Here is a 229753-nt window from a genome sequence, read left to right as displayed (position 1 = left end):
AATCTCGCTACCCGATACCGCAGATCGACGATATTCTTACATATCTGGGAAATGCCAAGTACTTTACCACCCTGGATATATTTTTAGGGTATTGGCAAATACCAATCGAGGAGTCATCAAAACAATATACGGCATTTACGGCACAACGACACGGGTCGTACGAATTTATGTGCTGAGTTTCGGACTGTGCAACGCACCGGCAACATTCCAACAACTGGCAGACAAGATATTCAAAGACATGAAATGGAGAGATAGCCTAATCTACTTAGATGACATTATAATCTACTCAGAAAATCTAGATGACCACATCACAAAATTAAGGAGAGTATTTCAAAAAATGAGAGAAGCCCAGTTAACCCTCAATCCAAGCAAGTGCGAAAATTTACAACGAAAGGTAATAATTCTAGGATTCTCTGTAAGCAGTGAAGGAATAACCCCCGAAAAAGATAAATTAGCTGGAATTAAGCAATTTCCCACCCCTAAGAAAACAAAAGAATTACAAAGCTTTTTGGGATTATGTAATTCTTATAGAAAGTTGCATGAGGCAACAAGAAGAACAAGTTCTGCTAGGGTAAGGCACAAGAAGAAGCATTTCAAGTACTAAAAGAGAATTTCACTTCAGCACCAGTCCTGAAATATTACAACCCCCACATTGGCTGCACAATGCATACAGACGCCTGCACAGAAGGAATAGGGGCAATTCTACTACAGGAGAGCGACGACGGACAAAAACACCCTATAGCCTATATAAGCAGGTCGCTGTTGAAAGCAGAAAAAAATATTCAATCAGCGAATTAGAGTTACTAGCAGCAGTTTGGGGAATGATCTACTTAAGGCATTTAATTTATGGACACCCGGTAAAAATAGTGACCGATCACCACGCTTTATGCTGGATTCACAATATTAAGGATCACTCAAGGAGGTTAGCGCGTTGGGCTCTCAAACTAGCAGAATGCGATTACACTGTAGTTTATAAGAAGGGGAGTAAACATCAGGACGCAGACTGCCTATCACGAAACCCAGTGGGTAGTGCAGATGATTACATTATAGGAGACCTAGACGAGGTACCAACGTTCACCAACTCAACAGTTAATATGGGGTACTTGCAAGATCAAGACAAGGATTTACAGCACTTGAAACAAGCAAGACGCTATCCTGAAGAAAGCAGTATTATGCATTTATGCATGCACTAACACTCAGAAAAGCAAAAAATTATAGACTAGAGAACGACATTTTATTCAAAACTACCCCTACGAAAGATGGATTGGAATACGCACTCGTAATCCCAAGGGCATTAAGGGAAGAAATCCTATGGGAAGCCCATAATGCACCCACCAGTGGACATGGGCGTCACGAAAACGCTAAGCAGATTAATCTCTTAATATTACTGGGATTCTATGGTTAAAGATGTCCGCGGGTACATTAGAGGATGCAGGGACTGTCAGGCAAGAAAGGGCACTACAAACAGATAGCCACTAAGGTTACTTCAACCCATAAAAGTTGGGTTCGGGTTTTTGATCGAATAGGAATAGACCTACTTGGGCCATTCAGGAAAAGCAGCCAGGGAAAAACCACCATTATAGTAGTAACGGATTATGCAAGCAGATATGCCATTACAGCAGCCCTACCCAATGGAAAAGCAGGTCCCGTGGCATAATTTCTGCTAGAAAAAGTAATACTGATACACGGGGCCCCGCGGAGCATCCTCAGCGATAGAGGAAAAGTTTTTCAGTCGGAGGTAGTACAGGAATTGCAGCAAATCATGGGGATGAGGAGTACCTTTACAACTGCCTACCATCCATCCTCCAATGGCCTTACAGAACGACTAAACAAAACGCTGGCAGACATGTTGTCACTCTACTGCAGCTCTGATCAAACAGACTGGTGCTCATACTTGCCTTTCGTCACCTTTGCGTACAACACAGCAAAACAAGAAACAACGCAGTTCAGTCCATTTCAACTGGTGTTTGCTAGAGATCCCACACTGCCGCTGGATGCATCCTTGTTAGACAGCAACGATGTCTTGGATTTCCACGATTTAAGGGAAAAGGCACTACTTCTAAGGGCAACAGCAATAGAAAATATACACAAAAAACAGGAAAAAGACAAGGGGATTTATGAATTTGAAGTAGGCGACAGGGTCAAAATTTTTATCCCAATTAGGCAAGTGGGAAAAAGCCAAAAATTGCTACTACATTCGTTTGGGCCCTATAAGATCACGAAGAAACTCAGTGAGGTGAAGCAAGAAAAGGGGAAGAAAACAGACGTGGTACATATAGGGAGAATATTGCCTTTTTACGACGAATTTGGAGGAGGTGGTGGAGGAACAATAACTGGTCTCGTAAAATCCTCGTCTTCGACTCGGATGATTTTTAAAACCACTCTCGCTCATGCTATTTAAAACAAAATACTTAGAAACACGTTTTTCCGAATTTTTCCGGAAAAATTAAATGCACTAGGGATATTACCCCCGAATAATCGTCTATGTAAGCAAGTCTAATGGAAATCTGGGTCAATCGACGAGTATTTAATCAGCTTCGCTGGCTATCTAAAATCACTGGTCTCCGGGTTGGTCGGCGAGTAACATTCCCTAACTTAAAGTGGCGGGACGGATCGCTACCCTCTTAGGATCCCACTCTGAAAAGAGAAGGGTTCTCTCGCAACTTGAAGTGACCGTTAGAACCCTTAACCCTGTCAGTGTACTACTTGGTCCTTTGGTCACACCGTACAAGAGCACCCTGCGTGTCACTCTTTACGGTGTAGCTGAAGGGCTGAACTAGACTCGCCCTCCCCCTACATTCATGCATACAACGGCGATTACGGCAGTATTGGCCCTTCTAATCTGGGGGTAAGATTAACCCCACTTTATACCTTATTTACATTATCTTTTATAATAAACGAGGCTTACCTGTGACCTGAGTTGTTTCTCTACCATCCCTCACTACGCACTCCTAAACGTGACATATCTCCAACTATAACTATACATTAAAACTGTCGTAAAAGTATCTTATTGCTCACATTAAACACTTAAACCCTTCCAGCTGCAAAATCCAGCTCATTCAACAAGCTAAACTTTCCCCAAAGGAAGTTTTAAAGGGCCCGAGTTGCGGTACTAGTGAAATTTAGTAGCAAAATAAACACGAAGGTTTTTCAAATCTTTCGGTGCATTTAATGGACTTGTTCATCCTAATTTAGTCCTCAGAAACTTTTGTTAGTTTTTGGTTTAAAACCCAACAAAAAAGTTTCATTCATTGCATTCAGTTAAACCAAACTAGGGAACTAGAAAGTTTAATTTTAATGAGACAAAGCGTTTTGTAGAAACCTGTAGCCACAAGCTAAAGGTGGAGAAAGATAAACATCTATTTATACAGAGTGGACCGCAAGTAGAACTCATTACAAGTGTTGTTATCTGAAATTTTGACATCAAAACTTTCTTCCTATACATTTTGGGCTCGTCATAAAAAATATAAAATAAAGCATAAAACAGATGAAGAGCCAGGGTTGGGTTGGGACAGTTTATTTAAATTTGCAAATTTAGCAGCTCCATTCTGAAAATTTGTGGTCTCTTGCAAAATTTTCGTAGCTCTAAGCGTTACCGAGATATTCGACTTTTTTATTTTATTTTCTGAAACTTGCATCCAAATTTTTAAAATTTCGCAACTTTGCCATTTTTGGTGTTGAAGCAACTCAAAGTGTTCGCCTTGAACTGCTCTTTCACTTCGTGCTAACTATAACACGATTGAACATTTGCAGGGTGTTCAACAAACAATTACATTGGAAATGCGCGAAATTTGAAGTTGTGACGGCATTTAACCGGTTTTAAGTGGGTCCACAGTAGTCCACTGGGTGCAGATAGTCATTCTGAACAATTTCAGTCTCACAACATTTCCGTAACTCTAACCGTTTCCTAGATATTCAACTTTCTTTTTGGAAGTTGCCTAAAAATTTTGAAACTTTGGTATATCCGCCATTTTGGGGATTTCAGCGACTGTAAAAAGCTCGGAAAGTTTATTTTGATCTGCTCTTTTTTGAAACTCTAATATTTTGCCAGTTGTTAACGCGTTTACCCAGTTCTAAGTGGGTGTAAACCTAGTTTATTGGGTACAGACAGTAATTTTGAACATTTTTGGTTTCTTCTAAAATTCCTAACTCTAACCATTTCCGAGATATTCGACTTTTTTTTAAATTTTATAAAATTTTTGAAATTGCGTTATCTCCATCATTTTTGTGGTTTCAGCGACTGTAAAAAGATCAAAATGTTTGTCTTGAACTGCTCTTTCTCATCGTGCTAACCGCAACACGATTGAATATATACAGGGTGTTTCATGTCAAAAATTAAATTTGAAACTACGCTCTGCTAGTTGCGACCACGTTTTCCCGGTTCTAAGTGGATGTAAACTTAGTCTATTGGGTGCAGATAGTCACTGAACATTTTTTTTTCGTTATTCTTTTTTATGAAATTTCATGAAAATTTTTTTTTGACAATTTTTAGGCTTTTAGCGACAGTAAAAAACTCAACACATTCGTCTTGAACTGTTCTTTTCTTTAGTGCTAACCACAATAAGATTGCAAATATACAGGGCGTTTAAAAAACAAACTAACACCATATAAATCTATTTTGCCAGCTCTGTAATTTTTACAAATTAGATAAAATTGGTTTAATTTTTTAAGTTTTAGTTCGGTTAATGTTAAGCAAACTTAAACTGCACTGAGTGAAATAAATAAAACAGTATTTAAAAGAAATTGCAGAGGTTTGAAACCAAAATTTCCATAAATTATAGGATTTAAAAAAGAGTATAATTTTTTTTTAACTAATCCTTGTTATTCCAGATATGTCACATTTACGTTACACATACACGTTACACAAATCGGTCGCAACAACTAACAGTAATTAACTAACATGATCTTCTACTTTTAAGGCTAAAAAATTTGAAATTTTCATTTATTGTAAGTTGTTTAGACCTTACAATCTTCATATTTTTCAGGCTTATTCTAATAATCAGTAGTTCCAACGCTAAGAATAAAATGTTTAATAGAAATTTTGTTAACTAATTATTCTTAAACTAATTAACCACCTAGATTTATCGATAAAAAAACGTTACTTACGTTCTCTTCGACCTTTTTCGAAATCATGCAAAAATGCACACTTTTTTAAAATAATTTTTAGTGTAAAAAGTTCTTCTTTTTGAACTCTCTCTCCAATGGCGCTACAGCCCAAATTGATCCTTGGCCTCCTCTATCTTCCGCCTCCAACACTGTCGATCCAACGCCGCTCTCCTCCAGGTTCTGACACATATCAAGTTCTGCGCGTCTTCTGTCACTCCATCCTCCCATCTTTTCTGTGGTCTCCCTTTTGGTCTTCTGCCCTGCATCCTACTATTGAGGGCCCTTTTTGGTAGCGTGTTATCCGGCATTCTTACTACCTGGCCTGCCCATCGTAGCCTCTGTAGTCTGACGAATTCTGAGATAGGTGCCTCCTTGAAAAGTTGGTAGATTTCATGATTATATCTTCTTCTCCATATCTCATTTTCATTTAGTGGCCCGAAGATCCGTCTTAGTATTCTTCTTTCAAACACCTCCAGTTTATTCTGTGAGTTCTTTGTCATGACCTATGTCTCGCATCCATAACATAGTATCGGCCTGATCATGGTTTTGTATATCCTGATTTTTGATTTTCTGAGTATGATTTTGGAGCGAAATATATGGGACAGAGCGAAGTAGGCTTTGTTTGCCGATATTATTCGATGTTGTATCTCCGATTCCTCTGATCCTCTCGTGTTGAGACCTAGATATGTAAAGCTCTGGACAGCATCCACGTTATCCTCTACTCTGGGGTAGTTTTCGTTTCCTCTTGTTCTTGCCTGGGATAGTGTTTTTGTCCTTTGTGTATTTATTTCGAGTCCGATGTTTCTGGCCTCTCTCTTCAGTTGTGTGTATATTTCTGCCGCCTCTTCCGCTCTGCGGGTGATAATATTAATATCATCTGCGTAGGCGGCCAGTTGTATCGATTTGTTTGTTAATAAGTTTGACCTCCCAGCATTTGTTTGTCGTATGACATATTCCAGAGCCAGGTCAAACAGTGTCGGTGCGAGTCCGTCGCCCTGTTTTTCAACGAAAATATTGTACACGTCTATGTCGTGTTCCCAGGACTTGTTCATGATTTGTTTCACCGTAAAAAGCTGATGAATTGTGGATTGTTCTTGCCTGAAGCCGGTTTGGTATTGGCCGATAATCTCTTCGGTAATGGGTTGAATGCGTTGATTCAGTATATGTGTGAAAATTTTGTAAGCCGAACACAGTAGTGTTACGGCACGGTAATTTGTCCCCTTTTTTGTAAATTGGGCAGATAATTCCTGTTTTCCATTCGCTAGGAATGCGTTCCTCGTCCCATATCTTGGTGATCAGTGCATGCATTTGTGTTGTTAGGTGTTCGCCTCCTAGTTTGTATAATTCTTCCGGGAGTTTGTCGATTCCTGGTGCCTTGTTGTTCTTTTGCACTCTGATTGCTTGTTTGACCTCGTCAAGCGTTAGGGGTCCTATCGCTTCCTCTCCTCTCTCCCCGTGCTGCATGTTAAAGGGGTGACCATCTTCTTGTGTTCCTAACAGGGATTGGAAATAGTCTTTCCATAACGTTTTTTTTTCTTGTGGGTCACTTGTTATCTGCCCTTCTGCGTTCCTGCACAATGTTGTCCGGGGTTTATATCCTTCTCTCAGATTACGTAGATGTTTGTATGCTGCCCCTAGATCGTTATTTTGAAAGTCATTCTCCATTTCCTGACTTCTATCATTTTCGTATTTTCTTTTTCGATTGCGGCATATTTTGTCGCCTTTCTCCTTTCCATATATTTCTTGTGTGCTTCGTTTCTTTCTTCTATGGCTTTTTTACACTCTTCGTCATACCATTCAGCCCTTTTATTTTTATTCTTGTTCCCTATAATTCGTGTAGCCGTCTCTAATATTTCTTCTTTTATTTTGTTCCAGTGTCCTTCACTTGCCTGCGTTTCTCAGCTTTTGCGCTATTTCTCTTTCGTAGTTCTCTTTGGTTGGTTGTTGCTTCAGTTTTCCGAAATCTAACTGTTCCATTGTTTGTTTTTGTTTGTCGATGTTTCTTAATATTCGGCATCTGAATTTTATTTGTACTAATAGGTGATCCGATCCGCAGCATGCCCCTCTTCGACTCTTAACATCTAAAATACTTGTTGCTGCTCTTTTATCTACCAGTACGTGGTCGATTTGTTTAGCGACAGCTCCGCCAGGCATGGCTTCTTTTTGAACTAGTGTAACAATAGTTATTTACATTACTAGTGGGGTATGAGCATTTTTATAGTCACGAGTGGGAGTGTTGCCACGACGAGGTCGTAGACCGAGTTGTGGTGATCACACGAGTACGTTAATTTGCCATACCCCACGGGTGATGTACAACATTTTATCTACGACCATCAGAAGCAGCGTAAAGTAAGAAAAAAATTCATATTTTGTGCAATGTGAACTATTTAGGAACGTCTCGTATATGCTTGCTACGGGTAGTTATTTGTTACCCTTAAATTTTGTCATCTACGCTGTACTGTTTTGGTGTTGTTGCTATGGTGGCCATTTGTTTCCACATATTACTTAAGCGACAATTTAACAGCGTCAGTCACAAATTTTTAAAAGTGCATTTCGTTATGAACATGTCTTAAGAACTTCCGTCAGATATTGAAGAAGCTGCCGCAAACGTGGTATCTGGCTTGTTGCCTGCCAAGTCAAAGGAGAAATATGAAAAAATGTATCAAAGTTATGTTTAAATTCAATAAACAATTACAGCAGAAATTTTCATTTAAAGTTGTTTTATCGCACTAGTGCGATAAAATCGATTATTATCGCACTAGTGCGGTAAAATCGCTCATTACGTAACTCAAAATGAGCTATGTAATGAATGATTACCATGCTAGGAGTAGATAAAATCTTTTTTCCACTATGCTATATTTGCCGTGCTTTTGTCATCAAACAAGGCGATTTTATAAAAAAAGTTGTCTTCAACCCATGCAAAAAGTCCTTTTTTGCCCTCACGTGTTAAACTCAACCTTCAGTCTCGTATAACAACTTTCACTTGCATACAAAAAAGATGTACTTTTTGCACTTGTTGCATAAATAACTATTTTATTGAATAAACTAAAATTTTAAGGTTTTGCAACTAGTACTTAAATCATCCCGTGATTCTGCGTTACGTCGATGTTAGTGTTGAAAAGCGTCGGGACGTCTGGCGCGTCCCAGTGTTCGCAAAGCCCCGACGATGTAAAGAAGCGCGTCCTTTTACTGCTCGAAACGCGCCTAAAGTCGTAATTTTTGAAAGTTTTCCGAGTTTTGCTACTTTTTTCTATTTAACTCTAAAAAACCCTCTTTTCCTGTGTTTGAGTGAATAATTTAGCCAGGTTTTTGTACATGAATTGTTGTTTGTAGTTTGGAGTGGTGTACTGGATTTTGAAGGTAATTTCAAACATTTGCTTGTTAAGTTTCGTTTGAAACTTTTATTGTTGCATTCGAAAACTAAACCAGTCAAACATGTTAGTTGGTGTAAACAAACTTGTAATTCACGTCAGAAGTGTCTGTTTCGATTATCTTTATTGAAAGAAAAATTAGAGTGCAGCGTGAATGGATGAAGAAGTATTGCCAATTTTGCTAACAAAATTAAATGTTTCTTATACTACAACCTGAGTATAACTTTTGAAAATCTACATAAAAAATAGCAGTTTTTTTCAGTGGTTGAATTTTCTACATAATTACAGGAGACAGATAATTTTTTTATAATTTTTATGCGGAATGTTGCATTTACTGGCACCTGCGTGTACTATAAATTGCTTGTTGCATGTATCTGCATAATTTATAAGTAGTTAGGAGTGCACATTTTCATCATTTAATTTAAATATCTAACATTTTGAAATACTACCCTATTTTCGTTTTTTTCTTACTAGTTACTATAGTTTCAAAAGTTTTATAGTATGAAAACTAATGTATTTTCAGGCCAGTACTAATTGCAACTGCTTATAACGAGATAATGATGACAGAGTCAATTTAATAATTATTACACTAATATGATAATAATTAATTATGCACACAAAAGCTTCAATTAATTATTATTTCTTTTTTTTTAATAGCTTTATCAAGGAGTTTTCTATCGTTATTGCAGATTAAGCAATTGGATTATGAAAGCTGACTGTAAGTTCAGATTAGTAAAATAATGATTATTATTATATCAATTTTAATTGGTGTAGATGTAAATAATTTGATTTAAAACAATTGTAATTGTAAAATTTTATTTAAAACACACAAATTAGAGTAAAATTATTCTAGGCCATTAAAAGTGTAGTTTTTCTTGGTACTTTACATGTATGGTTGCATTATTACAGTAATAAATTTAGCTGTTAACACATTTTTTCTTTATATTTTTGCCATTTTAGTTTGCAAAAAATATTGTCTCTTTAAACAATATTGTAACTGTCCAAAAATTGTGGCTCAGAGTTACCAGTTGTAACAAAACCTCTTGGAAATTTGCTTAGCCCTGTATAAGTGAATTCACATATTATCTAAATGCTAAACCAATTTTTCAAAAGATTGTCTTAAAATTACAATGTTCAAGCCTTATCTTAAAATAGAAAGTTTAATTTAGGGTTTTAATTATCTTACTACTTATGACACTTTGTAAATCACAAAGTGTCAATGATCCACTATATTTAAAAAATAGTGAAAAAGACATATATTGCAATATTTACTTCAAATACTGTCTTATTTAATTTAATTATTTTCCGCATAATTAGTTTCGCTTTTCTGACAAAGTGATTCTTTTACCAAAAGTGTTCCAATATTATAACTTTTTATGAAGAAGTAACGTTTTCTAAAAAATAGCATTTTCAGATTTTTGTCACTTTTCTTCATTATTTCATGTTTAAATTATGACAAATAATATTATATATTTTTGAGATGAGAAAAATAACGCAAATCTGAAGATATTATTATTTTAACAATTTGTAATTGGCCAGTAATTTACTGACAAATATCAAAATAGCTGTCATAAATCTCAAAAGTCTTGTTTCGAAAACTGTAAGAAAACTACGTTAAACTGAAATCCTTTGCAAATTTTATACAAATTTTGACAGTTTTGACATTCATCACAAATATCACGTGGTTTTTGAAGGATAATTAAGCTAGGCAGTCACGTGACCACTGTCAAAATAACTGTCGTAATTCTCAGAAACACGTTTTGTATCGAATAATCCAAGAAAAATTTTCTAAACGCTGATTTTTTGAACTTTTGAGCACAGTTTGACAGTCAGGAACAAAATTGCTTGTCAAACTCACTTGGAGTGAGAAAATAACTGTTTTAAGCACATCTTTGAAATCCTCATTAAATTTCCTATCCAATAACCTGAAAAATCGCTACAAAATTTGAACTGCCAGAAACACAGTTTGAAAAGACAGAGAGGCAAAATCGGCTGTAAAACACACTTAGGGCCGAATTCAGAATCATGATTGATCCCTTACTTGAGCATAAACTGAGGCCGTCCTTAATTTACGAATTCATAACTGTCCGTTTGATAAACAAACCTGGCCTTCAAATTGGCCGTTTTTACATAACCTCATTTATTTAAAACATTGTCAGCTACGTTGATCTGTTTCTAAATGGTTTGTAACCAATGTCTAGAAAATACCGAGAAAAATACATGACCGTTAAAGAAAAAGCTTATCTCACAGATTTAGTAAGTAAGTACCGTGAGCAAGTGGAATCGAAAAAAACCGAAAAATTAAACGTCATCATCTTCTATACATATAATTCAAAAATTCAAAAAAATCCATTTTATATTGTTTACATATATGGGTAATATTTTACTCAAAACCATTTATTACAAGCTAGTATACTTTACTTCAGACTACTTGTAGTAAGTAGTAGTAAGACCATCTATTCGACAACTTTTTCGGTTCTAAATACGAAATTTTGAGGTAAGACGCAAAAGAGCAAAAGTTAAGGGTGAGGAGCTCCTCAATTGTGATACTGAATTCGGGCCTTAGAGTGAGAAATCTTTTGCACATGCACATTTTTTGGAATCCTTATTAAGGTACGGGTCCACTGGATACATTTGTATCGCAAGAATGTTCTACAGGGTGGGCCAATTAGACGTATTTAAATGGAAAATACTCTTATTAATAGAGACAGGCAAAAACTGATGTGGTGTCTGAAGCTCAAATTTGATAGAAAACCTAATGGCAAAAACCATTGGTTAATATCTGTCAACGTTTGACAGATATAGGGTGCTTCTCAGAATTCGTACTATTCTTCAGATAGTTCTGCAACCCACAAATCAATTAAAAATTAACAATAAAAGGTTAAAGCCGCAACCATTCATTCAGCAAGCTGTAAAGTTAAAAATAAATAAACAATGCACCAAACTAGCAAACAGGTAACAGGTGGACAACGTAATGAGCAAGATGAAGGTAGCTAAGGGTTCAAATAAAGTGGTAAACCCCAGAAAAAGTGCGAACACGGACCACCACGCTGGTGACGGAGAGGATGGTGGAAGAAGGGGTGCTGGGGGTGCTTACAAGGGATTAGGATGCATTAAAAGGTTAGAGACCTAAAAAAGGAAGTTGATTGTGTGATTAAGCTGATCATTCAGGTAGGTGTGCCCACTATCCTCAGAAGCATTGTGATCTCAAGCACCTCAAGGTGGTTAAGAAGGCTGCCCTTCCCACATACGTGCAGAATCTTGAAACCCTGTTCAGTATTGAAGGTGTGGCCATTCAGACGAATATGCAGAAAAAAATTAGATACAAGTGGTATTTAGGTTAGGGTTGTTGGTGAACTTCAAGTACTCCCGCGTGTGTTCGTGAATACGAGTGGAGAACTACCCAACTGCACAAATCAGGCGTTTACCAACAGTCCTGTTGCACCCCAAGATGTAATGCTCTCTATGTTGGTCAGACGGGCAGGAGGATTCCCTTCCTTTTGTACTTGTACAACTCCACTGAAAGAATATGGACTACTACTGATTTTAGCATTTCTTACTTTTTCAAACTTCAGAATGTCTGAAAGTCGCTATCAAACTTTATCTAAAATTACATATATAAAATATTAATTTTTTCCAATTAGAAAAGAATTTTGAATATAAAATTTTTGTTAAAATGATTTTAATCATCCAGAGTTTTAGAAACACAAGACATTTGAACGGGTAATTAGTATTGCAAACAGTTACAGCAAACCGAGCACCAGATTCGTGTTCTCCATGCTAAAATTAGTTAAAATAGCTACCATAAATCACGTCTAAATCCAATATGGCGGCGGTCATTATAGCAGGCCAAGAAAAACCTTCATTTGGGCAAGATTTGTATGTATTTTTCTAATTAATCGCTAATAACTTGATTATTTGACACATTCCGTATAGACACATTAAATGATCGTAAGTAGCTAATGATTGGAGCTATCACGTGACGTTGAGCGGGCACTGCTAAGTTGGGCTGCTAGAGGGAGTCAAATTTGTTTTGACGATTTTCTAAATATCTCGAAAACGGTTTGAGTTAGGAGTGTAAAATTTTTTAAAATCGTCTTTAACTGCCTTAATTAGTTTAGGTTAATGGTAGAAATGTGACGTGAGGTGTCATTTATCAAAATGTAATTTTTTATTGGTGCCATGTCTTAAAAAGAGCCAAAAATGCCCTAATTTCAAAGTAAGTGACAAAATGGCTACAGTTACAGCAAAACAGACACCAGATTCGTATTTTCCATGCAAAAATTAGTTAAAATGGCTACCTTGACACGTCCAAATCCAATATGGCGACGATACTGACCGATGCATTTTTCCAATAAATCGCGAATAACTTGATTATTTGAAACATTCAGTACAGACACATCAGATGATTCTAGGTGTAGTCTATACGAAGTCAGTATAGCTAATAAATGGAGTTATCACGTGACGTTGAGCGGACATTGCTAGCCCCGTTGGGACGCTATAAGACGTCAAACTTGATTTCCTTTTTTTGGACATTTTTCTAAACATCTTAAAATAATGGTGTGAGTTAGCAGTGTGAAATTTTTATTATGTATGCCCCTCAAAGAAACGCAACTTTAATTGCATATTTCACCTGAAACATGATTGAAATCAACTATAAATCACAGCAAAATCCATTAAAACTGACCGTGTCCTGTTAGACATGTCCTTTTTCTCTAATTAATCGTATATTTAAGAGAAATATGCCTGGAAAATCCAGTACTCAGTTTATTTTCTTAATTAATCAATAAATAATATTTTCCAACTGATTGACATACGAAAAAACAATCTATACATTATACATATAAATTTCAATGTCTTGAACCTGTTAGAACCGAAAAAAATACATATTTCCATCAAACCAAATTCCACCGCATTGAACCAATTTGGAACTGATTCTAGTCGACTAAATTTAATTTTCCTCTAAACCGAACTTCTAATAAGGTGAGGGTTTTTGCCTCGTTATGGCAGCTTTTAATACTGCGCTTTATGGCATTAGTAACAATTAAAAATAAGTGCAAATGTAGTAAATCGAGTAAAAATATCAGATAGTTTTACGAGGATTACGAGACGGGATTTATTATTTTTGTCCGAACGTTACGGAACTTTCCAGTTTATTTCTTCATTGTTTCCAATAGAAAACATAATCCTTTTATTGGGATCTAATAAATCAATCAAATGCATTTAACTACACCGTTAAAGTAAACGTAATATGTGAAAGAAAGTCTGGGTTTAAAGCTAAGGAAAACTTATCAAACTTTCCAAACGAACACGAAAATCTCTGCAGGAGCATCGGAAGTAAACAAGCATTGATTAAAATCCCATATTTCAGTCATTATGAAAGCCAACACACGTTTGTCAGCATTACAAATATTGTTTTCAGATAATTGATAACCCTGTATAATTTTATCCTAATTGAAAACAAGCATTACGTACCAAAGTAAATTTTTCTAATACACCCTAATCACCTTGACACATAATTTAATTACGTATTAAATTACAGGTGTTTTACAATGTCATTAACGTAATGCTGAAATTGTTACCTCATTATAACAGTTTGTTGTTTTTTATGGAACATTGTCAATTTTAAGCTAAAAATATACAATTCTGCATTTTATGAGATTTTAACTGGATTATATTTTAAATAAAACATCCGGTATATTATGACATTTTGGGTGTTTTGCATTTATGGGGGCAAAATTACAAAAATTAACTTTTTGTCAAATTTTCTTCGTCAAAGGTTGGAAAAGTGTCTCATCAATACATGGTAATTTTTTAAAATTGTCTTGCTCTAACTGCCGCCCCCGGGCGGCAAAAACCATTCAGTGTGTATGCCGTATCAAATTCGACTTAAAACACACAGAAAACTGAAACGCAAACGCACAGAGGTTCAAATCCGGCCAGAATTAATCCTAACCTAAATATAAAAAACAACTGTTCAATCTTTTTGTTACAGTGTCTTGCATCGAGTTGTTTTACTTTAATTTGTCAGTTTATATTTGACATTGACAGCTGTCAGTTTTGATAAGAATGTGACAGTTGGCATTGATTTAAAACGCTCCAACAGTCACGTAACTGTTATGTATACTAAATGTACTATGGTCACGTGATCGACGCTTAAAGTGCTCTGTTTTGTTTTTTAGTGTCAGTTGGGACAGCGTAGCTTTTGATACGTTACCAAAAATTAGACAGATAGAGCCTTGATTTTCTGGACTAGTATAATAGGTTAACCGTGATTATTTTCTCTACATATTCAAGGTTTTTTTGACATATGAAAGAGATCCGGGAAAGTGGAACGTAGCTTTTAAGGTTTTATCAAAAATTAAGTTTGAGGGCTAGAGCTTTGATTTTGTAGGGTGTTACAGCCTTTGTATGATAGGTTATGCCAGACTTTTTTCAGAATTATTACATTTTAAATTCCGGAGATTTTGAAGCAAAATAGCGGCACTGTCACGTTTCAGCATTCACATTTAGCTTTATTTAAAAATAAACAAAAAAACCCTTCAGCTCATTTTAAAATTTATCCATGAACAACATGAAATACATCTAGAGGGTGAAGACGGTGATTTTAGCCGAATTTTAGTGGGTTTTAGGTTAGTAGGTTTTTTCAAACAGTGACTTCCATGCAATACTGAGGAAACACACTGTATATTTCCAAAATTTTTATTTTTAACAAAAAAATCCACATCTTGACATATAAAACCCTCTCTTAGCTTCATGAAAAACATTTGGTAGTTTTTACCTTTTTGACTGTATTGTAACCTATAAAATCTAAATGGAATTTTCATTTATCTACTCCCTAATCGTAAAAGCGACTTTCCGTCTTGAAAACCCGAAAAGCAGTCGACCAGGCAAGAACTATATAGCAAAATGCGATAAAATCGGGAAGGTGCACTTTCCGAATTTACCGAAAGAACAGATGGGCCTGGTAAGTTGTAATTTTCCGATTTTTCTTCGTATTCCAAATCAGTTTTTCGAGTATTTTCAATAAAATAGAAAAATGTCGTGTCCAAAATATATGTGACGGCGCCGGACGGCTTAGAAAACTTTCAGGGTCGGAAATAGGAAATTGGAACGCGGATTTGGTGTAAAGTTCGTCAAGGTCTCGATCAAGTTTTCTAATGGAAGGATTATTAATATCGTTAATGGGTTATTTTTTGGGGAGTGGCTATTGTTCTAAGTCCGCAATTATGAGCCAAAGTCTGTAGTTAAGCCAGTTTAACACCGGAGTAGAAAACTTCAAATAAACCAGGATTATAGTAGAGTAGAAGTTTATGATATGGTATGACAATAGGCGAATTTACTTGACATGGTCTAATCCATGACGTTAAACTTAAGAGGATGACCTAACCAGCCTTGTAGGATGCTTTGTCCGCGTGGTTAGAGATTGTTAGGTTAAATTCGTGTCAACCGGAGCTGTTAAAAGTGTTAAGTTGTTTGTTTTGATTAGTATTGCCTGAATTCTTTGAATAATAATTTAAATTATTTTTCGTAATGGAGTATTCAGTTTTAGTAAAAGTTTTAACAATACATAAAGCAGTTGAAATAGCTGAAGAGTTAAACACATGTATGAACCCTTATAACCTAATTAAAATTAAGGTTTTTAATAATTACCTACTTGTGTGATCTTTTTCCTTTGTAGAACCAAGAGTTTTATTTTTTTGTTATTTTGGGACATGCTGATTTATTTTGTAAAATTGTAATTTGCTATACAATATAAGAACTTTTCGGTTTGTAGCTGTTGCTGTTGAATTAAAAGTGAACAAATAAAATTGTTCACACAATTTCAACCATTTTCAAACCACTTTTAATTGACCTTTTTCGTCGACAGATGACAGGGTTAATTGCGACGTCACAAAAGTTAACTACTGCAATGGCCACGGTCGAAGTAGACCGCTCGGGCCGGAGGCCCTAGTGTTCTACCCTATCAACCTCATGCATTAGTGTCCTTATAATGCCTGTGGTGACTTCAATGTTTAATGTCCGACTTTCCTTCTTTAATTTTTTATTTTCTTTCAAAGTAAAAATTTGAGATTTAATCGAATTTATTTAAAAAATGCTCAGAGGGCATTATGAAAAATAACGCCCTAATGACCTTAATAGGTGTCATTATTGTTGAAATAATAGCCCTGTCGGACATTAAATCAATTAAAAACTGAAACTTATAACACATACAGGGTGTCCCGTTTATGTGATCCTCTAAATGCTACTGAGAACCTTCTTAAAAGTACCAGAGTGTTAAAAGTATTTTAAAACTTGCTTGAATTGTTTTAAATTGCCAGCGGCTTCTAGAACCATTTTGAAAGTTCCATAACCCTCCAAATTGTACTGAAAACCTTTTAAAAAGTGCAAGAGCCTTCTACAAGTGTTTTAAACTTTTCTTGAACCGTTTTAAATTGCCAGAGGCCTCTAGAACAATTTTGAAAGTCTTAGAGACCTCTAAATGCTACTGAAAACCTATTAAAAAGTGCCAAAATCCTCTGTGTGTCTTAAACCTTCCCGTAACTGTTTTAAATTGTCATCAGACCTATAAAACCATTTTGGAAATGTCAAAAACCTCTAAATGCTGCTGAGAACCTTGTTAAAATTTCCAGAGTGTTCTAAAAGTATTTAAAACATTTCTAAAATTTGTTTCAAATTGCTAGAGCCTCTAGAACCATTTTGAATGTGCCAGAGACTTTCTAAAAAGTGTCAGAGCCCTCTACAAGTGTTTTAAATACTCCCATAAATGGTTTAAATTGCCAGATGCCTTTATAACCATTTTGAAAGAGTCAGACACCTCTAAATGCTACTGAGAACCTTGTTAAAAGTGTTAGAGGGTTCTACAAATGTTTTAAACCTTCCTAGAATTGTTTTAAATTTCCAGAGGCCTCTAGAACCATTTTGAAAGTGTCAGAGACTTTCTAAAAAGTGTCAGAGCCCTCTACAAGTGTCTTAAACACTCCCATAAATTGTTTTAATTGCTAGACGCCTTCGTAACCATTTTGAAAGCGTCAGAGACCCCTAAATGCTACTGAGAATCTTCTTAAAAGTGCCAGAGGGTGCTACAAATGTTTAAAACTTTCCTAAAATTGTTTTATATTACCAGAGGCCTCTAAAACTACTTTGAAAATGTCGAAGACCGCTAAATGCTATTGAACATTTTTTAAAAAAGTGCCATTTATCTAATAAATTTTCTGCAAAAGCATAATGTAGTGTAATATTTTCTTATTTATTTTTGCAATTGCAGCATGCCAATAATTTTTATTGGTAATAAAAAAAAATTGTTTTATTTTTTATAAAAAACAAGCATTTTTAATAAAAAAAAATTAGTATATATTTATTTATATTTATTCAGATTGTTCGGGGTTTTTCTTGCAGAACTTTAGCTACTTTTGTACCTAAAGTCCTCCCTACGTTGTATTTAAATCCACTAAAGCTTTTTCTAATATGACACAGATAATTGATTAATTAACAGACAGCCTTCATACTGCAGCAGTTTTGCAGTGTCGTTAAGGTGCTATTAAAGACGCCTCCCGCATTGAAAAATCTATATTGCCGAGCCAATAATGCTAAACTCCAGCCGGAGATTGCCTTTTTGATTTTAAATATAGGTCAGGAATACACTCCACATTCTCGCAGTGCTGTAATAAGTTTTTGTTCTAGCTTCTGTTCGGCGAAAAAACCGGTATTTTTGAGCCAATAACACTCGAAATTTGAGCCTATATGGGAAACTTCAAAAAAAGCTCCGTTAGCGTGCCGTTTAAGATGCTCCTATTGTTTGATCTAGGTTGAGATTTATGTTGCATAAAAAATACACACTTCACTTCCGATAACAAAGGTCAGTCTTTCATTTCGTCACAAAACTCGATTGAACAATAAAACACTTGCCCGTTTCAAATCAGGAAAATGGGATACACGAACCTAAACCGAAGCTTAATGGATTATCAAGAAATGGTCAGTAAAAAAAATTTTGATCCTAACGAGAATTGGGATGTATGCCAATTTGAGATAGGGGATACTGCGAAAGGAATAAGGGCTTAACTCAAAAAGATGTTTTATCGAAACCTAAAAAGTTGGTGGAATAGTAGATTACATACTAAGGTAGAAAGTGTTTGATTTCTGTCGAAAGATTAGGTACTTTATGTCGAGACAGAAATTAAACTTTCTACCGTAGTTTGTATACTATTTTATTTTCAACCATTTATCAAAATCTCATCAAACTTTTAATAAATCATTCAGTTGAAATATTGATTGCTAATAGTCTCTAACAATAAGGTAGTGTATAGGTGTACGAGTAGTTATGACTTCAACCATTTTCAGCTAAAACGTTTCTTAAGCTGCGAACTGTTGCAGAGGTGGCGGCACAGTCTCTTCTATAAAAAGTAAGCCCAGATATAACAAAACGCATATTGACATTCACCCGGGTGGAAAGTGACATTTACCCGGGTGGAAAGTAAAAGCTGGTAATTTTCATCTTTCCACCTGGTTTACACATAAGAAATAACGTTATTACATACCTGGTTGAAAATAAAACTATTTATTCACCTTTAAGCTGGAATTTCAAGGGTGATGAAATGTTCCATTTGTATTTGCCTATATGTTTAATCAACTTGATTGATTTCCTGTTAGTACGTTTAATGTGTGTGTAATGAAATCCTGCAAACATGAATAATTAATGATCTAGACGGGTTTATTAGGATGTCTAGTTAACAATGCATCAATGAGTGCTTTTAGGGCATTTTTGGATATGTTTTTTGGAACATTCTGTACAACTGTAATATTTTTTTTGTTTTGAAACCGTGCTATATGTTGTTACTTTTAAATAAATGTTTTGTTTTAATAAAGGTAGGTACATTTTTTATGAAAAAAATACAGGAATTTTCTACACTTTAGGGGGTTATTTTGGTGATTCAATAAACCAATTTCTTGCCCTTCAAATCCATTTTTACTGACCCTATATATTATCTATAGTAAAATGTCAAATAACTGAAGTGTTTCCAGAAAAAGACAGATTGGTTTAAATTTAACTTTTAGTTTTTTTAAGACTTTTAAGAAAAAAAATTACGTTACATCTCTATGGGGGAGATTTTTGGCAGTTTTAACGTAACCATCAGATTAAAAGAATGCTTTAAGATCACGAGATCACTGTCAACTACTACTTAAATTGAATTTATGACTTTATGAGAGAGGATTTTTGACAGTTGCGACGTAATCACCGAAGTAAATAGTTTCATAATATCACATGACTGCTGTCAATATTTAACTCGTTGGACGTAGAGCTATAAAAATGAATGACTTAATTACTTCTGAGCAAAAAGAAAGTTGCCACTTTAACTCTGTGATTTTTCCTCCTACAACTTGACTCAATATGCCAATTTGTTGCCTTTGAAATCCTCTTTTGACCACCCTGTATAGTGTCTATAGTAAAAATGTCAAATAAGTAAGGTGATTCAAGAAAGAGACAGATTCGGCTGAACTTTACAGTTATCATTTTAACTCGGTTATTTTAACAGTTACAGAGTGATTCAATATGTCAAATTATAGCTTTAACAATAACATTTTTTCGTTACAACAACCAATTTCTACTGCATATAATTTTAACATATTTCTGTTTTTTGATGCACCTAGTAAATTATCAGTTCAATCAATAACGCATCCTGAACTAATTAACCAGACACTTAACTGCATTAAACTCATTAAGCACCCAATGAGGAATTCGGCAATAACACACACCATATGCGCCAAGTTTTAAGAGAAAGTTTGCAATGAAAAACCATAAGGAAAGCGTGTTTTTAACACTGCTAATGCAATAATTGTTTATTTTTTTTGTCGTGTTTAAATAACACCAGGCAATTATATTTTTAAAGGCACAGAATTATCCCATATCACTCACTGACTGATGGGCTTTTTCCATCAGTAATACAATTCCTAACTCAGAAATATCTAAAAATGTAAAGGGAAACCTTTCTAAAGTTCACGCTGCATTAAAAGATTTGTTTTGTTTTACTTTCAGCAGAGTTTCTGTCTGGTTTCAGGTTCTTGAAAGTTTCCAGCAAAAATTGAATGTTTCAAAAATAAAAAAGCAAAAAAATATTGAAAAGTTTAATTAAAAACAATATCAATTACACAGCCTGTATCGAGGGTATTTATTAAACCAACTTTCTCATTCAGGGGTTGATTCGCGATTAATGTTGTCGTAATTGCGTCCTGGACTGCCCTCAACAGAGTTATTTTACCGAAATATAGTTTCGCAATGTTGCCATTATCCTAAAAAAAAGAAATACATTTTCGCTTTTCAGGCATGTAAATAGTCGTAATCACCTTCACATATTGAAGGAATAACAATCATACAATGGAAGATTTTTTAGGATTGCGGGTGTTTACAATTCCACTGGTTATTTTCATTGACTGGTGGCCAACATTGGCAAGGGTGAATGATGATGATGTTCTTGCTTGGGCGATTCCCTGTAAATCTCAACCAATCAGAATTTTCCTAAAATCACTCAAAATGTTATTAGAACTTAAAAATGTGAAGTTGATAATGCAATTCTGAGCTTGCAACTGTAAAAACCAGTTGACACCTCAGTCAAAACTTGTCACGTGACTTTTAACACGCAATTTAAACGTTGAAAATTTGGTAAATTAAATTTAGACAGCAGTGAAAGTTGAAATTGTTAAATACTTGTCAGGTGACGTTGATCATACAATTTTGAGCATACAACACTGTAAAAATGACTTGACATATGTCAAAATTAGTCACGGGACTATTAAAATGTAGTTTCAATGTTGAAAGGAAAGTTGAAATTGTAAAATATACGTCACGGGACGTTGATCATGCAAGTCTGACGTAAAAGCCAGTTGACACCTGTCATCAACAGTCACATGACTTTTAAAATGTAGTTTGAACGTTGAAGTCTGACCTTGCAACACTATAAAGTCCAATTGAAAACTCTCAAAATTAGAAAAAATTTAAAAGTTGCTAGATTAAATTAAGACAGTTGTAAAAGCTGAACTTGTAAAATACACGTCACGTGACGTTGATAATTCTATTCTAAACTTGCAACACAGTAGAGGCCAGTTGACAGCTGCCGAAATTAGTCACGTGACTTCTTAAATATAGTTTCAACGTTCAACATTTGGTAGATTAAATTTAGACAGTTGTGAAAGTTGAAATTGTAAAATACTTGTCAGGTGACGTTGATCATACAATTTTAAGCATACAACGCTGTAAAAGCGACTTAACATCTGTCAAAATTAGTCACGTGACAATTTAGGTGTAGTCTAAACGTTTAAAATTTGGTAAAGTAAATTTAGACAGCTGGGAAAGTTGAAATTGTAAAATACACGTCACGGGACTGACGTAAAAGCCAGTTGACCTTGCAATACTATGTCCAGTTGGGAACTGTCAAAATTAGTCACGTGACTTTAAAATATAGTTTAAATATTGAAAAGTTGCTCTATTAAATTAAGACAGTTGTAAATGCTGAAATTGTAAAATACATGTAACGGGACGTTGATAATGCAATTCTGAGCTTGCAAGTAAATTTATCTGACAGCCATTGTGACCCATCGGCCACCGGTGGGTCAAACCCTACTGAATAAGGGCCGATTGTTGTACAATAGTGGGGTTGAATGGATATTGAATAGGAATGAGGAGGCAAAGAAGCAAAAGTAAAAGCTAGAAATATATTAACCTTTTGCAAAGAGTGTGAATCATATGTAATCTTTGTCTCAAAAAAATTCTTTAGTAATTTGTTGCAGCATTTTTGTATATTGTTTGTATTTTTCTATTTGTAAAAGCAAAATTAAAACTATTTCGATGAATTGTAATTACTTATATCCATAAGTAAACAATAACAAAACTGCAATATTTAGCATTATATGTTGTTATGGTTTGTTCTAATCTCAAAATTGCGAATTCTGCGAAACCACGCTGCTCATACAAAGATGAACCATTCGTACAGCCGTAGATCCAAATTCAAAGATTTTCCAAATAAACGTAGCCGTGTATAAGCAATAAAACATACAATAGTCCATATCCCACCGGTGAGCACATACGTCTAGTAAGAAAACCCCGCGTGACCCACATGTGGGTCATGATGTCGCCAACGTGTTTAATTACCTACTTCATTAAAGTTACATAGATGAGTAATAATAAACCTTTCTGTTTTTTAGTCTTTTCGAAAAAAGGAATTGAAAATAAACATGATAAAAATGGTAATTAAATTGCAGACAAAAAAGCTAAAGATATTTCAATGATGATTTATTTGATACAATGTATGATTTGTGATTATGTGACAGAAACCACCATTAAAACCTGGTTAAAATTCTAAAATCCCTCAAATTAAGAACAAAAAACCTTTTTACAATATACAAAAATTAACTTACGGAAGTTGTGAGTCCGGTCTAATATTTCAAAGTTACAACGTTGTAACTTAAACGGCAGCAGTTTGTCGCAATCATTATTATTAAAAGTTGTATCAGTGTGATGTGTTACTTTTTTGAAAGATCCACTTTACATAGAAAAAATCAAGGTTTTTCTCCGGAGAGTTTAGGAGAAATAAATGTTTAAATTTAAGGTTTGTGACGGATTAATGTGTTTGACTGGATAAAATGTGATTTTCCTGATTCGGTCATATCAATTCGAGGCTAAACACAACCATGGTTGCTGTTTTTCCCAACAAAGTGTATGGTTTAACCGATTGTGGCATAGAGTTTGTAGCGGAATTACTTGCGCAATTAGAGCGATGACGGTCGGGAGTTTTAGAACTTTTAAATAATTTTTAGGAAAGTTTTAAGCTGCATCAATTAATGGTTTAGCCCTAGTTGATATTTAAATGTAACAGATCAAATGCGCAAAATATCACAGTCTAAACTAAATTTATCTAAGCTGTCCTTAAACTCAACTTAGCCAATATTGGGAAAACAGACATAAGACAATTTCAATTGTTTTTGACTGAATTTTGCAGGGTCTAAGTATAATTATACTCTACAATTACTAAAAATCAAGCCAAAACACTTGAAAACTGTCTTGAAAGTCCAATTTTAAGTAAACAAGACAGATTTCCATTTTTATGATTCAATTTTGCAGTGTTTTAGTTTGTCTTCGCTCTTCGAGTGTTGAAATTTCAGTCAAACTTCTTGTGTCTGTCTTGTCAATGTCTTGAAAGTGCAATTATAATATTCCGAGACACAACTTTTATTGTTTTTCACTGAATTTTGCAGTGTTTAAGTACATTTTTGCTTTACAACTGTTAAAATGTGTGTACAAGTGTACTGTTTATCCGATTTTAGCAGGGTTAAACCAAGTTGTAGTAAAATTACGTGCGCGAGTAGAGCGATGAACGGCTAGAGTTTTTGAAGTTTTTAATAAATTTAGGAATAGCACAAAAAATTAAGTTTTTACCGACAGCTTTGATTGTTTAGCCTAATATAGCTGAAATATTGTTGGTTAAAGGAAGTTAAAACTAGATGTAATATTCGAAAATTGCATTCCACTGTCAAGAATAAACACTAAAATTTATATCAATTCTAATAAAAATTCCACACACTTACTTGTTTTACATACCTAAGGCGCAATGCTCAAAATTTTCCGCACCATAAAACGTTTACAACCTGATTTTATTATAATACACATAGAGCATTTTTTAGCGCTAACAAGAAGGAGGAAATCCATGTTAATCCCACGTCAGTACAACGAAGGATTTTGGGGATTCAACTCAACTATATTTCATCTTAAAATTGAATGAACCTTTTATTATCCTGCAAATCTGCCTGGGCTTTATGCACATCAAAACAGACATTAAACATGATGTCGGTAAGAAACCACGAATGATGTAAAACGTAAAATTCACTTGAGATGGAGAAAGATTTATTGCGGTTGCCTTTATTTTTCCACGTTTTCTTCAAACTGATTATCTGTGATAATGATGGTAATGTCTTCATATTGTTGAACACTGAGGTTTTCATTTCAAATGGGTTTCTGTGCAACTGAATAATTACTGCAATTTGTAAACCCAAGTGCAATTTATAGGCTCTAAATAGTATATTCTATATTAAGAGCGGAAAGTATATATTTGCCGCTTGCACATGAAATTTGCAGCTTGAGGCGAAGCCGAACGCTGCAATCATGTAAAAGCGGCAAAAGTACTTTTGGCTCGAAATATAGACGATATTTTTTCGACGACTGCTGTGGGGTGGATTAGAAGGACAACTCACATCATTTTCGTCGCTCGAACTCATTGTCACCGATAAATCACTTTGACGGAATGTGGTTATTTCAAACAGGTATATCAAGCGTTGTTATGGAAACGCCGAAAAAATTTGGTGACTAGATTGTTAGTAGAAAGCGAAAACGCTCTAGAGCAGAAAATCTCTCTTTCTGCTCGCGCGCGGCAAATAACCCCTTTCTGCTTCTAAATGGAAGCGTACATGAGGTACTTTCAAAGTAAGTCGTCGAAAAAAATAGTTAAGCTAGTAAAACATTTATTTCCATTATGCTTACGTGGTGGCTGCTATATTGTTTCAGAAAAAACTTTACATGTGCACATGTGGCAAAACATGAATTTTAACCCAGTAATTTGTAGTGTTTTCCCACCTTTGTTTATGGAAATTTGTTCCTATTGAGGGCGCAAATTAATTCCACACGTATATTCGCGTATAAATAAAACGAAAACAGGTTTTCCGAGTACCCTTCTGGTCAAATATCGTACTCAAACAAATTTTAAACTGGTTTTACTTCTTCTGTTCTTGATAGTTTTATTGTGGTGTAGGGTAATATGTTCAGCGCGAACGTTTCAGCTTTAATATTCAACATTTTTGTATTAACTTTCGGTTCTAAGTTGGAATTATGGACCAATTTTTCTTATCGCATTCGGTTTAAGGGCAATTTTGAATTGTATATTCCATTAAAATAATTACTTCAGATAGCCTTATTAAAACACTCTCTTAATGTATCAGGCATATACTAGTTTATTCCAACATATCTACAAACCGGAATATTGTTTATTTTCAACCAGGCATGCAATAACGTTATTTCTTATGTGTAAACCAGGTGGAAAGATGAAAATTACCTGCTTTTACTTTCCACCCGAGTAAATGTCACTTTCCACCCGGGTGAATGTCAATATGCGTTTTGTCATATCTGGGCTTACTTTTTATGTACAAAAGGAAGGGAATGACACGCAGCCGTCTCCACAATACTTTATTTCGACCTTCAAAAGGCCTGCTCTACTAGTTTCGGACATATAAATGGCCATCTTCAGGAGCTCAACTCGACAATCAATGGCTGTCTTTTTAGAAAGGGGGAGACAGTGAGACCCATGTTATAAAGATTTTGTGAATTTAAATAGTTGTTTAAAGGTGGGAACAAAGCTGATTATGGAGAAAAAAACTGACAATGCATATTTAATTGAAAAAAACAAAGACTTAAAATAAAAAATAAAAATTAAACCCATTTTTAAGGGCTGGTTTAGACCCTATGGGGAGAAAAGGATAAGTTTAGATTTTAATCCACCATCCACGGCAGAGGCGATCGAACAGCCTTACTTTTTATGGTTAAGAGACTGTGCCGCCATTTCTGCAACAGCTCGCAGCTCAGGTGATGATGAGTCACATCTGCAGCTTCATAAATCTCCATGTCAAAAGCTCTTTAAGAAACGTTTCAGCTCAAAATATTAAAGACAGAATAACACAATAATGACGTTGTCAAGATTGTAAACAAATCACCAGTCGTTTATTATGGTTGAAGTCATAACTACTCGTACCTATACTACCTTATTGTTAGAGACTATTAGCAATCAATATTTCAACAGAATGATTTATTAAAAGTTCGAGAAGATTTTGATAAATGGTTGAAAATAGAATAGTATACAAACCACGGTAATCAAACACTTTCCACCTGAGTATGTAATATACTATAACGGGTCTCAAGCAAACAGAATAATTCCCTTTGGTAAGTAAATCCTAGCAGGTTTACTTTGGATCCTCTTATCAAATTCCAGCGTTCTTGTTAAACACTTCTTGTTGTTATATATTCATTGTTTGAGATTGACTTTACGTTACAACAAAGGTTATACAATGGTATTTAGGGCTTTTGACACTAGCCAATAATTGTCTAACTTTAAGTTAGTATGGAGGAATATTGCTTTTCCTCTGTATTTGAGAGTGATCATAATGTAGTATTTGTTGCTAGAATCTGTTATTTAACAACGTAATAGTTCGATGATACAACCCAATCTATATTATGTTTGAAATAGTTCATTGGACAGTTATTCATTATTTGTGAAACTATGACACTCATTTTCTAATTAAGTTCAATCTATTAAATTGTAACTTAAACGCCCTGTATCTCGGTTATTTTTGAGAATTCGTAGAGGTTAAACCACTCAAAAAACTGTTTGAAACTCTTTTCTTCAGTGGTGTAACCCAAAAATTCTATTCTAAAAAGTTCATACAGGGTTTCTTAGAGATTTTGCACAAATATTCTTGATCCTAAGCTTCATTAACCTAATTCGAGTTGGTTTAACAAGGCAAATAATACCAGCAACATGTTTATGAGCACATGCAGCGGTTTAATCGTCTTAAAAGCGCTTTGTTTTGCGTTTAGATAATATACGTGGAATAGGAGCATCACGAAGTTGGGTGTCATTGTTGGAACTATTATTGTTAAAACTTACCGTTTTACTGTTAAACTCCTGACGTCTTTTGGTGCAGTTAAAGAAAATTAATGCAAGTGCTACATTAGTCTAATGGATGATTGTGAGGATTTTGATTAATAGTCTTGCACAGTATAATTTGCACATTGGGCACCATAATTTATATAAATGTAAAACTTTAACCATAACTCAGTTCCAGAAATCTGTTTTCGATGTGTAAACATACATTTTTCTCTCAAGAAATAATAAATCAAAACTTTTGTTCAATCTTAAAAGGAAAAAATATTCATAAATTTTATTGACGGGGGTCAAATAACAACTTTGCTTGCAACAGATTTAACTTTAAAACTAATTATTATACAAGAGAGGCGATAATACGTTGTCCCTAGTAGAGCTTTAAACTTTTCACTTCTGAATAGACTATAATAATATTACTCCAAAACTTTCTTTAATAATATGGTTATGTGTCACTTTTAATCCTTTTTAATGTTAGAAGTTAATGTTTTATAGTTTCAGCAATTACCATTTTATGGGTTAGCCCCTCGATCTCTTTTGTGTATCATACTCCAAGCAAATATGTACTTAAGACTTGCACTATTAAATATGTATACCACAATATCCTTTATCCTCAACAAAGTTCAGCAAAATTAATGCTATTTATGGATTTTTTAGTTGAAACATTACCGAATCAATTAGTAATGTGTTAGACAGAGAGAATTTTATCTTATTTTAGAATATATAATAGAATATTATATTATTTTTATTAATGTATAGGTGAAACATAAATGCTATTATACACCTCAGTTGAATTATTAGTAGTATTAGAAGTAATACTTTCCGTAGCATCACTTGATGTGTTTGCTATTGCAGATGATATTCTAGACGAACCGGAATTTATACTTAAAACTCTGTAAACAATGCACTACGCGATGATCCCCCCTAATATACTTTGATAAAGTAAGAAATGGACACGAAATCAATTTTCTTCAGCATTAGAACAATAATTTTTTGTCCGATCTTAAAACTGGGAGCTTTTTTTACAGTTGTACGTTTTTTACAGATTTATAACATGTATTCAATAGCAAACAACAACTGTGCGTAAAGAGGTTCATTACGTAACGGAAAACTATGCGTAATTAGCTATCTACATTGAGGTCGTAGGTAAACATGTTATTAGGTTAACACCTTATTGACATTGATAGTGACAAGATAGTTATTGTTGTTATAAAATTCAAGCAGGTAGTTGTCGTATTATGACATTTTATTTAAGTGGGCTTTCACACCAAAGTATCATGCCACGTGCGACATGCTGTCTGGAAGCTGAAAGCATGCTACTTATTTTAAAACATATGTAAATTAATGTTCGCTTTCATACCGGAGTAGCAACATGTAACGCTATTCCGGTATGAAATTTTTGTTTCTGTTTTCCGGTTCAACCGGAAGTAGGTGTCACCTTGCTCATTTTTGGATTTTGCTTGTTATTTTAGACACATTTTGTGTATAATATCCTATACCTAGATATAATCGTTTTATAGATATTCGACTTATAAAAAAAATAAGGAAATAGACCATATACCTATATACCAGGTGTCCAAGAGCACCCTGGACATAGGAGATTAACATGGGAAAACGGTTTTGATTTTGTTGCGCCTGTACGGTTAATTTTATGGAAAAACGCTTTAGATAAAAGTTGTAGAGCACATTTTCGGCTATTAACTCGTAATTTTTTCAAACCGTAGATTTGACCATTAAGACGAAAAACGGATCTAAAATTCGGAAATTTTAAATCTCGCGCCAAGCGGTCGTTAAGGAAAGTTTATATCCGGCCGTGCTACCAACCTTTCAAAATCATAACAAATCGCTGTCAGTCATTCTGTAATCAAAACATTTAAAACAAGTTTATTTAGTAATAATTTTGAGTTACTACCCACATAATGCGAAGAAAATAAAAATAAATCGTGATAAAAATACTTTATCAGTAGCCACAGCCCAAAAATCTGAAAGAAAACTATGATGTGTTGATAACACTACAAAACAGAAGGATACAATAAAACTATCAGTCACATAGGTCACTAAATTGCATCACTTTTGAGCGAAGTATTTACCCTCTTTTGTGGTCCCTGTATAGTAAAGCAAGTTATCTTCAAACATCTGCAGGCCGTCCTAGTCCTAGATTAGATAGCTGATTTGGCCGTCCTCATTAAATATTTGCAAGCAAAACCAGTGTTTTCTCGAAGAATTTTGCTACAAAGTAAATAAATTGAGTAGAGACATTGAATGAGGTTATAACGGCTACTGATAAAGTATTTTTATCACGATTTGAAACGACGACGAATGGTCAAGTCTACGGTATTGAAAAATATAAAAAGGCAGCTTCTGATGTTTTCCCAATTTTCCGGAAAACGGAGAAAGATAATTTAATTTGGAAACCGGAAATAAGTTTCACATAAAGGTCTCTAAAACTTTCCCCATTTAACCGACTCTGTAGCTCTTACCGTTCGAGAGATCCCAATACATGCATCACCAATTTGGGACACACTGTATAACAGCATTTTTTACAAAAATATTTTAGAAATTTATTACGAAACACTTTTAAGAACCAAATTCAAAACCACATTTTCAGTTGAAATTGCTAAAGAAGAAAAAAAGCTGTCAATCAAGGAACAGACATAGGGAATAACTGATTTATGCTAATTTATTATAACAAATGCTAAAAATCACTATGTATTAACAATTTACTCAATTCTAGTGCTTCTTCTTCTAGATCAAATTTTAGCTTTTAATTGTGGGAAAAAATATTTTTTTTTTTAAACTAAGCTCGTCCCATTTTAAGAAAAGCAAAATCTAAGCAAGCAAAAAAAGCATAATTTGAACACTAGTTACATGAAATCACTATTTTCACGCCACCTTCGCTTCAATAACCATGACTTCAACGTTGAAGAGGGCTTCAAGCCTCTCCATTTCTGCGAAAAAGGCAATCTGCTGGACCTTCTGGAGGTCCTTGAAGTCAACAAGGCTTCATCCAACGATAAGGTGGTCTGCCTTAACGACCAGCTTAGACATGGCTCCACCCCTTTCTTCAGATGCCTCAATTTCTAGTTCCCCAAGACACTTTTCCCGGTCCCCCTGTATTAGATTTCAACCCCCCCTTTACCTACCCATAATCAATTCCCACTGTTTGGATACTTACGTTTGCCTGTGACCAAGAACTGTGTTAAATCTGTACTTTTATGTCTCCAAGTCGAAGGTTGCTTATTGTTTAACTTTAATTTTGGTCTTCATTTGTTAACTAACCATATCATTATTTGTACAACCTATAATTTAGCCGTCAGATAATTAGAGTTCTAATTTAACCTAACTTTATTTGTTTACACTGTATTGTTTTGATGGAGTAGACCGACCACACTTGTATTGTCACCTGTCAGCTGTCTGTCATGTCCGGCTCTGGGTTTTTTGACCTTTTCCGCTTTTTGGGGGATTTGGCTTTTTGTTTTTTTCGGGTTTGGCAATATGATGCTGCCCCCTAGACTTCCGTTTCCTGCAACCTGCCCTTGGCGTGGGTTGGAAACCATTTTGGCCACTCCATGTCCGGCCCCACCCAAGCCATGAAGCCCCGCACGGTCACACTTCCACAGTGACAAAAAAGGGAAAGTCGCCCCTATTTTAATCTGTTCAATGTCCAACTTGTGAATGTCCACCGCGGTTTTTGTTGTGTGACGTCCCTTTCGTGTCTATTTGGTGTCCTTTAGGTAAGATATGCAGTTTTTGCCCCTTTAACTTACCTTTTTATTTTTTATTTTTTGACTTTTGAATTATCTGCCGCCCCCCATTACATATATACCCTTTCAGGACACCCTACTTCTACTCATGCTCTTTTATTACAGATAAACATGCAGCTTTTACATCATTCAACTTCCTTGGGTTTTGATTAAGTTTTTTCCCCCTTCAAGAATAAAAAACCAAGCAACTAACTTCTTCTCTTTGACATCAACACTGGGTTTTGATTTGTAGCGCTTTTCTTGCGGATTTCCTCGGTTACGTTGCCTCGGGCGCCACCTTCGTTATTTATAGTGGCTGAAGGTCCACTTTGCGGTACCTGGGTAGCCTTTAGACAGCTGGAGAAAAGTTCCAAAGGGTTCGGGAAGAAAACAAAATTAAAACAACTGTTTTCACTAAATGCACTGTATTACGGCTCTCGATACTTACAGCAAATACTCACGGTAACGAATACCCAATGAAACGGAAGTTACCTTATACGGTGGTACGGGGAAAGCGTGTAACGATAATGAAAACTACCTACGGACCCTTCACTACTGGTTAGCCTGACTACTGTAGATTAAGACACGGTGAAAGTACGGCGGTACAATACGGTTATGTAAAACTGACTACTCGGCGCCGGAATTTCTTCCAAAAACCCAAAGAGGCCCAATTACGTGACCAGCGGTGTTCCCGTCACTCGACCTAACCTCTAGGTGCCTCCCCGATTCCCCGGGGTTCGACAAATAGAGCCTCCGTTGCACACTGTTTCCCCAAGCATGCAACAGAGGTTTGAAGTCTCGTGACGTTGCCAGTCACACAGCCGCTAATCCCTCCAGTATCCCCAAACCCGTTTACTGCTCCGTTTCCCCGGAGCTAAGCAAACGTGTCACAGGATTCACCGTTCCCGCTTGCTACACCGTTTCCCCGGTGTTCAACAAACAGGAACAGGACCAGAAGGATTACCTAACTGTTTCCACAAAAAAAAGTAACTGTAGCCGGCGCCGTCTTATCAAAAATACCCTCAAACAGAAAACCCCGGAAAGCTATAGTAAATGCCCCAAACGAAAATCCCCGGAAAAATACTGAAAATGCCCCAATTTACAGTTTATAATAATAGCTACAGTTAACGGTACGGGTTTAAACAGCAAACAGAACAAATACCGGACGGTCGGTATGTGCCTATTTTTTACTTACAGGTTCGCGGAGATAAGAGATAACGGTCGGCACGGATCGGCTTAGCTGGCTGGTTTCGATCTTTTGATGATCGAAGAATCCCTATTCTCCGGTTCGGGGCCTTCTTTTATACACAAAACCCACGGTGGGGGCTGTTAGTGGCGGTACCCACTCTCAGCGCCCACCGAACCATCCCGAACGTCCCCGGACGGCCCCGACAGAATCGACGCCACGACGGCCGCGGTCTAGCACCCAGCAGTGAAGGTCACGCGCAATTTATCAAATAAAGCGAAAAATTAGTAACTTCGTTACAGATTAAGTTTTTTCCCCTTCGAGAATAAAAAACCAAGCAACCTGTCACCTCAGAACCAGAACTGGGTTTTTTGATCAAGGTTTTTTCCCCCGTGTAGAATTAAAAAACCACCTTAGTACATCTGGGTTCAGCTGTCCCCCCTTGTAGAATGACAGCCAGCAGACTAGTGATCTAGTTAAGGTAGGCTTCCATGTCCTTAGTTTTGTAAGTATTTAATTAACACACTGTACAACTTTCAGCCTCTGAAGATGGGTGTCTGAATACACCCGAAACATGTTAGGCAGATAACAACTTATTATTAATATATATTTGTGGAGATCGACCCTGAGTTTTGCTTTCACTTAAAAGCAAAATAGTTCTCTGGTCAAGAACTTCATCGTCAGAGCCGAATTACACATTTTCCGTAAAAAAATCCTGATTTAGTTATAATGGAAAAAATCCATAATATAAGTTGCAAAATGTTGTTTTTATTTGCCATCAAACCCAACTCAAGTAATAATTTAGAAATTTAAGCAGTTACGGCCCTGAAATTTACAGTGTAAGCACACAATTGATTCTAGGGCCGTATTACATTTTTTTCACTAAAAAAATCCTGATTTACTTAGAGTGCAAAAACCTTTTAGAAACTAGCAAAACGTGGATTTATTTGCCATTTAACACAATTATAACAATAAATTGTGATCAATAATATATTAATGCCTTACTTGCCATTAAACGTAATTAAGAATTTTAGGCAGTTACGGCGCTGAAATTTACATTGTATGCACACAATTGATCTGACATTTCAGGGCAGTATTTCAATTTTTTTTAACAAAACCTTTTTAACTCCTATTGAACACTACTTGTTGGTCTACTTTTCGGTATATTTAATGCAGTAATGAAGAACATCAGTCATTAAAAAAATTCAATTTAAAGTCTTCATCGTTCCCACTTCTCGACAAGTTTCCTCTTTTTTTTTTTTAGTTTAATAAAAGTTTAAATCTAGAGTTTGTCCCTGAAAAACATCTCGTCTGCGCTCCCTGAATTTGTCACTTTCCAGCACGTAAGCCCTTCTCTTTGTGGAGTATTATTAAAAACATAAAACATTGGTTTTGCAGGGAAACTGGAAAGGACGTCTAATTTATCAAAGCAAAAGTCGGACGGTACGATATCGGTAGGAAAAATTATTAGGAAACATGTGTCGGATCAGATTAAGGACTATTTTTCTTTCGCGTGTCGACCCGGATGTTCTTGTCAATACGTTAACCGATAAAAAAGGGGCTCTATTTAACCACTCAATGAGAGGCTCCAACAAAAATAGAGGTTACGTAAATGTTTTTTTTATGTTGACACAGCGGAAGCTTTGTGTACAACGGTTTTCCATGGGAAATCAGCTTTGATTTATCCTCACCACTATCACACCTCACGTCAATGATTAATAGCGATTCTATGCTAGAAGGGGAGATGATAAAATGCCTTGTTTGAATCTGTCCCTTCCAGTTAATGAGAGAGTCAATGATCTATAAAGTATTCAGTGTAAACGCACTTTATATTTTTGCTTTGCTTTAAATGCAGAATTTTCAAATTTACAACACCTGAATACTTTGGAAAGAGACTTTGGAAATGCATTTTTTGACCTGGCAACACTGTACTACACGAAAAACAGTCACGTTACCTTACAAAGGTAGTCTAATTAATAAAACAGTAGCAAAAACTGAGAATGCTTGTCACGTGACAAAAAATGCAATTTTTGAGCTGGTAACAGTGTAGAGGCAGTGTGTCACTATCCAAAAACAGTCATGTGACAATAAAAAAGGTAATTTAAACTGTGAAAATTTGCTAAATGACATTTAGACAGTGATAAACGTCTTAATGTTAAAATACACATCACATGACTTTGGAAATACAATTTTTGACCTGGCAACAGTCACGTGATCATAAAAAGAATCTGACACATTGCTTTTACAACGTTGCCAGCTCAAAAATTGTATTTATAGCCATGTGACGTGTATTTTAGCTTTTACCACTGTCTAAATTAGATTTGAATTTTAACAGTTGAAACTACATTTTTATGGTCACGTGAATGTTTTAACTGTAGTGTCACTTTGCCTGTACAGTGTTGCCAACTCAGAAATTACCATTTTTTGCGCAAGTTACTCTTATTTTTCAATTTTTGTCTTCATTACTCTTTAAATCGGTTATCTGAATTATGAAAAGTTTCAAAAAACGAATTAAAGAGAAATGAAAACAGTTTTCACACATTACAACACAAATTTCTTTCTTCATCATTTAATTCTAAATTACTTCACATCAAGTTGTGATGGTTTTCAAGCAGCTCTGGCATTGATTCACAATTATTCTATCTTCAAGAATTGCCTTCTTAAGGTCACGTGACTGATTTCACAATTCAGCTGAATTTTAGCTTAGAAAATAGCTTCCAACTAGCTAATTTGGACCTAAACTTAGTAAATTTACGAACTTGAGTAAAAAAATCCTAGAAATGTATGATTTTAAACGATTTATGAAAGTTGCTTTTATTAGCTTTTATTAGTAGTATGCTTAATTGTTGTTTTAAAAACTTTTCTCTACCTTCAAGTGACAGACAATTAATTGTTCAGTCAGTTCAGTAAAAAAAAACGAGAAATAACAAAAAATACAAATTCATGGGTTTTACGTTTACATTGCTTTCTCTTGACATTTTAATGTTAAAATTAACTAACAACTTTCGGGTATATTTGCAATATTTATTAATTGGATTAGCTACCTGGAAATCTAATTGAAAAACACGGTTGCAATTTTGCAGGTGGGTTTCAAACCTGAATTCAGCTTTGCAATTAAACTTTCCAGGGGTTTGTCTAATTTAGTTAGTTTCCTCAATTGATGGCTGCTTTTGTTCTGTTTTTGTTGCAATCTTTGCAAAAACAAATTAAAAAAATCGGAAAAACCTTACTGACAAGTCCACATGTGCAGAATTTGCTTAACAGCAGTACATGTAGTTTGTGATTGGTCAAAAATAAAGCAGCCTGCTGAAAGCTGCCTTATTCTGAAGAATCGCAAACTACACAACAGCAGTGTCTGTAGTTGTAGTTGTAGACCATTCACAAAATTCTATCTTGTCTTTCTTTATGTTAAGTCCACATGTGTCCCAGCACATTGAGTAATTTGTGATTGTTCAAAAAAAGCAGCTTTCAGCTGGCTCGTTTACCATAAAGAAAGTTGTAGTGATGTTACTTAAAATCAGAAGTATTTCTAGATTTTTACCTAAAATACAAAGCAGTACCTAAAATAGCAAGTTTTAGTTTTCTTGCTAGGTAAATCAACATAGTGCCATCAAATTTTAAATTAAGGTTACTTCCAAATTGTAAAAACCTTACTACGTTCGTGTTGAAGTAAGTTACTAATTTTTACCTACGACCTCAGTGTAAATAGCTAATTACGCATAGTTTTCCGTTATGTAATAAAGCTCTTTACGCACAGTTGTAAAAAAAGCGCACAGTTTTAAGATCGGCCACAAACTATCTAGCTCTAATGCTGGGAAAAATTTATTTTGTTTTCAATTCTTCCTTTATAATAATAAGCCGTTTAATAATAAGATTTTAGACTTTATCGTTCCAAAACGTTGAAAATATACTTTTTTAATGAAAAATTACTCTGAATTATATGAATTGCGAAAACAGGACTTTCCATTTGGTGGTAGGTAAAGTATAGTACTTCACACGTGCTCTAAGGCATTTTACGCACTCATGGAATTTCACACACGCCGCTACGCGGCTTCGTTTGTAACTTATTCCATATCGTGCGTAAAATGCTTCTTACAGCACTAGTTACGTAATATACTATTAAGTGTAAATTGTAGCCAAAATTATTTAACTTTATACAGTGCGTTTTTTTTAACGCGCAACATAGGATTTTACGTGTTAAATTTTTAAGCACATGTCAGACCATGTTATTTTAGAACTACAAGTATAAAACTTGACGGGTGGCTGTTTCGTACCGTGAAGCTTAAGCAAGTTTACCAATTGGGCCTAAAAAGTGATTATAAACTTGCCAAAAATCATCTTTTTTCGAAAAGATTTTATCTTTCCATACTCCCTGTATGTATGATAGGTGCTTGTTGTTTTTGATACTGGCACGGCAGGTAGCAGGTAAAATTTGGCGTAGAAAGTAAAACAGGGTGATCATTATCTTTATATCAAGAAAGTTAAGAACAAAAGAGGTATTTTTATAAGTGAATTGTTCAACGTGACCTCAGTTTGAAGCCAAATAGTATTCCAAACAATCATAAAATGCCCTTTTGACGTTCAAAAGATGTCGGGCCATGATGCAGTCAAAATATGTCACTCTACCTGCTACCTGCCCTGTCGATATCAAAAACAAAATAGAACAATGCATACAGGGAGTATAAAACGATAAAAACTTTTCGAAAAAAAAATGATTTTTTGCCAGTTTTTAATCACTTTTTAGACCAAATTGGTAAACTTACTTAAGCTTCAGGGTACTAAAGACACACTCGTCAAGTTTTAGACCTGCAGTTCCAAAATAACATGGTCTAACATGGGCTTAAAAATTTAACACGTAAAATCCTATGTTGCGCGTTAAAAAAAACGCACTGTATATCATGGATTTATTTTATTATACATTTTGAATTTAATTTAGGCAAAAATGTAATAAAATGTAATTAACATGTGTTACCTAAACCAATTTACTACATATATTGGAAAATTATCTAAAATTCCACCAGTACACTGAATTGCAATTTAAAATGACAAGTACAACACGGATTTTCTATTGATTTCTGATTGACTCCATGAGTTGCGTATTAATCTAAAATTACCTTTAATTTTCCATGCACAAGTTAAATAGATGAAAATTTCTTAGTGGCCCAAGATGTTTTAAAAATAAAAAAGTTGTAGCAAAATCATCATCAAATCAAATCAAATTGTTTGTTGTTTTATTTAAATGTTTCTGATTAACATAAAGCAGTTATCCACTATTTGACGTAGACTGAATAAAGCCAAAATCCACTCTGATTTCACTGTATTCTATGAAAACTAAGTTGCCTGTCATAAAATAAACATTATCCTCTTCCGCAAAGCTATTCCCCTAAGATTGAACATTTTGTGGCTGAAAACCAGCAGATTTACATTTTCATTTACCGGTCTGTCGTATAAAAGAAATCGAGATCCAAAACATCCAATGTCCAGTAAAATTTATCGGAATTTCAGAGTGTGATTTATTTTTATCAGTGATTTATGACCTGAAATTCTAGCGGAGTATCGAAAAGTACCCACCCATATAAGACGGTATTAGCCAATTGAATAAAGCCGGATAAGGCCAAGCCAGAAATCATATTATGGACCCTCCTGGTTTTCCAACTAGAAACTAAGAGGAACTTTCAGTTTATCATCATTAACATTTTATTTCATTAACATTAACCATAAATCAACCCTTTCAAACAGAAGGGACACATCATTCAATTCACGGTCGCCATATGCAACAACCACTTTGGTCCCCTATTTTTGTCTTTCCTGCTATGTTTACAATTTTTTTGTTCATTAGATGTTTTTTCTGTCAACTTTAACCCTTAACTTAATTTACGGCCGCCATATGCAACAACCACCTTTGTTTTGTTTGATAGTCCTCAGTCAGTTAAAATAGCAAAAGCTGGACGAAATTTTAGAAAATTATTAAAGAAAAAGCAACAAAAGCTAACAATCTAGTTACCTCGTATAGTCTTAGTTCATTTCGTCTTACCCCGTATATTGTATTGTATAGGATCTAGAACGTCGTAGTTCAGATGTTTGTGAGAGAGAGATTTTTGTGATAGTCTGAAGTTTAGGAGAGAATGCCAATTTCATGAATATTCCCGTATTCCCTCGAATCCATGGAAACTTATATAAAGAGCTGGGCTAGGACCGGTACAGTGAGTTGTTAGTTAGTATGGTTCATTTTTTTTCCCGTGGCGGTTACGTCATCAAGTGCTCCGCCATATTGAAATTTACGCACGTCGTTTATTACAAGCTAGGCTATCCATCTTTTCAATCACCTGTTTGGACGTTGCCGTATTGACAAATTCCTCCTTTAAACCTCACAATATGTATCTTTCAATAAGCAATTATAAATGAAAATGAGAAAACCATATTGTTTTGAAAAAAAAACATTCTAAGAATCTCACATGTTTTGCATGCAATAAATGCTTTTTTTTTCGAAATCTGTATAATTCATCGGTCCGTTTATTACTGCAACCAACAATACACCAGGTTCACATCTGCTCGTAGAATATGTGGCAACATAGAGCATAGTCCAACTGACAGTCGGCTAAACATTTTGAGGTTAGGAATTTTAAAAAGTTGAAAAACACCAAAAACTACAAACAGAAGAAATAAAAACTTAATTTAAAGGTTGTTTAAGTTTATTAATTAGTGTTGTTATTGCGAGACCTTCGTAGAATTTAAGATTTTTCTTCGCCAAACTGGAAAACTTGCAACATTTGGTGGTAAACATAGGCCGAAAGTTCCAATCAAACTTTGGCTTGGGAACAACAACCACATTCAATTTAAATTATCTGGAAAGAACATCACAGATAGGTGCATTCAAACGAGTCATTAACAGCCCAATACCAACGTTTCAAGAATTATTCCATAAAATTTGTAAGAAACAAGGCCATGTGTGTATCCTGGGGACTATTAAATCCTAAAGCAGTGTTTTAACTTATAACAGAATTGTTGGTGTTTTAAGAACTTACTTCTTGGTTTTGTGATATAGATTGCTTATTTATTTCCTTTTGTAAACTTACCCAGCATTAAATACATATCAATTTGGTTTTGTTGTGTGATTTATTTAACATGTTTTTTCAATTTCAGTTCAATTTATTGTAAGAGCAGGTAGGTACCTCAGTTAAAGAAATTATCTAATTTTATGATTGTTTATGAAGAAAACTAGACTTTTTAGATAAAAAAGAAACTTGAGTGTACTTTTTAAAGATTTTATTTGTATATTTCATAATGTGTAAATAATACAATTAAAATAGTAATTTAACCTACTATCTGATGTAGAGGTATTTAACAGTAGCACCATCTGTTTCTAGCCTTATAGTCAGAGAAGATACGGCAAAATTTATAAGGGCTAATTCTGCAAAATAATGGCATTTGATGAAAGGCGGATTATTCTAATCCGAAATCGTTTCGTCCCATCAGCCTCTCGAGCTTCATGTTGAAGACTCTTGAGCGCATTGTGGACCGTCATATTAAGGAGGAGCTGCTCACTGTGGCTCCTCTACACGAGAAGCAATACGCTTACAGGGCGGGTAGGTCTACGGGGGCCGCCCTTCATCACCTCGTACAGAGGCTGGAGAAGGGCAGAGCGCCCGGATGCGCCACCCTGGCGGCGTTTGTGGATATAGAGAGAGCGTTTGACAACACCTCCTTTGCATCGATATGCCAAGCCCTTGAGCGACGTGGGGCCCATCCGGTGGTTGCCGGGTGGGTGAAAACCATGTTGTCCAACCGTTTGGTTTTTGCGGAGCTCAACGCAGTCACGTCGGAGGCGTGGGTCGCCAGGGGATGTCCCCAAGGGGGCGTTCTCTCGCCCACTCTTTGGTGCCTAGTTGTTGATACTCTGCTGTGGAGACTCAACTCCGCAGATGTCTACGCCCAGGCCTACGCGGACGATGTGGCCATTCTTTCGAGTGGTCGTGCCGTCGGGGGCCTGGCGAGGAATATCCAGGCTGCCCTTCGATCAACTCAGGTTTGGTGTGAAGGGGAGAAGCTTTCTGTGAACCCGGAAAAAGTGGAAGTCGTCATCTTTACGAGACGACGAAAACTCGGGCCGTTGCCGGACTTAAATCTGTTCGGCCACATTCTGGGGTACAAATCCCAGGTCAAATACCTAGGAGTCATTCTAGATTCCAGGCTGACCTGGAACGAGCACCTTGCAGTCAAAATCGGGAAGGCCCGCAATGCTCTCTGCGCGTGCAAAAGGGCCTTTGATACAACGTGGGGACTCCAGCCGAGAATCCTTCGATGGATTTACCGCGCTGTTGTTCGCCCAATGATAACATACGGAGCGATTGTTTGGTCCGGAGCTATGGATACGGCCAAGTCACGAGCCTTGTTGGACAGGGTTCAAAGACTTGTCTGTGTCTGTATTACAGGTGCAATGAAAACTGCCCCAACAAGGGCACTGGAGCGGCTATGTGGGCTCGAGCCGCTGCACCTGTTTATACAAAAAGAAGCCGCCAAGGCAGCCCACAGACTGGCAGGTCTCAATATGCTGATTACAGACTCAGCTGAATCGTGGGGTCATCTCGGGGGCTGGGGGAAGGCGTTGAGGGAGTGCCCGGAACTGTTGATGAAGCAGGATCGGGTGCCTCCGACGCTTCTGTCAAGCGGATCTCTATAGCTTGTAGTACCCGAGAGGGAGGACTGGAATTTCTCTCAAAACTCTAACTCTGTCTCGTCTGGTTTACAGATGGATCCAAAACCGTGACGGGGGCAGGGGCAGGTGTGTATGGTGCAACTTCGGGGACGAGGCTTAGCTTCCCTCTAGGCTGCCACTGTACCATCTTCCAGGCCGAGATCTTTGCGATCATCCGATGCGGGGAGTTTATTTTAAACTCACCGCTATACCGGAAGGATATATTTATCTGTACGGACAGCAAGGCAGCAATGGCTGCCTTAAAAGCTGATTCAACGACGTCTGCGCTGGTGCTGGAGTGTAAGAAAACACTCTTGTCGCTCGCGCGGATGGCCAAGGTACGCCTAACTTGGGTCCCAGGGGACTCCGGTGTTAGGGGAAACGAGGAGGCGGACAGGTTGGCCCTATGTGGCTCCAAAGAGACCCGTAGGGCCCGAACCTATTGTAAGACTTGCCGGTGCGGTCGGATCCGCCATTGTGGACCGTATCTTCTGGCAAAGATCCGATATTGCTTGGGAGGAGGCCGGAGGCATGCGGCAGTCGCGATGTCTCATGGGCTTCTTTTCAAAGAACAAGTCGAAGTCACTGATGGAATTATCCAGAAAGGACCTCAGATGTGTGACAGGACTTCTCACGGGTCACTGTCAGATGAGAAGACACATGCACATTCTGGGTCTGTCACAGGATCCGATATGTCGCTTGTGTGAGGAAGACGAGGAAACTCCGACACATGTTCTCACACAGTGCCCGGCACTTGCGACGATCAGAAAAAAACTTTGGGGTAAGAGTGTGATCAACCCCTTAGATATTCAAGGTACCCGGCCAAGGAGGCTCTGCAGCTTTGTCAGGGCCACCGAATTGGAGGGGTACTAGCTTGTGATGGGTCACAATGGGCCCGGCTAGCGGCCTAAGTGTCTTCTCCGTAGGGAGCCCATCTAACTACATTCATTCATTCATGGTATTTGATCAAATTTATGTATTAAATAACTTGTATCTTTCTAATATTACATGAAACTTATTAGAAATTTTTTTTTCAACACTCTGCATATGGATTTTGACAACACCATTATAACCATAGCTTCAAACACCTTTTGTTTAGAGTCTTTTAGAGCAATTGATAATGGGACTTTTTAAATTTGGACCCTTTCAAAGCATGAAGAGCAAACTCCAGATTAGGCAAATAAAGGTACCTGAAACATAAGCTATATAGTATTATCAGCTCATTAATACTTCTACCAGAGTCTTTTTCATAGTATTAGGTAAATCACCTTGTCAGCTTCTGCTAAATACACCTTTACTCTATATCCATGTTTCTTTGAGAACCACTGGCTTGAATAAACTTGGTTTTTGTAGTGTTCTTGTAAAAACCCTTCTTGGGAGTAAGTAAATATATGGGCTGTTTTATTGTGACAGTGTTTTCTATTAGAAAAGGCATCCTTTTCTGTTCCACAAACTCTAGTTCTTTCAGAATGTTTCACTGGGCCCCTTGATAGTTGTAGAGTGTATTAAGAAGGTGGCATTTTCAAAACTGACTACCGAAGCACACACACATTATCTAGTCTCACACGTAGTATCGCAGTTAAAAACAAGTCAAATCAAAATACTCCTTAAAATATTGTAAAATTTACGTCAAAAATAAAAAATGTTTCTTTGTTTACTTTTTGTCAACAATGGCGGCCGATTTTCCGAGCCTTGTCGTCCTGATTCATTGCCGACGTGACTAGATCACGTTGAAATTCTATCGCGCTCGGAACGCATGTAATAGACAAGAAAGACAAATGATGACGTAACCGCCACGGGAAAATAAATGGACCATAGTTGTTGTGATTGTTAAAACAGTTGTCAGTTCGAGGTTAGAAAGCAGCCGTCAGTGTTGTTTCTAAACAAGCGAAATATACAGTGCGAGTTTAAGGTATCGTGTGGTGTTTCTGTGTGAAAAACGGTACATTTGCTGTCAGAAGTGGGATTGGAGATCCAGGGAGACAATGAAGACTTCAAAGTAAGAAGTATCCAATCAACCAAGAAATGGACTGTGATTGAACGCCTGTGAGTACCCGATCACAAAGTGCAAAAATGGAGGACGCAGTGAAACAGCCAATGGAGATGATGAAGGAAATTAAAGCCAGCCAAGTAGTCAGGATCAGGACAACAAGCTAGAGGAAATTTAAACAAGCCAAATAAATAAAGATCAATTTGAGGCCAAATTGGAAGAGATGAAGTCAAGTCAAGACCAGAAGTTTGATGACATTAAAGACCAACTAAAGGATCAAAAACAAAAACTAGATTGTGTGATTAGTGAACTAAAAAGCGAGATGAAAACCCGGATAGAAACCTTGAAAGAAAAAGTCGACAATAGAATAGGCGGAGTCAAGGAAACTGTGCAGATCTTAAGAAGGAAGTTGACAAACTGCAAGAAAAGTCTGTAAAGCCAACCTTAGTCGCCGGTACTAATGCCTGCTCAAATATCAAACGTTCAGTTTTCGACGGCAAGACCTCGTGGCAGGTTTACCAAAAATAGTTTGAGGATGCTGCAAAGGCAAATAGTTGGACATCAAGTGACAAATCCACTGCCTCGGTTTTGTCCCTTAGAGAATATAAAGAATGTTAAGCCCTGGAAGTTCTGCAGACCCTAGATGATAGTCATTATAAAAACTACGACGACTTGATCCAGCACTTAAAAATGAGATTTGGGAACAAGCACCTGGAGCAAGTTTACGAGGCACAGTTGTCGAGCAGAAGCCAGAGAAGCCAAGAAACCTTGCAGCAGTACGAAGCTGACATTGCCCGTTTAGTTTATCTGGCTTACCCAACTGCATCCCAGGACATACGAGAGCGTTTAGCAGTAGGAGCGTTTGTAAGAGGCGTAAAAGATCGTGATACTGAACAAGCTTTAAGACTAGACAGGTGCAAAACGTTACATAATGTCCCTGTCTACGCTTTGAAGTTTGAGGCAGTAAAGCAAGTAATACAAGGACATGCACAAGTGCGCCAAGTAAGAAGCCGAACACCAGAACATAGGAATTGATATTCAAGCCCAGGCCATTCAATAACCCAATCAGACTGGAAACCCGACTGGAGACCTTACGAAGGAGCTAATAGAAATGTGGAGTAAAGTAAAGAGGCAAAACAATCGTAGTGAGCAAACGCATCCATTTTCTCGTTCGTTTAAATGCTGGAACTATGGAGAGAAAGGTTCGACCTCAATGCCCTAAACTGAGAAGATTGGAGAACCAGGAAAAATGGGAAAAGAGTCAAAATTAAATTATCAAAATTACCAAAGAAAGCCATCTGCACGATGCTGGAACTGCGGTGAAGAAGGACATAAGCAACATCAGTGTCCCAATTCAAAAGGAATGGTGAATTATGGAAGAGAAAGCCTAGCCAATGTTCATCAGAAGCAAAATTTGACTGAAAATCATCATTCACCTTCAGTTATTAAAGTAGCTCTCTTCAGCAGAACAATACCAACTTAGTAGTGAATGGCAAGGTTTGCGGAAAGAATTGTCAAATGGTTGTCGACACTGGAATTGGTTTCACCATAGTAAGACCAGACATAGTGAAGCATTGCAGAATTAGTGATATCGGAACAAAGTTTATATTGGAAACAGCCGGAGGAGATACTATACCTGTATTGGGAATCTATGAAGGAAAATCAAGTTTGTACAGCATGAATTCAATCATTCGGTTCTCGCCAACATAACCGATGATGTAGTGATGGGTCTGGATCTTATGAAGCAACATGAATTCCATTTGGATTTGTAAAATAGCGTTCTCAAGACTAATAAAGACGAGTTTAGAGTGAAGATGGCCGAAGAGACGACAAGAAAGCTTACATTGCAAGGACATGACTTGCCCAGAGGCATGGATTCAACACCTTGTCAGGAAGACTGCAAGCGGCTTAACATGGCTGAAACTGAAGCGCCGTGTAGAAGAGTGTTTTTAAAAAGTGCAGTCCGGACACAGAAAATATTGGATAAACATCATCGTCTAAGAGTACCTCTTGAAAAGATCCCTGAACAAGTTGGAAGAAGTCGTCGACAAGATTATAGAATCAGTTACAGCGGAATCCAAACTGGTAACCTAGGCTTGTTACATACTCCTGTTCGGAACGAAGGAAAATTGGCCAAGTTACAGAAGAAGGGACCATACAAACGGCAGCACTGAAAGTTTCTAAAAAAATATAGAACTGTTTCGGTGAGTTCAAAAAGATCCTACAAAGTTCTAGAAAGCTTGAGCATGTTCTGTAAACTTTTGGAAACTTCTAGACAGTTTTGCAAGGATCTAAAATATTCGATAAAACTTTGAAACGTTCTAGACGGTTTTAGAATATTCTAGTCAATGCAAAAATGATCTAAAAGGTTTGAGAATGCTTTGGAACGTTTTGACAACTTTTAAAAGCTCTGAAGAACACAGAATGGTTCTAGGAGAATATATTACTGTTTTAGCGAGTTCTGGAAGGTCCCACAAAGCTCTAGAAAGGTTTAGCATGTTCTGGAAAGTTTTGGAATCTTATAGGTTGCTGGCAAAAGTAGTCACGTGACTTTTAAATTGCACTTAAAACCAATTTACACATTTGTGAAAGCTGATATTGTTAGAGATACATCACGTGACGTTGGTAGTGCAATTTTTGAGCTTGCAACTATTTTCTCGTAAACAAATATGTACGTTTCACATAAATGCTGCTTTGTCTTACGGATTCCTTCTTCTTCTTGTGGTTCCTATCTGTTACGGATGTTGGCAATCAGCATGGCGAGCCTAACCTTGTTTACGGCAATGCGTAAGAGTTCGGTTGATGTTTTTCCGGTCCACTTCCTGAGGTTATGCAGCCAAGATATTCTTCTCCTTCCTGGACCTCTTCTTCCATCGATTTTTCCCTGGATGATTGTCTGGAGTAAGGAGTACCTGGAGTCGTTTCTCATGATGTGGCCCAGATATTGCAGTTTTCGGATCTTGATGGTGTTCATAATTTCTTTTTGTTTATTCATCCTTCGGATTCCTATCATAACATAAATAAAGTTCAAAAAATTAATTTTACGTTTATGCTTACGTGTTTCTTATGTTAACGTTTATTGTGAAAATGATATTAGACTCTCTTGAGATCGAACTATTTTTAGGTTGAAAATATTTCTGTATTCAGAAGTTTCGCATAACGAAACACCAATTTCTTGGAAGAGAAATCTGCATTAAATCTGAAAGTGATCAATCGTTTCTTAGGGGGCGCTCCAACTCTGTCGATAAATAAAAGTTTTTGGTAAATCATTTTAGTTTGAGTTCACTAGCCTCTAAATAGAGCGGATTTTAGCTCTAGGAAATTATGTAAACATTTGGTCTTAATCGGACAAAGAAAAGCAAAATTCGCTTCATTAATTCGCTTTGCGGTGAGCATAAAACTTCCTCAATTTAGGACGTCGAGCTAATGAATCATTACAGTGACAACACTGGGAATTCCTCGCCATTAGTTAGAGCTAATAATTTTTCTAGCAAAATGACAAATATATTAGACTTTTATAAAATGTTAGTTAAATTAGTGAGCTTATTAATAAACAGTTTTTTTTCCTGGAAATATCAGAAAATATTACTTTCAGAATATTTACAAAAATACAGCCATAGACAAATTCATTGAGGTTTATAGAATATTCCAAATTGAACTTCAAATATAGCTAATTATAGCCTCTACAAATTTCTCAAGTTCTAAAATTTTTTAAAATAATATTCAAAATTTTAACTTTAAAAACCCCTGAAAACTTCTCATATCAGTTAGTAGAACAAGATATAGTTTAAAACCTTTTAAAAATTATAAGTAAGCTCAAAATTCGTATTTTCCTCTATTGCATTAGTATTGTAAACTGCATAACTTCTCCACTTACAGAAAATTTTAGATAATATTCAAAAGCTACTTCAAACAGATAGTAAAAGCAACCAACCCATTTAATTTTCATACATTTACTTATATTTTTAAATTATCACAAATATTAAAATTGTTTGTATTACTGGATTGGGTCAACAGGCTTTTACAGTGATGTAAGCTCAGAATTGAAATCATGTGATTTGTATTTTACAATATCAGATTTTTTAACTGTAAACTGCATTTTAAAAGTCAGTTTGCGTCATTCAGTTCGCGAATTAAATGAGAAGTCAGACGGAGTAACTTTTAAAAAAGACTTTATTTGTTGAAATAGGACGTTTACTAAACTAAAAACTTAAAATTATGGTGAACAATTAAGCCGAACAGCGTGAAGCTTTGACACGGTCCTAATGATTACGGTTGCAGCGTTACAATCGCCTTTATAAAACATAATACTAGCGCCAGCAGAGATATTGGGTGCATCAGCATAAATACTAGGTGCATATATGGTTTAGGGATATATCTCCTCCACCCTAAGTTAATTCAACGTCCTCGTTGATAATATTTTGAAGCGTTTTTAAGGGAATAACTTTAACATCTTTATGTTTTTTCCATTGGTAAAATATTACACAAAAAGCACAAATTAAAACTATAATACAAATACTAGTAATAATAACTAAAGTTAAGTGCGAGTTATTCTGCAAAAGTAATTCTTCAAATTTAATAGGTTCTAAAAGATCGTCTTGAACCTGACCTGGATTATCTAAGTGTTTAATTTTAAGATTTAGAGAAAAGTTGGTAATTTGTAAACTTGGTACATCTGGTAAAAGTGTGGTTACATTATTAATAGCTAGTGAATACTTTTGCTTATCAATAATTACATCACATTTACTTTGTAAAAGTGTACAGCCATCTATTAACACTTTTTCAAATCTAAAACAATCTTCATAAATTATTTCTGATGTTTTTGTACAGAACAATAAAGCATGTGCATGTGTTAATGTGTGAACTTTATAATTATTGTGAACTAAAGCATATTGACAATTTTTGGATAAAATACAGCTATCAATAAGTGGGTTCGAACATATCCACTTGTCACTTATTTCGTTACAAACTTTATACCAAAGTTCATTACAATAGAACTTGCTAGGTGTAATCACAATTTGCGACTCGTTGTTAGGTACGGGGTAAACAAATTTTAAATCACAAGCACTCACTTCAAACACTGGTATTTTGATTGCAAGAATGACCATATCGTCCATTATTAATAGAACAGTTTTACAGATTAGGGTTAATTCTGTGATATGTTGTATAGGTCATAGAGCTCTTTTAGGATAATGAATTTTTAGATATTTCCAAATTTCATTTATTTCGCTTGGAGACAAAATTTCCAAATCTAGTGTTTCTAAGTGTGCAAAAGATATCATCCTTAATAATTTTTCCAATAGTTGATTTAGATCATTTATTTGGATGTATTGATCTTGTAAACACAAGTTTAATGTTAATTCATTCGATAGTTTTGAAAAACCCATTTTAATGGTGTTTGAATTTTTATTGATGATATCTAAAGTATCCTTGAATTTATTCATTATATTACCTGCAAAGGAACTAAGTTCGTTGATCTTATGCATTGAATTTAGTTGATTTCGCTTTAGTATATCAAAGTTATGAGTAATTGTATCCAGGTCTTTATCGTCTAGGTTGCCCGTGATAAATTTAATACCACTTCCAAGAAAGTTTATTAGTCCTCGCTTCCTGCGATTTTTGCTTTGCATTAACTTTAGTTTCTCATAATTGCTATATGTATGGTTAATAAGCTTGTATGTATGAAAATATAAAGTGGTTACTGCTTTGTTATTTTGTTCATCTACTAAAGGTTTTAAGACTACAATGTTAGTTACGAACTGAGATAAAGAAAACTTAATACTAGATATGTTAAATGGTATATACGTAGTATGATAATGGTTAGTAATAAGCGATGGGGATACATTTTCCATGTAGTACCCTGTATTAGGTAGTCGGTGTACTTGAAGGGCCTGCGTCTGAAGGATCAGGATCGGGAGGCTGAAAAGAAGTAGGATTTTTCCTAAGTCTTTTGATTTTTCTTAAATGAACGTTTACAGGTCTTGTTTTAGAAATACCTGTAACTTTATTTCTGTTAGTCTCCGTAACTCTCGTGCGAATGTACTGAGGGTTCATTTTGTTACGAAGCGGGTTTTTTCTGTACACAGTATCATCCGTTTGAATGTTAGGTGTTTGTTCAGGATTTTTGTTTTGTTTTTGGGTGTTTTGGGATTGTTTTGTATGTGCTGTCTTATAAACATGCTCGTAAAAGGGTAAAAGTTCTTTCTTTCTTTTGTCGTTATACTGCTCATAAATAGTTAAATCATTATTTAAACTAGGTTCATTGAAATACGGACCGTACAAGATTGAAAAAGGTGAATGTCCAGTTGTTGAATGAATGTTTTGATTGTAAATTAAGATTGCCGATATCATGAGATTTTGAGGTGTTTCATCTGGATTTTGCATTTTTAGTACTCTTAATTTCTCAAGTATTGTTGAATGCAATCTTTCTATTGGACTGTTTGATGATGAATTTCCTGGTGTAGTGTAATGAATTTCTATACTAAATAATTGACAAAATTCTTTGAAGGTGTTATTTTGAAATTCTTTACCTTGATCCGAAACTATTTTTTGAGGAGTGTTATGATGAGCAAAGTAATGTCTAAGTTTATTCAAGATTGTTACAGCGTTTTTGTCTGTAATGTAATATGCTTGGGCGTATTTTGAAAAGGAATCAATGATGGTTAGGAATTGACAGTTCGAAAATTGGAAAATGTCTATGTGAAGAGTTTTAAAAGGTTTATCTGATAGTAGTGGACCTTCGAATGCAATTCTATACGGGTGTCTTTCGTATTTATTTTGTAAACATATTTCACATTTATTTATGTAATTGGTTATTGATTCTCTTAATTTTGGCCAGTAATATTTTTGTTTAAGGTGGTTATAAGTCTCAGTTATACCATTATGATTGTGTTGATGGTATTGTGAAATTATTTCTATCTGCTGTTCTGTATTCGTTACATCGGTTAAGTATATGTTTGATAACACAAGTTTAGCGGTGGTATTTAAATTTGCAGCGATTAATCTTTGAAATTCAATCCGTAACTCTGTATTCGGAATATGAACTGTAAAAGTCACGTCTGGTTTAATTATTTCTTTTAGGATTTTCAAAATATGTTCTTGTCTGTCTTCTTGAGAAATGCGAACAAAGTGATGATTTTTATTAAAAGGTCTTGTGAATTTGTGTTCGAAATTTTTGCCGTAATCGATAATTAATCGATTAGAAGCGTGATTTACTGGTAATTCGGAAATAGGAAGGTATTTTCCTTCGGGGTCATTATTTGAGTGAACACTGGTATCAGTCAAAGTTTCATTTCCTTTCCTTTGTTTATCAGTGGTAGACTGTGGTGTTGTGTTCGGATCATTTTCATTAAGGTATCCTTGATTTAACACATAGTCAGCTAAGTCAAAGTCTGCAAGATTTGCAACTGTCTCGTCGGTGTTAGGTACAATCGACTGCAACTCGTTATCAACGCAAGATCGAGTTTCTTTCGTATTAATGTCTATCCGAGACAATGCGTCGGCAATGACATTTTCTTTTCCTTTTTTGTACTTAATTTCAAAATTGAATTCTTCTAGTTTTAATTTCCAACGTATTAATCTTGAGTTTGGTTCTTTAATTTTTGAAAGCCAAACAAGAGGATTGTGGTCAGTTTCAATTACAAATTTAACACCATAGAGATAGTAACGAAAATGTTTAGTTGACTCTACGATTGAAAGAAGTTCTTTTTCTATAGTAGAGTAATTTTTCTCAGCAGAATTGAGAGTTCGAGAGTAAAAAGCTATAGGATGGTCGTTTTGAGATAAAACACTACTTATTGCTATATTGGATGCATCAGTTGTCAATTTGAAAGGTTTGTTAAAATCTGGATATTGAAGAACAGGTGAATTCGAGGGTGAATTACTAATAAGTTCCTTACATTTCTGGAAAGCTTCCTTAAATTCTTGATTTCCGATATAATTTTCACTTCCTCTACGAAGGCATTTTGTCATTGCAATAGTAATTTTTGAAAAGTTTTTAATAAACCTGCGATAATAACCAACTAGTCCTAAGAAAGCTCTTTTTGAGGTTTAGGAATTGGATATTGTTGGATTGCTTCGATTTTTAAAGGGTTTGGTTTAATACCTTCGGACGTTATAAGATGTCCAAGAAAAGCAACTTCTTTACGCAAAAATTCTGATTTATCTAATTGAATTTTGAGATTTACTTCTTTAAACTTTTTGAATATAATTCTGGTGTGATCAATATGTTCTGATAGAGATTTCGAAAATATTACTACATCATCCATATACACAAAATAAAATCGGTAGAGATAATCACGTAAAATTTCATCCATCATCCTTTGAAAGGTCGCTGGCGCGTTTTTTAAGCCAAATGGCATGCGCAGATACCCATAATGGCCATTATTTACTGAAAAAGCTGTTTTTTCAATAGATGAAGGATCCATTTCAATTTGATGAAAACCTTGAGCTAAGTCAAGTGTAGTAAAATAAGTATATTTACCAAGATTATCTAAAATTTCTTCTATTCTGGGTAATGGGTATTTTTCTTCAACAGTAACCTCGTTTAGTCTTCGATAATCGATAACCATTCGAAAATTCCGGTAAAATTGCTGTACCTTTTTCATAGTTTACTGGTATGACTAAAAAGTTGTTGTTTAAATTTTCTATTGGTCTAGTTAGAGGTTTGTTGTATGCAAGTGAAAATGGAATTTTTATGCCATTAAGGGTTAGAGTTTTAGTTTTATAGCACAAATTAGCATTTAAGTTCTTCAAATCTCGTGTGCCTATAAGAGCATCAAAATCATTATGCCAATTTAAAACACGAAGCTTAAATGTGTAGTTAATACCTAATTCTTCTAGCAAATTTAATTTTAAATTCCTATTTTTTTGATGGATTTGTTTACAAGAAATTATTTCGAAAGGTTCAATGTACATATTATTTGAAAATAATTCTGCAAATTTTGGTGAAATTATAGAATCGGATGCTCCGGAGTCTATAAGAATTGTCATTTGTTTTCGGGGTAGTTGGAAGTAAGACAACTCAATCATTTGAGCGATATTATTTAAGTCAAGGGTATTTCCGAAGCTACTTTCTGAAAATTTCCATTATTTATTTCCTCTGTCTCTTGACAAGTTTCATAGTTTGTGTCACAATAATTTTGAAACGCAAGGTTTTGTTCAAAATCATTTTGAGGAAAAACGTCGTTTTGCTGTTGAAGGTAATTTTCATCAGATTGATTATTCATAAAGGAGTCATCATATAGGGGAGTCTGTGAGTTAACTTCAACGTTGGTAAGTTCTTGAGATATAAAGTTACGTGGTCCTGTAGGAATAAACGTATTATGTCTCACTAGGGGTTGTCTTTGTTGATGTAAGAAACGAGAAGGACCGGCAGTTGAAATAGACATAGGTGTAGGTTTATCTTGTCTCGGTCTATTTTGATGAGGTATTTGTCTTGACTTGCCAAAAATTTGTGAGTTTGTGGGATAATGTCTCGGAACAAATTTAGGCTGAACATTTATAGGTTGACTTGGAAAAGGTTGAGGTGGATTTGGTTAGTATTATGTTGATTAGTATGAGGGTTAATAAAATTATTATTAAAACCTCTGTTATTGTGATTTAATGATTGGTGTGGTTTTTCCATATGATTTCGCATAGGAGAATGGTTGTTTGTAACATTTACTTGAGATTCAATCATATTATAGTTAATGACATGTTGAAGAGCAGTGTCTAATGTGTTAGGTCTTTGTATCATTAACATGGTTTTTAAAGTTTGCGGTGAATTTGCAGTTAGTAATAAAACAGATGTGTTCTACTTGAGAAAGTAAAGTTGTCTTTGAAGTGACATCGGTAACTTCGCATTGAATTTTAGCAATAATTCGTTGCACAAAGGTTTTTAATCGGTCAACAAATTCTAACATTGATTCATTTCTATTAATTTTAATGTATTGCATTTGTTGCATTAAAACAAGATAAGTCACTGGATCGCCAAATTTTTGTCTAAGTGCTGCTCTAATAGCAAGCCAATCATTTAAATCTGGTCTAGAAAGATAGAAATTTCTAGCATCATCAACTAACTTTGATTTAATTGCGGCTGTTACGAGCTGTTTTTGAGCTTCACTATTGCCGTAATATAATGCATAAAATTCGTCGATAGCTAGAATAAAGCTTTCAAGGTGCTCTTGTTTGCCAGAGAAAGTGGGCAAAAGAGAGGTATGGAATCTAATATTTTCCATTTTAAAGTTATTATTATTACTACTTTGTACCTCCTTACTTGTATGACTAGAGTTCTCTAAAATTAAGTTGTCAAATAAATCTACTAATTCCTTTTGTTGAGGATTTGAATCGTATCTTGTTTTCTCTTCGCTATCTGAGCTTTCGTTCTCACTTGAACTTGAATCTGAACTGTTTCGTTCTTTTACTAAACCTGAACGAGCCCTATTTCTATACAAAATTTCTTTTAGTCGTTTTGACGCTTGAGACATGAAAAACAATGGTCATTCAGCAAAAACTTACAGTAGAGTCAAAGAAGAATCCATAAAGCCTGTACTGCAGCGGTTCACAACCATAGGAGTCCTATAAAGGCGTGGCTGATGTCCTGGAGTTTTTGTTTGTCTTGGAACGTCAATCTTCGTCTTTTCGGGGTGACTTCTTGGTACTCTTCTTACTTGGAATAGTACGACGTCGCGACGAATACCGTTTGGTGTAGCACGTTACACGTACAAACAAAATGTCCCGAAAAATTGGTGCATATATGGTTTAGGGATATATCTCGCGAACGACAACAAAATGTTTAATTTTAGACAGCTTAGTGCCTGATTTGACCTTTTGTTTTTCCCAATCCCTGCCTAAATGGGTTTAAGTACGATTTGTATAATAAACATGTGTTTTTTGGCTTTCGTGCAGCATTCGCGTAAATCGCATCACTGTTCGTAGTTTGTGGTTGGTAAAAAAAATTGGCAAGACTAATTACAAACTACTCACTGTGTTAAGATCTTCGCAAATGCTGCACTTGTAAACGTAGCATTAAGGTTTGGCTACTAAAAACTGAAAGACTCTGTATATAATACATGATCTATTGGAAAACATTTTATGTCATAAAATATACAGCGGCTAACATTTGTTAACTATAGCAGCCAGGATTAACTCAGTATTAACCAAAATGTTTAAATAGTATTAGGTGAATGCCTTCCAACTCACCTGATTTAACGTCGTTTGAGGTCAATAAAAAATAAGGTTTATTTCACAAATTATATGAACTGAATTTTAGAAATTTCATTCTTTACGAATGTTGGACAATTAATTGCTTTAATTAAAATATGTTGAAAAATATAATTGATGCTCAATTGATTAATTAATAAAAGTAAAAAATAAAAAATATATAATAATATAAGATAAAAATATAAGATAAATGAAGACATTTAAAAATGTTTAAATGGGCTATCGACCAGTATGGTCTTTCTGCACTTGCATACATTGAGTATTGTGTAAGCTATACAAATTATGATGGTATTTCAATTTAAAATAAAGTTAAAAATGGTGAAGTTTTGTTTTTTGTTTGTAAATCCCAACCCTCTGACAGGTTTCGCTGTATTACGACTCATCAGAGAGGCTATAGGGCTTGATAACCAAAGAACGCGCCATTATAAATGACTTGGATGTGACCTTAGATAAGCGGGTCAACCAAGACTACTGCTTTTTACCCTCCCATCGCTGTAGACCCAAAGGAGAGATCCGGAAGAAGAGTTCGTTAACAAAACTGATATTTTCCTTTCGGGAAAGTCAGAGTTGCAACGACGTCTCCTGTCCTGGGTAAGGAGATACCCCGGCTGACAACGGGGTTCTTCTGCAATCTTCTTGTCTTCAAATCTTCTATTTTCGTCAGCTGGTCATCCTGGTGGAAGTCTTGGCATATTCTTGGAAGCTTAAATGGTTAGTTGGCTAAACATTCTTGCATCCAAGAATATTTGTGAGGATTTGGATCGGAGGTGAGGAGGTTGATTTCCTTACCCTGTAGCCTTTTGGGCAGTCGGGGGGAAATATAGGAAGTGTAACCATAGCCCGGTTAACACCGAGTTAGCTACGGATAGGTTCTACCCAAGTTTAGAGCATAAATTCTCACCACCCGGGGAGAATGTCAGTGAGGAGGGGGGGGGGGTCTTCTTCTTCTTGGTTTGTGGGTCCTGGCTGTCATCTGAAACTAAAAAATAGAAAAACGTTAATATTGTTGCGAAGCGAACTTTTGATTATTAGTTAGGATTTCTTTAGTTATTTGTTGTTACTCCTGTATGTTACGTTGCTTTCTTTACGTTCTACATTCTTTTGTCTGTGTTCTAGAAAATCCTGGCTCCGTTGCTTATATAGAGAGAGATTTATGTTATAGCTTAATGAGTGTGAGAGAGAAAGTCAATTTCATGAATATTTGGGAACTTTCTAGAAACAATGGAAGCCTATATAAGCAGCTGAACCAGGCCTGGTTAGTTAGTTGTTGAGTTGATGGTTGTAGTGAAGTTGAAGTTGTCAGATAACGAGGTTAAAAGTCAGTGTCAGTTTATTGTTTGTAAACAATATACAGTGTTGTACAAGAAGTGTGTCATTAAGGAGTACGACGGTACAATATTAACTTTACCTCAAAAGAAGTCAGATCGAGGGTTTGTCAAATCCGGTTGGTTGCAATGTTCGGGTGTTCAGCGCTGTCATCTATCGTCCAGCAGCTGATGCCTTGGCCTTTTGTGGGGGGCTTCCATTTCCGGGTCATAGTCGATGGCGTTCCTTATGAGTGGATTCTGGTGTTCCGCCATCTTGTCAAAGAACTTGCGTGCGTGTTCTTTGATCTTCTCTGCCGCTGTCTTGTAATGGAGATCTCTGGTGATGGTTGTTTCTGACATACCACTGGGCGTCGGCGGCTGATCTTAGCGCTATGTTTACCACTGCTTGAAGACGCTTCAAGTGGGTCTTCGCTGCATATCCCCAGGCTGCTGAGGTGTATGTCAGGTGTGGTTGGATAATGGTTCTGATAAGAGTCAGCTTGGTCTTGACCCTTGGTTTTGGCGTTTCTACCGATGACTGTGTAGAGTTGCGTCCTGGCAAGCTTTGCTTTCGTCCGGGCTTTTTCGACTTGACACTTCCATGTTAGTGTCTGTCTAGTTCTTCGCCGAGGTATGTCGCGTTGTTATTCCATGGAATATCTTCATCTTGGACTCGTAGGTTGGGTCTTGGCGGCGTTCAGTTGAACATTTCGTGCACCATTTTTTCAGTGTCTCCAGTTCGCCTTGGAGTCTTCGTGTGAGTAGCCTGGCGTTCCTGGATTTGGCCAGTAGCGCGGTGTCGTCTGCGTATAGTGCCACACTGCAGCGCGCGGTATGTAGCTGGTGTAGATGTTGTACAGGAGCGGTGAGAGGGCTGCCTCCTGCGATACCCCTGATTTCATCTCCCTGTACGTCGAGCAGACTTCTTCCATCTTCACTCTGAATTTTCGCAAAGTCAGGAAAAATCTCACTAGTTTCACTTGGCTGATTGGGAATCCGGCTTCCAGCATCTTGATAAGCAGTCCTTTATGCCAAACGCGATCAAAGGTTCTTGATACATTCAGCAAGACTGCTCCGGTTGCTTCCCTGAGATTGAATCCACTTGCGATGAATTCTACCATTTGGAGGATTTCAATTTTCATTGTTTCATTCAATTCGGATTTTCATTGTTGTTCTGTCCAGTGTCCTTGTCTGAATCCAAACTGCTCATCAGGGATGGTGTGCAGCTCTTTTTCTGTTTCTTTAGGCTTCTTCCGGATGATTGCTTCCGCTAAGTTCCCCATGCTTGGAAGTAAGCTGATTGGTCTGTAGTTTTGGGGAAGTTGTTGATTTTTTCCTGGTTTTGGAAAAAAAATCCCGTCTGCTATTTTCCATCGGTCTGGAAATTGCCGCAATCGCAGTGAAGCGTTGATGATGTTGGTCAGGGCGGCTAGTGATTGTCTTGGCAGTTTTCTTAGTAGAATGTTTCCAATTCCATCGCATCCTGGTGCCTTTTTGGGTTTGAGACTCCGTATTATGTCTCGGAGTTCTTCGGGTGAGGTATGCCGTATGCCGTATTGGTGTGTTTAACTAAAGAACAAAACCTTCATTCCAGTATAGTTAACTGGATGCCAGGAATTATAGTTGTTGTGCAACATCTGGTGGCATCTCCTAAGCATAAAAAGGCACAGGAAGTTAAGTTTACAAACAAACATCTAAGTCACGTATGTATATTCAATATATGTATATTCAATTGCATTCTTAGTCACTGTCCGGGAGTCAGAGGGGTCACCGGAGTAGACCCTAAGTGGGCAGTCATCAACGATGTGGCTTGTTTGCATATCGCCTACACAGTCGCACTTGGGAGAAAGGTTTTTATCCCATTTAAAAAGTGAGTCAGTGCATCTCCCACATTTGGATCTAATTCTAATAAGGGTTGACCATGTTTGGCGAGGTCCATGAGGTTTGCTGGATATGCAAGGCATGTTTCCATGTTGGCCATTTTCCATGTTGGCCATTTTTCTTGCCTACGAGCAGTTATGTTAAAACCGGCAACATGCAGAGACTTTGCAGTTCTGAGAGAGAGTCGGTTTCTTTCGAGGACGAGAGTGTCGGAGTGGATGGAAGATTCTTGATGATCTTCTTAAATTCCTTGACAAGAGCGTGCTCTCTACGGAGGTGAGGATTAATTATATTATAATCTACGTAAATCTGCACTTTTCCAGTCCCGATTGATGGCTTTAACTAAACAATTCCTGGTTCACTTAAAGCCTTAATCCTTTACACAAACTGATAGAGCAGGCGAAAAATTGCTTTTCCTACAGTTTGCACTCGGTATCGGTAATTCAGTTTGAGCGCGATTCAATTTATAATCAAAGTTTAAGGAAAAATTTACCATAATAAGTTTACCATAACGGGGCTTCTATGAAGGAATTAAAGAGGATTAATCTCGCAATTTTCAAAAGACAGAAAAATTGCATTATTTTTCAGTGGCGTGTACTGATCAGAAACTTTCAAGTAAATTGTATTTCTTATCTACAAAATCCACTCAAATCTCTTACAAATAGATCAGTGGAAGAAACACACATGACATACAGGTGTGAAAATCTAAAACTGGCCATAGAAAAACCGTATAACTGACAGAGAAACATAGATAATTCCATGCGCGAGACAAAGATATAAAACCCAATACAATATCTATTAGACTATGACTCTGCGACCGCGTTGCCATATCTGAACCCATCAACTGAATTACAGTTACATAATTTTATTATTTGACTATTAGACCACCATTGTTTACTGTTTGGTTTGTTTACTGCATTTATTTTTAAATAAAATTAATAAATATTTGCTTTTTGCAACAACTCTCTAATGCTTTAATTTTTATCTGTCAAAAGTAACGGCCAGTTGACACCTGTCAAAAACAGTTGCGTGATTTTTGAAATATAGTTTAAACGTCAAAAATTTTGGTAAATTAAATCTAGACAGTTGTGAAAGCTGAATTTGTCAAATATACGTCACGGGACGTTGATCATGCAGTTCTAAATTTGCAACACTGTAAAAGCCAGTTGACACCTATCAAAATTAGTCACGTACCATATAAAATGCAGTTTAAACGTTTAAAATTTTGTAAATTAAATGTAGACAGTTGTAAAACTTAAAATTGTAAAATAAACGGCACGTTACGTTGAAAATGCAATTTTCGAGCTTGCAACAGTGTAAATGCCAGTTGACATCTGTCAAAAACAGTCGCGGAACTTTTAAAATGTAGTTTAAACGTTCAAATTTTGGAAAATTAAATTTAGAAAGAACGCTGAAATTGAAAAATGCAAGTCACGTTACACAAAAAAAGCAGCAAGCTGTAAGCTGCTTTTTTTAACCAATCACAAACTACGAACTAAGTATCTATCAACACTACTATATGAAACATCCTTAACCTATTATTATTAAACTAAGTGATCCCGACCACTTTCTTTAAGGTCTGATGATGGCTAACGAGCCAAAACCGGTAACCTGAATGAAAAATGTTGTGTCAACGACTTAGGTTTTCTCTTCCTGCTTTCACGAGTAAAAAACATAGGCCCCTGGAAACATGAAAGATTATTGAAAAAAATGTATCTTAAAATTTATTATTATTTTGATTTTAGGTTGGAGAACAAAGTTCAAAGTTTTTTGCCTAATTCAAACGTTTTATATCCAACCAGGCAAATAAAAAGGTATCGTTTCCACCTTCCATTTGAAAACCGGAAAGTTTTGTGTTCCAGAAAATCCTTTAAGCTGTTGTTTACAATTCCTTTACGAAATTTAAATTTCCACTCATGTTGCCTTGTAACCCTTTGAGAATCGGACTGAATAATTTACATTTAAGACGCCAAATTATGAAGTCCTATTACAAATTTATTCTTACATTTGTTTCTAATTATCACACAATTTAAAAACTCTACACCCGCATCGCTTTGAATGTTTTGAAGGAAATCAATTTTTGTGGTTTTTTACACCTAAAAATTCAATTGTTTCCCAACGAAATCAATTCATTTAAACTGTGATTAACTAGTTAAATATATTTAACAAGCCAGGAAAAATCCAGAAAAAGTTTCAAAAGCTTGATTAAGTGGCTTTCAGCGTTTACAGTTTTAAATTGCAGGTCCTGAGAGCTTTTTCAAGTGACGCTCTTAAAAATACTAGTAAAATCTTCTGTTCTGTTGTGTTAATTATGCTTTTTAAAATTAATTACATATTGTATTTATTATTCTTTCATAACAGCTGCCATAAGCATTAATTGAGAGCAATATGCAGCTAATCTGAAACTAATTGGTTACTTCGACTAAGACTCTATTAAAGTGATGCAGCCCCCAGCACTTAAGCCCTTCAACCTCGTTATATAGATAGGTAATTAAATTTATTTTAATTGACTTCTTGGCTTCACTGGCTCAGTATTGTCTCTGTTAGAATTGATTACTAATCGTCTACTTTTAGGGCTTAATGTGCTAATGGATCTGGGTTTTTATTTATAATCCAATCAATGCAGAGTAAAGTTTAAAAGCAAAGATACTGAATTACTTTTAAAGTAAAATATCTTGTAAACTGCTAAAATACTTAAAAAACAATATTATTATTCTAGTTTAGACGTTATTGCCTATAATCCACGACCTGTGTGTCTTAAAAATGTTCTGAATGTCTCCAAAATTATATCAATCAAAGTAAAATGAAATAACGTAAAAGATGGTTTAAATACTTACTAAACACTCTGTATATTACTTAGATCTTTAATGAATTATCTATTTCTCTGGGTTAGTCTTAAAAGCGACACTACTGCTACAAGAAGGAATTTTAAAAATATCATCTTCTATATTTTACAATCTCAAACTATTATATACAGGGTAATTCAAATTCGACCCTCACCATTGGGATCTCTGAAACTATAAGAAATACGAGAAAGTTTAAATTGGGGCAAAGTTGCGCAATGTAAAGCTCAACCAAATGCAGTTTTAAAAATTTCGATTTTCCGAGTACTTCCGAAGATATCCGAAAAAAACTGAAAATTTGATTTTTTGTTTTTATTTATTTCTAATCTTGTTTGAAGAGATATTCCAAAACTAAAAGCACCTTTTCATTGCCACTTTTTCTCAGCTATTCGATGATGGATTCAAATTTGCCACACGACGTTTCGTTTTTTGGCAGCCATCATCAACTTTCTTTTTCCTTATGGGCGCCATATTGGATTTTTAGCCCACCAAATAGTACGTTTTATTCTGATTTTAGTGATGTATAATAATTTATGATTTGCTTCATAAATAACAAAATAATTCAATAAAAACTATTTTTACTTTAGTTATTGGCTTTGAGTTAATGGGCCGTTTTGTAAAATGTCATTATTTGACAGTACTTGTCAAACACGATAATTCGGACGATCATTAGAGCTTTTAGAGATTTTACCTTAGTTAGCTTTGAGTTAATGAGACGTTTTATGAAGATTACTTGGTAGTACTTGTCACACGCAATTGGCCTGAACATACTTAGTCACAAAGGTGTACACGTGACTTGACTTAAACCGGTTTATTCACTCGAAGAGCTTAGGCCACTCGCTACGCTTGTGGACCTAGTTGTTCTTTTCGTGAATAAAAAATGGTTTAAGTCACTTGCTGTATAAATAACTATGAAATCACTCTGAATGACATTCGCCTATTTACAGATGTAAACAAACAAACATCAATGTTACATCTGCGGGGCGCGGTGCAAATTTAATAGAACTGTAATTTTAGTTTTTTTTTTAATATAAGTCGAAAGTATAAGACACGTGACTTAAACCGGTTTATTCACTCGAATAAATATGAATGAATAAAAAACGGTTGGTCACTTACTGTATAAATAACTATAAACTTGCACTTAACATTATACAAAATTGAAATTTGGCAAAAAATGAAGTTCTTAAAATGATGATCTTTCTCTTGGAAACATAAATAAGCCTTTTAAGTTAGAGATAATGCTAACAAATCTCTTTTTCTGATTAACCTAAATAGTTCAGCAATGCTTGTATAATAATAACATTTTCTGCGGGGGTTTCTTTTCTAGATACATTTTTAACTATGATTGACGCTCTAATGATTGTCCGAATTATCGTGTTTGACAAGTACTGTCAAATAATGACATTTTTTAAAACGGCCCATTAACTCAAAGCCAATAACTAAAGTAAAAATAGTTTTTATTCAATTATTTTGTTATTTATGAAGCAAATCATAAGTTATTATACATCACTAAAATCAGAATAAAACGTACTATTTGGTGGGCTAAAAATCCAATATGGCGCCCATAAGAAAAAAGAAAGTTGATGATGACTGACAGAAAACGAAACGTCGTGTGGCAAATTTGTATCCATCATCGAATAGCTAAGAAAAAGTGGCAATGAAAAGATGCTTTTAGTTTTGGGATATCTCTTCAAATAAGGTTAGAAATAAATAAAAACAAAAAATCAAATTTTCAGTTTTTTTCGGATATCTTCGGAAGTACTCGAAAAATCAAAAATTTTAAAACAGCATTTGGTTGAGCTTTAAATTGCGCAACTTTGCCCCAATTTAAACTTTCTCGTATCTCTTATGGTTTCTGAGATCCCAATGGTGAGGGTCGAATTTGAATTACCCTGTAGAGTGACCCAAAACTACAATACAAAAATAAGCAATGTTTTTGATTATTGTTGATTTCATTGCAAACATCACTAAATTTGTAATATTTTATGCCATTGTTAGACACCATGTTTTCTGTCTGATTTAATTTTAATTTATTTTGAACGTGACAACTGTCAAAACCCTTTTCATGAAGCTATAAAACTGGATGATTAAATACATGAAACAACGTAAAATCAGTTTGAACCAGATTAAATATATCTTATACCATCATCATACAATACATGAAAAAATATGAAATCAGTCTGTTCCAGATTAAATTCATTTTATACTTTCATCGGTGCATTTTTGATATTTTTAATATTTCTCAGTCTGTTTTTACCTTAATTTTAGATTATTTCTAGTCTGACAACTGTCAAAATCCTCTTCATTAAACTATAAAATTAGATCAACTAGTTGCAACAAAATGAAATTAGTTTTAACCAGATTAAATGTATTTTATACTTTTATCAGTGTATTTTTGACATTTGGCAGTCTGTTTTTAACTTAATATTAGTATATTTCGGGTGTGATAACAGTAAAAATCCTCTTCATGAAGCGATAAAACTAGATGAAACACATGAAACTATAAAATGAAATCAGTATGTCCCAAATTAAATGCATTTTATACCTTCTTCAGTGCATTTTTGACATTTGTAACATTTAGCTGTTTTTTTTGACATTTGTAACATTTAGCTGTTGTTTTTTTTATTAATTTTAGTTTAGCTTGGGTCTGGTAACTGTCAAAATTAAGCAATAAAGCAACAAAAGTAGAGTACATACACGACAACGAGTAAAATCAGTTTGAACTAGTTTAAATGCATTTTATACCTTCACCGGTGCATTTTTGAAGTATGGCGGTCTGTTTTTACCTTAATTTTAGTTTATTCTCAGTGTGGTAACCGTCAAAATAAAGAAATAAAGCTACAAAAGTAGAGTACATACACAACAAGAAGTAAATAGTATATTGTACAACAAGGGTGAAAAAGATGTCCCTATCGCACGAGGGCGATATGGACAATTCGCCCGAGTTTTACAGGCTATTTTTTCTACGACTAATTGGAATTACTTACCAAATTTCACACAAATAAACTCTCAATGTTTGAAACGTTTCCGTGTTTACATTATCACTTTTGACGCAGCCAAAGTTTGACCGGTGTCCCGGATTGTCACCGGGTGACAGCTGATTAACTTCGTCTTTTAGGTTGAGGTGTTGAATCACCGCCTTCTTTACAAGAAAGCCTAGAATGTAACTTTTAATGGCGGCGTTATCGGATTTTTTTTTGTACACAAACCTATGGAGATGCAGTAGAAAATATGTTTTTTTTTATTTTTTCGTGTAGTTGATTAGAAGTTGTGAGTGAAAAATCAAAGAACGCTTCATTCCTGATCCAGATATGTATAGATATGGCTTTTTATATCCAATAAAGTCCAGCCAAAGCAAGTTTGGTTAGAACCCTTTGTCTTGGAAAGTACAACAAACTAATGTAAAAACTGCTCAATCAAAGAAAATTTGGAAATCCTTGAATCTAGGTAAGCAAAACTGGTAAATGAGTTTTATATTATTACCAAGACCTTTCTTTTAAAATGTAAATGTGCCAATGAAACTTCTAAAAGCTGTCCTGTTTCTTCAGAGTAAACATTTGTTGCTCTCAAAATGCAGGCGGCCTCAAAATTTAACTCACTTATGTATGTAAGAGGCAATAAGTTTACTGAATGAGAAAGCATATTGTACTTACCACTGAGTATTGTGTTGGAGTAAAATCATTCCAGTTCAAAGCTTTCAACCACTGTTGGGTTCGAGCAGGGTCTTTTGGAAAGGAAAGGACACTTTTGGGCCTTTCTCCAAATTGCTTTTACAATTTGGCAAACAACAAGTGTGACGGCATATTGTAGAGGCAATAGAATTTAAGTTAAAAAACCAACAACAAATTATAGAACAATGAAGGAACAATAACAATAGTGATAACACAATAAAATGAACACAAACTACACTTTCACTAGAACAACAAACACATAAACAACAATATATAATAGCAAACAAAAATTACTTTGGCAAGTAATCCCAAGTCTTGACTTTAAACTTTAAAAATTAATTTAATCATCCAAAAACTCAATTTCCACACTACAAACAAATGCAAACTGTCAATCCCATATTTCGGCCATATTGGAATTTTTGGCATGCACCTTCTTGGCTTTCTTGTACAGAGGGCGGTGGTTGAATGGATTTGATTCATTATAGATTGTAAGTTTGTATCATTTGCTTAATCATATAATAAAGTAGATGTTTTTATTCTTTAATTGAACACTAACTGAAACTTGAACGGCTTTCTCATTGCCTCAAAACATAAGCCAAAATGCAATGTTTTGATGCCAACGGTCAATGAGGATGACAATCAGAAGAATTATTTTGTTCACGTTCAAGATTAGCTGTAATTGGTCTGTTTCTTTACGCACGGTGAAGATTGTCTGGGATTGGTTTTTTGAGTGTGACAATTGTCAAAATCCTCCCCATAAAGCTATAAAACTAAATCAACTAGATGAAATCAGTTTGAACCAGATTGAATGCATTTTTTACATTCATCAGCGCATTTTTGACATCTGTAACATTTGGTAGACAGTTTTTAACTTAACTTTAGTTCATTTTGAGTGTGACATCTGTCAAAATCTTCCCCATAAAGCTATAAAAGTAGCGCGCATACACGAAAACAAGAAAACTCAATTTGAACTACGTTAAATCTGTGCATTTTTCTGAGTTTGATCCAGTACGAATATGACAACTGTCAAAATCGTCTCCGTAAAGCTATCGAATTACAAAATATACACAAAAAACTAAAATCAGTGTAATTTAAGTAATAGTTATTTACATTACTAGTGTGTTATGAGCATTTTTATAGTCACGAGTGAGTTCACCACATGAAATTTCAAAGCATTCAAAACAACCCATTTCTTCATCTCCTACCAAATCGTTTTCTAGATTGATTGGTTTTTCACATGATCTCAAAACGCCCCTGAAATCCACATGTTTTAATTTTATTCGTTTTGCTGGGCAATTTTTTCTTCATGTCTAGATTTACCACATCGCAAACATTGGTGGTTTAGTTTTTGTATTATGATCATCGTAAGTCATCTGTTATAGTTTATAGCCAAAGACGAACTGGATTCCGAGTTACTAGACTCCATACTTTTCGATTGTAGGCCAATTTGTTCATGAACTTGACAAAGTTCCATGATTTCTTCCAGCAGTCGCTCTTTCTCTAATCATTTTTTCTTTAGTTCTATTGGAGCCCCATCATCAATTAATTTAATTTTAATATTAATACTAGTAGCCTCTTTAAGTGAATTTCCGAACGAACATTTTGAAGCTTGTTGTCGTAGCCTTAGTAAGAAAGTGTTGAAATTTTCCAGATCCTCGGGTATGTCTACCTCCTTCAAGCTGTTCCTCAAGGACAGAGTGTCTCGATTCAAGTTCCAAGTAAGACCCAAAACATTAATGTCTAACTGATTCTTGTTCATCCTAGGACTTTTACTACAAGATTTCTCCCACCCTGTAAGTTAACTGTAACTTACCCTTGAGCATGATTTCAAAAGATTCCTTAACAAATGACTCCACTGATGCTTCATCTGGCAAACTTGTAACGCAATTATCCACATAGAAACAACCATTAAGTTTATCCAAAGTATTCATTTGATAAGGCCATTCTGAAGAAGCTATTTTTTCCTTGGTTAGCTCAAGATGGTGTCTTATTGTCGCCGCAAGAAGAAACGGGCTGCAGTTAACGCCAAACACCACCCGTCGATGTCGGTAGATAATCTCCTCTTCTTTGCTGTTGATCCACAAAAACCTGAGAAAATCCCGATCTGCTTCATTTACTGCTATTTGAAGAAACGCCTTTTTAATATCAGATATTACTCCAATTCGGTACTTTCTGAACCCAGTCAAAACATCAGGTATAATCTCTATCAAATTGGGGCCCTTTTCCAAACATTGATTTAAAGAAGGGCACTGACCTTGTCTTGCACCAGCGTCAAAAACTGGCCGGATCTTGGTAGTCGCTGAACTTTCTCGTACAACTGGTCTGTGGGGCAAGTAGTGACTATATGTTGTTACATTTCCCTTGGGTACTCGCTCAATAATTCCAGCTTCTTCCCATTCCAGTAATACGCCGTTATATAGTTCATACAAATCCATTGAGTTCAGCTTTCTCAAAGTGGATGTCAAACGTTTCTGAGCAACTAACAGATTACTGGGAAGTACAGGATGCCCCTCCAGCCATGGTAGTCTTACTTCATAGCGGCCTTCACTGTCCACTTTTACTGTCTCATTGAAAAAAATCTCTGCTGAAATTTCCAATTCCCTTCTACTTTTGTCTCTGCTGGGTTCAGTTATGCCTAATATATCCAACTCCCACAAATTGGCAATAACTTGATCATTAAGATACAAATTTATGGTTGAAGTAGCCAGATGGTCCTTCCAATACTCATTTTGCAATTTGCCCATCAAAGTCCACCCAAGTAGTGTTTCTACAGCCACCAGTCCACAGTCAAGTAGATGTTTCCTTCCAGTAATTAAGTAACCTGCCGCATCTGCCCCTATCATTACCTCAATGGCAGAATTTTCCGCAGTATCTGCAAGCTCTATGCCTAGGCTATGCAACTCATCAATCCAGAGTCCTGGAGGTACAGGAATCACTTCATTGCATATGGTAGGTTGGCTCAAAACTTCTAATTTGCATCTATGACCCTTGTATACTAGTTCTACCTCAAAACGACTGTGGGTCTGTTCCACTAAACGACCTCCAAATAAACAGTGCAGTATTTTATGTCGAGATAATTCAACTAACTTTAATTTTTGAACAGTAGACTGCAAAACATAAGAACGTTGCGATCCTGTGTCTATTAGAGCACGAACACTACAGGAACCATTAGGGGCTGCCATCTCAACGCGTAAAGTTTGCATAAAAACTCGAGAAGCAATACCAAGGCTAACACAGTTAGTTGCTACCAAATCTTCCTGGTGAATTGAGTGTTGAGCTTCAATAGGTTGTTCACTGGCAGTTGGTGTATTCCTATTTGATTTTATCTCAGGACACATCAAAGTGACATGACTCTTTTCACACACCAAACATTTTACATGACCTCTACACTTTCTAGCTTGATGTCCTTTCCTTAAACAAGAGAAACATGCTCTTTTATCATTAACAATTTGCTTCTTTTTCTCTAAAGGTAATTTTGTTGCCTTGAAACAATTTACACTTTCATGACCACCTTCACAAAAGAGACACTTAACGACTGTAGTATTATTAAGCAAGTCAGCTGCAGTTGATGGATATTCTAGTGACACCTTTTTCCTCCGTTCTACATGGCCACCTGGAGTATCCGAGCGATTTCCTACACTACATAGTCCAAAACCTTCAGCAGCAAGACTGATTCGTTGCTCATTTTGTACTTCACTTTGCAAAAATGTCATTAAAGCTTTAAGTCGACTTTCTAAGCTGTTGTTACAACCACTTGGTACACTATTAGAATTTTCTTCATATTCCTCATTTTCTTTCAAATGTCCCACAGTGCTACGTTGCCATACTCTTAGTAATTCCTCAGGAAGACAAGATTCAATTAATGGGTAAAGAATGGCAGCATACTTATCAGCTGTAATTCCTAAAGTTTGAAGTGACCTTAACTGAGTTTCGAGACTATCATAAAGGATAAACAACTCAATTTTTGTCTTGGCTAGGGCGTTGTTTAAAATTAACTTTAATAGTTCCCTGACATATACTTCAATTTGTAGGTCTTCCCTACCAAACCTACTTCTTAAACTATCTACAATTTGTACATAATTTACTCCTATAGCAGGAAAACTTTCTACAACTCGCCTAGCCCTACTACCTGGCACAGTAGACTGAATAAGATATTCGATCTTGTCAGCAGGGTCCATCTCAATATCTTCATGGATTTTCTTAAATTGTGCCCAAAAGGAAAGCCAATCTTTTATGTTTCCATCAAACTTTTTAAATTGTATTACAGGCAATTTAAACTTCCTCTTACCTGTAATAGCAGCAATGGAACTAGCACTTTCATTTAAGTCATCAATTTGAGGAATGTCCACTTTACGTAGCTTCAAATAGCACAATTCAAGGGTTTTTGCACGTTTTAAGTATGTATCACACATGTCTTTCTCTTTAATTAAGTCCTCTTCTTCAACATCACACACTAACATAGCTTCAAATATCTCGGCGTCTTTCACCTGCAGTTCTGCTAACTTCCCAGTTAATAACTCCTGCAACACTTGTGCCTTCTGTAACTGGTCTTCAGTTGGCTCTGCTAATACAGTCTCTAACTCTGTACAGCACCTTGTAAAGGATGCCCGAAGAACTTTACGGCCTTTTTTCTTGATTTCGAGATCCATCTTTCCACAGACTGTAACTTTACACAAATGAAATCTCGCTAAACTTTGGACCTGAAGTCTCCAACACAATAGTCAATTTTCCCCGTCCTGTCACGGTCGCCAAATGTGGACTTCGCGAACACCAACCACCGGTTTGAGGCAAATAAAACTCCACTATTTAAATTTAACGAGGAAAATTACTAAATTCTTTATTTTTCTGCAACCTCTACTTTTTTCCGCCAAAAAAGACACATTATTTTTTAGGTTCTCTACCAGTCTGGTTTACACACATGCGCTGTCAAATGTCGATCTTTCAATAATGACGTCTTGCCCGATACACACTATACTTTACAAACAGAGTGCGTTCCGAATTGAGGTTAATTATTATTGTAAGTGCGCGACACTCAGTTTAATGAGATGAAAAAGTTATAGCAGGACTTTAGGAGCTTCTAGATCCCTTCTAGAACCTGCAAAATCCTTCTAGTATTCCAAAACTGGTCTATAATTTCGTCATAAGTGCATATATGGGTCAAAACAACTCATAAAAAACTTTGGCAGTTTATAAATCGAGTTCTATTAGGTAACAGAGCTATTGCAGTGTTCTAAAAGCTTCTAGATCCTTTCAAGAGCCCGCGGGAATCTTCCAGAATCCAAATTTGGTGAAAAACTGCTCTAGAATATTGTCAGATGTGCAATTATGGGTTAAGGCAATTAATAATATCTTTTGAAAGTCTTGAAACCCATTTTAATTAGGTGAAAGAGTTATAGTATGGCTTCTAGATCACTTCTTCACTGCTAGAGCCTGCAGGAGCTTTCTAGAACCCCATTTCTGTCAAAACTAGTTCAGAAGTGCAAATATTTGTCAAAGCAGTCAAGTCTAGAAATCCAGGTCTATTAGGTACAAGAGCTATTGGAGTGTTCTAGAAGCTTCTATAGTCTGCAGTAGTCTTCCAAAACACCAGTTCGGTGAAAAACTGGTCTAGAATAATGCTAGAAGTGCAATTAGGGGTTAAAGCAAATCATAAAATCTTTTGGAAGCCTTGAAACCTAGTTCAATTAGGTAAAAGAGTTATGGCTGTGTTCTAGAGGCTTCTAGACTCCTTTGAGAGTCTTTTAGGACCCCAATTCAGTGAAAAATTGATCTAGAATATTGTAATAAGCGCAATTATGGGTTAAAGCAAATTATAAAATCCTTTCAGTTCAATTTAAAGAGTTATGGCAGGGCTCTAGAGGATTCCAGACTAATTCTAGAACCTGCAGGAGCTTTCTATAACTCTGGCCAAAAACTCATCTAGAATGCTTTTAAAAGTGCAATTATGTGCACACAAAGCAGTTTGGAAGAATAAAAACAGAGTTAGAACGATCATTTTATGTAACAGAGTTTTAGTGGCATTTTAGGCGCTTTTTAAGCTTTTAGATCCCTTCTAGAGAGCGCAGAAGTATTCTAGAATCATAATTTGCTGAAAATCTGGTCTAGAATGTTTTTGGAAGTGCAATTATGTATCAAAGCACCTCATAAAGTCCTTTGTTTTGGGGATTTTGGGATGGTTATCCACCACAATAATTTGAAAAATTACCAAAATTCAAACAACAACAACAAAACCTCTCAGTCTTATTTTGATTTCATTTCTTGGCATTGATTTCCAATATCTAAAACCTTTCAATTGTTGTTTTATAACTTTTGTTTTATTAGTAAATTACAATATTTTTTCAAATAATCTTCCAATTAGTATTTTTGGTTAATTAATATTAAACTCACATAGGACTGATTACCCTAATTAGAAATTTAAAAAAAAATCGTTGCAAGCAGTTTCCATCCGACCAATTCCTCACTCCTTTATTCTATTTGCAAGTCAGTTTAGAAAAATTAATTAAACCCCGGAGGATTGCAGAAACTTTTCTATTTTCTAACCAGCGAAAAAATTATTGTTAATTAACTTTACAACGCATTTCGAGGGGATTCAAGGGTTGTGTCCAATTTACAGAGAGCTTAAAAAAACTGTTGTAAAGCTGGTTTATTACAAGGGTTGTGTTTATGTTGAATTTGTGTGGAAAGTTGATTATTTCCAACACACTCTCTACTGCTGGTTCTTGGTTTCAATTCTTTCGTAAAATTAGCCAAACAAAATAATCCAGAAGACCTTAAACTATGGCCTAATATTAAAATCAACCCCCCGGTCATTGCCCAAAAACTTTCACAGATACAATTCCTGAAACAAAGGATACGATTTATCGACGACTTTAAACTGGTATAATTCGTTTATTAGACAAAACAACTAATAAATGAAAACGATTAACAAACTATTTTAAGAATGATGGTCTTGCACATGCATTAAAGGTCGAGTTATAAACTTGAAGTTGGATTTGGTCTTGGCGTGGGCTTTGGCTTTGACGTTCTAATGATGAAACCTCACGTTAATGAGATTTCAACATTTTTAAATTAGATTGCTCAAGGTCGTGGATTAATTGCATGAGATTATAGCTAGCTGTCAATGAACACTTGAATATGTTGCAGGAAATCAAAACTGACCTTTATGCTATGTACAGGGTGATTGATTGAATTTTGACCACCCCCTTAACTTCCATAATTTTGATTTTAGCAAAAAACGTTAAATACAAAACTAGAAGATATTTAGGTCTACTTTACTCTTAGATAAAGAGTTATTATACAGAGTGTCCCAAATTAAAGTAGCAAACCAAACATGGTTTTTTTAAATACAATGACCAACTTTTTAATCTATATTTTAATTCTACGTCAGATTCTAGGCCTAATTGATGTAAAATGTCTGTATCGATATTCAAATGTTTTCGCAGCAGAGTCCTTGATTGATTGAATTTTAACCATCCCCTTAACTCCCGTATTTTTGATTTTAGTAAAAAAACTATCTAGTTGTAGCAACAGTTTACTTATATTTGAGTCTACTTTGACTCTTATATAAACAGTTATTATACAGGCTGCCCCAAATTTGAGTAACTAAATTAAACCTTAATCGCATAGTCGAGGAAACATTGTTAAAGTAACAGATGCTGCGGAAACAGTTGAATATCGATACAGACATTTTACATCAATTCCTAAAATTTGACGTAGAATGCAAATATTGGATAAAAAGTTGGTCATTGTGTTTAAAAAACATAAGTTTGGTTCGTTACTAAAATTTGGGACACCCTGTATAATAACTGTTTATCTAAGAATAAAGTAGACCTAAATATCTTCTAGTTTTGTATTTAACGTTTTTTGCTAAAATCAAAATTAAGAAAGTTAAGGGGGTGGTCAAAATTCAATCAATCACCCTGTACAAGTGTATATTACAAGAGGAAAAAAAACTACAATATTTACAATTCACAATTCACAATTTACAAATAATTACAAAGTTGCCAACGAAATGTTGAAAATAAAAAGGAAAGAAATATAAAAAAAAATTATTAAGATTGAAAATAAAAAAAAAACAGGAAAAGTTTTCCCAGTGCCAAACTGTCTCTAACTGCCCTTACCAGTTTTTAAAGACGATGTTTGGGTCCTGGAACCTCCAGTATCCTCTTCCCAGTAGTCAGTAGTGGCCACCGCTGATTTCCAGGTAGGAAATGGGGTCCAGAGACTGGTGACAGGTACCTAAGACAGAAAACAGCAGAACACCAGGGAAAACGAACAAACAGCTTCAACACTTGTTCCGGCAACCAAAAAGGTGACCAGAGGTAATGACAAGTGTTGAAGTTGTTTAAAGGAAACTAATATAAACTAAAAAAAAAAAATTAAATTAAACTAAATCAAGTAAGGAATTGAACTGGTGGTTCAACCCTAACTGGGGCTCTGACCTTCTTAAACTCTGTGGCTGCTGGTCGGCTTTTCCAACACGTGGGTTGATCCGGAAAACTCTGGACGGAGCAGTCCCGGTTAGGTTTATTCAATACTCGATTGGAAAGTTCTTTGGTCGGGAAAACCCTTAGATCTCTGGTCAGAAAACCCTCAGATCGCTGGTCGGAAAGCCCTTAGATCTCTGGTCGGAAAGCCCTTAGATCTCTGGTCGGCAAGCCCTTAGATATCTGGTCGGAAAGCCCTTAGATCTCTGGTCGGGCCGAACACAATACCTACTGTGTTGGAAAATTGGGCCGATACAAAATAATTCAAAAGAACCAACAATAAAACCAATTTACCTGTAATTCGGCCAGATGATCACGGATTAAAAAATTTTAAGTCACACGTGCCACAACGCTCAGAACCTAGGTCAGATGTCGGCAGTTCGGGTGCTGTAGTGGTAAAAAGACCGATATCAAAGTGGGGTGATTAAATAGGCCACATGGCACCTGACACAAAGAAACACGACCACAAACCGACGCTTCCCCGACAAAAATCGAAACTAATCACCTGACTACGGAAACTCATCAGGTCACGCACCCACATTAACCACAAAATGTGCACAAAGTGCAAATGGAGCTATTAAGCGATCGGAATCGGTCTACTAGTGTAACTAGGCCCACGGACATTAAAAACACAAACCAAACGAGTTACGGACGAAATAGTATATTCTATATTAAGAGCGGAAAGTATATATTTGCCGCTTGCACATGAAATTTGCAGCTTGAGGCGAAGCCGAACTCTGCAATCATGTAAAAGCGGCAAAAGTACTTTTGGCTCGAAATATAGACGATATTTTTTCGACGACTGCTGTGGGGTGGATTAGAAGGACAACTCACATCATTTTCGTCGCTCGAACTCATTGTCACCGATAAATCACTTTGACGGAATGTGGTTATTTCAAACAGGTATGTCAAGCGTTGTTATGGAAACGCCGAAAAAAGTTGGTGACTAGATTGTTAGTAGAAAGCGAAAACGCTCTAGAGCAGAAAATCTCTCTTTCTGCTCGCGCGCGGCAAATAACCCCTTTCTGCTTCTAAATGGAAGCGTACATGAGGTACTTTCAAAGTAAGTCGTCGAAAAACTCTATTTCGTACGTAACAACGTTCAAAATGAACGCGACAGCATCTGGAACCCCAACTTTACATCTGACGGCAAATATAAAAAGAAAAAGCAATTATTGTTATTTTATTTTACGACGCCAAAGCCAGCGGCAAATATAAATCCAACTTCAAGTTTATAATTCGCCCTTTGTTGTTGCTATTCTCTGGAATTGGGCAATTCTGTAAATTTTCGTATTTCTTTAAAAACTTTCGAAACTTTCCGAGAAGATACCCGATACTTTCGAATTAGCAATTTTTGTTTGTGGTTATACAGTGTGACCCATTTAGAATGGAAACACCCCTATAAAATTTTAGGTTATTAACCGATTTCAATGATTTTTTTTTTTAAATAATTAGGAATGAAATGTCTATTATGGGAGAAAATTTTAAATATTTATTTCAGTTTTCAGGTTATATTACGAGACTTTTTCTTGATAGAAAATGGAGAATTTTTATTAGCGATTTTTTTATTGAAAAAATTACTACGCCACTGGATCTATAGTGCTTTCAAATAGCTGTGACCAAATTTTTTTTTAATTTTTTTTTTGATTTTTTTTTTTTTATTTTTTTGTAATTTTTTTTTTTGATTTTTTTTTTTTGATTTTTTTTTTAGAAATTAATCAATTAATAAGTAATAATAAACAAGTAAATAGTAACACCATTTCTATAACACCATTTCTTTCATAACAGTTGATGCAGGGTGTTCTTTTGTGACCGTTAGCTTAGAGGATTTTTGAATTTTAATTTGTCATAACTTTGTTATTAATGAATGGATTTTCATGAAATTTTGGTCACAGCTATTTGAAAGCACTATAGATCCAGTGGCGTAGTAATTTTTTCAATAAAAAAATCGCTAATAAAAATTCTCCATTTTCTATCAAGAAAAAGTATCGTAATATGACCTGAAAACTGAAATAAATATTTAAAATTTTCTCCCGTAATAGACATTTCATTCCTAATTATTTCAAAAAAAAAATCATTGAAATCGGTTAATAACCTAAAATTTTATAGGGGTGTTTCCATTCTAAATGGGTCACACTGTATAAGTATATTGTATTGTATATTGTATTTTGTACTTGTTTATAGTACGTTTTATTCTGATTTTGTTCTGAAATGTTTAGGACACTTGTAACAGTTTGTGACAATTTTAGACAGTTCTTGGAAAGTTCAGGACACTTGCAGGGGCAATTTTAGACAAATCTTGGAAGATTTAGAACACTTGTAGACCCCTGTGGCAATTTTACACAATTCTTGGAAGACTTAAGTCACTAGTAGAGACCTCTGGCTATTTTAGCAAATTCTTGAAGGGTTTTGGGACACGTGCAGAGGCCTCTGGCAATTTTAGACAATTCTTGGAAGATTTAGAACACTTGTAGAGAGCTCTGGCAATTTTAGCAAATTCTTGAATTGTTTAGGACACTTGTAACGGTCTTTGATAATTTTTGCGAGTCTTAGACAGATCTTGGAAAGTTCAGGTCACTTGCAGAGGCATCTGGCAATTTTAGACAATTCTTGGAAGATTTAGAACACTTGTAGACCCCTGTTGCAATTTTACACAAGTCTTGGAAGATTTAGGACACTTGCGGAGACCGCTGGCAATTTTAGCAAATTATTGGAAGGTTTAGATCCCTTTTATATTGCGTTTGGCAATTTTAGATTTAGGACACTTGAGAGGTTTCTGGCTATTTTAACAAATTTCTGAAATGTTTGGGACACTTGCAGAGGCTTTGGCAATTGTAGATAATTCTTCGAAGGTTTCGAACACTTCTAAATGCCTCTGGCTATTTTAGACAATTCTTGAAAGTTTTAGAACATTTGTAGAGGCTTCTGAGACAGTTTTAGACAATTCTTTTTCGGAAGGCGTAAAATAATCGTAGAGATCCCTGACAATTTTTTAAAGGAGTTTTCTGTACTATTTGGAGGCCTCTGGCAAATTTTTTAATTTCCTGAATGGTTTAGGACACTTTTAAAGTTTATTGACAATTTTAAGGGGAGTTTCTGTATTATATTTAGTAATCTCTTGCAATTTTAGCAATTTCCTGGAAGGTTTAGGATAATTTTATAGTTTTTAGTTTTCTGTACTATTTAGGGACCTCTGGCAATTTTAGACCATTCTTTGTCATTTGATTGTTCATTTAAAATAATTGCAAACAGTGCTTCTAAATCTGGAAATGGGCAGAAATGTAGTAATTCTTTGCACAAAACCTGAAAATCGCACTACAAAATTTAAATTTTGGACAGCTTCACTAAGTTCATTAAATTTAAATTTCATTAATAAACCAAATTACCGCTGTAATTTGCCTCTGTTTATTTTGCATTTTTTGACAGATAAATCGAATACTAAATAAAGTTTTTTGACGTTTTAGTTTAAGCAATTTTATGGTAGTTAATAGGAAAATAATTGTAACTTGCAACGTATATAAATTAATTGGTACAGTTTTCGAGATGATTGGTGGTGACGTGCGTATGGGTGATGACGTCGGTGGCCAGATTCCTTTCGAATCTGGGAGGACAAAAGTGGTTCGTGCAGGTCTGTTGGAATCGAGATTTCGTAGTAGTAGGCGAAATTATCTGGTGTTTAAGAAATTTAAACAATATTATAAATCACAATAGTATTTATATTAATTAAGACTGTATAAGATAAAATAGCTGGATAACACAGGGCATGTCGGCCAAATCTTCCAGGTAAATAATTATGTTGTTAGGTGAATATAACTAAGATGGGGAATTTACAACCCTTTACAGCTTTTGATTGCTCCAAGTTTAACATTGACGAGGAAAAGTTACTACTGGACACTGTAAACGGACTCCTGCGTATAAGAGTGTATTTGGTGCAGCACGAAATTCCTGGATGGACAAGTGTGTCACCCTGACTAATGGACGATCACCTGTGGCACGTTTTTGAATTACCTCGCCACTAATAAGACTTAGTGTGTAAGTTGCGTTGACAGGCCTGTCTGATGTAAGTTTAGTTTTGTTTGTTTCTATTTAATTGTAAGTTTTGTGTGATTATAGTTTACAGGCTTTTGTATTATCGTGCAATGCGTTCTATGTAGATACTAATATACATATACTGAATATTTATTTAAGATTTACGGGTTTAATTTAAAATCTGGCGTTGATGTCAGGAGTAACCCGTTACAACTGGCGCCCGAGCAAAAAAAACTACTACTTACTTTTTTTTTGGTATATATAAGTTGTTTTGTAAGTCTTACTAATGCTGGTATTTTTAGGTGTTTAATGCAAATGCATGGCTATCAGTATCGAATGTTGAGGTGCGGTATAATCAGAGTGTCTGGTATACTCAATACGGTAGTGCAGATAGGTCATACGAGTAGTGTTAAAGGTCAGCTTGGTCAGTAGTTGAAGGCGCTGGGAAGATCGAACTCGCAGCAGCGGGTGAAAGGGTAAGTCTTCTCGGTTCTGACTGGTTTGTTTCGTCGATGTTTTTGCCTTGGCACGTTGTCACCATTTCGTTTTGATTATTGAATATAACATGTAAAATATATGGCCATAATAATAAAGATAATAAATTATAATATTGAATAAATGGGTGAAGAGGGAAATGCATTTTTTTTTATGCCATTTTTAAATTGGTAATCCGGATCAGGGAGATTGAATTGTGCTCTGGAAGGGAACTTGTTGTTGCGTACATTTGAATAGTTTCCATCGGCAATCCGGGCGTTATGAGGTAGATCTGTTGTTTAATGAACTTATAATTAAAGGATGCCCATTATTTGTTGTCAAAGTGTGCATTTTAGCAGTGCTCAGTTATATTAATTATACAGGGTGTCCCACGACGAAAGACCTCGATTGATATTGGAAAATGTATAAATAGGAGAGTTTTGAAAATTTGGTAGGATACTGATGTGGGCATGCCCAAACCAACTAAAATATTTTCAAGATGGTTGCACTTCCGCTTATACCGGAAGTCGATCACAACTTTCTTATTTTAAATAGAACACCCTATATATTATTACATATTTGGATTCCTCACAAAATTCTGACCAACTTTTGTATAGAATGCCCTATGCCTATCTCTAGCCGTTTTCGAAATATTTGATGTTTTTCCAAAAAAGTGACAGTTACAACGCTCAACATATTTTTGTACTATGTTAAAACCGTATTTCATTTTGCAATGAAACTTTGGGATATTGTAAAAAAAGGATCGTTTTATTAAACTGAGGGTGCGTAATGACTCATTTGTATACAGGATCGTCAAAAAAAAATCATAAACTTGCCACTAAAAAAAATGAAAAATCTCAAGTTTTTTAAATAGAAACCCACATTTTTTATGACGAAATCATTTTGAGCATTAAAAATTACTATAAGTTTCAATTTACTTGCCTGTACCTAAATCCAACCCATTTCGTTTTATTTGAAAATAAACATTTTTTTATTAGGCTGCATGGTTGGGATTAGCTGGTACTCTAGTTGGCCATGCTTTTGACACACGGTGATATTGGAGAACTGCAAAGCATGTTATGTTGAGCGTTGCAACTGTCACTTTTTTGGAAAAACATCAAATATTTCGAAAACGGCTAGAGATAGGAATAGGGCATTGTACACAAAAGTTGGTTAGAAATTGCAATTTCTACATTTGTATTATTAAGGATTGGTTTTGTTTTAATAGCTTTTCTCTTCACAGATCCCGTATTCTTAAAATTTTCAATTATTTGCTTGACAGCTTTTGGTGATGGATTTGGTTTTTCTAGATAACGAGCGGCAAATACCTCACATGTTCTACTCACAACTTTATCACATTTTCCGTAAATAATAAACAGATTTAAGCAATCTTGGTTGGAATAACGTAACCGCGACGGCATATTTGCAGTTGTCAAAACACTCAAAACTAGTGTAATTAACATGCCCTGCAGGTCTCCAATATCACCGTGTGTCAAAATCATGACCAACTAGAACACCACATAATCCCAACCGTGCAGCATAATAAAAAAATGTTTATTCTCAAATAAAACGAAATGGGTTGGATTTAGGTATAGGCAAGTAAATTGAAACTTATAGTAATTTTTAATGCTCAAAATGATTCCGTCATAAAAAATGTAGGTTTCTATTTAAAAAACTTGAGATTTTTCATTTTTTTTAGTGGCAAGTTTATGATTTTTTTTTGACGACCCTGTATACAAATGAGTCATTACGCACCCTCAGTTTAATAAAACGATCCTTTATTTACAATAACCCAAAGTTTCATTGCAAAATGAAATACGGTTTTAACATAGTACAAAAATATGTTGAGCGTTGTAACTGTCACTTTTTTGGAAAAACATCAAATATTTCGAAAACGGCTAGAGATAGGCATAGGGCATTCTATACAAAAGTTGGTCAGAATTTTGTGAGGAATCCAAATATGTAATAATATATAGGGTGTTCTATTTAAAATAAGAAAGTTGTGATCGACTTCCGGTATAAGCGGAAGTGCAACCATCTTGAAAATATTTTAGTTGGATTGGGCATGCCCACATCAGTATCCTACCAAATTTTCAAAACTCTCCTATTTATACTTTTTCCAATATCAATCGAGGTCTTTCGTCGTGGGACACCCTGTATACTTAGTTATTATTTTTGTTAGACTTTAATGATAATCATACTGGTTATGATAAACGTGAATACATGAATTTGGTTTTTTTTTATGATTCTTTCTGTAAGGTTAAGAATTGCATAAGTAAATAGTGAAGCTTTATGAAATATGGCGAATAACAACGGGCAAGAATCGAACGTAACCACAAAGGACTTAGAGAAAAATATAGTCAGCGAAGATGAAAACGTTACTGGGAGAGGGGCAATTAAAAGAACCACGCAGTTATTAAACCAGATCACTAGAACAAAAGAAGCCCGAAACTTGGAGTTTGATAAAAGGCGTTCGGCTCAGATGACAGATTTTGCAGGTTTTAAAGAAATACCCAACACACCTAAACGAAAGGAAAGTGAATATTCATTCGTTAACTACATGGATAGTTCAGATGATGATCTGAGCACGGTTAAACAAAGAAAGAAGAATAAAGAATCATTAGCCGCTTGTTTCTCGAGGTGTCCAGTGTACCAGCAAGGAAAACTTCAGAACCATAATGCTGGGAATCCAGACATGCAACACCACGGTTACGGTCAGCTAAATGATCGATTGATTGGGTCCAGTATTAACAGCCAAATGTATAGAATGCCGGTGGACTTGCAGAATCAGCCAACTTTCAATGGAACTAGTAATTTAACTCCAAAGGAATTTTTGAAAAGATTAAATGTATGGATAGAAGAACAACAGATTCCTCAACACGAACATTTAATGTGGGCCAGGAGATGCTTAAAGGGTACAGCGAAATTGTGGGACGAAGTTTTTTGTGATAGTATTAGTAACTATGAACAGTGGCGGCAGCTGTTCTTAAGGAAATTTTGGTGCCGAGATAGGCAACAACAAGAATTGATGGAAATATATAATGGACAGTATCAGGTGTCAGAAGTTTTTAGAATGGCTCCATATTTCCTAAAAATGATTAAAAAAATTAAAGATATAGATTTAATTACAATCGAAGAAGGAATAAACCCCTTAATTAAACATTTTCCACTGGAGACAGCAAGGATTTTGACCAGTATTAATCCAAAAACAATAGAAAATATTTATGAAACCCTGGAACATTTGGACGTTTTAGAGAACCGTAAAGTAGACAAGCAATACGGCGAATCTGGCAATAGGTTTCGACGCAGATCAGATAATGGAGTACAGTACAGACGACCATCAGATGATGTTTATGTAAATAACGCACAAAGAGACCGGCGCAGAGATACTACTAGGGAAAATTACCAGGACAACCGGAGATACTATAGAGATCAAGCTAATCGATACTATAAAGATGAACAGGACCACACCACATATGGTCAGCCGGCAAGATACAACCGTAGAATTGGTGATAACCGACAGTGGGGTGGTAACGACAGATCCACAGATGCAAATAAGTACCGGGAGGCGCACAGAATGACCAGTAAAGAACACAAACCAGATGAGGAGTCTCAGTATAAGAGGAGCAGATATAATATAAACTCTATGAGAATACAAAAGAATGACAATATTGAGGACAGACAGGACTTTGGAGAGGAGAACTGTGAAAATTCGGAAAACTAATTGAGGTGTATTATAAGAGCTCCGATAATACCCCTAATTTGAGTAAAGCAAAGTTTAGAGAACATTCACCAAAAGGCATTTCAAAGAAGTCTCATATAATTGGTGACAGGAAACAGCAGAGGAAAACACTTAGCAACGCGCCACGTACAATAGATATGAAGGAAGACAATACACAGTCAAGTAGCAAAACACAGTTGGAAATGAATTGTAATACTATTTTTATCAATTCGGACGAAGAAGATATTGTCGAGAAGGGCAATTTGGCTCCTTTAATCAGTGCTTGTGTCGGAAGCATTCCATGAGAAGTGCTAATAGATTCAGGCAGTTCGGTAACTTGCATTTCGGAAAAGTTCTATAGAAATTTGATGGACAAAAATAAAGACACATTGCAACTGCCAGTATCCGGCGTCAAAATAGTTGAAGCAACTGGAGGAAGAAGTAAGACAGTTAAATGTCAAGTGTACAAAATTAAAAATTGAAGATAAGGAATTTCATCTGGCAGCTTTGGTGGTGGAAAATTTGATATGTAATGTGATAATAGGCACTGATTGGCTTAACAAAGAAGAATGTCAAATAGATTTTGGAGAAAAAGCTCTTCGAGTCAGAAATACAAAATGTACATTTGTTAGAATGGAGAGTAAAAGTGGAAAAGAGCATGATATGTTTGTTATTTCAGATCGAAACTTTGAGTATGTCAACGCACTTAGTCAGGTATTCGAAAAAGAAATCTTAGAATTGACAGCCCAATTTTCTACGTTGTTTTCAGATGAACCTGGCAGGACAAATGTGTATATACATAAAATTAGATTGTCAGATGACAAGCCTTTTAAACCACGATCATACCCAATACCTTGGTGTCACAAGGAAAAAGTTAAAAATAAAATTGAAGAAATGATCGAGTGGGGTGTAATTAGAAGATCTGAAACACCGTATATTTCACCGTTAGTACCGATTATCAAAAAAGATGGAACTGTGCGAGTATGTCTTGATGCGCAAGCACTGAATAAAAAGATAGACATGGATTATGAATGCCCGTTACCAGCAGAACATTTGTTGTATCGGGTAGATAGGAGTTTATATTTTAGCACTCTAGATTTAACTAGCAGTTTTTGGCAAATCCCTCTAGACAAAAACTCAACCAAGTACTGTGGATTTTTATTTGATAATCAGGTGTACGAATTCTTGGTTATGCCGTTTGGACTTAAAACTGCGGTAGCAGGAATGTCCAGATGCATTAATTTAATTTTCAGGGATTGTACTGATTTTGTATCATGCTATATAGATGATATTTTGGTTACCTCTTCGTCAAAGGTTGAACACTATGAACACCTTAAGATCGTGTTTGAGAAGTTGACAGGTGCAGGTATGACTGTAAATGTATCAAAGTGCAAATTCTTTAGAGAAGAAATTCCTTTCTTGGGGCATGTTTTAACGGGTGACGGAGTTAAAATTGATCCAACTAAGCTTAAATCTTTGAAACTATTCCCAAGACCAATTAACATCAAAACTTTGCGAGGATTTTTAGGAATTTGCAATTATCATCGGCGTTTTTGTCCGAAATACTCGAAAACAGTACAACCTTTGTACCAACTTTTGCAGAAAGGAGTGAAATGGAAATGGGATGACATTCAGGAGAAGGCTTTCAACATGGCCAAAGAAAGCATAATTAATTCTAGTCAGCTGTACCATCCGGACCTAGGCAAGGAATTTCATATGGAAACAGATGCTAGTGATGTTGCTATCGCCGGAAGGTTATATCAAGTCGTAGAAAATGAACAGCTGACAATTGCCTATTACAGTAGGAAACTAACTAATGCCGAAACAAACTATTATACATGTGAAAAAGAGCTGTTGGCCATAATAGCATGCCTACTAAAATGGAAAACGATTGTAATGGGGGCAAGGATAATAATATGGAGTGATCACAAAAGTTTGTCGTTCCTGTTAAATTGTCAATTACTAAACCCAAGATTGACGAGATGGTACCTTAAAATACAAAATTTTAATTTTGGCATCAAACATATAGAGGGGAGAAACAATATTGTTGCGGATGCTCTGTCCAGATTACCGTACGAAACATTAGAAGGAAAGGACATCAAAATAGCAAATATTCAAGTTCTTAAAAATACAAGCCTAGAAAAACAACTAAAAAATATACAGAATTTACAACATTTAGATGAACAATTGGGTAAGATTATTGACAAGTTAAATTTGGATAATACTGACAATCAACAGATAACAGATAAATTATACCATGGCGTGCTTTTTCATTTCAGCAAAGTAGAGAACAGTTACAAAATACACGTGCCAGATATCCTTAAGAAAGAAATAGTAAGTACATATCATGAGAAATTTGGCCATTTTGGAGCCTGGAAGACTTTCAAGGCAATTGCAGAGTACTTCTACTGGAAAAATATGAGACAAACAGTTAAAGGCTATGTAAGAATATGCGAACTCTGTCAGAAGTCAAAAATTTCAAATCAAAATTATACTGGAATTATGAAGTCTATAATTCCGAAGAATGAGAATGAACTTATAGCTGTTGATCTATTTGGCCCTTTGCCCTCATCCATAGCAGGTGTAAGATACATTTTCGTGGTCCTAAATGTGTTCACGAAATTTGTAAAACTTTACAAACTAAAGAAGCCAACAGCAAGAGCAATTATTGCAAAATTGGAAAATGATTATTTCATTAATATTCGGAAACCGGATAGAATTCTATCTGACAATGGAACTCAATTTACGTCCAAGGAATGGAACTATTTTTTACTGCAGAATAAGATAGCAAATTTACACTGCACAATTAGGCATCCTCAGAGTAATCCCAGTGAGAGAATCATGCGAGAAATAGGACGCTTATTGCGGATTTATTGTCACAATAAACATACGGCATGGGCTAAATATACCAACAAAATTGAGACGCTTATCAACTGCGCAGTACACGAATCGACGGAAATGGCTCCAATCACGTTAGAATTAGGAAAATTACCAAACCAGGAGGTAAGAAAGTTAATTACCTTTCCAGACCAACAGGATAAAAGCGTGGATATGGTGGTAATCAGAGCGAAGCTACAGTCGAAAGCAGAAGCCAGACAAGCGAGACATAACAAGGACAAAAGAAAATTCACTAACTTCGAAGAAGGACAGCTTGTATGGCTCAGAGCAAATCACATATCGTCAGCGGATGACGGGGAAATTAAAAAGCTGTTTATGATTTATGAGGGTCCATATAAAATAAAGAAGGTCATTGGGCATAATGCGTATAAGCTCATATATCCAGAGAATGGCAAGGTTAGAGGAAATTTTAACACGGTGCATTTGAAACCACATGTAGGCTCCGTAGAATGATGGTCATTATGAGCGTTTGGGGCCTAATTCTAGTGGGGCTATGTGAGAAATATAAAAAGGGTGTTCGTGTGGCCAGATTGTGTTTATTTTTGGTTATATATATGTTCTAGTAATTTAAAGAGTGTTGTGATTAGCAATTTATATTCAAAAAAAAAAAAAATAAAATATATATATAAAAATAATAATAATATATTATGTGTATTTGTATATTTTGGAAAAGTGGGATCCGTGTTGAAGCTTAATGATTGTTGATTGGAGGCGGTTCAAAGTTTGAATTTTCTTTGGGTTTTTGTTTTTTTTTTCTTTATCAAATAAATTAGTGGGGCTATGCAACGTATATAAATTAATTGGTACAGTTTTCGAGATGATTGGTGGTGACGTGCGTATGGGTGATGACGTCGGTGGCCAGATTCTTTTCGAATCTGGGAGGACAAAATCCGATACCTGGCTGCGGTTTCTTTTGTCGTGCGTTTAGAGTAAAATTGTATTATAGTTTACTATACTAAATGAAAACGAATACTCAAATGGCTTATCGGGGAGATGAGCGGAGAAAGAATGTAAGGTAAAAAAAGATTGTCGGTTAAAAGTGGTTCGTGCAGGTCTGTTGGAATCGAGATTTCGTAGTAGTAGGCGAAATTATCTGGTGTTTAAGAAATTTAAACAATATTATAAATCACAATAGTATTTATATTAATTAAGACTGTATAAGATAAAATAGCTGGATAACACAGGGCATGTCGACCAAATCTTCCAGGTAAATAATTATGTTGTTAGGTGAATATAACTAAGATGGGGAATTTACAACCCTTTACAGCTTTTGATTGCTCCAAGTTTAACACACTACTGGACACTGTAAACGGACTCCTGCGTATAAGAGTGTATTTGGTACAGCACGAAATTCCTGGATGGACAAGTGTGTCACCCTGACTAATGGACGATCACCCGTGGCACGTTTTTGAATTACCTCGCCACTAATAAGACTTAGTGTGTAAGTTGCGTTGACAGGCCTGTCTGATGTAAGTTTAGTTTTGTTTGTTTCTATTTAATTGTAAGTGTTGTGTGATTATAGTTTACAGGCTTTTGTATTATCGTGCAATGCGTTCTATGTAGATACTAATATACATATACTGAATATTTATTTAAGATTTACGGGTTTAATTTAAAATCTGGCATTGATGTCAGGAGTAACCCGTTACAAACTACGCATATTATTCTATTTATGTCATTGATCTACATAGAAACAAAATATGTACTCGTATCATTTTATACCGGCAAATATTTGAATAACTTTGAAACAATAAACACCAGATAAAAACAGATTTGCTATGTTTTACCGTGATAGCGCGTTTAGTTGACTGGGTGAAGAGGTTGGCCGGGTCTTTTGTTTATATAAATTGTGTAATTTTTGGTTACCGCACTAGTTGAATAATGTTTTTGTTTTTGTTTCAGACCGCACCTGTTAAGTACCGTCAATTTTGGTCGTTGTCATGCGTGTTAAAGTGCGTTTTTACCAAACTGTTAGATGTAAACGCTCTATCTGGCAGATAGGCCCTTTCTGTATGAAGTGTATACTACCATTTGAGGTTTGGTGCCATTTTCCAGTGACGGACTTAAATAGTGTTTACTAACAAAACAGTGTAAATTTAACTACTACTAGTATTGGGAAGAAGATAACGCCTCTATGTACCCAGAACTGTCCAATCCAGATTTGTTTGGGTATTCATACAATGAAACTGACATGGAAGAAACTTCCATTTACAAGTAAGTAAATTTAGTTTTGTTTCAAATAAAAAAACTTTTAAATTACCTGCTAATTATGTAAATTATACGGTGTGTTCTTTAACCGTGTTATACCACAAACCATAAAAAGCATACTTTTGAAAATGTAGGTGAAAACATAAACTTATTTTAAATGAAAAACCTTTTATACTGTTTTTTTAATTACATACATGGTCGTAACAGGCCCCGAAGACAAACTGTTTAAAGGGTCTGAAAAAAAAGGCAACTTTGAAACAATATGAAGTATACAGTGTGCCCCAAATTGGTTCCACATATATTCGGATCTCCGAAACCGTAAGAGCTAGAGAGTCGGTTAAGTGGGGAGTTTTAGGAAATTGTATATGAAATTTATTTTAATGCCCAAAATTGCAACCAAGTGAATGTTAATCCTCTTCCTAAACCTAAACCTCAAACTTGCTTTACTAGGTTAGAGTTAGCTCCGAAGGGTGTTTACCCCTTCAGTATAAACTAGGGTCACTAGTTTGAATAAACCCTATGGGAAATTGCACATTTGTGACTTTTAAAACAGCTGCAAACTAATTAGATTAATTTAGGTGGTAAACCTTTATCACTTTCTGAGGCTTTCATGGCAAATTTATTAAAGGACAAACTGACGGAAAAACTAAAAGTGAAAATAAAATTAACATAAAGTCAGCAAAAATGTAACAATATGACTGTTTACCTTATTTCCGCTTGATTTATACGTTGCGGTATACGCTCCCATTGCTCCGGAAATATTGTGTATACATATTTACTCACACAGATATACAGCTGGGAAATTCTATAAATATTTTCTTGGAAATATTTGTTATGTATGTGTTCAACTATTTTATGAAAAATGGAAAAACAGGCAGGGAGTGTATCGAAAATAAACTCTAAAAGACATAGAGATTTACTACAGCTGAAGGAATATGTATACTATAAATTGATATATGTACCTATATTGAATCTTGGGGAAGGAAATTTAGGTTGAAGATTGGATTGCAGCCAATATTTGTCTGCATAGCGTTTTTTCATTGCAATGCAGCATTTGTCTAAATCTCAGCATAGTTGGTCTAGTTTCTGATTAGTCAAAAAAGCAGCAAGCTGAAAGCTGAAAGCTGGATTTTTAACCAATGTGACAGATTCCTGGGTTAGACCAGACCAAAACGCATCGAAATTGACTGTCAAATATCACAACGGTCAAAACTGCACTAATGGAACTATAAAATACATTTTACCTTAAACAAATAGATTTTTTATTTATTTTTTGTAGTTTTATAGATTTATGGAGAAGTCAGAAATATCCAGCCAAATGTCACAACTGTCCACTCACCAAGCTATAAAATAGATTTGCTACTGTTTATATTGATTTGACAACATTTTAAGTGTGTTTTATAGTTCTATAAGTTTATGATTTATAAGTATATAATTTAAGAAATTAAAAATGTCGTCAGATATTGTTATCCAAGTCCTACAAATGTCAACATTGCACTGATGAAAGTATAAAATACGTTTAACACAACTTAAACTAAATTTACTATGTTTCGTGTATGTACTCAACTTTTATAGCTTTATGGAGAAGATGTTGACGTTACCAATTTCATGCAATACCAAACCAAGTTGGAAATAAGTAGCCAAACGTTACGTGTCAAAATTGTACTCATCGTACCCAATTCAAACTTTTAATTTTATTGCTTTTCAAGTAGGTTTCCGTTAATTTATACCTTTATGGAGTTGAATTTGGCAGTTTCCAGGTTTAGACCAAACCAAAAAGTGTCCAAAACTGACCGCCAAATGTCAAAACTCCACCCACCAAGTTATAAAATAGATTTGACACTGTTTATGCTGATTTGACTACATTTTAAGTGTTTTATATACCAGGAGTCCAAGAGCACCCTGGACATAGGAGATTAACATGGGAAAACGGTTTTGATTTTTTTGCGCCTGTACGGTTGATTTGATTGAAAAATCGTATTAATGAAAGTTCTAGTACCTATCACGGACTAATTTTCTGTATTTTTTTCCGATCTCTAACTTGATCCCTTTCGTCGTAAAACACGAACAAAAATGCGAAAATTTAAACTTTTTACCTGCACTGTATAAGCGGTTGTCGAGCAACCGTACCAGCAACAATGAAATGTTTATCCGTTGCCCGACAACCGCCTATACAGTGCAGGCCAAAAGTTTAAATTTTCTCATTTTTGTTCATGTTTTACGACGGAAGGGCTCAAGTTAGAGATCCGAAAAAAATACAGAAAACTAGTCCGTGATAGGTACTACAACTTTCATTAATACGATTTTTCAATCAAATCAACCGTACAGGCGCAAAAAAATCAAAACCGTTTTCCCATGTTAATCTCCTATGTCCAGGGAGCTCTTGGACACCTGGTATTTATGGTGATGATTTTGTTAGTTGTCACATTCTGAATAAACTAGAATTTAGTCAGTTATGGTTATCGAAATGCGACAAGATATTGACAGTTGTCATATTCAATCTAAACCAAAATAAGTCAGAAAAAGGCAGCTTATGTTTGGCTTTTATACTTTTTTTTTATTTAACTCGATTCAAACTGATCTTATTGCTTTTCAAGTATGTATGTACTGTTTATTTTATATGTTTATAGAAGTGATTTTGAGTTTTTTGACCAATCACTTTTTGACCAACCCAACTTGTGTTTTTTGCACACAACCCTTATGATATTTTCATAAAAACTCTGATTAAGTAAAAGCAAATATGTTGAACAAGATTACTTAGTTGGCGCCTGTTATCATTTTCTTTGAACTTCTGACCAGTTTCATAATTATTTGTTCACATGAGATTTAACAAAACATGGAAATCAAATATTTTAGGTTTGTTTGAATGAAAAAATAATCATGTTTCAAGCTCTACTTTTGTATAGAATCAATTCCAGTCTGCTTCACTGGAGTCGATAAAGGTAATTCTTGGAAGAGGGTGAATTGCTGTTGTTCTTATTCTTGAATTTTTAGAAAATTAATTTCAAACTTGGTTGCATTGAAATGCAGCATTTGAGCTGGGAAACGTTTCAGATTTAGGTGAGAATGAGAGATTTGAGTCAGTAAGCTTGAAAGAATATGTTAATATTTGCCTAAATCTCAGCACAGTGGGTCTAGTTTGTGATTGGTCAAAAAAGCAGCAAGCTAAAAGCTTACAGAAGTGATGTAAGGGCTTAGCACTCACGCGAAATTCTTTCAACGGTTTTCGACCGGGGTGTATGATATTTCACCTGAACAGTTTTAAAAATTGCTTGCGTTTACCGCCAAATTGATGCCTTACATTACTTCTTCTCAGCTTTATATTGAGCCATATTTGTACAGTTTCATTTTATTTTATTTCAGGTCAAATATTACGATAGAGACCTGCCAGAAACTGTACCAGAACGAAACCAGTCAGTTGCAGAAAAGTCATCCCAATGGTTTCTGCAACGCTTATTTTGACCATATCCTTTGTTGGCCGCCTACTCCTTATGACACTAATGTCACAATTAAATGCTTTAAAGAGTTCATGGGAATACTGTACGATGATAGCAGTAAGTATGGTCCATTTATTTTCCCGTGGCGGTTACGTCATCATTTGCCTTTCTTGTCTATTACATGCGTTCCGAGCGCGATAGAATTTTGACGTCATCTAGTCACGTCGGCAATGAATCAGGACGACAAGGCTCGGAAAATCGGCCGCCATTGTTGACAAAAAGTAAACAAAGAGACATTTTTTATTTTTGATGTAAATTTTACAATATTTTAAGGAGTATTTTGATTTAACTTGTTTTTAACTGCGATACTACGTGTGAGACTAGATAATGTGTGTGTGTTTCGGTAGTCAGTTTTGAAAATGCCACCTTCTTAATACACTTTACAACTATCAAGGGGCCCAGTGAAACATTCTGAAGGAACTAGAGTTTGTGGAACAGAAAAGGATGCCTTTTCTAATTGAAAACACTGTCACAATGAAACAGCCCATATATTTACTTACTCCCAAGAAGAGTTTTTACAAGAACACTACAAAAACCAAGTTTATTCAAGCCAGTGGTTCTCAAAGAAACATAGAGTAAAGGTGTATTTAGCAGAAGCTGACAAGGTGATTTACCTAATATTATAAAAAGGACTCTGGTAGAGGTATTAATGAGCTGCTAATACTAAATAGCTTATGTTTCAGGTACCTTTATTTGCCTAATTTGGAGTTTGCTTATCATGCTTTGAAATGGTCCAAATTATTTAAGTCCCATTATCAATTGCTCTAAAAGACTCTAAACAAAAGTTGTTTGAAGCTATGGTTATAATGGTGTTGTTAAAATCCATATGCAGAGTGTTGAAAAAACAAATTTCTAATAAGTTTCAGGTAATATTAGAAAGATACAAGTTACTTAATACATAAATTTGATCAAATGCCATTATTTTGCAGAATTAGCCCTTATAAATTTTGCCCTATCTTCTCTGACTATAAGGCTAGAAACAGATGGTCCTACTGTTAAATACTTTTACATCAGATAGTAGGTTAAATTATTATTTTAATTGTATTATTTCACATTATGAAATATACAAATAAAATCTTTAAAAAGTACACTCAAGTTTCTTTTTTATCTAAGAAGTCTAATTTTCTTCATAAACAATCATAAAATTAGATAATTTCTTTAACAGGTACCTGCTCTTACAATAAATTGAACTGAAATTGAAAAAACATGTTAAATAAATCACACAACAAAACGAAATTGATATGTATTTAATGCTGGGTAAATTTACAAAAGGAAATAAATAAGCAATCTATATCACAAAACCAAGAAGCAAGTTCTTAAAACACCAACAATTATGTTATAAGTTAATATAACATAATTGTTGGTGTTGGAATAATACTTGAAACGTTGGTATTGGGCTGTTAATGACTCGTTTGAATGCACCTATCTGTGATGTTCTTTCCAGATAATTTAAATTGAATGTGGTTGTTGTTCCGAAGCCCAGGTTTGATTGGAACTTTCCGCCTATGTTTACCACCAAATGTTGCAAGTTTTCCAGTTTGGTGAAGAAAAATCTTAAATTCTACGAAGGTCTCGCAATAACAACACTAATTAATAAACTTAAACAACCCTAAATTAAGTTTTTATTTCTTCTGTTTGTAGTTTTTGGTGTTTTTCAATTTTTTAAAATTCCTAACCTCAAAATGTTGTTTAGAAGGTTTAGCCGACTGTCAGTTGGGACTGTGCCCTATGCTGCCACATCTTCCACGAGCAGATGTGAACCTGGTGTATTGTTTGTTGCAGTAATAAACGGACCGATGAATTATACAGATTTCGAAAAAAATAGTATATTATTCAACGAGCTTTTTATGATAGCCATTAATCCCTAAGGGGGATGTTTACGTCACGAGCCGCAAATCTCCCGTGGGATTAATGGCCATAAAAAACGAGGATAATACTATACTTTGTCCACGACCACTGTCCATTACCACTAATGCCAAGTGCAGGCAAATTAGAAGTTGATACTCTTTTATGTAGATAATAAATAATATAGGTAATCTCTCAAATCCGCCATAACAACTGAAATGTCAAACTCGATACGATTAGGATCGCGTTTAGAATGGCCGTCGGTGTACAAGTCGTGACAGAATTTGGGAAAAAATAGATCACGTGAACAATTTATTTACATAACTATATGGTGGCATGTGACAAAGGCCACGGTGCGCACACCAGCCCTATTTCTGAACGCACCCCCAGCGTTGCCGCCTACGACCACAAGGACACTGACGTTGTCAATGTCAACTTAAAAAAACACAGAACTAAGGACGGTCATACACCAAAAATATTTCAAATATAAATTATGGAATTTACCTAATGATTTGGCAAACTTCTGTACTGTGTTATTGCGGTGTATTTGTTAAGAAAATGGTATTCTGAATTAGCAGTAATTGCAAAGACATAAGTGGATGTCTACATGCAAGAAATACCGCATATCCCATGTTTTATGCTTGGTGTGCAACCACCTTTAGGTCGAGAGGGAATAATGATCATTATTCCTCTTCATTAATCCCTCTGACGCTATATGACCTTCATTTAGCTTCTGTCAACACGCTGAATATTGGTACATTATTGGTTGGTCGTGGACAAAAGTATTTATTGCATGCAAAACATGTGAGATTCTTAGAATGTTTTTTTTTCAAAACAATATAGTTTTCCCATTTTCATTTATAATTGCTTAATGAAAGATACATATTGTGAGGTTTAAAGGAGGAATTTGTCATAACGTCCAAACAGGTGATTAAAAAGATGGATAGCCTAGCTTGTAATAAACGACGTGCGTAAATTTCAATATGGCGGAGCACTTGATGACGTAACCGCCACGGGAAAAAAAATGAACCATAGTTTTAATTATGTGTACATGTTATATACATAGTGTAAATTGCACAAAAAAACGTACAAGATCACAATAACTTGAAAAATCAAAGTATAGAAATGAGACAATTAAATAAAAGAAAACGTTCTTATTTTCCAGGTTATCAGAACTTAATTTTGAACTGCCTTCTGTAAATTGAGTTGAACTTGACGTGACGTCATTCTCATCTAATTTGATACGTTGTGTACTTACATACGTTATGCATGGCTATCACACTCTAATTAAATTTTATCAATACACCGTTCCTAGCATTATCCTGTAAATAATATCAGCAAACTTCAGTCATTTACATGACAATTCCGTGCATATCATAAACCTATTACAAGTGCCTGATAAATTGCATGCAACAGAGTTAACTGAACTATAATGCGGCTTAACCGCCAACTGCTGTTGAGTTCTTAATTACCAAAAGGACCTCAGAGCAGTTTAGGGGAGTATTTCCGTAGGATAAAGGACGAAACTGCACTCTGATAGTTTATAGTTATTATTTGAAGGGCTTAATGTGAATGACAAGCTTTAAAAAAGTAAGAATAAGATATTTGACTTCTATTGATAAAAAATAATACCACGTGTCCAAGAGCACCATGGACTAGGAGATTAACATGGGAAAACGGTTTTGATTTTTTTGCGCCTGTACGGTTGATTTGATTGAAAATCGTAATAATGAAAGTTGTAGTACCTATCACGGACTAGTTTTCTGTATTTTTTTCGGATCTCTTCACAACCGCTTATACAGTGCAGGTAAAAAGTTAAAATTTTCGCATTTTTGTTCGTGTTTTACGACAAAAGGGCTCAAGTTACAGATCTGAAAAAAATACAGAAAACTAGTCCGTGATAGGTACTACAACTTTCATTAATACGATTTTTCAATCAAATTAACCATACAGGCGCAAAAAAATCAAAACCATTTTCCCATGTTAATCTCTTATGTCCAGGGTGCTCTTGGACACCTGTTATACAGGGTAATTCAAATTCGACCCTCACCATTGGGATCTCGGAAACTATAGGAGATACGAGAAAGTTTAAATTGGGGCAAAGTTGCGCAATGTAAAGCTCAACCAAATGCAGTTTTAAAAATTTCGATTTTCCGAGTACTTCCGAAGATATCCGAAAAAAACTGAAAATTTGATTTTTTGTTTTTATTTATTTCTAATCTTATTTGAAGAGATATTCCAAAACTAAAAGCACCTTTTCATTGCCACTTTTTCTCAGCTATTCGATGATGGATTCAAATTTGCCACACGACGTTTCGTTTTTTGGCAGCCATCATCAACTTCCTTTTTTCTTATGGGCGCCATATTGGATTTTTAGCCCACCAAATAGTACGTTTTATTCTGATTTTAGTGATGTATAATAACTTATGATTTGCTTCATAAATAACAAAATAATTCAATAAAAACTATTTTTACTTTAGTTATTGGCTTTGAGTTAATGGGCCGTTTTATAAAATGTCATTATTTGACAGTACTTGTCAAACACGATAATTCGTACGATCATTAGAGCTTTTAGAGATTTTACCTTAGTTAGCTTTGAGTTAATGAGACGTTTTATAAAGATTACTTGGTAGTACTTGTCACACGCAATTGGCCTGAACATACTTAGTCACAAAGGTGTACACGTGACTTAAACCGGTTTATTCACTCGAAGAGCTTAGGCCACTCGCTACGCTTGTGGACCTAGTTGTTCTTTTCGTGAATAAAAAATGGTTTAAGTCACTTGCTGTATAAATAACTATTAAATCACTCTGAACGACATTCGCCTATTTACAGATGTAAACAAACAAACATCAATGTTACATCTACGGGGCGCGGTGCAAATTTAATAGAACTGTAATTTTAGTTTTTTTTTTAATATAAGAAGTCGAAATTTAATAAAATACTGTATAAGACACGTGACTTAAACCGATTTATTCACTCGAATAAATATGAATGAATAAAAAATGGTTTGTCACTTCCAAAATAAATAACTATAAACTTGCATTTAACATTATAAAAAATTGAAATTTGGCAAAAAATGAAGTTCCTAAAATGATGATCTTTCTCTTGGAAACATAAATAAGCCTTTTAAGTTAGAGATAATGCTAACAAATCTCTTTTTCTGATTAACCTAAATAGTTCAGCAATGCTTGTATAATAATAACATTTTCTGCGGGGGTTTCTTTTCTAGATACATTTTTAACTATGATTGACGCTCTAATGATCGTCCGAATTATCGTATTTGACAAGTACTGTCAAACAATGACATTTTTTAAAACGGCCCATTAACTCAAAGCCAATAACTAAAGTAAAAATAGTTTTTATTGAATTATTTTGTTATTTATGAAGCAAATCATAAGTTATTATACATCACTAAAATCAGAATAAAACGTACTATTTGATGGGCTAAAAATCCAATATGGCGCCCATAAGAAAAAAGAAAGTTGATGATGACTGACAGAAAACGAAACGTCGTGTGGCAAATTTGAATCCATCATCGAATAGCTAGGAAAAAGTGGCAATGAAAAGATGCTTTTAGTTTTGGGATATCTCTTCAAATAAGGTTAGAAATAAATAAAAACAAAAAATCAAATTTTCAGTTTTTTTCGGATATCTTCGGAAGTACTCGGAAAATCAAAATTTTTAAAACAGCATTTGGTTGAGCTTTATATTGCGCAACTTTGCCCCACTTTAAACTTTCTCGTATCTCTTATGGTTTCTGAGATCCCAATGGTGAGGGTCGAATTTGAATTACCCTCTATACAGGGTGTCCCGCGAGGTAAGGGACAAAATTTCACTACGAGTTCTTTAGGTAAATTCGAGTCGAAAATGTCCTATGAACATGGTTCCGCAAATGCTTCCTTACCAAGATATGATTTTTTTAAATTTAATAGTGTCATTGTGCCAAAAACTACAATGCTATAATAATAATTATCCCTGGTATGACATTATATCAACATCAAGTAGGCCGAGTGCCATGGATACTTCTTTTGTTTGTTGTTCTGTTACAGTAGTTGCGTCAGTTTGACACACTAATTCTGTGCAAACACAAATTATTGTCATGTTTGTTTTCACAAATGAAGAATATGCAGACATGCTGCTAGTATACGGATATTGTAACGGAAGTAGCAGTAGAGCAGCAGTGGTTGAATACCGCCGTCGGTATCTAAATCGAAGAATAGGTACCTGATAGACCTGATAGTATTTGGAAGAGTTTTTAATCAACTGAGAGTAACAGGATCATTTCCAAATGCTTCTCTCATACGTCCATCAGCAGCTCCCCAAGATCTAATACTGGATAGTGTAGAATGGTCACCATCAACTAGTGTTCGCAGAATATCACGTCGCACTGGTCTTACCCGAATGACTGTATAGAGAACAATGCATAACTTTGGTTTGTACCCATTTCATCTGCAACCAGTCCAAGCTCTGCAGCTCACTGATCTGGACCTTCGTATTGGCTAAATGCACATCGCAATTTGGTTAATGACATTTTGTTCACCGATGAGGCTATATTCACCCGAGACGGTGTCAGTAATTTAAGGAACTCCCATTCTTGGCAGCTTGAAAATCCTCATGCAACAATCGAACGGAATTTCCATCACCGTTTTTCGGTTAATGTTTGGTGTGGTTTGTTAGGAGATCAGTTAGTCGGCCCTTTTGTGTTTGACATCTGCAATTTACCTTCAGTTCTTACGAGAAGAACTGGCTATGTTGTTAGAGGATATTCCGATTCAAAGAAGACAACAAATGTGGTTACACAGTAATAGAAATGTGACTCAATATTTAAATAACACTTTTCTTGGACGTTGGATTGGGCGCAGTTTCCTGGCCCCCCGCTCACCGGATTTAAATCCTTTGGACTATTATTTGTGGGGACATATGAAGAGTTTAGTGTATGCAGAGAAATCACATACCAGGGCTGAACTGCTTCGTAAAATTAATAATATTGCTAACGACCTAAGTAATAACAACCGGGTTATTGGGAAAGCTATCAGCCACATCATTAAAAGAGCTACACTATACTTACAATGTGAAGGTGGACACTTTGAGCAATTATTATAAACAGTTATTTTCACAGTAGTATAAATTTTTTTGTTACATAAAATTATTTTTCGGCATCATTGTTGTTTTCGGCACAATAACACTAGGAATATTTAAAAAAATCATATCTTGATAAGGAAGCATTTGCGGACCCATGTTCACAGGACATTTTCGACTCGAATTTACCTAAAAAACTCGTAGTAAAATTTTGTCCCTTACCTCGCGGGACACCCTGTATAATCCAGTAAAAACTATTATTTTTTTATTTAGATATGTCAATGCATCATACGCTATGGGACTATAGTTGACAACAATATTAATAAAGTTACTGCAAGCTTTAGAAAAACCAGATTTCATTTAAAAAAATGTGGCTTGTCATTGTTTCACATTAAGTCTTTCAATTATATAAGGGGATTAACAAGCCTTTAATCCACGAGAAAAAATGTAGACTCGAGGCACAGCCGAGAGTTAGATTGTTGAGATTGTTGATCAAAGACCGTTAATTCCCAAATTTAATTCAACGTTTTATCGACGACCACGGCCTAATTAGGAATAGAAAAGCAGGCAAAAATTCTTGGTTTTTGAAAAATGTCAAATTTGACAAATTTATTTTTACAAAAATTATATTAGACTGAAAAGCAGAAAGCCTTGAAATCGTGTCTATAATAAGCGTTTATTTATTGGTCAACAAGCGACCGAGATAGTTTACAAAATCAGCATCATCAAAAAATGAGACAAAATCTTTATTCCTGCTGAAATCCAGCAAGAAGCTCAAGAAGCAACTTTATGTCTGCTAACAGTGAAAAGTAAAAGTGTATACGAAAAGGAATTGGTGGAATTCAACCACTGAGGTTGAGTTTTTTTCACCAAGGATATATTATCCTATTTTTTTAATGTGAAGAAACGGTTTAAAGGTGCTTCTTTAATGTGAACAAAATATTCGATGTTAAAATATATGTTAAAAGTGCATAGAAGTATTGATATTTCAAAGTATGGAAAACTTACTTCATATTTAAAATCCACAACAAGAAATCTAACTAACCGAAGAGGGAAAATTTACTGGATAAAGAGCAAATTGAAGAATTTTTGAGAAAATCACCGTATCAGGAATATTTTAAGTTAAGGTAGGAAGTTCGCGATGTTAATATTTTAATTCATATATGAAATGTTTTATTTTGCACCTTTTACAGGTTGCTACGATCATGGGAGTAGCACGTTCTTGTCCATCCAACGAATTAACCTTTTTGGATATCAGCCAGGTCCAAAACAAGTTGCAGGAAGCTGCAGTCAATGCTGTAAAAATATGTCGAAAATACATATTGCGGATGGAAGATTCTTCTTGCGATATGCGGATGGAAAATTTACTACACAATGTACTATAGGCGTCAACACAATTTCGAAAACTTTTTTAAAAGTGGCGTGGTTTCTTGGACTCCCTGATTTAGAAAGTTTTACCGGACATGGATTAAGGCGCTCTTCAGCAACATTATTGGTCAATACTGGATGCGATATTACCCCTCTCAAGCGCCACGGAAGTTGCAAGTCGAGTACGGTAGCGGAAAGTTATATTGAAGATTCATTGTGCAGCAAACTCGCAATTGTTGAAAGAATACAAGTATTACCTGAAAACCGCAAAGTTGTTGGCCTGCCCAGTTCTTAATCTGCTGACCAAAATAAGTTTGTTTTTGACATAAATGTTAAGGTTAATGTTAATAATAATTCCAAATAAAATACTATAAAATCGAAGGGTGGTATTTAATGGAATTCCGACTACAGCCTAAACTGGTCAATTATAGTAAAGTGAAAGAGGAGTGAGAACAGGACGAAAAAAAATTTGATAAAATTAGGAACATTGTCTTGTATTAAAAGGTTTTTAAACTATGCCAAACAGACGTATTAAACCTTCATAATATACCGGTCGTGGATAAAAAAACTTAATTGATATGCTAAATAATTGAAATCGTTTATATGGAAATACACATTATAAATCAAACGCCGATTTTATGCTTTAAAGAGTGTATGATCGATGTCATGCTGAGTGTATTAACTAATACTCTAAAAATCATCGAGTTTCTGGAAGGTATTAATAATTCGTAAAGCCACACGATAAATTATTACAACAGTTCTAAATTATCCAACCTGACAATTTGTCCTGAAATAATGTGTTTTCAGGCAACACACATTGCATTATTTGCCAATATCGCACCAAACAAACCATAATTTAGACTGTTGGTGTAATTACTGTTAATTAAGCTAGGCGTGGATTAAAACAAATTATTTAACCTGGACTTTAAGTGTTTACCGTCCTAACTTAATCACCCGGGATAGGGCTTTAACTCTTTAACCCTACCCTAATAGAGGATTAAGCTCTTAAAATTAATTTGGAATTTTTCAGTTGACTTTAATAAATTTGTGACTTTACCAAGACTTTAGCAGAATCCCTTAAAATTACTGGTTTTAAAATAATTGACGCAGTTGTACGAAAAATGGAGGAGTAAAACGCTGAGTAACATTTTGTTCAGTAATTCTTAATATGCTCACTAATTCCTTGTAATGCCCAGTAATTCCCAATGATTAATCTAAGCCAATCTAACAATATCCACTAATTTTCTGAATTACCACGACTGGTGAGTCTACAAAACCTTGTTTAATTAAAATAAAGTAAAAATAAGAATATATGCATTTTTGCATTTTTGGATTTTATGTCAAATTCTAGACATATTTCGTTTATTAATGTCATATACCTATCTGTATCTCATCACCACCATCATCATCACACAGCCACTCTTGTCCACTGCTGGACGTAGGCCTCCCTTAACATTTTCCATCTAATGCGGTCTTGTGCTACGCTTAACCAGTTACTCTCTACTCTTCTTAGATCATCTGTCCATCGAGTTGGAGGTCTTCCTCGACTCCTTAACGCCTCATGTCGGGGACGCCACTCAATCACTCTTTTTGTGAGTGAGTGTTAGTGTTTCAGCACCATACGTCATAACTGGGAGTAGACACTGTTCAAAGACCTTTAGTAGCTCATCTCCGCCTTCCTTAACAGCCTCAATAACAACCCCGTCCTCGCCCGGTGCCCTGTTATTTTTCATCTCTGATAGAGATAATTTAACCTCTTCTTTTGTAATGTCACGCATATCCTCCGATCCCTGATTTAAAACCACCGGTCTGTCATCTTCCTGAGCCATACGATACAATCTCGAATAGAATTCTTCTACTACTTTTAAAAGTTGTTTTTTATTTGTCACAGTTTCTCCAATCATGTTTTCAAGTTTACAAATATCGCTCTTTCCCGGATTTAACTGGCGTCGTAATTCCTTCATACTTTTGTTTTCTTCTATGATTCTCGTTGTCCAGTCGGTATTATATTTTCTGATGTCCTTTCGTATTGAGTGTGATATATCTTTATTTAGCTGTCTTAATTCCATTTGCCTATCTGTGTATTTGTTTATCATTTCTCTTCTCTATTTCATTAGATCCTTTGTTCTTACACTGAGTTTCTGGTTGTTTTCTCTCTGTGTTTTACAATGTACCTTGGTAGCCTCTTCAATTGATCTGTATCTGTTTCTCAGATAGTTACCATTTTATGTGAAATTTGATATTTTCATAACCATTTGCCCATCACTAGATTGCGTCATTTTATTTAATTTACTTTTTTGCTTGTTCCTCAAAAACTCGGTTAATTGCACTATACCTACTTGGTAGAGCTTTAGACTGTAAAGGTAGTAAATGATACTCCGGCAAGTTCCCTGTATTCAATATATATTTGCTGAATAAATCGCTTATATTTATCGTACTCTATTATGCCTACTCATACAGTATAATATAGGTTGCTGTGTATACATAAAATACTTATAATAGCGAACCGATTGATGCAATACGATTAATAAGAATACTTAGCTATGCATGTCAATGAACTGTTACAACTTCAACTAACTATGTTACACCTCCTTTTCCTAGAGAATGACCTTTGCTATGGCCACTTGCAAAGGGCACTTTACTAAAAAAAAAGGTTACTGATTCCAAGTTAATTAAAACTGTTTTAAGTTAATTTAATTACAAATTTGCAATCTTTAGTACTTAAAGCTATACACTCTCAAAATATAGTTACTTTTACGATAAAATTTTCTCTGTACCTACTACTTTTCTGACTATAGCAATAACATAAAGTATAGTCAGTGGTACTTTAACTTAACCTAACCTAAATATATTTCTATCCCAATTTGCGTATAATTCATGTGTTTTAAACAGTAAAAACCTACAATAATACCAACGACCCATTAAGATTCTGCCCACAATAAAAAAACAGTAGGAACACTAATAACTGAACACTTCGCACGTTGAACACTACCGGCACGATGAATGCTAAGAATTGTATAATATACCTATAAATTAAATGTACGTACAGTATTTAGGGTATTTACACTGTGTACTTTCGATATTTATAATAGTTACAATATTTACAGACAGGCCTGTTTATCTAACTTAGAACTAAACTTAATTATCAAGAGACATTATATTTCTTAATTCTATTTTTATGAACCTTAATCTGCTTGTTGTTATTGTCTTTAACAATGCAATTTGGACCTTCAATTAATATGACTTCAAACGGACCATCAAACCAAGAATCTAGTTTTTGACGATCTTCGTTGGTTATAAGCACAAAATCTCCCAGGCTTATTTGTAGTCGACTAGTTTGCTGATCATAATACAACTTACGCTTTTGTTTGGTTTTTTCAAGAAAGTCTCGAGCTTTATTTTGCGCTAACTGCAACCGAAATCGAAATTCTTGATCATACGACTCTAAATTGTATAAAGGATCTACACGAGAACCATTAAATATTTCAGGTAGGTCTGCTCTTTTACCAAATACTAGCTCGAAAGGTGTGTAGTTATGATAAGTACTAGGAGTCGTATTATAACAAAAAGTGTAGTAATTTGTCCATATATCCCAATCTGTATGAGCTTGATCAATGTACATTCGCATAAATTCATTAAGAACTCTATGGTTTCTCTCGCATCCACCTATGGACTGACTGTGATACGCAGTGCTAGTTTTATGCGGCGTATTTAGCATTTTTGCTAAACTTTCAAAAATTTTATTCTTGTATTCTGTTCCTAAATCAGTTCTTACTTCTTTTATAGGTCCATATACTAAGATAAATTTTTCAAAGATAGCTCGTGCTACTGTGGAAGCTTCTTTATTGGGTATTGGAAGTATTACGATGTATTTAGTTAGTTCACATTGAAGCGTCACTGCATAAAGGTTATTGTGATTTGATTTTTGAAGTGGTCCTATTGTATCTATACAGACAATGTCAAAAGCTTTTTGAGGAGTTGGAGTCAAAGTTAAAGGTTCTATGTGTTTAACGGCGGCTTTATTTACCTGACACTTATGACACTGCCTAACATATTTAGCGATGTCACGTGACATATTTTCCCAGAGATAAAATGACCTTAATTTTTTCAATAATCTTTTCTGGCCACAATGTCCACCTAACATAGGATCATCATGAAATTGTTTGATTAAGTTAAGTTTCTCGTCATTGTCTTTGATTAATTTTCTTTCTTTACATAAAACAATTTTAACTTTTGAAAGTATTTTATGCCCTACTTCCTTTAATTCATTTACGGTGCACCGTGTGAAAATCTTGTCATTTAAATTCAATCGCAAATGTGTAAACTTACTATCACCAGCCATGTTATTCAGCTTAGACAATAGTTTCGGTAATGAAAAATTGCCATTAGTAATTGAAAGCCAACAACGAGCGCTCTTTTTGCGATAATTAAAATAATGTATTCACATTACGCATTCGCATTCTTTATCAATTTCAAATCTTAAGGAAGGAAATTTCAATACATTATAATTATTAAGGGCTTCATAAATCTGAGGTTCTTCAGTACGTGATAATTGTTTATCCCCAGTAGTAGTGTGTTTATTAAAATTTTGGTTTGTCTTAGTCATTGATCTGGTAATTGCTAATATTTGAGCCGTGTTTCTGATTTCCTGCAAATCCGAAATATTTATTCGAGATAAGGCGTCTGCGCCTACATTATCTGTTCCTTTTATATATTCTATATCAAAATCAAAGTCTTCTAAATCCAATCGTATTCTGGTTAATTTGGACGACGGGTCTTTCATAGAGAATAAGTAAACAAGAGCTCTATGGTCTGTTTTTACTAAAAATTTTTGTCCATATAAATAACAACGAAAGTACTTTATTGCCCAGTGAATAGCTGTGAGTTCTTTAAGAATAGTTGGTTTGTGAGACTCGCCTTTTGTAAACATACGAGATGCATAAGCTATAGGTAGTTCCTGACCATTAAAATTTTGTGAAAGAACTGCACCACAAGCAAGTTGGGATGCGTCAGTAACTAAAATAAACTGTTTTGAGAAATCCGGATATTGCAAAATGCGAGGACTAATTAGTGCTTGCTTTAAACGGTTAAATGAACTTTCTCATTCGCTTGACCATACAAACTCAGCATTTTTCTTAGTTAGCGAATTTAAAGGTAATGTGATAGTTGCAAAATTTGGTATAAACCTTCGATAATAGTTTCAAAAGGCAACGAACCTTTTTACCTCATCAGCAGCTCGCGGCGTCGGATATTTGTTTATAATATCGTACTTAGTTTCATCGGGCAAAATACCTTTGTCTGTTATTTTATGACCTAGAAAAGTGACCTCTTTTCTAAAAAAATTGCATTTCTTGGGATTTAATTTCAAATTGTACTTTCTGCAAGTTTCAAAAACGCTTTTTAAATTATTCAAGTGATGTTTTTCTGAACAGCCTATTACTATTAAATCGTCCATATATAAAAAAGCTTTTTCTGGAGTTATTCCGGCAAAAGCAATAGACATCATTCTTTGAAAACTGTTGGGACTGACTGAAAGTCCAAAAGGCAATCTGGTAAATCGATATGAACCCTTATCGCTGCTAAATGAAGTCAAATCTCGCGATTCTTCATCTAAAGGTATCTGATGGAATCCTGATAACAAATCGACTACTGAGAACCACTTTGCTCTACCAAGTTGATCTAAAATATCGTCTATGCGATTAATCGGAAACTTGTCTCCTATAAGTACCTTATTTACAGCTCTAAAGTCAATACATAATCTCCACGCTTTCTGATCAGTTTGCGATTTTTTAGGAACCAATAGAACCGGACTATTGTATGCTGAGCAAGATGGTTCGATTATATTATTATGTAACAATTTTTCGACTTGTCGATTTGTTTCATCTTTAAGTGCTCTGGGAGCTCTATAATTTTTAATATAAATAGGTGTTTTGTCAATAACTTTTAATTTTTGTGTGTAAAAGTTGTTAAATGTTAATTTATCTGTTTCTGATCCAAAAACGTCTGAATAATCTTCGCAAAGTTGTAGCAGATCTTTTTTAACAAAGTCTGGGACATCTTGATTAAGTTCTTTTAAGAGTTGAACATGTCTATCTTGATTTTCTGTTTCTATGTTGTAAATGTTAAATTTATCGAGACTGATAGTTTCAAGATTAGATATGTCTACAGTTACATTTTCAAATGTTGTGTTTAAGATTTTTACAAGCGGATGTTTTTGAGATACTATACTACGAGCTAAGTATACACCAGGCTTTAATTCTTTATTTAACACCACAACGTCGTGTGTCAAATGTTTCAAAACGTCGATCTCTCTAATAACTTCACATCTAGAAGGAATATGGTACACATTCTTTTCAGAACTGCTTAAAATTGGAATTGTTAACTTTTTGTGTTTTAAGTGTACCGTCATATTCCAGTTAGAATAATCTATTATTGATTGGTAAGCAACTAAAAAATCTCTACCCAATATTCCGTCACATGGTATTGGAACATTAGAATCAACTATATGAAATTTGTGAGGTAACGTACACCCTTGAATAAAAATATTTGTGTTTGCAACACCGAATGAATTAGTTAGGTCTTCTGTGATACCTTTGATGCTAGTGGCTCGAGAAAAATCAACTAATTGATCAGGATTTACTGATAAACGTTTAAAAATTGATATGTCAGCTCCGGTGTCTACTAGTAGCGTACTAACTGAACCAGTCATTTCAAACTCAACTTTCACAAAATTTGAAAATGTCAGACTAAAACTATATATGGTTACATATCGCCCAACCGAGCTGCTTCTTGGCTCGATTGGTGCTCCAATCCGTTTCCCGACTCCGAAAAGCCAACAAAATTAGGACTAGAGCCTCTATAGTACCTAGCAGATGTGTTACCACGATTAAAACCTCTATTAAATGCGCCTCTGCTTCTATTACTGCCTCTAAATTGTTCTCTATTGTTTCCAAAATTATTAGAATTTCTATTGTAACTGTTAGAATATCTATTGAAACTCCTATCGAAATGCTGGTTATAACTATTATTACGTGGACCTGTGCCCCTAAAGTGACGTCGCGCATTATGAAAATTGTTTTGCCTAAACTGAAAAATATTTGCCGAAGACGGTGCCAACGAACTAACATTCACAAACTTAGTAATAGTTTCCTGTACCGAAGAAAACGTGCCAGCCTCCATTATTAATCGAACTCTTTCACTACTGACATTTTGGCTAAATGCTCGCACCGTATTTTCAACCGTGTACCGTTGGGCAACTTCCGCTGGTACGCCCTCTGTAATATAGGCTGTTTGTAATTTTTGCGCTAATGCGTCCACTTCAGAAGCATATTTTGCGGCTTCTTTATCGTTTTGTTTCAGATGTAAAATTTTTGCAGTCAATAATTGTGAAGTTTTGCCTTTAATCGAATTTTGAAGTTTAAAAATTATGTCGTCAATTGTATTTTCATTCGTAATAAGACTTCGCGCTTTTCCGGTCAAACGAGTTTTCACGAAAGCTACAGCGTTAGCAAGTTGATTTTCGCAGTTGTTTTTAAGTAAAGTTAATGCATCTAAAAATGACTGTAAATTTTCGGAGTTACCATCGAAATGACTTGGAACTAATTTACTAGCCAAACTAAAAAATTCTACGCTGTTTGTCGACATTTTTGATATTTCAACGATACTTTTTAAACGTTCTAGCAGTGTTTGTCTGGAATTAAAATTTAGTTTTTCAGTTTCTTTTATATAGGGCGCTGCTGCTGCCAATAATTCCTCTGGGCTCTGACTCTCTTTTAAAACTTGAGTTTTAAAGTTGCTTAACTCTTTTTCGATTAAACCAATCTGTACAAGTAATTTATTTACTCTGTCTAAATTTCCGCGTCTCTCGGTAGATTCTTTATTGATATTACTTGAAAAGCTTTTTGCAGTTTCGTAAATTTTCTTAACTTCTGTTAATCCTTTACTAGTCATTTATCAAAAATAATAAAATTGATCCAAATACTGCAGTTTAAAGATAGTAACTACAGAATAGTCATATAGACAATAATACCTATAATAAAATTTTTAAACGATTGAAATCAACTTAAAAGTTTCATTATAAAACCCAGTTTAATAAACTATTTACTACGACTAATTATTGCTTACTTTTCTTTTGCACAGTTACACATAAGAACTTAACACTGAAGACACTTGGGTTTGTTGAGTTTGTGCACAATAAACAGCACATCACTATCACTGTACATACGCGCACACGCTTACCGGAACAGCTCTTACGTTTACTTACTCAGCATTACGTTTCTCTTATAGATGCTAAAGAGACTGCTGCCATGTCGCGGCGGATCTGCTTCTTCATATTTTTCTTGACAGCCCGAATAATTCTCCACAATAAGATCATTGCCAACATAGCGAAAATAAGATACAGAACCACTTTGACGTCTTTAGTGATGTTGTACTCAGCTTCTTGTACTATAAAATTGGAGTTAACTACGCCATTTTCCGTTACTTCTTGCTTGGTATCTTTTGACTTGGTTTGCCCCATCTTAGCTCACATTTATACCACGCTCAGCTCCTAAGCAGATTTGTCGGCATCGGATACATTACGAAACACAACCAATAGCGAACCGATTGATGCAATACGATTAATAAGAATACTTAGCTATGCATGTCAATGAACTGTTACAACTTCAACTAACTATGTTACAAGACGACAAAGTCAAATTTGACTACTTTTTCTATGACTTTTTTGGTGCATCCTTTCGTTCAATCTCCAATAACTCGTTTATTTGTACCATTTTTATTAGAGTTACAATATGTAGTACCCTAGTTAAAAGGTTAAAAAAACTGTAATTTTACACTTGTAAGCCTAATAAAAATATACAGGGTGGATTCTTGGTAAAAATATCTACAAAAGTGATAATTTCTCAATTTCTTTTTGTTATTTTGTAACTGTTATCTTGTATATGCTATGTTGATTTTCTGGAAAAAGCAGCATATTTTATGAAAAATTAGCTAATTTTTTAATCATAGGTTATATCCCGAGACGTTCAAGTTTTATCGGGTAAACTGTGCATAGGTGATTTTTTGCAAAATTTTGCTTGGAAAATGATTGAGACTAAATAATTCGACGATAAAATCCTGAGACCGCAGGTCGAAGGATTTTTTCCAAAGAATTATTTAGTCGAAACCATTTGCCTAAAAGAAAAATTTTGCAAAAAACCTACCAATGCACATTTTACGTGATAACACGTGAACGCCGAGGGGTATATGTCAAGATTATTTCCTGAAAACCCACATTTTAGTTTATTAACAAGAAAACACCATAGTTAGAACACAAATACTAAACTAAACCTGATGAAATTAATGATAATATTGAACTCACCCCAGCAGATGACAGATTTTCGTTCAGCCATGTATATTTTTGTTTACATTTCAAATTGACAATCATACGTCAAAATATTTTAATTTATGTAATTATTTAATGAAAACTACGTTACAGTGATTTATTAATTGTTAATATTGAAGAAGATAACTTAAATTTTATAAGTGTCTAAATCCCGTTTCGTTTAATATCAAATTTTCTTCAAAAAACGTATTCGAAAAAGGTAGGTGGTGTTTAATCACTGTTAAATTTTAGCAGCCAGGGATTTAATCAGTATAAAACGGTTTCCATTGGTGGAACTAGAACGGTTCTCGGAATTTGATTGGCTGCTGGTACAATGAAGGAAATAATCATTGTAATTAAACTGAGCACTAATTAAAATTTTGATAAAAATTTAATCGACTAAATGGTTACTGCTGTAAAACAAATTGTCTCGTGTAATTGCCCTTTTCTGGTCGTACCAATTAAAGTTTTAATTGCCGCACGTTATTTGGGAAAACGTCCGTTCGTTTTACTACTGTTTCATTCAGTTAGTTTTTATTTTTGTGACGTGGAATAAAATTTCCATGAATCTATGTTATTACAAAAAAAGTAGTATAAAAAAAATTTGTCACTAAAGTCCATAAGAAGCCCTTTACTAGAAACTTAAACTAACATTAAAAGCACAAGCTGGTAGTTTACCCTCAAACAAATCAAGACGCCATTAATTGCCTGGCTGAACTTTCGGCTTTAACTTCAATGCAACTGAAAACTACAATACGTTCTGTCTTAAATAGGACTAAAGTTTAATTCTTTTTCTCAAAACTCTCTAATTTAATTAACTTTTTAGGTAAGACTGAACTTGTTATGTTACTAAATATGTCTCCCCAAGCAAATAACCATAAAATTGTAATCGAAATTTTATCAAATATTTTAAAGTGTGTATAACTAACTTCAGAGAGATTAGGGCTGAGAGTTTTCTAAAAACTTGCATTTGTTATTAGTTTTTCTCGTATGCTGCACGAATTCAAACTTTTAGGAAAATACAGTTCTTCAAATTTCAGCATAATAAATTGTTTTTTTTTGTCATAACTGTCAGACCGCTGGAGCAATTTTGATCAAGCAATTATGAAATTAATACTCATTATGTAAAGTTAATGACGTTTGTCACAATTGTCTAGTGGCGTACATACCGGAAAATGTTTTTTTTTCCATTTTCCGTCTTGTTTCTACGTCACTGGATATTTTTTAAAAATGCTTTTAATTTCGTTGTTCTAAATGAAAAAGAAAGTATCTCTTATAAAATTCTGATTTAAAATTTCGTTTACGATGTATAGGTAATTGAGTTATTACGGTTAAGGACCCCAAACCAACCCCACCTTAAACATTGTCTTGGAAATGGTGAAAATTGACTTAAGAAGCTTAAAATATGTCTTTGTAGTCAGTTTGCACAGTTTACGGGCAAATTGAACGACTTTAATATTGAAAATTAACTTGAGTGGGTTAAAAACTGTCTGTGTAGTCAGTCGTCATAGTTATGAGATAAATTGATAGACTTTAGTATTGAAAAACGACTTGCAGACATGAAAAACTACTTTTTCTAGAATTTTTTACTCCAAATTCACTCATTTAAACCTTGAAAATTTGACTTAGAGACACACTAAGTGACTCTGAACCAATGAAAAGTGACATCAGAAGCTTAAATATTGCATTTCAATTAATTTTTAATAAATTAAAGACAAATTTCAATGTTGTATTATTGAAAATAGTCTTAAATACAGGATGTTGCCATTAGGTTTATGAAAATTGAATAACTTTTCATGTTTTTTTTTACTTTACTTTTAATTTTCTTAGGATTCTGGATTATTTTTAGTGCTTTGAAACTGCTTTCAGCTTGGAAAATCGAGTTTCAGAGTTAAAAAAAACATATTTTACATTATCCATATGCTGAAAAAGGTTATTTCACTATTAAATTGACTTCTAGGCACCTGTGCTAAAAATTCGAGCATTTCTTAAAAATGTAGACTGTTTTTAGTGCTTTAAGGCTGTTTCAGCCTTGAAAAATCTAGTTTCAAGACTATCTTCACAGAGTTTTTGACTTACCAGGCCCGAAAACCACTTTGCACAGTGTCCATAGTCTTGAAAATGTAATTTCAAGATTCTTCATTACTAATTTTCATTTCTAAAAAATTTAGACTTTGTTTTTAGTGTTTTAAGACTGGAAAATCGAGTTTTAGACTTTTCAGTAATGAAAAATTTTGGTACTAAAGGCTGCAATATTTACCTTAAAAATAAATTTTTAGAAATGAATTAGTCCGAAAATGTAATTCTGACTGCTTCCTTTGTTTAACTGAATTCTAGACTTGTTTCAGTCCAGATTAAATTGTACGCTAATTAAAGTCCTGAAATAACTATTTATGTAACCAGTTACGAAAAGATCGATTTTGTGTAACGAACGAATGTTTGTAGGGCGAGCGCAGCGAGGTCCTACAATTTGAATGAGTTACACAATAAGACATTTTCGAAACGTGTTGCATACATAATTTTGACCAAAAAGCGGTAAAAACCATCTTTTAAAGTGATTTAACACAAATATTCACTTTCATAGCACCTTGTATAAACAGTGACAACGACATGTTATGATGGATGTCGCCCATATGTTTCTACGGAAATGCATAAAAACAGGGAGTGATGAAATGAACTTTTCATAACTAGTTACATAAAGTGATACTTTATGTAACTAGTTACATAAAGTAAAACGTTTTGTCACTCTAATCAGTTTTGAAAAGTGTCACTTTATATGCCAAAATTAGAAAAATATATTTTTGAATTCTTTTTGGTCTAAAAACGAATTTTTAAGACTATTCCTAGTAATGAATAACAAATTTATAGACTAGTCAGTAGAAATTTGGACTCTCACAAGTATTGTATAATTATTGAATATTGTATAATTAGTTTTACACTTCCTAAAGTGTCAAAAATTAACTTGTAAACCTACCAGATGACCAGAATTGAATCCTTTTGAACCGTTTAAAAAAAAATTGTATTTAATAACCCTGGTAGACAGTGGTAATTGCTACAGTTTTGCTGTTTCACTTTTTTGCGATTTCATTTTAGGACAACCTATATTTCAATTATTTCAATTAAAATTTGCTGCAATTCATTCTTTGTGCTAACCGTGCATAAAATTGAAATACAGGCTAGGCTGTTCAACTGTCATTTTGAAACAAACTGAAACCGTAAAAAAACGATTCAAATTTATGAAAAAAACTGAAATTTGGAGGACTGTATCTTCCTTAGGAAGCGTTTTTAATATTTTTTTTATTGTGAATTATTGACACTTAAAACTGGACCACCCTATATTAAGTTCTTCTTATCTCGGTTTGCAAAACTATAATTAAAAATTCCGTTTTATAGTTTTATTCAAATCTAATGTTTCCCTTCAGTTTTGTCTATGCTAACAATGTTATGTTTTTATAAATATTAACATAGTTTTTAGATAATAATTAATAGTCTCGTACTTTTCCGATTAGTGCAAATTGCAAGACAAACAGTTTCGAAGGGATCAACGTGGAGAGTTTTCAAAACCAAAATTTGTTGTAATACTTGAATACAGATTTTCTGCTTTTGTGGAATACTTTATTATTAAATTATTGATCTAACTTGATATTCTGAAGGCGGGTATCATTAACGTTGTATTTCCCATATAAAAGAATAAAACTGGAATCCATCTGATTACATAACCCGGAAATGGCCAGTTCTATTTCCGGAAATGCATTACATGTTTTACTTTCCGCTGCATTTTCTGCACCGTTAGAAGCTAAAATAAATACAACCGCATCAAAATCGAATATATCAAACCCTTGTGGACTTTTCATGTTATTTAGTTTCTTATCTTTCTGTATGAGCACGTACACTTATTGGTGTTGCTAAGTAAATTCAATTTGTTTAGAGTGGATATGGGCGATCAAATTGAAGGTTATACAATCCTGCAAAAATATTTAGCTCAAGTTAGTGATACCCTTTTCAACAAAAATGGTAAAAATAGCTTTCGTGTTTTAGTGGAAATTTGTATTTGATACTCAATTTCAACTCAAAGTTGCATCGGAGTTAGTTCCAAAAGTTATTACGCAGTCAATTAATGTCGTAAATTTGATTGAAGTTGAAACTGTGAATTGCAGCAGCTTTAGGTGGAAACTTGGCCCAACTGGAATGCAGTACGTAAATAAGCTTTAAGCCATTACGACGAAATTGCTGATTGTGATTTAAAGCCCTTCAATCAGAAACTTTGAGGTATTACGAGTATATCTCTAAGTTCACGTCAATTTTAATAGTAATGACGTTTTGGGTAAATGGTAGTAATTGACAAGTAAAATAACAATACAACAAAAATTTTAAAAAGTTGGTAAGAGACATGTCACGTGACTTTGATAATCCAACTTTCGACTTTTGAACAGTAATTTGAACACTTTACAGGACAGTTAAAACTTGTCAAAACAGTCACGTGACCATACAAAATAGTTTGAACAGTAACTATCAACATCCAGCATATGTAGTAGTATAAAAAGTAGATTACGTTAGAGTATTTCCTTGATATAAGTATGATTTTAATGTTTTTGAGTTAAGTGTTGTGAAGTTTGAGATATTTTTTAAAAAAATCAAAATTTCTTTGACAATGTTGATTGGAATGACACAGTTCTCAAGCTTGACAAGACAAAACAACAAACAATACAACCTCAAAACATTTTTTGAAAATAGCTTTAAACTTGACATCGCTGTTTTGATGGTCATTTTTATATTTTTGGGTGACAAAAGAAAGAATTTCAATGAAATTATCATGTTTCTTTTTTAAATTTTTATTCTAAAATTTCAGTTTTAATCTTTGCAAACAAGATTAGTTATTTACATTTTCTTGACAGGTTTATCTTAAAAAAGTAAATTTTTGTGATATACAGGGTGGACCATAAGTAATGGGACATGGAGCTACAGCATATTCCTGACATCAAAATAATACGATTTAGCGAAATTGTTCTATACCGAAAATTAATATTAAGAAAGATACAGGGTGTGAAAGTTGAAATTTTATTTCTGTTTTTTTATCATATCTTCACGGTCGTTTGATATAAATTACTGAAAGTTGGTATAAAGGGGTTTTGGCAGGCGTTAAATACGATACATTTGTTTTGTAGTAGCTGATAGGGGGCGCTAGCTGCAACCATATTCGTTCCTTCAGGAGACTCTAACTTTTTTTTACGGAAATGAAACGACCATATGCTCTCAAAATATGATTCTAAGATGTTTTCTATGTAAAAAAGGTATACTTGTTGTAAGTCTTAAAAGTTGACTGTTTTCGAGTTATTTAATGTTTTATTATTGCATGCATTGTCGTATGTTAATACGATATGTGCTGTATACCCTTAAGTTACACACATAACAGTTTCTGTATGTAAATTTGACCGTTTAAAATATGTTTGTAGTAAATACAAAATCTAAAAAAATTAATTAGTAAAACTTTTAATAAATCACACAAAATGATAAATTAGATATTAAGTGGATATACAATCATTTGCGTTGAAACAACCTAAACTACAAACTGCTAGAAATTAAAAAACTAGAAATGAAACAGGTTTTTTTGGCCAACAAATGTTCTATATGGCCACCATTGACACTAATACATTTTGAAATGCGTTTCATGAATGACTGCCTAATCTTGAAAAGGATTTCTTCATTTCTAACTTGGTCAGCAGCATTAAGAATTCTTTCCCATAACTGGTCGCGGTCATTGATGGTCTCATTATAAACAATTGTTTTCAAATAACCCCAAACACAAAAATCTAATGGATTAAGATCCGGGCTTCGAGCAGGCCATGGAATCGGTCCGCTTCGTCCTATCCATCGGTGTGGCAAAATAGTATTTAGATAGTTTCTTAGTTGTACGGAAAAATGTGCTGGAGCTCCATTTTGCATGAAATACATATTCTGTCGCAAATTCAACGGTACATGTTCTAAAAGACCACCGAGTTCATTTTGAAGAAAATTTAGGAAGAGTTTCCATTAAGATTTGATGGTAATATGGACCTACGACATAATCTCCAATTATTCCACAGCAAACATTTATTTTGAACTCGTGTTGGAAGTGCCGTTCGGTTATTAAATGTGGATTTTCCATATCCCAAGCATGCATGTTCCGAAAGTTAAATACACCGCGTCGAGTAAAAGTGGCTTCATCGGTGAAAAGAATGTTATTTAAAAATAGCGGATTTCTGTTTTGTTGGGTCCGGAAAAAGTGTGAAAACTCTAGTCTGCGGGGAAGATCGGCTGGTAACAAATTTTGCACAGGTGTAAAATGATATGGATGCAGACCTTCTTTACGAAATATTCGAAGTATTGATGATTTACTCACACCGCATTCTGCCTTCAATCGTATTGTACTTAGTCTGGGATTTTCTGCTACACTAACCAAAATTTCTTCCTCTTGGTCTGCAGTTATAACTTTTGGACGTCCCAAACTATCTTGCTTAGGTCGAAACGATCCAGTTTCACCCAAGCGGTCATAAATACGCTTAAATATCTTGTGATTGGGTTGCCTTCTATGGGGATATATCTCAAAATACTTGCGACAAGCCGTTCGTCCATTAAAGTTTGTTTGCGCGTAGACACATAGCATATCTCTCATTTCTTCATTAGAAAACAGCATGTCTTGGCATATTTTCACAAGAAAACTTATTTCAGCACATGAATTTGACAGATAAACATAACTTTAAAATAAAGCTAGTTGTTATGAACGCCCTTTTTGTTTTTGTATCAAAGCCTACTTAAAATTTAAAAAAAATAGTAATCAAAATCTGCTGTACCTACATGTAAATGCATGCAATAATAAAAGATTAAACTTTAAAAAAAAAATATATATAAAATAAAAAAAAGACTTTTAAGACTTACAACAAGTATACCTTTTTAACTTAGAAAACATCTTAGAATCATATTTTGAAGTCATATGGCCGTTTCAGTTAATGTTAATCTTGTGTACTAGCATTGTACTACAAAATAAGTTTAATTTTAAATTATAGTAAAATGTATTGTGTATATAATACATAAAAATTTACATATTATATAGGTATTGTCTTTATTTAAGGTTTTATCAAAGGACAATAAAAAAAAAACACACTTAATCAAATAAATGTCATACACTTAAATTATTCTTCTTCTTGAGAATGTAAAATTTTCACTATTTGTGGGAGGTACAGCACGTGACTTAATAAAATTCTGTAACATCTCCAACGTTTCCTCGACTTTATCTTTTTTTGCTAGAGTTTTTCCTTTCCTTGAAGCATTCCTTTCATGTTTCATTAGGTCTAAGCACTTTTTTTGGTGGGATGCTGGGTACATCATTTTCTTCTTCATTTTGTTTTCTTATTCTTGTTGTAGGTTTGTCTACTTTGTTCATTGCAAGACATTTTCTCTTGCTCAGATTTGTCTGGAAATTGTACATCTTCATCAATTAACTCAATTGGAGTGACCCAAACACTTCCAATTGATTGTGATGCGGACATTAACGGTGTTGCTACATAACTCTGTGTAACTGTGTGTGTTGCTGGTACATTTACAACACGTCTTCAAAGTCATATTTACTTTGTTAAAATTAATCTTTAATCAAAGCAAATGTTCAATAGGTATACCTTCGTGTTGACATGTGTTTCTCCATAAAGCTCATATATTTATAATGATAATATTGATAATGATGTCCATATTGATTGATTCAGGAGCTGCTGCCCCGGAAGGCACATTTCTCAATGCCCTTCTCTCCTTACCATATTTATCACAAAGATTTTTCCACATTTTTTGGACTACTTCACCTAGATATTTAAAAAAAAACATTCAATTCAATTCAAAGCGCCAAAGCACTAAAAAATTTTACTATACCCGTTGAATCCAAAGTTGAGGCAATGGCTTGCCAAGCATTCTCTTTTTTATTATTGTTTTTATAGTCGTTATGGCTTTTGTCGTATAACAGTGGATACTGTTGGATGATATCTATTAAAAAATGATCATTTTCCCCTTCCATTTTGTCACCGCAAATTAAAATTGAATAAAACTTAAATAAAAGAGCCCGCTTTATTATTTAAAAAATAGGAAATCACAATCACATAACCCCAAAGTCGAACAATTGGCGCGTTTTTCATTCCTTGTCAGTTGGCATTTCGATGCAAAGACAAACGACATATTTGACAAATAACATTCCGAAAAGTCACGAATGGGTGAAACAGGCAGCCGACGATGCACGAAGCAGTAAGAAGCAAGGTAAGAAATGAAAATGATTCATTTCTTACTGCTTACTGCTTGCGGCTCATGCGGCTTGCGCTTATTTGGCAAACTATGAATCAGTGTTACAAGTATATTGTCACACCCGTGTTAGTAGTTACGGTGCACACCCAGTAACCAGCACAGTCAGCAAGGTTAGCGTAATGAGGTCGCTGACTGGTATAAAAGATGCACCGTAGCTCGGCTAAATCACCGAACTCTGGGGTCATCCCCAGAGGGAGGTCACGAGCGACAGTCCGAACTTTCTAGTGCCCGGACGGCTCGTTACACTTGGACGACTTGGCGACACTTCAGAAGGGCTTACGCACCTACCACTATACGTACACACCCACACACCCCCTCTTGGTCAGTGTTCACTGCCTAATAAAGAAGACATACTTAAGCTACGATCTTGTTTCTCTTCCTACGCTACCCCCTAAACGTGACATGGTGGAGGCGCCCCGTTCAATCCCCGTCTATTAATCTTCATATTGATAGACACACCCTCGCCAATTGAAGCCAATTAAGTCACGGGAAAAAGATGAAGGAATAACAGAGAAGAAAGAAGAGAGGCAAAGACCAGAAGAGAGACAAAGAGAGAGAAAGAAAGAGAGATCAGGAAGACGACACAACAATGCCCACCCCAGAAGAATCAAGCGAGTTTTGAAGGACCAGCCTGCAGGTCCGCAGTTGCTTGAACTGAGTAGGGCAATATCAAGAACGGCCTGTAGGTTGCCCTAAACATTTTAGTGTATAGGATCACATATTAGTTTGTATAGTATTGGGTAAGATAAAACTAAATTTTTTGATGACTAGGTTTCGTAAAATAAGTGTATGTATAGTTAATGAAATAACAATTTTTTCTAGACCAGTGACGCCATTCCCGACCTAGGTACTTTGCTGAGGTAGCAAAATCGCGCAAGTATCAGGTGTTTTGTTTATAATAAGGTCAGATGCTAATACATGTTATGTCTGTTTATGTTATTGGAGTCGGGCTTGTTTCCTAATTAATTGTTGACGTTAGGGGCCACCTGATTACCTCGTTGCGTCCATCGACAAATTGACCTGATTAAAGAAGCGAGAAGAAGAGGAGCAAGCCTAGGAGAAACCAGCATCTTCGGATGGGTTCCGCACCGTCGGTTCTACAGCCGCGTGCACCCAGAGTCCCTTAAATGAAGGGCTGAAGAAGGTTCTCCAGATGGGCTTAGAAATGACGATGTAGAGTAGTCCAAAGCAACGTGTGCTAAAAAGAGAGCACGCAATGGACCAAAGATGTCGAAGCTAAGCGATGGATTTCCGCTTAGACAAGGTAGTACCGAGAGAAGGTACTAGAAGATGGTGCCCGGTGCAGGGGACAATTTACGCTTAAATGAGAAGGCAAGAAGATGGACGCAACAACAAGGTTGAAAGGGGACCCAATGAAAGGAATAATTGTTTTTGAGTATGCAAACATGGCAACGTCTAAAAATCGAGAAGTAGAAGTAGTTAAGATATTTTTTCAATAAAGCTTTCCCCACCCCTTTTTTAGCAAATAAGTAACATGTTTTAGTGTTAAGAAGTAATAATTGTTGGTTTGAATAAAGTACATCCCCACCTGCTTTTTAAAGTAAGATTAGAAAATAAGTGAGTTGATTTTGTAAACATGGACTTTTAGTGTTCGGGGCGAACACTTATTGGAAGGGGGAGATGTCACACCCGTGTTAGTAGTTACGGTGCACACCCAGTAACCAGCACAGTCAGCAAGGTTAGCGTAATGAGGTCGCTGACTGGTATAAAAGATGCACCGTAGCTCGGCTAAATCACCGAACTCTGGGGTCATCCCCAGAGGGAGGTCACGAGCGACAGTCCGAACTTTCTAGTGCCCGGACGGCTCGTTACACTTGGACGAGTTGGCGACACTTCAGAAGGGCTTACGCACCTACCACTATACGTACACACCCACACACCCCCTCTTGGTCAGTGTTCACTGCCTAATAAAGAAGACATACTTAAGCTACGATCTTGTTTCTCTTCCTACGCTACCCCCTAAACGTGACAATATTGTTTATTTTTAATGCGGCTTACTGCTTACTTCTTACTTCTTGCGGATTTCAATCTATGAATTCAGCTTAACTCGCTTCATTTTGACGTCTTCTAGCGGACAAACTCTAAAACCAACCAGTCAACTTTTATACGTCTATGGAAAGCCTATTTCATTAGCTATCTACTGACGTATAAAAGTTCTAGACCAGTGTAAAAAGGTATTCAAAGTTAAAGCAAAGAGTGTCAAAATGGTTAAGCTGGATAACTCGCTTAACGCCTTTTAGCGGCCAAACTCTAAAACAATCAAATCAACTTTTATACGTCTATGGAGAGCCCATTTTACTGGTTATCCATAGATAAAAACTCACAACAATAGCTATTTATGTAACCAGTTACGAAAAGATCGATTTTGTGTAACGAATGAATGTTTGTAGGGCGAGCGCAGCGAGGTCCTACAATTTGAATGAGTTACACAATAAGACATTTTCGAAACGTGTTGCATACATAATTTTTTCTAATTTTGACCAAAAAGCGGTAAAAACCATCTTTTAAAGTGATTTAACACAAATATTCACTTTCATAGCACCTTGTATAAACAGTGACAACGACATGTTATGATGGATGTCGCCCATATGTTTCTACGGAAATGCATAAAAACAGGGAGTGATGAAATGAACTTTATCTACTCCTAGCATGGTAATCATTCATTACATAGCTCATTTTGAGTTACGTAATGAGCGATTTTACCGCACTAGTGCGATAATAATCGATTTTATCGCACTAGTGCGATAAAACAACTTTAAATGAAAATTTCTGCTGTAATTGTTTATTGAATTTAAACATAACTTTGATACATTTTTTCATATTTCTCCTTTGACTTGGCAGGCAACAAGCCAGATACCACGTTTGCGGCAGCTTCTTCAATATCTGACGGAAGTTCTTCAGACATGTTCATAACGAAATGCACTTTTAAAAATTTGTGACTGACACTGTTAAATTGTCGCTTAAGTGATATGTGGAAACAAATGGCCACCATAGCAACAACACCAAAACAGTACAGCGTAGATGACAAGATTTAAGGGTAACAAATAACTACCCGTAGCAAGCATATACGAGACGTTCCTAAATAGTTCACATTGCACAAAATATGAATTTTCTTCTTACTTTACGCTGCTTCTGATGGTCGTAGATAAAATGTTGTACATCACCCGTGGGGTATGGCAAATTAACGTACTCGTGTGATCACCACAACTCGGTCTACGACCTCGTCGTGGCAACACTCCCACTCGTGACTATAAAAATGCTCATACCCCACTAGTAATGTAAATAACTATTTTATAACTAGTTACATAAAGTGATACTTTAAGTAAAACGTTTTGTCACTCTAATCAGTTTTGAAAAGTGTCACTTTATATGCCAAAATTAGAAAAAGTATATTAAATAACCGAGTTATTTAAGGTCAAAGTAACAGGTGTCAAAATTGTTGGTAGAGACCACATTTTGAAGGAAATGGAGTTTCTGGTTTCCAAATTAAGTTTTGTGGAATATCCCTTAACCTATTAGATATACAGGGTGGTCCAGGTTTAAATGTCAATAATTCACCAATGGGTAGCCAATCAAAAAATAAGTTGACATGCATTATGTCATTTTCCCGAAGAACGCTTCCTAAGGAAGACACAGACCTTCAAAAGTTTAAATGCGTCGATATAGGGGGATAGTCTTTATTTTCTACGCTCACTGGATATTATTCAAAATTGACAAAAAATGTCTACTTGGGATATTGTATTTTTTACTTTAAAATGGTTCAAAAGGATTCAAATCTGGTCATCTGTGAGGTTTACGAGTTAACTTTTGACACTGAACATAGTCAAAAATCAGGATTTTTGGATTATTTTTTTTTATTCAATTAAACACTGGTAACAGTCCGAATTTTTGGACTAATTTAATTCTAAAAATTAGTGTTTAAGACTAATATCGTAGCATTTAATGCCAAAATTGTTTACTTTCATCAATGAAGAGTCTGAAACTTAACTTTTACTAGAAACATTTGTTTAAAACTCGATTTTTCAGTCTTAAAGCAAACTGAAGCGTCTAGAAGTCAATTTAATACTGACAAAGCGTGAAATGGCATGTTTAAGCCTATGGAAAATGTAAAAATAGTTTTTTAAGTCTCCTATGTCAAAAACATGGTGAAGGTAACCCTAAAACTCGATTTTCCTAGCTGAAAGCAGTTTTAAAAAACTAAAAATAGTCCAGAGTTCTAAGAAAATCAAAAGCAAAGGAAACAAACATGAAAAGTTAGTCTTCAAGTAAATTTTTATCAATCTAATGTCAATATCCTGTATTTAAGACTATTTTCAAGACTAAAATGTTGAAATGTATTTTCAATCTATTAAAACTTACTTCAAATGGAAATTTTAAGCTTTTGATGTCACTTTTCATTGGTTTAAAGTTACTTTTTGGTGTCCAAGTCCATTTTCAAGGTTGAAATGTGTGAATTTGTAGTACAAAATTGTAGATAAAGTAGGTTTTCATGACTACAACCTAATTTTCACTACTAAAGTTTTTCAACTTATCTGAAAATTATAACGACTGACTACAAAGACAGTTTTTAAGTCTTTCAAGTCAATTTTCACAGTTTCCAAGTCAATTGCCAAGGCTAAAATCTTTCAATTTGTGAAAACTGGTCAAAAGACAATTTTTAAGCCACTCAAGTTAATTTTAACCGTTTCAAAGTAAACTTACTGGTTTCTAAGTCAATTTTCAAAACTAAAGTCTTTCAATTTGTCTGGAAACTATGAAAACTGGCTACAAAGACATGTTTTAAGCTTCTTAAGTAAATTTTCACTGTTTTCAAGACAATTTTTAAGTTATGTTGGGTTGATTTAGGGTCTTTGAACGTAATAACTCAATTATCTCGTAAACGAAGTTTCAAATCAGAATTTTATAGGAGGTACTTATTTCGTCAAATAGGACAATTAAAGTAAAAAAAAATGAAATTTTTGAAAAATATCCAGTGACGTAAATAATCAATCCATCTTCCTGTATCTACGCTACTGGAGAATTTTGGCAAACGTCATTCATATTAAGTATTAATTTCATAAGTGCTTGTTCTAAATTTGATCAAAATTGCTACAACGGTTTGACAGTTATGACAAAAAAACACGAAAATTTGAAGGACTGTATTTTTCTTAGAAAGCATTTTTTAGGAAAATGACATAATGCATGTCAACTTATTTTTTAATGGGCCATGCAATGGTGAATTATTGACATTTAAAACTGGACCACCCTGTAGATATGGAAAGGATGGAAACAACTGCGTGAAAATGATCAAGGAAACCGAATCTCGTCTTTAAACCAACAAGTTTCCTCGAAAATTGCATACAGGGTAACCCAACTTTGACAATTTTCACTTTTTGAATCATCATCTTACACCAAAGACCCAAATGGTGATTTTGGAGCACACTATCTAAAACAGGGGAAAAAACGTATTTTTTAGTGGTTTACCGTTGCTGTGTCTCGAAAAATAGCCGAGCTATAGACAGATAAAATTTCAAAGCACATTTTCAGAAAAATGGTGTTTCTGCTCCCCAAAATGAATTTTTTTGGAATATCTCCTAACTTAGTAGAAATACAAAAAAGTACAAAGGATGAAAATCGCGTAAAAAGGTTAGGGAACCTGAACTGAACTTGGTCTTTAAACCAACAATTTCCCGCTAAAACTGCATACCGGGTGACCAAACTTTGACAATTTTCACTTTTTTACTCAACCTGTACATACATCAAAGGCCACCAAGGTGATTTTGTAGCACACCATTTAAAACAGGAGAAAAAAACGTCGTTTTTTGAGTGGTTTATCGTTGCTGTGCCTCGAAAAATCCATAAATAGGCACTTTTACACACAAATTGTGGTTCTGGTCTACAAAATAGATTTTGGGACATATATCCTAACTTAGTAGAGATACGTAAAAAGTGCAAAGGATAAAACTTACGTAAAAAAGTTAGGAAAACCGAATGTGGTCTTTAAACGACAATTTCCGTCTAAAACTGCACACAGGGTGCCCAAACTTTGACAACCTTCACCTTTTTGACTCATCCTGTACATCAAGGACCACCAAGGTGATTTTGGAGCACACTATCCGAAAGACGAGAAGAAACGTAATTTTTTTAGTGGTTTACCGTTTCTGTACCTCAAAGAATAGCCGAGCTGTAGACAGGTAGAATTTTAAGGCACCTTTTCAGAAAAATGGTGTTTCAGATCCACAAAATCGATTTTGTGGAATATCTCTTAAACTAGTAGTTATATGGAAAAAGCTCAAATAGCGATACTTGACTAAAAATCCCTAAAGAAGGTGAATCCGTGCTTTTAAGGGCAAAATTCTAACCTGATACAGGGTGACCTCAAGAACGTCGAAACACTTGAAAAAATACGACATTACGACGTTGTATGTTACTTTTCCAGAAAACGGGAAAAAAAATGAAATTCTCAATTTAGTGATTATTTTGTTTCTTTTTACAAGCAAACAAAAATGCAGATTTTGAAAAAAGTGAGAAGATTTTTCACTGAGAATTGCCTAAAGTTTGCAAAAATTCCGATTACTTCCGGAGAGATCCAACAAAAAAATTACATATTGAAAATAGTTAGTTTTTTATATTTTTTTATTTTTTAGTTGATTTTACAAATGTTCATTTTGTGGCCTAAATTTATTAGAACAACCTTTTGTTCTTAAAAATTATTTAATATTTTGTTTCTGTATTATTTAGTGGTCTTTGCAGACAACTCCATTAAAATACAAATTTCAGTTCACTTCATAGGTATAATAAATCGCACATTCAATAACAGCCAAATTCTTCTTCACAATCTTCAAGCACACATCCAAGATTGTCACTCCTGGAAATTTAGGCAACACTTTTCAAATAAATGAATCTGTTAATAAATATACACAAGAAATGGATAAACCTTCATATTATTCACATTTTTATTTCAATATTTACTAGCAGTAGACTGATAATACTTACATTCTGTCAAACACAGATTGCTCCTTAATTCGACGTTTTAAGAATTGCAGAATAGACTGTACGGGTGTGCAAGCAATCAGGACTGAACATTGCACAGTCCTATTGAGTCAATAATGTTTTATTGGTTTAAGGGAATTTCAATTAAGCTTAGTGCGAACGACGTGCATTCTTTCCAAAAGGTTTTGATTTAATGGTTGAATTATCCCCGGATAACTCTAATGCAGATTGGCTTGTGAAATTTTTAATGAGAAAATTTTGATTTTAGAGAACGTTACTAGGAGATGCTACTTGAATGGAACTTGGTCGAGAAACAAGTCACTTTATGATGCATGTACTGCCTTGGATATGTTTCCACCTACAGTGGACACCCAAAGCAGTATTTACTTGATTGGATACCTAATTAGCTCAGTGACTCTAGCTATAGCAATTTTTATATTTACATATTTCAAGTAAGTATTTCAGCAATCTTATACCAAATATTTTATCTGGTAGAAAACTGCAAACATGACTTTCCTTTAGGAAACATACAAGAAAGCTCGTAAACCATAAAAAGCTAAATAATATTTACCATCAGTCTATTTTTAACATGTTTCCTTCTGATTTTGTCAAGCTTTTCCTGGTTTAGACTTAGTTTAAGATAAAACTTAAGAATATTTGGCGTTTCACATTTAAAGTACAGAGTGAGTCTTAAAATTTTGTAGAAAAATTGTGACGGAAAATACATTGTGTTCATCAGTATTTATGGGTTGAAAATGTCCTTTATTAATCAATAACTGTCATGCAAACTTTCAATTTTCATGTTGATTGCATTAAAAATTATTGTATAGCTTTGACGAAGTATTAAACCAACACCTTGTATAAAATTTCAATTATTTACGTCATATTGTTATTTATTCTAGTTCTAATTATTGTATTTTTCCAGAGAACTAAGATGCCTACGCAACAAAATACATATGAACTTGTTTTGGTCGTACCTCCTCACTTACTGTATGTGGATCATCATTCTTATTGGAGTGAGTGTGTGTATTCCGTTATATTTAGTTTTGAATTATTTTGTACATATTTTCCTATTAATTATCATAGAAATAAAAATTCAAACTGTTACCTATGGTCCCATAATATCTTATTGAAAAGTCAGTGTTCGAATGGTACAGTAATTTTAAAGTGTTCAGTTATTGGAAAATCCTGTTTTCCACCAATTTATCCATTAAATCGTGATGCAAAACACAAACTTCTCGCAAACCGTTTACACAAACAGCAATAGTATAGCAACAAATCTGCCAATTAGAATATTTAACATAAATGGCGTAGGACACTTTTTGAATTACATTACCTCATTTAATGAGTTTTTTTTAACAAAAAACACTTTTCGTAACCTCATGGAACTTCGTTTCGGGAAATTCGTTTTTTTATTCCTCACCAGAAGCGAGAAAACTTTTAATTGAAAGCACTACATACCTGGTAAACTACGTTCTGGAAAATAAAATCTTATCCCCGAAGTAAATGTAAATTTGCTTCTTTTCCCTCTCAGAGCGACACGTAACTTTTTCTTCTCCACTAAAACAGATAACTTTATGTTTGCCAGGTCAACTTCCGGGTGCATATGGCCGTAACTTGCGTTTTCCTCGTGACCCTCCTCCATTATTTCCACATTACCACGTTCTTCTGGATGTTTGTCGAAGGTAAGTGCTTGGTTAAAGCTAGATTTACTATTATTTGTTGACAAACAAGCTGATAAAAACATAAATAAAAAATTATAATACAGAAACATTGACTTTTTACATTGGTTTAAACCGAGTCAAAGATTTTTTAAAAATTGATTTTAAAAACCTACATAAATGCAAATTTAATATAGCACAATAGTTTTTATATTATTTGTTTGTTTTTACCAACCCTGTATATGAGACAAAAAATGAAGATTATAGACCATTCAAACGATTAAAACTCTGGAATCATAGCCATAATTAAAAAATAGGTCTAAAACTCAGTGCCGTACTGCCAAATTTTCACCAAAAGTCCTAGTTTTAGTTAAAAAATAATACTAACCAAGACGAAAGAGACAAATATGAAAATATATTTAACAGACATGAACACAATGTAGCAGGTAATTTGATAATTTAGGCAATTACGGACTTGAAACATTTACTGGGCACGTTAAATTAAAACTAAAACTCAGTGCCGTACTGCAAAGATTTTACAAGAAAAACTAATTTCAGTGAGACTATCATATCCAAGGAAAAAAGGTGGAGAAAATACACCTCATTAACATAAAACACACTCTGGCAGATAACTTAGAAATTTAGGCAGTTACGGACCTGACACTTTTGCTAGGAACAGTGAATTGTTGCTAAAATCCAGAACCGTACCTACTGTAAATTTTAACAAAAAACTTCTTACTTTTAGTTAAACACTAATATTTCAAAAGAAAGTGACAGAAAATACATTTAACTGACATAAAACGTAAGTTGACGAGTAACTGAGGAATTTTGACAATTACGGACCTGAAACGCTGAGTGGGGACAGTAAATTAATCCTAAAATTCAGTGCCGTACTGCAAAATTTCCACAAAAAATCCTAGTTTCAGTAAGACGACATTAATCAAGAAATAAGGTGCAGAAAATACACTTCCTTAAATAAAACACACTTTAGAAGATAACTTAGAAATTTAGGCAGTTACGAACCTGAAAATAGGGACAATAAATTAAACCTAAAATCCAGGATCGTACTGCAAATAATTGGTTCAGTTAAAGTTTTATTTGATTTTTAGTAACATTTTTTCAAATGGGACGTCCTGTATATTATTAAGACTGTAGATTCTGCATATTTTAAGCTTCAAAATGGCCTACTATGTTCTATACCGAAATTTTAGGGTTTGTGAGATATTTAGAGTCAAAGTTATATTTACTTTAGAAAAAGGAATACATGCAAGTTTGTGCCCTAATTGCCCAAAAAGTAACTTTCTTTCAAATGGGACACCCTATATATTATTATGTCTGTAGATTCTGTATACTTTAGGCTTCAATCTGGCCTACTATATTATATACCAAAATTGTGCAGATAGTGAGATATTTTGAGTCAAAATTATATTTAGGTACTTTTGTAACATCAATGCATACAAGTTATTGTTTGTATGTATATTAAAGCTACATTTACAATCCCTTCCAAGTCCACTTCAAATTTGGCAGTGCTCTATTTACCATTTACAATGACATGAACAATCCAGAATGAAAAACATCAGCAAGTGTGATTATCGTATGAATTTTAGGTTTAAAAAACAAAAATCTGTGGAAAATTCAAATTGTCTTCTTCTTCTTTCGGTGCCGTGCCTGTCTTCAGGCGTGGGCTATCTTCATGACAATTTGGTTGAATTGGTCTCTATCCGTCGCTACTCGGAATAGTCGTTCTACTCCCAGTCCGGTCCAATTTCTGATATTTTGCAGCCACGATAGCTTTTTGCGACCTATCCATCTTCTGCCTTCAACCTTTCCCTGAATGATCAGGCGAGGGATGTGATATTTAGTACTTCGCATTATATGCCCGATATAACTGACCTTTCTTGTTTTTATGGTGTTCAGGACTTCTCGATCCTTATTCAGCTGTCCAAGTACCTCTTCATTACGGGTATGTGCAGTCCACGGGATCTTGAGGATTTTCCGATAGCACCACATTTCAAACGCTTCTATTTTATTCATGATGTCAACTTTAAGCGTCCATGTCTCACATCCGTACAAGAAAATGCTCCATACGTAACAGCGGAGTGTTCTTAACCGCGTCTGAACTGTGAGGTTTCTATTAGTGAGAGTTGGTTTCCATTTGCTGAACGCCTTACGAGCCATTTCAATCCTCGCTCTTACCTCTTCGTTGCACGTTATGTCATTGTTCAGCCAGCTCCCAGATATTTGAAAAGTGCTGTTGTGTCCGTTGATTGTAATCGGAATTGGTTCCGTGTTCATTCTGCCCACAGTCATCCATTTCGTTTTCTTCATGTTTGTATTAAAACCCTATCTCCGACCAGCCTCGTGCACTCTATCCAGCAGCATTTGCAAGTCTTCCATGTTTTCTGCAACGATGGCAGTATCATCTACGTACCTTACGTTGTTTACAATTTCGCTACCTATCTTTACTCCCTCTGTGCTGCCATATAAAGCCTCGCGAAATATGTTTTCTGAATAAAGGTTGAACAACAGGGTTAAGGAAGGGGTGATAAAACACATCCCTGTCTTACTTTGCTTTTTATTGGTATTTCATCTGTAACGCTGTCATCTATCCTGACTACTGCTGTTTGACTCTCATACAGGTTTATCAAAAGGCGCATATCATGATAGTTTACGTTATATGATTTCAGACATAGGAAAAGTTTTGTGTGTTTGACTCGGTCAAACGCTTTTTCGAAGTCAATAAAACATATACCTATTGATATTTTTTCGAAACTCTCATGCAGAAAAGGGCTTCGCGTGTGCCTAGTCCGCTACGAAATCCAAATTGTTCTTTTCCAATACTGTGTTCACATTTGGCATAAACTCTGTTGAGGATTATCTTTAAGAGTATTTTTAAAGTGTGACTCATAAGGCTAATTAATCGGAAGTCATTGCACCTGTTAGCTCTGTTGTTTTTGAAGGCGATGAAGATCGATTTCTGCCAGTCGCTGGGAAGTTTCCCAGTTTGATAGACCTGGTTGAAGAATGCCGTCAGAACAGATATGCTTTCGTCATCAAGTAGATTTACCAGCTCTATAGGAATTTCATCGGTTCCTGGAGTTTTTCGTGCCTGTGACTGGTGTATTGCTTTTTGAACTTCGGATTTGAGAATATTTGGACCTTGTTCTGCCATATAATTAGTCAGTAGATCTTCTATCGTTTCGCGGGTCTAGTCTTCAAACAGTTGTTGAATATACTGTTGCCATTCATTACACTGATATTCCTTTGTTAACAGTGCCTTTCCATCATTGTTATGCAGTACTGTTGTGTTTTTTCTTTTATATATGCCAGAATGTTCTTTTAGCTTTCTATGTAAATTAAAATCGATTTAAATAATAGAAAACAAAAAATCGTTCTAACCTATAAATTGGTCATTTTGCTTGCGTCTGCCAAGCAGCTTGACGCACTTCGAAGTGCACTTTGAAGTCAAATTGGAATTATTTTTTATGTAAATGTCACTAGAGACGTCCATATGTCAAGCGTGCTAATTTTATAACAAAGTTGACTTTGAACTGAAGGTGAATGCAGCTTAATTGCCAAATTAGTACGTTTTTTCAAATGGGACACCCTGTATATTATTGGCTCTATAGATTCTGCATACTTTAGACTTCAACCTGGCTTACTATGTTCTATACCGAAGTTATGCGGTTTTTGAGATATTTACAGTCAAAGTTGTATTTACTTTGGGAAAAGGAATACATGCAAAGTGTTGTATGTGCCTTAATTGCTTAAAAAGTACTTTTTTTTGTTTTTTTTTTTTAAATGGGATACTCTGTATATTATTAGGTAATAAATTATCTGATAAACGGTAAAAATTAGACATAACTAACTCTGAAGAAACAAAAATGTACAGGGAGTATCAATGTTGGGCACCCTGTATGCTAATGATTTAAACTGTATCTTCGCACAACCATAAGTGCAATTTTTGTGTTTCTTTAAGCTCCCTACAGATGTTAACTGAACTTGTTTGGAAGTGTAAAATCCCGCTTTAAATAAATAATCAGCACTGGATGTGCCTTTGGCCGTACAACTGCATTAACTCTGGGAATTTTAAATGAAATCAGTAATGTGAAACTTGAGATAGACTGCAAATAAAGGCCTTTGCTCAGCTGGAAACTGCAATTCGCTTGAAGATGTGTGTTGAGTGACTCGAAGCTCATTATGCTGTATTCATGTAAATAAAATTAATTAGTTGGGTGGATCTATTGTCAAAACCACGAATTTACACAATTTTAAATTGATTGCAGAAATGTAACGGATTTACAGAACGTTTTTCCTACTTTGATAAAAAATAAACTTATTTTTAAAGTTGTTTTTTTAGATTTATATTTGCTCTTAGCATTTGCCACCAAAGTGTCAATTTTAATTGGAATCAAATTGATGGAGCCTGAAACGTGCCTAAAACCGTTATTAATGATTGAAGTCAGGTGGGAGATTAAAGATCTGTCCATGGAACTATCCAAGATTAAAGCATATTTTTAGTGCCACATGAGTAACAGTAAATAAAACTTTCTGTTAAATTTGTAATATAATTAGTAATTCACTAGTTTTTGAATGAAACACTTTAAAACGTTCTCTTTAGTACCCACGCTGGCTGTTTGGAAGCTAAATAATGACATGAATAATAGAGCTCAGATCGTCTGATATGATCTGAGATTGTAATTATTTAATAGTAAATTTAACACTCGAGAACTTCGAAGCAAATGCCTTTTGGAAATGCAGATTGCAACATAGTACCGGCAGTTATTGCCTCTTCTCTCATAATGGGAAAAATAACTACTGAAAATTGCTTTTAAGCATTTCCACTTTTTGATGCAAAACGGAATTGTGTTAGTCAATCATCTACACTTAACAAAACCAATTCCAACTTGCAAGCGGTTTAGAATAAAAACGGGAATACTTTTAAAAGACTAATTTCCTTCCAGAAATCAACTTATACAACTCTTAAAATTAAATTACACACTGTGCTCGCATTTAATTTAACTAAGGGATCTGATTTAATCAAAATTTATGTCGAACTTTTAAATACTTTAAAACTGTAATTATTGTATATATATATATATATAAACAATCTTTATTTTTCAAAAGAAAAAACGGCTATCGACCGTTACGGTCTTTCTGCCTATGTATACATGGTTTTTTTTTATATGTACAGGTTATCTTATTTCTAATTATCTAACAAAAAAAATAAAAAATTGTTTCAATTAAAATGTTCTAACAGGGTGAGAGCGGGGAAAAGGTAACGGGATTGTCTGGTCTGTCTTGTTATGCATAGTGGATTTACAATTGTCCAGTTGTTTGGGTTATTTTTCCACTTGGTTTGTATTTTAGTCATGTTCGTACGTTCGTAGAGAAGTTGGTTGGATGGGTTGTGTAGTGGGTTTGCAGGATGTCGTATTTTTGTTATTAGTCTTAGAGCAATCTGTTCAGTAATTTGTGTATATTTTTTAGTCTTGTCCGTAGCGTTTGCTCTAAGTAAGTGTCCGTAGTCCAGGACCGGTCTACAGATGGATTTGTATATTTGAGTTGCCGTTTTGGTACTGATGCCTTTGTTTTTGTATGTTAGTGACCTAAAGTGTTTTGTTCTTTTAATAATTTCAGTCCGGACATTTTTAAGGTGCTTTGTGAATTTTAGTTTTTGGTCCAGTGTTATCCCTAAGTATTTTACGTCTTGTTTGGGATCAGTTGTGTGTCCGTCTGCGGTTATGTTTGGTGAGTCGTTTTTTATTTGATGGTTCAGTAATAAAAGCTGGTTTTTAGTTGCGTTGGGCGTTAGTCTCCATCTGTAGAATCATGTCATGGTGTCGTCAGTAAATGATTGTAGTTTTAAAACTGCTTTTGGCGTAGTTTTGTCACAATAAGTGCAGTGTCGTCTGCGTATTGTAATATGTATGCTGTTTTGTCAATTTGATTTTTGTCTTGCTTGTTATGGTTGTATATTGTTACGGTTCAATTTTCTCCGTAGGGACTTACCTGGTGGTTTTTGTAATTCATTAATTCATGTTGCTTAATTTGGTTTGTTTACTACTGTTTACCTCTTTACGTTTGTTTATATCTTAAATCTTCAAGTCCGTTAATAGATGGCGTTACAGGTGTCTTATCTCTTCTCTTCTTTTTTGGTTGGTTAAATTCGTTTCACTGCTGTCAGCGGGCTGTCGCTGTCAGAGTTCTGTCTGTCAGCTTCAGTTCGGCTGTCAGTGTGTTTTAATCTGGCTTTTCTTTTACTGTTTCCTGTTGCAAATTGGTTTTTAGAATATTCTAGCGTAGTTAATTTCCCCACCTGACTTCCGGTTGTGTCCCTGGCTATTTAAGCTCGGGGGGAAGCCATTTTGGCTCCTTTTTGACCAGTGACCTTGCTGTGAGTGGTGAGACCAACAGCAAACCAGAGCCACCATTTTGTTGAACTCATCTAGTGAGGATTTTGTGTGGTCTGTTGTCGCTTCAGGCGGATTTGTTTGGTCCTCATAATTTGCAGCTGGGGTAAGTTTTCCTTTCTTGGTCAAGGGTTGTAATCTTATGGAAATGTGCTTGTGCAGGTTTTGTGCCAAATTTGTAGCCGATTTGGGGGCAGGGAGGAAAGAAAAACTACCCTTTCGACCATCAGAAAGGTAGCTATAGGGTTTTTGGAGAAAGCCAGGGCCTTATTCGTTCTTTGCTTTAAAAGGGTTCTTCGGTGAGGCTTTGACCACCTGAAAGGGTTCTTCGGTGAGGCTTCATCCACGCGGATTCAAATTGTAGTCCAGAGTAGGCCACCAAGTTCCATACTTCTGGGGGCTGTTACTGAGCAGTCTTCCAAGCCATAGAAAACCTCCCGAGACTGAACTGAGTTGAACTCCCAGTGGAGCAGTTTGGTTCACCGAAGGTTGACAGGCAAGCTCCCTTACCTTTGACTAACCACCCTGATTTTTCCCCTATCGTAAATATTTTTTTTAAATATCTATAAAAGCCATCAGGAAAATAGTATTGCTAGATTGTGCTAGCCAAATCGCTCAGATCTATCTCTAATTTTTAATTCTATTTATTTAATTGATCATTTTATTTTATTTTCTTTGATTGTATTGGGACCGACCCAATTTATTATTAATTCAATATACGTCATTGAATCTCTTTTACCACTTTGTTTTAATGTACAAGTCACAGGGCCTTTAAATAAGCCAATTATCAACATATCATTGGCAATAGACTTAGTTCACCGGCTGCATTGTCACGTAAGTAATAGTAATTTGTTGCATTTTGTTGTACTTTGGGCCAGGGGACTGTCGGAACATCAGAAAGGTTTCCAACTTTGTACCTGCTTAAAGTTGGTGGCGCTTTGAACCCCTGAGTTAGTCGAGTATTTGCACACGCGTCCTAAGCCAGTCCACTGAACCAAGGTTTAGTTTAGTTTAGTTTTTTTGTCTCATGCTCAAACCAATTTCACGTGTAGCAATTTGGCGCCCAACGTGGGGCGTATTTTTGAGAATTGAGCAGCTTTTTACAACTTCCTGGTGACTTGTACATTGAAAATTACCTTGTTACTAACCAATTTATTGATTTATATTTGACTTAATGATTCACAACATTGTTTGAAGTTGGTTTGTATTCACCGATTTATTGATTTATTGGTTTATTGATTTTGTTTTATTGAAATTCGGTGATTTATTGATTTGATATATTGTTAGTTGAATTTTTTTTACCGTATTTTGTTCTGTTGTGAAAAATATTCGAGATGGAGTATAATATGAACATTTTACACTTGACTAAAGACATGCTTCGTTATGAACTTGCAGTTCGAGGTATGCCTACCTCAGATTCAAATACTGTTGACCAATTACGGGCTGCTTTCCGTCCTCTTTTAAAATTAGAAAAGAAAGGCAAGGGTTTGAAGAACCCAGCTTACCCTTTTAATGCCGAGGAAGAACTTGACACGATAGCTGAAGTTTTTGCTCAGGCTTTAAAACTCGTAAAGGAAATTTCGGGGGCTGAAGCCAGAAATATTTTTGAGCGGGCACAATCGCGTTTTATGCATTTGTACCAACGTTTAGATCGTATTCCTTTGGGGGGATTATCTGCTGATCTGATTGAGAAGCGTGCTCAACTGACTGTTGAGGTTTTGTCAACTTTAGACCAACTTGATAGGTTGTTAGCTTCAGAGCCGAATTTGAGCTCCGCTTTTGAACAGAGTGTTTCTGATAACGAGTCAGTATTGAGTGACCGGATTGATAGAACCGCCGCCCACAAATCTACACCTAATAAATCTTTTAATGGGGGCTCTAAAAATTGCCGTGTAGACAAATGGGGTCTTAAGTTTTCGGGGCATACTGATAAAATGTCAGTGCATAACTTTCTTGAACGAGCTACCGAGTTACGTTTAGCTCGCGGTCTTTCAGAAGCGGAACTGTTCGATTCGGCTATTGACTTGTTTTCCGAAAAAGCTTTGAATTGGTTTAGGGCAAATCGCGATCGGTTTAATGACTGGCAATCATTATCCGAACTTTTGACTCGACATTTTGAACCTCCAGACTATCGTGCTAGGTTGTTTAAAGAGATTTTAGACCGAACGCAAGATACGTCCGAAACTATTGTGGACTATCTTTCCAACATGAACGCATTGTTTAGGCGTCACGGTAGACTCTCGGCTGACGTGCAGTTGGATATCATTACCCGTAATTTGTCCCCATTCTATACTACTCAGCTTCCAGTTGTGTCAACATTGGAGGAGTTGGAGAGTGAGTGCTTGAAACTAGAGGCGAAAAAGTACCGTGTTGATCATTATGTACCGCCATCACGCAGGCGCCGAGACTTTGTCGAGCCCGATTTTGCTTTTATTGAATCTTCAATTACATCGGAAAGTTTTACTCCGACAACTGCCCCAATAGCTGCTTCTTATTTACCACCTTCGCCCACCACATTCCCCACCAATGTGGCCGCTCATTTGCCTCAGAACTCTAGTTTTCCTCGTTCAAACCAGGCCGATTCAGCTTCTTCTGGTAATCACCTCAACCCTCGCCCCAACCTCGCTAGATGCTGGAATTGTGATCAGACGGGTCACTTAAATAGAAATTGTCCGTTGCCACGCAAAAGACATTGTTATCGGTGTGAAACACCAGACGTTACCGTGAGTACTTGTCCCAAATGTCGGTCGGGAAACGCCTCTCGGAGGAACTGATTGGTCGCGCGGTTTCTCCTTCGCCCAACTTTTCGACCATCGAATTGCCCCTAAATAATACCAAGTTTTTAGACTTCATTTTTTCACACGCCCAGGGCGATGAACGTCCTTACTTGGAAGTTTCAATTTTGGGTTTAAAAATGTTAGGTTTGCTGGATTCAGGCGCTTCACGCACAATAGTAGGACAAAGTGGCTATGTTATTTTACAAAATTTGGGCCTTCAGCTAGTTAGAAAGCATAGTAATTGCACGGTTGCCAACGGTCAAGTCTGTGCTAGCATAGGTTTTATTTCAGCACCGATCACTCTTATGAATAAAACCCACTTTGTTGAAGTTTTGGTATTACCCGAATTAAGTCATCAACTTATTTTGGGAGTTGATTTTTGGAAGGCAATGAAACTGATTCCTGATTTACAACAGGATGTCTGGCACTTTGCTGACTCTCTACCACAGACAGAAGTCTGCGGTGTGGTTGATGCGGAACTGTTGTCTGATTTAGACCGGCAGGCTCTTGATAAATTTGTTAAGGAGAGAGTTTTCTCATCGGGAACCGGGCTTGGCTGCTGCAAAGTAGCTGAGCATGTTATCGAATTGTTGCCTGGCACTTTGCCAATCAAACAGCGTTATTATCCTGTTTCACCTTTTAAGCAACGGCTTATCGATGAGGAAATTGATGAAATGTTAAAGCTGGGGGTTATAGAGCCATCAAAGAGCCCGTGGTCTAGTCCAGTTTGTTTGGTTAAAAAAAAGGACAATAGTTATCGCTTTTGCATTGACTTTAGGAAGCTGAACAGTAAAACAAAGAAAGATTCGTACCCTATTCCGTACATTTCAGCCATTTTAGATCGATTGAAAAATGCTCATTACATTAGTTCAATCGATATTAAATCAGCTTTCTGGCAAGTACCTTTGAGTGAAGCTTCCAAAGAGTTGACCGCCTTTACAGTGCCTGGCAGGAATTTGTTTCAGTTCACCCGTATGCCTTTTGGCTTGACCAACGCACCAGCAACCTGGCAAAGAATTATAGACCGTGTTTTAGGGGTAGATTTGGAAAACAATGTTATGGTTTATCTTGACGACATTATCATAATTTCTAGTACCTTTAATGAGCATTTGAAGATCTTGGGACTCGTTTTTGACCGTTTAAAGGACGCAGGCCTTTTGGTGAAACCTGAAAAGTGTCATTTTTGTAAGCCCGAACTTAAGTACCTTGGCCACGTTGTAGATTCTAAGGGTTTAAGACCTGACCCCGAAAAAGTACAGGCCATTGTCAATATTTTGCCACCTACTAACTTAACTGAGATTCGTAGATTTATTGCCACTGCCAGTTGGTATAGACGGTTCATACCCTCTTTCTCTAGCATCCTGTCACCATTATCTCATTTAACTAGGAAAAATGTCAAATTTAACTGGACACCCGAATGTCAATCTTCTTTTAACACCATTAAAGAGGCTCTAATAACTGCACCCGTTTTAACTTGCCCTGATTTCGATAAAACCTTTGTCTTGCAAACCGATGCTTCACATTACGGTTTGGGTGCTGTATTGACACAATCATTTGCTGATGGCGAAAAGGTTATTTGTTACCTATCAAGGTCGCTTACCCGTCAAGAAATGAAGTTAACTGTGACAGAGAAGGAGTGTTTGGCAGTCATCTGGGGTGTTGAGAAGCTCAGACATTATTTAGAGGGCGTGCATTTCAAGGTTATAACGGACCACCATTCACTACTGTGGCTTCATAATTTAAAGGATCCTCAGGGTCGCTTGGCTCGTTGGGCACTTCGTTTACAACCGTACGATTTTCAGTTAATTCACAGGAAAGGAAAGGAACACATTGTTCCAGACTTTTTGTCCAGATCTGTACCAGTTAGTGTCAGCGCGGCCTTGATTTCCGATCAGGCTCTTTTAGAAGCCAAAGATGCGTGGTACCGTGGCATGCTTCACCGTATTGAACAACACCCTAATAAATTTCCCTGTTGGCGGGTTGAGGGTGGCAAACTTTACAAGTTCGTCAAGACATCGAACCCTGACTTTCTAGAAAATTCTAGCAGTTGGAAGTTGGTGGTGCCTAAAGATAGTCGGAAAGAAATTTTGTCTCGTTGTCATGATTTACCCACCTCGGGTCACGTTGGGATGTTTAAGACCTTTTGGAAGATAGCAGAACGTTACTACTGGCCTAAATTGCGATCTGATGTTCACAAATACATCAGTCATTGTCATATTTGTGCTCAGAACAAAGTAGAGCAAAAACCGCCCGCAGGACTAATGGGAAATCGCCCTGTTGTTAATCAACCCTGGCAATCTATCAGCCTTGATTTTGTGGGTCCTTTAGTAAGATCAAAAAGCGGGAATAGCCATATTTTAGTGGTCACTGACTATTTTTCCAAATATGTCGTAACACATCCATGTCGTTCAGCTAATGCTAAAACTTTGACAAGATTTCTCGAAAACAATGTCTTTCTAGTTTATGGCGCACCCCAAACCTTAACCTGTGACAACGGTACTCCAATGAGGTCTAGAGAGTTTCGAGCTTTATGTGACAGGTATAAAGTTAATATCTTTTTTACGGCCGCCTATTATCCTAGGGCTGATCATACCGAGCGTGTAAATAGAGTCATTAAAACCATGTTAAAAACTTATGTAGATCAAGGCAACCATCGAACTTGGGAAGACAATTTGCCGGCAATTTCTTGCGCAATCAGAACTTCTCGCCATGAAACAACAGGTTACACCCCTTATTTTATCAATTTCGGGAGGGAGCATAAACTTTTTGGTCAGGATTTCACTGAAGGTATTCCTACTGTTGACACTGAACTTCAACAGATCGTAACTAAACGCATACAGGGTTTTAAAGACATGTTCCTGAAAGTGTCTGAGCGAATTTTAAAGTCTCGCGATAAGAGCCAACATCAGTATAATTTGCGACGACGACCCGTTAGTTACTTTGTTGGTCAACGTGTTTGGAAGAAAAACAAAAGTTTATCCAATGCCGCTAACTATTTCAGCGCCAAATTGGCTCCCGAATTTGTGGGACCGTTCATAATTCACAAACGAACCGGCACGTGTACTTATGAATTGAAAGATTCAAATGGCGTGAGTAAGGGAGTTTGGCATGTGCAAGACTTGAAACCGGTTGTTGAGTAACTCCATCTCGATATTGCGCAACAAGCAGAACGCGGATTGTTTAATTCACTTGGTTATTGTTTTATTCATTATCCTCTTGCGGTGACTGTTTAGTCAAATTTATTGTATTTTTCCTTAATTTTGCGTTTTGAAACATCATTAGCGGTGTTCATTATCTATCTCGATTAGCGTTATTACTATCGTATCTTTTTATTTGTAAACTATTAATTTGATGGCTTTCTTATTCGCGTTTTGCCGTGCGTGACCACGTTACGGTTTTTACATTGATTACCTGATTTTGATGATTACCTTTTTCCCTGACTTATTACCTTTATCTTACCTTATCTTTTTGACTTACCTTGTCTTTTATCTCTTACCTAGAATCAATTTGCGTAATATTAATTACCTTGTTGGTTGTTTCGATAAATTACCTTGCGTTTTTCCTTGTTAGCTCGGTTTATTTTGACACTTTGTCGCTTTTTGGGGGTCCATCAAGTTAAGTTATTTGATTAATCCGCGAGTGCGGGATGTTTCTGACTTGATCACCCGTTTAATCGAGCTAATAAGTTGCTTTTTGCGTTTAGTTAGGTCTTTGATTAGTTCTTGCCTTTATCATTGCCTCTTTCTTGTTTCTTTTCCTTTCCGTGACTGACCTTTTTTTTTTCTTTTTGGCGATAATGGAGCCTAATGCCTTGTAACTTTTTGATTAGGCTTCATTATTCAGGGTTAGTGGTGGGTATACATTCTAGTTCTCAAAGATTAATCTTTGAAAGACTCTGGTAGACAATTTCAGATCACAGAGTATTACACAAAATCATCGTGTTTGTCTGTTGCATGACGTGACACTATCGTTATGCAACAAAAGTTTTTGGTGATAATGGAACCTAATGCCTTGTAACTTTTAATTAGGTTTCATTATTAAGGGACAGTGGCGGGTACTAATTATCTCGATTGAGAGTGTTCTGTGGATCGCTTAATACCCAGAATAATGCACCATAACATAGTGCTGTGATTTGATAAATTTGTTGGTCGGTCACTTCCTTTTTCCTATCTTTCCTTTCTTGCTTACCTATAATTACTTTCTTTTTGCTCTTTCATTTATTTATTTTTTTCTCTTTTCATACCTTTTCTTACCTTGAATGTCGATTGCGTCTCATTATTACCTCGATTGCGACTCGGAAGTATTTTGGGATAGTGGGGAGCAGTTTTTTTTCTTATCTTTTTGCTTAACTTTTTAATGTCACTTTGGTAATCTTATAGTCATTTCGTAACTTATATCATCATTAACTTTAACTTTAATTTTGCTAAGACTTTTTGCTTTTGTTGTTTTTTTTTTAATTTGGTTTTTGGCTTCACCCTTTTTGATGATAATTAATTAACTTTAACTTTACGTTAGTAAAAGAGTAAGAAGAGTAGAAGTAATTAACGTTGTGCTATAGTCAGTGATTTTCATATCGTATCTACCTTTTTGCAGTTTTTCTATTGTTTATAAATTAATTTCATAACTTTTGTTTTGATGCTTTGGTAATTTGTTTAGTGACTTTGATTTTGGATTGATTGAAGTTGACGGTTTGATCTTTGCGGTTTGGTTTTGTACCTTCTCTTGTTAGAGGTTATTACCGCAAATGTTTTTTTTTTTTGGGACTGCTGCCGTTTGGATTATTTAGCTGTTTGCTGTTTTGGATTAGTGCAGCAGTTCTGTCACTTTATGTGGGTTTATTACCGTTTAATCAACTTCACTCTAATCCATAAATCATTTTCTTGTGTTTGGTTTCGTAACGTAGCATCACATTGCATCAAGATTTAGTTTCTTTATGTAATTTCTCTAAAGTTTTGGTCGATTCCTACGGGGGTTAGTTAAATGCATTCTAACTTCTGACAGCAAGGGTTATACATTGCTTGGAGAGATTCAAAATTAGTTTTCAGTTTTAATTAATATTGTTGTTATCATACCTTTTTGTCTTTGATTATGGTTATCTTACCTTTGCGTTTCATTATTGTTTATATTTTGATACCTTATCTTATCTTAACTCAATTACTGCTTAAATTATTGACTGTCTGCTCTCTGCTTCTCATATACTTCTAATAATTTTTTTTTTACTCTTGGATTTGTCTTAGTTTTAGGTTGGTAGATCACTTTGCTTGTTCGTATGGGCTGAGTGAAGTTGGGTGTCGTCTTGGTCACGAGTCCTTTAAGGCTTCTGAGAGGGTTGTCCATGGGGGGAGCTTCTCCGAGGCTCTGTAAGTACCTCAATGGCCCTGAAGTACAGGGAGGCTCTACTGTGGCGACCTCAGCCTCTTTGGCTTGGTCTTGTGGGATTTGGCGACAGTGACTTTTCTCGGAACACCCCGATTAAATTTAATTTTTTTTTTGTGACTACCGGTGCTTTTGGGCATCTTTCAGGTTGGAAGTGGTTCCTTTAACATCACTCCCTTTGTTGGTGGACTTAGGTTTCTTCTCTTTTTCAGTTAGTAGTTTGTCTTTTTTTTTCTCTATTTTCCACCTGGCGGATGACTGCATGGAGCTTCGTTTTTCCTTGGGGAGTAGGCGGCGGTCTTTGTTTCGTGGCTGAGGCTCACACTGAGACTGGTATACGAGGTCCCTCCCACTGACGGAGTATGACGCAATGCCAGTTAGTGTTTATCCCTTACATCTTTCTCTTTAACTCAGACCAGTGAGAGTTTCCGTGGCGGGGCGGGGTCCGCTGTCACTTTCTTTGGGGGGGGGCGGGGTGCTGTGGAGTTGTTTGCCATTATTTTTATTTTATTTGTTTTTAGTTTTATTTTGTGATAGGTTCGGTTCCTTTGTGCTTGATGTGTCTCAAGCTTTCGTTCGTACCAAGGGTGGTACGGGTAGCCCAGTGAGATTCTGGTTTCATTTGATCATTTGATTAGCCTTCATGCCAGGGGTGGTATGAAGAGACCGATGGGATTTCGGCGTTATTATTGATAATATTTGGTTTATTTGTGGGTTGATCATCGTCGATAACCTACTTTATTGTAGCTTATCTCCTAACTTGGGAGAGGGGGAGTTGTTACGGTTCAATTTTCTCCGTAGGGACTTACCTGGTGGTTTTTGTAATTCATTAATTCATGTTGCTTAATTTGGTTTGTTTACTACTGTTTACCTCTTTACGTTTGTTTATATCTTAAATCTTCAAGTCCGTTAATAGATGGCGTTACAGGTGTCTTATCTCTTCTCTTCTTTTTTGGTTGGTTAAATTCGTTTCACTGCTGTCAGCGGGCTGTCGCTGTCAGAGTTCTGTCTGTCAGCTTCAGTTCGGCTGTCAGTGTGTTTTAATCTGGCTTTTCTTTTACTGTTTCCTGTTGCAAATTGGTTTTTAGAATATTCTAGCGTAGTTAATTTCCCCACCTGACTTCCGGTTGTGTCCCTGGCTATTTAAGCTCGGGGGGAAGCCATTTTGGCTCCTTTTTGACCAGTGACCTTGCTGTGAGTGGTGAGACCAACAGCAAACCAGAGCCACCATTTTGTTGAACTCATCTAGTGAGGATTTTGTGTGGTCTGTTGTCGCTTCAGGCGGATTTGTTTGGTCCTCATAATTTGCAGCTGGGGTAAGTTTTCCTTTCTTGGTCAAGGGTTGTAATCTTATGGAAATGTGCTTGTGCAGGTTTTGTGCCAAATTTGTAGCCGATTTGGGGGCAGGGAGGAAAGAAAAACTACCCTTTCGACCATCAGAAAGGTAGCTATAGGGTTTTTGGAGAAAGCCAGGGCCTTATTCGTTCTTTGCTTTAAAAGGGTTCTTCGGTGAGGCTTTGACCACCTGAAAGGGTTCTTCGGTGAGGCTTCATCCACGCGGATTCAAATTGTAGTCCAGAGTAGGCCACCAAGTTCCATACTTCTGGGGGCTGTTACTGAGCAGTCTTCCAAGCCATAGAAAACCTCCCGAGACTGAACTGAGTTGAACTCCCAGTGGAGCAGTTTGGTTCACCGAAGGTTGACAGGCAAGCTCCCTTACCTTTGACTAACCACCCTGATTTTTCCCCTATCGTAAATATTTTTTTTTAAATATCTATAAAAGCCATCAGGAAAATAGTATTGCTAGATTGTGCTAGCCAAATCGCTCAGATCTATCTCTAATTTTTAATTCTATTTATTTAATTGATCATTTTATTTTATTTTCTTTGATTGTATTGGGACCGACCCAATTTATTATTAATTCAATATACGTCATTGAATCTCTTTTACCACTTTGTTTTAATGTACAAGTCACAGGGCCTTTAAATAAGCCAATTATCAACATATCATTGGCAATAGACTTAGTTCACCGGCTGCATTGTCACGTAAGTAATAGTAATTTGTTGCATTTTGTTGTACTTTGGGCCAGGGGACTGTCGGAACATCAGAAAGGTTTCCAACTTTGTACCTGCTTAAAGTTGGTGGCGCTTTGAACCCCTGAGTTAGTCGAGTATTTGCACACGCGTCCTAAGCCAGTCCACTGAACCAAGGTTTAGTTTAGTTTAGTTTTTTTGTCTCATGCTCAAACCAATTTCACGTGTAGCAATATGTCATGGCAGTACAGATTATAGAGTAAAGGTGAGAGAGGTGAACCTTGCGGTAATCCCTGCTCAGGGCTGAAGGAAAAGGAGAGTGTGTTGTCTATTCGAACGTGCAGTTGTCTGTCTTCCAGTAAGTTTCTGACAGTGTAAAGTAGGTATTTTGGTGTGCTAAGTCTAAGTAGTTTGTAGAGTAGTCCCTTATGCCAAACACTGTCAAAAGCTTTGTTTATGTCCATGAACAAACAAGCTGTTTTGTTGCTGTTGAGGTGTGTTGTTTGTATGTTGTTGGTTAAGATGAAAAGTGGGTGTATAGTCGAGTGCTTTGGTTTAAAACCAAATTGGTATGGTGGTATATGATGTCCGATCTGTTCTTGAAGTCTATTTTTAATAATAAGTTCAAGCAGTTTACTAAGTACTGGAAGTAGTGTGATGGGTCTGTAATTTTGTGTTTGTGTGTTGTCAAGTCCAGGTTTTGGAATGGGTATTATTATACCAGTTTTCCATGTATCCGGAATTGTGTTGGATTTGATGCAGTCGTTAAGTGAGTCTAGTATGAGTTTGTGGGTTTCAGGAGTTAAGCTTTTTAGTAGTTTGCTTTTCACTTTGTCTATGCCAGGTGCAGTGTTTTTTAAGTGAGCAAGTGCTTCGTGATACTCGTTGTCAGAGATTTGTGGAATATTGTAATCTATTCGGTCGTCAAAGTAGTTGTCGTACCAGTCATTCACTAAAGTCCAGTTTTGGTCGTCGAAGTTGGGATTGGTAGACGTTTGAAAAGCCCTCTGAAAATGTCTAGCAAATGCATCAGCTTTGTCTTGGTCTGTGTGTTGTTCTGAGCCATTTTCATTAATTATACCAAGTGGATTGTTTTTTTTGTAACGTGACAGTTTTTTTATTTTCTGCCAATATGTTTTTCCGTTGTCATGTTCGATTTCCTGGCAGGCCTCCAACCATTTGTCTTGTCTGTATTGGTCTATTAAGGTTTTTACGTTCCTGTTCAGTTCGTTAAGTTTTCTCTTTAATTCATTGTCTTGCGTTTGTATGTAAAGTCTGTACAGTTCTCGTTTGCGTTTGATCAGTCTTAGTATAAATTTTGGCAGGATATGTTGGTAAAAGGTGTTTTTTACTTGTGGAGAAAATTTTTCTATTGCCAATGTCAGTTGTTTCTGTAATTCATCTATAGATGGTGTTATTGTCCGTGATTGAATGTAGTCATGTATTTGTCGTTGCACTTTTTCTATGTCTGTTTTGTTTAAGTCAAACTTTTTTGTGTGTTTTTTTGTATTAAGTAAGGGTTGTATTGGTTGGATGTCAATGTCAAAAGTTATGGCCAGATGATCGGAACCAAGCTCATTTGTCAAATCAATATTTTTTATAATATTTGTCAGGTTTTCTGTGTGTAATAATACGTCTGGTGTCGAGTCTTGATTTGCTGGCATCAGAAATGTTGGCGGGGTTTGTTTTTTGATAAAGTCTGAGTTGTCTAAAAATCTGTTTAACTGTATTTTTCTGTTTCTGTTTAAGTTTAAGTCGCCAATGATGATAGCATATTTGTAAACACATGCCTTAGTCAGTATGTTTTGTTCAATGTCTGAGTGCGGTAATTATTGTATTTGACCGAGAAATGCAAAGCTTTACCCACTCATACTGAAAACTTGGACAATTTAATGCATTTAACAAAGTCGAAATGTGTAGTATTTGTGTAAATCTCTGCGCAGTGTCTAGTTTGTGATTTCTAGAAAAAGCAGAAAGCTGCTTAAGACTAGACTGTATTTGCGATGTTGCCTTTTGTTTATTTTCTAAATGATCAGTGAGCTAATTCGAAAGCAATATATCAATGCAACTTTTACATTAAATTGGTTTTAAAATACCATTGAAATTTGAAACTTATAATAATAATTTTCAATTATGAAAAATTATTATTGGTTAAAAATGATGAGTTTAATAATTGTTATTGCCTTCAAGATTAAAAATAGTTAAATAAACAATAGATTGCCATATACAAAGTGAGTCAGTTTATAGTACTAAGAGGACTCCAGCATTGAATAAAACAGCTTATTTTAGGATAAACATTTATTACAACTTACTTACAATTATTACAAAAATACAAAGTTATAAATTTTTCTACAATTTTAGTGGTAATATAATCAAAATTTTACTCTAAGTTACGAGATTTAATGAGCAGCAAATCTTTAACGACATGGAAATTTCGGAAATTCTAAATTTGGAAATTCTAAAAGGTGATACTTTTTTATTTTAATTTTTCAGTAGACAGGCTAGAATATTTGTTAAGGCACCATTGACTGCTTATTTGAAAACAATCAATTTCCTCATTTGATTCGGAAACTGGTTTGCCTCTCTTTTTTTCGTAAGTAAAAGAGTTTTCTAGAAATGTTTTCTTTTCCTACTTACCCTGTAGAGAAAATTAGTTTATATCAGGAAAACTTAGGAAACTAACAGGAAAACTTACTTTAAGTTTGTCATTTAAAAATATGTCATCAAACGTTGTTAGTGGGTTTTACGGGCATTTTTGTCATCTACTGACCTTAAAACCGTGTCTCTTAATGAGCTTAAACTTTGACAGCGTTTCTTTTTCTAAAAGTGGTGAAAAAACAGGAAACCTTCCTATACAGGGTGATTCCAAAGTTGGGGCTTTCCTTTCATCTGCGAATAGGGCTTCAAAAAATAGGGTTTTTTTTCGTTTAACGCTTTTTTGAAATATGAACAGTAACGAAGATACAGGGTGTATACTATCGACATTTTTTATCATCTTTTCAACGATATATAGAAAATCTAGATTGGAGAGCAAATTACAGCGTCACAAGGCTTCAAACCTGGCAACATCGCTGCAAACTCACAAAAAGTGATTCAATTTTTGAATTCGAATATCTCAAAAATTAAAAAAGTTAGAAAAATTGTTCAACCACCATTTTGTAGCATTTTTTATTCTCTTACCAATGATATATAGAAAATCTGGATTGGATGGCAAACTACGGCATCAGAAGGGTTTAAACTTGGCAACAACGCTGCAAACTCACAAAAAGTGACACAATTTCTTAATTGATATATCTAAAAAAACTGAAACAGTTAGAAAATTCGTTCAAACTCCATTTTGTAGCATTTTACATTTTCTTTCCAGCGGTATATAAAAAATCTAGATTGGAGGCCAAATTACAGCCTCACAAGGGTTCAAACCTAGCAACAACGCTGCAAACTCACAAAAGTGACCCAAATTTTGGAATTGAAATATCTCAAAAACTGAAAAAGTTAGAAAATTCGCTCAACCAACATTTTGTAACATTTTACATCCTCTTTCTAATAATATATAAAAAAATCTAGATTGGAGTGCAAATTACAGCTTCACAAGGCTTCAAACCTAGCAACAACGCTGCAAACTCGCAAAAAGTGACCCAAATTTTGGAATTGAAATATCTCAAAAAGTTAGAAAATTCGTTCAACCGACATTTTGTAGCATTTTTCATCCTCTTTTCAACGATATATAAAAAGTCTATATTGGAGTGCAAATTACAGCTTCACAAGGCTTCAAACCTGGCAACATCGCTGCAAACTCACAAAAAGTGTCCCAATTTTTGATTTAAAATATCTCAAAAACTAAAAAAGTTAAAAAATAAAAAAAAAATTGTTAATTTATGTTGATAGGAAATAACCTGTCAGTTAGTTAAAATTAAGTTATTTTCGTTTTTTCAGTAAAACTTTGACACTCTGTATCTTCGTTATTGTTCACATTTCGAAAAAAATTTATTTAACCTTGAACCTTATTTTTTGAAGCCCTATTCGCAGGTGAAAGGAAAGCTCCAACTTTGGAATCACCCTGTATACTGTGGAGAAGGTTGCGTGTTTTTTCCCTACTTTTACGATTTCACCTCCACTGCGAGTAACATGGATTACTACTTCACTGTGAAAAAGTTTCTTTCTCTGACTGTACAATCGTTTTTAGTGTTTTTTACTCGGTTTTTTAGGTTATTGAATAGGAAATTTAATAAGGATTCTAAAAAGGTACCTATAATTGCGAATAGGTAACTCCAAGTCGGTTTTATGGACGATTTTGTCACCGACTGTTCTTTAAACCGAGTTTTTTGCAGTTCAAAGTTTGACAGCGCTTTTCTCTCTGACTGTACCCAATATTTCAGTGTTTTGCTCGGTAATTGGTTATAAAATCTAATGTGGATCCGAAAAATGTGTTTAAAATTGCAATTAGATGACTCCAAATGAGTTTTTTGTAGTTCGATTTTTGACACCGCTTTTATCCCTGACTCTACACAGTTTCTAAGTGGTTTTCTAGGTTATGGGATAGGAAATTTATTAAGCATTACCAAAATGCGTTTAAAATTACGATTAGACGACTTCAAGTGGGTTTCATTTTAAAGTATGACAGGACTTTTCTCCTCAAATGTACTCAACTTTTAAAGGTTTTAGATAGGAAGTGTAATGAGGATTACAAAAATATACTTAAAATTGCTATTAGATGACTACAAGTGGGTTTTATGGACAATTTTGTCACCGACTGTCCTTTAAACCTAGTTTTTGCAGTTCAAACTTTTTTCAAGCCTTTTAACAGACAGGACTTTTTTCCCTAACTGTACCCAATATTTTATTGGATAATAACTGTAATAAAAATTCCAAAAATGTGTTTAAAATTGAAATTAGATAACTTCAAGGAGGTTTTATGCAAAATTTTGTCACCGACTGTACTTAAAACTGTTTTTTGCAGTTTAAACTTTGACAGGACTTTTCTCTTTAACTGTACTCAATTTTTTAAAGTTTTTTGAAGAAATTTAATGAGGAATTTTTTGAGGAAAAATCTTCTTAAAGTTGCCATTAGATGACTTTAAGTGGGTATTACAGGTAATTTTTACACCGACTTTTAAACACTGTTTTTTGAAATTCGAAATTTGATAGCATTTTTTTCCTGACTGTCCCCATTTTTTAAGTTTTTTAAGGTTATTGCATAGGAAATTTAATGAGGATTTCAAAAATATGCTTAAAATTGCGATTAGATAACTTCAAGTGGGTTTTATGCGAAATTTTCTCACCGACTGTCCTTTAAGCCGAATTTTTGCACTTCAAACTTGGACACCGTGTTTCTTCGTGACTGTATCCAAATTTTTAGTGTTTCTTTTTCGATTATTGAATAGTAAATTTAATAAGATTTCTAAAAATGTTCCTAAAATTGCGAATAGTTGACTCCAAGTGGGTTTAAGAGCAATTTGGTCATCGACTGTCCTATAAACCGAGTTTTTTGCAATTCAAACTTTGACAGGACTTTTATCCCTGATTGCTTCCAGTTTTTTAAGGCTATTGAATAGGAAATTTAATCAAGATCTTAAAAATGCACTTATAATTGCAATTAGATGACTCCAAGTAGGTTTTATGAGAAATTTTGTCGCAGACGGTCTTTAAAACCGATTTTTTTTGCAGCTTACACTTGGAGAGCGTTTTTCTCCGTGACTGTACTCGATATTTTAATGTTTTTTAAGGTTATTGGATAAGAAATTTGATGAGGATTCGAAAAATGTGCTTAAAAAGGTTATTCGATCACTCCAAGTGAGGTTTGTCTGACTGGTTCTAGTTTTCTGTCACTAAACTATGAAAACAGTTTTGATCATGATTCTTGAAGTTTCTTACTGACTTTTTTGGGGTTATCTGATAGGAAATTTAACGGGGAATCCAAAAGTGTTCTCAAAACCATACTCGGAGCACCCCGAGTGGCTTTTACTGAACCCCAAACCTTTATAATCTAGTACCGAAAACAGTAGACATTTTCAGAGTACAGGTTTTGATTTTTTTTGTATTTTCAAAAGTTTTTATAGTTTTTAAGATAATTTATCCAGTTGATTTTTGACAAGTTATGTTTATTTGAGTTGCAACTGTTATAAGTTTTAGCAGTCTGAGTAGTTTGAAAAATCTACAGGGTGGCTTCAGCAAATTGGTTAAAATTTTTTAAATTATAATTAAATACTAATTTAGAAGATTGGTCAGAAGTTAGAAGGTTGTCAAGTGGATGATTGCTACGGTGCAAATATATTGTAGATACTAAATTAGAAGAATTGGCAGCTAGTATGGCAACAGTGTAGAACTGTGATTAGTGTTTGTTTTCCATTTCGGATCAAATTGGAAGAATTTTCAGTGTGGCAATAGTGTAGAAAATGCTGATTTGTACGAAAATGGACAATTTGACAATACAGGGTGATTCCAAAGTTGGTGCTTTCCTTTCACCTGCGAATAGGGCTTCAAAAAATAAAGTTTTTTTTTCTTTGACGCTTTTTCGAAATATGAAGAATAACGAAGATACAGGGTGTCAAAGTTTTACTGAAAAAATTAAATTTTAATGATTTTGGCCAAACCACTTGAAGTAATTAGACAAAATTTTGTAGGTGTCAGTAGCTACGTGGAAAGGAAATTTTCCAAGAAACAACAATTTCCTTGCGTTTACCAGTGGCGCGCGTACAATTTTTTTAAAACATTTTCGAAAAAAAATATTACCCCACTGGTTTTTTTTCAACATAAAATTTATTATTGAATTCCTTGTTCAATTCTAAAAATAAAACCCCTTTTATTATTTTTTGCTACGACGCACCGCTTTCGTGTAAAAAAAAAACCGTCTTAATGCGTGCCTAAAATTAAATGCTGTTTTAATTTAAAATGTCAAATTATTAAAACTTAGTTCAAAGTCGGCTGAAATCTTTTGTTTTTGTTTATGTCTGTTGATAAGGAATAACCTGTAGTTAGTTAAAATTAAATTTAAGTTATTTTTTATTTTGTTTTTTTTCAGTAAAACTTTGAAACCCTGTATCTTCGTTATTGTTCATATTTCGAAAAAGCGTCAAAGGAAAAAAAAACTTATTTTTTGAAGCCCTATTCGCAGGTGAATGGAAAGCACCAACTTTGGAATCACCCTGTTTTGCAAACAATGCGTATTATTTAGAAAAATTCAGAGTGTGGAAACACTGTAGCAACATGTGCAAAGTTTTATATGACAAACTTATCTTAAAATAAATGTAGGTATTTGTCAAATGCCCGAGTCTTGCTATAAATTAGAAAACGCTTACACTTATGATAAAAATGCAGAAGGTTAAATTTACTTTAAAATAAGCTGTTCTATTCAATATCGAAGTTTTGTTAATATTAACTAACTCACCCTGTACACACTGGATCAATCAAAAAGCACAATTATTTCAGAGAACACATTGTACTGTAATACAAATTACAATTGGTTTTACACATTTAACAAATTACGAGTACATTCATTTTTCACAAAATAACAAAATAGCTAAAAACCGTTTTTTCAGGTTATAAAACTCGTTTTTTGAATATAAAAAAACACAAATTAATGCAAAGAACCCTGGAAACACCGGAAGAATATTAATAAAGCGAGTTTCGTAAGCGAACATTTTTTTTTTTAAATTTCCAGGACTTTACCTCTACATACTGGTCGTCCGTACTTTAACCAGAGAAAGCTTCAAACTTAGGGTGTACGTCCTTATCGGTTGGGGTAAGTTAATCAAAACTTTTATTCGAAACTTCCTACTTGTTACTGTACCTTGTGATGAGTTTTCTATTAAAATAAACCGACTTTTTTGCACTCCGGAGCAATCAGTTCCGGAGTTAATCTGGTGGAACTGCAATTAATCTGTGCAAGGAAGTAATTGAGTGGATTTCCCGGAAAGTTGACCGTCTAGCAAATGCAAAATTCCTGATTTAGATTTGTATTTCAGGTTTGCCTCTGCTCTTTGTTATCGTGTGGGCTGTAATCAAAAGCATTATAGTGGAGAAATCTTTTAACGATCAAAGTGACGGGGTAAGTTTTTTAATTTACTTTTTGCTTGGATAATTAACAAAGTTCTGAAGTAGCTAACTAGTAGATTTGACCCACTTTTTTCAAACTTAAAAAAAGATAAAGAAGTGTAGTAAACTACTTATTACAATTTAAAATTCGCGCCATTATCAAGTGACGGGTGTGACATGACAAGTGAAGTTTAAGCGGAGAGAGAGAGGGACAGAGTGAGGTTAAGTCGGGGCGAGAGAGCGGTCACGTTTTTTTCAATTTTTGCCTTTGCATCGGGATAATAAATAGAGTTATCTAAAAGTGTGCTTTTATTCAGTCATCCAGACAAGCCATCCTACAGTTTCAGAAGTGGGATTACGGATTACGGATTACGGATTACGGATTACGATTACCAGGATTATCGCAAAAAGTGGAATAACCTCGGTTACTATCGAAAAGGCCCTCAACTTCAAAATTCGTTTATGTCGTTTATGATACGTTTACATCTTAATAAGTTTTATGACCCGATTTTAAGTGAACTTAAGAAATGGCAAATACAGGGGACGAAAACTCTGAATCAACCCATGAAGTGGAAGCAGAAGATCTGGTAGGCCTAGTTGTTAGGGCTGTTTTAGCAGCACAACGACAAATTGGTGGCAGCACAACCCCCCGTTTTCGGAATGACGAATTAGCTGCATTATTGCCTGAGTTTAGTGGCCACCAGGATAATGTATGCAATTGGATTCAGAGAGTTGATGCAATTCAAGCAACATATGGAGTGCCCAATGAAATTATACAGCTGATTGCTATGGGTAAGCTGACTGGCAATGCTCGTACTTGGTATCATTCAAAACCTGATTACATTACAATGGATTGGCCCATGCTTAAAATTGAAATACAAACTATGTTTGATTCCCGGCCGAACAAAATAGTGCTACTCAAGTCTATGGAAGCTCGCCGATGGAAAAAATCAGAAAAGTTCTCCACATATTTTACTGACAAGGTTATGATGTGTAATCAGATAGGATTACCTGATGATGAGATTATTGAGTATGTTATTGATGGATTTAGTGACCCTCACCTTCAATCACAAGCCAGAATGAAGGGATTTACAAGTTTGGCAGAAGTTTTGTCCACAATGAAATCAGTCACTTCTGAAGACAGATCTACTTTTGTCCCAAGGACTTACCACCACCCAAGGACTACAACCCAGGCATCCTCTGGAGATTCTCGTCCAGAACGACCTTCCCCAGTCCGCTGTTTCAATTGCAGCCTGACAGGGCATAAGGCCACTGAGTGTACTCGTCCTAAAAGGACTCCTGGCTCTTGTTTTGAGTGTGGCTCCATGCAGCATCAGTTACGAGACTGTCCAAGAAAACGTAGACCTGAGCATCCACCTGCAGATTCCACCACCCACCTGGTAAGCCCAACAACATTAACACCAGCCTGTAGAACTGTTGTGAAGATGAGACCACTGCCAGGTAACTTAAAATTTGAAGTAAATGCTTTTCTTGATTTGGGAAGCCCTGTATCTTTTATTAAAGAAGATTGTGTACCATGTTATGTTACTTTAGCTGAAACAAATGATAGTTTTACCGGCATGAATGGTAGTGGGTTACAGATTTTAGGTTGTTATGAAGCGGAAATTGATGTTGACCAAATTACTTCTTTATTAACTAAATTTTATGTCATACCTACAAGTGCAATGTCAGATTCTTGCTTATTAGAGATGTGTTGTGTAACCCTACTGTTAATTTTACTATTAATCAGGGTAAAGTATATTTAAAATTTCTTGATAATGATGTGCATTATGTTGAAAATGAAGTTTTGAATATCCAAGTGGATCAATTTGAGGAAACTCGTATTAATCTAAATTTGAATATTAATCCACAGTTAAGCAATGAAGTAAGGGCTACTATAGAACAAAATTTATTTGAAAATTATGTAACAGCACCTAGGCCTGAATTTCCCATTGCTGACTTACAAATGAAACTTCTGATTGACCCTAAACATGTACCTTTTTACTTTCACCCTCGTAGACTTTCATATTCAGACAAATTAGAGGTGGACAAGATTACTAAGGACTTACTGGACAGGAAAATTATTAGGAAGAGTTCATCCCAATACAGTTCTCCCATTGTTTTGGTAAAGAAAAAGTCAGGTAAGTTGAGGCTATGTGTTGACTTTCGGGAATTGAATAAGTTGACTGCTAGAGACAATTTTCCCATGCCTCTAATTGATGACCAAATAGAGCAGCTACGAGACAAACAATACTTTTCACGACTAGATCTCAAGGACGCATTTCATCATGTTACTATAGACCCTGAGTCAATCAAATACACCAGCTTTGTTACACCTTCTGGCCAGTTTGAATATCTGAAAATGCCTTTCGGACTTAAAAATAGTCCAGCAGTTTTTATGCGTTTTGTGAATACAGCTTTTCAGAATATGATTGAACAAGGTAAAATTATTATTTATATTGACGATATACTGATAGCCACAGAGACAATTGATGACAACTTATCCATATTGAACGAGGTATATAAAGTTTTAGTTGACAATTTACTTAGCTTACGATTTGACAAATGTACTTTTGTGATGAGTGAAATTGTGTTTTTGGGCTATTCAATTAACCGATCCGGAATTCGACCGAGTCCGGACAATGTAGATTCAGTTTCTTCATTCCCTTTACCTCAAAATTTTAGAATGTTACATGGATTTTTGGGACTTTGTTCCTACTTCCGCCGTTTCGTCAAGGATTTTGCTATTTTAGCCAAACCATTGTATGACTTGTTGAAATTTGAGAAATCTAAGAAAGAGTTTTTGTTCAACCAAAGTTGTTTTGAGTGTTTTGAAAAGATTAAGCAAATTTTAACATCTGCTCCAGTTTTGGCCATTTATTCCCCACATCTTGAAACTCAGCTTCATTGTGACGCTAGTTCAATAGGTTTTGCATCAATTCTTATGCAAAAGCAAAATGATGGACACTTCCATCCAGTTTTCTATTTCAGCAAAAGAACTACTACTGATGAGTCGAAATATCATAGCTTTGAATTGGAAGCACTTTGTATAGTTTATTCCTTACAGAGATTCAGAATTTATTTAAAAGGGATCCAGTTTAAAATTATCACTGATTGTAACAGCCTGAAATTGACTTTAGAGAAAAAAGATATTAACCCCCGGATTTTGAGATGGACATTAGTGTTCCAAGAATTTGATTATACACTTGAACATAGAAAAGCAGAGCGTATGAAACATGTGGACGCTCTTAGTCGTTGTTTTCCAGTTTTTAATGTTTATTTTGTTGAAAATAGCTTGGAACGGAATTTATGTGTTGCTCAGGAAAAAGATGAAAATATTGTAAAGATTCGTGACTTGTTAATTACTACTGAACATCCTTCTTATGAATTAAGAGATGGATTGGTGTACCGAAAGTACAATTCTAAACTGTTATTTTATGTTCCAAGATGTCTTGAGTCAAATGTTATTCGAACGTGTCATGATGATATTGGACACATTGGAGTTGACAAAACCTGTGAGGTTATTTTAAGAACCTACTGGTTTCCAAACTTAAAGGACCGTGTTAAAAATCACATAATAAATTGTTTGAAATGTATATTTTATAATTCACGAAGTGGAAAAGGTGAAGCAGTTTTACACCCAATCCCTAAGGGTTATGTTCCTTTCGACACTATACACTGTGATCATTATGGTCCCCTGGAAAAAACAGGTAAACAGTTTAAATATATTTTTGCAGTGATTGATGGATTTTCCAAGTTTGTTAAATTTTTTCCTTGTCGTACAACTAACGCCGCTGAAACTATTCGACATTTAATTAGTTACTTCAATAGCTATAGTCGACCAAATAGGATTATAGCTGATCGTGGTTCCAATTTTCGATCAGAGGAATTTAAGACTTTTCTTGATGAGAACAATGTTCAACTTATTTTAGTAGCAGCCGGAACACCTAGAGCCAACGGGCAAATCGAGAGGATTAATAGAGACTTACGACCGATGTTGTCAAAATTATCTCCTGAATTGAATAAATGGGATCGTGTCCTTGCAGATGTTGAATTCGCTTTTAATAACAGTTTTTCTAGATCTATTGGAAATTCTCCTGCTGTACTCCTTTTTGGCATTCACCAAAAGGGTAAGGTTTTAGACCCTTTAAGTGAATACCTTAGATCCCAGAATGACTGTGTACGAGACTTGGACGAAGTTCGTAATAACGCCTCACATAAAATTCTCCAGTTGCAGGAGTATAATAAACAGTATTTCGATCAGAAACATAAGACACCTCATGTTTATAAAGAAGGCGACTACGTCGTGCGTGTAAATATTGACGTAACACCTGGCTTAAATAAAAAACATTTACCCTTGTATAAAGGCCCTTACATTGTCACTAGGGTTTTGCCCAATGACAGGTACGTTGTAGAAGACATTCCAGGTTTTCAAGTCACACAAAGACCTTACAAAAGTATTCTAGATTCTTCCAATTTACGACCATTCACTAACTTTAACTCGACTTATGATGACCCTGACAATGACTCACAATAAATCCCTACTATGTAGCCTGATTTTCCCTGAAACTTTGAATTTGATTATGTTTGTAGTTTATTGTTATTAAAACTTACGGATTATGTATGGATTATGTTTGTAGTTTACTGTTATGAAGACTTATGTTAGGACGGATTATGTTTACCTATACGTCATATGGTTAAGATTTGCTTATGGTTTTGTTGCTTATGTTAAGACAATCATTATGTCAATGTTTATGAATTGTTAAAGCGCCTTTTTGATATTAAAATTATGTATGCTAGACCGATCGAGGACGAACGGTGGTCAGGAAGGCCGAACTGTAGTAAACTACTTATTACAATTTAAAATTCGCGCCATTATCAAGTGACGGGTGTGACATGACAAGTGAAGTTTAAGCGGAGAGAGAGAGGGACAGAGTGAGGTTAAGTCGGGGCGAGAGAGCGGTCACGTTTTTTTCAATTTTTGCCTTTGCATCGGGATAATAAATAGAGTTATCTAAAAGTGTGCTTTTATTCAGTCATCCAGACAAGCCATCCTACAGAAGAAGAAAATTGAAGAAAGGAGGAGCCACATAATCGATCATCCATTTTTTTGTTAAATAGTCACTTTTTTCTTTTCTTGTAAATTTTTCGAGAAAAATTATGTCTATCTAAATTAAGCTCCAAAAACCACGAGATAAATGTCACATTAATGTCAAAACTGTGAAATTTTCCTACAATTTGCAAGAATTACAGTTTAATTAGTTTAATAGACGGTCAGGTGATAATTTTGTCAATTATCACCTGACCGTCTATCTAAATGGTGTTCTAAAATCACGTGACAACTGCCAATAATGTCAAAACTGTTAAAATGTGCTCAAAAGTTGCAAAAATCAAGATTTAGAAAAGTTTGCTTTAATTTTTCCACAGAAAAAATTAGATGCACGAGGGATATTTGGTAAGATTATTTCCTGAGTTAAATAAACATTTTATTTTAATTAAAACTATATGAACAATAATTAATAAGAACAATAACTTTCAAGCTAGAAAGGGTAACACTATTCTTTATGTTGCTGTGAGGAGTGTGCAATTTTTTCGAATTTTTTTCCGGAAAAACTGCTGGCTGCTAAGTTCACAGTTGTTAAGTGATTTTTCCACTTAAAATTTACATTTGTTATACTAATTCTTGATAGCGATTGGTCAAAATTAATAGGAAGGAAATAATCGATATAAAACGTGTTTGTGAGATTTGTGACAGTTTTTTCGACAGGTGTCGTGTGACTGACTAGCTACATTGTCCTCTAAAACCACGTGGTATCTGTCGCTAAGGTCAAAACTTGTAAAACAATTGATGAAAAAATTAAAATCTGTGTTTTTGAAATATGGTTTACCTATATGTATAGCAAAGTGGCATTATTTTTCGATGTAGAATCGATAATTAAAATTTTTTGCAATCATTGAAAAAACACCCTGTATTTTAAAATAAAATTTGTTTTTCTTGTATAAATTGATTATTTTTGATCAAGTGTTTCACTTTTTTTTTCAAATTTAAACGTGTGTACAGGGTGCTGCATTTTCGATGGTTTTACGGGGTACAGAGAAAACGGTAATAGATAGAAAAAAAGTAGCATTTGTGTCCCGATCTCTTTTTCCGAGCTGAGATGACTGGCGAAGAGTGGGCTGCGCAAACTTCTTTTGTTTCAAAGATACGGGGGGTTTTTGAAAATTGGTCATTTTGGAACATCCTCTATATTTCATTTGCTATTAAAGTTATCAAAAAAGGAAAAACGGTTTCCGGTAGAAGTTTTGACGTAGAATCCAATGGCGTAGTCAGTTTTTTTCTATTACGTTTAGTTTCTGACATATGACACTAAGTTATATTTTTTTAAATGGAACACCCTATATATTTTTAGTTCATTTAATTCTGTTTATTTTTACCTTTTCAACGGTGTATTACAACATATAAGTTTGTAGAGGTTAATCTTGTTATTTTAAAAAAAGGACCTTTGCTAAGCTAAAAAAAGGCCAATATCTAAAATACCAAACAAAATCGGAAATCATATAAGCTAACACATCAGAAAATTAAATATTTTTAATAAATCTTATTAAAAATCTAAGTTACAAACAGTTCTATCGTCACTTTAATAAGAAAAGTGGCCATTTCTATTTTCTTCTATTTTTAAGGTAGAAGTTAAAAAAACTGTTTATAAACGACATGTAACATGTTAATATGAATATAGCCAAATTTGGTTTCGACTGTGGGTATTTTTATACATATTATTTAGCACTTTTTTATTAAGAAAACGCTTTTTTTCTAATTACGAAGATTAACGTTTACAAACTTATATGTTTTAATACACTGTTGAAATAGTAAAAATCAACAGAATTAAATGACCTAAAAATATATAGGGTGTTCCATTAAAAAAAATATAACTTAGTGTCATATGTCAGAAACTAAACGTAATAGAAAAAAACTGACTACGCCATTGGATTCTACGTCAAAACTTCTACCGGAAACCGTTTTTCCTTTTTTGATAACTTTAATAGCAAATGAAATACAGAGGAGGTTACAAAATGACCAATTTTCAAAAAACCCCCGTATCTTTGAAACAAAAGAAGTTTGCGCAGCCCACTCTTCGCCAGTCATCTCAGCTCAGAAAATGAGATCGAAACACGTATGCTACTTTTTTTCTATCTATTACCGTTTTCTCTGTACCCCGTAAAACCATCGAAAATGCAGCACCCTGTACAACAAAAAATTAAAAAGTTTTAAAGCCACTTCCCTAATACATGGGTTAGGTAAAATAAATATGTTCATTGTTGTGACAGTGAGGTTAAATGATGCCCTTGTTTCCTGTTTCGAAAAATCCAATAAAAAAGCGATTAATCACCGACTTTGGCAAAGCTTGTAATCTGCTATCCGGCAGTTACAGATTTAACCCAGATTTATTTCACTTATTTTTAGACTTCTCCATGTTTTCCATTAACATACAAAAATATACTAATTCTGGATAAATCAATAAGTAAAGTTCATTTAGCCTTAGGAGTTGAAAAATACTTTTTTTTGGGACAAGTTGGAAAGTGTGCACATTTCCAGGAATATTAGAAAACAGTTAATTTATAACATATAAAAATAAAAGTGTATTTAATTTTTCAAATATTTTCACTTTCTCATATCATTTATCATTTCCGTTCCGTTCAGAGTCTTCATATCAATTTTGTTGACACGTTACAGTAAAAGAAAGCCAATTATTCCGGAAGAGCTTTATTCAATAATAATAATTTTTTATTTTTTTTTATTTATTAATAAGTGGAAAAATTGACCTCAAAGTAAATCCTTTAGACTTTAAGAGAACTTTGACATCAATCAAGCACATGATTTAAAAATTTCTCCCAAAAGGCCTTAAAATTTTTATTTTTTAGCTAATTTAGTCTGATTTATTAAGTTGATTAGACAGTAAAATCGATAAGGAGTACATTGCATCAAAGAGATCTTAAATGCAATGAAGTTATTAATTAACGCATTATTTGTTTTTTTCATCCAAATATCTGACTTCGATATAAACTGTCCTATGCAGTTTTATTAATACAAATCCTACTGATACTACAACAATTTCAAGGTACTAATTGTATTTTTTAAAAACTGTGTTGTGTTAAGCCTTTTAAATAAACTCACCTGTTTAGTCAGAATGAGCAAAAAACATAAATTACGCATCTGAAACCCAGGTTTTTTGCCATTAAATAAATATTAAATACAATATTATGGTTTAATTTAAGCTACAATTTAATCTACAATGAAACCTAATATTTGTCCAAAACTTTCTTAGAAGAGTTTGTGCTCAAACCTCTACAGTGTACTGTAAACTTTGCATATACCTATCTTGCACCATTTCTTAGATATTTTATAAAAATGGTTAATTTGTCAGCAAAACTGTGGTCTAAACTTTCATTATATTATCAAGTCCTGAATGGTTTGCTGATGTGAGCTTTTATCCTCAGTTAGACAATACTACATGGTTGAAAAGCCCAGAGACAAAAAATGAAAAAAACCTACAGAGTGGTAAATATTTACCTTTTAGTCGGACAGATAAAAAAACTGCAAAAAGTAGGTTTTTTTAATGGATCTATCGGTGTTTTATGGTTTGTAATAAAAGAACATGAAATTTAGAACAAATTCATGTATAATTAATTTTCGATACCTAACTTCAACCGTTTCTGACTTATTAACAGTTTTTCCTTAAAGGGCGCATTCAATCGTAATCCAGACTAATCTGAATACGGACACCTGCTTGGTCATAATTACTAATTGTCGATTCCATAACTACAACATGTTGTGACAGATATTTGTCAAATTCAACACTGGTTCAAACTTAGCACCAACAGGTGTCCGTATTCATATTAGTATGGAGTACGATTTTATAGGCACTTTAAGGAAAAACTGTTATGGATGTCAGAAACGGTTCAAGTTAGGTATAGGAAGAGTATACATAGAATTGTTCTAAATTTAATGTTCTTTTATTACAAACCATAATACATTGGTGGTTGCATTTAAAAAAACGAACTTCGGGCAGTTTTTCTATCTATCCAACTTAAAGGTAAATATTGACCACCCTGTAGGTTTTTTCATTTTCAGTCTTTGAACTTTTCAGCCATGAACAATTGCCTAACTGAGAACAAAAGGTCACATAAGCAAACCTTTCAGAACTTGAGAATTTAATTAATGTTTAAACTAAAAGTTCAAAATATTTTAGATAGAGTTTGGACCCAACCTAGGCTACACTCCAAATTTCAACAAAAAATATCGAGTCGTTCTCTATATACTTCTAATATACCATCACCGTGAATCACCCTGCATATGTAACGCCCTTACAGTGTTAGTTATAAACATAAACAAAAACTAGGACAATGAGTAAAATAATAGTAAACACAAACGTTTTCAAACTTATTTACTATGGAGAGGTACTTTGCAGGTCAAACATAGTCCAATATTGCATTTCTTACACATCGTTCTAGCACTGGTAGTGCATAAATCCATAGCACAACGTCTTCTCTTTTTGTCCGGTATGTAAACAAGCAGGTGATTTGTATTGTTATATCTGACGTCGTCACTGATTCTATTTCCTTGTCCAGAAGAGAGTGATGCGGCTGGTAACCTACCTTTTGATTCACTGCCATACTTTTTTAGATATTATATGTTCACGATTTCTCGTCGGAATCGAAGTTGGTTTACAGACTTTCCTGATTTCTTATAGAGAATCCAAGCGTTTGGAATGGATTAGACGCATCCATTCCAACATCCGACTAAATAATTGGCCACCACCACTTTTTTTTATTTTTTTGTGAATATCTCCTCACATGAGATATTGGCTCAACACCGTAACAAGTAGATGCAACTGTTACGGTTTTATTGTCTACCCAGCGAACAGATAATTCCAGTCTCTTTGTCAATGATCGAATAGTGTTCACCTCTTACTGCTTTTTTTACTTCATTTTTTATTGGAATCGGTATTTCTTTAGGCAGTCGGTTCTCTCGAATAGTTCCTGTACATCAATACCCTTCGTCTCTCATATCTTTTAGTAGATAGACACTTGTAAAAATATTATCTATATAAATTCTATAGGGTAATTTGCTTTTGCTTGCTGGAATTTCTTTCAACATCATTTTTAGTTGAGCCGCTGATTTGCCGTACAAAATCTCTTCGATTTCATTTGATTTGGGGTTTTTTCCTTGATAAATTTTGTTAGGTAACCGTCTTTCGAATTAAGGCACCACATTTTAAAACCAAATCGGATTGGTTTACCTCTAATAAATTGTTTACATGAATGTCTTTCAAGGTATTTGACCATGGACTCATCGTAGTTGATTTCTTCTTCTGGTACAAAGTGTTCTAAAAAAGATTGTTTTAGTTTATTCATAAGCGGACGAATTTTTGCAGCTTTGTCATTGGCATCTAAATTATTGTTGTCCGCGCAGTAAATATATTGCACAACTTATAAAATCTTATTCCTTCACATAAAATTTATCACCAAAGGGTTGGCCATATCTGGCTGAGAATCCCAATAAAATTGTAACAATAGAATTTGCTTGATTGAAAATACTAACTGAAAGATTTTATTTTACAAAAACAAGATTGGGTGGTCACGGGACCTCTTCAAGCCACTCGGTGAATGCCCCAGGCTAACTACTCACGGAGAGTGGTGTAGGTTAACAAGATACATTTCAATGGCGCCACCCACTTTGCAGCGTCGTGTAGGGCTTGAGAAGAGCAGTAAACAAACGCTAAAGCGGGAAATCCCCAAACGCTAGACCAAATATCAGTAAAGCAAAATACAAATCCTAAATAATACTACCAAGTACCCCGTTTGATGGCAAAGGCGTCTTCTTTAATTAAAAACAAAATTAACGACTGTCAAAAATCAAAAGTATACGTAAATTGACGTTAATGTACTGACAAGTGACAATTCAGAACCTAACCTTAAAATGTCAAGTTTAAAAGCACAGCAAAATGTACCATATGTTGTGTATGCTATTTATAATCATATCATTTTACAAAAGGGGAGGGTAAATGGTTACTTTAATGATGTCAAAATAGTCACCTGTAATAAAGCTATTTTACCATTGGTCGTTAATTTGAACTCTAAATATGACAGAATACAAAACCACAAATTCAATACATCAATCAATACAGTCAACCGTCGCTGAACCATCACGTCAATGTCAAACCAGAGAATGTCTACATGTATTTATTTATTTAAATTAAAGTTTTATGTTATGACTATCTTTAATGTTAGATTACTTTAGAAGAAGTGAAACATTTTGCTTACTTGCTCAGATAGTGTGTGAATTAGTTAAAAAAATGGTAATTTGTGACAGCCGGCCTACTGTAAATTGCAGTAGAATAGCAAAATGTAAGTACCCCCCCCAAAATCAAAGAAAACAAACCTTTTGCCAAAAAAAAACCGTAACAAAATCCAGGCTTCTCGTTATAGCCCTCAGGATTTGAATGCCTATAGCACATTTGATGTCATTGATGTTCAAACTTAGGTCAGGGTTGTTTTTAAACAATACATACATTTTTGTTTCGTCTAGTAAGTATTCCATCAAGTTATCATTCCAAAATAGCTCAAAGAGTTGAACTGGTGAAAAACCAGAGTGTTTTGAATAATCTGGTGTGCCAAAAGTACTTTGCACGTATTACAAATTTCCCTTAGTCCATTTGTGATTCAACTTAGTAGTTGGCGCCTCGAGTAAGTTTTTTTAGTAGATGTCGTCGCAACATTGTGATTGTCTCCACTGTTGGCTGCTGTCTCGGTTGCGGTGGTCGATGGTAGATCTTCCTCGTGCACACCTACAATAGAGTTATACAGGGTGTCCCACGACGAAAGACCTCGAAACTTTGGGTTATTGTAAATAAAGGATCGTTTTATTAAACTGAGGGTGCGTAACGACTCATTTGTATACAGGGTCGTCAAAAAAAAATCATAAACTTGCCACTAAAAAATATGAAAAATCTCAAGTTTTTTAAATGGAAACCCCCATTTTTTATGACGGAATCATTTTGAGCATTAAAAATTACTATAAGTTTCAATTTACTTGCCTATACCTAAATCCAACCCATTTCGTTTTATTTGAGAATAAACATTTTTTTATTATGCTGCACAGTTGGGATTATGTGGTGTTCTAGTTGGTCATGCTTTTGACACACGGTGATATTGAAGACCTGCAGGGCATGTTAATAACACTAGTTTTCAGTGTTTTGACAACTGCAAATATGCCGTCGCGGTTACGTTATTCAAACCAAGATTACTTAAATCTGTTTATTATTTACGGAGAATGTGATAAAGTTGTGAGTAGAACATGTGAGGTATTTGCCGCTCGTTATCATAAATAATTGAAAATTTTAAGAATACGGGATCTGTGAAGATAAAAGCTATTAAAACAAAACCAATCCTTAATAATACAAATGTAGAAATTGCAATTTCTAACCAACTTTTGTGTACAATGCCCTATTCCTATCTCTAGCCGTTTTCGAAATATTTGATGTTTTTCCAAAAAAGTGACAGTTGCAACGCTCAACATAACATGCTTTGCAGTTCTCCAATATCACCGTGTGTCAAAAGCATGGCTAACTAGAGTACCAACTAATCCCAACCATGCAGCCTAATAAAAAAATGTTTATTCTCAAATAAAACGAAATGGGTTGGATTTAGGTATAGGCAAGTAAATTGAAACTTATAGTAATTTTGAATGCTCAAAATGATTCCGTCATAAAAAATGTGGGTTTCTATTTAAAAAACTTGAGATTTTTCATTTTTTTTAGTGGCAACTTTATGATTTTTTTTTGACGACCCTGTATACAAATGAGTCATTACGCACCCTCAGTTTAATAAAACGATCCTTTATTTACAATAACCCAAAGTTTCATTGCAAAATGAAATACGGTTTTAACATAGTACAAAAATATGTTAAGCGTTGCAACTGTCACTTTTTTGGAAAAACATCAAATATTTCGAAAACGGCTAGAGATAGGCATAGGGCATTCTATACAAAAGTTGGTCAGAATTTTGTGAGGAATCCAAATATGTAATAATATATAGGGTGTTCTATTTAAAATAAGAAAGTTGTGATCGACTTCCGGTATAAGCGGAAGTGCAACCATCTTGAAAATATTTTAGTTGGATTGGGCATGCCCACATCAGTATCCTACCAAATTTTCAAAACTCTCCTATTTATACTTTTTCCAATATCAATCGAGGTCTTTCGTCGTGGGACACCCTGTATTTCAGCTTTATTTCGGCATGAGCTAGAAGATGTCGAGCTGAGAGATGGTCTATGGGTTTTCACTCCGTTCTTATAAAACTCCACTTTGACCTCGCATGAACACAAGCAAATAACTTAAAATCGTGATGATTTTAGGGTATTAAACAGTCAGTGCAGGTTAGTTTGTGGTAGATTTAAAATTCAATGTGATCAACTGATCTATAAAGGAGAACGTCAAGGAAAGGTAAGACCTCTAATGACAGTCAACACATCTGCTTGAATGACCAGCTTAATCACCCGGCCACTGCCTTCTTCAGATCTCTGAATTTCTAAACCTGCCACCACATTTGCTCCTTTTCTTCCTTTTTCCATTTTCCTCCTGCCTAACTTTAGCCTCTCTCTTGTGATCTTTCTCCCTCCAGACTCTCCTATGTTACACATGTACAAAGTACTGTTCTCGCGGACTGAGTTTACCCGTGCGTCATCCCCTTGTGATTTAGAAGTAGACATGCATTATTGACTTCATCCTTGTCTATTGTTCACTCTCAGAAACGGTAAATATCTAAGTGAATGTCTTCCAAAAAAAAACATTTACTGATTAGCGCTTCTATTTCAGTCATTATCAGTTTGAAAATCATCGAAATTTATTTGATTTGTTTACTATTAATTCTTTTCCGTTTCTTTGTGTTGTTAATCATTTATAAAGTTTTCTATTTACCACACCACCACAGTTGCCATTGGTTTTTTAGTCATTTGGCCATTTGGTTTTTTAGTAAATTCGGAATTACTTACTATTACAGTATTTTTTTAGAAAATGCCTGGAAAAATTCTCCACAGACAAGCCCAGCAGTTAATTCTTAACCTTTGTGAATATTTTGAATTGGAAAAAACCAATGGAGAACCTTTAGAAGCTTTATCATCTGTTCAGGAAGAAAATAAGAAATTTTAAGACCTTACATATTCTTACTGATGTATTTTCTTTGATACTAGAAGGTTGCAGCTGCTTTGAAAATTTCCCGCAAAACTGTTTATTCGATTCGGAAAAAGCAAGCAAGTAATCTTATGATTTCCTCACCTAGAAAACGTAAATCGAGACGTTATCGACGGGCCATGACCACTGATTTCTCTGAAAGCATTAAAATGGTTGTTGGAAATACATTATATGATATGTACAGGGTGGGCAAATAAGCGAGGTAAGCGGCTGTACCTCCGAAACTAATGATCGTAGAGAGTTACGGTAAAAAAATTTATAAGTTAAGTAGGCAAGGGAAAATGCTGGAAATTATTTTCAAGTTTCCAAGATGGCTACCAGAGGGCGTTTGCGCCATCTTGAATTACATAAAGTTACGTTTCTTGTGATTTTCCCCAATGAATGTAACAAAAAAGTATTTGCGTTTTAATGTTAACTTAAAGTCGAACATTTTTTGAAAAAATCATTTTTCTCTATCTTTCGAAATAAAGTGGTGGGGGGTATTTGAATGTTGTTTTAAATAAATGCCTGTAACTTCGAAACGTCTTTAATACATTTGGATAAATTTGGTATCATTGAAAAGAGCATTTCTTGGGCTTTTAGGTTTCTTCTGATAATGACAGTTGTGACCTAAACGGCCGCCGATAGAGGGCGTTATTTGATATTATAACCAAAATAATGGATTTTCTCAAAAAATTTAAATGCAATGATATGACTTTTTGTAGACTAGAAAATAGACAAATGACTAACCAATAAGCCTGTGCAAACCGCATCTAAATATCTTTTTCCTAACTCAAGTTATTTAAAAAAAATACCAAACCGAGAAAGTTCATATATCTTTATTTAAAAATCCATCGGTTGTTTTCGATAAGAAGGCAAGTAGTAAGTAGGCCATGAAAATAAAAGACAAACTCCGATCTAAAATATTGGCAAGTAACGTCAAACTTCTGTCACACGCAGCTCAATATTGTTGATTGCGTATAATTTGAGTAATTTTTATTCAAAATGACTCCCACCAATAATGAAGCCGTTGACATGATTGCAATTTATTTCGAGTGTTCTCAAAATGCAGCTATTTCTGCAAGACAGTACGCGGCACGGTATCCAGATCGCCGCCATTACGGGAGAAGAATGTTTCCGCGCTTGGTACAGTGATTACGCGATACTGGAAGTTTTCGTTGTCTTAAACGTCGCCGGCGTCGCAATGGAAGGACCGAAGAAAACATTATCAATGTCTTGGCTTACATAGAATTTGATAGACATGTAGGAACTAGAACATTGTCTTTAGACTTGGGAATAGCACGAACAACTGTTAGAAATATTTTGAAAGATTATAGGTAAATAATTTTATCATATTCCAAGTATCTTAGCACATACCCTCAAATACACAATTCAGTGTTATTCTTATTATATTATTTTTACGCATATGTTCTTTTTTACTTTTAGATTACATCCTTACCACATAGTCTTGCACCAAGCGCTAAATGAACAAGATTTCGATAATAGATTAAATTATTGTCAATGGATGCTAGGCATGCTTGATAAAAACAGAAATTTCTTAAAGGAAATTCTCTGGACCGACGAGGCTACCTTTAATAGTGATGGTAGAGTAAACCTTCATCATATGCATTATTGGTCCGCTGAAAACCCGCATTGGTTAAGAGAAGTGCAGCACCAGGGACGCTGGAGCCTAAATGTGTGGTGCGGTATCATTGGGGACAGAATTATTGGACCTCATTTTTTTGATCAAGCTTTAACTGGTATCCGCTTCTTAGAGTTTTTGATCAACGACTTTCCAATTTTGTTGGAAGATGTGCCACTCGAAACTAGGAGAACTATGTTTCTGCAATTAGATGGTTGTCCGGCACATTATTCAATTAATGTCCGAAACCATATTAACGGAACCTTTCGAGAACACTGGATAGGAAGGGGAAGCCTATTTCCTTGGCCGGCAAGATCTCCCGACTTGACATGTCTTGATTTTTACTTCTGGGGACGCTTAAAAGATATTGTTTTTCAAACTCCACCAACAACACGAATAGATATGAAAAACAGAATTAGAAACTCAATTCGTCAACTACCAGCAGCAGAAATCGAGGCTGCGGTTCTGTCGACTCAAGGAAGACTGGAACAATGTATCGAATATGACGGAAGGCAATTTGAACACAGAAGGCAATAATCTTTAAAAAAAAACGTTCTTTTCACTTCATTTAAAAGGAGCTTATAAATACGAAAACGTGTGAGGAGTTTGTCTTTTATTTTTATGGCCTACTTACTACTTGCCTTCTTATCGAAAGCAACCGATGGATTTTATTAAATGATTATTATTAAATGAGGATATATGAACTTTCTCGGTTAGGTATTTTTTTTAAATAATTTGAGTTAGGAAAAAGATATTAAGATGCGGTTTGCGCAGGCTTATTGGTTAGTCATTTGTCTATTTTCTAGTCTAAAAAAAGTTATATCATCGCATTTAAATTTTTCGAGAAAATCCAATATTTTGGTTATGATATCGAATAACGCCCTCTAGGGCGGCCGTGTAGGTCACAACTGTTATTATCACAAGAAACCTAATAGCCCAAGAAATGCTCTTTTCAATGATACCAAATTTATCCAAATCTATTGAAGCCGTTTCGAAGTTACTGGCATTTATTTAAAACAACATTCAAATACCCCCCACCACTTTATTTCGAAAGATAGAGAAAAACTGTTTTTACAAAAAATGTTTTTTTACGACTTTAAGTTAACATTAAAACGCAAATAATTTTTTGTTACATTCATTGCAGAAAATCACAAGAAACGTAACTTTATGTAATTTAAGATGGCGCAAACGCCCTCTGGTAGCCATCTTGGAAACTTGAAAATAATTTCCAGCATTTTCCCTTGCCCACTTAACCTATAATTTTTTTTACCGTAACTCTCTACGATGATTAGTTTCGGTGTACAACGATAGTATGTTAATAATAGTAAAATATATCTATTTTTGTAAGAAACACCTATTAACATTTCATTGTTTCCAGAGACTGAGATTTTTGGGTTGCATTATAAATTTTTCATAAAAATTTCTTGAAACATATTAATAATAAAGTCATATAAAAAATAAAATAAGCGTCTAAAATGTTTTCCAGCGGGTTTAAAATAAAATAAGTGGATTGCAACCTGAAAATGAGATATGAGATACTACGGCATCACTCAGAATTTCTTATTGAATTTTTAATTTGTTGTATTTATTTTAGAGAAACATGTAACCATCCAGAACCTAAATCAAGAGCTTAAAATTAAAGAAATACTACATATTGGTGATACATCTCTGCGAATTTTGGTAAATAAATTACGGTCAAGATATTTTTGATTTGCTTTGGTATAAAGTTGTTTTAGTGCAAATTTGCAGCCAAAGATCTCTACTTTCTGACTGACAATACACGCAAAATTTTAAACGTGACGAAGCTTTAGACACGCCCTTTTCTATAATATGAACACAACAGGTTTGTGACGAAAACTTGATTTGATTCATATTGTTACTGTTTGGGCCTACTATGCTCGATACTCGATGAAACCGATGCGCCGCAATATCTGGCCGGGCGCGTATTAAAGTAGGCCACAGTTAGGAAGCGTCACCTGGAAGATTCTTTAACGTTCAAGGCAACCCGCGAAGCGTTTCGCGGTCATTCTAGAACGTGGTTTGCGAATATAAAAGAAGCGGCGTCAACGACGGCGTGGAGAGTAGTGTAGTAGTGAAGTAGTGAATTTGGGAACGCGGTTAAGCTTAAATAGTGGAATAATTGTGGAATTGTAGTAGTGTTTTTTTAGTAGTTGAGTTAATTATTGTACGGAGTGTTTTGGAAGTGTAAATAAATTTATTAATTGTTGAGTTAAACTGACTTTGTGTGAACCCACGGGAAAATCGTAACAATATGATTATAACTGACGTAGCCTTCGTGACGCACGGGTAAACTCACTCCGCGAGAACAATACGCTTCTTAATTGTATCATTGATATTATTATGATTTTATTCGAATTCTGCTTAAAACTTTCAAGATTATAGTTTAATTAATTAATTTAGCTCTTTAGCTAGCTATTAATTAATTAAAGTCGCTTGTTTACTTTTGCTTTTGGTTCCTTCTCTTATGCCGCTACGGTGACGTTGTTGACGTAATGGTTGTGTTTATTTATCTGGCCAACCAAGTTACGTATAATAAATATACCGTGTAAGTCGAATAAGTCGATCCTCAAGTGGAACCTCATCTCCGGTGTGCTGCAATGACAGACTGACCGTCACGACAAGAAAGACATTAGACAGCCAAGTGTCACAACCATGAAAGTACAGGGGTGGGCATAAGTCACCTGGCAGCCTTGAAAACAGTTCATGCGTCCGACCCGAACGAACGTTTCTTAAACTTGTGTTTCCGTTTTATAAAATTTCTTGAATTTTTGCAAATTTGCCAGGTGACTTATGCCCACCCCTGTATGCAAAAATTCAAGAAATTTTATAAAACGGAAACGAAAAAAGCGAGAGTGGTGGGTCTGACGCATGAACTGTTTTCAAGGCTGCCAGGTGACTTATGCCCACCCCTGTATAAAGGTGTTATAGATTAGTCGGTCAAAGTTAACTCCCAGTTACGGTTGACGAGCAAAGTCAAAAGTTATCGTAACACCTGACCAAAGGCAACTTAACATACTATGGTTATCACGTCCCAACTGTCAAAAATACTTCCATGAAACTGTAAAGTACATTATGCACAGTTATGACACCTGTCGGATGACCAAAACACTTGACATACTATAGTTATCACGTCCCAATTGTCAAAAACACTTCCATAAAACTGTAAAGTACATGATATCTTTGATCATTCAGGAGATATTAAAATCTTGAGACTTTATAGCTTCACGTCCTGTTTGAGGCAAACTTTTATAGTTATGACAGAAGTCGCTAACACACTTAACATACTGATTAACACGTCAAAACTATCAAAAACACTTCCATAAAACTATAAACTACATTTTTTTGATCATTCAGGAGATATTAAAATCATGACACTTTATAGCTCCACGTCCTGACTGAGGCAAACATTCACAGTTATGACAGCAGTCACATAACCCTAACATACTTGACATACTGATTATCGGGTCGCACCTGACAAAACCAGTTTCATAAAGCTATAAAGTACATACATTATACCTTTGATCATTCATTAGATATTAAAACCATGACACTATACAGTGCGTTTTTTTAACGCGCAACATAGGATTTTACGTGTTAAATGTTTAAGCCCATGTTAGACCATGATATTTTGGAACTGCAGGTCTAAAACTTGACGGGTGGGTCTTTAGTACCCTGAAGCTTAAGTAAGTTTACCAACTTGGTCTAAAAAGTGATTAAAAACTGGCAAAAAATAATTTTTTCTAGAAAAGATTTTATCGTTTCATGCTCCTTGTATGCATTGTTGTTCTTTGTTGTTTTTGGTACTGGCAGGGCAGGTAGCAGGTAGAGTGACAAATTTTGACTGCATCACGACCCGACATCTTTTGAAAGTCAAAAGGGCATTTTATGATTGTTTGGAATACTGTTTGGCTTCAAACGGAGGTCACTTTGAACAATTCACTTATAAAAATACTTATTTTGTTCTTAACTTTCTTGATATAAAGTTAATGATCACCCTGTTTTACTTTCTACGCCAAATTTTACCTGCTACCTGCCGTGCCACTGTCAAAACAACAAGTACCTATCATACATACTGGGAGTATGGAAAGATAAAATCTTTTCGAAATAAGAGGATATTTTGCAAGTTTTTAATCACTTTTTAGGCCGAATTGGTAAACTTACTTAAGCTTCAGGGTACAAAACAGCCACCCGTCAAGATTTATACTTGTAGTTCCAAAATAACATGGTCTGACATGTGCTTAAAAATTTAACACGTGAAATCCTATGTTGCGCGTTAAAAAAAACGCACTGTATAGCTCGACGTCTTGACTGAGGCAAACTGTCACAGTTATGACAGCAGTCACATCACCCCAACGCACTTGACATACTCATTATCATGTCGTAACGGTCAAAAATAGTTCCATGAAGCTATAAAAATATTTTATGCTTTTAAACATTCAGATGTTATTAAAACTTGAAATGGGCATGTGATCAGAAAAACTTTTTGACCTTAAATATGGTCACGTGACTGCAAGGATGCGATTTTAACATTTAGGAGAGTAATGTGACTTTTAAGATTCTACTCGACGCTTGAAATTAGTCACGTGACCTTCAGAAATTTCTTTTAAACGGAGAATTTTAACATTTTTAGTCAATTTCCAGTATATTTAAACATTTTTGAAGGCAAGAAAACGTTTTTAGGCAATTTGTTTAACTTTTTTACAGAACCTTCAGTGTTTTTTTTAACATTTTTAACGAATTCCCAACTTGTTTGAACACTTTCAGACCCTTTCCAGCATTATTTGAACTATTTTAGGGCCTTTCTAACATTATTTTGACATTTGTAAACATTTGTTTTTGAACTCACTGTTTCCTCTCTTTTGGCAACATGTCAAATCAAGTTTGGAAACAATTATAGACAGATTTCAACATTTTTAAACAGTTTCAAATACTCAATTTTATGAAAATGTTTATGAACTTTTTTAGATAATCTTAAATGTCTAAAGTTAAAAATCAATTTTTAACTCTTTTTTCCAACATGAATGAACAATTTCCAACTTAATTTAAATGTTTTTAGTCAATATCTAACATTTCGAACATTTTATTTTCAACTTTGGCAACAATGTCAGATATTTCCCAATATTATTTGTACATTGCTAGATAATTTACGACATGTTTCAACATTATTTAAATATTGTTAAATACTATTGTACAATTTCCAGTTTTTAACAATTTTGTACCATATATTTAACATGTTTTAAACCTTAAGTAGACTCACGTTCCTTTCAAGATTTTATTCGACGCATGAAAATATTCACGTGATCTTTGTAGGTGACTTTGATAACTGAAAACAGTCAAAAAAAGTTTAATAGTCTAAATAGTCTGGAAAGAAAAATAGTAATGGAATCTTGAAGGCCACGTTCAAGATTCCATTCGACGCTTAACGCAAAATAGTCACGTAACCTTCCAAAATTTCTTCCAATCGTAAAAATAGTCGCGTGACCTTCTGAACAACATTTCGATCTTAAATATGGTCACGGGACTGCAAGGTAGTATGATTCAATATACAGGTTTGGAAACTTTTTGGAACAATCCTCGGATAAGAAGAGAGGGAGAACTACTCAATGCTCTAGAGTACTCTAGACAAAGATGGAGAAACTTTGTAATTGACATGTGTCAGTATGCCAAAAAAGGATGTGACCTCATTCGACATTTGGTCACGTGACCACTTCATCAAGAAGTCTGACCGAAAACTTGAGACCAACTGTCTAAAGACGTCACATTAATTTTGGCCCACTGGATTTTCAATGTGAAATGTATTTAGAGAACTACTCATTTTGAGATTAGATTGAACTCTCCTTATCACTGATTTTGACTGGTTTTCCTATGCAATTTACGTTTATCGGCATTGCATTGATGTACAACCCACTAATGATGTAATTCAAAGCGTCCAATCTAAATCCAGGAATTAAAAGTCGGTTCTCTCTGTGCTTTTTCATTAACTTGGCTGCCAGCTCCCACTTACCAACCGCCTCTCTCGGATCGGAATGAAAAGAACAAATTGCTTATTTGCGAGAATTATAAGTTGGTTTTCAAGCTCTATTTTCAAATATGTGAAAAAATATTACTAAAAATCCTTAAGAAGGGAAATTTCATAATGTGTATGCCCTATACAACATTTTGCATAAAAAGCTTTAGAGTAAGAGGTAAGGACCGTTAAAAAAATCGATTTTTAAATATTTTATTCGCGGCATAATCAATGGAAACCAGTTTGCTATCATCAAACATTCTCTCATTGAATTGATTCATTCACTGACTAGGAAAATGAGTTTTGCACTAACAATTACCATTGAAAGCAAATGGAATAATTTCCTAGAAACGCCTGGATAGCACGTATTGACATATCTCGCTTAAAACCTTGTTTAGTATTCCAGATGGATTGCGAAGAGGATGTATTACATAGAATGCGAAATCGACAGTCGATTCATGTTTAAAGGGTAGTAAAACAGTCAATAAGAACAATAAAAGTCATAACTAAAAATCGATACTAATTTCGCTGAGTTTAGAGGAAAAACTTTGATCTTTGATTCCAAGTGAGGACTTTGATCAGTACTTTTATGCATTTTGCATTTTTAGAAACTTTCCTTTCTCTCGGTCAAAAGAATATGCTGATTGCGTTGTTAGAAGTTCGAAAAGTTTCTGAAACCACAAAGCGCGAGGAAAATTTGCATTCGATAGGAAAAAGTCTGTGAAAAATTGTTAAAACTTTTCCTTAATAAAAAAAATCTCAAATTTAAACTTGAGGTTGATAATCGATCATGCTGATAAAAGTTTTTATTGAAAATATATTTAATGTGAAGTAAATTTGCATTTTTTTGCACATTTCTGTCACACTGGTATTAAAAATATAGGTTTTTACGCTTTTTACTTACGTTTTTACTATTAATGTGAAAGTTATGCTTTAAATAAACCGTATTAGAATAAATCACAAATAATATGCAATTCTGTAGCATCTGCATAATAATAAAAGACCAAAAATTATTATTTCGGGAATTTCGTATTTTAATTACAAAGTATTTAATTTATTTGTTGTCTTATTCTATTCTGTCTATTTATGTACATGTTTCAGTTACAATGCGTGTGGTTCAATGCCAGCAACATCGACTACATATTCCAAGTACCAACGATCAGCGTCCTGGTGGTCAACATCGTTTTCATGGTGTCCATAATGATAGTACTAGTCACCAAACTACGGTCAGCCAACACTTTAGAAATTCAGCAATACCGAAAAGCTGTTAAAGCTTTGGCGGTACTTATTCCTTTACTTGGAGTTACCTACGCCATCACCATTTACGCTCCATGGTTATCGATATGGGACATGTTGAGAAGCGCTTTATTATCTGTGCAGGTAAGTGAGATTTTTTTTGCTTGAGAAGTTGTTTGAAGATACATCCACTACTCTCAATTAACTAGAATTTTCTAGAAGGCGTGTGAACAAGATAGCTATATTTTCACTTCTTTAATTAACATTTCCCTCATAATATGCTGTAATGGTAGCTGTTATGGGCACTTAACTGTAAGTAGTTATCGGCGTTAACCAGAACCCCTATACTAACTTGGAAGCTCTTAGTGGAGAATGTTAATTGAGTTTCTGGGGGGTCTTTGAAGTTCGACTAAGTGGGCGAAACAGGTTTTGCCCTTCGATGCTCTAGTTTATTGCATATTTCCATAAACAGATGCGGATGCAGTGGAATGAATAACCGAATAAGTAACTTTCAATTGGAGAAAATTATGGCCAGGCTATAGTTATTGTATCAAAGCAATAAATTTCAGTTTGCGAATGTACTAACAGCTTCGCAAATCAGTTTAAGGCGATTCGAATTGTAAAGACGACAAGGGTGTGTGAAATCAGCAAAAAAAACTAAGAATTAAATAACTATTAACACTTACAGAATGAACTAAAACGCTTTACGATAATCTTGCGTAAAATGCAACTACTCGTCTAAAAATTCCGGACTCGCCTCGTCCGTAAACATCTAGACTTGTACTTTAATAACCCATTTCCCGGACTTGTTACGTAAATTACTATTGAACTACTCTATGTTTGCTCAGGTCTATTAAACCATCTTCTGTCACCGAAGTCATATCTTAGTTTTGATTGGTCAAGTTATTAATGATCTGCAGTCAGCCTCAGATAACATTTTTACAACAGTTATTAAATTACTAATATTGGATAATGGTTTCATAATTAATTATGGTATAATGTATGGAATTAATTAAGTCCCACCTTCTAGTGCACATCAGAAGAGTCGTAACAGTACCAAAACTATTGAAGTACCTTGTATTGATAATATTAATTTAATAGATAAAATTCAGTTAATAGTCCAGGAAACAAATGCTCAAAAAAATAGGGAAATTTGGAACACAGTTTTTGACTTCATAACTTTATTTGGAATAGTTAGAAGGTTAGAACATATCAAAAGTCCCGGAGCCGGAAGCCGGAAGGAAGGGGAAGTTTTAAAGTCTCATTTTTCGTTTTTTTGTTTGGATCTCGAAAACTATGTGTTTACCGACATGACTACTCAATACAAAATAAAAGCTGATTAAATTTGCTACAAGTTTGACTTAAAGTTTTTCGAAATATTTTATAGTTTTTGAGATATTCGGTCTTGAAAGTCTGCAAATTTTGTTTCACACGTTTACTCTTCTTGACCCGATAACGCTTCCACGACGTAAGTCTCATTTTTCTGCTTATATCTCGAAAACTATGCATCCTAAACTATAACCTTTTGAAAATGAAGGAAAGTTCGAAGTGCAATGAACCATATCAGTCAGTATTTTCGAAATCTGGGGGTTACGGCACCGAAATTTGCTGTGTAGCCGATAATCTTACCTTGAAATCCAGAGACGTACTGTATTTTTTCCATAAACAAACTTTACTTCACGGAAATTGTGGCCATTAGCATCAAAATAAAAAGAATGTCAGTTAAAATTCAATGAAACTCAATTTCAGTCAGTTTTTTTCGAAATTTAGGGGTTACGGCACTGAAATTTGTTGTCTAAGCAGTAAATTAACCTTCAAATCTAGAGATCTGGTGTATTTTTTCTATTAACAAACCTTACTATACCGAAACAGTGATCATTACCATCAAAAATAAAAGAATGTCAAATGCAGTGAAACACAATTTTAGTCAGTATTTTTGAAATCTGGAGGTTACGGTTGTTTCAGAGCTTTTCCATAAACAACCTTTACTTCACTTAAACTATGATAAAGACCATAAAAAATTAAAGAATGTCAGTTAAAATGCTATAAAACAAAATCTGTCAGTATTTTCGAAATCTACGGGTTTCGACCATGAAATTTGTTGTGTAAGCAGTAAATTAACCTTAAAATCCAGAGACGCATTGCACCTTTTTCATAAACCTTCTTTACTTCACCCAAATTGTGATAAATAGTATCAAAAATTAAAGAATGTCAGGTAAAAGGCAATAAAACAGAATTTCAGTCAGTATTTTCGAAATCTGGGGATTACAGCCGTGAAATAAGTTGTGTATACAGTAAATTAACACTTTTTCATAAATAACACCGTAAGAGTACAACAAAACAATCATTATCGCACCAGTGGCTGTAGAATCTATCATTACGTAACGCGTAAGTTGGAGTTAGAAATTGACTAATTTCCGTGTAGATCGTAAAGTATTGTTACGGTTTGGGCCTACTATGCTCGATACTTCCGAACGAGCACTCGATTCGGGATGAAATCGATGCGCCGCAATATCTGGCCTGGCGCGTGTTAAAGTAGGCCACCGTTAGATAGCGACACACCTAGAAGCATCTTCGATGTTCGACGCAAATCGCGAAGCGTTTTGTCTAGAACGTGGTTTACCGAATATAAAAGAAGCGGTCTCGACGGCGGGAGTAGTGAATTTCGGAACACGAAGTTTAAATAGTGGAATTAGTAGTAGTGTTTTTAGTAGCTGAATTAATTGTACGGTGTTTTGAAGTGTAAATAAATTTATTAATTGTTGAGTTAAATTGACTTTGTGAAAACCCACGGGAAAACCGTAACAGTACTGTACAGGGTGATTGATTGAATTTTGACCACCCCCTTAACTTCCATAATTTTGATTTTAGCAAAAAACGTTAAATACAAAACTAGTAGATATTTAGGTCTACTTTATTTTTAGATAAACAGTTATTATACAGGGTGTCCCAAATTTGAGTAACGAACCAAACTTATGTTTTTTTTTTAAGGCAATGACCGACTTCTTAATCGATATTTGAATTCTACGTCAAATTCTAGGCCTAATTGATGTAAAATGTCTGTATCGATATTCAACTGTTTCCGCAGCAGCGTCCTTGATTGGTTGAATTTTGACCACCCTCTTAACTTCTTTAATTTTGATTTTAGCAAAAAACCTTAAATACAAAACTAGTAGATATTTAGGTCTACTTTACTCTTAGATAAAGAGTTATTATACAGGGTGTCCCAAATTAAAGTAGCAAACCAAACATGTTTTTTTTTAATACAATGACCAACTTTTTAATCTATATTTTAATTCTACGTCAGATTCTAGGCCTAATTGATGTAAAATGTCTGTATCGATATTCAAATGTTTTCGCAGCAGAGTCCTTGATTGACTGAATTTTAACCACCCCCTTAACTCCCGTATTTTTGATTTTAGTAAAAAAACTAGTTGTAGCAACAGTTTGAGTCTACTTTTACTCTTATATAAACAGTTATTATACAGGCTGCCCCAAATTTGTCATTGCCTTAAAAAAAAAACATAAGTTTGGTTCGTTACTCAAATTTGGGACACCCTGTATAATAACTGTTTATCTAAGAATAAAGTAGACCTATATATCTTCTAGTTTTGTATTTAACGTTTTTTGCTAAAATCAAAATTAAAGAAGTTAAGGGGGTGGTCAAAATTCAACCAATCAAGGACGCTGCTGCGAAAACAATTGAATATCGATACAAACATTTTACATCAATTAGGCCTAGAATTTGACGTAGAATTTAAATATCGGATAAAAAGTTGGTCATCGTATTTAAAAAAACATAAGTTTGGTTTATTACTCAAATTTGGGACACCCTGTATAATAACTGTTTATCTAAAAATAAAGTAGACCTAAATATCTACTGGTTTTGTATTTAACGTTTTTTGCTAAAATCAAAATTAAGAAAGTTAAGGGGGTGGTCAAAATTCAATCAATCACCCTGTACAGGGTGCTGCATTTTCGATGGTTTTACGGGGTACAGAGAAAACGGTAATAGATAGAAAAAAAGTAGCATACGTGTTCCGATCTCATTTTCTGAGCTGAGATGACTAGCGAGGAGTGGGCTGCGCAAACTTCTTTTGTTTCAAAGATACGGGGGGTTTTTGAAAATTGGTCATTTTGGAACCTCCTCTGTATTTCATTTGCTATTAAAGTTATCAAAAAAGGAAAAACGGTTTCCGGTAGAAGTTTTGACGTAGAATCCAATGGCGTAGTCAGTTTTTTTCTATCACGTTTAGTTTCTGACATATGACACTAAGTTATATTTTTTTAAATGGAACACTCTATATATTTTTAGTTCATTTAATTCTGTTTATTTTTACCTTTTCAACGGTGTATTACAACAAATAAGTTTGTAGACGTTAATCCTGTTATTTTAAAAAAAGGACCTTTGCTAAGCTAAAAAAGGCCAATATCTAAAATACCAAACAAAATCGGAAATCATATAAGCTAACACATCAGAAAATTAAATATTTTTAATAAATCTTATTAAAAATCTAAGTTACAAACAGTTCTACCGTCACTTTAATAAGAAAAGTGGCCATTTCTATTTTCTTCTATTTTTAAGGTAGAAGTTAAAAAAACTGTTTATAAACGACATGTAACATGTTAATATGAATATAGCCAAATTTGGTTTCGACTTTTATTTTTATACATATTATTTAGCACTTTTTTATTAAGGAAACGCTTTTTTTCTAATTACGAAGATTAACGTTTAGAAACTTATATGTTTTAATACACCGTTGAAATAGTAAAAATCAACAGAATTAATGAACTAAAAATATATAGGATGTTCCATTTAAAAAAATTTAACTTACTGTCATATGTCAGAAACTAAACGTAATAGAAAAAAACTGACTACGCCATTGGATTCTACGTCAAAACTTCTACCGGAAACCGTTTTTCCTTTTTTGATAACTTTAATAGCAAATGAAATACAGAGGAGGTTCCAAAATGACCATTTTTCAAAAACCCCCCGTATCTTTGAAACAAAAGAAGTTTGCGCAGCCCACTCTTTGCCAGTCATCTCAGCTCAAAAAAAGAGATCAGAACACGTATACTACTTTTTTTCTATCTATTACCGTTTTCTCTGTACCCCGTAAAACCATCGAAAATGCAGCACCCTGTACATTACTCGTGTGATATGGCAAATTAATGGACACGTGTGATCACCGCAACTCTGGCAATTTTTCCCACTCGTGACTATAAAAATGCTCATACCACACTAGTAATGTAAATAACTATTACCTCACTCAAACTGTAACAAATACCATAAAAAATGTCAGTTAAAATGCAATAAAACACAATTTCAGTGAGTATTTTTTAAATCTGGGGCTTACGGCCCTGAAATTTGCTATGTGGTCAGTAAATTGACCATAAAATCTGGGGACGTATAAAAAATTTTTCCATGAACAACTCTTACTTAACTCACACTGTAATAATTTCTTGGTGAAAAGCTTTCATTATACAGAATTTAGAATTATTTAGAAAAAAATAATACATATTGGCCTCATAGAAGGACGTAGGATATGGTAAGTTTAGAATATGCCTGGTTCTGAAGAATTAACTACAAAAACAGGAGATTTGCAAAAAGTTTTGTCTAGAATAGGTATACGTACCTGATTTTCCGAATCACCTCTCTGAAATGGAGAATTTTTTTGAGCTGTGAAAATCATAAATTGTCACAAACCTAGCAATTGGTGTAGAATCTTGGAACAAAACCATATTGTCTAAATTTGGAAATTCTGTAATTTGTGACTAATAAAAGAAACAGAAAGAAGTAGTAGTCCATATTCTTTCAGTGGAGTCGCAAGAGTACGAAAGGAAGGAAATGACAAACAGTCTTCTCCACAATACTTTATTATGATTCGGTATAACATGGGTCTCTCTGTCTCTCCCCTTGTAAAAAGACAGTAGTCACATTGATCGACTGATTTGAGGTATGTTTTCTCGTTTTTTTAACATTTAACTTCTGGTACACCAAGTAAAGTAGGTTATTCTTGTAGCTCCTGAAGATGGTCATTTATGTGACCGAAACTTGTTGAGCAGACCTCACCATCTAAGGTCATAATAAACTATTGTGGAGAATACTGTTTGTCATTTCCTTCCTTTCGTAATAAAAGAAACGTTTATAATATCTACTTACTGCATTAACTAGAATGCTATTAAGACAATAGATCGTACATAATAGAGCACTTTTTCATTTATATGCATGAGAAGGAAGTTTTAAAAAGTTTTTAAATTAGCATAACTTAACATCACATCCATTCTTGACGAGATATTGAGTCCTCAGAGAAACCCACTTGTTTGCAGGAAAAGACATTTCAAAGGAATTTCTGCTATTAATACGAATTTTTCGTTTTAGCTCAGCAGGAAGTATAAATATATAATGCTGACCATTTAATACGTAATTTGTTCGTGCAGTATCAACAAATGCGTAAAACTTATCACTTATTGGTACCTTTTCGCGTACCAAACGTAAAAAAATAACGTGACAAGAACTCTCCTCTTTAATTAAACGGGCATGCATATTCAGGGCATGCAAACCGGCACCGCGGACGGGATTTTATCTTCAACGCTAGAGAAGAATGCATATTACACATGGCGTTAATAGCGTTAGTTTCAAACTCGAAATCTTTTTATTCGTCCTGTGTAGAAACCGTGAAAATTTCCTGTCGAATGACAAGAAGTCATTTTGTGCTTTTCTTGTCACCCTCTCACTAGCTCTAGGGTACAATCAATGATTAGCCTCATGATGCTCAAATGCTTTACATAACCTGCTCACACTGCTATGAGACATAAACACTGCTATGGGACATAAGTTAGCTACACTCAAACCTGTCTTCCATGCACTAAGGTACATCCTCTGCACTCACCCTAGACCTTAGGTATAGTGTGCCTCTCAACTTGACGCACCTCATAGGCATCCCTGCCCATGTGAGCCTACTTTACAGAACTACCCTCCAGCTGATCTGCGAGTTCAATGTGCATCCTCTGCACAAAACACCGCGCTCCGCATCTACAGAGTACCACCCTGATGTATGAGATGTTTACTGGGCCATTGTCAAAACCGAACTCCCAGTACCAGAATTTCTCCGAGACGAAGTCTCTTCGGACATCTGTTTACTATCAACTCAATAAACAATGGCTATCTCAATCATGACGCTTTCAAGGGAAATACACCATAAATACCCAAATAGCAACACGACGTTCATAGTACATACAGTACGTACTTTATTGCATGTTGTACGTACATTGTTGGTACATTTCTAGTAAATAAAACGTACTTCTTTGATCCCGAGTTCCAACATTTTGTAAGTGGTACGTACGTACATTGTATGCAGTAAGCCTAAAAGTATGTATTACTGGCTGACATGGGCTTTATTTCAAAATTGGTCTGTTTTACAGTTTAAGGAAATATAAATTATACACCAACAAAAGCATATTACAGATGTGCAAAAATATTTTAGGTAAGTAACGACAGCATAAATTTAACTTTAGAACCTTATCAATAAGTTAAAAGTACCACTCAAGTATAAAGCTTCTTAAGCCGGTCTTGGTCAGGTTCGATAAACGATTTGTTACGTCTGGGTACCTAATTAATAAAGGAATTTTTTATTGTAGAATTGGGGGAGAAGTGTTCTAAAGACATAAGCAAGTCAAGTAAGTTGTCTAATTTAAAACTAAAAAGTCCACTGTAATGTCAAGAGATTTTTTATATTTTCAGGACTTATTTAATTGACAATTGCTTCTTGAAAAAGTTGTAATATAAAGGTCAAAAGTTACACACAAAACAACGTTTACTTAAAGGCATTTCTCCCACAAGATTATAAACCGTTGTAAATGTATTTATAGAGTGTACCATTACTCGTATTTTTATAAATGTAATGTGCACTAGATTATTACTTGTATATTAAGTAAGTAGTGCTGTAAGAAGCATTTTAAGCACGAAATTGAAATAGTCCATGATTTGGATTGAAATTATATACAGCTTCCAAATTCTTTAAGGGGAAGGCACTATTTGACCTTTAAGAACTTATCTAACAGGACTGTAATTTTTCTGACTCTTTTTAAATTGATGTATTGAATCACCTTGTAACTGTCAAAATAACCGAATTACAGGTTGTTAAAGTGTCAAATTCGGCCCAATCTGTCTTTTTCTTTAAGTAGTACAATTATTTGACATTTCTACTATAGACACTACATAGGGTGATCAAATAAGGATTTTAAGACGTTTAAATTGATATATTGAATCACCGTGTAACTGTCAAAATAACCGAATTACATGTTGTTAAAGTGGCAACTGTCAAATTCAGTGTATTCTATCTTTTTCTTTAAATAACACAATTATTTGACATTTTTACTATAGAGAGAGAGAAGGTGATCAAAAGAAGATTTTAGGCTATAAATTGATATATTGAATCACCCTGTAACTGACAAAATAACTGTGTTACAGGCTGTCAACTGTCAAATTTAGCCCAATCTGTACTTTTCTTTAAATAACTCAACTATTCGACATTTTTATTATAGACACTATCTAGGGTGATCAAATAAGGATATTAGTTAGTCAAAGTATCATGCAACTGGTTTTTATTAAATATCTCGAAAACGGTAAATATACAAACATTTTGCAAGAGAGCCAAATCGTTCAAAATTAAACGTATAATCTAATATCGGTATGAAAAAGGGTCACGTGATCTTGGTATAGTCTATATGAAGTCAGTTGGGACAGGTCAAAATACGGGGTTCGATCAACACACCACATAAAGCATAGGAAAAAACGAGCAAATTGGTATGTGATTGTCCCCCGTAGAAATTTGCAGCGAGTCAACGTGGACTTGATGTGTGAGTGTCACCAATAATTCTGAGTATATGTATAACCACCGTAAAGCTGTTTGATTGGTTGCACCACAGTTTCTATTGGCCAGCATTTTAAAATCTATTTTTAGTTTTTTCAGATGCTTGTTAGACCCTCGATTAGCTTCCGTACTTGTGGAAAAGGCAGTGCAGTCCGGTATTTAGAGTTTTCATTCGTATCATATTAAAATATAAATAATATTGTTCAGTGTGTGTTTACATATTTAATACAGTTCTTAGGGGTTTAAGTTACATTGTTTATTAACAATGATACCTTTTTCTTACTTGTTTTATTGATCAGTTCATGCAAAAAGCGCCTTAAGAAATTTTTATAACGCCGCCCATGTTTAACAAAGACGCCGACGATTATTCCACCAGAATTGTTTTTTGAGTAGTTTCAACTGACTTCGTATATACTATACCGTCGAAACTGTTCGCAAATAATACGACGGTTTCCACGAAAATATAGGAAAAAATTCTGAAACCCTCTTAGTAGTCTAAAATAATTTGCACTACTAAGTTCTTCTTTCACGAGGTATAAATTATTGATATACAGTGTTGTACAAATTGGCGATGCATTTATTGGGATCTCGAAAACGGTAATAGCCACTTTAAACACTCTTTAACAAAGCCAAAGTGAGTTTTGAAACTAAGACATTATTAAGGCACTTTTTTATGTAGAACACGATGACGTAATTAGAAAAAATCTATCGTCATTGGTTTCCGAGATATGGATGATAGCTTTGTAAGCCATCTTGAAGGCGGCTATAAGAATTTTCAAAGTTATCATCCATATCTCGGAAACCAATGGCGATAGATTTTTTCTAATTACGTCATCGTGTTCTACGTAAAAAAGTGCCTTAATAATGTCTTAGTTTCAAAACTCTCTTTGGCTTTGTTAAAGAGTGTTTAAAGTGGCTATTACCGTTTTCGAGATCCCAATAAATGCATCGCCAATTTGTACAACACTGTATATCAATAATTTATACCTCGTGAAAGAAGAACTTAGTAGTGCAAATTATTTTAGACTACTAAGAGGGTTTCAGAATTTTTTCCTATATTTTCGTGGAAACCGTCGTATTATTTGCGAACAGTTTCGACGGTATAGTATATACGAAGTCAGTTGAAACTACTCAAAAAACAATTCTGGTGGAATAATCGTCGGCGTCTTTGTTAAACATGGGCGGCGTTATAAAAATTTCTTAAGGCGCTTTTTGCATGAACTGATCAATAAAACAAGTAAGAAAAAGGTATCATTGTTAATAAACAATGTAACTTAAACCCCTAAGAACTGTATTAAATATGTAAACACACACTGAACAATATTATTTATATTTTAATATGATACGAATGAAAACTCTAAATACCGGACTGCACTGCCTTTTCCACAAGTACGGAAGCTAATCGAGGGTCTAACAAGCATCTGAAAAAACTAAAAATAGATTTTAAAATGCTGGCCAATAGAAACTGTGGTGCAACCAATCAAACAGCTTTACGGTGGTTATACATATACTCAGAATTATTGGTGACACTCACACATCAAGTCCACGTTGACTCGCTGCAAATTTCTACGGGGGACAATCACATACCAATTTGCTCGTTTTTTCCTATGCTTTATGTGGTGTGTTGATCGAACCCCGTATTTTGACCTGTCCCAACTGACTTCATATAGACTATACCAAGATCACGTGACCCTTTTTCATACCGATATTAGATTATACGTTTAATTTTGAACGATTTGGCTCTCTTGCAAAATGTTTGTATATTTACCGTTTTCGAGATATTTAATAAAAACCAGTTGCATGATACTTTGACTAACTAATATCCTTATTTGATCACCCTAGATAGTGTCTATAATAAAAATGTCGAATAGTTGAGTTATTTAAAGAAAAGTACAGATTGGGCTAAATTTGACAGTTGACAGCCTGTAACACAGGTATTTTGTCAGTTACAGGGTGATTCAATATATCAATTTATAGCCTAAAATCTTCTTTTGATCACCTTCTCTCTCTCTATAGTAAAAATGTCAAATAATTGTGTTATTTAAAGAAAAAGATAGAATACACTGAATTTGACAGTTGCCACTTTAACAACATGTAATTCGGTTATTTTGACAGTTACACGGTGATTCAATATATCAATTTAAACGTCTTAAAATCCTTATTTGATCACCCTATGTAGTGTCTATAGTAGAAATGTCAAATAATTGTACTACTTAAAGAAAAAGACAGATTGGGCCGAATTTGACACTTTAACAACCTGTAATTCGGTTATTTTGACAGTTACAAGGTGATTCAATACATCAATTTAAAAAGAGTCAGAAAAATTACAGTCCTGTTAGATAAGTTCTTAAAGGTCAAATAGTGCCTTCCCCTTAAAGAATTTGGAAGCTGTATATAATTTCAATCCAAATCATGGACTATTTCAATTTCGTGCTTAAAATGCTTCTTACAGCACTACTTACTTAATATACAAGTAATAATCTAGTGCACATTACATTTATAAAAATACGAGTAATGGTACACTCTATAAATACATTTACAACGGTTTATAATCTTGTGGGAGAAATGCCTTTAAGTAAACGTTGTTTTGTGTGTAACTTTTGACCTTTATATTACAACTTTTTCAAGAAGCAATTGTCAATTAAATAAGTCCTGAAAATATAAAAAATCTCTTGACATTACAGTGGACTTTTTAGTTTTAAATTAGACAACTTACTTGACTTGCTTATGTCTTTAGAACACTTCTCCCCCAATTCTACAATAAAAAATTCCTTTATTAATTAGGTACCCAGACGTAACAAATCGTTTATCGAACCTGACCAAGACCGGCTTAAGAAGCTTTATACTTGAGTGGTACTTTTAACTTATTGATAAGGTTCTAAAGTTAAATTTATGCTGTCGTTACTTACCTAAAATATTTTGCACATCTGTAATATGCTTTTGTTGGTGTATAATTTATATTTCCTTAAACTGTAAAACAGACCAATTTTGAAATAAAGCCCATGTCAGCTAGTAATACATACTTTTAGGCTTACTGCATACAATGTACGTACGTACCACTTACAAAATGTTGGAACTCGGGATCAAAGAAGTACGTTTTATTTACTAGAAATGTACCAACAATGTACGTACAACATGCAATAAAGTACGTACTGTATGTACTATGAACGTCGTGTTGCTATTTGGGTATTTATGGTGTATTTCCCTTGAAAGCGTCATGATTGAGATAGCCATTGTTTATTGAGTTGATAGTAAACAGATGTCCGAAGAGACTTCGTCTCGGAGAAATTCTGGTACTGGGAGTTCGGTTTTGACAATGGCCCAGTAAACATCTCATACATCAGGGTGGTACTCTGTAGATGCGGAGCGCGGTGTTTTGTGCAGAGGATGCACATTGAACTCGCAGATCAGCTGGAGGGTAGTTCTGTAAAGTAGGCTCACATGGGCAGGGATGCCTATGAGGTGCGTCAAGTTGAGAGGCACACTATACCTAAGGTCTAGGGTGAGTGCAGAGGATGTACCTTAGTGCATGGAAGACAGGTTTGAGTGTAGCTAACTTATGTCCCATAGCAGTGTTTATGTCCCATAGCAGTGTGAGCAGGTTATGTAAAGCATTTGAGCATCATGAGGCTAATCATTGATTGTACCCTAGAGCTAGTGAGAGGGTGACAAGAAAAGCACAAAATGACTTCTTGTCATTCGACAGGAAATTTTCACGGTTTCTACACAGGACGAATAAAAAGATTTCGAGTTTGAAACTAACGCTATTAACGCCATGTGTAATATGCATTCTTCTCTAGCGTTGAAGATAAAATCCCGTCCGCGGTGCCGGTTTGCATGCCCTGAATATGCATGCCCGTTTAATTAAAGAGGAGAGTTCTTGTCACGTTATTTTTTTACGTTTGGTACGCGAAAAGGTACCAATAAGTGATAAGTTTTACGCATTTGTTGATACTGCACGAACAAATTACGTATTAAATGGTCAGCATTATATATTTATACTTCCTGCTGAGCTAAAACGAAAAATTCGTATTAATAGCAGAAATTCCTTTGAAATGTCTTTTCCTGCAAACAAGTGGGTTTCTCTGAGGACTCAATATCTCGTCAAGAATGGATGTGATGTTAAGTTATGCTAATTTAAAAACTTTTTAAAACTTCCTTCTCATGCATATAAATGAAAAAGTGCTCTATTATGTACGATCTATTGTCTTAATAGCATTCTAGTTAATGCAGTAAGTAGATATTATAAACGTTTCTTTTATTACGAAAGGAAGGAAATGACAAACAGTATTCTCCACAATAGTTTATTATGACCTTAGATGGTGAGGTCTGCTCAACAAGTTTCGGTCACATAAATGACCATCTTCAGGAGCTACAAGAATAACCTACTTTACTTGGTGTACCAGAAGTTAAATGTTAAAAAAACGAGAAAACATACCTCAAATCAGTCGATCAATGTGACTACTGTCTTTTTACAAGGGGAGAGACAGAGAGACCCATGTTATACCGAATCATAATAAAGTATTGTGGAGAAGACTGTTTGTCATTTCCTTCCTTTCGTACTCTTGCGACTCCACTGAAAGAATATGGACTACTACTTCTTTCTGTTTCTTTTATTAGTCACAAATTACAGAATTTCCAAATTTAGACAATATGGTTTTGTTCCAAGATTCTACACCAATTGCTAGGTTTGTGACAATTTATGATTTTCACAGCTCAAAAAAATTCTCCATTTCAGAGAGGTGATTCGGAAAATCAGGTACGTATACCTATTCTAGACAAAACTTTTTGCAAATCTCCTGTTTTTGTAGTTAATTCTTCAGAACCAGGCATATTCTAAACTTACCATATCCTACGTCCTTCTATGAGGCCAATATGTATTATTTTTTTCTAAATAATTCTAAATTCTGTATAATGAAAGCTTTTCACCAAGAAATTATTACAGTGTGAGTTAAGTAAGAGTTGTTCATGGAAAAATTTTTTATACGTCCCCAGATTTTATGGTCAATTTACTGACCACATAGCAAATTTCAGGGCCGTAAGCCCCAGATTTAAAAAATACTCACTGAAATTGTGTTTTATTGCATTTTAACTGACATTTTTTATGGTATTTGTTACAGTTTGAGTGAGGTAATAGTTATTTACATTACTAGTGTGGTATGAGCATTTTTATAGTCACGAGTGGGAAAAATTGCCAGAGTTGCGGTGATCACACGTGTCCATTAATTTGCCATATCACACGAGTAATGTACAGGGTGATTGATTGAATTTTGACCACCCCCTTAACTTTCTTAATTTTGATTTTAGCAAAAAACGTTAAATACAAAACCAGTAGATATTTAGGTCTACTTTATTTTTAGATAAACAGTTATTATACAGGGTGTCCCAAATTTGAGTAATAAAACAAAAGTTAACAAAACTCTCTTTGGCTTTGTTAACGAGTGTTTAAAATGCAGCCTCTGACGTTTTCCCAATTTTCCGGAAAACGGAGAAAGATAATTTAATTTGAAAACCGGAAATAAGTTTCACATAAAATTCTCTAAAACTTTCCCCATTTAACCGACTCTGTAGCTCTTACCGTTTTCGAGATCTCAATACATGCATCAGCCATTTAGACCACACTGTATTGAGTCACCCTGTAACAATCAAAATAACCAAGTTACAGGTTGTTAAAGTGGCAACTGTCAAATTCAGTGTATTCTGCCTTTTTCTTTAAATAACACAATTATTTGATCCAAAAATGGGACAAAACTGGTTTTTATCCATGCAGTAGGTATCCATAAAGTGGACAAAATCTTTCACCATCTCGACACAAAATAGTTTGATTTTCTGGGTTCTGTATATCCTGTAAAAATAAATAATACAATGTGAATAAAGACAATAGTAATAAAATCCGTACTTTTCTTTGTAGATTTTCTGCAATAGCTACAACATGGCCCACAAACCCTGGCTGCTGATACAAGTACCGTATTTTCAGGACAACTGGTCACATTAGTACATTGGACACTAGTACAATCCAGTTTGTATAAACAATTTTATTGAACATACCTGGAAAAACAACAGAAATTGCACTTATAACAATAATTTTAAGGGGCATGTTTACTCGATCAGTTTTAAACTTGGTTTGAAATAAACATTGTGTTGTACGTGATGTTTTAACATATTATTACGATTTTCCCGTGGGTTTACACAAAGTAAATTTAACTCAACAATTAATAAATTTATTTACACTTCAAAACACTCCGTACAATAATTAATTCAGCTACTAAAAACACTACTACAATTCCACAATTATTCCACTATTAAAATTTTACCGCGTTCCCAAATTCACTACTCCACTGTCTGAAACCGCTTCTTTTATATTATAAACGCTTCGCGATTCACGTCGAACATTGAAGATGCTTCTCGGTGTGTCGTTTCCTAACTGTGGCCTACTTTAGCACACGCCCGGCCAGATATTGCGGCGCATTGATTCCATCCCGAATCGAGTGCTCGTTCAGAAGTATCGAGCATAGTAGGCCCAAACCGTAACAATATGATTAAGATTAAAGTGTTTCTATGCTTATCGTTGGTTTTTTTTTGTTTACAGGGTTTTATGGTGGCTTTATTCTACTGTTTCCTGAACATGGAAGTTCAAAACACCTTAAAACACCACTTTGAAACGTGGAAAACAAAAAAGTCGTTAGGGAACAACCAACTAAGGTCGAGCAGCAGAAAAGACGGCTCCCCAAAGTCTAGAACTGAAAGTTTAAGGTAAGTTTCAGGCTTAGTTAGGTATAATATTTGAGAAGTTAGTAAGGGTAGGTGTTCAGACATGCTTTTTGAAGAAAAATGCTGATTTCAAGTCATTATAACATTGTTCATTAGATAGTATAGTAGTAACAGTTCATTCGCAAACGCAATAATATGAAGATCTAAACAAAACAGTTTATGAGAAGAAAAATGCTCGTATATACAGGGTTTTTCAAATTCGACCCTCATCATTGGAATCTCGGAAAATATAAGAGATACGAGAAAGTTTAAATTGGGGCTAAGTTTGCTCAATTTAAATCTGAATCAGATGCCGTTTTAAAAATTTCTCAAGTCAACCGGTGCATATACAGTGTGTCCCGCATTTTATGAAAACCCCTGATATCTCTATAATGGTAATTGTATGTCACAAAAATTTAGTATTTGGTATAGTAAACACCATGGGGGTAAAAGGGATTGATTTTTCGTAAAAAACAGATTAGGGTCAATTTTTCTTAACTTTTTCTACCAGATTTAGAATCAGCATCCTAAAAAACCCCTTTGTCCATATTTTAAATCCTTATAACCTAACTGTAATAAATAACCTAAATTGTAATTTAGCTATAACAAATCAAAATAAATTGGGCCTGTCCCACAATTTTTTTTTAATTCATAACTACAAAGACGGACTGAAAATATTACACCCGTATTTTTTTGTTTTCAAAAATATTAAGTCTAAATAGAAAAAAAGGCCTTAAAGTTTAAAGAGGACTAAAAAAAAAGTGTTCTCAAGTGACAACCAGTTCATACAAAACACACTACCTTCAACGTTGTCATATTTCCATCCATTTACAAAGTGTGGTAAAAGCTACTGGGCAAGAATTTGTCTAGCACCTTGTATAAAGCACTCTAACACTCACCTGAGTGGCTGGAAAATGAATTTAGCAACATTTCCTCCCTGGAAGGATCTGAAGGAAGGCACAATACTACACCAAAGTTTCAGTGTATCTACATTTTGGTAGACCGGTCGAATTATCACCAAACACTCGCTGGACATTTTAAATCTGTTTAAACACTAACGGACGCGATTTGTATAACAAAAAGAAAGGGTTTTGTCCGAAAAAGAACAATAACGCGCGTCCTTTTAGATATGGCGGCCAAAAACAAACAACTGTCACTGTCACAGTAGTGTGCGTGACAGTATACTGGCTGAGTATATGGCGCTCTCTGTCTTTTGTGTGTAATAAAGAGAGACGCATCTTGACCCCAGTCAGATTGAAGTTAAAATAGGGATGGGCAGACGCAGCGACTAATAAGTGTATTTCATTTGACCGTCACATCGATATAATTTATTTCTTATAATTCAATTTCTGAATTTTCAAATTAATATCGCTACTAGAGTGTAACAAAATCATGCTGGGTTTAAAGGTAAGTTTTTCGAGTGTGTCGAATGTAGGTGAGTAGTGGGCGCGACTTAATAGAGCCACCAGGCCTGTCTTGACCTGCATCATGGCGAATCGAGCCCCAATACAAATGCGAGGGCCTTCACCAAAAGGAAAATGCGCAAATTCCGGTCTTTTAGCGATCGCCTCCTTGTTGAATCGTTCTGGGTCGAACTTTTCTGGATCTGGAAAGTACTCGGCATCCATTTGGATTCCTCTGATTGGAATCTGCACTGAAGTTCCTAATGTAAACAGTATCTCGTTAATTAAAAATGTTTATGGTTTTTGAGAGGTGGTACCTCGTTCCAGAATAACGTCACTGTTTGGGATTGTGTATGTTTTGGTGCATACCCTTGGCAGTGCCGGAACAACTGGGTACTTCCGTAAAGTTTCTAAAATGTCTACTTTTTACTGTCTCATCACTAAAATTAACGTAAATCTAACCGTAAATAACTTTTTCCATATACTCCAACTGTTTCAAACCATCGTAGGTCATGGTTCCGTTGTGATTTGCCATAACGTCAAATATCTCCTGTCTGACTTTTTCTTGTATGTCTGGTTGCTTAGCCAGCTCAAACATGGCAAAGCCCAAGGTGGCTGCCGAAGTGTCGAAACCCCCGATGAATATAATGAAACATTGAGCCAATATTTCGTCGTCTGTCAATAAGCCTTTTTTGCTCGTTTCGCTCAAATTGCCATCATCGGTGATTACACCGCGATTGCCTAGCTGCAGCAGTAAATGCATGAAATCCTTCCTGATGGTTGATGTTAGTTTTTTAATGTGGGTTAATATGGTTGTAACGCAAACCTGTAGATGTGGTTTTGCTGTCTGTAGGTGATGATGTCGAACACCAGCTTCCTGAAGAAGTCCTCTACGTCCGGGCAGCTCCGGAAACCGGTGTAGCCTAAAAGTTTCCTAGGGAAGTTGTGCTCCAGGAACTGATTTAACGGCATCGGTCGATTGATTTTTTTACATTGTTGCCTGATTTCAGCAAAGTTATTATTATTACACACGTGACTTTCGTTAGCAGGTTAATTCACCTAAAAGTACAGTTCGGGTCTCGCAGAGAGTCACATTCAACGCCAAAAGCGCAGGACCCAATCACGTCGGTGGTATACCGACCGCAGATATCGGTGACGTTGATCACCGCCTCCTGGTGACCGTTCACCACCTCCCGGAGCATCTCAGCTTTTTCGTAGACGGTTTCAAACATCGTCTTCATGCGGCTGGAGGTAAACGTGGGGCTCAGTTTGTTTCGGAGCGTTTTCCACGCCTCCCCTTCCATACGGAACAAATTCATGGTCAGTGGGTCTTTTTCGTGATGGTAGGCTCCTGATGATGGTTAATAAGTTAAAACTTCGCCTAAAACTAGTTTTACAGCTTACCTCGATCAGTAAAGTAGGCGAAATCTTTCACCATAATTTGTTTAATTAATTTCAAATCTAAAAGGACTACTACAGGGTTGAAAGCCCAGTAAACCCCACCAAATTTAACACCTTTAGACTTAAATATGTTGTAAAAGTCCTTGAAAGTTTCTCCTAGTGAGGCTTTGCCTGTCAATACGTCACTACAAAGGGTGTGTACACAAAAATTGCAGGGGGAGAAGGGGTAAACTTACCGTAAATCCCCGTAGAAAAACTCGGGTTCAAGTTGCACCACCCCCCTCCGAGTCCAGTAAGAATAGTGCCATTTTAAATAACCATAAACCAAGAAAGGTAGCACAACAAGGAGGACTAAAATGGTAGTTAAAGCCATGTTTACACCAGCAAAGTTTCAACCAAAATGATACTGGGGAAGGTCATCAAATGTTGATTATAAATAAGTTGATTTAGGTCGTCAAATTTTATGCAGAGTGAGTACAAAATTCCATTTTTGGCACTACTGACCTGTAGTCATCTTTATTAAGTTCCAAATTGCAAACACACCAGATTTTGTTTATAATCTTAAATATAACACTGATAAGAGCAAGTGAAAAACATGTTTTTTTTCAAAAAATTAATTGGTATAGTTGACAAAACAACAGGGTCGTACTCCAGGAAAACGTGTAGAAGCTTATACAGTGCGTTTTTTTTAACGCGCAACATAGGATTTTACGTGTTAAATTTTTAAGCCCCTGTTAGACCATGTTATTTTGGAACTACAGGTCTAAAACTTGACGGGTGTGTCTTTAGTACCCTGAAGCTTAAGTAAGTTAACCAATTTGGTCTAAAAAGTAATTAAAAACTGGCAAAAAATCATTTTTTTCCAAAAGATTTTATCGTTTCATACTCCCTGTATGCATTGTTGTTTTTGATACTGGCAGGGCGGGTAGCAGGTAGAGTGACATATTTGGACTGCATCAAGACCTGACATCTTTTGAACGTCAAAAGGGCATTTTATGATTGTTTAGAATACTGTTTGGCTTCAAACGGAGGTCACTTTGAACAATTCACTTATAAAAATACTTCTTTTGTTCTTAACTTTCTTGATACAAAGTTAATGATCAACTTGTTTTACTTTCTACGCCAAATTTTACCTGCTACCTGCCGTGCCAGTATCAAAAACAACAAGCACCTATCATACATACAGGGAGTATAGAAAGATAAAATCTTTTCGAAAAAAGATGATTTTTTGCAAGTTTTTAATCACTTTTTAGGCCGAATTGGTAAACTTACTTAAGCTTCAGGGTACGAAACAGCCACCCGTCAAGTTTTATACTTGTAGTTCCAAAACAACATGGTCTGACACGGGCTTAAAAATTTAACACGTGAAATCCTATGTTGCGCGTTAAAAAAAACGCACTGTATTAGGTCTGTACGCAGAAATAATCTCTTAACTAATAAATCAGAGAAAAATGTCAATGTCACGTCAGCTTAGACAGTCACAATGACGTAATTTGACTTAACCATCATTTGACTGTCAAATTACGTCATTATCACATTTGTTCAAAGCAACCACCAAATAGGAGTTTATAAAAAAATTTCTATTTGCCAATCAATCAGAGATATATTCATAAAAACACTTGAAAACACAAACAGGTTAATCGCTTCTTAGATTAGATACATCAATCATATTTGTATTTAATCAATCAAAAAACGTCAATGGCAATTCAGTGCGAATTGAAACAACATGAGCGACGTGTTACGAAAAAATGCCTCAACAGGGCTTCACGAAGAAAAAATAGTTAAAGAGGGGCGGTTTAAGAAAACCGCCAATTTGAGGTTGAAAATCAACAGGACCGGATCAGCGGTAGGTGCCACCCCCAGCGAGAATAACACTAGACAAAGGTGAGTAATCAGTTGATTGTGATTGAGTCCCTAATAGAGTAGTTGCAGAGACTCTTTTCCCGCCTTGGAGGAACTCCTCCAATGCGGTATTTGTTTGGAGAGGTTGTCCCATCCTAGAATGTTGCCGTGCCAGCACACTTTCTGTCTCAACTGCCTCAAGTCTCACCTCACCGCTAAAAACTTGCGGTTTGTCTCAGAACATTCAAGGTCACTCCAAACATACACACACACGTCTGATGATAAAAACTGCATTAATCTCATGTTTAAAACGCCCGTGGTCGGTGACGTACTACACTATCAACCAATCAATGACAAGAAGTGAAACAGATGGCGTGCAACAGCCAATAAAATCGCCCAGAATTACGTACGTCACATGCGCGCCAAAACAGATCTTTTAAATTTAATGGACAAATTCAAACTAATGTAGGAACATTTACGACCATAATTTTTTCTTCAAGAATATGAAAAATTAGTGTTTTGATCCTATTCTTTCGATTCCAGTCATTAAAACAAAAATTTATGATATGTGGGATAGGCCCATTGTGGACTGAATTTTGTTAATGCTAAAATCAGCTTTTGAGATTTTAAAAATATTGAGTTTTTGGGGATGCTGATTCTAAATATCGTAGAAAAAGTTAACTAAAATTGGGCCTAATATTTTTTTTTTCCCGAAAAATCAACCTTTTTTTATCCCCCCAACATCGCACGCCGATGTTAAATAAAACTGTTTACTATGCCAAATACTTCATTTCTCTTACATGGAATCACCACCATAATTTAAAGATTATTATTAACTGTGATATCAAGTTGTACTCATGAAAAGCGGGACACACTGTATAACTTAACACTGCCAACTAAAACGGTTTTTGAGATTAGAAGAATGTCCGAAAAAATTCAATCAAGTTTGACGCCCTCTAGCGGCTAAATGGAGCAACTTAGGAGTGCCCGCTCAACGTCACGTGATAGCTTCATTCATTAGCTACCTACGATCATAAAATATGTCTTTACTCAATGCTTCAATCAAGTCAATGGCGATTTTTTGGAAAAAGGCACCAACATTTTTTGCAAATAAAGCTTTTTCTTGGCCTACCATACTGACCGCCCCCATATTGAATTTAGACGTGTCAGGGTGGCCATTTTAACTAATTCTGACGTTTGCCGTAACTCCCACCATTTTGTCATTTACTTTGAAATTAAGGCATTTTTGACAGTTTTGTATCAAATTTGCAGTTTTCTATATAGCTACAAACCATAAACGGCATTTGGTTCAGCTTTAAATTGCTCAACTTGGCTCCAATTTATACTTTTTATTTCCAATATCCCAATCCTGACAATTTTCAAATTTGAATTACCCTGTATAAAGCCAGAACTGTTGGCGGATGAGTCATCGTGTACGCAGCCATATTGAAATTTACGCAGGTCAGTAAAGAAGATTGACGTTACCGCCATTTGTCGTGGTTCCAACTTTATCCAGCCCAGAGATATTTTTATAATTTACAGTCATTGTGTAAAAAAGCTTTACAGGGTGTCCCATCTTCGTGAGTAAAGTAGAGTTATTTTAGTTGATTATTTAAGTTTAGGCACGTGCAGCTCCAATTTAATGCTTTAAACAAAAACAAAGAAAAACCTTATAAATGTCATGTGCTTATCTACGGGATTCATCAAATAATTCAATTATGATAATTGCCTGGGGACATTTATTTAACACGACATCAGCTGTAGAGATGAGGTTTTCTAGCAATTAGCCATTGCAGTTAAGTTTAGTACTTCATCACTACTTGTTCCAACATCTCTACAAAGATTATTAACAATTAAAATCATATCAGTCACTCATACAGTGCGTCCCGTGAATAAAAACTATAAAAATCACAGACACCCTCTATACAATCTAATTAATGCATGTTGTTGCATGTTTGATGTTCTACGCACGTGCAGGAACACCGAATGGACACTAGTGGGCGCGGAAGACCTGGAAGACAACAGACGTATGTCGCACATTAAAGCAAAAGACGCGTTTCTGACCAATCGGCGTCGAGAATCAGACAGCGGACACCCGTTGCTCAGTACTGAGCCTCTGAGTGCCTCAGCAAAATATCCTGGGATCGTCGCTAACAGTCTGAATCCACCACCTTTGCTGGTTCAACGCAAAGAATCGTTGGTGCATCAGCCGTTGTTCGAACAAAGCGAAGATTCGCCCCCTGAAGATTTCACCGTTAAAGATGTTATCATGGCGCTTGACCACAAAGGGAAACCAGTGACGATTCCTGTAAATCTGAGTAGCCCATCGCTAAGAGCTTAGAGAACGCTGTTACTGGGTGAAAAAACGCTTTGTAGATGCTGCATGCAGCAGCGTGCAGGTATTTTGGATATACAGGGCTAACGAATCTTCTAATAACGCTTAGAAGCTTAATTAACACGCACTTAGACTGTACTCTATCGGTTTTAAAGCTGTTAATTCTAGTTTAATTTTTTTTTGCAGAATTAACAGTCAACAACCAAATGCATACGAAAAAAGAGAGTTGTGTACCTCGTAAACGCACAATGGTAACAGTAAATGGAGGACACCAAGGACGGAATTATTTTCTTCAACCTCCCCGTTCCAGTTTTGGCGGACAAAAATGAGTTATTTTATTTATTTTTTTGTATCATAAGGAGGTTGAAATCCATAAAAATGTTTTTTGCGGTAATTAGAACTATGCAGAAAACTATTTAACACCTACCTTTTCAAAACGCAATATTTTACTTCGAAAAAAACGTCAGTAAAAACCATACTTATTTGGTACACCCTATATCTGTGACGTAGAAAAGGACATGTACCCTATCTCTCTTCTTAACACGCACTTAGACTGTACTCTATCGGTTTTAAAGCTGTTAATTCTAGTTTAATTTTTTTTTGCAGAATTAACAGTCAACAACCAAATGCATACGAAAAAAGAGAGTTGTGTACCTCGTAAACGCACAATGGTAACAGTAAATGGAGGACACCAAGGACGGAATTATTTTCTTCAACCTCCCCGTTCCAGTTTTGGCGGACAAAAATGAGTTATTTTATTTATTTTTTTGTATCATAAGGAGGTTGAAATCCATAAAAATGTTTTTTGCGGTAATTAGAACTATGCAGAAAACTATTTAACACCTACCTTTTCAAAACGCAATATTTTACTTCGAAAAAAACGTCAGTAAAAACCATACTTATTTGGTACACCCTATATCTGTGACGTAGAAAAGGACATGTACCCTATCTCTCTTCTGTTTATAGTGAGTTGAGTGGGATGGAACGCATGAACGTATGTCTAATATCAAATTTAATCAAACGTCAACCGTCGAGGAGGCTCTAAACTTAAGAAAGCAAAGATTCGTCTAAAGAACTTTTCTCGATAAGAAGGAAGAGGTGGAGACTTGTCTGACAAACTAAATTGAAATTCACTTAAGTATCTTTACGTGTACTGCAAGATGGCGGATTTCTTCCTCCGTATGGACTTAGTCTCTCCACAACTACCTTCGGTTTAGATTTTACACTCTTCAGTATGGTCCTTCGCAGGGTCGTTGCTATCCTATCTTTGCTCTCTTGGTTGATACAAAACCACACATCATCAGCTTCCTTATAATTGCCACCAGCTGGTCTGTGGTCCAGTCTCACCTTCATCCGGTCGTTGGATAGTTTAAACTTAACTTTCTCAAGTTCATGTCACACCATTCCTCAACGAACTTTATAAAGTTAATCCAGTAAAATTGATCTCTTATTTTAGCCAAAGTCTGGTTTACTCCAATGTGTCCTCATCCACGACCTTCATATAGTTCTCGCAGCACACTCTCTTCTCTTTGCAGAAATTTGGCACTACGGTTTGGTAAACAAGGCGTTTTCCGTCTGAACTTTCCCATTTTTGAGTGATTTGACATTTCAGCCAGTATCTTTTTACTGTTGGTCCACGTCTGGAAATATTTGGCCAATCCGGTTCCAAATCTTTCTTCAACCATCTTCTGATTACCGTCAAATCATAGTCTGAGCGCTGCCCTTTTATTATGTCCTCCTTAGAAACGCATTATCATATCCACTACAGATTTAGATCTTAGTAGCATTTTTGCTTGTCACAAAACATTCAAAAAGTTTGTCTAACTTCCTTATAATTAATTCCATAACAACTACGTCTCCCGCTTGACACTGATCTTCCGAAAGTTTGCCGTCCTGCACAGTATACTTTTTGTAGGAGAGGTTCCTTTTCCGTTTCTGATTGGTCCTACTCTTTAGGTGACTTTGGTACACCGGCGTCAAGTGTTTGGTCCCATACCTTAGCTCCAGCACATATGTAATGGAGTAGTAATCTCCTTGTTTACTCTCCGGGATGTTCTAGAGAATTTCTAGACCTTTACCTTGCAGTGCCAGCACCCACTTGGTGGCTTTTTGATTTTCAGTCCACCCATTAGCCAGAGCAGCAATCTCTAACTGCTTTCTGTACAAATCCCACAAGATTTCCCGTCAGACTTTGGTATAAGGTGCCAATGTTTCATTTGGTTTAACTTTTGCCAGAGATATCTCGACTGGTTTCTTCAGTTCTTCGCGAATACTCATAATTTCCTTGCGCATGACTTCGATCTTGATACAATTTGTTCAAATTTAGTGTCTATCTGTCCAAATTTTCAGGGCATTTCTTTGTTTTCGCGTTTTTCTTTCTTTTGTTCCTCTTTCTGTCGTCGTTCTTATTCATCATGGTTTTCTGTTTGTCGTCGTTCTTGTTCTATTTGTTTTTCCTTCTGTCGTCGTTGTTCTTCTTTTTGTTTTTCCGAATTTTTCACTCACTTTTCCCACTTCTCGACATCAAAAGCATTCAAGTTATTGATGAAAATGTCCGAAATGAAAAAGTCCGAAAAGAATTTTAAGGACACTATCAACGCTATGTAGGGTTATTTGTTTTTGTTTTACACACTACAAACTACAAAAAACATAAAGAATACAAGGAAAACGTGTTATTTTACTCTATTAATTAAAAACATTGATGGCTTTATTTCAGCACAAACACAATACAAAAAATGTATGATGGGATGTACTACGTAAACAAACTAACCTCAAACTACCAGACTTCTCGAACTGAAATTGTAGGTTACGTTTTATGTTTATTTGATACTTTTCGTGTTTAGGAAGTTATCTTTTGAGGGAAAAATGCCGTTTAATCGTGTTCAAACAATAGTAACCGCTGTCCCAATAAGATATTTTTTACCAGAAAGACCGATACTTGTAGAATGAGAAATTCGCGTCCTGACTTTAGACTACCACGTACGTTACAAAATTGAAATGTCTCTTACTACGTCACAGGGAGACCGTGCCCGGCAAATTTTAACTTTCCTTTTCAGCTTTTTATAAAATTACCAGCTATGTAATATTGAAACATAAGACGTAATAGCCCGTTTTAATGCATACATTTCTTTTTTAAAGTTTCTTTTTTAGAAAATATCTCGAAAAACAAACTTGGACGCAACTTTTATCATGCAATTTTCTTATGAAACGTACGGTTTTGCTGTAAAAAAAACAAAAACTGTTTTTTTTTTCAATTTATCAAGGGGGTACCTAGCAAATTTTCGAAAAAAAAAATAGAATTTTTTTTATTTCACTTTAACCAGGCAAATATTGCTTACTTTATCTCAAATTTGAACTATATGAGTATTATCATGCTCTACATCATTGGATAAATCAACTTTTTGGAAAACTCTAAGGGCGGTATTTTTTGGAGTTTAGGCGGAGAAAGGGTTCTCCTTCCACATACTTTTTTCCGGTGCGCCAATTATTTTTTTTTAAAGATAATATTCCTTGTTTAATCTAAAAACTTTTTAGCTTCTTTATTTACATAATTTTTTTCGTACCTGTTGTAGTTTCCGAGAAAATTGCAAATTTATCAGAAAAAACACCCCAATTTCTCTACCAATCCCAATGAAATTGGTATGTCGTTTATGAAAATAGTGGAAGTGCAATTTACTTGTAAACGGATACAGATATGAAAGAAACTAATGACACAACAAGTTTCCAAATCGAATAAATATTTTGAATTTTAAGAAAAAAACATCAGTGGCTCACTAAAAAAAAATTTAGGCTAAACGAATTTTTAGATGTAGAATACGCGATTTAAGTTTGTGTTTGAAAACCTGAAACCCCTATATAATTTGAAAATTAAATTTTATTCATACTCTCCGAGAGCAATTCCATTATTTTTTTTTTTATAGAAAATTATCTTTACAATTGGCAGCTATAAAATAGTATATTCTATATTAAGAACGGAAAGTAGATATTGTAAAAATGTAAAAGCGGCAAAAGTACTTTCGGCTCGAAATATAGACGATATTTTTTCGACGACTGCTGTGGGGTGGAGTAGAAGGACAATTCACATCATTTTCGTAGCTCGAATTCATTGTCACCGATAAATCACTTTGACGGAATGGCTTTATTTCAAACCGGTATGTCAAGCGTTGTTATGGAAATGCCGAAAAAGTTAGTGAGTAGATTGTTAGTAGAAAGCGAAAACGCTCTAGGACAGAAAATGATTCACTTTCTGCGCACGTGCGGCGAATAACCACTTTCTGCTTTGAAATGGAAGCGTACATGAGGTACTTTCAAAGTCAGTAGTCGAAAAACAAGATTTTTTACCTTAAAATTATTAATTGAGTATGGATAATACAAAACATTGTAACTGTTTATAAGATAAGAGATTAAGAAGATTAAGTCGGTTTGTGGTAGAACTAAAAAGGTTGTAACGAGTTTATTCGAATAACTGTTTTTGTTTTTAAAAGTACTTATTACAAATAAATGTAAAACTGACTGTTGTATGTATATTTAATATTATTTTAGACACATAATCATATAAGTGTAAAATATATTTTATTGCGAGTATTTTATATTAAAATGTCTCTATAAATTCGTAATTATCAATACAACCTGTGTGTTGATAAATATTTTGTTTTTTTTTCGTAGAATAACCTAAATAACTATAGTGTTATTGAACCTTTTGTGTGTACATTTTTGACTTTTTGAGAAATAAATCATTAGGGAAGGGATCATGTGATCATCTGTCTGCACAAGAAATCTGTAATAACCCTTGTAGAATGAAGAGGAGCTTCATCCATTTAAAACAAACAATTTTCTGTCAAAATTGTATTTTCTATCAGTAAAATAGGAGTAATAAGTCTTCTATGTTCTCTTGACAATTGGTGAATTCGCTTGTGTGTCAGAAGTAATGTGGTGCTTTGGCAACACCGCTTGACGCAAAACAACTGAGCTGTCAAAAGTCAACCGGCTCGGCAGTTGACGGACAAGACAGGAAGACGAAAAAGAAAAACAATGATTCCGGTATTCTTCAAGACAAGATAACATTTCTTCCCTAAATCATCATCTTCCACGTTTTTCTCAATCATCCATAACCAATTGTTACCTAAATTTAAAGTAAAGTGTTAAGTAGTGAGTTACAGAATTAACAATTAAACGATTTTTGATTAGTGGTGTTTTTATTGACTGAAAACCAACAATTACACTACATTGGTGACCCCGACGCGATCAGCAAACATGAGCCAACCTCCTGTGGATTTACCCGCTGTGCTCCCAGCTAATCAGCAACCTCCTGCTGACCGAAATCTACCACAAGCACCACCCAACCCGGCTGATGTAAACAGGGTGAGTGTGAAAATTCCACCTTTATGGCGCAAAAACATCAAGATTTGGCAAATGCAAGTTGAAGCTCAGTTTTCCAACTCTAACATAGTTCAGGAGAAAACTAAGTTTAACCACATTCTTGCTGCACTAGACAGCGACGTAGCTGAAATGATATCAGACTTCCTGTACCAACCACAATCAGCACAACCGTACACTGACCTCATACATCGGTTGCAAGTGGAATTTGAAGAGTCTGATGGCAGGAAGGTCAACAAATTGCTTACTGAACTTGATTTAGGTGACCGCAAACCCTCTCATTTATTACGTGAGATGAAAGTTCTGGCAGGAACGCAAGTACAGACAGATTTTCTGAGGACAATGTTTCTCCAACGTCTACCAAACAATGTGCGAGCAATTTTAGCCACCAGTAGTGACTCACTGGATAATATTGCCGCCATGGCCGACAAAATCATGTAACTATCGACATCCAGCTTTTCAACTCAAGCTGTGGTTTCAACTCCCACTCCACCGCACGATAACGATCGCATTTTGAAGCTCGAAGCACAAGTCGCACAACTTTGCTCTTCAATCAACTCTTTCAAACCTAGGAATCGTTCTAGCAGCCGCAGCAGACAACAAGATGCTACAGGTTCTGAATTATGCTGGTACCATATTAGGTATGGCAATAAAGCCAGAAAATGCACCAGCCCCTGCAATTTTACCCAGAAAAGCGAGCAGAAGCCAAACTCCAACCTACATCAGTAAGGACGACAACTGATGTAAGCGACAACCAAGGTCGTCAATTTACCCATCGCCTAGTCATTCAGGACCCAACAACGAACATCCAATTCCTCATTGACTCCGGCTCTGACGTGTCAATTATCCCACACTCAAACAGGTTAGTAACACATAACCTATCAAAATTTCAGTTGTTTGCTGCCAATGGGACACAAATCAAGACTTACGGTTCTCACACACTGACAGTAAGCCTAGGTCTACGCAGACCATTCCAGTGGTCTTTTATTATCGCGGATACTAAAGATGCTATCATTGGTGCAGATTTTCTCCACCACACTAAGATCATCATTGATATCGGTAACAGCAAAATAATTGACCCTGTCACCAAGTTGTCAGCATTCGGTAAGACTATCCACAGCTATCACAGTTCATTCTCAACTTTAGCTCCAGGGCTACAGTTCTCCAATCTTCTCAAGGAATTTCCTGGCATCACAACTTACACTGGTTATGTAGATCAACCTCAATTCAACACGACCCACTACATTGAGACCAAAGGACCACCAGTTGTTGCCAGAGCCCGACGTTTATCACCTGAAATGCTAAAAATCGCCAAACAAGAGTTTCAGGTCATGACGGATTTGGGAATTTGCCGCCCATCCAACAGCCCATGGGCCAGCCCCCTGCACACAAGAAAAATGGCACCTGGCGCCCAGTAGGAGACTACCGCCGCCTCAATGCTGCCACCACTCCAGACCGCTACCCAGTGCCTCATATTCAGGATTTTTCACATCTCTTGGCAGGCAAAAACATTTTTAGCACAATAGACCTCAACAGAGCTTACCACCAAGTACCAATAGAAGCAACATCAATTCCCAAAACAGCAATCATAACACCATTTGGCTTATTCGAATTCACCAAGATGCAATTTGGGCTTCGTAATGCCGCCCAAACATTTCAGAGACTAATCCATGAAGTTTTGTCTGGACTTGACTGTTGTTTCCCCTACATAGACGACATCTTAATCGCTTCATCAGACATCGAGCAGCACCAACGAGATCTTCGTACAGTACTATCTCGCCTGCAACAGTATGGTCTCACAATCAACATTAATAAGTGTACATTTGCTTTAGAAAAAGTCTCATTTCTTGGTTACGAAGTATCAGCAAATGGAACTCAACCCTTGCTCACCAAAGTCCAAGCCATACTAGATTTCCCTAGGCCTACCAACACTCAAGAACTTAGAAGGTTTTTAGGAATGCTTAATTTTTACAGACGATTCATCCCCAACGCCGCGCGAAGCCAAGCCTTGCTCAATGAGTATCTTAGGGACAACACTAAGAAAAAGAACATCACCAATTGGACTGAGGAGGCAAACAGTGCCTTTTGCCAATGCAAGATCAGTTTAGCCAATGCAACCCTTCTTGTTCATCCCTTGGAGAACGTTCCATTATCACTTACAGTCGACGCCTCCGATTTCGCCATCGGTGCAGTGATTGAACAACTGGAAGACGATAATTGGAAACCACTTGGATTTTTCTCAAATAAACTATCCCCAGCTCAAGTCAAATACAGTACGTATGATCGTGAATTACTGGCAGTTTATTCCGCTATAAAATATTTTCAACATTTTATCGAGAGTACCGTTCAACATCTACACTGATCATAAACCTCTGACTTTCGCCTTTTCACAAAAATCTGACAAAACTTCTCCAAGACAGGCACGCCAACTAGATTTCATAGGACAGTTTTCAACCAACATTTCTCACATTGGTGGCAAAAGTAACGTAGTAGCAGATACATTGTCACGAATTCAAAGCATAAATTGTCCACAACCCATCAACTATGAAACGTTACAAGCTCACCAACAGGAAGATAACGAGTTACAACAATTCCTTGCAGACCCAGCTACAACTTCACTAGATCTCAAGAAAATCACCCCACCCGGATCAGACATCTCCATTTACTGTGACATAAGCCAATCCAACGCCAGACCATTTGTACCGAAGTCATTTCGGAAAGAGGTATTTGACAAACTACATAATCTTTGCCACCCAGGGATTAAAGCTACCAAGAAGTTGATTTCCCAACGCTATGTTTGGACCAACATGAACAAGGACATCACCGTCTGGACCAGATGCTGCATAGGATGCCAGAAATCAAAGGTACATCGACACATTCAATCACCTTTCCAGAAATTAGAAGTACCCGACACACGATTCAACTTTATCAACCTGGATTTAGTTGGACCTCTACCATCATCAAAAGGTTTTACCTATTGCCTTACAATCATTGACCGTTACACTTGCTGGACAGAAGCTATCCCCTTAACTGATATTAGGGCAGACACTGTAGCTGAAGCTTTCTACAATGGCTGGATAACCAGATTTGGCACACCGCTCCGCATCATTACAGATCAAGGCAGACAATTTGAAAGCGCATTGTACCAATCACTCTCGGTAATGATGGGAATTCACCGATCCAGATCATCCCCTTACCATCCAATGAGTAACGGAAAAGTTGAACGTTGGCACAGGACGCTGAAAAGCGCAATCAAAGCAACAGGATCAAACAGATGGACAGAAGTATTACCCACTATTCTATTGGGCCTACGAAGTGTTACCAGAAACGACGCCCCATCCTCTCCAGCAGAGATGGTCTATGGACAGTCGTTACGCCTCCCTGGCGAGTTTTTCGTCGAGTCTTCTGTTACCGCAGACCCCACCTCATTTGTCGCTCGGTTAAAAGAAAAGATCAATTTGCTACGACCCATAGCAGACTCCAACCACGCCAGAACGAAGATTTTTGTACATCCTGATCTCGAGAGGACCAGTCATGTCTTCGTAAGGAACCACGCGGTCAAAAAGCCACTTCAACAGCCTTACATGGTCCTTACAAAGTCAATCAACGGAATTCCAAGTACTTTGCCATTAACGTTAATGGGAAAGAAACAAACATTTCAATCGATCGCCTGAAGCCAGCACACTTGCTACACGATGACCCAATTTCACATGATCATGGTTATGCAAGAACCAATTGTCTAGAGTTGGACCCTAAGAAGAATACCAATCATCGACTAAAGACGGTCAGGTTTCAGGATGGCAGCGATTTTGACCATTATGAACTTCACCGTGGTTACCCACTGGGAAGGGAGTACTGTGGTGCTTTGGCAACACCGCTTGACGCAAAACAACTGAGCTGTCAAAAGTCAACCGGCTCGGCAGTTGACGGACAAGACAGGAAGACGAAAAAGAAAAACAATGATTCCGGTATTCTTCAAGACAAGATAACATTTCTTCCCTAAATCATCATCTTCCACGTTTTTCTCAATCATCCATAACCAATTGTTACCTAAATTTAAACTAAAGTGTTAAGTAGCGAGTTACAGAATTAGCAATTAAACGATTTTTGATTAGTGGTGTTTTTATTGACTGAAAACCAACAATTACACTACAGTAACTACAATTTTACCTCCTGGCGTTTCTCTTTTCCTTGTGGTACAATCAACCACTGAATTGAAGAGAGTACCTAGAAAGGCAATGCTATGCCCTTTCCATTTTTCCTTTACAAATCAGTGATTTTCAGTGTTCAGCGCCATCTATACGTGACTGCTTGAACTTGTACAATCAACCACTGAAATATTTTTTTCCAAATAACGGAGTTATGCACGCGTTTCGTTTTTTAAAATAGTTTTGGAGGAATATCTCCCTCAAATGACCTTTTAGGGCAAAAGTGCCCTGAAGCAGTCTTGTAGAGAATTTAATTCTCTACAACTCTTCTTATTACACTTTTTTGACATTTTTTCCAAATAATCGAGTTATGCACTCGTTTCCTTTTTTAAAATAGTTTTGGAGGAATATCTCCCTCAAATGACCTTTTAGGACAAAAGTGCCCTGAATCAATCTTCTAGAGAATTTGATTCGCTACAACTCTTCTTATTACACTTTATTGGTATTTTTTTAAATAACCGAATTAAGTACGTACGTTTTATTTTTTGAAACAGTTTTGAGGGTATACCAGGTGTCCAAGAGCACCATACATACACATGGACATAGGAGATTAACATGAGAAAACGGTTTTGATTTTTTTGCGCCTATATGGTAGATTTAATTGAAAAATCGTATTAATGAAAGTTGTAGTACTTATCACGGACTAGTTTTCTGTATTTTTTTCAGATCTCTAACTTGAGCCCTTTCGTCGTAAAACACGAACAAAAATGAGAAAATTTAAACTTTTAGCCTGCACTGTATAAGCGGTTGTCGAGCAACGGATAAACAGGTCATTGTTGCTGATACAGAAAACTAGTCCGTGATAGGTACTTCATTAATACGATTTTTCAATCAAATCCACCGTACAGGCGCAAAAAAAATCAAAACCGTTTTCCCATGTTAATCTCCTATGTCCAGGGTGCTCTTGGACACCTGGTATATCCGTTAAGTTACCTTTTAGGGCAAAAGTGTTCTGATGCAAACTTGTAGAGAATTTATGTCCCTACAACCTTCCCTTATTACACATTTTTGATGTTCTTTGAAGTAACCGAGTTATGTACTCGTTCCTTTTTTTGAAACAGTTTTGAGGGAATATCTTCCTTAAATGACCTTTTAGAGAAAAACTGCTCTAATCTAATCTTGTAGAGATTATAGTTCCCTACAACTTTTCCTTATTGCACACATTCAAATAAGTAATCCTTTTTTCACGTAAGCTCACTTTACATACACAAAAGTTTTTTTACTGACGGTCTTGTTTTTCATCCAATTACGGTTAATTTCATTTAATGATTAAAAATTGTCCCATTTATTATTTATTTGTAGATTGTTATGATGAAACCTCACGTTAATGAGATTTCAACATTTTCAAATTAGATTGCTCAAGGTCGTGGATTAATTGCATGAGATAATCACTAGCTCTTTATAAATGAACACTCTTGGAAATCAAACGAACCGTTAGTTGTACCGTGTAGTGTGTACACGCGTATATTACAAAAAAAAAACTACAACATTTACAATTTACAAAAATTACAAGGTTGCCAAGAACCAAATTATTGGCAAATTTAAAGAAAAATTTAAAAAACAAAATTGAAATTAAACTTTAAAATAAAAAAAAAAAACAGGAAAAGTTTTCCCAGTGCCAAACTGTCTCTAACTACCCTTACCAGTTTTAAAGGGCGATGTTTGGGTCCTGGAACCTCCAGTATCCTCTCCCCAGTAGTCAGTAGTGGCCACCGCTGATTTCCAGGTAGGGAATGGGGTCCAGAGACTGGTGACAGGTACCTAAGGCAGAAAACAGCAGAACACCAGGGAAAACGAACAAACAGCTTCAACACTTGTTCCGGCAACCAAAAAGGTGACCAGAGGTTGTGACAAGTGTTGAAGTTGTTTAAAGCAAACTAATATAAACTAAAAAAAAATTAAATTAAACTAAATCAAGTAAGGAATTGACCTGGTGGCTCAACTCTGACTGAGGCTCTGACCTTCTAAAACTTTGTGGCACCTGATAACTCATCAGGTCACGCACCCACATTAACCACAAAATTTGCACAAAGTGCAAATGGAGCTATTAAGCGATCGGAATCGGTCTACTAGTGTAACTAGGCCCACGGACATTAAAAATACAATTTAAACGAGTTACGGACGAAAACTCTATTTCGTACGTAACAATAGTATGTTTTTTCTTCTTAAGTGGTAATGGTTGGATTAGGCCAGAAAAAAGCAGACGTTTATTGTCTACCACGAGTCGACGTTTCGACCACTGTTGGTGGTCATCCTCAGGACTCTAAAATTTTTATTATTCCTGTTTACATAGTGGTTACACTGAGGGTGTAGAATACATACAGGACATACATGAAGGAGTAAATAAACACATTCCATTGACATGCAAAAATCCGGCATGCTGAGGTGATAAATAGGCAGTTAGACTCGAAGAAACATCGAAATAACCGAGTTAAATTGTGTTCAGAGCGTACAAGAAGTGAATCCCACTACACATTGCAAGCACGCTGATTACTGTAAAACAAAATAAATAGTACAGAATTGAATCTAGAACAAATAGTTCAATTTATAAATGTGTGCAATGATGGAGTTACATGTTTCCTACATTTTGAAGACCCTTACTAAGGCGTTTTAAACTACACGTAAGTTTTTGGTGTTGCCTGTCCCTGGTTTGTTCCTTTCTTTGTTTTTGTACTAAATCTACATGATTTAGGCTTGTCCTTTAATTATATTATAATTAAGTGTTTTTTATTTATGTTTTATTCTGTATATGTGTTATAACAATCATATAAATTGAGTCAGTTCATGTATTAAGCTAATTTTTGTGAGCTAAATTGTGATATGTATTCTACACCCTCAGTGTAACCACTATGTAAACAGGAATAATAAAAATTTTAGAGTCCTGAGGATGACCACCAACAGTGGTCGAAACGTCGACTCGTGGTAGACAATAAACGTCTGCTTTTTTCTGGCCTAATCCAACCATTACCACTTAAGAAAAAATACCTTACAGAGGCTACTACCAACCAACTACACAAAAAACAAAACAAATTTGGTATGTTTTTTCTTTTCCCGGATCTGACTTGTTTGACGTTTGACAGTTTACAATGTCACTTATCACTGATTTTTTCCCTTTTCATTATTGCCGTGGTTACCTTTATTGCGGTGTTGTCAGGGCGGAACGTTTGTTTAATGCCACCTATACGTCTTAATTCAACTAAACGTGACGTCACGCTACCCCGCTACCCCGACATTGTTAACGAATTTACAGTTTTATTCAACTCTACAATGCTTAGACGTATAGAACAGTGTTTCTAAGTCCCAATTTAATTTAACCTGGGTTTCGCTGTCTCCCCTGCGTAGAAAGACAGTCGGCGCCCCCTTTTACATCATAAGGTGTGTTTTCTCTTTGTTTTTAAGATCCATTTTCTAGATTGTATAACTTCTAGCTCCTGAAGATGCGTACTTATGTACTCGAAAGTAGTCGAGCGTGCCCTCTTTAACTAGAGGTTTAGTAAAGTTTGTTGTGGAGAAAGCTGAGTGTTCTTCACCCCTTTTGTAAACCGATTAAACCTATCCCTTGATTGCTGTTTCGAGTTTTTAAGACCTCGGATTTCAGACCAGCGACACCTACTATTTTATACTCGTACAAATCAAGTTTTAAATTATTCGAAAATTTGTTTAATCAGCAGTTAGGGTTTAATAAGTTTTATCCAACGACTTTCCAAGTTTCTAAAGTTTGAGCAAGGAACAACAGTTTTCATTATTCTAGACTAAAATACTTGATAATATTGAATTAAAGTTGAAATAGGAATGTTTTCGATTTTTCAAAACTCTATAACATTTTACGTCAATCATTTATGATGTGTCAAGTTAGATTTTAAATTGAATAGAAAATGGGTTCAATTAAACTCAAAATAACAAGTAACATTACACATGATAGTCACACACAGGACCTTCAGTCCTCCAAACACGAGAAATATTCACTAATTCATTCCCCGATCAAGACTGACCTCTCTAATAACGTATACATTTCTGATTTCAAAACCACCTTGGACGCTATCAAGTATTTAAGATCAATAATGAAATCTGTTGTTGTAAGAGAGGAGCGTTAACGATGAGTCAATTAAACACACCTTTCCCTTAATATATTATAAAATAGGTTCTTGCAAACAAGTAGAAAACAACGTATTAAAAGCTTTTCGCGGCGTTGTCGTAAACAGAATGCCCGAGAGCCGTGCGTACTGCGTAACTAACGTAATCTGCACGCGCACTCGTGTTTATTGTACGATTTCCAAATATGGACTGTCTGGCTGGCTGCTCTTCTGATTGGCCGCATTTAGGTTTCTGCGACCTTCAACAGCAAGTGGTGCGGCCCACTATGTTGCGTTTAGACCGGGTTTTGGAATTGGTTCTTACAGTCTCCCCCTCTGGTTGTGAAGACGGTGACGTCGAGGAACCAGCTTTTATAGGTTCTGGGTTCTTTCGGGGCCGTCCCCTTTTCCGTAAAGGCACTATAGGACTTCCAGACTGACCACCATGGTACATTCGTAAGGCGCTACAATGATATACTCCCAGTCGTTCATCAAGTTGGTCGGAGCTGGCAATTTCATAAGATACCGGTGATACACGGCGGATGATTGTATAAGGTCCATCTCTTTTAGGATCCAGCTTGGCGGTTACATGCTTGTCTTGACTGCTTCGGGTGTGTGTAGTAACCAGTACTTTATCACCTATAGCGTAATCAGGTGTCTCTGCTCGTTTTAGATCAGCATACTGCCTTTGATAATCTTAATAACTTGCTTCAAGTAAGGGGTTATTTCTGGAAGGAAATTGTCGGATTGGACTACTGGTCGTAAGTCGTTAACAACTTCATCAGGACTCCTTAGCTCTCTGGCAAAGTTTAAGTAAGCAGCACTAAGTCCAGTCGATTGACAATTAGCACTATTCAGGGCAAATCGTATACTCGGAAGCTGTTCAGCCCAAGTTGTGTGGTCTTTGCCTACCAAAGTTGCAAGTCTCTGCTTCATGTCGCGGTTCTTCCGTTCGACCAAATTAGCTTGTAATTTAAACATTCTTAGCCGTTCAAATACACTTAGGAGATCTTTAACGTGCTGTTCAAAGGTCTCTGACAATATGAAAATATCGTCCAGGTAAGCAAGAATTAAAACATGTGGAAGTCCGCCTCTAAATCGATCAATGAGCCGCTGGAACGTGGCTGGCGCATTTCGCAAGCCGAAGGGCATCACTAAGTAGCGGAACGTTCCAAAGGGGGTCACAAACGAGGTCTTATCTTGATCTTCCTGCCGAACTCGGACTTGATGATAACCCGTCCTCAAGTCAAGTGTTGACATAAGAATGTTTTTTTAGTGCAATGGAGTAAATCATCCATTCTAGGAAGCGGATAACTCACAGGCACCGTGATCAAAAGCAGCAAAAACATCTTGATTTACAGTGATTGTGTCAGAAAGAATTTTCTTTTGCTCATAAGATAGCATAGTTCCTTCGTTGTCTCTCAACATGGTTATGGACAAAGCTTCGATGGTGGCGTCGTTAAATTCCACATTGTGTTGATCTTCAAATCGTAGTTCATGTTGATTGAAGTCGTCTTCTGCAAAGTACCAGCAACACTGTCCAAGGTTGATTGCTATATTTCCGGCTTGAAGGAAATCAATGCCAAGTAGAGTCTTATTGGCATCAGGCAAGCATACTAGCGTAGTGGGTATGGTACGACCTTGTAGAAGTATGTCCACTGTAACAATCTTGGTGTCAAGAGTCTTAACACTGCCATCTGCTAATTTAATATTAGCCCTAGATGCAGTAAATGTTGCTCCTTTTTGATGTAGCGCTTTATACAAAGAGCTACTTGCAACACTCTGTTTTGCGGCCGTATCAATGATTCCTGAGCCATTCAAGCCCATGATAGAGATGTTGAATAATGGTCGAGGCTGTGGTGACAGTTTGGCAACGTCGCCTTCTAAACAGCAAAAATCAAGTGAAGAGACACCACCATAACACGTGGGGCAGTTTGACTTGATGTATCCACATACAAACCAAAACAAGTAAGCTGAATTGATAAATTGGTTGAGAGGGGCTAGGAGAAGAAACCATATTTAAATGTTCCTGCGGCGCAGTGGAAGAAGAAATTGCACTGGCTTTGGCAGTTCGTTTCTTGCGGCACTCGTCCTCTGTGTGTTCTAAATATTTGCAAAATCAATTTCTCGACAATGCTTGAGCAGGTCATTAAAAGTCAAAACTTTATCACGCGGAACCCGTTCCGCGTGATAAAGTACGTTTTTTGTAAAAGTCCGTACACCATGTCTAGTTGAATTGACTCATTAAGAGTACCGGTTGGAAACTGAGCCAGAATTGACCTAGCTTTACAAATAAAAACGTCTGAAGGAGTCTTTGAATCTTGTTCATTAGCAAAAAGTTCACGATACACTAGATACGCGGGTTTTCTTGGACCAAACGTGATTTTCATTAGATTAATTGCATCATCCCAAGAATCTTTCACGCCTTGCCACCACGTAACAGCAAAGTCATCTAACAACATCGACAGTCCACGTAAAGCGTTTGAATCGGACTCTTTTGAGCAATCTTTGAAAGTTTCAACAGCATCGATGAAAGCGTTTACGTCACTGTTTTTATTACCGTTAAACCGAGATGAACATGTTGAAAAATTGCCATCACTCGCGGTTGGTAAAGAAACTGCACCAATTCGTGCAATAAGTTCTTGAAACTGTTCGTTAGATAATGTCACGTGATCCATTTCAAGGTCACTAGGAGGAAAATTATCTTCACTAGTCTCTAAAACGGTTGACTTGACTTCTCGGCTTCGAAGCCAATACCTTACAGTTGGCGGTGGCAGATTGTCGAATTTTGAAGTACAATTCAATGACAAAACTTACCGCAGTAACTGCCTCTAGTTGTACACAAATGCTTCATTATTTATTAGCAAATAAAGCACGTAAAAGTTCAATGAAGCCGTGGATGAGTTTTTTTTTTAAGAATTTTCGCGAGGTAGCAACGAAATGTTCTTCGAAATGTACATTCACGTTCACGGGACGTACACACGGAAAACGAAGAGTAACCAGATTTTCGCGACGAACGTTCGAGAGTCACAAAATGTCCGATTGAACTCGACAAAAACACCGTTAATTCCTGAAGTTATCTTTAAAACTGCTGCAAGCCACAATTTGTAAGAGAGGAGCGTTAACGATGAGTCAATTAAAAACACCTTTCCCTTAACTAATATATTTTAAAATAGGTTCTTGCAAACAAGTAGAAAACAACGTATACCTTCGTAATACTGACTGGGGTAATTCTGTACCCCAATTACATTTTTTTTTCTAAATACTGTAATATTATCTTTTTGTCATACAGGAAATTAAAGTTTCTTTAGGTATGCTAAAGAGAGGTATTTTGCTATATAAAGCCAGGTAGGAATATTTGAAAAAAAAATCTACTATTTTTTTACAGTGGTTTTTGTAGCCTGGGGTGCAAAAATACCCTAGTCAGTGCGTTGAGCCAGTCTATACTTGTCAGCGGCAAACTGCTTTCGGCGAGATTTTTCCTGTTTATTCTTGTCAAACCGCACAACAAAACTGACGGAACAGGAGATACAAATGTATCACGACGGAAACCTCGATCTAGGGGAAGATTTACCTCTATTTGAGGAGTCACTCAGCGACGAAGAGGACTAGTGGACAAAATTGACTCCGAGCCCGACGAGATTGAAGGACAAGTTGCTGATCAAACCGACAATGAGGATTCTAGTGAAGACTCTAGTTCGATGCCTACTTTTGTTAGTAAAGATGGCACTGTTTGGTATAAACAGCCAATAAAACGTACAAAATCTTTAATCCTATGGTGATTTTTGGACATATTATTGATACCGCAGCGCTAAACTCTTTCATTTTATGGAAAATAAAATACCCTGATTGGAAAGATTCTTATTTGGATGCCAGGCGTACATTTCTGCTATGTCTGGGAAAGGAACTTGTAAAGAATCACACAATTAGAAGACATAAAAATAAGGATAGATTACAACAACCAATCCGTGATCACATGCTGACTGTGGTTCCTGAATGTGACCGCCAAATAAATCCAATCGCGCAGAGATGGTCTGGTCGGTGTTACATTTGCACAAGAAAAAATGACAGAAAGACCCGAAATAAATGCGAGGTGTGTGCAAAGTTTGTATGTGTGGAACATAGTAAGAAAAAAGTCATTTGTACACAGTGTGAAAAGTAATCCACAGGTTATATTTTAAACTCATGACTTTTGAATTTAAACTGACGTTTTTTTGCAGTAGTTTAAAATACATACGTTTTTCTTGTTAATAAAAATGTATCTTAATAAATTAGTTGTGTAAAAAAACATGTCTGCACTTTTTTTTCCGAAGATAGAAACAAAAATAACATGGGGTACAAAATTACCCCAGTTAGTAGTTGAAGGGGGTCTCAGTCACTCAGTGTTACGAAGGTTAGCTTTTCGCGGCGTAGTCGTAATCAGAATGCCCGAGAGCCGTGCGTAACTAACGTAACCTGCACGCGCACTCGTCTTTTGTACGATTTCCAAATATGGACCGTCTGGCAGGCTGCTCTTCTGTTTGGCCGCATTTAGGTTTCTTTGACCTTCAAAAGCAGGTGGTGCGGGCGACTATGTTGCGTTTAGACCGGGTTTTGGAATTGGTTCTTACAGTATTCAATAAGATTAAAAAATACTATACAATTTGGTACAGTCAGTAGTGTCAAAGTTTGAATTGCCAGAAACTCAGTTTGAACGGACAGTCATGGGAAAAATATTCTGCAAAACCCACTTGGAGTGGGAAAATGAGTGTTTTAAGCACATTTTTGGTATCCTCATTAAATTTACTACCCACTAAGATGAAAAAACACCATAAAATTTAGTACAGTCCGGAAGAAAAACGGTGTTAAAATTTGATCCTAAGAAACTTTTAATGAACGGTTTGGGTGGCTAACCCTGTTTAAACATTTACGCAGTTAAATATTAAATGTTAGGAAAACAAATAAAATCCATGCCGGTAAAACCGTTCAAACAGTCAGGATCAAAGGTAATCACTCCAATTAGTCACATTTAAGGGAATGAAAATCGATACATAAAAGAAGATTATCCGAGGCTTTTTTTCACTTGACTAGAAAAATCCAACTCGGTTATATTGGATAACCGGATGCTTCATATGGAAGGACAGAAACTGCCAATCAAACTAAGTACGGACATTTATCTGCGGTATTAAACAGGTTTCAGGGAAAACCGTTTTCAATTAATAGTCACACGGCATTGGTCGATATGGAAGTGATAACTTCATTAAACTAAGGGACGGTTATGAATGATAATTACATAGCGGAAAATCATCGATTTTCACACCAGACCAAAAATTACAGCATAGGATTATCATATTTACGACGACACTAAAATCCAAATTTATTTATTAACGCATTGAATGCAGAATCTGAATCGTAATCGAGGTATTCGTAATTACGGTCCGGAAGATGAACGGTCTCTAGCATTAATTGTGCTATTGACATCTACAAGATTTAATTATGAATAGGTTTGAATTAAAATTTGAAAGTACTAAACTTATAGAAACCAATTACGTACCCACCATTATTGCCTGTCACGTTTTGACTTGATTCAGAACCAATTTGCGTTTCAAACTGGTTTTACGTTAGGCAAGATTATCCTCAGATGAGTATGATTTAAGGTTAGCAAAGCTCTTGCATTCGCAAACAGTGGTCGATGTCCTTTGAATTGCCTAAAAATCTACTGTGCAATTACCAAACATGTTTTGATAAACGGTTTTTGCGACACGACATACGGAATAGTTCCCAGCAAACATTTTGCTTTTTTGTAAGAAAATGCAGATCGCTGATTGCTTTTTGTATAATTGGAAAAATGTGTAAGTAAATAACAAAATTCATATCAGAAATGTTTAGCTCCATTTTATTTCTGTTTTAAAACAAATTTTATAGATTATTATTTGAACAGTACAGGGTACAAACGGGACAACCTGTATATTAGTACGTCATTTGTTTCAGTTTGTCAAGACCTGCTGTTGCAAATGCAGGAAGTATAAGTGCGCGAGTGGAGGAAAAGACGAAAAGGACGATTACGACGAACGTAACCTAAAAGGTGTGTGCCGCTCGGTGTGCCATGTGCAAAACCCAGACTTACACAGACTTTTTAGAAAACGTGTTCACTGTCACCTATTTCGTTGTTATTAAAGCAGTTTAAAGATTTTCCAAGGGTTATTTTTTAGTGAAATTCAAAACCAGATCTCCGGAAACCCGGCGATTCTGTACATGGTTCTTCGTCACGGATTCACGATTCACAGATGGTGAATAGTGATTTGAGCTGTATGCTGTATAGTACCTGGAAAGAAAACAGTCCCTTGAAGATATTGGTTGGTGTTCTACGTAAAAACTGAAGTTGCAACTACAGGGGTGAGTTCGTTCCATTTACATTTGTATTTCCATGAAAATTGTACCCTGTTTTCTTTGCATTGATTTTGTGAATAATTCACTATCAAAATGAGTTCTCAAGAAGAACAAATAAAAAATATTTCAAGGGCTAAGGCCACCTTAAAAAGTAAGTTGACAAGATTTAATAATTTTTTAAATAAAGAAGTTGTGCCTAATTTAAACAGTAACTTGCCACTCACTGAGGTAGAAGTATTTGATGTTCAGTCTCGTTTAGACAGAGTTCAACCATTTTTATTAAATGAGTTTGAAGGATTGCAAACTAAGCTGTCTCTGTTGTTTAATGATGAGGAATATGATAGAAAATTAAAGGAGTTGAATATAGAAAGTGAAATTTTTGAAAGTTCATACTTTTCGAGTGTTGTGTTGGCAAAAAAGATTATAAATGATCATACAGATCAAAATTTGTTAGTCACAATTATTCAACAGGTTGGTGTTTCCACAATGTCATCAGAAAATGATAATCGAGGTGATAATACTGGTTTAAAACCAATTGATGTACCAAAGTTTGGAGGTAAGTACGATGAATGGTTAGAATTTCGGGAAATCTTTAGTTCATTGATTCATACAAATAAAATGTTGCCAAATATAAGAAAGTTTCACTACTTAAGAGGTGCTTTACAAAATGAGGCTTTACAAGTGATACAAGCAATTGAATTTTCAGACAGTAACTACAATACTGCCTGGCAAGTGCTTTCTGACAGGTTACTCATTTTTAGACATGTTAAGCACATATTTAACATTGAAACCATTCAAAAGCCATCTGCTGAAAAAATTCGCAGTATGATTGACTCCCTGAATAAACATTTGCGTTGTTTAAAACATTTAAATGAACCCACTGAATATTGGGATACCCTTCTTATTTACTTACTTTCTCAAAAGTTGGACTCTTCAACCACTAATGTTTGGAAACAAAAAAAGAGCAGTTTGCCAGAGAATCCAACATTAACCGATTTTGCAAAATTTTTAAAAGAAGAAGAGCCAATTTTTTAGAAACCCTGCAGGTTACCAGAGAACATTCAAAAATTAAATTACATCAAACTACTTAAACCTTTTATACTGAAAACCAAGCAAGACCTTGTTTATTTTGTAATCAAACCTCTCATTACATTCAAAATTGTGATAATTTTTTAAAGTTATCTCATGGAGACAAAATTGAATTTATTAAAAACAAGCGGTTGTGTATGTGCTGTTTGAAACCTGGTCATCATAGCAAAGTTTGTAGAGCCAAATCATGTTCTAAATGTCGATACAAGAATCATGTGATTTTACATTTAAATAATTCTCAAAGAGTGGTGAGACATGATGCTGAAAATGTACCAGAATCAAATAGGCAAATACACACCACTGAAAGTAATGAGGACATACATCAAGCTGCAGTTGGATTAACAGCAAACACAGTGCAACAAGTGCTATTGTCAACAGTTTTGGTAAAGGTTTATGACAACCACAATCAAAGCCACATTATAAGATGCTTATTAGATAATAGAAGTATGTCTAGTTTTATAACAAAAAAATTGTGTTATAAACTTGCCCTTCAAACAGTCAATTGATTTTTGTGTTTCAGGAGTCAATAAAGTGACATCCCAAATTAATGAAAAATGTCAAGTGGAAATAAAAGATGTTCATTCGGATTACAAGATTAAAGTGACTTGTTTAGTGTTACCAAACATTACTTCAAACATTCCCAATCATAAAATTGATTTGAAATACCTAAGTATAGTCGGATTTTTACCTTTTGAGAATGACGTCATCTTTTTACATCTTTGTTTCTCGCATATCACACATGTGAAATAAACAATTTTAACAAAAAAGGCACGTTATTGATTTTGTCATCCTGTCAAATAAAAAACGTTGACATTTACTGTCACTTTGATATAAACAAATATCAAAGGTTTAAAAATGATGCGCTACAAGGAGCAAGCCCAAATGCTAATTCTAAATGTGCTGTTTTCTTTGGAGTACGAAAAGAATCAGTTTCCAGATGTCATCCCAATTGATTATTTCAATATGTCTGATAGAGCATCACAAGCTTTAAAAGTGAGTACTGCTACCCTATGCCGAATGAAAAAGGCTGGAATTCCAGCTGACGACTCCTATTTCACCAACATTTCTCAGAAAATGTCGGTCAGTAAAACCAAAATAACCGCTTTTATGAAAAACAAAGAAGTTGGTAATGTTGGTATGCCAAATTACTATTTTTGCTTTATTGTGCACAGCACAATAACACAACACAAAAATCAATGAACATTAATAATATATTATGTTATTAGGAGTAGAAGAGATCTTTAAGTGAGTGCAAGCACACCTATTCACTGAATGAATGATGATTAAACTGAAACTCTCATGATCATGTGATTTTCAGGGCACTTGATCATAGTCACTGCTGAACACACTAATTTTTCAAAGCATTTGTAGGTTAAAACTTGTGATCTAATTCCAGACATGCGTGTTTTTTCACCTGCATGACGTCATTCTCAAAGGGTACAAATTTGACTATATACCCAAATCGTTTGTTTTAGCTGATCCTAGTTTTCATGTACCATCTAAAATTGATATGTTGATTGGTGCAGATGCATTTTGGAAAATTTTATGTGTAGGTCAGCACAACTTAGGCCATAACAAGCCCATTTTACAAAATACAAAGTTAGGTTGGGTGGTTAGTGGTCCACTATGGTCAAATATGAACACTTCTGTCTGTAACTTTGTCAATATTAATAAAAATGTGGAAACTTTAGATATACAGCAACAGTTAACCAAATTTTGGGCTTTAGAAGAGTGTGGACCATCTCCAGCTTTATCCTTGGAAGAAAAGGAAGCTGAAGAACATTTTGCACAGCATACAATTCGTTTACCAGATGGTAGGTTTGAAATAAATATACCATTTAAATCAAACTTAAGTCAATTAGGAAATTCATTTTATAAAGCTAGAAGACAGTTTTTTGTACTTGAAAAAAGGTTAGATAAAAATCCCACTTTAAAATCAAATTACTCAAACTACATGAAGGAGTTTGAAAGTTTAGGTTTCATGAGAAAACTACAAAACTTTAGTGAAAATGAATTGTGCTATGTAATACCACATCATGGAGTTCAACGCCCAGAGAGTTTAACATGTCCTCTTCGAGTGGTGTACAATGCAAGTATGACTACTGTTTTAGACAATAATTCAACTGGGATATCATTAAATGATACACAAATGTTTGGTCCTGTGGTCCAGGATGAGTTACAATTCTCATTCGATTTCGTCAGTATAATTATGCAGTGTCAGCAGATGTCTCAAAAATGTATTGACAAATTTCGGTAAATCCAGAGCAAAGAAAATACCAACGGATTTTATGGAGGTCAGATTCACCTGAGAATTTGAGCATGTATGAAATGACCCGTGTAGTTTTTGGTATGGCGTCTAGCCCATTTTTAGCTACTCGTTGTCTAAAACAGTTGGCACTTGATTGTAAAGAATCAAATCCCCAAATTTCAAATATAATTGAACACGGATTTTATGTGGATGACTTTTTAAGTGGCGGCAGTACTGTTGAAGAAACAATCTCTATTTGCAATAAAGTTTCTTATATCTTAAAAAGCGCATGCTTTCAACTTAGAAAGTGGAACTCCAACAGTAGTGACGTTATAAATCATATGAAAAATAATTGTTCCGATTTATATTGTGTGCAAATTGGACCTAATGAAAATGCAAAAATGTTAGGTTTAATCTGGTCTACTAAAAGTGATGAATTAAAATTCAAAATAAATTTTCCTGCTGATCAAACACGAATTACCAAACGCACTGTTTTAAGTCATATAGCACGAATTTTTGATCCTTTGCATTCGTTGGCACCTTGTACAATAATCGCAAAGATGATATTACAAAAAATATGGTTAGTCAAACTGTCATGGGATGATTCATTGCCTATTGATATTGAACAAACATGGTTGAAATTTAAAGTTGCTCTTATCGATCTTCAAAACTTATCTGTGTCTCGACAAGTAGTCTGCAAAAATGCTGTATTGTTCGAGCTACACGCTTTTGCAGACGCGTCACAAAGTGCGTATGGTGGAGCAGTTTATATTAAATCAGTCAATAATCAAAATGAATATTTTGTAAACCTAACATGTGCCAAAGGTAAGGTTGCACCATTAAAAACCATCACTATTCCTAAATTAGAATTATGTGCAGCGGTTATTACAGCCCGGTTAGTAAAACGAGTTGTAATGTCAATGGATATCAAATTTAACAAAATTATCTTATGGTCCGATTCGACAATAGTGTTAGGTTGGTTAAAGATGGCACCTAATATGTTAAAACCGTTTATTAGTAATAGGGTAGCTGAAATCCAGGAGTTAACATCAAATTATGAGTGGCGACATGTACCAACTAGTGATAATCCAGCTGACTTGATCACTCGGGGTGTACAACCAGACCAACTTAAACATGTCGAATTGTGGTGGCACGGCCCAAACTTCTTGAAGTTTGACAAATCAAAATGGCCAGTTTTGCCAATAATTTCTACAAAAAATTTGCCTCATGTCAAACAAAATAAACTAATATCGTTGGTTTCAAAGGATGAATTTAAATTTCCTTTTGAACATTTTTCAAATTTAATTAGATTAAAGCGTGTTGTAGCTTTAATATTACGTATGTTTTACAATAGTAAAAATAAAAATAAAAATAATCGAAAGGTTGGTCCTTTAACAGCTATTGAATTATCAGTTGCAATGAATATTCTAATTAAACTTTCACAAAGAGATAGCTTTTCAAGTGAAATAAATAAGTTGCTACAAGTGCAAAGTGAAAAGTCTGATCAACAATATTTTGAGCTTCCTACTTTAAAACATTTAAGCCCATTTCTTGATGAAAATGAAATAATGAGGGTGGGAGGAAGATTGCAGAATTCAAACTTTGACTATCATAAAATACATCCCATTATTTTGCATTCAAAAGATCATTTAACCAACTTGATTTTTCGAAATGAGCATTTACGACTTTTGCACGCTGGACCTCAATTAATGTTAGCTTCATTACGAGAAATCTTTTGGCCAATACGCGGGCGTGATCTCGCAAGAAATATAGTTTATAAATGCGTTACTTGCTTTCGAAAAAAACCTAAAACTATTGGTGTAAAAATGGGAAACCTGCCAGAGTCACGTCTACGCCCGGGATCTGTTTTTGAAATAATTGGTGTGGACTACGCCGGACCGTTCTTAATTAAAGATAGGAAAGGTCGTGGTGGAAAGATATCTAAATGTTGGATGGCACTTTTTATTTGTTTTACTACAAAAGCCATTCACTTGGAATTGGTGACTGAGTTAAGTGCTGATTGTTTTTTGCAAGCTTTTAGGCGTTTTACTGCCAGGCGTGGTAAACCATTCATAGTATACTCCGACAATGGTACAAATTTTGTAGGTGCATACTCAAAATTGAAAGAACTTGGTAATTTTTTGTCCAAGCAAGCTGATGGCATTGCGGAGGCATTGGCTGTTGAAGGAGTTGAGTGGCATTTTTTGCCTCCCAGTGCTCCACACTTTGGAGGACTGTGGGAAAGTGGAGTTAAGACATGTAAAAATCATTTGTATAGAGTAATGGGTGAGGCTCACCTAACCTTTGAAGAATTTTACACATTATTGGTGCAAATAGAGGCAGTGGTAAACTCCTGACCATTATTTACCCTATCAAACTTACCTAGTGATCCTATTCCTATTACCCCGGCTCACTTCCTGATTGGAAGACCATTAACTTCGCTGCGTGGTAAAGATGTCACATTAATAAGAGAAAATAGACTCACTACGTACGAGCGTGTGCAGAAATTGGCACAACACTTCTGGGAGAGATGGAGTAAAGAATATGTCTCAGAACTACAAGTTAGACATAAATGGACAAAAAGTACTGGTCGTCTAAAACTTAACGATGTAGTACTAATAAAAGAAAATCATGTTCCTGTTTGTCAATGGAGACTTGGACGGATCATAGAATTGATACCTGGTAAAGATGGAATTGATCGAGTGGCCATCATCAAGACATCTCATGGAACTACCCGGCGGGCCTTCAGCAAAATTTGCCCTCTACCAATCAAAGATGAGGATTCCAAGCAGTCGTTTGAAAGATCCTAGCCTTTCAAGATGGGGGGGATGTTGCAAATGCAGGAAGTATACGTGCGCGAGTGGAGGAAAAGACGAAAAGGACGATTACGACGAACGTAACCTAAAAGGTGTGTGCCGCTCGGTGTGCCGTATGCAAAACCCAGACTTACACAGACTTTTTAGAAAACGTGTTCACTGTCACCTATTTCTTGGTTATTAAAGCGGTTTAAAGATTTTCCAAGGGTTATTTTTTAGTAAAATTCAAAACCAGATCTCCGGAAACCCGGCGATTCTGTACACCTACAAAATGAACTAAAATGTGTTTTACAAGAAATAAACAGTTTATGAGATATTGTCACGAATAACATAAGTTGCACCATGTTCCGGTACCTAGTCTGGCCCCGGTCTCCCCCAGTGCACTGCCGAATCAGCGAGACCGGCAAATTGGGGTCATGAGACGAGTATTTAATCGGCGTCTCAAGCCATCGACGACCACCGAACTCTGGGGTCATCCCCAGAGGGAGGTCACGAGCGACAGTCCGAACTTCCTAGTGCCCGGACGGCTCGTTACCCTGTTGCAGTACCTAAAGTAAGTCCTTTGGGCGTGTCGGACATAGGGGCACCCTGCTCGTATCGAGCGGGTACCGCTTGGCGGCACTTCAGAAGGCCTTACGCCCATACCCCCACACCCACGCATCTACACACCCCCTCTTGGACAGTGTTCAATACTAAGAGTTATGCAGCGCCGAATAAAGAAGTCATGCTTGTACTACGTTTGTTGTTTCTGTTCCTGCGCTACCCCCTAAACGTGACATGGTGGAGGCGCCGGGTAGGCCTTACGCCCATACCCCCACACCCACGCATCTACACACCCCCTCTTGGACAGTGTTCAATACTAAGAGTTATGCAGCGCCGAATAAAGAAGTCATGCTTGTACTACGTTTGTTGTTTCTGTTCCTGCGCTACCCCCTAAACGTGACATGGTGGAGGCGCCTCGTTTGATCTCGGACTACTGATCTTCATATCAGTAGTCACACCCCAGCTCTACCCCTGACGCTACGACCCTCCCAAAAAATGAAGATGTTGAAGATTTTGAAGGACCAGTTTACAGACTCGCATTTGCCCGAATCGAGTAGGGTAAAGTAAAGAGCGACCTGGAGGACGCCCTAAAGCAACAGAGTCTATGCAGTGCAGATGAGCACAATAATAAGTATAATTTATATTAATTTAGTAAAGGTAAAATTTAACTGAGTAATTGGGTATAGTAGAAATAAGTATATAATTTGCATAGTTGCAGTTTAGTAATAACATTGTCTCAATTTTCTAAGCCAGTGACCTAGGTTCCTTGCTGAGACAGCAAAATAGTGCAAGTATCGTGTGTTTATTTAAAACTAGGTCAAGTGCAAGTACTTGATATAGGATTCTTTGTTTATTAATTTAAAAAATATATATATATTGTTTATTTCAGTGGCCACCGGACGACCTTGTTGCGTCTATCAACGCATTGCCATATCATTTAAGGAAGTAAAGCAGCAAGTCTTGGAGAAGCTGACATCTTCAGATGGGTCCCGCCACGACGGTTCTACTTACACCCGTGTGCACCCAGAGTCTTTTAATAAGTCGAGCTGAAGAAGCATCTCCAAATGTGCTCACGTTAATTAAGAAGAAGTATACATGTCCAATGATAGGTGTGCTAAAGGAGCACGCAAAAGGACACAGTAGGAAGAAGTGAAGCTAAGCGATGAAGTTTGCCGCTTAGAGAATACAGTGCCAAGAGACGGCACTACGAGATGAAGCCTAGGTGAAGCGTTTCCACTTAGATGATGGTGCCCAAAGGAGTATACAATACAATGTGCAGTTGACGTAAATTTTGGCCAAAATGGAGAGCAAGAAGATAGACGCAACACAAGGTTGAAAGGTGACCCAAGGAAAGAATTAATTTTTTTGTGGCTGAAAACATTATCTAGGAATCTAGAAGTAGTTTTAAGAGAAAAGTGTTTATATTTTTGGAATAAAGTTTTTCCCATACCCTCTCTAGCAAATAAGCAACATCGGTTAATTTTAAGATTCATATGGAAAAAGGAAAGACGAGAAATTTATTTTGTAATATAGAATTTTAGTGTTCGGGGCGAACACTTGTTGGAAGGGGGAGATGTCACGAATAACATAAGTTGCACCATGTTCCGGTACCTAGTCTGGCCCCGGTCTCCCCCAGTGCACTGCCGAATCAGCGAGACCGGCAAATTGGGGTCATGAGACGAGTATTTAATCGGCGTCTCAAGCCATCGACGACCACCGAACTCTGGGGTCATCCCCAGAGGGAGGTCACGAGCGACAGTCCGAACTTCCTAGTGCCCGGACGGCTCGTTACCCTGTTGCAGTACCTAAAGTAAGTCCTTTGGGCGTGTCGGACATAGGGGCACCCTGCTCGTATCGAGCGGGTACCGCTTGGCGGCACTTCAGAAGGCCTTACGCCCATACCCCCACACCCACGCATCTACACACCCCCTCTTGGACAGTGTTCAATACTAAGAGTTATGCAGCGCCGAATAAAGAAGTCATGCTTGTACTACGTTTGTTGTTTCTGTTCCTGCGCTACCCCCTAAACGTGACAATATTTAACAAATTTTTTCGCTAAAATTTAATATTTTAATTTTAATAGCTTTTTTTTTGGAAGAAGCATGTGCCTTAACTCGGTCAGAATGAGTTTTCATTTATCTCAGCCAATTTTAGTCCACGTTTAGTAGCTGAAAAATATTATGAAAAAGATTGTTATTACAAGCAACGGACGAAATTGCCATGTGCAACGGTTTCAAGCTAAAATCCACGAACAATTAAACTTTTATATTTTTCTTGTACGAAACTAAGATGTGTCGAAACTTTCTAGAAAATTGCACCACTTTAGTTTTGCAATTTCTTTTTGTTTCTTAAAGAAATGTCTAGGTCATGTGCTTTATAGTGTCACATTCGTGTTAGTAGTTACGGTGCACACCCAGGAAGGTTAGCATAATGAGGCCGTTGACGAATATAAAAGATAGTAGCTCGACTAATTCACCGAAGTCTGGGGTTTTTCCCAGGGGGAGACCACTGATCTCTGGGTTAGTCTGGGTACGCTTCTTGTGCAACGAAAGTGGAGCATTAGGTGACCAAGTGCCACACCCGGAAATCAGAATAGTAAAGGAAATAGTGTAGGCGTGTTGCATTAGCAACCGTACCAGCCTACCTTCCTTTACTTTTTTTTTTCGTTCTTCCATATTGACTGTTTAGAGAATGCTTATCTATGCACCCATGCAGCGTTGGTTGTTCGGGAGCCACAAGGAGTGTAGGACTCCGGTCGAGGCCGACCCACTAAACTCCTTTCCCTCTGGTTTCCTACCTCTCTCAAAAGGCGAAGGTGGAACTACTCGGTTGAGTTTGGGGTGATCTCCTCCTAATGGGTTGATACTGCCTTTCTTCTTTTTCCTTCTTTTGCATAATGTACCTCAACATTTTATGTCCAAAGTTCCACTTTTCGACTGAATATCATAATTTCGCTCAGCAGGTTATCAGCAGACAGTGTGCTTCCTATGCCTATCGTCGCACTGATTCGTTCACTTTCCCACCGAATACACTCGAAGAGGGTGTGGTTTGGAGTGTCTTGAGGGCAGTCGCAATATATACATTCTTCACTAGTTTTGCCAATTCATGCCGTGTAGCTTCAGAAACTTCCGTGTCTGCTTAGTACCTGACATCGAAAATAATCAATCTTCCTATGTTTGCATATCAGCCATGTGTTCAGATCGGGGATCAATTTCTTCGTCCATTGGGCAACCTGCTCGTTTTCTTCCCAACTTAGTTTCTAGCCACCTCGTGAGAAAGATTGTCATCTTCATATAGCTGCTGCCTTTCAAGCAGCAAAACCTCAATTGGAAGTACACCAGCAATAACCTGGATAGCCATTGTGGAGACGGCTCCGTAAGCGCACTCAACTCTTAACAGCATTCTCCGCTGCGTTCCCTCCAGCAGTTTCCAATATTTAGCAAAACTAAGGATCCCCGCCCAGACCGGAGCAGCATACGTGATTATCGATGTCATGACTGCATAGCAGTCTGCGTTTCTCAAACCTCGGCCCGCTGACATTGGGCATCAGCCTTGCCAGCGCCGCACTCTTTTCTGATGACTTACGAATTACCGTCTTGACGTACTCTCTATTTGAGGCGATTCTTAGGCTTAATCTGCGTATTACCTATGGTGAACACGATATCCTTCCGATTTCTCCTGCCGCAGAGAATAACAGCCTCTGTTTTCTCTGGAGCTATTTTAAGGAGGTTGTTCCGCATCCATGTGTTGACCTGAAACAATTTCTCATCCATCTTGTATACCAGATTGTCTTTGTCGTTTGCAGTAACTACCACCGCCAGGTCATCAGCGTACGCTATAGCTTCAACACCACTCAAATAATCCATTCTTAGCACTCCATCGTAGACCGCATTCCACAAAAACGGTCCAATGACCGATCCCTGAGGGATTCAGCGCGGCGGTCTAGGATTCTTCTATTTTCAAGGTTATCACGCACGTTTTATAGGTATTTACTAATACCCTTATTTTTCAAGGCAGTTGCCCAGGAAACTGATCTTCATATCAGTAGTCACACCTCAGCCCTGTCCCTGACGCTACAACCCTCCGAAAAATTAGGACGTTGAACATTTTGAAGGACCAGTCTACAGACTCGCATTTGCCTGCATCCAGTAGGGTAAAGTCAAGAGCGATCTGTAACTTAGTTTTGAATTGAGCGAAAGGAAATGCAATTCCAAAAAGTTGTCTTTAGCGCATGTCAATATTAGGTCATTAATTCCTTCTCATCGAGGAGAAATATCACTTGCTTGCATGTCGTATTTTTATAGAACGTTGCGTACTCCGCAAGCTTGCAAATTTCGATTTTCGGTGGTCGAATTTTTATACGCCGTTGCGTACTCGGCAATTTGGCAAATTTTGTGCCCGGTGTCGTTCAGCTGGCTCCACACTGAAACGACCGTTAGTGACCGGTGGTGTCAATAGAGGCGAGAATGGCCAAAACAAGAAGGAGTTATGCGAACAAAACTCGTTGCAACGGTCAGATTTTCGCATTTTGCATTGTCCGAATTTCCGCGTGACTTTTTTCGTCGAAACGAAGTGAACGGTTTTTTCGGTCATCCGCGAAACAGTGAATCGTGTGCATTATATTGGCAACAGGGTTTTCGAAGTCAGGGACTTCATAGTACGTTCTGGGAACGTACCCGTCGAGATTACACCCTCGTTTAAACGTGCGAGGGCGGTAAGATACTTTTGTCACGTTTTTGGAATTTATTGGATTTTTTTCATTTTTTTTTTGGGTTCTGGACTTAGTCAATTTTTAGACAGGTCAGAATTTCAACTTTCATTTTCAGACGCTAGGGATTTTTTTTACAGGGTTCATATTTTAGGGAACAGCTTTCCTTAGGGTTTTGTTTTCCTGATCGGGAGCTCTGTAGAATTTTTTTTAGGATTTTTTTATTTTTCGACTTAGACTTTTTTCAGAGCCGAAATTTTCAACAGTCCGTTTTAGGGTTAGGGATTTTTCCTCGACTCTGAAATTTTAGGGAACACCTTGTAGGGGTGTTTTGTTCTAGATTCCCGATCCTCAGATTTTTGCGAATTTTTTTTTCATGTCAGGGACTTAGTGCAATTTTCAGCCAGGATTTCAGAAAGCCTTTTAATAGGGTTAGGATTTTTTCTAGAGTCAGGGATTTTAAAAAAGGGCTTTCTGTAGGGTTTCAAGTCATCCACCAGGTTGGAGACTTAATAGGATTTTTTTGAATTTTTCATTAAAGGACTTAAATTTTCACAGGCAAGGACTTAGAAAATTTTTTCGATTTAGGCACTTAGACATTTTCTCAACATAGGGACATAGAAATTTTTTGACGGTCCGGGACTTCAAATTTTCTGGTGTTGAGAGTCGTTGACTTTTTCCCTGTTGGTTTGATTTTGGGTTTTCATTTTTTCTTGTTGAGGTGCATTTCATTTAGCACATTTCAGCGTTGACAGACATTTATTTTGTTTCAGGTTTCTTTCAGGAAAAGTGACGGGTTAGTGCGCGTTCGGGTTTAGTGTCGGGCGTGTTAAATATTAACCTTCATTCCTTTTCCCCAACCAACTGAAAATAGTCCGCTAAAAGTGTTTGTGTGCATGTTTAAACTGAAGTAAACTCATGTCGTCAGGCTTTTAGCCAGAAAATAAATCATTGGATTTATAGTGTGAATTAAAAACTAAGGTTTGGCTGTTTTACCAAAGAAAAACAGTCTGGCATCCCAAAGTTTATTTAGAGAGTCAATTGTAACTGTTGCGTACTGAAACGCTAGTTTTCTTGAATTACACTTTATTGAAAGACAAACTGACATTAACTGGTCAAAAAATGGTGCAATAGCACGACAATGTGCGGAGCGCAAAGAAAGGCGACCGCTCACAACGCTGTCTTTCTAAAAAGCACACACACGTTTCGTCTCGGGTCTCGACGACGCAGCCGCTTCTTCGTCCCCGGCATCTGCTTCGGCATGGTTGCCAAGTTTCTCCGGTACATCGCCGCCCACCTTGAAAGCCTCCAGTCTTTCAACATCTGACGGCTGACTTTCCTCAGGTAAAACACAGAGCTTGGTAGCTGGCCTCTTGAAAAGTCCATTGGAAGTCCTAATGACGGCAGCTCTTACAACGTCGTATGCTCCATAGCACAGTTTTACCACTCGTCCGAGCTTCCATTTCAACGGAGGGGTATTATCTTCCTTCACGAGGACCAGCTTGTCCAACTTAAGTAGTTGTGGCATTGATGTTTTCCACTTGCATCTAGTCTGGAGCTCACCCACATATTCTTTCATCCAGCGTTTCCAGAAATGTTGAGCTATTTGCTGACAATGTTGGTAATGTGATAGGCGGTTTTTCTTCACATAAGTGAGGTCATCTTCGGGCATACTTAACAACGGTTCTCCAATCAAAAAGTGCGCTGGAGTTAGGGGTTGCATATCGGAAGGATCACAGGATAGAGGGGAAAGAGGTCTGGAATTGAGACAGGCCTCCACCTGACATAGTACTGTGGTTAATTGCTCAAACGTAAGTGGAGTTTCCCCTATGACTCTTTTTAAGTGATGTTTCACGGATTTTACCCCCGCTTCCCAAAGTCCGCCGAAGTGCGGTGCACGGGGAGGAATAAAATTCCAATCCACAAATTGATTATTTAGTTCCAATATAAAATCACGAGAATTATTTTTTAAAAAACGTGCAAGTTCCGACTTTGCACCCTGAAAGGTTGTTCCATTATCGGAATAAATCGATTTAGAAAGTCCACGCCTAGAGAAGAATCTCCGCAATGCAGCTAAGAATGCCTCCGTCGTAAGATCAGACACCAATTCGAGGTGGATGGCCTTAGTGACGAAACAAATGAATAGGCAAATATAGCATTTAGTCAACTTGAAATTTCTAGTTTTTCGGTCCTTGATTAGAAATGGACCAGCATAATCACATCCTGAAATTAAAAATAGCCTCGAAGGGGTTAATCGAGTTTGGGGCAAGTCAGCCATCAAATATTTCTGACCTTGGGCAGCAAATCTAAAACATTTTAGGCAATCGTGTACAGTTTTTCGCGCTAGGTTTCGCCCAGATATTGGCCAAAACCTTTCTCTGATCGAGGACAGCAATAAATTGGGCGGAGCATGTAGGAGCCTGAGGTGTTCATACTTAAAAAGAAGCTTAGTAAAATTGTGTTTAGCCGGCAAAATTATTGGATGAATTTTGTCGAACCGATAATTGGATCGACCAAGCCGTCCACCTACTCTTATAACCCGTCCATCAAAAAAGGGGTTTAAGGGTAAAAGTTTGCTTTTCGGATGCAATGCCCTATCTGAACCAAGACAATCATATTCATTGCAAAATGATGTTCTTTGTACTATAGACACTAAACGTTCTAAAGATTGTCTGAGTTCAAGAGATTGTAAATGCCCAACTCGTCGGTTTGATTTAAATTCACGTCTCAAACTTGAATTGTGAATAAATCGTAACATAAATGCTGTTACCCTAAGTAGTTTAGAAAACGAAGAGAATCTTTCAAATAAATTAAAATCTGTATCACAGGTCACAGCTAACGATGAAATGGTAATTGCTTTGGCCTTTTTATCAGGAAGTTCGTCAAGTAAGACTGTGTCATATCTTGGCCAACACTGCTCACGTTGAGCAAGCCATGAAGGGCCAAACCACCACAGATCATGCTCCAAAAGAGCTTTCGGACTCATACCTCTGGAAATCGCATCTGCAGGATTTTGGGAGGTGTGCACATAATTCCATTCCTTAGGGTCAGTTAATTCTTGAATTCTGGATACTCGATTAGAAACGAACGTCTTCCAATTGTTCGAAGGAGATCTAATCCATGACAATACAATTTTTGAATCACTATAATAGTAAGTTTTATTGGGCACTAGATTAAGTGCAATCCTAGACTTATCGGCAATCTCTGCAAGCAATACCGCTGCGCACAACTCGAGCCGTGGTATAGTTTGCGTCTTCAAAGGAGCAACTCTACTTTTAGAGCATAAAAGTCTGCTAGAAATCTTATCATCCTTGTCTATAGTTCTCAAATATAAACAAGCGCCGTATCCAAGCTCGGAAGCGTCTGCAAACCCATGGAACTCCGTGTAAACCTTTTGTTTGCATGTAGCTTGCCTAGTAATTGACAAATTATTAATATTATTTAAATCTTGACGAAAAGTAAGCCATTGAGTGTGCAAATCCAATGGAATAGACTCGTCCCACTGAACTCCTCTCTGCCACAGTCTTTGTAAAATCATCTTCGGAATTATTATTGCTGGACTTAAAAGTCCCAATGGGTCAAACAATTGAGCGGTAGCCGATAAAATGGCTCGTTTTGTGACTCGCTCAGAATTGTATGAACCGACTTTAAAGCTAAATTCATCACTTTCTGATAACCAACGCAGACCCAAAGTCGCGGCCGAATGGTTATCTCCTGTGTTGATGTTAAAGTTGGCTTGAGTTTCAGAAGTATTCTCTAATATTCGTCTATCGTTCGAGTTCCATTTTCGAAGCTCAAAACCACCTTTCTTCAAGATGTTGATTACATCATTCTTCATCTCCAAGACCTCGTCAACACTATTTCCACCAAATAATAAGTCGTCGACGTAAAAGTTTTTCAAAATCAGTTCACTCGTTTTTGGATGTGTATCTTTGCATTCAAATGCAAGTTGCGAAAGGCATCTTATCGCTAGGAAAGCAGCTGCTGCTGTCCCATAAGTGACAGTGTGTAGTTTATAAGCTTGAATTAAATCTGAAGGATGATCACGCCATAATATCTTTTGCAACCTTTGTTGAGACTCATCGACTAGCACCTGCCGATACATTTTGGCAATATCGGCAGTGGCAACAATATCATGCAGTCTGAACCGCAATATAATGGAGAATATATCGTCCTGTATGGTTGGCCCTACCATCATGATGTCATTCAGTGATTTACCAGTAGAACTTTTGGCGGAGGCATCGAACACAACTCTCAATCGAGTGGTTGTGCTGGATTCCTTATAAACATCATGATGGGGCAAGTAATAATCACCCTGTTCAT

General features: G+C 35.6%; 9 protein-coding genes and 4 long non-coding RNA genes across 21 annotated transcripts; 5 read left to right on the top strand and 8 right to left on the bottom strand.

Annotated features, from left to right (window-relative positions):
- Positions 1 to 5207: 5207 nt before the first annotated feature.
- On the bottom strand, positions 5208 to 5606 carry LOC145729329 (uncharacterized). Its single transcript, XM_081980039.1, has one exon. The coding sequence runs from the start codon at positions 5604 to 5606 to the stop codon at positions 5208 to 5210; it is 399 nt and encodes a 132-aa protein (XP_081836165.1).
- A 3-nt stretch (positions 5607 to 5609) lies between these two features.
- Positions 5610 to 7260, bottom strand: LOC145729328 (uncharacterized). Its single transcript, XM_081980038.1, has 3 exons — positions 6996 to 7260; positions 6309 to 6599; positions 5610 to 6235 (listed from the first exon to the last, which is right to left on the bottom strand). Exons 1-3 carry the CDS (start codon positions 7258 to 7260, stop codon positions 5610 to 5612), a joined length of 1182 nt encoding a protein of 393 aa, XP_081836164.1.
- Positions 7261 to 8279: 1019 nt separating this feature from the next.
- Positions 8280 to 198644, top strand: LOC145729666 (diuretic hormone receptor-like). 7 transcript variants are annotated; one of them, XR_014178435.1, is made up of 13 exons: positions 84345 to 84502; positions 84563 to 84764; positions 85198 to 85509; positions 88867 to 89057; positions 122237 to 122420; positions 122894 to 122990; positions 123557 to 123653; positions 147886 to 147966; positions 148190 to 148272; positions 171259 to 171537; positions 186859 to 187022; positions 193643 to 194064; positions 194187 to 198644. XR_014178435.1 is itself a non-coding variant. In XM_081980521.1 (11 exons), the coding sequence occupies exons 1-11, from the start codon at positions 85430 to 85432 to the stop codon at positions 194190 to 194192; spliced, it is 1593 nt and encodes a 530-aa protein (XP_081836647.1). In that variant the 5' UTR covers positions 85080 to 85429; the 3' UTR covers positions 194193 to 198644. The 7 variants fall into 7 exon arrangements, 3 of the variants coding, with proteins under 3 accessions (XP_081836648.1, XP_081836649.1, XP_081836647.1); XR_014178436.1 differs by lacking the exons at positions 84345 to 84502; positions 84563 to 84764 and adding an exon at positions 8280 to 8466; XM_081980521.1 differs by lacking the exons at positions 84345 to 84502; positions 84563 to 84764 and having other exon boundaries at positions 85080 to 85509; positions 193643 to 193973.
- On the bottom strand, positions 65192 to 68336 carry LOC145729325 (uncharacterized). The gene is made up of 2 exons (XM_081980037.1): positions 65501 to 68336; positions 65192 to 65427 (listed from the first exon to the last, which is right to left on the bottom strand). Exons 1-2 carry the CDS (start codon positions 68334 to 68336, stop codon positions 65192 to 65194), a joined length of 3072 nt encoding a protein of 1023 aa, XP_081836163.1.
- On the bottom strand, positions 71602 to 72686 carry LOC145729058 (uncharacterized). Its single transcript, XR_014178249.1, has 2 exons — positions 72468 to 72686; positions 71602 to 72404 (listed from the first exon to the last, which is right to left on the bottom strand). It is a non-coding gene; the product is annotated as an uncharacterized LOC145729058 (long non-coding RNA).
- On the bottom strand, positions 112208 to 113809 carry LOC145729669 (uncharacterized). Its single transcript, XM_081980525.1, has one exon. It carries the CDS (start codon positions 113327 to 113329, stop codon positions 112655 to 112657), a length of 675 nt encoding a protein of 224 aa, XP_081836651.1. The 5' UTR covers positions 113330 to 113809; the 3' UTR covers positions 112208 to 112654.
- On the top strand, positions 129611 to 130780 carry LOC145729671 (uncharacterized). Of its 2 annotated transcripts, XR_014178440.1 has the most exons (3): positions 129611 to 130148; positions 130205 to 130373; positions 130407 to 130780. It is a non-coding gene; the product is annotated as an uncharacterized LOC145729671 (long non-coding RNA). The 2 variants fall into 2 exon arrangements; XR_014178439.1 differs by having other exon boundaries at positions 129611 to 130373.
- On the top strand, positions 138665 to 140144 carry LOC145729672 (uncharacterized). Of its 2 annotated transcripts, XR_014178443.1 has the most exons (3): positions 138665 to 139511; positions 139568 to 139736; positions 139770 to 140144. It is a non-coding gene; the product is annotated as an uncharacterized LOC145729672 (long non-coding RNA). The 2 variants fall into 2 exon arrangements; XR_014178442.1 differs by having other exon boundaries at positions 138665 to 139736.
- On the bottom strand, positions 180264 to 186796 carry LOC145729673 (uncharacterized). The gene is made up of 3 exons (XR_014178444.1): positions 186169 to 186796; positions 185690 to 186114; positions 180264 to 181154 (listed from the first exon to the last, which is right to left on the bottom strand). It is a non-coding gene; the product is annotated as an uncharacterized LOC145729673 (long non-coding RNA).
- LOC145729667 (putative cytochrome P450 6a13) lies at positions 188320 to 190360 on the bottom strand. The gene is made up of 7 exons (XM_081980524.1): positions 190060 to 190360; positions 189827 to 190008; positions 189482 to 189773; positions 189249 to 189422; positions 188885 to 189195; positions 188740 to 188832; positions 188320 to 188682 (listed from the first exon to the last, which is right to left on the bottom strand). Exons 1-7 carry the CDS (start codon positions 190194 to 190196, stop codon positions 188348 to 188350), a joined length of 1524 nt encoding a protein of 507 aa, XP_081836650.1. The 5' UTR covers positions 190197 to 190360; the 3' UTR covers positions 188320 to 188347.
- On the top strand, positions 191500 to 192356 carry LOC145729670 (E3 ubiquitin-protein ligase NHLRC1-like). Its single transcript, XM_081980526.1, has 2 exons — positions 191500 to 191707; positions 191756 to 192356. The coding sequence occupies exons 1-2, from the start codon at positions 191550 to 191552 to the stop codon at positions 192027 to 192029; spliced, it is 432 nt and encodes a 143-aa protein (XP_081836652.1). The 5' UTR covers positions 191500 to 191549; the 3' UTR covers positions 192030 to 192356.
- A 609-nt stretch (positions 198645 to 199253) lies between the features above and the next one.
- LOC145729323 (uncharacterized) lies at positions 199254 to 199817 on the top strand. Its single transcript, XM_081980036.1, has one exon. The coding sequence runs from the start codon at positions 199254 to 199256 to the stop codon at positions 199815 to 199817; it is 564 nt and encodes a 187-aa protein (XP_081836162.1).
- A 9996-nt stretch (positions 199818 to 209813) lies between these two features.
- On the bottom strand, positions 209814 to 210335 carry LOC145729321 (activity-regulated cytoskeleton associated protein 2-like). Its single transcript, XM_081980033.1, has one exon. The coding sequence runs from the start codon at positions 210333 to 210335 to the stop codon at positions 209814 to 209816; it is 522 nt and encodes a 173-aa protein (XP_081836159.1).
- Positions 210336 to 229753: the final 19418 nt, after the last annotated feature.

This window comes from Ips typographus, linkage group LG5 (assembly GCF_016097725.1).
Source record: "Ips typographus isolate SLU linkage group LG5, UJ_Ityp_2.0, whole genome shotgun sequence".
In the NCBI taxonomy this organism is placed as follows: domain Eukaryota; kingdom Metazoa; phylum Arthropoda; class Insecta; order Coleoptera; family Curculionidae; genus Ips; species Ips typographus.
Note: the sequence above shows the minus strand (reverse complement) of the source record. Positions and strands in the feature narration are given on the sequence as shown.

Excerpts from the sequence above, each read along its gene's own strand:
- LOC145729329 (XM_081980039.1), bottom strand. The coding sequence starts at position 5,606 with ATGACAAAGAACTCACAGAATAAACTGGAGGTGTTTGAAAGAAGAATA.
- LOC145729328 (XM_081980038.1), bottom strand. The coding sequence starts at position 7,260 with ATGCCTGGCGGAGCTGTCGCTAAACAAATCGACCACGTACTGGTAGAT. Across the intron at positions 6,600-6,995 it reads GCAAAAGCTGAGAAACGCAG|GAACACAAGAAGATGGTCAC; the intron begins GCAAGTGAAGGA and ends AATCCCTGTTAG. Across the intron at positions 6,236-6,308 it reads AGGGGACAAATTACCGTGCC|AGATTATCGGCCAATACCAA; the intron begins GTAACACTACTG and ends CCATTACCGAAG.
- LOC145729669 (XM_081980525.1), bottom strand. The coding sequence starts at position 113,329 with ATGCTGTTTTCTAATGAAGAAATGAGAGATATGCTATGTGTCTACGCG.
- LOC145729670 (XM_081980526.1), top strand. The coding sequence starts at position 191,550 with ATGAGCGACGTGTTACGAAAAAATGCCTCAACAGGGCTTCACGAAGAA. Across the intron at positions 191,708-191,755 it reads GAGAATAACACTAGACAAAG|AGACTCTTTTCCCGCCTTGG; the intron begins GTGAGTAATCAG and ends GAGTAGTTGCAG.
- LOC145729321 (XM_081980033.1), bottom strand. The coding sequence starts at position 210,335 with ATGGATCACGTGACATTATCTAACGAACAGTTTCAAGAACTTATTGCA.
- LOC145729325 (XM_081980037.1), bottom strand. The coding sequence starts at position 68,336 with ATGGATCTCGAAATCAAGAAAAAAGGCCGTAAAGTTCTTCGGGCATCC. Across the intron at positions 65,428-65,500 it reads TTTTGAAATCATGCTCAAGG|ACATTAATGTTTTGGGTCTT; the intron begins GTAAGTTACAGT and ends AGAATCAGTTAG.
- LOC145729667 (XM_081980524.1), bottom strand. The coding sequence starts at position 190,196 with ATGGCTTTAACTACCATTTTAGTCCTCCTTGTTGTGCTACCTTTCTTG. Across the intron at positions 189,423-189,481 it reads GACCCGAACTGTACTTTTAG|GCAACAATGTAAAAAAATCA; the intron begins GTGAATTAACCT and ends TGCTGAAATCAG. Across the intron at positions 189,196-189,248 it reads CAGCAAAACCACATCTACAG|GAAGGATTTCATGCATTTAC; the intron begins GTTTGCGTTACA and ends ATCAACCATCAG.
- LOC145729666 (XM_081980521.1), top strand. The coding sequence starts at position 85,430 with ATGTACCCAGAACTGTCCAATCCAGATTTGTTTGGGTATTCATACAAT. Across the intron at positions 89,058-122,236 it reads AATACTGTACGATGATAGCA|AGAACGTTACTAGGAGATGC; the intron begins GTAAGTATGGTC and ends TTTTGATTTTAG. Across the intron at positions 148,273-171,258 it reads TTAACGATCAAAGTGACGGG|TTACAATGCGTGTGGTTCAA; the intron begins GTAAGTTTTTTA and ends TACATGTTTCAG.
- LOC145729323 (XM_081980036.1), top strand. The coding sequence starts at position 199,254 with ATGAGCCAACCTCCTGTGGATTTACCCGCTGTGCTCCCAGCTAATCAG.